The 288,358-nt window shown below is 39.6% G+C and overlaps 5 protein-coding genes across 24 annotated transcripts; 4 read left to right on the forward strand and 1 right to left on the reverse strand.

The window, feature by feature from the left end:
- The first annotated feature begins 3,707 nt into the window (after nt 1-3,707).
- TUT7 (terminal uridylyl transferase 7) lies at nt 3,708-37,566 on the forward strand. Of its 3 annotated transcripts, none has more exons than XM_075741209.1 (29): nt 3,708-3,839; nt 5,884-6,410; nt 11,314-11,489; nt 12,046-12,162; nt 13,199-13,376; nt 13,837-13,925; nt 14,938-14,989; nt 16,742-16,811; nt 17,685-17,811; nt 18,585-18,704; nt 19,891-20,022; nt 20,762-20,942; nt 21,291-22,438; nt 22,564-22,714; nt 23,408-23,494; nt 24,362-24,462; nt 24,998-25,055; nt 25,783-25,886; nt 26,370-26,459; nt 26,546-26,659; nt 26,768-26,845; nt 27,492-27,669; nt 28,383-28,430; nt 28,543-28,634; nt 29,108-29,223; nt 33,820-34,145; nt 35,976-36,052; nt 36,223-36,286; nt 37,364-37,566. In XM_075741209.1, the coding sequence occupies exons 2-29, from the start codon at nt 5,915-5,917 to the stop codon at nt 37,429-37,431; spliced, it is 4,638 nt and encodes a 1,545-aa protein (XP_075597324.1). In that variant the 5' UTR covers nt 3,708-3,839; nt 5,884-5,914; the 3' UTR covers nt 37,432-37,566. The 3 variants fall into 3 exon arrangements, with proteins under 3 accessions (XP_075597324.1, XP_075597325.1, XP_075597323.1); XM_075741210.1 differs by having other exon boundaries at nt 37,336-37,468; XM_075741208.1 differs by lacking the exon at nt 37,364-37,566 and having other exon boundaries at nt 36,223-36,557.
- Nucleotides 37,567-41,498: 3,932 nt separating this feature from the next.
- On the forward strand, nt 41,499-49,446 carry ISCA1 (iron-sulfur cluster assembly 1). Its single transcript, XM_075739668.1, has 4 exons — nt 41,499-41,665; nt 43,279-43,332; nt 45,068-45,173; nt 46,946-49,446. The coding sequence occupies exons 1-4, from the start codon at nt 41,585-41,587 to the stop codon at nt 47,092-47,094; spliced, it is 390 nt and encodes a 129-aa protein (XP_075595783.1). The 5' UTR covers nt 41,499-41,584; the 3' UTR covers nt 47,095-49,446.
- A 26,849-nt stretch (nt 49,447-76,295) lies between these two features.
- On the forward strand, nt 76,296-113,359 carry GOLM1 (golgi membrane protein 1). Of its 5 annotated transcripts, none has more exons than XM_075739985.1 (10): nt 76,296-76,408; nt 85,886-86,057; nt 88,263-88,442; nt 99,508-99,562; nt 100,609-100,711; nt 104,044-104,182; nt 108,048-108,165; nt 109,416-109,703; nt 110,412-110,525; nt 110,860-113,359. In XM_075739985.1, the coding sequence occupies exons 2-10, from the start codon at nt 85,929-85,931 to the stop codon at nt 110,922-110,924; spliced, it is 1,191 nt and encodes a 396-aa protein (XP_075596100.1). In that variant the 5' UTR covers nt 76,296-76,408; nt 85,886-85,928; the 3' UTR covers nt 110,925-113,359. The 5 variants fall into 5 exon arrangements, with proteins under 5 accessions (XP_075596100.1, XP_075596099.1, XP_075596098.1 ...); XM_075739984.1 differs by lacking the exon at nt 76,296-76,408 and adding an exon at nt 76,495-76,715; XM_075739983.1 differs by lacking the exon at nt 76,296-76,408 and adding an exon at nt 76,539-76,720.
- NAA35 (N-alpha-acetyltransferase 35, NatC auxiliary subunit) lies at nt 108,161-140,679 on the reverse strand. Of its 3 annotated transcripts, none has more exons than XM_075739978.1 (23): nt 140,487-140,679; nt 138,889-139,022; nt 137,776-137,809; nt 136,180-136,294; nt 134,991-135,065; nt 133,602-133,769; nt 132,723-132,789; nt 131,969-132,012; nt 131,374-131,424; nt 130,489-130,572; nt 128,591-128,705; nt 127,898-128,076; nt 127,052-127,111; nt 125,780-125,886; nt 125,484-125,550; nt 124,092-124,190; nt 122,598-122,776; nt 120,710-120,846; nt 119,344-119,411; nt 118,965-119,105; nt 116,996-117,118; nt 115,839-115,919; nt 108,161-115,205 (listed from the first exon to the last, which is right to left on the reverse strand). In XM_075739978.1, the coding sequence occupies exons 2-23, from the start codon at nt 139,010-139,012 to the stop codon at nt 115,146-115,148; spliced, it is 2,178 nt and encodes a 725-aa protein (XP_075596093.1). In that variant the 5' UTR covers nt 139,013-139,022; nt 140,487-140,679; the 3' UTR covers nt 108,161-115,145. The 3 variants fall into 3 exon arrangements, with proteins under 3 accessions (XP_075596093.1, XP_075596092.1, XP_075596095.1); XM_075739977.1 differs by lacking the exon at nt 108,161-115,205 and adding an exon at nt 115,290-115,570 and having other exon boundaries at nt 125,780-125,892; nt 127,058-127,111; nt 140,487-140,662; XM_075739980.1 differs by lacking the exons at nt 108,161-115,205; nt 137,776-137,809; nt 138,889-139,022; nt 140,487-140,679 and adding an exon at nt 115,290-115,570 and having other exon boundaries at nt 125,780-125,892; nt 127,058-127,111; nt 134,991-135,109; nt 136,180-136,289.
- A 53-nt stretch (nt 140,680-140,732) lies between these two features.
- Nucleotides 140,733-216,456, forward strand: AGTPBP1 (ATP/GTP binding carboxypeptidase 1). 12 transcript variants are annotated; one of them, XM_075739967.1, is made up of 29 exons: nt 140,733-140,848; nt 142,232-142,326; nt 143,521-143,614; nt 158,545-158,676; nt 159,692-159,762; nt 165,867-165,997; nt 166,554-166,621; nt 167,019-167,082; nt 167,434-167,580; nt 167,858-167,989; nt 169,825-169,918; nt 171,393-171,430; nt 172,972-173,180; nt 173,659-173,836; nt 175,964-176,061; nt 177,388-177,504; nt 178,142-178,851; nt 182,229-182,312; nt 182,588-182,674; nt 182,768-182,916; nt 184,437-184,524; nt 185,204-185,348; nt 187,713-187,866; nt 188,544-188,724; nt 190,182-190,311; nt 190,673-190,804; nt 192,118-192,294; nt 198,237-198,397; nt 215,742-216,456. In XM_075739967.1, exons 5-29 carry the CDS (start codon nt 159,731-159,733, stop codon nt 215,917-215,919), a joined length of 3,684 nt encoding a protein of 1,227 aa, XP_075596082.1. In that variant the 5' UTR covers nt 140,733-140,848; nt 142,232-142,326; nt 143,521-143,614; nt 158,545-158,676; nt 159,692-159,730; the 3' UTR covers nt 215,920-216,456. The 12 variants fall into 12 exon arrangements, 11 of the variants coding, with proteins under 11 accessions (XP_075596082.1, XP_075596080.1, XP_075596081.1 ...); XM_075739965.1 differs by having other exon boundaries at nt 140,802-140,854; nt 141,726-142,326; XM_075739966.1 differs by lacking the exon at nt 140,733-140,848 and adding an exon at nt 140,889-141,165.
- Nucleotides 216,457-288,358: the final 71,902 nt, after the last annotated feature.

The following is a 288,358-nucleotide window of genomic DNA, read 5'->3' on the forward strand; positions in this document are numbered from 1 at the left end:
CTGAATGAAGTCATACTGCCGCTGACTGCTGCTGTACCAGACATGCTAGAACTTCAATATGAACTGGAATCAAAGGCCACCAAATGGTATACAACCATTGATGTCACTAATGCATTTTTCTAAATCCCTTTGGCAGCAGAGTGCAGGCCACAGTTTGCTTTCACGTGGAGGGGTGTCCAGTACACTTGGAATCAACAGCCCCAGGGGTGGAAACACAGCCCCACCATTTGCCATGGACTGATCCAGACTGCACTGGAACAAGGTGAAGCTCCCAAACACCTGCAATATATTGATGACATCATTGTGTGGGGCAACACAGTGGAGGAACTGTTTGAGAAGGGGAAAAGAATAATCCAGATTCTTTAGAGAGCTAGTTTTGCTTGCTATTAAGTGAAGGTCAAAGGACCTGCACAGGAGATCCAGTTTTTAGGAATAAAATTGCAAGACGGGTGTCATCATATCCCAATGGATGTGATCAATAAAATAACAGCTATGTCTCCACCAACTAACAAAAAAGAAACACAAGCTTTCTTAGCTGTTGTGGGTTTTTGGAGAATGCATATTCAATGTTATAGTCTGATCATAAGCCCTCTCTATCAAGTGACCTTGAAGAAGAACAACTTTGAATGAGGCCCTGAGCAGCAGCGAGTCTTTGAACAAATTAAACAGGAGACGGTTTGTGAAGTAGCACTTGGGGCAGTCCGGGCAGGACAAGGTGTGCCAAGTTCTTTACAGGTGTAAATGGGTCAGCTCCACCGTCTTCAGGAAAATCTCACTGTAAAATATCTCACAGATAGGTTTTCTGACTTATCTGCAAGTGGTGCAATCTTCCACTAACATAGCAACATTTTCAATATTTCTTAGTAGCTTTTCAAGCTGGAGAGTGTTGCAACTGTGAAATGCTGAGGTGACAAAGTCAGCAGATATGGGGTGAGGCTCCAAGAGATGGCTGAGTCATAGTCAAAACAGGCACTCCACCTCTGCTTCCTACCACTCCTACACCTACACTCCTACACCTCCACTCCTACACCTGGGCAATCCCATCCCCATTAGCACCTGCATGGCAGGTTTCTGATCCCTGATTGGCCCAGTTTATCACACAAAACCACTGAAAACCTCAATCTTTTTTTTCTTGTTGGGCAAGCTTTCCTCAAGGAAAATAGTATATGTTGCACTACACACACATATACACAAAAAAGCTATTTTTAAAAAATCTATGAAATACTTGTTTGAGCTAAGTAGATGTAGTAGGAGAAACAGGAAATGTAATGACTTGCTTAAGCTGGAGCAAAAAGTCCATGGCAGAGTCAAGATTAGCACTCAAGAAATTCCAGGGATTGCAAAAATAAATATGATTCTGTGATGCCCAGTACTGTGATTTGTTCTTTAAGTTCAGTCTTATCATTTATATGTGTCTGGCTCATCTTACTTGATTTAGTGAATTATAATCTTTTAATATTTTTCAATTTCTCTCTCTTGTTTTCTTTTTTTCCAGGTAAATTTAGCAAGATCTGCTAATTCTTTTTCCCATTTCAGTGTATTTGTATTCAGTACACTAAGTTTAATTTTTTTCACAAAAGCTGACTAATTGTCTCTTCATGCTACCTATTTAGAAAAAGATTTCAGCTAATAAATATTTGGGACTTCCAAGTATCATGTATATTTAGAACATATGACATGGCAGGGGGGGGTTGGAACTAGGTGACCTTTGAGGTCCCTTCCAACCCAGATCATTCTATGATTCTATGATTTGGGTCACTTCCTCTTGTATTTGTCTGATCATAGAAAATGCTAGTATTTGAGTATACAATTATCTGTCCAACTGAAATCTAAAACAGAATTGGTGAGTATCATGGAAACGAAAGGAATTTTAGTTTCATAAAAGTGATAGAAACTTGAGACAGTGTTGCATGGTGCACTAGCAAGGGCCATCGTTTGACCCGCCACAGTCAGTCTGACATGAAACATGCTGAGCCTGCAGCCACTCAAAAAATTTTATGGAAGAAGGAGGCAAGACAGGGCTCAGGAAAGTTTCTGTGTTTGGCACCCCAGCCACATCCGCTCAGAGCAATGGTTTCAGTAAGTTAAGCTATCCTTCCATGCCAGGCCCTCTGCAAGAGAGCATCTTGCCAGGAGACTTTTCTTGTTTTGAAGGTGTTGTCCCAAAACTTGCGGTTCATTTACCTGGTGTGCAATATGCCAATACACACACAGAGTAGAGGTATTTTCTTGCAGATTTGTGCAGATATGGGTGTCTGTCCCAAGACAGTACACCCCAAAGCTCCAAATCAAAGGTTATTGATGCATAAAACATTAACATATTCATCTTTCTAATACATATGCATTGTTATCCTATTAAATGATTGGGTTAGATTTCTTTGCCTAGCATGCAAACTAGAATGTGTAGTCAGTTCTTTTCTCTGCATTTATCTTTTGTGTAGGTGGTATAATTGGGGTAGGTTGTCCGTGGGTCGGTGGTTGGAATTCCCCTTGCTAGAATTACCTTTCCCCTAGCTTCCCATTTCTTTTGGCAAGTCCAAATGGCTCTTAATGGTTTACTGACTGAACTAGTTAAACTAGTTAACATCAGTTAAACTTCAGCATTTAACAATCACAACCTACTTATCAGACAAAGGTGCATTATTTAGATATTTCTTGTGTGGCCTTAGACCAGCATGGGTAAGGCTGCACAATGGACTTTAGCAGCAACATGACAACTTGATTCGTATCACATTTTACCTTTGATTTTACTGTAACAAAGGGGTCATACGGGGGAAGGCAAAGGTAACTTTCAAGTGCTGATGCAAAGCACTTATCTATAAAGCTATAATGTCCAGTCTTTGAAAGGCACCACAGGTGATTTTGGGAAGTCTCTACTACTTACCTCCCTTCAAAAACTGTATACTTGTACACATTTTGCTAAGGAAGTCTGGATTGGAACAGGAAGGTGAATTCTCATGAGGGCCATCTTGTGAGGTGGCTTAAGAGCAACTCTTTTCCACAAATATGAATGCAAAAGAGGAAGAGACCCTCTTAAAATAGGCAGTAATTAGGTAATGAACAGGGCATGCAGTAACAGGAAGAGTCCGTGAGAGGAAGAGGCTGAGCAAGTGCAAGCAATATTCACAAAATACACAGGTCGCTTAGTTGAGGGAGAAGGGTAATTTAGTGGTAAGGGAAGCAGAACTTTTTCTTCTACAGGAAACCCAGAATGTGTCCACTTCCCCACCTGCCCCAGGTTTTCCCACTTCCTGTAATTTGTATTTGTTGTGAGTAACTTGCTCTGAACATCAGCTGCTTCGACGGGGGTGGTTAGTGTGGTGAGACACGCAGAGCACAGGGAGCGGGCTTTGGTACCCAGCGGCACGGCAACGCCCGCACTTCTCCGACGGACGCGCAAATATGACATTCGGTGATTATTCCACAGTAGTTGCTTATATGGCACTGTTGTTGTGATTGCTCACGCCAATCCACTTAATTACCATTGCATTTCCAGGAAGGTGACCGCAGTGCACGCGATACACCTCTCTAATTTAGCTGCCCGCCACAGAACACCAATTGCCGGGTTGACCCCGCTGCGGGGAAGAGCTTTCCACGCCCACTCGTGGGTCCTGCGTTGGCGGGAGGCCGCTCCCGCCCACAGCCGGGACTAACCCGTAGATCAGGCTCCCGGGCCTGACAGAAACGCCCGCCCCGCCCCCCCCGCCCCGTCGCGTCCGGCGGGGGGCGGAGCCGGGCTGCCGGAAGACCCGCGCGGGTCGGCCGCGCGGAGGGACCGGCGCGGTTTCCGCCGCGGCACAATGGCGGGGCGGCGGTAGGAGACGGGCCGTCGGTGGCCGGTGAGTGCCCTTCTCTCGGCGGGTGGTGCCCGGTGGCCGGGCGAGGCCTTCGCCGGCAGCAGGCGGCGTCCCCCCGGCGTCCTCTTCCAGCCGCACGCTACTGCACCTTCCTCCCTGCCCCCATCCCGGGCCTGGGCCGCGGCCCGCCCGCCCCTTCGCCGGCCTCTCCGCCCACGGGCTGTCCGGCTGAGGCGGCGGGGCAAGGCCGAGCGGTGGGGGGGGGGGGGGGGTGCTGCGCCACAGTCCCCGCCGCTGCCCTGCACCGGCCGCCTGGCTGTCCTCCCGCCTCCGCCAGGCCGCTCCCCGGACCTTCGGTTGTTCGGGGTGGAGGGCCTTCGTCAGCCGGTGGGAGGACTGAAAGGAGAGGGCTGAGGGCTGCTGCGTGGGAGTGAGGGAGCCCTGGCCCACGTAGCGTGTTTACTGCGTGATGGTGATGGAAGCCAGTATCGTAACACCACCTGTGTTGTCCCGTTGGCAACTTGGCTGGCACTGCCTCCCGCTTCTGGCCCCGCAGGGAACCGTGTCCCCAGCTGCGTTGCTGCTGGCCTTGCGGGGCACCTCACCTCCCCCATGTCGGACCAGCACCTCGTGTCGCGATTGGGAGCCAGAGGCGAGTGTAAACTTGGAGTCTCTGCTCCCTTCCAGTGCAGGGAGTGTGTCATCATCCAGCCTGGCGGCTGGGTGTGGGCGTTGCTTCTAGGGATGACTCTAAACTAAGCTGGGTTTGGGTCACTCTGAAATTCAGATTTGACAGCAGTTCCTTTCCTAAAATAGGAAGAAAATTCATTTTGTGCATTTGAAACTTTTCTTTCAGCCCTTAGCTGGAGTAGCTGCATCTCCACAGTTGTACATAACTGGCTATGGATTCTGGTCTTTAGGACAGGAATCTTAGTTGTTTTGCCACTCATGTAAGAGCAAAAAAGCCTCTTCCGCTTAAGAGGGGGATTAAACACTGAAAGCCTGAAGCCTATAGAAAGCAGACACTAAGATGCCTAAGGGTGCCTTTGGGATCTGCAGAACTTTAAAAAAATAAAGAAAATAAAGTACTGTACTCCCATATTAAAGCCAATAAAAGGCATTTCCTGCTCTTTAAGTGCTTCTTGTAAATGCCCTACAGCCTTCTCTGCATCCTTAAGTACATACATATCTTCTGAAAGATAAAATCTTTTTTGTTTGGTTTTATGTGGCTATATTTAAATCATACAATATTCAGTGTCAATGTGACCACTGCTGCTTATGTGTGTTTAGCCAGTCTTTTCCAGGTAACTCCCCCTTTCACAGTCCACAAGGGGTTTGTGCTAACATTGGAGTTATAGCTCCCTGGAAATGTTCTGTGACAAGAACATGGATGTGATAAAGTGGGGAGGGAGGAAGAGAAAATCAGTAGCCCAGGTGTTTTAGAGAATACTAAAATCATATGAAATATGAACGCTTAATACCAGGTAATGTGAGACCTTGAAATCTAGGTAAAATGTGCAGAGTGCAGTAGGAGTGCAGCATTGTTTCTTAATCATTGTATCATATTTGCCTGACAGATAGATTGCTGCTCAATTTCTACATCTCTGTCTCTTCTGATGACAATTTTCATTCATAGCAAGGTGAACACTGTCTACTGTGGGGAAAGGGGATATAGAATGGCTTTTGGGCCATCCTCATTATTGTGTCCTACATATTCTCCATGTTACGAAGTTCCTTTGGTCATTCTTTCAAAGCTTTCCCGTACTGAGCTTGATACTCTGATGTGAACTCTTAAAAGTAGTTATCTGTCCTGAAGGTATCTAGACCGTAATGTCCAAAAAAGCCGTAGGCTGTCTCTGCATTTTGTGAACCACCCATAGGTGTAAGACATTTTAACAGAAGAAACCTAGGTGAGTTTTGAACTGCCTTTTGTTTGGTTGGAGCAAATTTTGCTTTCCACCAAGACTTGCTTACCTTGATGATATTACAGAGCCAGGGCTTTGATTGTTGAGATTTCCATAGCAAATAATCAGTGTTTATCACTTGACTAATGTTATAATACAATTTTGAACTTTTTAATTTCTAGGTGGGAACCACTAAATTGAACAGCAATAACGATGGGAGATGCTGCAAAACCTTGCTTTGCCAAACAAACTAAGGAACAGGGAATTTTACGTCAAGAAGAATTAAAAGGAAGTCCCTTACAGAAAGACTACCGAGTCATGGATGAATATGGAAATGGCCATAGCAATAAAATAGATACCAGCCTGCAAAAGAAAAAGGGAACGCCAGGTCATTACGGAAGCAGTCCCAGGCGAGGGCCACGTAGTGTTTTGAGTAGCCCAAATTCGTTTAAAAACACAACTTACAGTCAAGGGTCGAAGTTAAATGATACCCAAAGAGACCAAATGAAGAAGTGGGTATCTGATGACTACCGTGGTACTTCTGACAGCTGGAGAGAGTACAGATCTGTTGCCTGGATCCCTGTGCATAGCAGGACAAGAAAGGACTCTCTTCGTGAGGTTGAAGGTGCTGGAAACAGAAGTGTAAGACGACAGCTTCAGGAAGACTTAATGAGCGAAGACATGCCAGACATGCAAAAAGGAAACTATGGTAATCAATGTGTTTGTTTTTACATAGCTATCCAGTAAAGTAGCTTTCTGTGAGTGTTACTGAAAAGAAAAATTTCCAGTTAAAGCAAAAAATCAGTTTTGTTCTGTCATATATTGCAAACTATTGACTGTACTGCAGCACTTTAAACAAATTGTTACATCTCATGATACAGAACTTTTTTTATGAATTGTGTTGTCTTTGTAAGTTAGTTTACATGTGGTAGGAGTAAGTAGATTGCAACATCTGTGTAGGGTCCGTGATTGTAGTTTTCCAGGTACAATTTGATTGAACCCATCAAGGCTGATGAAGGATGTTTCTATTAAGTTGATACAGGGTAAGATTTTGGAGCAACTGCTGAGGTCTGTAACAACATATTTGAATTAAGATTGAAAACAACGTCTCGTAGGTGGCGTGATAACTTAATACTAGCAACAGTAATACAGCAATAACACAAAACTAATTCTCTATGCATATTGAACTTCTCTATGGGCAATTGGTACTAATAAGAGTACAAGCCCTAAGTATTGAAATGCAAGGAAGAACAGGCTAAGGGAGAATAAAGTGATCAACATCACGAGATCTTTATTGGAATGTGAGTACCAGAAGGAAGTGTAAGTAGATCAAAGCAGAAGGAGGAAGCTTTAAAGAACATAATTATATAAAATAAGAAAGACTAAGGCACAGTTGAGGTGCTGCTAACATAGAGCAGCTGCCTGTTAACATGAAATCTGTCTTGTTTTAGTTAAGGTGGGGGGGCCAAAGACAGTATTGATCTGCACCCCTAATGAGAAAGAAAGCTATTACTGGTTGATACCAGGAAGTCCAGGAATGAAATGTCCTTTCCCTTGATATCAGCTGTCACTAAAAAGATAAACTGTGAGCAGGTGCCCAGTGCGTCTCATTGTTAGAAATAAGTTGCGCACTTGAGCTCAACCTCAGATGAGGAGAGAGCAGAGTAGAATGCTTTCACAAGTTTGTTCTCAAATTTGCTGGCTCTAATGAACTTTTCTTCTGTGAAACTTCAGGACCTCACTGAAGTAGATTGTTGGAACCACTGGCAATCATACCCGAGAACTTATTCAGGAGAAGTGAGCTACTGGCATATAGGAAAGGGCAAGCATCTCTTAAAACTGGAATTAAAAAAATGGTACGCAACTTTAATCTTGGGAATCCATTCTGGAACAAATAATGTAACCTACTATAAGTATATGAAAGGTTACAAAGAGATGAGTAGCAGTAAACGTGGATTTGTCAAGAAAAAAGTATGCCAAGTCCTTCTAATTTATTTCTTTAAAGTAGTGATCGGTACCTTGTGGACATGGGAGAACCCTAATTCTAGGGTCCTAGCAGGGGGACTGCTAGTACTAGTATCGTAGTACTTTAGATGCTCTTATGTGACAGTCTTGTAAGTAAACTAGAGGAAAATTCTCTAGATTAGATTAATACAAGAGACTTACAGAGCTAATTAGATAAATGTACTCAGAAAATACTTACCAAAGTTTTTGTCAAAATGATAGGAAGCATTGAGCAAGCGTCTGCGAGGATTCTGTTCTGTTCAATGTTTATTACACTATTCTGATGATGAATGAAGACAGCTTACTTACTGTGTGCTTTTAAATTTGAATATGCTGTGGAGCTGGTAGGAACTGAATGCAGAAAAGCAGGAAGGTCAATTAAAATAACTTTGCATAATTGCAGAAATGACCTGCATATAGGATGAAATACAAAAGATGTGCAAATGCCTTTGTTTAAGTAAGAATGTCAACTGTACAAATAAGGGAGGAAAAGTTGTTATAAAGTGGTGTTTTTTCAGAGAAGAATCTGAAATCATAGTCAATCAGAAGATGATCATGAGTAGTCAGTGTCATAGTGTTGTGAGGCATGTTGTGGTTACATGTTGCAGCCTGAAGTACTCCTTTTTCTTCAAGTCTTTGGTAAACTCAGTTACAGCATTCTGTCCAGCATTGGCACCTCACTTGAAAAGAATGAAAACAGTCCAAAGAGCAGCAAGAAGAATGCCAGAGCACATAGAAAACAGAAACTATGCAAACTGTAAACAATCCCCAATCTTTCTGCAAAAGAAAAGGGTAGAGAGGCATGATAAGTCTTCAGCTGTCTAGAAAGGTGTTAAAAAACTGATGTAGTAATCTGGCTTGCATCTTTCCAATAGATGGGACACAAAGCAATGGCCCTAAAACTGAGCAAGGAAGGCTCAGATGAGGAATAAAGTGAAAGTTTCTAATGGTAAAACTAGTGAAGTGCTGGAAAGGTGGTCTGGACGGCTCATGGAGTATGTAACTGAAGGCCTTTTAAGAACAGGTTAGGTGAGCATTGCTCAGGATTGAGAAAATTTGTTTCGTGCTGCTGCGAAGCACAGGCATGGCATAGCTCACCTCTTGAGGTCCCTTCAAAAGCTCTAATTCTATGTCAGGTAGAAAACAGTTACTAGATATGTTTCTTTTAGCATATCCTTTCACTTTAAATATTTTATGCAATTGTCCCTTTCCTTTACCTTTATGCCTTTTTACTGTAGCTCATAAGAAAGTTTACCAAATCTCTAAGGCATTGATTTTTCTGCAGGAGCTTTAACTTTAACTTGCCTTTAGTACTTTATTTAGTCATTAACCTATAATTAGATTGTCACTACTATAACTATCAAATATAAAGTATTTATTTACTTTGTAATTTTTTTAAATTACTTAGTGGTTACAGAAATAATTGATAAGTAGTTGTCACACACTTTCATGTGAAGACATTTATTTAATACATGTTTTTCTCCAAGTTTGGTCTACACTTATCAGTAAAAATTTAGTCAAACAACTGTGTGGCAGGTCTTAGGAGTTTGAGGAGGAGAGTCAGCATGGAAAATGGAAGGGATGTGTAAAGTTTAGAGACTCAGATTTCTGTTCCTGCTCTTTGGAGCTTCCTTTGGAATACTGTCCCTGCAACCTATTAAGCCTTAGTTCTGTTTATTCCAGCATAAACATATGCTGCTGCTGAAAGAAACTGTATTACCATTCTTGTCCTGGTCCTGTTTACAACACTAGCACATGCATGCTGCTTAGAGAATCGAATCAAACAACTGGTTGAAAATACAGAACCAGGTTGTTTCCCTTTTGCCAATTATTAGAGACAAAAATTGTAGTTGCAGGAAAGAAACTTTGTAAATTTATTTGGTAGAGCAGTTGTGTTTTATCTATTTTTTTAATTATTACAAATTAAAACCTTATGCTATGATAAGGGTTTTGGAGTTTAAGGAAATCACATAAACTTTCTCAGAAGTAGGGAACTTTAAAAATTCCATGCATCTGGACATCCTGTATAGCTGTTCAAGTGAAAGGTAAGATGTCATCTAAAGTCATGTGTGAAAATCCAGCCTGTGTATATTCATTCCTGAGATGATTTTTACAGGTATCCTTTGGACCAGTAGCAATTCCTGCTTCAAAATGATGACTAAGTTTGCTTAAAAGTAGAAATGGTATTTACATTAATTTGTTCCAGAACTTTTGCTGTAAACATAACAAGCTTTCTAAGGATGTTTATTCTGCTGGTTTTATACTTTTACCAAGCAATCTGTGCAAATACTTACCAAGTTCATTATTTATTGACTTGCGTAGCCAATAGGGGTTGTTTGGTTTGGTTTTTTTTACTTGTCTCTTTAATAATGTGAAGGCAATACTGATCCATATCCTGGTTTAATTGAAAAGCAGGTGATGTTAATGGGCAGTTATTACTGGTAATAATAAATTGTTGCGTGTCAGCTAAGCCATGGCAGTGTGTCACGGTTTAGCTGGCAGCTAAAACAACCACACAGCTGTTGCCTGCCTGCCTCCCTCCCTCCTTTCCCCCAGTGGGATAGTGAAGAGAATTGAAAGGGAAAAAAAAAAAAAGGATAAAACTCATGGGTTGAAATAAAGCCAGTTTAATAGGACGGGAAAGGAAGATAACAATAATAATGTTATACCATAATAATGGTAAAAGAATATATAAAACAAGTGATGCACAGTACAATTTCTTGCGACCTGAATCTGATGCTCAACTAGTTTCTGAGCTGCCCTACCTCCCAGCCAGCCCCCCCCCCCCCCCCCCCCCAATAATATACAGAACATGGCATCATATGGTATGGAATATCCCTTTGGCCAGTGTGGGTCAGCTGCCCTGGCTGTGCCCCCTCCCGGCTTCTTGGGCACCCCCTGCTTTCTTGTTGGCAGGGCAGTGTGAGAAGCTGCAAAGTCCTTGACTGCTTGGCAACAGCTAAAAACATCAGTGTGTTATCAACATTGTTCTCATCCTAAGTCCAAAACACAGCACTACACCAGCTGCTAGGAAGAAAATTAACTATCCCTGCCAAAACCAGGATACAGTGCTATATCATATATCACATCACAGAGTGGTTTGGGTTGGAATGGACCTCAAAGATCATCTAGTTCCAACCCCCATTATAGTGCTGTGTTATTCTTAGTGATCTGTGGGTCAGTTCACTTTCTAGCTTGTTTGTCTACCTAAGCCTGACCAGATGTCCTGAAATCTTTGGATATATTCTACCTTTTCATTGCAATGACATACAGGTATGTCTCAACTAGGCAGCTAAATCTATTGCATTTAGTTTTAATTTTTTTGTCAGTTTTAGCAAAGCTATCTAAATAAGGTCAGTAACTTCAGTGGGGCAAATTAGTGGTTTTTAGTAGTTCGGAACAGAAGTACTATAAGTTATGACATAAATGTACACTCTTCCTATTATCAGACTTGCACAGAACAGGTTATGAAATCATGCGAGGTAGATGATTTGTATCTTCTTTGACTTGCACATAAGTTGAATGGTAATTTAGGGAAAAAAAGAAACAAAATGCCGTGTGGTACTCTGAAGTTATTTGACATATTTGCTCTCATAACTCTTTATAAGAAATAAAGAAGCTTAGGAAACCCAGAAGATCGAGAAGAACTAGAAAAGATGAGTATGATCAAGATGAAGTGGATGGTCCAGTCATAGATGAATCTGTGCTGTCGGCAAAAGAACTTCTAGGGTTGCAGCAAGCTGAAGAGCGACTGAAGCAAGACTGCATTTATAGACTAAAGAAGGTGCCACTGTCTTTACTTGTATAGTCCTCTCCTAATCTTTTGTCTGTAAATACAATATAGAGGGTGCTCTTTGAGCAATTTCTCCGACTGTAGCTAGAAAGTCTAGTTGTAGAATGGATGTAATGTACAAAAAGGGTGCTGTTAATGAATTCTCAAGAGAAGGCAGGTTATCCTTTGTTTTTTTACTATAATAAATCTTGGTTTGGTAGCAATTTAAGCACAAAGAATGGCTACTCCTTTAGTTCATGAATTAACATGATGCTGGGGCAGTGGACCAGAAAAGTTTTATTGTATGTTTCTTCCGTTAATATATTCTTCCATGGGCATTGGGTATTTTCTGCTGTAAATGACAAGGTGTTGGGCTTGATTGACCTAGTATCACCATTCTTGTGGCAATATATTTGATATCCAAGCTTTTGGTAAAGATGGAGTTAGGAAAGCTAAATTGAGTGTTTCTGGATTTTAGAGTTACAGTCATTCAACTTAGAAAGAGTATTGAATGAAATGAAGGTAATATCTTTCTATATTTTAGGGTTTTTTACTATCTTTATTTTAGCAACCTCGAAGCTGCCCGTCAGCAAAATACACCTGCACATTGTGTGATGTTTTGATTGAGTCGGTGGCTTTTGCTCATAAGCATATTAAAGAGAAAAGACACAAGAAAAGCCTAAAGGTGAGTTAAGGACAAGAAAAAGTATAAAATGCAGATATATGAAACTGTCCTCACCCTACTATGAAACTGCACTGCTTCTAAAATCATTCTGCTTTTTTTTTTTTTTTAACCATGTTTAAATCTTCTTAAAAACTATTACTTAGTGATACTGGCAAAAAGACTAAACTTGGGACCTGGACTTTGCTTCTGCCCTCAGCTTTGGAGTTTAATTTGTACTTTTTCATGCCTATTATTAAAACAAGTCCTCATTCACAGTATAATTCAGTAATATTTTGTTACTGGTGATTGAAATATAATAAAAAAGCTGTACCAACTGACTCTGCTGGTTTGCTGTTCTATAATTCTTCTTGTAGACTAGTTATGTGTATTCTTCTTAGTATACATTTCACAGTGTATGTATATAATATGTACAGTGGCATATTTCAACAATGAAGAGTTTTGATCAAGTCCAAAGCAATGAGGAGTAGCAGTAAGGAAATATAGTTGGTATGGCAGAATTAGAAATTGTAACTGATAGATCAGGGTGAAGATTTCAATTCAATAGTACTGTAAAAATTAAGAACTTGTGGAGTATTACAGACTTGTTTATATGTAAAGGAAATAGGTTGGTTTTGAACATAAACATTAAAATAACTTCCAGCATAATCTCAATTTTACTTTCTATTTTTTTAATTAAATATCTTCTGTTCCTTCTACTTTCTCAGCTTGAAGTGGACAAAAAATGTCTGCTGCAGGTTTCCTATTTTTACTCTTTAATTCCTATCCTTTCCCACCTTATAGGTGATGGAAGAATTGGTGACATGTTTTTTAATGTTCCAAATACATGTGTATATTACCTCTGCACATTACTGAAGCCTCCTAGAATATCTAATTCTCTATACGTGTCACAGTTTCTCTCTTGATGTTCTTGCTTCCAGTCACCTCCATTATCTGGATACCTGTGGTGGTGTTACTTGGGATGAGTTGCAGGCATTCATTCTAGCATGTTAAGCAACTCAAGAAAATCATTAAAACATCAGTCTTATTATCTTTAAAGGAGAAGCAAGAAGAACAGATGCTGACTGCTCTGCCTCCTCCAACGCCTTCCCAGATACAAGCTATTGGTGTTGCTATTGAAAATGTAGTGCAGGAGTTTGGCTTAAATAATGAAGATGTAGAAGAAAGGCTCAACATTAAAACAGTGATGGAAAACTTACTGTGTCAAAAGCTGCCAGGTATTATTTGCAATTTGTTTTAAATGCTAGATATGCCAACGTGGGGAAAACAGACAAAAAATCTCAAACTAGCTCATAAAGTGAAAACTTAATTAAAAACCTTGGCTAGCTAAATTGTAAAATAACATACTTAGTTACTAGTTTGTTGAACAACATGATGTGGCAGTATAACCCTGTATCAGAATCAGATTACAATGGTGCTCATCATGAGCACCAAACAGACCTGTAGTAAAAAGTGAAGATGAACAAGACCTGGGGAGTACTTGACTTTTGTTATAAGCCTTTACTAGCAACAGCATGAAAGGCAGGATTTACTAACACAGTTATATGCTGTTGGAAAACCCTTCTCATTTCCTGCAGCTATCAAAACTAGATGTAGGTTTAAGATACAATGATGTAAAGTAGCTACAGACTTAGAATTAGGTATAGCGTAAATGCAGTGTAATTCTTTTTGTTGCAGAGTGCTCATTAAGATTGTATGGCTCCTCCTATAGCAGATTTGGTTTCAAAACTTCAGACATAAACATAGATATCCAGTTTCCTGACAATGTAAGTAAGACCATTTTATTAAGTATGTGTAAGTGGTTTTGAATGTTTGTACTTTTATGTAGATTATCTTTTAAATATAACTTAGTGTGGTATTAGCACTTTTTATGAAAATGCATTGGGTGAAACACAGCTATCACATTTAAATGGTCTTAAAATAACATTCCTTGCTTCACACACCAATAATGGTCAGGTAGTATAATGTAGCTTTGTGTTTTATTGAATCTTCCTTCTGAAAAACTGAAAACAATTAAAACATATATACTCCTTGCAGTCCTATGAGACAGATCATTATTTATCTTCTGTTACAGCTGGATTAAATGGCACTTCCATGATCTTGTTTCTGTACTGATATATACAGATCAGACTGTTTGCTACATTATTTTTGAGCCATGAAACCATCTTATGTCATTTATACGTGAAGTAATTTAAAGTCTTAATTTGTCATGCTAGTTGTTTTTGCACATCTTTATGCTTGAACATTGAAAAGAATTCAAGGACTGTGAAAAGCTTTTGATTCCATTTTTAAACTTATTTCTACTGTAGTTGATTTGGCAGTCTCATAGTTAAAACTTAGCATTTCCTCTAAGAAATAAAGATGGAAATACTGTAGGGAAGAAGAATGATCCACGTTCATAAAGTGCATATAATTTAAAAAGCTATGATTCCAGTCTTTGATGTGATGTAGATCTACTATGTCAGAAGGCAATCATATTTAAGCACACTGAAATAGTATTCCTGTTGGTGGGGGGTTTTTCCTACAACCAAGTCTTTGATAGAGGTAAAAATAACTTTACTTGCAATTACTCTAGGATGATTTTTTTCCTTCAAAATATTTGAAGGCCAAGGACATAGAGAAGTTTTTTCTTAGTTGCTGTTATTTTATTTCCTTCTTCCTACCCTCTCTGGAAGAAAGACGGAAGTGGTGTAGGGGTGATGTTTTAAATTTTTTTTAAGTTGTGGGAAATCACCTTTTTGACATCTATAAAAACAGCTTTATTACTCTTATTGACAGATGACGCAACCAGATGTTCTCTTACTTGTGCAAGAAAGTCTCCAGAACAGTGGTAAGAAAAAAATTGCCTTCTCAATTCCATTAAATTGTTACTGCTTAGTATTGTTGAATTCCACCACTCTTGAACAGATAGACCACATGCTATTCTTTTTTTTTAGAAAGAAGTGAGAATGAAAAATACTGCAGGAAATAATTTATTGGCAGAACTAACTTTGGTTTGGTATTCAGTTTTATGACTATTGAATTGCATTATTTGTGTTGATATTAGCAATTCCCAGTGAGAGGTTTTCTGCATTATAAGTGAAGATGTCATTAAACTTAAGGTATACTGTGCTGCCTCTTTCCCCAGACTGCGCTATTAGCCATGTATAGTACAGAAAGTAGCCTGAGCTCTTCTATCATGATGAGAAACTTGGTAATGTACTTTCAGATTATGGTCTTTTTTCCTGTAATTATGTGCACATGCCTGTTAGCGCAGTGAGTCCACATACAAATGACTGCATACAGACACATGTTTTTTTTCAGGTAATGAATACAACTCTATGCACTAATACAGGCAAGTAAAGTTTAAGATCTTAAAGAAATACACTTACTCAACCAGTTCCAGTATATGCAGGCAAAAAAATTAAAAGATGGGAAAGAAACTGTCTTTTTAAATGCAGATTGCAAAAAGTAGTTTTTCTACTTTCTTGCCTTGCTTTATGCCCATAGTTGGGAAATCAGACCATATGGTTCCAAACACGTGTATTAAACATGCATATATTTACTGACCTAGATTTTTCTCATTGCCACCCCCATTATATATGCATCTCCTTGTCTATTCAAATGACCATTATAGTCTTTGAGAATGGAGTTATTGTTCTGCCAGACTGGAGGAATGAAGACCCAGATCCCATAAGAAGTTAGGATCTCTAATGTGTTTTGAAAGCAAGCAATATTTGCATTAACATCTTGTGCAAACCCTTTTTCTGTGACTCAGAAGATACAGAGGCAGAGCATTTGAGGTACCAGTGGCAAAAGCAAGATGTTTTTCAAAGAAGTCAGGTGTCCAAATGGCTACGTAACATCAAGAAGACCTTGTCATTTCAGAATTTCTGAATTCGGTATCTAAAATTGTTTCATAGTTTCCCCTCTACCTAGCCCAGTGAAACAGTGAGGCATCAAAAAATAAGCCCAGTTTAGATCAATAAGCTCCACTTGGAGCAAGGACTGCTGCGGCATCTGTACTTTTTTAGTGTTAAGATAAAAATGTAGATGAATTGTATTTGGAAATCTGTATAAAGAATAAGAGGAAAAAATAAAAAATTAAGCATAGCAAGAAGACATTACATCATGTCAATAAGCCTCTTCTAAACTTACGTAGAGCATTTCTAGATTACCAGGGAAAATAAACTTGGATATTTTCTTTCTGTCTAGTATTGACATAGTGCTCTGTTTTTTCGTCTTTCACACTAACATTATTTTACAGATGTCATTGGTCTGTCTGTATGCCTGGATTATTGAAGCCAACACTTAACCAGAGTATACCTGTTTAATTATACCTACTGCGTATATGAATTTTGAAAAGTTCCTTGTTTAATAGTGCTTACCATAGAGTATAGACAATATTCTTCCCATCACATAGGAAAAACTTGCTTTAAGAGTGACACAATCTATTAGATGTACTGAGTTATTTGTCTCAAAATTAGTCTTTTTATTACAAAGTTGAAGTTCTAGCTGTACTCCTCTAGTTGCATGCAGTTCAGCATTCTTTTTGTCAACATTGTGTTTAATGTGGCTTCTTTTTCTTTCTCCCCCAACCTAGAATCTTTTACGGAAGTTGATGCAGATTTCCATGCTAGAATACCAGTGGTGGTGTGCAGAGAAAAGCAAAGGTCTCGGTTGTCACTTTGTGTGTTCTAATAGTATATAGCAATGTAAATTATATGTACCAACATCTGAAAAATGACGTTTCTGTACTAAATTATTACAGTTCCATGGATCTTGAAACACAAACTAACACTCATGGGCAAGTCATTCCTAGCCTAGAATAAGAGGGTAAGGGTTGTTCTGTCCTCAGCTGTGTATTTCCCAATCCCTTCAACCATTATGGCATCCAGCATGTACCCTTACCCTTCCATTTGGGATAACTGCTTAAGCAGAAACTTTCCTTCCTTATAGGTAATGTAGATACCATATTAAATTATGGATTTCTGTAAGGGCAAGATCAGCTTGCTTAAGTTCACTAATATTTTGAGAACAAGTGAAAGACATTTTATTTTGCCCATTTAATGGATATCACTTAAGATTCATGAAACATTCTATAAACAGCTACTGATACAGAAATACTACCAGTTGTTTGCTGCTACCTTGATCTTTCACGGTTTGAAAATGTTTCCAGAGCACAATAAACAACATAGAAACTGTTTACTGATGGGTTTGGTATGGGAAGATCTTTTGGACTGATGAAGGAAATGAGTAGTATAACTATTTTAGTTCAGTGAATTAATGTCATTAGAAACAAATACTTAAATTTGAATTGTATTTAAAAAGATGTTTACAGAAAATTATACTGCATATATCTTCAATCAAACCATAAAGCAAATTGATTTTCCATGCTTCTTTTAATGTAGATACAGTATCTTTCAGAGGCTGTTAAGTCTTTCCTTACAGCCTTCTGCTACACTGTTTTGTGAGCTGTCTTCTGAACTACATTGGTTCTTAGAAAACCTCCAAAATCTTTTGCTTTGTTTCTTTTTGGGTTTTAGTGGCCTTATTTGTAAAGTGAGTGCAGGAAATGAGAATGCTTGTCTGACAACAAACCATTTGGCTGCACTTGGAAAACTGGAACCTACTGTAGTACCTTTAGTGATTGCCTTCAGGTACTGGGCAAAGGTAAGAGTCATTTGTATTCCCCCATCTTTGAATAAATATTGAATGAACATTGATATTATGCTGGTAAAACTGTAAGTATGGTTTAGAAAACAGTTGTTGAAACTGTCTTTAGAAAAAGAGTTGGGAAAAGGATTTTTGTTTATAAATTGTACATTTTATAAATGATATAACTATCATTTGTATGTTATAATGTTCCACTAAATTTCAAAAGTGGAATTTTAAGCTTCAGCCAGTGGCATGCAGACTGTAAGTACCCTGCTCTGTTACCAAAGAAGTCATATATATATATGTGTGTGTGTATATATATATGTATATAAAATTGAATTACCCATTTCCCATAAATGTAACACATCATGAAAAAAATGAAAGGAGAAAGCTGCTTGTTTCCATATGTAGATGAAAACTTTCTTGTGAATTAAAATAACTTGTTCCAAAACTTTGCGTGCTGCAACTAAAACATGATTCAAGAAAAAGATTGAAAAACTTTTGACTTGTATTATATCTATGTAAAATGGGTCTTCATTTTTGCAAATGTGCTGTATGCTGTCTGTTTTGCCAGTCTGCATCCTATGGTTCTTATACTGAAAATATTATGGTAATAACATGATTCCAGTAACTATGCAGGCCTTGAAAACAAAGTCCATCTCATAAGAGCTCAAAGATGTCTGAGTTTCTGTCAGTATTTAATGTGACAGACTTCTGAACAGTAATTTAAAGAATATTTTTCATGATACAACTGGAAATCTTAATGACTGCAGAATTTATTTTTACAGTTGTGCTGTGTTGATCATCCTGAAGAGGGAGGCTTGGCACCTTATGTGTTCGCTTTAATGGTTATTTTCTTTCTACAACAGAGGAAAGAGCCTTGTCTACCTGTCTATTTGGGATCATGGGTATGTGCACTAATACACTGAATACAGAATCACACAGACTGGTAGGGGTTGGAAGGGGCCTCTGGAGATCATGTAGTCCAACCCCCTTGCTAGAGCAGGATCACCTACAGCAGGTTGCACAGGATCATGTCCAGGTGGGTTTTGAGTATCTCCAGAGAAGGAGACTCCGCAACCTCTCTGGGCAGCCTCTTCCAGTGCTCTGGCACCCTCAAAGTGAAGAATTTTTTTTCTCATGTTAATGTGGAACTTCCTGTGTTCCAGTTTGTGCCCATTGCCCCTTGTCCTGTCACTGGGCACCATTGAAAAGAGTCTGGCCCCATCCTTTTTACATCCACTCTTTAGATCTTTATAAGCATTGATGAGATCCCCTCTCAGTCTTCTCTTCTCCAGACTAAACAGACCCAGCTCTCTCAGCCTTTCCTCCTACGAGAGATGCTCCAGTCCCTTAATCATCCTTGTAGCCCTCCCCTGGACTCTCTCCAGTAGTTCCCTGTCTTTCTTGAACTGGGGAGCCCAGACCTGGACACAGAACTCCAGATGTGGCCTCACCAGGGCAGAGTAGAGGGGGAGGAGAACCTCCCTCGACCTGCTGGCCACGCTCTTCTTAATGCACCCCAGGATACCATTGGCCTTCTTGGCCACGAGGGCACATTGGTGGCTCGTGGAGAGCTTGTTGTCCAGCAGGACTCCCAGGTCCTTCTCTGCAGAGGCGCTTCCCAGCAGGTCAACCCCTAACCGGTAGTTAATTGAGTATGAATGAGAGGACCAATTACTTGTGGTGGTATGTAACCTGTCAGCTTCTATATAACCTATAGCTTCTTGCTATTCTTAGCAAGCTATATGCAGCCATTTCTGCAGGAATTCAGAAGGAATGTGAATTCAGCCAGGCTTAGACCTAACCTTTGTATGCTTGGCCATCTAATTAAAAAATACATATTTATGCCTGTGTAATGTGCAAAGACAAGGTTCTCTGACATATGGATACCTTTCCAAAAGCACTGAACTCGTGAGAACTTCTTGTAGAAAACTATAAGGAGAAGAGGGATGCAGATTGGGGCATATTCTAGGCCTGAAACAGCTGTTTTTAAACTTTGTTCTGTTTTATTTTGGCCTTCTACCAGGTGCAGTGGAAGATTTAAAGTTCACATGATGGTTAGCTGTATGTTTCTTTTTCTGTTTCCTTTAGATTGGAGGATTCTCATTCAACAAATTAACTCATTTTCATCTGAAAGAAGTTGAGAATGATACTGTGGTTTGGGAGCATAACCCCATTGATGATTCTGATTTGTCACAAGAAACTTCCCCTAGAAGGGGCAAGGTCTGAACCATTTAATTTACTTCTGTGGTAGTCTAGCAGTCATTGCTGTTCTTGAAAAAAGAACCATCTTCTAATTTTGTTTTGTATTTATGTTGCAAAACCACAAGCTGAACTAAGATGACAAGACTGCTTGATGTAAGGCTTCCTATGCTTACATCTTGTTGCTAAGAAGGTATCAGGAAACTAGGAGTTATTTCAAATTCTTTGATATGACCCTGGATTTTAATTGGTCAGAGGAGAACCTAGTTTATAGAGCCGAAGTAATTTTATCTCAGCATTAGGTTAAGCATATGAAAAATATTTCCTCTTAGCTTTGAACTGTTTTTACAAATTACTTATTTTATAACACCTTTGCAAGAAACAGTACCACTATACAACTGCATGTTATGACAGTTAACAATACGACTTAGGCTTTGCTAAAAAATAGGCTGTATAATCTATTCTGTCCAGTTAGATTAGATGTGGTATTTTCTTGAAAAATTATAAATTATGGCATAAACAAATAATCAATTGTTATTAATCATTGATGCTATTCTTTACCATTGATGCAGTCTTTAATTTTGAAGTTTTATAATCTGAGTTTATACTGTCTCTTCCATTTTTTTAATTGCAGGAGTATAGGAGCAACTATAAATTTTGTAATACTACATTGTAATATTACAGATGCAATAGAAGGAAGTGTAACAGCTAAACACCTGTGCATTAAATATTATTTAAGCTTTTCTTCTGTAATTGACAGGTTCCCTTAGTATTTGGCTCAGGACAGCAGTGTTCAGCACCTGCTGGTCAGCTCTGGGTAGAACTGCTTCGTTTCTATGCCTTGGAGTTCAATATGGCTGATTTGGTTATTAGCATACGAGTCAAAGAAACAGTGTCTCGTGAATCAAAGGACTGGCCTAAAAAGCGCATTGCTGTGGAAGGTATCAACAAACTTCAAAGAACTGTTACTTTAATTTTCTAGGGCACTGTCTTGGCTTTTGATACTTAGAATTTTTCAATATTGGACTGTTATTCCCAATAATACAGTAGAATATGTTTTGGAAAAAAATTAATTTAAGTAATATTTCTCTTGGGTATTTTTTCAACATTATCAAAAGTAACTCAGTGGACTTAAAAATTGTCTTCAGCACAATTCATAGATCTTATGTCCCTACACAATGTTTTAGAGTAGCAGTAGTATATTCAAATTTTGTAAGGATGTAAGTGTATTCTTTTAAAAAAAAAAAAATTAACCCCTGCACTACTGGCTCACTTCTTCTTTCTACTAGACCCATATTCGGTCAAAAGGAATGTGGCAAGAACTCTGAACAGCCAGCTAGTATATGAGTATATTCTTCACTGCCTGAGAGCAACTTACAAGTATTTTGCCTTGCCTCCCAAAAAAAGTGCAAAACTGAGCAAAAAATCCTCTCAAAATGCCACTGAGGAGAAATCTCAAATGCTGGACCATGGAAAAGATGCTATAAAGCATGAAAATCCTGAGTTGCAAAGCTTGGATTTTAGAACAAACACAGCAGTAGTGGAAGATTGCGTAACAGAGACTACAGGTATGCCCCAGGCACATCAAAGTGATCCTTCAAAACTGTGTGATGGCTCAGAAAGTTTCACAGAAGAAGAACTGGCTGATGATCTAAGTCATTTGGGAATTGGCCATGAAGATTCAGACTGTATAATTGAGGAAGTTATTTCTGGAGATAATGAGGATTTTAAACCAAGTTGTGAAGAGACAGAGAGTGGAAATGAAGACGAAGAGGAGGAGGAAGAAGAGGAAGAACATGAACAACAACAAAGAAGATGGAATAATATCTTGACTACTGAGCAGGGGACAGATGAAGACAGTGATAGTGGAGATCTCCCTGTGACAGTGAATGAGCACGATATAGAGACATGTAGTACTTCGGACTTGGAAGGTTTTCAAAATACTGCACTTACAGAGAGTGATGAGTTTGGCTTAGAGTGTAGTGGTGTAATGGATGACAAGATTGACATTGATGAGGAGAGTACTGAAGGTACTGATGAACTGGATGAATCTCCCAAAAAATTCATACGTTCAGCACAGACCCAGATATCCCAAATTATTAACTCGGATGATGAGGAGGAAGAGGAGGAAGAACCAAGTCTTCCAAACCAGAGAGAGTGTGGTGTTGTCATAAGAGCTGGACATGAACTGGATAACACATATACTGGATCTGGAGATGATGATGCACTGTCGGAGGAAGAAGAAGATTTTTCCATCCCCAATAAATATGAGAACAAACATTTTGAAGAAAATGTGGATGGACCTCTGGGGATCAATTTTAGTGAAGAGGATCTTACTGAGAAGGGAAGGCTATTTGAAGAGAACACAGCAATAGAACAGTGTTTAGAATCTGAACTTTTTTATGAATTCAGTAAACCAGCTTTTACAAAGGGCAAGGTAAGCAAGCTGTATCAGAACGTAAACATTTTGCTTATGTTCTATTATCAGTTATATGAAAGTGTTGCTCAAATTCATTAAAGTATTACAGTTTTTAAAATCAATCTTGCTTTCTGTTCATGCAGTCTCCTACAGTAGTATGTAGCTTGTGCAAACGGGAAGGTCACTTAAAGAAGGATTGTCCAGAAGACTTCAAGAAAATTGAGCTTGACCCACTGCCAGTGTTGACACCTAAATTTTCAGTTATTCTAGATCAAGTTTGTGTTCAATGTTACCGTAAGTTTTTTCCTTTGAATATTCGTTGTGCAGTAGAAAAAGAATTGCAAAAAACAATGAAATAACCACAGGCTAATGGTGTTATAAAGGGGGCCTAGTTGATTTGCTACACTGCATCCAACTCTTAGATACAGTTCTAAGATTTGTAAGGGCTTGAATAGGGCTACTGAGTAGTTTGTATTTAGACAAATATAAAATGTTTAGGTTTATCTTCCACACACTGGCTGGCTGATTACTTACTTAGACATCTTAATATAATTTCTAAGAATTTAATTTTGGGTGGGAGTTTTGACTGATGTTTTTGGATTTCTGTCTACATTGAATTTTGTTACTGTTCCGTAACTTGTGGTTTTTAGTAAAGACTTCAGTGTTCTAGCAAAAAATGGAGTCAAAATACTGTTTTGTAACACTTCTCCACTTTTGTTCTTTTCAGAGTGACCCAACTTTCCTCCTTTCTCTCTCGCCATTTCTGACCAGACAAAATGCATTATTTGTCTAATTAATGTTTTTCTTTGAACAGGTATTTCTCTTCTACTTCATCCTTGCTTTCTTTTCTTCACATGTGAATCTTCTCTTGCTTTTTCTCTCCCCCGTACCCCTGCTGTAAAACCCACACTTTTTTTGTTTGCATCTTTGCTATTGACCTTTTCTACAGATCAGTTTGCTTAAATTTTTTAATTTTTTTTTTTAAAGACGATTTTGCTCCAAGCATTGTAGAGGATCAGGCTCGGGAGCACATAAGACAAAACTTGGAAAACTTCATTAGACAGGATTTCCCAGGTAATTAGGCAGTTCTAGCTTTATATTTATACATTGGCATGTCCATACTTCAGTGTTTTCCAAGAAAACATATCAGTGTTATAAACACTTTAGTTTTGAACAGTTAACCTATATTGTTGCTTGGCATTGCTATACCTCATTACATTAACTTCTGTTTTAAGTCTTTAAGGGTTTGGTTTAGGTCTTTTTTGACTTAGTCATGTATACAACACATTTTTACAAAGGAACAATGGCAAGTTAAGGATAAAACAATGCAAGCAGTAGTGGAACAGTTTTATAATTGTTATTTTGGTCTTATTCATTAGCCAGACTTCTTGTTGTATCTGCTATTACAAACAACAAGCTTTTTGTAGTCCTTCTTACTCAAGCTTATTGGTTTTGGAATATTTAAACAGGCACATCATCTGACCCATCTGCAGAACCTAGCTTTTTTAAATTTTTTGTTTGTTTATTTCTGGAGTTCTTACCTGTAACACCAGGACATCAGTTCATAGTCTTTTAAAATCAGCAAAAGATTTTCTGACTGGAGTCTGGTATGTGGACAGATGTGCCCCTTATCCTGAAGATCTCTGTAGAGAGCAGTCTTCTTTTTTTTTTTAAGATGAGATTTCAGCTCAGACTTACATGCTGATGATTTAATTATTGGAAAACCTAACTTGTTTCTGGATCTGTCAGACTGCTCATTTGAACCAAGAAGAGCAGAGATTCTTTCCACATTAGCAAAGTTGATAAGAAAATAAGTTTTGATGTACCATAGAAGGATAGTAATGTTTTCATGCCTGTATTAAGACATGCAGTGGTTTGAAACTATATACAGTTTGAGATTCTGTGTCGATAAGTGGTTATAACCCATCACATCTCTTACAGGAACGAAACTGAATTTGTTTGGGTCATCAAAAAATGGCTTTGGCTTCAAACAAAGTGACCTTGATATCTGTATGACAATGGATGGGCTGGAAACTGCTGAGGTAGTTTGAAAAGTTGTTGGGATTTTTTAATAAATGCAAAATTTTATGGTCGTACTATGTATATAGTGTAACAAATTATTTTATAAAAGCTTTTCAGATTAGAAGAAAACACAAATAGGTGCCACAAAAGCAGATTATTTTAGCGAGGTTTGCTGTTGCTCTAGGCATGAGTTTAAGAACTACTCTCAGTAGTCAGTTTTCTTCTGAATTCTGTACTACCATTACTTCTAGTGTTAACTGTGCAGATAGATAACATGTTTTGTAGCATAAACAGCTAGGAATGGGAGACAGTGGAAAAGGACATCAATCTCCTTTCATGCCTAATGTAAACATTTTAAAACCTCATATTAAGATACTATCTAGTGTTGACTAGTGTTTACAAGTGCTATTTTGAAACAATCTGTGGTATTCACATAATTCTGTATAATATGAAACTGAATTATACAGCATTAAGCTTAATGGTAAGTAATAAAATGTTTGTCTAAAACACTTGTAGCAGATACAGCTTTCAACTTTTTTTTTCTTAATGTCTTAGGGACTTGATTGCATCAGAATCATTGAAGATTTAGCAAAAGTTCTCAAGAAACAGTCAGGTAACTTTCTCAAAAATTGAATAAGTGGTTCTGTTTGTGACTTCAGTTGCTGTAATGAGAATGTTCTGGCGCGCTGTAGGTGAAAATCATTAAGATAAAACTATACCAAAGAGCTTAATGTTAGTATGAGTGAGGTTATATGTTGTGAACATTTGGATTTGTTTTTGTTTGCATATGGAGGTCTATGAGGTTATAATGTTACAGGCCCACATCTGAATTGGACAGATAGTATATTTATAACATACATGCATCAGAACAAACTGTAAATTAAAGCTTGTGTCTTCAAGTTAGTAGTTATGTTGTATTTGTATGTTCAGTGCCTAGTAAATTAATAGTAAAAGATAGGCTGATACAAGTTTGCAGTGGGAATTCTGTTCCTTCTACAAGAAATTACAATTTTGTAGTGCTTATTTTGGTGTATGTCATGAATTTAATATAACTGCAGTTAACTATCAATGATCTCTTAAGCTGATTTTTCTGTAACATTTAGACTGATCTTTTTTTTATTGTGGGGGCTAAACGTATATTTGTATATAGTATATGTATCATATTCATAATGTTTGACAAATGCCTAAAATAAATACTAAAATGTAACTAAAATACAATTTTGGTATCAGCTAAGATTTTATTTTGTAGCCTTTTTACTACAGTTTGGAGTTATTTGTAGAGCATTTGATACTGTTACGACTGTATTGCAGTCATTCAGTAATTAAACATTTCATCCTAGGTTTAAGAAATGTCTTGCCTATAACAACTGCTAAAGTCCCAATTGTCAAATTTTTCCATGTCAGAAGTGGTCTTGAAGTAGACATCAGTTTATATAATACTCTGGTAAGGTTATCTCCTTTTCTATTTTTTAACAGAAAAATGCTTCTTGAGATTGAAGTGATTGTTTGCTGAGGTTCAGTAAACAACTGTTTCCAATTGCCTATTGCAGTTTTAGATTTCCAAACAACCACATGGGTCAGTTGATAGCTCTCACATTTCTGGGCTGAAATCTTAGTTCAAGAACTTACCTTCTACCGAATATTTTGAAAATGCAGTAGTAGATTAATGCTTCCCTTTCTGAAGTACTGTTCTGTGAATGCTGCTTTGTACCACTTCTGCACAGATTAAAAGGATGTTGATAAGCTTTTTAGCAGAGCAGGTGATAACCTCGTTGTTGAATGCTTCCTTTCTCACTACACATTCTACTATGCAGGGCTTCACATCTGCATTTCTTGAGCACACAACTTAGGAGGTTTTGGTTTTCATGTTTTCAGCTTATTTCTTCAGACCTCCTGTATTTTCTATATGACTTTCTTATTTTTATAGGCCTTGCATAACACAAGACTCCTGTCATCATATGCAGCCATTGATCCTAGAGTAAAATATCTGTGTTACACAATGAAAGTCTTTACAAAGGTAAGTATATTTCAGACATTCTAGGATTTGTGCCTGCAGTGATAGATGATAACCATAAAAGATACAAATTGTGTTTATTTTTCTAGATATGTGACATTGGAGATGCATCTCGAGGTAGCCTCTCTTCTTATGCATATACTCTTATGGTGCTTTATTTTCTTCAGCAGAGAAATCCACCCGTCATCCCTGTTCTTCAAGAGGTACAGTATATCAAGACAGAAACGAGTATCTGTATACAGTATTGACCAGAACAATGTCAGTGCTGAATCTGAAGGGCTCTTTTAATGAGTTTAATATTATGCTTTCAGATCTACAAAGAACCAAAAAAGCCTGAAGTTTTAGTTGACGGCTGGAACGTTTATTTCTTTGATAAGATAGAGGAGTTGGTGAGTAAATCAGTTTAATTTGAAATGGTGTTACCTGTAGCTTTGCAAATTAAAAAGAATACCTTTTAAGAAACATTGTCCTCAAATATGGTTGCTGAATATAGAAATGGAAGCAGAGTAGCTATTGCTTTGAAAAATCCCAATGCCATACTGTAAAGCTTTAAGAATATGGTTGGTTTTAATTCATCTGTGGAAAAAAACCTAAACCCTGCAAAATCTGAAAAAAACAGATTTAAAAAAATGTAAGGTGTTCATGATGATTAATTGCTCTGTGTGTAACATTACTAGCTGGAGATAACTCCTACAAATATCAGCTGGATATCTAGCCATAGCTGCTTGATCCTGTTGAATAACTTCGTGTTAAATAGGCATAAAAAGTGAATTAATAAATTCCTTTTAATAACATGCAAAATCTAATGTTAGAAGATGTATTAATTCTCCACTTTTGTTAATAATTTTTAAAAATACCAATTTAAAATCAATATTTGATTATTAATACCAATTATGAAAGGAAGGGAAGTGTCCTTGTGTAACTCAATTGTGTTTCTTTATAAGAATAAGACTTATATTGTTTGAGCTTCCAAGTTATGAAAATTATTCTGCTTAATGTAAGTAGTTGAAGTAAAAGTATTTCTTTCATTTTCAGTCAGTTGTTTGGCCGGACTGTGGCAAAAACACTGAATCTGTTGGACAGCTGTGGCTGGGACTTCTCCGCTTCTACACAGAAGAATTTGATTTTAAAGAGCATGTCATCTGCATTAGGAGAAAAAATCTGCTTACCACTTTCAAGAAGCAGTGGACCTCTAAATACATTGTAATTGAAGGTAAAAGCACATGAAGTACCTGAGTATGTGGAATTTCTTTAATGCTCACATGAAAATTTTGGTCTTCCCACAAGACTTGCTTATTTTTTTGTTACTAGATGATAAATTATTTGTTCATGTTTTGAAATCATCGCAAAATTCCCACTGAGTTTCAGTAGTGCTAATAATTATTCGTAGAGGTTTTCTTCTCTACTGAAAAGAAGCTGCAAAGCAGACTTCATCCTTTTCATGATGTCAGTAACTTAGAGAAAAATAGATTTAACCAAATCCTTTGGAAAATAATTTAGCTGTAATGCAACTGAGGTTTTCTCACAAATACTAAGTTTAGCTGAGTCCATATTTACATGACTGATTTAATCTTGTGTATGATTACACTCTTAAGTAATACCATGATCTCTATCAAGACACATACAGTGATGCATTTCAGGAATGTTCCCTAAGCCACTTTGTGGCCCATATGACTTTCATGGAAAGATTTTCTACTCTCTTGCCTGCACATTCACCTTATTCTTTTACAATACTTCAGTCAGTTCAGAGCTGGACAGCTGTGATCCTTTATCTATGGAGTTAATTTCTTTACGAATAAATTTGCAAACAGTTCAATTTCAGTGTATTAATTCTGTATCAAGTATAGCTGCTGGGTTGTTCATGTGTATGTATACATTGCTGATCTTGTCCTGGATTGAGTAATGCCTGTAATCCTTTTTGTGCAGACCCCTTTGATTTGAACCACAATCTTGGAGCTGGATTGTCAAGAAAAAGTAAGTCTCCTGTTCACAAAGTTGGGTATGAAGTGAAGATCTTGTCTTAGATCTTATTCTACTGGCTTGTTTGATGTGTGGGTGACTTTTTTTGTTGTTTTTTCTTCCTCAGTGACAAATTTTATAATGAAGGCTTTTATCAATGGCAGAAGGGTATTTGGTACCCCTATAAAAATATTTCCTAAAGAATATCCATCAAAAATGGTGAGTTGCTTCTAAGAGTGGTATGTGCATGTTCTTGGGTGTATAACTTACCACTTTCAGGAGTATAGTTACTGTCTCTTTAAGCTCTCTTAAATTTTAACAGTACTCTAAACATTTTTGGTGGGGAGTTATTACTGAGTACTGGTTTTGTGTTGTTTGCATGTAAAATGTGTTCACATGCAGAATACTAGTCAAGTTAGGGCTTCATGGTACAGGCTTGCATATTTTAGTCCCTATCAAAACCAGCTTACCATTTCTTAAAACTGCAATTTTTAAAAAGAGCTTGCAAACCTGGTGGTCAGCAGGCTGCCTGTAAAGAGGCAGCCAGTTAATCTCAACAGGTCTTTCAGGAGTTCAGCTACACACCCAAGTTTATTCTTCTCTGTAACTCTTACTGCTGTTTAACATTTGCTGATCTGTCTTGATTCCCAAGTATATGGATTTTCATTTTAAAGGCATGATTTCTTCTTCAGGAGTACTTTTTTGATCCAGAGGTGCTAACGGAAGGAGAATTGGCACCAAATGATAGATGCTGCAGAATTTGTGGTAAAATTGGACATTTCATGAAAGATTGTCCCATGAGAAGAAAGTGAGTATAGTTTTGGCATGTGTTTGGAACCTTTCCTTAGGTTTGTTTAGGAGAAAGATTAAGATAACAATGCTAAAGCAAAACTTGTACATGCTGCAGATTATTTCCTTTACTGTTGAAATGAAAATTTATCAATACTAGTTTGGCAGTGGTGGATGGTGTTGGTTTTTTAAATTTTTGATCTGTGTTGAGTCACTACTTAACTTTTGCCAGCATCATCTGTAGTGTTTTTTAACAGAATCTTTTCATAGAAGGCTGCAGAACTACTTAGCTTAAGGTAAGAATGCTGACTCTGCACTTCATTATACAGGAAAGCAGTAGTCAAAAAGAATCTAAATGCAGAGCTGAATAGCTGTGTGCTGTTCAAAAGCACTCATGAAAGCATTTTATATATTTTCATTTAAGAAATTCTACTTCTAGAATCTTGCTGCTCCCAGTAAGACAGGTTTTTGTCATTTTCAGAATCATGCAATTCATATCGAAAAGCAAGACAAGAATGTCACAGCATTATTTTTTCATAAGCACACATATGAGAACAATGCCCTGGTTTACATCCAAGAGAAGGTTTTCTGATACTGAGTAACCAGATGTCCAAAATTCAGCAATTATCTTGTAAGGAATGCTAAACCGATCTTCCTCTTTTCATATTATGAACTGTCTAAACTTAAAATTGATCCATTGATGGTTTTTTCCCTAGTTAAGATAAAGCTCTTTAAAGACTTCCAGTCTATAAAATAGTGAAAATCGGCAACTAAAACTTCAGAAGGACGAAATCTTGAAAGCCATTGTGCTCACTTGTGAGGTGAATGGAAAAATCTAACCTTTGTTTAGAGTCTATGTTAAAAGCGCAGGTGATTTTTTTTTTAATTACAGCTTTTATGTAAGTAGCTAAAAAGCTACTTTGGTTGGATGAAGTAGCCTTTGTGCTACACAATACAGAATTGTGAGTTTGTATTATTGAGACTTAATTTTGGAATTTATTCAACTTCAGCAAGTGTAAGTACAGTAGTCGATAGTTCGAAAATAATGCTGAAGGTGGTGTGAAAATCTACTCAATGTCTACACTGCTGTCTCACATATTGGATTTTTAATCTTGCATTCTGGAGTGAAACCCCAGTTCACTGCACGTGCGCAGCTATGTTCTATACAACATCAGAGCAAAAGTCAATGGGATTTTGCACCTAAGAACATAAAAGCCTTACGGGGTAAGACGACTGATAGATTTGAGTCCTCTGTCCAGCCATTGCGGTAAGAGATGCTGTCGATGGAGGGCACACTAGTTGGCTGTTTTCCGTAATCTCTTACACATTCTCCCGGCATCAGCAGTTGCTTTGTAAGAAATGTTAGAGCACATACTTGGTCTGGTAGTACTCATTTGTAGACTGGAATTGTTCATGGTTTTGTCCTTTTTGTCTGTTCTTTCTGAACCTGATTCTCCTGTTTTCCTTAACAGTCTTCTATGGCAACCAGTTCCATAAGTATGCTAACTGATGTGTAAAGTAGTACTTTCTTTCATCTGTTTAAAGCCAATCTCCTTTTAGTTTCATAAGCATTCCATAGGCATAGCCTTGTGGGATTTAGTTACTAATTATACTGCCTTGATGACTTTGTAAGCGATGGTTGTGCTCACTGTTGTGTAACAGGCTATGAATCTGATGTGTGGCTGAGGGAGGCCCTCCCATTGAGTCATGAGGTTCAGAAAGGACCTCCTTGCTGTCTAAACTCCTTCTCAGAGAGGAGCCTAGGTACAGCTAGGTCCAGTCTTAGTCCCAGACTTGGTCAATGGTTTATGTCTAAAGGATTATGTGTGTAGGCACTTAGCAGAGTCAACACGTGCCTGTCAGAGCCCCACCAAGGACATTCATCGAAACAATTTCACAAAGTTGATAGGTAATATATTGAGGAGGTGACAGATATAAAAAGTTCGGAATTGCTGTTGATAAATACACTTACTGCAAAAATTCTGAGCTCAAGTTAATAGTTCAGCGCTTTTGTTAATGATAGTTTTACCAGGGTAACATCTGACAAAGTTGGAAGTGCAAGTCTTACCAAAGAGGCATCCCTGCTTGGGGAGGAGAGAGGTCGAGGCCCGTCAACCCATCCAGATAGTTAGAGTTCTCATCCTCAAAAAGCGGATTCTAAACGCCAGATTTATACTTTTGGCGAGGTGGGACTAAGTCAAGTATTTTGTGTTGACTGGCCCTTAACAGGGCTTTTTGCGTAGTTGATCGGGGGGAGTAGCGGAGAACAAAGGCGTTCAGTACAAAGGTGTGGGGGTCTGTTTAGCTTTACCGAAATAACGTCGGGCTGTGAAGCCTCCCCCTCACCCTAGATGTCAGTCAGTTGATTGAGCAGTAGACCATCAGGTGCCACATCTGTTAAGATGAGGAAGTTGCTCATCCCTTGCCTTTGTTCAGGTCTGGTGTTCATCCATATAAGAAAAACAAGTTGCTCAATCTGCACAAGTCAGACCCCCCCGATAATTTCTGCTGACTCATAGTGACCCTGTATTCGGCACCAACAAGCACAGACAAGTCCGGCATCCCACACTCACTTTCTCTCCAGGTTAGAGAGTCTTGGCAGTTTTAATATCTCTTCCTTAACCACTTGCTTTCTTCATCATTTTTGCTGCTTTTCTCTTTACCTTCTCTAACTCTGCTACCTGCTTCTTAAAATATTGAGACCAGACCAACATGCAGTACTCAGATTTAGCAACAAAATGATGTCTTCTGTCCTGTTCTTAGTGTTTATCCATCCTATCACTACAGTCCCAGATAGAGTCCCTCTCCATTGTTCTGGTAGGCACCCTTCAGGTACTGGAAGGCTGCTATAAGGTCTCTCCAGAGCCTTTTCTTCACACTGAACAATCCCAGCTCTCTCAGCCTGTCCTCATAGGAGAGGTGCTTCAACCCTCTCATCACCTTCATGGCCTCCTCTAGACTCGCTCCAACAGCTTCACGTCCTTCTTGTGTTGGGGGCTCCAGAGCTGGATGCAGTACTCCAGGTTGGGTCTCACAAGAGTGGTGTAGAGGGGAAGAATCACCTCCCTGCTGGTCACACTGCTTTTGATGCAGCCGAGGATATGGTTGGCTTTCTGGGATCTGGGCACCTGTTGCTGGCTCATACGGAGTTTTTCATCCATCAGTGCCTTCAAGTCCTTCTTTGCAGGGCTGCTCTCAATCTGTTCTTATCACCCAGCCTTCAGTCATGTTTGAGATTGCCCCAACTCAACTGAAGGACCTTGCACTTGGCCCTGTTGAACTCTGTGAGATTCATAAGGCTCACACAGGCCCACCTCTCTAGCCTGTCAAGGTCTGTCTTTAGATGGACACTCCCTTCCCTCTAGAGTATCAACCACACCACTTGGCTTGGTGTCACCTGCAAACCTGGTGAGGGTACACTCAATCCCACTATACATGTCCCCAACAAAGTCATTAAATAATAGTGGTCCCAGTACTGACCCCTGAGGGATACCACTTGTTGCTGGTTTCCACTTGAACATCAAGCCGTTGACCGCAACCCTTTGAGTGTGACCATCCAGCCAATTCCTTATCCATGGAGTGGTCCATCCATCAAATCCATGTGTCTCCAATTCAGAAACCAGGATGTTGTGCGGGACAGTGGCAAATGTTTTGCACAAGTCCAGGTAAATGACATCGCTTGCTCTTCCCTTACCCACCAACACTGTAACCCCATCATAGAAATCCACCAAGTTTGTCAGGCACAATTTGTCCTTAGTGAAGCCATGTTGGCTGTCACCAATCCCCTCCTTATTTTCCATGTGCCCGAACATAGTTTCCAGGAGGATCTACTCCATGATCTTACCAGTCACAGAGGTGAGACTGACTGGACTGTAGTTCCCTGGGTCTTTCTTTTTTCCCTTTTTAAAAAATGGAAGCTCACCTTGAAGCTCATTTGCCATTCTTTTGCCCATTCATGCAGTTTTTTGAGATATTTTCAAGTTGCTTGCCATTAGCACTGCATCTGACTGACCAAAGGAGCTTTGTATCATCTTCAGGCTTGGAGGCTTCACTGATGTCCCCTTCTCTAGGTCATGTATAAAGAAGTTAGATAAAACCAGTCTGGCAGTGGTAGCTGTTTCCCCACTGATGACTTTAAGTCATGAGAATGTTAGATGCATCTCCCAGTAGAAGAGACTTTAGAGATACTGTGAATATACACAGTTTCAGAAAGAAGTGAGGTCTGTTTAAATTGTACAAATAGAAAAGAAATAGAGCTATAGCCTTATTTTTTTATACTTAGGTAGCATTTTGGTCGTTGTTTCTTTTCTTTCAGTGTCTTTGCAATTCCAGCACCCAGATTTTCTGTTCTGTTTATTTTTGAGATACAATTATTAGAATTTAAGGCTGTATTGTAATCTAATTGTAAAATTTAATTACTAAATATATATCAGCGTAGCATTGTTTGGTAGGAGAGTCAAAAGGACAGGTACTTTAATTCACTTTAATCCACTGAAGAAATACATTAAATACATCTATTGTCTGTCTGTAGACAGCACTTGGTTTGGGGGTTGTTTCTTACTCTGTGTATGTATGTAAGGCCTGTGAACTCTGTAGCATTTTTACACTCCTGCAGACTAAGACGGCGGCGTGATTACGAAGATACCAAAAACCAGAGGTACACAGAAAGTAAGGACAAAAGAAGTAAAGAGGACAAAGACACTCAGAATAAAACAACAGAAAAGGAGAGCTCAATCAAGGAGGGAAAGTTGCATCTATGTACACCTCAGAAGAGGAAGCTAGCAAGGGTAATAGTGGAAACTGGAAGAGAAAAGACTCCCAGGCAATCAGCAGAGAAGTGGAAGCGCCTAGAAGACAGAGACTTGAGAGAAAAACGTTGTTTTATCTGTGGAAGGGAAGGGCATATTAAAAAGGAATGCCCACAGTATAAAGGAGCTGCAGGTATGAAAGTGATCAAGCTGAGTGGTTTAAACAGAGCTTACGGTTTTTGGTGTTTTTAACAGGGTTGACTAACAAGTGAGGCTTTTGCTTTGAATAGCATTATGTAAATGCTATCTTTTTTTGTTTTAAATGTAGCCACATTTAGTCAGTTTTCCCTTCATCCTCACCTACCTTTCAGAACTTTGCTGTATCCCAAGAGATTTGACAAGGTTTCTCTTAGCAGGTAATACAGAAAGATTGTGATAGAAAGGATATGAGTGTCTAATATGTTGAAACTGTTCCCATTGTCCTCACTATATAAGAGTTTGCTAACACTTCAAATTACAGCTTCTCTTTCAGAACATCTTAATTGCAACAAAAGCCAGCCTTACAGCTCTTCACTTGACCTAAACCAGAATTATTCCACAGGACCCTAAAGTCACTGTGAAAGCATACAAACTGCTCAGAATATAATGAATGAAATAAAATAAAGAATGTTCCTGCCAACTCAGCAGTCATAAGGATACAGCAATCTGTCTTATTTTTCATGGAGTTCAGTTTGCAAATTTGGCTTTAAAAAAAAAAAACTACAAAAATGTCCCCAAATCCAGATCCTGACTGACAGACCTGAAAGAAATAATGAAATACTTGCTTAGCAGTATCTAAGTCATCCTTCAGATAAGACGGATGTGTCATCATCTGTGTTGTAAAGGAAAATAATTCTAAGATAAAACTGAGCCTCCTTAAGACAGTGAATCATACTTTTAGTTAGCTTCCAAAGGAACACAGTATTATTGCTTCCCTATAGGTAAACCTAACAACACTTAAATTCATGCTGGAAAATTTTGCTGTACAGATTACTCATGACTTGACCCCTTAAAGTAACAAATGGGAATCCTTTCTGTAAGCATCATTTCTAACCAGCTCTTCTCTACTAGCAAAAACGTTTTGTCTGGCTCAGATCAGGAGACTCTTCTTAATTAGATGTAATTCATGGAAGAGGCCGTAAGACTGTGCTAACAAAGTAATGGCAGTGGGAGGAAAATGGTGCAAATATATGCAGAACTTTCAAGGTATTTAGAAGTGTTCTTAGTCCAGTAGATCACTAGAAGTGTTGAGTGGACAGAAAAGATGTTTAAAAATTGAAGCCACATTTTGTTCAGCTTCTGACCTTTTGAAGGTGTATGTCAAGTGTAAATTTAACTTTTGAGTTTCTTTATCTTTGACCTTGTCTCGTTGAGCATTTCTTTCTACCATTTCATTTGCTATGATACCAAGTTTGCTAAAGTGCAGTACGCCTGACTTTTGTAGTCAGTGGCATATTTTATAACATTCATCATATGAGAACTATGCTGAGGCTGTACAGTACATACGTCTAAAATCACGAATTCTGGAATAGGCAGTTTTGTCTGTTATTTGTGTTTTGGGAATTACTATATTTGAATTTGAAGAGAATTGCTGTAGGTTGGGCGCTGTCTTGTTCTGCTTGAAATGTTCTCTGTAGTTGAATAGTGGACTATGAACAACTGGACCTTAGAGGTCAGATTTTGTCCTTTGCTGTGCTGTATTTTCTAAGACTATGGACAATTCACTTACCACCATATCTTCATTCATTCTCTGAAGTTCCCTGTCTCCCTCTGATTCTGGAGGAGGATACAGAGCTTAATTTATTATACATTCGTAACTTAGATGCTTAACTATAGATGCATTTCACCTCATTGTGCCAGTTTTCCACGTTATAAAATTCAGGAAAATAAGTGTCCTACCTTCTACATACTGTGAAGGTAGGCTGCAAATATTATGCTGTTTTTATATCTTATGATACCTGAATTTTTGTTATGATCTTTTCAGGTGGTTCAAAATCAGAAGTGTTGTGTGGATCCCCTTCTTTACCCAGCACTGCCAAACATGCTGGAAGATTAAATCAGGTAAACAACAAGTATCCCTTTTCTTTGATCTCTTTTTTTTTTTAAATGTTCTGAAGTCCACATAAAGTAATTTAAAAATAGGTTTACTTAAGCTTTCAAGGACAACCTTTTATTATTGTGGAATGACATAATCCAATTTTGGTTCATCAATGTGTATATGTTGTTTACAGGGAGTGCTTATACATGAAGAAAAAAAGAAACAAAAAGGAAAAATATTTTTGAGTCCCCAGTCAGGTTTGTATGTCTTCATTTCAGTTCAGAAATTCTGCAAAAAAGCATGTATTTTAAACTTTTCTCCATCAGTCCTCATGGGAACTCTGCCTAATTTGCTGAACACAGCAGCAGTCTGGACAGGTTGCTAGATAATTCTAAAGTGAAGCCACATCGTTTTACTGGAAAAGTGTGCAGTTTTTCAATTTTGCTTTGGAAGTAAAACTCAGGCATGTCAGTTCTGCGCATTTTATCTTTAACTCTGGTAGATTTATTTTGCAGAAGGATGTGGTGGGATTTTTATCAATCTCTCTCCTCTCTCCTGTTTCGGCACACATGGGATTCTGTTTTTCTTCAGTGATGACGTGGAGCAGTTTCTTGTGAGGCTTCCTCAGAGTAACTGTCTCGAATTCCACATGATCAGCGAACTTAGGAGAGTCTATCAAAGTACATCCTTGGTCTGAGCTGCCAAAATACAAGGAAGTTAAAATTACACTTCCAAGTAGCAGTCAGATGGTAATATAAAGACCTTTATGTACTCTCTCTGGATCAGAGATGCTTTGTGTTAGATGCATGGTTACAAATGCAGCTTCCTTGCAGTAATTTCACACATTTATTAACAAGTACAATGAAGAAAACTCTGCAAACCTTTTAGCAGGTTGGGTTTTTTCTGTAAAATATATAAATCTCTTCTGGGGCACCTGAAGGGTGACCTAAGTAATCTTTACAAACTTTGGAAAACTAAACTGCAGTTAAGTATCTCAAATTAAATTATTATGGTTTTTTGGGAAGACACAGCAATTTTTGTTTTCACTGCAAGGATTTTTGAAATCAAAGTTTGGGGATTTTAAACAAAGTGATTTGTTATCAGGTGTTTAGTTGGGAAAAAAAAAATACTAGTTTTCAGTTTTGTATTTTAATATTTCATACTGTCCTCCAGCAGGTAATGATCTAAAGTTAATTTGTGTGTGCTTTCATTTCATTATGGTTTGACTTAACTGTAGTTTTGTTGTGTCTGATTGTTTCAGTTGGTTTATGTCTTGTCTTTTTTTTTTCTTTTTTAAACCTTAAAGTGTGATGTTTTCTTCCTCCAAATCCTAGGCAGCCTTTCCAATAAATACATGACTCAGGGAAAAGCCTCACAGAAGAGGACCCAACAAGAATCGTAAGGGATATTAAGCACTGTTAAATTGCAATACAGGCCCTTCATTCATTTAAAAAAAATTTCTTTGGCTAAAGCATCTGGATTCACAGGACAGCAGCATAGGCAACCTTCGACTTAAGTTTAATGAAATATGGGTGGTTTATTTTGGATTGCTAGTACAAGCAACTGTGGATTTTAATACCGAACCCTGCTTTTAAATAGATTGTTTTGAGCATTTTAATAGAAAGCCATGATGTTTTGTATTTGTTTACTAGGCAAATCATATAGAAAAGGGCAGGTACTAAAAATGGACCGTTTTCAAAGTTTTGTTGTTCCACCTGAGCATTTTAAAATGCACTAAAATTGTGTGCAAGCCAAATACATTTTATTTTCTTCAAAAATGGTTTTTGAAGGAGCAAATAATATTTATTAATGTTAATTGTTTACTGAATCCTTGTGTAAAAGTGTTTGAAATGTTTGTAGACTGCTATTTTTTTTTTCCTGTAGCAAACTGAAAACATAGACACTAGTAAACGTACATAAAACAATCTCTGGACAAGCAGTGCCATTGAGATTTCTTGGGGTTTTTTTTGTTCTGTGACTTTATGGGAGTTCATTTGCTGCTGTGCTTGTGTACAAGAAGAAAGAAAGACTAAGAAACAGGTCGGTCCTGTTTGATGCTGCTAAGAATCTTTTTCAAGGCCTTGGGGATACAGACAAAAATGCTTTAAGGAATAGAGATATTATATTTGGCAACTGGGGAAAATACATGTCCATTTTCATAAAATGTGAAGAGAATCTTTGTACCAGCCAAGAATTTAATTAGTGGTATGAACTTGAGCTTTACTTGAAGTCCTTCCAGAGCTGGTAATGTACCGTCTTACGTTGTTCAAGAAAGAATTAGTTACGTGGTAAAATTGAAACCACTGTTATTTATGACTTTGAAATAAATTTTAAAAAAAAATCAGACTTAAGTTTCTGTATTTCTTCTTAGGTTGCAGTTTTCAGTATTCCTGACTTAAATGTAGAATTCATGATAACTTAATAGAATTATCTGGGTTTAGAAATGTCGTGTTTAATTTTTTTCCTCACCCATCTGTTTTTATTAAAGTTGAAAGCTAGAATTGCCAAAGTGATCTTAGAGAACTGGGATCCTAACTCCTGCTTTGATTTTCATCCATCTGTAGCCAGCTATCTGCAAACTTTCAGATGTGCAACTTGTACCAAAAAATTCTATTGTTTCCTCAACATACTTTAAAGCAAAATATTAGGTGCTACAAAGAGAAAATAATTCCAACTTTGTCTCCTATAGCATACTTCATCATATGAAATTAAGTCAGCTTTTCACTCAAAAGTAAGTTCATTCCTGTAGTTTTTCATTCATATCCCAAACAAAAGAAAGGCTGATGTGCATTCTGTATGCCTTATTTAGCCCTCTGAGAGTTACTTTCAGTTTTGCTGATGGGAATGAAGTGTGTAAGCCTCAAAGGGACTATGGCATAATCTCAAAGATAGAAGTTACTTAAAAAAAAAAAGAAACAGATTTATGCATACTTGATGTCTTCCATTTGTGATACTTTGTAGTTTAACAGTGAAGTCTTCAACTGTGAAATTTCTAAACTCACATCTGAATGAAAAATTCATTCTGCAGATCCACCAGTCTTCTCACTTTGAAGCTGTTGCTTCCTTATGCAACTACAAATTCTATTACTAAAGTCATAACCCTAAAATAAAATCTCCAAATGTGGGTTATATACTACAAGCATTAAACCAGTAACTAATAAATCCTTTCTTTGCTTAAAGAGCACAGTTAGAACTTACAGAGTATGTAGCACAGAGTAAACACAGGCATACATATCTGCAGTATTAAGTTGTGAAATTTAGGAAATTGATTAAAGATTAAAATTGAGGAAAAGTAAGTTCTTCATAACAATTCTTGATGGCAAGATCCTGCTCACTTTATAGGAGTATTTTCTCAAGGTAGCAACTTTCCACTTACAAAGAAAAACTCTGAAAGGACACATTGTATTAATAAAAAGTTTCTAGAAAAAAGAATGGTATGAAAATTAATAAACTAAATACAACTAAATTCATACTAGTAAAGTGTAACAAATACTAATAAACAGTTTACAGTTGGTTCAGAAGAGGTCTTTTATACTGTTTATTTGGGCTACTTTTTTTAAAAAGTGCTATTGTCATATTTAACAGGAATTTCACATGCTTTTGATGTCCCTGTTTCCAAAGTTGCAAAATGTCTTGTGCTATGAGTAGTTAGTTACCAGTGCTGAAAAAAGAAGCCCAAAATTCTGTTTCAGGTGTGCAGTATATTCAACTGTCTTAAACAGGCAGTTTAATTTCAGTTAGCTGTGTAACTGCTGGATTAACCCGTATCCATCTCCCCTAATTTAATTGTTCTGGTGAGATTTGTTTCATAGCTATATTTAAAACCAGTTTCTCATCAATTAAAAATTTTATTTAAATTATGTAATACACAATGATTTCTTTTCTAAACCTCATCCCATTTTTACAAGAACTGCAGAAGCCCCATCAACTTTTTGGGGTCTGAAATAGCTGGTTAGAATGGGAGCTTGCTAGCAAAGAAAATATTTTTTTCCTATACTGCTAACTTTATCAATAATATTTCTTGTTATTCACTTGAACTATTTTAATACTGACTTTTGCTTTTATCTTACTTTGGTCATGTACCGAAGATGAAAAGCACCTTAGAAAAAGGCTGTTGTCCTAGCCCATGCTCAGTCTTTCATTTGGCAGGCAGGCGACTAAAGAGCGATGATTGGAAGCATCCTAAGGAAGTACCAGAAGGTAAAGCTCTTTATGCCTGCAAAGTAAATTGTGAATGATGAAGAAGGTATTGGCTGCATTCACACACAGGCTTCCCCCCACTCCGACCATGCATAAATCTGATTTCAGCTTGAGGCCGATAGTGCCTTTAAGCCCCTTCGCCCCTAAGTGGGCGTGTTTAGTTGAGGATGGGTGCCCAATTTGCACAAATTGTGTCTGAAAGACCCATTTTGCCTACCTAAAGACAACTTTTTTTTTTTATGCTTGCTGTCTTTGAGGTAGAAGTACTGTGCCTCATTAGCGTAGTGGCATAATTTTCTTTTGTAAAAGAAAAATGCCTGTACATTTACTATCAAGCTTTTCAAAACAGCTGAGGCCTGAATCATGTACCCAAAGTAGATGTGATGATGAGATGTGGACGTGTTGCTTGTGCTTGGATTTTGTAAATACAGGTTTAAAGTATTACCTAGCATATTTAAGAATGCTGTCAGAGGAAATGCAAAATGGGTGCTTGGTTTTCCTTCGGGCATAGCCATCATTTAATTTAATGGGACTAGTCTTCCTGTGCCGAGGCCGTTCAGGTTTCTGAGAGGCACCCAGAGTCACCGCGGCGTGCCTCCGTGGGCCGCCAGGAGCGGTTTGGGCGGGCAGGGCAGCGCAGCTCCCCCCGCAGCTCCCCAGCCGCCTTCCCTCGGTGACCGCGCACCGGGCGGGCACGGAGAGGAGCCCCTGCGCTCCGACCGACGCGCAGCCCCCGCCCAGCCTGCTGGGTTATGCTGGGGGGAAGGGGAAGGAGCTGGCGGGTGAGAGGGTCTCTGCGCTCTGTGACGGGTCGTACCGGTCACCGTCTCCACGTCATGCACGCTTTGCTGAAGGATTTGTCTGACGTGGAACACTCCGCTGGCGGGTTTTGCCTGCTGGGCCAATGCTTCCTATTCAAGAGCCTTGTGTAAAGTTGTTTTAAAACGCTCGTCTGTGTGACCATCAATGAATATTCACGTTCTTTGCCTATATTTGTCGTAAATGGAGACTATGCACTCAGGGACCTCCATCTTCCCACAGACAGCTGCTTCCCCCTGCCTCCCCGAGAAGGGCCTCCTGCCGCGGCAGCCCTCGCCGAGTCCGCCGCTTATCTCTGCGAACAGCCCACGGGGAGCGGGGCGCAGGCCGCGGCCAGGCCCTTCTGCCCCCGCCCGGCCGCCGGCGCGGTTCCACCCGCTCGGGGCTGGGGAAGGGGGCGGAACCCTCGCTGCCTGCCGATCACGATCCGCTGCCCAATAGGAGCGGTCGCCGGAAGCGCGCCGTGCGCCGTGGCGTCACGGCGTGACGTCGGTGATGCCCATGGCAGAGGGTAGAGGACGGGGCGCAGGGGGGTGATGGCCTCGTCGGTGGTGAGGGCCACGGTGCGCGCCGTCAGCAAGCGGAAGATCCAGGCTACGCGCGCCGCCCTCACCCTGGTCAGTGCCGCGGCGCCGCGGGCGGGGAGCGCTCGGCGCACGGGCCGCTGTGGCCCGTACCTCCTCACGGGTGCGACAACTGCGCCACGGGCCGGGCCGGACTGCCGGGCCTGCCCCTGCCCTTCCGCCCGTCCGGCGGCAGGTGGTGCGCAGCCGCCCCTGGGCCGCCGGTGACAGCGGGGCGGGAGGAGGACGGGCCGCCCAGCCTTTCTGCGCGGTCGCCGGCGCTGCCCGTCCGACCTGGCAGCGGGCGAGGAGCCGCTGCGGCGGGCCGTGGCGGGGGTGGGGCTCGCCCGGGGCAGTGTCGCGGCCTGGGGCCAGCGCCGTTAATCTTAGGAGGATGCCAGCGGTGAGCTGCGGCTGGGCTTTGCTCGGTAGGAGAGGGCTGCGGGGAGGCTGCAGGGGTCTCTTCCCTCTCCTGCGTTTACTGCGGGGGGAGCTGCGGCCCCCTGCTAATCCCGCTGGGAAGAAGAGCCCGCGCCTGCTCCGTGTGCGGGCAACCTCTGCAGAAAGGAGGACGGCGGAGGGCAAGCAGCGGGGAAGGGAGAATGTCAGTGCCGTCCCTTTATGCGGGAGGCCTTTATGCAGTTACCCGTGGAACTGCCTTTATTCAAAACAAACAAACGTTATTTACAGAAGCTGACGAGTAGGTTGTTTCCAAGAAGGCTTTGTGTCCTTTTGTTAATTAAGTGCATTTGCTACTAGCGGCAGCATTGGGTAGGCTGTACTGCTGAGGAACTACCGCGGAAGAAAGTATAGTTAGTTCTGCGTAGTAACAGGAGCAGATTAAGTGTGCATAGTTGAGTCACTTGTCAGAGCAGGTAATTCCCATTTGGTAGTGGTTCTGTAACAAACGAAAATCAATAGCAGTAACTAGAAGTTTTCTGCTGTAAGTTTAACTTGTAGTTTGTGTGTTTAAGTCTGCTTGTGGTAAGAACTTCATGTTATTAATGCTTCCTGTTTTCTCAGTGTCTGAGAAACTCATAAGCATGTAATGGAAATTTTTATGTTTGTGTTGTGTTCTTGCATTTCTACAAAAACTAGATCTGTGTGAACAGTGAATTTGTCTGCTGTAAAGTCATAGTTCTCCACTAGCTTAGTGGGAAGAGAGAAGTAGGCTGTAAACATTTCTATGCCTAACTGATTTTTGTCTGTAATGTGTCTGTGACAAAAGAGAGCAGAACTACTTAATTGGATTGTGGTAGTGATTTTGCAGGGAAAAAAACCCAACCACAACCTAATATTAAGGGCTGAAGTTGTTGAGCTATCTGTTTGCTGGCAATGTGAGTGAGAAGGGGAGTGAAAAGGTATTGTGTTCTGCCTGGATTAGATACAGCAATCATCTGTTTTACAGCAGAGTGCATATCTTCAGATCAGACATCAGTTTCAAGTAGAACACAGGCTAGTCAATACTGACAGGTGGCTGATGCTAAAGGTGAACTTTGCAGATAGGAGACAAACGTAAAGTAAGAAAATTTGAGTGCAGAGTTGAAACAGAAATTTTTTATAGTACAACTAAGTACATTGCACATTTTAATGTGTGCAAGCACTCTCTGCAAATAAAAAAAACCAAACCCCTATTTCAAATTGATGTGTATGTTTTTGGTTTTCAGACCCCATCAGCTGTTCAGAAGATAAAACAGCTTCTTAAAGATAAACCTGAGCATGTAAGTATAAATAGTTGCCAACTTGTGGATTGTACTGAGGTATTAGCACAGCTTATGATTGCAAAGCATCTCTGGCTAACTCAGAAGTCTGAAATAAATGCTGAGGAGTTTATTAGAGGTGTTGGCATCTTTGTTTTGGATGGGAATGCATAAGCTTGTTTACATATTAAGCTTCATTTCTTTATAGAATGAAATGCAGGAAATAACTGACAGTAATGACATTTCATTCTACAGTTACTTTTGAGATGGATAAAGTTGAAAAAACTTTAAACTGCAAAATATTTTTTAGCTCTATTTAAATGAAGTTTTCCAGTATGGCATAGTGGTGACTTCTGGTAGGGAAAGACACCTTCAGCTGTTGATATTAAGATGCTATTAATTAAGTACTTGTAGGAATTCTCATTATGAAGTATGTAATAGTAAAGTTAGATTCATACCCATTGGAAAACATCTAATTCTTGGGCATCTTGCCAGACAGTGTGGTTTTTTTAAATAATCAGCATTTCTCCAAATAACTGATTGAGCTTGTCGTCTTTTCTTCTTGGGTAAGACCATACAGAGTCTTGCTTTCTAACCATTACAAAAACAGGCATTAGATTTTCTTCTTTGCAGTAAGTATTATTTCAAGAAGAATGTTTCTCTTTTAACTTTCATACAAGGCCCATTGTTTCTTTTGCTTCCTGCACGTCTGCAACTAACTAGACTCCTTGTTGCAATGTTTTAAACCGTCCAAAGGAAAACCTAAGGTTACAGCTTAGCTGATCACTGATCCCCTTACTCTAAATGGTGTTTGCGTTTTCCAGCGCATTGTTTGTAGCTGTTCCTGTAGAGAAAAGGTATTCAGTCTGGAAATGAAATGCTGTTTGTCTGAGATCCCACTTGATGACAAATTATGTGTTTTGATACGTTTTTATCATGACATTGATTACAGAAATAGTGTAATTCTCTTCTTCAATTGCAAAGCATTGGTGTGTGGCCAGTAGTACAGATACTTTTGAAAGATTGTTGTGCACCAATAGTTTTCCATTTCTTTATAACCGTTTCGCAGTTCTTTACTCACGGAGATGCTCTTTTTGCCAGAGTTGTTGGATACTGTGAATGCTACAACCTGTTGACTAAGTTGGCTTTTAAGGCCAATTAAAACAGCAAGCAAATAAACATACTTGATTGAAGGAGGGGATTGCTTTTTAAGTGAGACTAGCAGTAGAAGTAATGAAGAAATCAAAGTACATTTTTCAAAACTTTGGTTTGAAGTAAGCTTTCTGATGATGTCATTACAAGAGTTCTGTGAAAATCTATTAACTGCCCTTGTCTTGGCCTCACAGCTTCATAATTACGTTACTGTCAATAATCTTAACATAGGGCCTGAATTAGCATCTGAGTAAACTTTAATTTGAAGCCACAAAAATAGCCATCTTTGAAATTTGACTGTCTGCATGAGACTAGACACCTACAGGAGTGCCAACAGTTCACTACTTCAAAACTTTAACATACTTTAGGGCTTGATCCACAGTAGCAAACATATGACATTTGGTTTTACCTTGGCAGTCAATTTTGTAAAAGGAGAAAAAAAAATTAGCTTAATCCATTAAGCTAATTCACTTTTGCTTTGAGGCAGTGGAGAATAATCAGTGTCAGCATTTTGCTGTTCTGCATACTTTTGATCTTGCTGTTCCAGAATAGGTTTTTAAAAAGTCATGAATGGGGGGTTTGTTTTTTTGGCTTTTTTTTTTAGGTAGGCGTGAAAGTAGGTGTTCGTACAAGAGGATGCAATGGACTTTCTTACACATTAGAATACACAAAATCGAAAGGAGACTCTGATGAAGAAGTAGTTCAAGACGGTGAGTTTCTAATGCAGCAGAGCAAACTTCAGTGGTGGTGGGGAAGAATAACCTATTACAGGTTTGCCGAGGTACAGGTTAGAACTTATTTGAAGTAATGAGTTACAGCAAGAGGTCCTACTGTTCTGTTATAGGAATCATTGTCACCTTAGTTTCTGTTTTGAAATAACCAGTTAGTTAAAATCTGAAGCTTTGCAGTCTCTGCCTCAGAGACTACTCCACCAGAATAGTCTAGTCCGTCATTCATGTCTTTGGAGGTGACTAATAGCAGATATTTAGAGAAAAATACAGAACAATGCATAGATAAAGGCATACTTGAGCAGCATACCTAAACCAAGGCTTGGCAAAGTAAAAAATTTTATTTGCAAGGGATTTTCCCAATTATCTTCTCTAACTAGCCTTATTCTTCGTTGATTTGTAATTTGTTTTTAACCTCTTTATGCTTTTGACCTTTACATAGCTTTCTAACAACAGTTTCTATGATTTTAGAGTATTTTAAAAATTGTTTTCATATGCTGGTATTATTTCTGCCTGATAATTTCATTTAGCATTTCATGATAGGTTTATTGCTAAAGTTCCTGTCAAGGAACTGGCAACTAACTTGCCCACTGGCAACTAAGCCCCACACAGCCGCTCACTCACTCCCCCCAACCCGTGGTGGGATGAGGAGGAGAATCGGAAGAGTAAAAGTGAGAAAACTCGTGGGTTGAGACAAAGGCAGTTTAATAGGTAAAGCAAAAGCCACGCACACACGCAAAGTTAGGCAAGGAGTCATTCCCCACTTCCCATGGGCAGGCAGGTGTTCAGCCATCTCCAGGACAGCAGGGCTCCATCACATGTAATGGTGTCTTGGGAAGACAAATACCATCACTCCAAATGTCCCCCCCTTCCTTCTTCTTCCCCCAGCTTTGTATGCTGAGCATGATGTCACATAGTATGGAATATCTGTTTGGCCAGTTGGGGCCATCCGTCCCAGCAGTGTCCCTCCCAACTCCTTGTGCACCCCCAGCCTCCTCACTGGTGGGGTGGTGTGAGGAGCAGAAAAGGCCTTGGCTCTGTGTAAGCACTGCTCAGCAGTAATGAAAACATCCCTGTGCTATCAACGCTGTTTTCAGCACAAATCCAAACCATAGCCTCATAGCAGCTACTGTGAAGAAAGTCAACTCTCTCCCAGCCAGAAATGGATGCTTCAGAAAAGGGAGCTCTTTCCTGTTCCTAAAATGAACTACTAATTCTTAATCCTTAAAGGTTGTGATATATTTGAAAGTTCATACATTTGCTGCCTTATAGGATTCAGTATTGCTAATAGTTAATGTAGACCTAGTAGTTTTGGCAGAGCAAACAAATAATAATCTTGAGAGAGGAACATTTCATTTTTCAAGGTTTTGGGGCATCTTACTGGATGCACAGACTTTAAGAATGGTAGGAAATGGGTTACTGACCATAATGCATGGGAATTAATGTTGAAGCTGAGATTTGTTCCCAGGTTTTACAGCTTATTTCCCTGGGTATCATGTTTTTAAAATCCCATCTCCCCCTCCCCAATACATACATTCGCATGCATACACAAATAACAGTGCTAGACTGTTGCTGGAGTTTTATAGGTAGAGTAAAAACAGTGATCGAAGTGCTTCATGTGAGATGTGGGAAACCAAGTTATACTGGTAGTCTTCATAATTAGCTTCCATTTTTTTATCACTAGTCGAAAGATAATTTTAAAGTGAATGATGATTTTGCTGTATGTAACTTTTTTTGTCTTTGTTGGCTTCAAGGGGTTAGAGTGTTTATTGAGAAGAAGGCACAGCTGACACTTCTAGGAACTGAAATGGACTATGTAGAAGACAAACTGTCCAGTGAATTTGTCTTCAATAATCCAAACATCAAAGGAACATGTGGCTGTGGAGAAAGCTTTAACATCTGAAGTTTCAAGACTACTACTTTGACTTTGAACACCCCAAGACACTTACTGTTACGGCTTTCGGAAGCAAATGCATTTTCTTCAGGTTCGTAGGCTGTGTAAAGTGTGGATACCATTAAGGAAAATAAAATAATTTTTAAAATGTAAATTGTGTGTTAAATTCCACCGCTAAATATAGCTATGCTGTAATTTGTGATGAGTTGGGATCCAAAAGGTAAGAACACTTAAGTGCCCTAGTAACACGTCTGTACTTTCACATGCCAAGGAAATAAAATCTCACTGTTCTTTTCATTTTCTTTGTCCACTCTACTCACACTTCCCCATCCAGAACCCGTTTGAACGAATATATTGCTTATGTGTTCTGCTTTGATTTGGGGTGGGGGGAAGGAAAATAAAACCCCGACCATTTATATGCGCTTGTTTATAAAGATTTATAGACACAGGCACACAGTCCTCCGCTTCAGAGTATACTATGATTATGTAGATGCTTGCTTTGTTTTTTGTAGTATTGTGATGCTTTCATCTTTATGTGTGGGTTTTCTGGTGGTTTATTTTTCCATAAATCTAGGGAAGTCCAAAAAGAAGTTCATATATTAATATAGTGGTAGGCTACTGTAGCACTGCTTGTAGAAATACTTCAAAGTGGGCTAACCCAATTTTAATTCTGTTCCTTTCCTTATTGAAGGCACAGTCTCTGCTGTACTTGGAAAGCCATTTTCAAGAACATGAAATATATTCAGGCACTGGAGTACTAAAGCAGAGTACACGCAGGCCTTGTTTCTCACATTTCTGTTATCTTTCTTGACTTAAATTACAAAGTTAGTAAAACTGCCTCTAGATTCTGTTTCCCCATGTTCACAGAATGTGCTGTCTGTACACCAAAAACTATGAATGCTTTTTTTTGAGAGAAATCTTACACTTTACTTTTTTTTGTAGTCATGTCTGCTACTAATTTTGTTCCAGCTTGAACTCTGTTTTGTATCTCTGTAGGTACTAGGGTTTTTTACCAAAGCTTATGGTAACTTCTATTTAACTCCTGTCTTGAGGTTAACTTGGTAACAGGAGAAAAAGCATTTATAATTTTAAAAAACCCTAGTGTTTCATAATAGTTTTAAATTACTCCAGACAGTAATTAAAATACCATGTTTATAGAATTTAATGTTCTCCTAATCAGAAGTTTGTTTGTGTAAACCAGTGTTTTTCAAGCTTGCAAAGTCTTCAGCACTTCTGCTGGTGCTCAGGCAGAAGTGTAACTGTCTCTCCAGGCCTTCTCAAAAGCCAGTGTGAGAGGAGTACTGTTCCATCCTTTTATCTCCCATGTTTCCCTGGTTGTCCAGAGATGACATTGTTCAGCTACGCTGCTGCCTTGTGCAGAAGAGAAGAGAACCTGTCTGCCTGGGTAACTGATGGGAATAGCTGGTGAAAAGGGTGCAGGTAGAAAGGAGAGGACAACAGGGACTGCGATCTCACAGCGAAGAAGGTGTTGAGGTGGGGATGAGCTGAGAGCATTAAGGCTGCATGTTAAAAATCCAGAGCTCACGTTGATCTGGTCCGTTATACCCATGTGTCTGTGAACAATTTTGGCGTAGTAATGTGCTGAAGAGGTAGGATTGCATCTGCATTCTTATTCTTGATAAAATAATTCTTGATGTGTTCTATGTAGTGCACAGGAACAGGTGGTCGAATTTCCACACCTATAGTTTAATATTGTATTTTGGTTGTATACTATATCTCTCTTTGATGTAAAAACACTATTTCCTTCAACAGCCAACTGTTGTACGCAGTTACTTTATATAGTTATTCAGGAATTACTGGTAATACACTGGCTAGGTGCATTTATAGTGCCGTAATTCTTTCAGTCTTGCCAAACAAACAAAAAAAAAAAGGCAGTTAATGTGATATAGCTGCACTATAAAACTCCAAGCTAAGGGCATTTCTTCAGATTGTGTTCCTCTGCTTCTTGCCAGAGGATACGACTTTGAATGTGGTAGCGCTGGTGGCTGCTAAGAGTGCTAGTACTTACTCATTTACCTTGTTTTGGTGCGCTTTGGGTTGAAGGGGATTGGTTTGGGGATTTTTTTTTTTAGACCTGTGACATGTATACCAATCCTTTTCAAGTGTTTTGTGTATAGGCTTTGAATGAAAGTTTGCACTTTTGTACTGCCATGAAATAATCTTCCAAATTGTCACTTTACTAAGACACCTAACGCACAATGTGTTAAACTTCTGTTAAAGTGCTATTTACAGTTGCATAGGAACATGGTTTTGCTGATTGGTCCATTATAATTTTGTGCAATACTGTATGTAGAGTTCTCCAGTTATAATAATAAATATTGCCTGTTGTTAAACATGAAATGTTCCTATCCTGAATGATTGTGTTCACAATAATAGACAAGCACTATATATGCTGGGGTTACAGTCTGGATACATTATTGTTACATGAGTTAATATTTCTCAGAAAAAAATTAGACATTTCCAAATATTAACAGCCTTGGAATACCATGGAAACACAAAAATTAACTATGTACAGAAAGGTATTTGCGCATACTGGAAAAGTGGGCTATTAATGCGTAGACCTACATCAAACTTCACGACATACCATTCTCAGGGTAAAAATTCTAACAGGCAAGATGCTTATTTTGAAGGCTTCTACATGACAAAACGTTATTGTGGTATGTTTTAATGCAGGATAATGATTTGGATCAAAGTAACTGTTGACATAAAAGGCTTTTAATTGGCTAGGCAATTTGCGGATGAGGGTCAATGGGCATTGCTGGCCATTCTACTTCAGTGCTGTATAATGGCACTAATATGCCACAGTGTACTATGTTTATAACACATTTGGAGTTTTCTTTTAGATAAAGTCTGTCCATCTCTAAAGCGAAGTTTCCTTTTCCTGTTATGTGAATTTTCTGAATGATAGAGGATGAAGTAATAAATTTTGGAAAAATGCTAGAGATCGTTCATACAGTTGCATATTCATGATGCTGGGGAGAGAGAACCAAAACCTTCATAGGGCCAGGAGCCTGGAAACACAAGAGTTAAGTTTCTGTTGGAGTTCTTGCAGAACTTGTGAAAAACTCCTGCTTGCACCAGCAAGTCAGTATTCCTGATCCACCCGTTTTTACAGCTCTCTTTGAACAGCTCAGGAACAACCTGTTTAGGAAAACACTGAACAGTTCAACATGCAAGTCATCCTGACAACAGATGATGGGACAAAATGAGTTTGAACTCCAAAAAAAAGGATAAGATGCAGGTAATGGGACTGTGAAATTTAATGTCAAGGAAATGCACTTTTTATTTTTCAGTTAAATCTTATCTGCCATAGGTTGCTTCTATCTTATTATTGTAATTATTATTCTCCCCATTTATTTAAATCAGCACCTTCACTAGTGGAAAAATTCTCCAATGGTACCACTATTGTGCTTACCGTCTGCCTGGCTATTTATAGATACATTTTTTTTCTGATGCTAAAATTTTGCAGTCTCTTCTGACAGAAAAATTCAGTAGTTGTGTAACATGGCAGAGTGTGCATCTCTCTGTCCGTCCCAAAAGAACCCTCAAAAGAGTTGGTGAAAAATTACTTTTTGCCTATAAAGTGATCTGCCAGTCAGCAGTTTGGCCTGCTTTGTTCTTTACTGCCACTTTTAACACATTACAAGATAATACTGTTTCAACGTGGTCAGCAAAATTACAAGTACTTTGCACAACTCCACGTGCATTTGGGTTTGAGCAGCGTTTGAATCGCCATTTTTGTATGCGATATCTGGCACTGAGAGACAGCAAGAGAAGATTAACCTCTGAATTCAGACTCACCTCTTAGGGTCCCTTTGGGTGGGCGGTCTCCCAGCCCCTGCGTGCCCGGGCTGCCAGCACCGCTGCCCGAGCTCCTGGCACGGCGGAGCCCGGGCTCGCAGAGTACGTCTGTCCAGGGCCAGGGCGCTGACCCCGCTTGTCGTCATAGAAGTGCTAGGTCATGGGAACAGATACCTGCTGCCGCTGGGTGGCAGCAAGTTTCCACCCGGTGCCTTTCAAAAGGCCTGTTTCAAAAATCGCCCCATCCCCGATACCCGTCTTCTAAGTTTCCTCTTGCATTTCCTGAATACAGGAGTGGTTTTGCTTGATGATGAAAACTCTTGTTCCGTTGTGCTGTTTGTCCTTCTCGTATTCTGTCTTGTGTTTTTATACGTTCCTGAAGGATGGCAGATGACTGCAGAAACACAAAATGCCCATCGCTTCAGAGCTCCTGATGCAAAGAGAAGCAGAGGAGCAGGGCAGAGCTTTCTGACCAGCTTGGTTTGTTGAAGCATTGGGGTTTTTTCACCTTTCCTCCCCTTGCTAGTAGTGTGCTAATGTACCTCATTAATGTTGTGTCAGGCTCCAAATTATTGCAGATTTGATTCTGATGGTTAGCTTTAACCTCGCAGGTAACAGAAGTTCCTTGCTGGAATGGCACAGTCTAACAGGACAAAGGATCTCACGAAAGCGTATAGCCTCCATTCACAACAGAAACACACCTATCCCCTACGCTTTACTTATCTGGGTTTTTACTGATTGCATAATGATTTTATTGCTTATGATTCTAATGAAAAATACCTTCTGTAGCTTACTGGAGCTAAGTCCCGACAGCACAAATAAGTTCCCCTGACTAGCTAATGAAACGAGACAGCCTCCAAAAATTTGAAGTGAACTGATTAACAGAATTCAATTAATACAGAGGATTTGCAGCCAGCCACTTCCTTTTTCAACCACATGTTTTAATCTTTAATTTAGTTACGGTGAGTCATTCACATAGACCTTTCATTCCTAATCACAGTAGTCCTTCTGATTAAATACTAAATAGTTCTATGGAGTGTGTGTTTAAATTAGATTGCTCTTAATTATATCATTTCCTTCCTTGTGCTTGTTTCACATAAGAAGCTTAAATGCCAGTAAGTATTCAAATAAGGAGAAAAGGCAAGGTACTAATGAATGTAGTGTTGTGGGATCTTATGAAGCACATGGGTGGTAGGGAACGGGAACCTGTTCCTCCTGCCAACCTCTGTTTTCACAAGAGATTTGCAGAGTGTAGTACTCCTGTTTGCAAATGAGACCTACCTGAAGTGTATAATCAAGGTCTCTTTCTAGTGACTAATGAATAATGAATTGGTTCAACAAGGTCAAGTGCTGGCACTTGGGTCACAACAACCCTGTGCAGAACTACAGGCTTGGGGAAGAGTGGCTGGAAAGCTGCCTGGTGGAAAAGGACCTGGGGGTGTTGGTCAGCAGCCACCTGAATATGGGCCAGCAGTGTGCCCAGGTGGCCAAGAAGGCCAACAGCATTCTGGCTTGTATCAGAAACAGTGTGGCCAGCAGCACTAGGGAAGTGATCGTCTCCCTGTACTCAGCACTGGTGAGGCCACACCTCAAGTAGTGTGTTCAGTTTTGGGCCCCTCACTGCAAGGAAGACATTGAGGTGCTGGAGCGTGTCCAAAGCAGGGCAACAAAGCTGGTGAAGGTTCCAGAGCACAAGTGTTACGAGGAGCGGCTGAGTGACCTGGGGCTTGGCTGGAGAAAAGGAGGCTGAGGGGAGACCTTCTCACTCTCTATAACTACCTGAAAGGAGGTTGTAGCTAGGTGGGTGTCGGTCTCTTCTCCCAAGTATCAAGTGACAGGATGAGAGTTATCATGAAAAATTTCTTCACTGAAAGAGTTGTCAAGCACTGGAACAGGCTGCCCAGGGAAGTGGTTGAGTCACCATCCCTGGAGATATTTAAAAGATGCATCGATGTGGTGCTTAGGCACATGCTTTCATGGTGGGCTTGGCAGTGCTAGGTTAATGGTTGGACTGCATGATCGGAAAGGTTTTTTCCAACCTAAACGATTCTGTGATTCTATGGTTCTAATACTACCCCAAAATAAATCCAATACTTGGGTATAAAAAGTAATAATGTAAAACTGCTGTTTAAAAACTTTGTTGAGAAAAGACATTGCTTCTCCTTGAGATACATCTTCTGAATTTCTGCCTTTGCTATTTGAGACATGAACTGAGATTAACCCAACAAACACTGGCAAATCCTGCTGAAGTGGTTTTACGAAGTTCCTGTGTAGTTGTCCTCTGTGTTTGAGACTGCCACTCCTACAGCAGATTTGTGAAACAAGTGCTTGAGCCTTAACTGTTGAGATTGATTTACGTTAATGTGTTGCACTGTGCACTTAGTTGCTCCAGGAAAGGGACCTATTTATTCTTGCTGAAATATGGGAAAACCCTATGAAAGTTATAAATAGTCATATAGTGAGTGCAGTTTACTTAAACTATCCTATCAAGAAGAACTAGAGACCATCTGCCAGCGTCTTAGGGAGACTGAAATACCTGCTGCTAGGATATTGTAAGTTGCCTCCCACAATATTCTTTTTATGAAGAACCTGTGGTTTCTACAAATAATTTAGAACACTAAAATGCTCTTGCAACACTTAAACCCAAAGCTTGTTAAACACGTAACATGGAGCTTTGCCATTCCCATTTGATGGACATGTCCCACTGTAGAACTGTGAAGGAGTATAAAAAGACTCAGAAAAATGGTTCTAAACTCCAGGTTTGGATGCTTTCAAAGAAAACTATTCACGTTAGATATACGCATTTGCTATCCTATGTCTTACTGAAATTTGTTCTACAATGGCTGTACTTAAACTGGTTAAAACAGTCCTGTATTATAATTAGGCCCATATGTCACAATAAAAAGGCTTTTGCATGCACACAGTTCTAAAAATGGAAGCCTTGGTTTATTATGAATTGGAAAAATATTTCCTGGAAAACAGCACTCTGGTGGGAACATGCCAGCACTGAGTCTTTGCACAGAGGATGCTTTGGCGCACCGCAAAGGCTGTGGTTTTGTTTCTGCTCTGTTTGACACCTTTGGCCCTGCTAGCTCGAGAAGCTTCCCTTGTAGTCAGCTGCTGCCTAAAGCAAGCCCACCACAGACCGTGGTACTTCTAATTAAAGAAAGTGTCCTTTCATGCAGGAGGGGAGGGGAGAGGAGAGTGGAAAACAGGCAGAAACCCAGGCATTTTTCACCCGAAGTAAAATATTTAGTAAAATATTTAGCCAAATAAATATAAAATTTCTGTTGAAATCATGAAGTATTGTATCTGTCCTTGTGCCAACCTGAGCTGCCATTTACAGACACTCATTTTCACAGCCTGGAGGCCCCAGGAGTTACTCCATGACTGACACCAGCCTTCCCCTCCAGCCATACCCACTAAACCAGAGCTAGTGACTGCAGTCCCACAATGTGAGGTTTCCCCTCTCTTTTGGGTGCAAGGGAAGGACCAAGCTTCCCCCTTCCCTCCTGATGAAGCCAAACAGAGAAAAGGTGGCACGGGGCAGCCAAGGCCCCGCCAGTGGCAGCCATGTTCCCCACCTCTGGCTGCTGCTGCCCTACAGCTCCTCAGCGCCCTCTGGTGCTCCCCAAATGTGGTGTCCTGAGCCACTATTGGCTACCTCAAGCTCTGTCCCCACCCCACCCACCAAGTACACCAATCACGTGCTCCATGGTAGGCTGATCCACACACACTCCCCCCACCCCCAGTGAAGCTGCTGAGGGCAGGGACGTCACTGTGGGCATTCCCTGACACACCCCGGGGTGAGGGGCCAGCGGGTGTTTTGTCCAGCCCTCGTTTTCCTCCCTCCCTAATGAATGTCATCTCACCAGGAGTGTGGTGATTTGTGTGTGGTGCATGGCGAGGCCTACCAGGGGCAGGGCCCGTGGCGAGCAGAGTAGGCCTGGGTTGTCACTAAGATGTCAACAACCCAGGGGCACCCCCCTGAGCACAGCCCCTTGGGGGTCTCCTCTGCTCCCCTCTGCCTTCCTGAGGTGCGGAAGATGAATTTGAGGGAGAGCATAGCAACAGTGGGAAGGCCGCTAGGGAAATCCACAAAGTGTGCTTAGAAGGCACCGGTGTGCCTTGGGAAGATGAAAGCAAAGAGAAAAATGCTGGTCTACCACGGTGCGTAGGCAGCAAGCAAGCAGGGGATTTGTCTGTGGCAGGAAAAGGGAAACCAGGGGAAAAAAGAATGCTAAGTGAGGAAAATTTAGTATTTTAGCATGAGTTTGCTGCTGAAATCTCTTGGCCTGGGAATCATGTCATAAGGAAAGCGAGGAATCCTGCCATCTTTGAGAAGGTTTTAAACTCTGGTGGACAAAGTACTGTGATGCATAATACAGAAGGACGATCGTTGGCTCACCAGACACTGGGGAATATAGGATCTACTCCCTCTTGGGCATTTGTATTTTTCCTGTTCATCTTTTTTCCTTTTAATCCTGTTTCTCTATCATTTTCACATCTTTTGATTACTGATTAAAATTGCTTTTTCAGCCCAGTGAAGGCACAATGGATCAAAATAGGAAAGATATACTGCGAGAAGATACAGAGCAGAAGAAATAGTCATTCCCTCTTGGTTTGAAAGTGAGTATTGTAACAGTGTAAAAGCAGTTTGTAGGTTTTCCCTGTTGTCTAATTTCTTTTATCCTCATTTTTTTTATGGACTGGTTGGCTAAGTAGCTCTACAGTACCAAATATTCATTTGTTAAAAATCTTCTTTGGTATGTATAGTGGAACTGTTAGAGTGCAAAGATATGCTAGGCTTAGAGTCACAAATTTGTACTGAATTTTTGTAGTGAAAAAAGAATTCATACTAGAATGTATAGCGGTGTAACATTTCAGGTTCAGTACTTATGAGCATAGAATTTCAGTTACTACCATTTTCCCCTATTCTGAAAAAAGTATTTGTCTTATCTTCATGGCATAAAGCCAAAGATGATTTTGTTTCTCAGTGGTGCTGTATGTATCAGTACGCTTGGTCAGACGATCAGTAAGCGGCAGGTATCTGATGCTGCTTTGTCCCTTGGATTGTGTGGCTGTAAATAGTCATTTATCTTAATGAAAACACCTCACTTGCTTTCTTTCATAAACTTTGAGTAGTCTTTGAGTAAACCAAAGAGCCACTACAATCCCAATAACAGACATTCTGCCAGTTTCTAGACTGGTTTCTAGTCTAAGCAATGCTGCTTACATCTATACAGAAATGGTAGGTTTCTCCTGAGTTTTCAGTAAATAAAATTATTTTTAATGCATAATATTTGGATCTATTATTTAATAGTATAAGACAGCAAACAAATAGCACATCCTTCTCATGGCTTGGTGCATCATCTTTGCAACTTCCTAGTAAGAGATTGGCTGGCACTGGGTGCTGGACACAAGCTAAATGGAGGGACACATAATGTTACAGCTTCCTTAGATTCACTTTCTCCCTCCTAGTGATCTGTTTTGTACATGTATCCATACACATTGTTCCAGACAAATTACATTTTTAGACTATTTTTGGACAATTTTATTAATCAAGGCATGATGTGGAAAATCAGATATTTTTTCTGTGGAACAGTTGACATCTACAGTCCTTTATAACCGTTATAAAATATATGCATAATGTTCAAATCAATCCAAAGGGAATGTGTTCTGTCATTATTGTGGAGTGCTGGGAACATAGTTCATTGTCTCTTATGTGACCATTTTGCTTTTGTCTTCATACCTAGCCCTTGATTACTTTTTATACTATTAGAGTGCAAGATTTTTGTGGCAAGAATGATTTTTTTTGTATTGTATGAAGATCAATGGCTACAAAAATGTGACTCATAAAAATTTCTAGTCTTTAAAAATTTTAACAATAATAATAATAATAATGATAATAATAATAATAGGAAACTTTGTAGTCATCCATAGAATTTATTTTTATAGTCCTGCGCCATTAATGTGAAAAAAATCCTATATTCTTTTCAGATATCAGAATTGTTGTCGTTCCTCTCAAATATTAAGAATGAGCAGCAAAAGTAGCTGTCACTTTTGGAGCAAACACACATCTCTCTCTTCTGTACTATACAGTCAGAAGTAAGACCTAACAATTGGGACACTGCAGCATGTAACAAACACAGCTTTCTTTCTAATGAGTCTGTTAGTATAAGTTGTTCAGAAATAGACATTGTAAAGCAAAATGCTGAATCACCAAGAACAGGAATGAGAATCCCAGACAGTTTCATATCTGAAGATGGCAAACAGTTGTCTAAATCAAAGTTAAAAATATCTGTTTCTGGAGGGCACAAAAAAACTGATGTGTGTGACCTACTGCAAAAACATACACTCCTTTATGTACTCACATGAAAAATTGCCTTCCTATGCCAGTTTCTTTGATCCAAGACAAATGTATCAGTTGGGAGATATTAGCAAAATACAACAATTCAGGAAAGAGAAAAGGCTTCAGCTGACATTCGAGACTTCCTCCATTTCTACATTACATGCGTCTGATGGTGACCAGTCTGTACTGATAATTATGCATGTCTCAGAATAGCACAAATGAGATTAGCCAGGAGCACAGAACAAAAATTAAAAGAAGGAAAAAAATTGAGCCTCAATTTCAAGAGACAGCTCCTGAATATAAGAAATCAGATATTACACTCTGAAATAATTTCCAGATAATAGAAACATGAATATCTGGGTCATGGAAAAAAGATGTTTGTCAAAGCAAAAGTAGGCAAATGATCTGCTACATTTATTTACACTAAACATTTATTTTTCCACAAAACCCTGCAAGAAATATCAAAAATATATACAAAGTCATGACAGGCATTTGGGAACTCTCTCAGATCCATGATGTGTTACATTTGGCCCTCATGCAGAGAGGTCATTAATTCTTACAAGTTTGTTAGTCGCTCCTGACATTGAATTCAGTGGGAAACTTGGCTTGGATTTCAGTGGGAGTTGGATTCATGTAATCAATTTTCTCCTCATTTGAGCAAAACACCAGATCCTCAAATGAATGATACTTTTTTTTTTTTTAACTATACAACTGTTCTGGATTGTATTAACAGGCTTTTTTATGGATCTGCTACAGCTAATGGCTTGAATACACTGTGACCATTCTGTGTGGAGAGGCTACCACAGCAAAGCATCTTTGATCCCACTTAAACAACAGAGGGGAAAATCTGTGCCGAAGCAACACTTTCCATGTTTCTCCCCTCCTCCCCATTTTCATGACTTCAAAGTACATTAGGGCTTTGTATCAATTTTTCATATATTACTCTGTATGTTTGCGTGTGTGTTTGTGCGCACGCACATCTAAGAAAAACACCAGTTAATGGCTCTGAGTGGCCTTCCTACATAGCTGGGAAAAAAATAAGCCAATTTGTATAGCTTCTGGATTCTCAGATATAACCTCAAAACTCCAGGGAACAATTTGGTTGAGACTGTATGTTTTCCATCGTTACAATACTCTTGGGTAGGGGAATCTGCACCTGAAGACTGCCATAGCATCCACTTCCTTATGGCCATCAAGAAGCTGACAACTGTTTAGGCAGCTAGTTTCAATTGGTTCTCACACTGTCTCTGCCAAGATGTTCCTCAGAGGCCAACAGCGACAAAATCCAAGCCTAGATGACCAAGGAGGCTTTAACATAGGGACAGAATGAAATAAGAATAAATAAGATCTGTTTTTCACTTCAAAGAGCAGATGCAACACAGGCAGCATCAGTACAAACCTGTCTTCTCTGATCTGCCAGCAACCCATATTTGTGCGAGCATGCAGTTGTTAAGTGTTGACTTCTAGTCATTTTTTGATGTAGTGACTGAGACTGGCTGTATGAGTGCCAAACAGTGATGATGATGTAAATTATCTTTCTTCTTGACTTTGTAATCAGTAAAATCTCTCTTCTCATTTAAGTGGAAGCAGGACTAGGTCTATTTTTTTTCTAAAAAACAACAACAAACTATGTAGGCTTTAATCAGTGTGGTTACCTCACTGCAGGAGCTGGGTACCAAACATCAGTTTAAATTATAGCAATCAGAGGTTACAGTGTACTCCCATTTATTTTAGAGAAATCTTGCACAATCTGAGGGGACTGCAATGGAAATTGTATAAAGACACTGTGAACAGGAAAGACCCATTCCAAAATGTTTTAGAGAACCAAATTACAGATCTTTCAAGATACTAGAGGGAACAACTCAGAAGGCACACTGTCCTCCCTTTGATTTTTAAGGATTCAATAATTTTCTCTGTTTATCCTGTATATCCTGTTCTGCATCATTAATTTAAATGGGAATGACTGCAGTTCAGCAGAGAAAGCAAATAAAACTGTAAGTGCTGTAGGCAATTAAAAAGTTATCATTTTTAATTATTCTTCAAACTGTAGTAGTAGCTTGAAATTGAGCCTGGAGCATGACCTCCTCATGCTGTACAAACACAGCAGAACAAAATGACTCTTTCTCCCAAATGTTTTAGTGTTCTTCAGATGTGGAGCAGTTGGAGGGAAACATAAGCCTTCAGATAAACAAAATACATGTATTTCTTTTTCTCTGCAGGAACATAGTAAGTTGCTGTTTGTGTAACAAGTAGTATGTCTTTTTTCTGTTCAATATAATTCCCAGGCTAGAGAGCTTGGCTCAGTTAACTGCTGTCTGAGATATCCCTGGGTCAGATGTCACCCTGAGAGTAGGCACATTCTAAGTTAATCAGCCCACTTACCTAACGAGGTTGTGCCCTGCCTAGACTAATGCACTCAAGTCTGTCCTTCCTCCTCTCTCATCCTTTTATTTCTCTCTCTCCTTGGTTTTGCATATCCATCTTTTTATATGTATTTCTCCATTGTCTTTACCGTCTTTCAAAACAATACCTTGGGTTTTTTTAATCACCTTTTCTCTCAGAGTCTCCTCTTATCAGTCATGAAGTAATCTTTGCTTCCAAATGCCCAGGGAACAGCCCCTCTTTCAGTTTGCTTTGTTTTGGGGATAAATTTCCCAGTGGTATTCTTCCCTCCTCTTCCATCTCCTTTGACCCATCAGACTCCTGTTATTATGACAGGATTCCCTCAGTCCTGTCGACAAAGAGATCTCTCTGCCAGACCCACAACCAAAAGTGTTAGCAACATCTTTGGCTTGCCTGGTTATCATTGCTAATCAGTTAGTTCAGTGGTGTTGCTTCACCAAAAAGACTCCCTTCTTTGCAGGTGCCCAGAACAACCACAACCATTATCTTCAAGCTACTCGGAGGTCTCCACTGCTGGTAGCTGCCTGGTAACTGCTCTTTTTTTTGTCTTTACCATGCAAATAAGTCATTCCCTGGAGGCACATGTGACTATTGAACACAGCAGGTGAAAACAGACATTTCTTCAAGGATGAGTTATCAAGCATGGGTGCAGTCCTGCTGCACCAGATGGTGTTTATGAAGATACCTGAGAAAAGAGTGCCAAGGCTGCCTCAGCTACCCACCATTAGTCATTCTCTCAGAAATCCCACTGGGTGAGAGCTATGTAAGAATTTTAGATTTACTCTAAAGCAGTGAAGTATTCTTTTCAGATGGATAAGGAGTGTGGGAAAGAGCTGAGTGAAAACCTCAGCTGGGTTCTACTTTACTCAGCTTTAATTGTATCCCTACCCAGGGGCTGGCAGCTAGGTGGTCAAGCACTACTTTGTGCTTTTCTTTCTTTAAATGATCTGAAACCCATCAAAATTAATGAAACCCCCCAGGCTTCAGTGAATTTTGGATTAGGACTATAAAGCGTGAAATGGATTTCTTCTGACATAAGAAAGATAACTATTCAATGAGTATCCTGGCTATTTTCTGATAATAGCTGTCCCTGCTTTAGAAATTTAGTTTGAAAGGACACATAGCTTGATTCCCCAGACATGTACTGCTGGGAGAAAGCACTGCCTCTGAAAAACAGTGTGCAAAAGAGTTCTGGCTGAAGAAGGATAATATAAATTTGTTATAGAATTTTTTAAGAAAGGAGGTGGTTTAATGCTGCCCAAAGGCAAGACAGTGCCTTAGCTCCTGGAGACTCTTGCATCACAGTCTGATGGTGGTGTCACACTGGAGAGTGTCCTTCCCCTTCTTAGAACAAGTGTCTATAAAACAAAAGGGAACTAGTGTTTGTGTTTTAGTTGTAGCAGTATCATAACCATTCACTGTCTGTAATTTCCAGGAAAGACAGATTTCCTAGTATAAAAAAAAAAAAAAAATTGCATAATGTCCAGGAGGTCAGCTGAGGCTGTCTTTATTTATGAAGCTTAAAATTCAAGGACAAGCTAAACCAAGGAAAATTGCTTTAAGAGTCTTTGGAGAAATCCATGGAGGGAAAACAAATGATGAGGAAGGCACTCTAACCTGCATTTTGGATCAATGTTTTTATTGATGTAGTAATTTTTACAGTGAAGAATTTAATACAAATTATTCTAACATCATTGCTGAAACTGAGTAACTGAAATCTATGTAGGAGAAATACAGTCTATTTTTCCAAGCTTTCAATATCTGCTATGCCTTTTCAGGAGTAATTGGAGCTATTACCCCTCATCTGTAGTCACCTTTATTAAAAGATGTGAGAGTCTAACTTTCAGTGGTGGTTGTGATGTTGGATGTTTAATTATGAATGCTTTATTCTACGCAGGGTGTTGGAGCTGGCTCACCAGACTCTCCCCGCACACTGCAGGGGGAGCCTCACTCTCTAATGTGGATCTTTGAATTATGCTATGCAGCAAGATGATCAGAAGTTACATCTTTAAAGCTGATCTTAAACCTTTCCCCTCTCTTCACTTTTTACCCCCAAGTTGCTCTCATCAAGTTTTCTTTAGGTCTTTGACATTTCAGGCTTACAAACACAATGTGGGTAATCATGCAACAAATAGAATATGTAAAACAAAAAGGCGGGGGGGAGGGTTGTCCTTTTGTGTCTGCCTCTGTCTCGAATCTAATAATGTGGCAACACCGGTTTTCTTTGCTCCGTGATGAGTACAGTAATGGCTTGAATATTTGGAAATGGCTGTGTCACAGTGGGTTGTTTTTTTTTAAAACTGAAGCACAGCTTCACCATACAATTATACCATAGAGGTAACAAAAGACCAGGCTGTTTTGTGAATTATATGTAAAACACAAAGAACCAGGGACACTTCTTACATTGGAAAGAAGTGGTCCATTCCCACCAGAACTTTATAATCCTCACTGACATCTTGTTTTATCATTATGTTTTAAAACTAACATGCAGTGGTGGCATGATGCAGCAGAGTAACTATTTCCATCTCTTATGCAGCGGAGTAACTATTTGCCTTGTACAGAATTGCTATAATATCTAACAAATTACAATATGCAATGATTTTTTTCTAACATGTAATAAGTAACACTGTTTGCTAGTTCGTGTTATTGTTTTTTAAGTTTTTAAATAATGCTCGACAGTGTTCTCCAGCATTCATGCACCCACTTAGAAATCTCAGTAGGGATTTCACTGGCTGTCCCCAAGTGCTCAGAAATAGGCACTTGGTGAGTCAAGCTGTGAGCATGAACAGGTCAGTGTAAGAGAAAGTTTCAAAAACTTTTACAAGATAATATTCTTTTTTTGTTGTTTTCCCAGTGTACAAGTAAATATTCCAGTCTTGTTAGTTTTAGTTTGTTAATGTACTTGTTTTGCATGATGTTGTAGCTTAACATTTCTGTTGTATTATATGCATGGTGCACATACACACACTGGACAACTACTGACCTCACCAGCTAAAAAGCATTAGAGCCTCTGTAAGGAACAAACACATGCACGGAAACTTAAATATAGAGTCTGCTCTCCCAAGGTCACACAGACAAAGTATCACAGGTGGAAATAATATTCAAGAGCTATTGTCATTAGTCCTTTTTATTATGCCTTGTAAATCATGTACTGACCCAAAGCAGATATAAATTTTGCTTCTCTTGATTGCAAAAGTCCCTGTGTATTGCCAGAGTGGCATGAATAGGGCTACATATAAATGATTGTCACAACAGTTATAAATGCTATGTAATGCAGGTGCAAGGCCTTGCCTGTGGTTTCTTGAGGGACTGCAGAGAATACAGTAAGAGGCTGCAGGTTTATGGAAAAAAAAATAAAAAAATGCTAGAGCTTGAAGCATGTCAAGACTTGGAGATGTGGCAAAAATCACAGCAGATACACTGAGATTCACAAAAGAACAGCTGCTAGGCTCTTCTTCCAATTGCTTCACAGGGTTGCTTTCTGTATAAAGAAGGGGAATGATTAAATTTGAATGGAAACACCTAAAGACAGCCTGGATCCTCTTCCCACCTGAAATGGTAAACCCTCAGAAAGCAGGCCTAGGAAAGTATTTTGGGTCTAGCTAGGAAACCCCTGCTTTCTTTAATGTTTCGGGATTTTTGTTTGCTTTGGTTTTGGTTTGTTGTGTGTTTGTTTTTTTTTTTTCCTGATAAGGTTGTTTTGTTATAAAGGAAGAGTTTGAAAAGCTCCTCCTTTGTGAGATAGGAGAGTAATATTAGCAGGCTGAGTGGCACACATATCATGCCCAACAGTAGGTGTGCAGACTTGGAGCACTGCTGAGCAGCCATTGCAAAAAAGGTGAGAACATGTTTGCACTCTCCGTATGTCCGAGAGTGTGCTGGGGCAGGCACAAGCCTGTTGGCAGCAATAGCTTGGGAAATGGTTCTCAGGTCTGTAATTGCTTGTATTTGCAGCTGATCCCAGACTCTTAAAATTCATGTTCATACAATCAGGGAAGATAAATGATCACTGCAATTAGTCCCCACTTACTGCTGCTCAGGCACCAAGAGAGACAGTCTGTGCTGAGCTATGCTCCAGTGGGCTGTCACATTCTTGCTTTGAATATATTATTTCAAGTGCATTATTTTTAGAGCCTTCAAGTCTATAGAGGCCTATGGATGTTGGATCAGCGCCAGCTCTGACTGCACTTCTAAAAGGGGTGGCCACAAAGAGCTATTCAAGGTAGCACAGTGGATGACATGCAGATCTGATGAGCTCCTGGACTATTTTGGGACAGCTGTGCTTTTCTGTGCTGCAAGGCAGCTAGCTCATGAAAGGTGCTTATGTGCACTTTATTGTTGGACCTAAGGCAGTCCCTGGCTGTGCAACTGACTTCAGGAGTTAGCCTTGGTGTGCCATAAGCAGGCAAAAGGTAGCAGAGCCCCTACACATAGTTGTGTTTCAACTGTTGCGCTGCTTCCTCTTCCAAGATACAGCAGCAGGATCACATCTCTGTGCCATGCATGATACACTCATCACTGTTGCTCCAAATAGCCTTTTGCTGGCTGTTTCCTACACAAATTCAATGATAGGTTAGTACTGTTAGCATTATACTTTCCAACACTGCTTCTGTCTGTATCAGTAGTCCCCATGAAATAATCTAATCTGCTAGGGGAAAGATGGAACATAATACTAAACAAAACCTCTTCTCAATGGGAACTGCAGCCACTGGTAAAGAGAAGACAACAGGTGCAGATATGCCTTAATTTCTGTCATGACAAAGAAGGTGGTAGAAGCAGGAGCAGCAGATTATCTATAATAAAATCCATATCTTTCCAACTTTCTTTACTATGATCATTGTTCACAAAACAACAAAGCAATCCAGACAGAGCATTATTTCATGTAGAGGCTCTGATTTGATCTTGTCATGGAGGATACATATTTCCACAACCGCTCTACCAGCTGCTACTACAATACCAAGGGAAGAGGTAGAGATGAGACCCAAAAGAGCATGAGGACCAAAAAGAACTTGGAGACTGTCAATTTACAGCAATTTACCCCTGAGTATAGACAACAACACTGTTGTTTTTACATACTTTAAAAGCAAAGGATCCAAAATTATATCTCATGGTTCTGATGCAAAATGTCCATCTTTTAGAGGCATGGGTCGCTCGGCAAGCAAAGTAGCATTGCTATCCTTTGTGCAGAGCTGGCAGAGACATCATGAATTCTTAAAAATTTAGCATCTTCTTTCCTGTCAGTATCTCAACTCTTAAGCCAGGAAGTTCTAGATCCAAAATAGCAATATTTCTTATGGTAGTGATGGCATAGGATTCAAGTTCTGGCAAGACTTTTTGGGTTGGGTTTTTTTGCCACCTGATGGTGATAACCCATGCAGATGCAAGCTTTTGTGCTTCACGCAGAAACAAAGGGAGGGAGCTCCCAGAAAGTCTGATGCACTCTCCTTTGTACACACACTCAGTTTTGGAAAGCCTTTGTTTCCTAAATGTTACATTGTTCTGATGTCTGGGGAGATTGTGACTATAGAAGCCTGATGCAGTCTCTGTAGCTATGTAAATCAGGGTCAGTAAATATGTAACAAACTACAGTATTTGAGTAGGAGTTGTGTTTGTATTTTTCTCCAGGGCAGGGCAGATTTTTGTGTTTGTCTAGAACAGTATAGAGGCCAGGGTCTCACTATTGCTTTGGTGAGCAGATGGTATTAGCACAGAGTAGTGGATGAATATCCTGAAAAAGGTTCTTCCGCGGCACATTATTCACTTTTACAACCTTTCTGCAGAAGTTATCAGGCAAAAGACTTTAGTAAGCACCAGAGGATTCCTGACTTTAGATTGAAAATCAAATTTCACAATGCATCGACCAGTTGACTGAAGACTACTGTCAACCTTATTGCTGATTTTTGCAAACATCCTAATTTTGTCTCACCTGTTTGTCAGAAGGAACATAAAGGATGTGATCTCCTAACAGGAGCAAAGTGACCATGGACAATGTTTCTTCTTGGTGGTTTTTGATGTAGGGGAGTTTGAGCAGTTCACAGTTTATGTAGTATTTTTACAGATCAGCCTGTCAAGCTCATATGTATAAACACATGTGTGAGTGTTTATGGTTTCAGGAAATCCAGTATAATTGAGAAAATTCAACAGATACCCATACTACTACTTGGTTGCTACCATCTGGTGGCTAACTCCATACACTGCATTTTTATTTGCTAATTATTTATGTCCCTTCAATTAACAGTGATGCAAAATTAATGGATTTTTTAAAAAATGTGCCTGTTGTGCAGTATCAATTCTTGCAGGTTTGCAGAAGTAACAGACTGTCACAGAGGCTATGTCTAATCTGAACCTTCAGACTTTGCTCTGTTACCCATATTTTTACAGTGCAAAAGCTGGAAATGCTTTTGACGTGACCCATTCCAAAAGTGATGCATTCTTATTCTTGCTGCTATGTTGGGAGTGTAGAAACACCATTTGCTCAATTTCAGTGGCATCCTGTATATACCGTCTTTGAACCGGTGATGGCAAAAGATTTGACTCATGTAGCCAGAGAGTTAATGTTGGCAGCAGTCTCTGTCCAAGTGTGGACAATTAGCTAGCAGCCCTCATGGAAATGCTTTGCTTTGTCTTGGTGCTAAATCACTGGTAAGGCTGTCATTCTCTTATTAGCTCCCTGTTGTGAGCCATGAGCTGGCAAATCAGGTTCACACACAGGCACTTGTGCCTCACAGGCACCAGTCCCAGAAAACACCGCATTGCCTTTGCATAAACAAGTACTACTGTATGAAACTCGTGCTCTGAACCTCTGTATATTCAACAGAATATAGTTTTTATTTTGTTTTTATTTTGTTTTTATTTTACTACTCCTGCATTTGTAGACAGTCTTGCAGGATAATCCTCAGTTTCCCACCCGCATTTCCAAAGTACTTCTAGTAGTTCCCATGTGACCTCTATCGTTTCCCTTTTTGTCCTTTACCTGCATATGCAGTACGTGCATTGTGTACAAGGTAGTGCAGAATTCATTTACAGAGGTGTAAATCAGTCTGTGCATTATAGAGACCAGACCCTTGTACCAAGATTCACCATCAGAGCTAAATACTGTGGTTGACAGTTAATTACAAGACACTGTCTCATACATTATGATATAGTGCTACCTAGTGTGAACCTTGGCACAAAGAAGTGATAAAATGATCCTTAAATGTTCTAGCTTCCTATACGCTGAAGTGAGGCAAGGTAACCAAAACTGTACTTTAGTTACCATGTTAGTTACCACTGCCTTTCCCTGTAGAATTGCAGCGTTGTGTCTAGAAATACAGACCGAGACCATTGTTTCCTGTGTGAACATTCAAGATCTGGAGAGAGCTTTTGTAACCGTTACCCTGTTTTATGTATTTGTATTGGACTGGCCATGTGCTGTCCCTAATAAATTAAGCCTCTCAGAGCCCTCATTAGGTAGACAAAGCGTTATTGTTCTGACTTACTGAGGTATAAAGAAGATTGACTTGTACTTTAACTGTGCACAGCAGAGGCCAGGCTAGAAGCTGCACTTACTGAACTTCAGTCAAGTAGGCCTAAGTTTTGCAAATGGGAGCCCGTGTTCTGGGAAATACATGTTCAGCCGGTGACCTGTGCATGTGACTATATACATATGCACAAGGTTGCAGCAAATGCTTGCAAATCTGGCATCCTTTATTGCATATGCAATTGGTATCACAGAAATCTGTCCATCAGTATAGCATCCATAGAAAATAATGTGTTGCATTCCTCTTACTGGCTTGCACATATGAAAAGTAAAAAGTTTGAAAATAAGAGATTCCTTCTTTTATATATTGTTTCAGAAGAGAAAAGAATTACTTAATTCTGGCTGCACAGGTATCCAAGGTGAACCATCAAGAGTGAATACAGTCATTGTCTGCAGGTATTACTTTTCCCGAGAAAATGGCAGCAACCAGTACTGAAGAGTAACATTAATCAATGAACCTTCTGGAGCAACCTTCAGAGATATCCTGTAAATGAAAAACCTATTTCCCAGAGCAGGATGAAGGAGTTGTCAGGATACTAAAGACACAGAAGTAAGGTGAACAGAAAGTCACGCAGTGAAGCTGACAGATAATCTGGTAAGGATCCTGGAGACAGATATCCAGCCCTGCAAGCCAACATGTTCTTTGCTAAGGTGGTTTTTTACTGCCTTTTCAGATGATAAGTAGATATTGATTTTGTTCTAGCAAGACCAGCCTACCTAACTGTACTTCTTACAGTTAGCCTGGATTTCCCACGAAGCTGTATGTTCTCGTAACAGAGCATACTGGGCATTCTCTAAACAAAGCTGTGCAATTAAGCAAGAGAGCCGACACTTTGCGGCAAACTTTGCAGAGCTGAAGAAGCCAGAATGATGCTGCCATTTACGGAAACTCTGCCGAGGACCAGGTTACTCAGAGAGAGCATACAAAAGCCAGGAAAGGCAAAGAAAACCCCTTATCATTAATCTGTGATAGCATGTCTGTGCTTTGTTAATGCAAGACTGCAGTCAGCTTTCAGCTGATAGCTCTTCTGAGAACCACTGTAGTGGCAAATGAACTGTTCCCCACTTCCTATTTATTGCTTGGGGTTTTGGGGTTTTTTTTGGGGGGGTTTGGGTTGGTTTTTTTGTGTGTGAATGCCTTGCTTTTAACGTGACAAAGTGATTACCTAAATAAAAGGTTTCTATCTCTGCAAACACACAGATGAGTTGGAATCCAGGTGAAACTCTCAGAAGGATTTATTTTAAAATGGAAGTAGAAAATACCACCTAATACTAATTCCTATATAAGCACAGAATTTCTCCCATTTCCAATTAGCAACTGAATTCCAGCCCAATATAAAACACTGTACATAAATCCACTTCTAAAGATTAAGAGAATCAAAACATAGGCATGCTGCTTGACCTAAGTGGTGAATAGTAATGCCAATTTTTGCAGTATATATGCTAGAAAATTCTTACTTCATAAATGAATTTAAAAACTTATGTAGATCCATTGGTTTGTGAAAGGGTTATTTTATATTCAGTGTTTCAACCTGCACCCATTTTAGATGAAGATTCATCGGATATATATTTTCAAGGCCAAATGACATCATCAAGTTGTACATCGTGTAAAATGCAGGCCACAGAATGACATCCAGTGACTAGACAGCCCATAAGCTTTTTTGATAAAAGATCAGACCCTGAATGTGCATTTAAGTCAGTATGCATTTACAAAAAATAAATGCACATGTATTGTGCAGAAGAAAAGCTATAGTTCATATTACTTTTTGTCTGCCTTTGAGAAATGTGTTACAAATATTGTCTTTCACATCCTGTAATATGCTCAGCACCTCTGAAGCACATAACGTGGGTTTAAGATTGCCTCCCTTGAAAGCAGGAGGCAGGGGAGATCATCCATCTCCCAGCAGCTGCTTTCAGCATCCCAGGCCTCTCTGGTTTTGGTGTGTAGCCCTGACTTAATGAAATTTAGAAAAAAAAAAAAAAAAAAAAGAAAGAGACCTCATTGTGCTTTCATGTTAATTCTTTTTTTTTTTTTTTTTGTAATTTTATAAACCTTTTGGATGCTTAGAGTACAAAACTTCATTTCTTCAGGTTAGATCAGATGTTCAAGAGAATCACACCTTCAAATGTAGGATACTCAAACTCTACAATGTATGATATTGAATGGATGAGACTTGTCAAGAGTAGAGAGATGTGTCTGGCAATTTAAGTTAATGGTATATGGAAAAAAGGGAATGTGTTAAACCTTCAGCTTCATTGGATGTTATGAGGAGTTAGACTCCTGTTGCTTGGGATCTTTAGGAGTAATAGTACAGTAAAGCAGTTGACCTTACTCTCACCAATACATGACTAATGCCTTTCTCAAGGAGTTTGATTTTTTGTGCTTCTGCTGGCTGATAGTGATCTTCACAGAATCACACAGAACGGCAGGGGCTGGAAGGGACCTCTGGAGATCATCTAGTCCAACCCTCTTCTAAAGCAGGATCACCTAGAGCAGGTTGCACAGGATTGCGTCCAGGTGGGGTTTAGTTGTATCTAGGGGTACTAGTGTGATTGCCAAAACTCAGTCTACACCAGCTCTATGTTATTTCTCCATCTATGAGACAGATACTCATTTTCAAACCTAAGATTTTAAATGAGTTGCCCGGGGCTATACGGAAACCAATAGCAGGGACAGGATTCAAAGTTCTTAAAATCTGTGCTCTCTCTGCTAGACCAATGCTTTCTTGACTGACCAATGTGGCTGGAACAAAACTTTTAATATCTTTTAAAGATGAAGAGGCAGTGTTTCTGCAGTATTGGAGAGGCGACGATAGAGCTGGAGCTTACATCTAACAATCTGTGGGAGTATATGTATTCAAATGGGAATGCTGTAGTGTACATGGGGAAATTTGGTTACAGCAGTTATGTATGACCTGTGCATTTGTGCATTTGTATGTATCTACAAATGACCATAGAGAAAGTCAGGAAAAATACACAAACAATTTGTGAGTGAACTCCTTAGGATCAAGATTGTTAACCTGTTGTTTTTGCAAGGAATATTAAGACATCTGTTTTTCTCTTCTGACTGCAAGGCAGTGTGACCTAAAAAATGTGCTTCCTCACAGGTAGGCAGAAAACTATGGAATTTTAAGTAAAGGCTACATCCACATCTTTCTCACATGTTTAAACAATGCTGATCAAAGAAGAGATCAGCTACTTGTGTGATCAACAGATCTTACGATTGCAGTTACAATCCATTTTACAGGCACTTGGGAATTCAGGTAACATACAAGATTGCATGGAAATAATGGAAAACAATTTTTGTGTTTGAGATGTTCCCTGTGTCCAAGCCACTGAGGTAATACATCTTAACTAATAAACTTTCAGAAGGTCCTGAACTAATGAATCAGGGCTTATTCAGCAGGGCTTGACCTATCTCTTCTTAATAGTCACAACATGGCACCTAAAAATGCTATACCTCTTTCCCCATATGTTAGCAAGGTAAATAATTAGCATGCTTGTACTTCAGTTAATGAAGAAAGCACAGTGAAAAATTAGAAGTTACTTTCTAAAATAGAAAAGAGAAAGAGGTATTGGGGGGGTTAGCATTAGTTTTGTTCATTCACGGAGATATCAGGAACACTGCGTAAAGCACAAACACATAACATGGGTGGTAATATCTAAAAACTGTAGATTGTACATGTCAAGCAATTTTATGTCAGTCACTCCCTGGAAATATAGTATGCCTACACTTCAGCGCAATCTTTCACGTGGATTAAGTCTCCAGATTTATTTGTCCAGGAGTTCAAGAAAAAAACAAACGTGCTATTTCCATAACATCATCTGCAAAAGTACTTTGTAGCTCAGCTGCTTTCTTCTTAGGGACATTTTAACATCTATCGAAACCTGCTGCTTATAATCGAGTTTCTGTGCAAAGTCCCAGCAATGTGACAAAACTCGTACAATAAAAGCATCTGCTGAATACTGTTATCTTTCATGGAATAACTCTCAATGTTAAAAAAATGTGCACCACCATCAGTTTTAATGTCTCTGACACAGATAAAACATTTGTTCCTTTACCATTGACTGATTTGCTGACTTTCAATTTTTGCATGCATTCTGTGCATTCAGTGCTATGCCAGCTATATATGTCAATGATCACATGTCCACTGCTGCGTTTCCAGTTAATCTAATGCTAAATAACCATTATTATACAGATTTGGGTGCTTTTAATCTCTCTTTCTCAAAGCACATCTAATTTTCTTACTTCAGTTTAAACAGTAGTTTTGATTTTCACAAATACCTCTGGAACAGTGTATTGGGTTTGTGTGGCAAGGTTTTCGTAGCAGGTGGGCTGCAGGGTTGGCTTCTGTGAAAAGATGCCAGAAGCTTCCCCCATGTCCAACAGAGCCAATGCCAGCTGGCTCTAAGTTGGACCCACCACTGGCCAAGGCTGAGCCTATCAGTGACGGTGGTAGTGCCTCTGTGATAGAGTTAAGGATTGGAAAAAAAACCAAAACATCAGGAGGAATTGCAGCCAGAGAGAAGAGTGAGAAGATGTGAGAGGAACAACTTTGCAGACACCAAGGCCAGTGAAGAAGGAGGGGGAGGAGGTGCTCCAGATGCCAGAGCAGAGATTCCCCAGCAGCCCATGGAGAAGACCATGGTGAGGCAGGCTGTCCCCTTGCAGCCCATGGACGATGATGGGGAGCAGAGATTCCACCTGCAGCCCATGGAGGACCCCACGCTGGAGCAGGTGATGGCCCCAAATGAGGCTGTGACCCTGTGGGAAGCCCACGCTGGAGCAGGCTCCTGGCAGAACCTGTGGACTCATGGAGAGAGGAACCCATGTCGGAGCAGGTTTGCTGGCAGGACTCGTGACCCCTTGGGGACTCATGCTGGAGCAGTCTGTTCCTGAAGGACGGCACCCTATGGAAGGGACCCACGCTGGAGCAGTCTGTTCCTGAAGGACTGCACTCCGTGGAAGAGACCCATGCTGGAGCATTTCATGAAGAACTGCAGTCTGTGGGAAAGACTCACTGGAGAATTTCATAGAATCATAGAATCATAGAATGGTTTGGGTTGGAAGGGACCTCAAAGAACATCTAGTTCCAACTACCCTGCTGTGGGCAGGGACACCCTCCACTAGACCACGTTGCCCAAAGCCTCATCCAACCTGGCCTTGAACACTTCCAGGGAGGGGGCCTCCACAGCTTCTCTGGGCAACCTGTTCCAGTACCTCACCACCCTCACAGTAAAGAATTTCTTTCTAACATCTAATCTAAATCGACCCTCCTTCAGCTTAAACCCATTTCCCCTTGTCCTGTCACTACACTCCCTGATAAACAGTCCCTCACCAGCTTTCCTGTAGGCCCCCTTCAGAAACTGGTAAGCCACAATTAGATCTCCCCGGAGCCTTCTCTTCTCCAGGCTGAACAACCCCAACTCTCTCAGCCTGTCCTCACAGGAGAGGTGCTCCAGCCCTCTGATCAGCTTCGTGGCCTCCTCTGGACTCGCTCCAACAGCTCCATGTCTTTCTTGTACTGGGGCCCCCAGAGCTGGACGCAGTACTCCAGGTGGGGTCTCACAAGAGCATAGTAGAGGGGCAGGATCAACTCTCTCGACCTGCTGGTCATGCTGCTTTTGATGCAGCCCAGGACATGGTTGGCTTTCTGGGCTGCAAGCGCACACTGCTGGCTCATGTTGAGCTTCTCATCATTCAGTACCCCCAAGTCCTTCTCCTCGGGGCTGCTCCCAATCCATTCCCCACCCAGCCTATAGTTGCACTTGGGATTGCCCCAACCCATGTGCAGGACCTTGCACTTGGCCTTGTTGAATTTCATGCAGTTTGCACAGGCCCACCTCTCAAGCCTGTTAAGGTCCCTCTGAAGGACTTCATGAAGGACTGTGTCCCAGGGGAGGGACCCCACATTGGAGCAGGGGAAGAGTGTGAGGAGTCCTCCCCCTGAGGGGGAAGGAACGGCAGAGACAACGTGTGATGAACTGACCACAAGCCCCCTTCCCCGTCCCTCTGTGCTGCTGAGGGGGGGAGGAGGTAGAGAAATCGGGAGTAAAGTTGAGCTCGGGAGGAGAGGGAGGACGATGTGTTTAAGATTTCTCTCATTACTCAACTCTGAATAGATTGGTAATAAATTAAATTCATTTTCCCGAGTTGAGTCTGTTTTGCCCGTGATGGTAATCGGTGAGTGATCTCACCCTGTCCTTATCTCGACCCTCAAGCCTTTCCTTATATTGACTCTCTCCTTTCCAGCTGAGGAGGGCAGTGATAGAGCAGTTTTGGTGGCCTCCAGGCAGGGTCAGCCCACCACAAAGATGCAAATTATGCAGGTGATCCACCTCCAGCAGCCTTCTGCAAATTGCTTTACTTCTAGACTACACTCTTCAGACACTACTTTGGCAGCAGTAAGTCACCAACACTCAATCCTAGCATATAGTGTTTTCAAGTACAAATCTGGCTCCCCTCTCAAGGTCAGCTCTGTCCTGGGTTGAGGGTCACATTGTCTTGTGAAGCCCATAGAAAAAATGCCTTATCAAGTGCATTGCTTCTAGTACTGGTGCCAAGAGATCTTACCGAAATCCTCAACCTTTCTGCAGTTCAATGTACGTAGATGTGAGTTCCTATTGGCTTCAAAGCAGTGTTAGAATACAGTTCTGAAAGACCATGGTTGGATTGTGACTATGTAGCAAACAAGAAACCATGCTGACTGGTCTGGCTGCTATATGCCATCTGTTTTGTTCTTCTAAACTAAACTAAGTGAGTTTCTTTCAAGAATTCTTTGCTTTACCACATTTACATTTAAAGACAAAACTTGGATTTTTGTTAGTTCTCTGTTAAAATACATCACTTAATTTTTTAAATAAAGATACATTTTTATTAATGTGCAAGGTTGATTATAGTTGTAGTTTAAAGTATTAATTAATAAGGAAAGAAATGATGGCTATGAAGATTAAATAGAGCAGTTTGGTTTTTTAACCTAAGAACCATTGCTCTGCAGCATCTGAGCTTTTCACAGCTTTCTCTCTGTCAGTATCCGTTACTGATATTTTCCAAAACACTTTGTGCTGGTTTTGGCTGGGATAGAGTTAATTTTCTTCACAGTAGCTGGTATGAGGCTATGGTTTGCACTTGTGCCAAAAACAGTGTTGATAACACAGAGATGTTTTTGTCACTGCTGAGCAGTGCTTACACAGAGCCAAGGCCTTTTCTGCTCCTCACACCACCCCACCAGCGAGGAGGCTGGGGGTGCACAAGGAATTGGGAGGGGACACAGCTGGGACAGCTGACCACAACTGATCAAAGGGATGTCCTATACCGCATGACGTCATGCTCAGCATACAAAGCTGGGGGAAGAAGGAGGAAGGAGGGTGAGGGTGGCATACAGAGTGATGGCGTGTGTCTTCCCAAGACACTGTTACATGTGATGGAGCCCTGCTGCCCTGCTGATGGCTGAACACCTGCCTGCCCATGGGCAGTGGGGAATGAATTCCTTGTCTTGCTTTGCTTGTGTGTCTGGTTTTTGCTTTACCTATTAAACTGTCTTTATCTCAAGAGTTTTCTCACTTTTACTCTTCTGATTCCCTCCCTCATCCCACCAGGGAGGAGTGAGCAAGTGGCTGCATGGGGCTCAGCTGCCGTCTGGGGCAAAACCACGACACACTTGCAAGTGATGACTGCTAACAAACATCTTGAACTAGTTCTGTCACCATCAATGTGTTTAAATGCTCTTTGAATCACTTTTTGCAAACTGCATAATGCTGCATTTTTTTAAACTCAATTAAGTTAATTTCTTCTCATTGGATCCATACTGCAGACAGTGCTGGACTTAATAAAACCTTCACTCTCCCTATTAAAGATAGGCTTTATAGTCAGCAAGGTTTTGAGACTTGTCAGTTATTTCTATGTCTAAATGATCCCCCTCCCCTCCATCTTCTGGACAGAACTGCCTCTCCTCAAGGCAACCTCATGAGACAGGGAAAATAACGGGTTTATGTGTCCAGAATTTTTAGCTGCCTTAAGCAAGCACGGCAAAATTAGTCAATCAGTGGTCCCAGCTGCAGATCGTCCAAATTTTTTTTCTGCTTGCACAGTTATTCCTAATGAATATTTTTATTGATGTTTATTTTTAACATCTTGTCTTACCGACAAAGAGGAATGAGCTGTTTTCTGACTTTGTTTATGAAGTCTGAGGTTTTTTTCTGAGTGTTTTTATGAATCTCAACAAACAGTTCAGTTCCCTAAACATTTGAAACCCTTTTTAGTCAAACAATAACTCTAGACTTTGGCTGTGCTGAACTGCTAAAGAAGGATCCAATTTTCCTTAAAAATTGAAAAAGAAGGGAAAGAAGCTCCCACTTGGGTAATCACCTATCTCCCTAACTAGAAGAATGTGATCCAACATGGCTTTGAACTTGTAAGATTTTCTGTTTCTGAGCTAGACAAAGTATCATATGTATTACTTAAATATAAATCTGTACGCTCCCATGAAAAAGCTAAAATGCAGGTCTTACACTGATCGATTTTAAAGTGGTTTCACAGAGTGGAAGAAAGGTTCATATATGGCATTATCTTCTGACACATAGAAGATCTTTTTTGTTAAGTTTGTGCTCTTTGTTCAGTTAGAAATTTCAGTTTTTTATTAAAACTACCATGTCATTAAGGAAATTGACCTCAAAATAATAACTTCTACCAAAGATTAATACATTCTTTCATGTTTTTCATCGCCTGCAACTGCTGTTGCAGCAATTTTTATACTTTGCTTTCCTTCCTATTATCTTCCACTTGCAAAAGCCAACACACAGAAACAACATGCTAATCTAGACGGTCGAAGTGTTCGGCCGAGTTAATAACGATGGAAGAAACATGCTGCCTTTTTTTTTGCTTTGAAATTTCTTAACGAAGAAAATATCCGCTTCATGTCAAAAACAAGTATTAAAACAGCCTTCCTGAGTTTTACTTCACTCGTTTCTGATTTCGGACACACTCAGCTTTTCCCGCACGTCCCTTTCCAGAAGCTCAAGCGCCTGCGGTCAGGACTGGAAATTCGGACCTCAGCTAACGCGCCGGCTAAGGGCTCTGCCGGAGCTGCCCGGACGGAAAACGCAGGCTGGAGCGGAGCACAGGAGCTGCTGCCGCCCGGCGCTTTACCGCAGGCAGACGCGGACGCAGGGGTCTGCCACAGCCCAGACCCCGCTGCAGAGCCCGGGGCGCAGGCGCTGGTGGGACGGTGCGCGGACGGCAGCCGCCGCCGTGAGGTCCCCGTGGTGCCTCAGGCGGGGAGCGCCGGGGGGTGGTGGCGGGCCAGGGCGGGGTTGGGCGGGGGCTGCCCGGGAGCGCTCGTTGCCCCTGCGGCCGGCAGACTTCCTCCGCGCCTCGCACTTCCTGCCTTGCCCTGCCCTCCCCTCCTGTCTCCTGCCCGCGGTGCCTCCTGTCGCCGCCGCTTTGCTTCGCGGTGGGCGCCGGCGGCTGCGGGAGGCGCGGCACCGGCCGCCACCTTCCTGCTCGGCGCGGGGCGCCGCCAGCGGCACGGCTAGGTGAGGTGAGGTGAGGAGTGTCCGCGGCCCCCGCCGCTGCCGTGGCCGGGCCTGCCGGCAGCCCCGTCCCCCCCGCACGGCGGCCTTTGCGGCTGCTGAGGCAGACAGGCGGCGGAGGCGGCTCGACCCGGGCCGGGGTGGGCGGCGCAGTGTGAGGGACCAGGGGCCGCGGCCTGCCGCCGCTTGGCTGCCTTTGCCCCGCCGGGCTCGTCTCGGTCGGCTCCCGCAGCCGGTGGCCGACGGGGGAATACGAGCGGCGTCTCCGGCGTGGGGTGTGTGTGAGGGGGGCGCCAGCCGCTGTTCGAGGCGGGCGGCGAGGCCGGCCGAGCAGGCGGCAAGCTGCGGCCCCGGGCGGGCTCTGTCCCGCGGGAACTTCCAGCTCGCCGCGGGTAGATGCCACCGGAGGTACCGGGGCCATTCGTCTTGGCCTAGCTTGTGTGCATACCTGACGCTTAACAGCGTTTTGTTGTATTACTTTTTCTTTTTCCTTCGGTCAGACTTCCCTCTTTGGGTCATTTGCACAGAGAGAAGCGTGTTGAGCCCAAAACAACTCTGGCTATTCACAGCGGAGGTGGAAATAACAATGATATTAGAAATCAGAAAGGGCCATAATAGGGCAGGGTGTGAGATAATGCCATCCAGGCTTCCCTTCCCGGGAAGAGTCGGACCAGATGGTCTTTCGAGGTCCTTTACAACCAGGATTGTGCCCTGAAACTGTTCACCCTCCTCCTCCAGCCGGCTCCCTGCTTTGGCTCCCGCAGGCAGAGCTGCAGACACCTCTCTCTTCTTACCCTTGCTGGGGTGGCTGATGGCTTTTTGCAAGTTCATGCCTCCAGAAGCCTTCCCAATTCTACTTGAAGTGTTTCCTCCACCTCCTCAGCTGTTGGGTACACAGTAAATACTGGGTTTATTTCCTGCACCCGGGAGGTTTACCTTGCTTTGCTTAATGGGATTCCCTTGTCAACTTGAAGGTGGGAGTAATTGATCAGGTTTTTAATTAACCTTGCTTTTGGGTTGAGTCTTTTTCGGTGGTCCTTCATCTTACATCTTAACAGCACATTGCTAACATAAAGACCTATTTGCAGTGCTGATTTCCCCCCCCCGCCCAAGGGGCAGGTTTACATGTTTTACAGTGAAACCATGTGTGTAGTGTTACAGGGCTGGGGGAATGGTAGCAATTTTGTGGTTTTCTCACCACATATCTAAACTTGCAGTACTCAGTTTCCTAATATCTTTTTAAAAATCAAGTGGGTGTCCTATTAATTGTGATCCATGATAGTTCACGTTGTATGGGAAGAATAGCCACAACAGTTAGTCTGACTAACTATTGAGATCCTTCTGGTGTATAAGTTTAATTTTGTTTTCATACACGGTATTTTAAGGTGGTAGTAGTATTGTCTACAAGTACACCTAGACAGCATGTCTGTAAACTTTTTGCAGGTATTTTAGAAGATTTTTGTCAAGTTACCTTTGGTTACCTAACTTCCTTCATCAGAATAGATATCTGCCTTAACCTGTGGCATCTTTTTAGCTACTCACCTGTTTGGGATTTCTCTTTAATCAGATAAAGAGTGGGACATTGTGGGTGATTGGTTATTAGCTTCTTGTGAAGTAGTCATTTGAAAAAAAGAGATACTTCCTGATTTGAAAAACAATTAGTGGAGGAGAGGTAACAGTTACCCTCCACTGAACAGATAACACTTTTTCAGTATTTTCATACCTCTTCTAGTGCATTACCTGTAGCTTAAAATGCATTAGAAAAGACGACCTAAGATCTGAATTGAATATCAGATTATGGTTATTCCTGAGAAGGATGACAGCTGACCGTGTTGTGCTGTAAATGCTTCTCGCCTTCCTGTGAAAAGTGTAACTTGGTGATTTGGGCAAATAGTGACTCAGTGACATCCTGCAGCATCTGCGCTTGAATTTTTTTTTTTTTGGGTTGCCGCTTTGAAGTGAGGCAGTGGTCAAATACAGAAGTTTGAAAAGTGGCTGTTGCAGAATGTTTTGGGAGTTTTTTGTTGGTTTTGGGTTTTTTTTTCCCCTCTTTCATCCTGCAGTTTGTGGATCCCTGTGAAAGTTACTTTAAAAGTTTGTGCTCAGCAGGCTTGAGTTCATTGTACAAACTAAATCTCCATTGGAAAAATGTTTGTTTGACCTCTTGACTTGCAAACTTGAAAAACACCCCCGAACAGTGTTGATGCAGAGGATGGTAAGAAATCTGTGTGCCGTGTCTGACCCCTGAAGGCAGTCAGTGCACCCTTGAAGGCGTAACAGTTGCTGCTGGCTGTAACAAGTTCTCGCCATCCAACTGTGTATGGTGGTACTTGTGGATAGCATCCAGCCGTGAGTGAGACCAATTGGATTTATCTTTCAAGGATGATCACTGCTCTGTGTTAACCATATATAAAAGTAAACATGAAAGGTTTTGACTCATTTCTGTCACCTCTGCATTTCTACCTGCCTCCAAACAATCAGGTCTTTATGGAAGACTGGGAGCACAAATGTTTGCTCTCTGATTCACTTTTTTAAGAATTACTTTTTTCAAAGGTTTTTTTTTTTTTTTTTCAAGTAAAGCCCAGTTTCTAGTACCTTTTTAGTTTGATGTAGTCATGTCAGTGGAACAGGTTTTGATCAGCTTGCTTGGTTAAGCTGGTATATTTTTAGTCAAGCAGTCAAACTTAGGAATTTCATGGCAGTATCTGAAAAAAAAAAACCCCAGGTTATTTCCTCCAGAATCTCACTGACAAACTGGGGAGGAATCTGAAAAAGGTGGGGATAGCACCATTGTCTGTCAGCGGGGGTCCCTCGATGGGAGGAGCGTTCCCAAGCCTGGGCAGAGCGGTCACCTGTCAGCCAGTATGGCTGGGATGGGGCTGTGTGTCCTCTCAGCGCTGCCTGGTAGCCCTCAGGTCCTTCTTGTTTTTTTCCTCCTTCTTGTCTCTGGTTGTGGCCCTGCCTTTCCAAAATGGTTTTGCTAAGTCTCTGTCCTTACTTGGGAGTACAGACCTCCAAGTAAGACGTGCCTTCGTTTTTCAGTGGTTGCTCCAGCGGCACATGCTGTTCATGTGCTGCTCTGGCTTACACTGGCTTTGTAGCATGTGGTGGCTGGGTGGTGGAGGTGGTGGTTGGTAGGTAGGTGGGGGATAAGGGACCCCTTTTGCTTTCCCTCCCTCCGGCTGTGCGCTGCTTTTATTGAATTTTTCATCTGTTCTGTTTGTTCCTGCTCTACTTGTGCAAATACACAGAGCTGGACCTTGTGAGCAGAGAGGCTTGGCTTTCCTTCAGGGAGTCTGAAGTGCACAAATCTCTTTTGCTCTCTAACGTCTTAGTCTTGAGAGTTACTTAGCATGGTTATTAATTTAGTGCAAGATTGCTGGATACCAGCTGTCCTACTTCAGCTGAATACAGTAAAAGAAGGAATTACTCAGACTGATAGTATGTTAATATGGGATATAAAAATATGCTATATGTTAATTTGCTTGGATATCTCAGAGTCTAAAAGATCTCCCTCTCAATGAAGCACTGCGAGGTTGTCCAAGCAGAAGGATGACATCTGCTGCTCAGAAGTCAGGAGTTTTATGCTCTACATAATGCTCTACATAGAGCATTATGCACATGATACAGCATCTCATTTTCACATCTGTAGTAAACATTCGTGAAAGACGGATTTCTTCATGTTCAGTAAAATCACTTTCTTACCCATAAAATCAGAAACGTACTTTATTTTCAACTCAACTGTCAAACCAGGTGTTTCCTGGAAAACAGCATGTACAAATACATTTCCATGTAAATGTGCTTACTGAGCTGATTTGCTTATGTCTCTTCCAAAATGTGTGTATGTATCCATGTTAGAAAGTTAAAATTTTTAAACTGATGAGAGAGGGAATATCAATATTGCAACCAGGGTGTTGTTTTGGGTCTCCGCTATTTAGATGGAAGATCCTTTTGTGTGTTTCATCTCTTTCCTCTTCCTTTTCCCTTTCCTTCTGTTGAGTATAAAATATATATTCCCAATTAACATAAATTATTTAAGGATAGACAACACTGGATTTTCTAGAGACAACAATGTACTGAAGTCAAACATGCTTTAGTGAAGTCAATGCTTTCTTGCCTGCTTGTTTTTAATAGCTGAAGACAGAAGAGTTGCTGAGGCTGCTAGATTTGTGTACTCTGTAGGTGTATCAGCATTCCTTTAACACAGTTTTGCACCTGTGCTTTAAGCTGCATGGTGAACTAATAATTCTTCCTCTGAACAATAGAGTTGCTTTACCTTTGAGGATTTCTGAGCTAAACAGCTAGTCCCGGATATTTATCCAGTAGTTAAATTCCAGTGCAAATTGTTTCTGCTGATAAGATGGACTACTTTCTCTATTTCTGACTTCTAGCAGGAAAATACCAATTATTTTATTCAAGTAACACTTGGAATGATGCACTATGTCTTGCAGTGCTATGTTTAGTAATTTTTCCATGTTTTCAAGTGTACCAACTAATACTATTTCAATGAAGAACAGGATAGAAATGACTTCATGACAAGTTCCAATATATGGTTTTTGAAATGTAGTATTTTATTCCAGTAGGCCAAAGTGAGGAAGTTCTTAGCTGATGTGGTGGTCCTGATCATCCCAATTTTACACCTCTCATTTTTTGCCACTCTGGAGATATGTGCTTCTCGGTTTTCAGAGAATCTGTGTGAGGCAAGGTGGCTCTGTACTTCTCAGGTGCTCCTCATAGGACAGAATCATAGAATGGTTTGGGTTGGAAGGGACCCCAGAGATCATCTGGTTCCATCCCCCTTGCTGTGGGCAGGGACACCCTCCACTAGACCACGTTGCCCAAAGCCTCATCCAGCCTAGTTGCCCCCCCCAACACTTCCAGGGAGGGGGCATCCACAACCTCTCTGGGCAACCTGTTCCAGTGCCTCACCACCCTCACAGTAAAGAATTTCTTTCTCACATCCAATCTAAATCGACACCTCCTTCAGCTTAAACCCATTCCCCCTTGTCCTGTCACTACACTCCCTGATAAACAGTCCCCCACCAGCTTTCCTGTAAGCCCCCTTCAGAAACTGGTAAGCCGCAATTAGATCTCCCCAGAGCTGCCTTTTCTCCAGGCTGAACCCCAACTCTCTCAGCCTGTCCTCATAGGAGAGGTGCTCCATCCCTCTGATCAGCTTCGTGGCCTTCTCTGGACTCACTCCAACAGCTCCATGTCTCTCCTGTACTGGGGCCCCCAGAGCTGGACGCAGTACTCCAGGTGGGGTCTCACAAGAGCATAGAGGGGTAGGATCACCTCCCTTGACCTGCTGGTCACACCTCTTTTGATGCAACCCGGGACATGGTTGGCTTTCTGGGCTGCAAGCGCACACTACCGGCTCATGTTGAGCTTCTCATCAATCAATACCCCCAAGTCCTTCTCCTCGGGGCTGCTTTCAATCCATTCTCCACCCAGCCTGTAGCTGTGCTTGGGATTGCGCCGACCCACGTGCAGGACCTTGCACTTGGCCTTGTTGAACTTCATGCGGTTCACACAGGCCCACTTCTCCAGCCTGTCAAGGTCCCTGTGGATGGCATCCCTTCCCTCCAACGTGTCGACCACACCACACAGCTTAGTGCTGTCGGCAAACCTGCTGAGGGTGCACTTGATCCCATTGTTCATGTCGCTGACAAAGATGTTGAACAGTGCTGGTCCCAGTACCGACCCCTGAGGAACACCACTTGTCACTGTTCTCCACTTGGACATTGAGCTGTTGATCACAACTCTTTGACTGCGACCATCCAGCCAATTCCTTATCCACCGAGTGGTCCATCCATCGAATCCATGTCTCTCCAATTTAGAGACAAGGATGTCATGTGGGACAGTGTCAAAAGCCTTGCACAAGTCCAGGTGGATGACATCAGTTGCCTTTCCCTTATCCACTGACGCTGTAACCCCATCATAGAAGGCCACCAAGTTTGTCAGGCATGATTTACCCTTAGTGAAGCTGTGTTGGCTGTCACCAATCACCTCCTTATCTTCCATGTGCCTGAGCATACTCTCCAGGAGGGTCTGCTCCATGATCTTACCAGGCACAGAGGTAAGACTGACCAGCCTGTAGTTCCCTGGGTCTTCCTTTTTACCCTTCTTAAAAATGGGGGTTATGTTCCCCCTTTTCCAGTCAGTGGGAACTTTGCCAGACTGCCAGGACTTCTCAGATCTGATGGCAAGTGGCCTGGCCACTTCATCCACCAGTTCCCTCAAGACCCACAGATCCATCTCATCAGGTCCCATGGACTTGTGCACCTTCAGGTTCCTTAGATATTCTTGAACCTGATCTTCTCCTACAGTGGGCGGTTCTGCATTCTCCCAATCCCTGCCTTTGCCTTCTGTGACCTGGGCAGTGTGGCTAGAGCACTTGTTGGTGAATACTGAGGCAAAAAAGTCATTGAATACTTCAGCCTTCTCCATATCCTGGGTAAACAGGTCTCCTGTTTCATTCCAGAGGGGACCCACATTTTCCCTCGTCCTCCTTTTCTCACTGACATACCTATAGAAGCTTTTCTTGTTGCCCTTGGCATCCCTGGCCAGACTAATTTCTGTCAGGGCTTTGGCTTTCCTAACCTGATCCTTGGCTGCTCGGACAGTTTCTCTGTATTCTTCCCAGGCTACCTGCCCTTGCTTCCACCCTCTGTAGGCTTCCTTTTTGTGTTTGACTTTGCCCAGGAGCTCCTTGTTCATCCACGGGGGCCTCTTGGTGGTTTTGCCTGACTTGCTCTTTGATGGGATGCATCGCTCCTGAGCTTGGAGGAGGACCCTTGAATATTAGCCAGCTGTCTTGGGCCCTCATCCTTCCAGGGCTTTGTCCCATGGTACTTTACCAAGCAGATCCCTGAAGAGGCCAAAGTTTTCTCTTCTGAAGTCCAGGGTAGTGAGCTTGCTGCGCGCCCTCCTTGCTGCCCTGAGGATCCTGAATTCCACCATTTCATGGTCACTGCAGCCAAGGTTGCCCTTGAGCTTCACGTCCCCTACCAGGCCCTCCTTATTGGTGAGAATAAGGTCCAGCATGGCACCTCTCCTCCTGGGCTCCTCTACCACTTGGAGGAGAAAATTGTCATTGACATTCCAGGAACTTCCTGGATTCTCGCGCTCAGCTGCATTGTCCCTCCAGCAGATGTCGGGGTGGTTGAAGTCCCCCATAAGGACCAGGGCTTGTGAGTGTGAGGCTGCTCCTATCTGCCTATAGAGGGCTTCATCTGCTCGGTCCCCCTGGTCAGGTGGCCTGTAGAAGACCCCCGCTATAATGTCCCCTGCCCCAGCCCTCCCTTTAATCCTGGATTAAAGGATGGCACAGAAGGAGAATGGTCTGTGCAAGATGTACGTGTTTTTGCAATTCTTAGCTTCGTATTGGAAATTTGTGCATATTCTCTGTGTATTTTAGTCTACTGCATCTTGATTTTTTTTTTTTTTTTTTGCTTTACAACAAAAATGCATGGTTCTTCCCCATGCTTTTGCTTTTTCTTTTAACCTTAACCTCAGCTGCACACGACCTCGTGGGTGTCTGCTGAAGCTGTGCTGCATGTGTCAGTTTGCTCTGTAGCTGAGGTTCCTGTAGGCAAGAAACTCGGGCCTTCAGTGTTGGACCTGTGCTGCTATGCACGCTTTTTTTGGTTTGTTTTGGGTTTGATTATTTTTTGTGTGTATGCATGTATGTATACAAAGAGGCAGTATTTTCAGGAAGCCACGTTTTACTCTTAGGCTCCATATATATACCCTGTCCCCAAAGGTAAACAAGTTAACAAACTTCTCGAATGAACAAATAGATTTGAAACCTTCACCAGTCTGGCAGTATTGTGCACTCCAAGCTGAGAAAAAAAGAAGATAGGTTATATCTTAAATTGAATGCAAAGAGAAGATTTTGCAGAGGTGCACACTTAGGTAAAGGTGAGCTGTTGAAGGACGTAAGTGCTGAGCGTACAGTAGAATCAGCATTTCTGGTACCTGCTAACATAACCTTCTTCCCCTGTGATTACAGCATATGTTCACATGTAAACCCTTTGAGAGTTGCCACCTTTATTAATTTTTAAATACATCACAACCTGTGAATTGCATCCATAGGGAAGAAGATGGTTTATTTAGGAGCATGCATCTTGAGAGACTGTACACTATATTAGTAGTAAATGTACCCATTTTAGATTTAGTTAGTGTCTTGCAATGCATCCGTGTTTGCTGTCTGCTTGATCTTCTGTGCTCATTTTTGCTGACTTTTGTCTGCAGGAGAGCAAAAAGAGAAAAAGTTGATCTCAGTTTACAAAAGAGCGATCTATTACAAACTGTGCCCGAGATTCCCAGTGGAGTTTGAGGATTCATTGAGCTAGGTGCTAGTACACTTATTAAGACCAGATTTTATCATCTCATGGGATGAATATGGCCTATTTCAAACTGAATTGCAGCTGCCCTTTGTCTCCACTTTTCTGTTTAAATGGGATGTTCCCCAGAAACAACCCAAATCTCAATAGCAACCAGTAGTACCCGTGGTGCTGCTTATTCATTAAAGCAAGGTTTAATGCAATTTTCAGTTAGGAGCAGAGAAAGCAGCTGAGGATCAAAACAAACATCACTTAATACAATTTACCATTGAAATGATCAGTATTTGCTAGTCTTTTTTTATCTTTATTTTTTAGGTTATCCTTAAAGTGATTTGATTCAATATTATTTATTTATTTACAAGATCGGAACTGAAAAGTTAAAATAGTATTATCAGAGGGAATAAGTTGAAACTACTCAAGCTGGGGAAGCAAAGTGCAAATTACTCCTGAAACAGTGACACTAAGTTTATTTTCTGACTAAATGAGATAACAAGGAATCTATCCTCTGTCTGTAGACCAGTATTGTCTAATTAGCATTTTGGGTGGAATATGTGATAAAAGGATGGCTGGTTTGTTCTGTTTATTGCAGATTTTCATTATATTTTTAGGAATATTCAAGACTTTCCCTTGAAGTCCATGTGAAGCTTTATGTACAAGATGGCCTTTCTTCATCCTTCAGATGGAAATATCTAGACAGTATGCTTTCCTTGCTGGGTGTAGTCCTTTCAGCTGAGAGCTGTTGTGTTATTGCAGTAAAAGTTTGATTCTGTGTATAAAATAACTGTACCAGAGGATACAATTTAATGTATCTATTTTAATTTGCAGGTTTGCACCCTGTGTGCTTCTTTGGGTTTGTTTTTTTCTTGAAATGGTAGGGCTAGGAAATAGCTGCCGAGGGATGAAGTCTCCACCTCTCCTCGTGGCTGTGCTCGTGGCGTGCATCATTGTTTTGGGTTTCAATTACTGGATTGCAAGTTCTCGCAGCGCGGATCTGCAGGTAACTTTCCTATTGCTCTGCATCTTGTCTTGTACTTTTGTGTTTAATGAACAGTCCACAACAAGAAGGATGCTTCCCCTGCATGTGGTGGGCCAGGACCTTCAGCTTGTTGTAGGAACTTTCACGAATATTACAGTTGTTGCTTATCAGTAGTGGGAGATGTGGAGAATGGGAAGAATGCCTATTTGTAGGCGAAGAGGACCCAAATCTTGAAGACCTGTGTGTATGGTACTTTTTACTTCTGCTCTCACAAAGTGTTCAGCTGTCCTGTGCTGTTTCAGTTTACAGATGTGGCAAATGCCATCCTTTTGTTTGTCTTCCTAAGCATACATTGAGACTGGCATTCAAATGGGTGTCTGCAATTTGCTTGTCTCCCTAGTTTCTTTTTTTCTTCTTACATGACCCATAAGGATATATGCATGCTTTCCCACCAAGAACAAGGAAATCTAGCTTGTTCAAAAAGAGTGTCTAAAAATCTGAATTTGTGTTTCTTAGAAACCTTTCCTAAAGAGGGCACACAACTCACATGGAATAATTACCTTGCCTGCTATTTTTCTAATAGTAACTGTATATTCTGTGACTGTTGAGCTTGGGTTTTAATCCTTTCTGGAGCAAGTTTCTGGTTTGTGACTGTATGCAGGATGGTTCTTTTGTTGTTTGGTTGGTTGTTTTTTTTTTAAACCAAGCTAACAACTTGGTGATTAAACATGGCTGATGAGGGCTCCTCCGAAGTTTTTCCACTGAATTTGTATCGTCTTTATAAATGAGCTAAATTCTAGTACTGAGTTGACAGCGGTAGGAATTGAGCTCCTGTTTCACCTCAGAGTGGGCACTAGTCAAACAGGATGCATGTGTCTGGCCATGTGATTAAGGGTATGTCTTAGCTTTACCTTGGTGGAGGGAATGATGCCCTGTCTTCTGGGACTCTGGTCATCCCTTGTTTTCCCTTTAGTCAGTGGCTTCAGGATGGTGGCTACCAGCAGGTTGTAACTGTGTCAGTACTGCTGAAGCTTTGCTGCATAACCGTGAGGCAGCTCATTCTTGATCTCACTAACCTAGAGATGTAAGGTCCTCTTTACTGTTACTGATTTACTGTGTCATCTTGTACATTTCTCCCAAAGCAAGCTTGAAAATCGTTTCACTTCAGCATAGTCGTGCTCTCTGAAGGACATAAAAGCATAGCCGAAGGTGTGGATGGAGCTTCTGAAGCACTCTGTCAGCCTGTTCGTTTGTTGGCAAGACTTTGCAGCCATTATGACTGAAATGGAATAAGTGCTTTTCTTTGCTCTTCCTGCTAAACTGCAAGTGTTTTTCCTCCGTCCCCACCTCCTTTCTGTTCTCTCACTTTCTGTGGGAGAGAAGCAGAGTAGGTGGGCAGTAATATGCAGCATACTGTGCTGTAAGAAGAGGTAGTCTATTTTCTTGGAGTCTTGGAAGATGCACAGTGTCCCATGTGTCTTTGTATTCTTCCTTGCTGCTAAAGAGTGATTTTAACCCAAAATGTTTGGAAGCAAAACTAAATTGTTAGTTTAAAAAACAAAGAATAATTAAAAAAAAGCTGTCGTTGCATCAGGCTTGATTCCATACCTTATGTCTTTGTCTTTGTATGTGCAGTATGTGATGGTGTTGAATTTTCCTCTGATTGTCACTGCTTTTGGAGCAATCAAGAATGAAGATGATTTTCTGCTTATAAATGAATGTGTCTTTGTGTAACAGCCACGTGTCAGTTTTTTTATGTAAAAGTTAGGCAGTGTTGTCCTTCCTCTACTTTTTCTCAGGTCTTTGAGGAAAACTTAGTCATTTGAGAGATGCATTTTCCTGATCAGTTAGTTTAGGATCAACACTTGAAGCGCTGTGATGGCAAAATTGTCTGGATTAAATTTAAAAAATTATTTGGCCTTGTACTTCAGAAAGATTGTAGACTTCAATGTTTTCTATGTTTTTTTTATGGGAGTGTTTTGTTGTTTGTTTTTTTTTTTTTAAGCTCAATACTGAGGCAGCTTTGCATTTCTTTTATCTTTAACTGAAATTTTGATAGTCTCTACAGGATATGCTGTAAAACTGGTGTGTGTGTGGCTGACACAAGACGTTGATGACATTAGCATTGTTAGTTCTGTGAAATTTGGTATTTCTTGAATGTATTGGAGAAGAGTTTGACAAGGGGGAAGCATTTCTATTTGCTGTGGCTAATTTGCTCTTCCTTAGGGTCGAGTCATGGATCTGGAAGGCAAAGTCCGCAGGGCGGCAGCAGAGAGGGGCGCTGTGGAGCTCAAAAAGAATGAATTCCAAGGGGAGCTAGAGAAGCAGCGACAGCAAATCGACAAAATCCAGTCCTTGCACAGCTTTCAGATGGAAAATGTCAACAGGGTACATCAGGAAGAGAAGGTAGGGCCTTTTCTAGCCACAGTTTTCTGTGAAACGGGTTTACCAAGACACTCTCTGCAACAGAGTAACATTGCTCACATGTTCCAGCTGATGATCTTACTGTTAGTGTTGGTGTGGCAAAACATTTAATTTGTGTATCATTGTATAATAATTAGAAAATGGACATTGGATGCACATTATAGCATTCATTGTATAGTATGTGAAATATTAGAAGCTACAAGTAATAGCACTTCTGAATAAAACCTCTACCCCCTCTATAAATAATTTTTACCAACCTTGGGTTGACCTCTGTCTTTCTTTCCTGTATGCTGATATTTTAAAACTTAAGGAAAAGAAGAAGCTGCACCAACAGATATATTTGTGTTCCCAAATATATTTGTATACCTTTGTAGGCATAAATGGTTGACATTTATTTCTAAATGCATTACAAATTTTGTGGGACTGTGGCCTTCTGCCTCTGAAACCCAACAGCACTGGGAGACATCAGAAGGTTAGACTAGCCTTTAATGGCAGTGCTCCTGACAGTGCAGCATTGCCAGAGGAGTGGGAGTGCTTTGTGAAGAATGTGAACGTGCCTACTTAAATAGCAGTGTGTACAACTACTGCATACTATGCAAACTGTTCTGTTTTGTATTTTCCTCATGTTGCTTATATTGCCTCACATTAGGCTCTTAGCCATTAATAGCACTTTTCTTGCTGTTGGCAGAAGTATATAGCTGAGAGTATTTATTCTAGATTTATTGCTTCTCTTGTAGAGTCTCTTGACTGAAGTTTATAGATCAGCTTTACAGGACTATTATTTTCAGCAGACTGAACAGACACAGATGATGGTAATAGGTACTCTTCAGGTAAAGGGTTCACCACTAGGTGATGGTTCACTGCTTAAAACTTGTGGTGCATGAACAGAATATCACCAGAATGATCCTTGGAGGACTTGGAGGAAGAAAAATTGAATAAAAATGGAAGATGGAATTGTTTCATTAATATGCACGTCAGTGACATATTTTTAATTTATTTTGAAATCATTTTTATCGAAGATCTTAAATAATAAACCAATTCGTTTTACCTCTTTTGAGACAGACATGTTTCTTTGATAATTTCTCTTTTGTCTTTGGATTTGGTCTTTGTGTATGCTTTAAAAAAGGTGAGGTATAGTTTGTCTATTTATTTTTTTTATGTATGCATTTATTAAAAAGATACCCCAGAATAGTCAGACAGCATTTAAGTGAGTAATCAGTCTTGTCACTTCTGGCTCCTAATACTGGGCGTTGGTACTGAGAGCTGTGGAAATTGTTTAAATTTACCATCCTCTGGGAAGGTAACCCAGTTTACATTTTTGTGAAACCCATCATTCTGTTTTGGCATCTTTTTGCATTCCAGTTCTGTCCTGCAAGAAATGAAAGCACATGCATGAATTTAAAAAAAAAAAAAAAAAGGACAAAAAAAGGGCAAACAGAGCTATTTGCTTAATTTACTGTACAGTCTTTTTTACAAGGGAAATACATTTTTATGCTTCCTTTTCATAAGTAAATTTTCCTTTATCCAGAATTATTAAAAGTGACTGGAAGTACTGGCTGCAGAGTTTACAGCACAGGCTGGCCAGATGGCTGGATGACGAGAGCTGGTGACAGGAAACTTGGTGGATGAAATGTTGCTTCTGCCAAGCATGGTGTGCAACCTTTCTGCTTCAAATTACTGTGGTACCAGACAAATGTAGCTGGCACCACACAATCCACCCTTCCTGTTGTGGTGGTGTTTTTGAGTCTAGAAGACATGTAGGAGCAGTTGTCCGTTGAATCTAGCATCTGTGCCAGGAAAAGTGATGGAAAGTATTTTACAAAACCAGAACTGCTGTTGGACGTGGGGGGTGAGTGTGGTAGTCTGGGGAAGAGTCAAAGCGGCTTCTGGAAAATCTTGCTTCTGAAGTCTCTTGGAGTTTCCTTCTGAAAGAGTCAGTGATGAGGATGAGGAAGACTGATGAATGCATGCACACCTGGAATTGCAAAAGGCTACACACACATGGCTTGTAGAGAAATCATGCAGCCGCATGGTAAGATGGTGTCATCACAGGGGTGAATGATAAGGTAAAAGTTACAAAGCAGCTTAGAAATAAACCAGGTTTGTTGTTGTACTGTGGGGAGGTCACCAGTGGAGTTTTGGAGTGTTGGGAATGGCACACACAGGAGAACAAGGAGAATAACCAAAGTTGTGCAGTAATTTCTGCACAAGAATCCACAGTGTAGGTTACAGGCTGGATAACAGCCAGCTGAGGAGAGCCATCGTGGGGATCTCCAGGTCCCTGAATGGTGCAGAAAGTGCTTGTGGCCAGGAGAGACAAGGCATGGTTGTTCTCCATTCATCAATGGGCATCAAATGCAGTCAGCAAGTTGTAGTTCAGACTAGGCAGTAGTAGTGCTCTTCATGCAATAATAGATGGTGAAGCTGCAACTGTGTGACATCCATAATGCCCAGTTGTAGTGGGTCTGCGTGGATTAAAAAGCAACTGGACAAACACCTGCCCCACCACCCAGTACTAAGGTGTTGGTTCTGTCTCCAAGTGTTCCCCAGCTAGAAGTAGCTGCTGCTTAGAAAATACTGTGCTTTATGGCTGCCTTGCTCTTAATTTGGCATCCAGTGTTAGAGACAGGATGCTGGGCAAGGTGGATTTTGGGGCCGATCTAGTATAGCTGATCCTTCCTCTTAAGTGCTTTTCCTTCCAAAATCCTAAAATGCAGTTTTTCAGTAATGGAATAGGTCTAAGAAGCTTGCTGTTGAAACCCCATGAGCTGATGCTGTAGGAAGTGTTAGATAAAAGTAGTGCAATGGACTCATTGCCTGTCTTCTGCTTTTTGTGACTGGAGAAGAGCATGTCTCAGAAGACTCAAGTGGTAGGACGAGCGTGTATCTGCCTGTGCACTGCTTTGTGGCAAATTCAGAATTCACTCTTGTGATGCATGAGCAAATATCCTGCACACATGGTGTTTGTTTTCCGAGTCTGTGATTTAAGAGAAGGGAGAGTTATTTTACTAGAACCTGTGTTTTTGTCAAAAGATGCTGTCAGCTAAGTTGGCATGGATTCATCCACTCTAATTTAGGAATGTCCCTGACAGGATGGCGGGAAGAGAGGGAAAGCTTAGTTCTCCTCACTAAGAACCTTGACTTGAAGAAGCTATCCAGAATCGGAGGTTATTTAACAATGGGATGTGAAATGTAAGAAAAGACTGAGTGCTTTTTTGTGTGTGTTTATGTATACCTATGTATAAGTGTGTGTGGTATGTTCACATGTGCATACACGCGTATTTTTATACATGCAGAGGCACACAGGTATCCTTGTTTTTCGACTCCATGGATTCCAGGGGAATCTGGGATTACTGGGAGGCAAGTAATGAATTCAACCTTTCTGGTTATGGGAAACTTGGTCCTTGACCTGAACTTTATTTACCTCACGGGGATTAGCAGCAATTATTTACCTAGTCCAGGAGGGATGAATGCAAATCCAAACACCAGTCTCTCAACTCACTTTACAAGTAATACAAGCTCTCTAACTAACTAGACAGATCTTTAAGTGATAAACAGGATTTTGTTTGATACTTGTTCTTAAAGAAAAATGAAAATGCCTTCTGCTGATGTGTGGGAGTGCATGGTCTGTCTCAAAACCTGCTCTTTTTCAGGGGTAAATTATGGTTTTTCTGGTTATAGAAGAAATCTATATGGGAACAAACTTGCACAATTGAGACTTCTTACCAAAAGCAACTCTCAAGTAACATTCGAGACCCGTCTTAATTGTGGTTCATCTCTGCTTACTGTGTCTTATTACTCTGATGATAAAATACAGAATAATTATGCCACTGATTTAGTTTCATACCAGACTAATACAAAGATAAGATACTTGCCACAAAGTCATTGTCAGTGGCAGTGTGGTAACCATTTTGAGTTCAATCTGCCTTCTTTTCTAATAGAACTGTCTCTGTGTTACTTAAAGGGCAAGGGCATCGGAGGTAGGAGGTAGAGCCTGAAATACCCTATGGGCTTACCATTCACTGAGGCAATGTAATCCTGGGAAACTGCTGTCATAATTATTCTCTTCGGTCTGAGTATGTATAAAACACTTCTATCACCAGTCTGTTTTTAAAAAATCTGCTTGAATTTTTAAGGATTAATGTAGATTTAGCAAATGGCTTCTGGAAATCCATACAGAAATAGACTGAAGAGATAAAGAGAGTTTACATGAACTCTTAGTAACAACAGATAAGGAATCGGGAGTGCAAATGTTTCTAATCTGTAAGCAATTTCCTAAAGAACGATATTCTATATGGTTATTATTCAGGACTCGTAGCTTCTGGGATGTACGCATCCATGATAGTCCTTTTGAAGAGTGTAACAGGAGAACAATATGTGTAATCTCTCTTATTTTTAACTGCTAGAACGTGATTTTGCAGTTTGTCGTTTTCCTTGGATTTATGTAATTCTTCCCCAGCCCACATCTTGTTTTACTGAGGAGAGGGGCCAAGCTTTATACATTGTATGTGAAGCACATCACTGTCCTATTACTCAGTGTCTTCTAACACAGCTGCTCTCAGATCCCCTCCCTCTGGGAAAATTTAAATTCCCAGCGCAGCCTTCAGAGATAAAATATCGGTATGCAGAGAGTTGGCTCCACTCAAAAGGAATGACAGTGAGCAGGGGGAGGACAGAGGAGAAAGCCTACTGTGAAAAGCAAAAGGTGCCTATGTGTGCTTTGGTTTTGTTTTTTAAACCAAACGATGTTGCATCTTCCAGTTTTGAAAAGCTTTCAGGAAAAGCAAGCACTGCCTTGCACCCTGCTCTACTTGCCGTAGCCTGATGCTACTAAGTTAGCAAGAGAAATAATTCTTCACCAGTCTGCTTATTCATAACTGGTACAGCAGAGGTCTAGAAGACTATCTCTGTTTAAAATCTGTTTTTACATGGTGAAGAAAAAAAATGGGTGGTCTGGGACTAGCTGAACTGTAGGCACCCAAAGAGTGGTAATTTAGAGTATGTGTAAGCTTAAGTGTTAACTACTGGAACATTTCCACCTCTTCATAGCAAAATGAATGGACAAGAAGGAAAGCAGAAAGTACATTATATATGCCTGTACAGATTTTATATTAAGGTTCTAACATCACAGAATTCTGTTTTGTTTACACTGCCTACTACTTCAGTTTTAATTAAATGTAACAATGCTGTGGAAGTCCTGTAGCTGCAGAGGGCTTATTTTCTCCAATCCACTTGCCGTTGCCCTGCACCTGCGAAAGTAATTTCTTATTCATATGTGTCAACTTCCTCTGTCTTCTGCTGAGAGTATAAGAAATTGTTAACTTTACAGTTTTGGTGTTTTCTGCAGTTTTGAGGACTGAACTGCACCATTTCATCACAAAAATGAGAGTCTAGATTGCTTTTAGCAGAGGATGTGAAACAAGACGGAGTCCCTGATCTTTACCACAGTCACTCTTTAGGAATAGAGCTGGTTGTTTGTTTTTGATTTTTTTTCTTAATTGTTTGGGGGTTTTTTGTTTGTTGTTGGTTGGGGTTTTTTTCCCTTTGATGAGGATGAGGGAAGGTCTGTAATTTCTGAATGGAATTCAGTTCAGTGAGAAATAGGTATAAATGAACAATGTCTTCTCCATTTTAGGCTTGAAATTTGTTTTAGATTTGCTTCAGTTGGTGCTCCACTGAAGTATACATGAGTGTGCAGCACATAGATCGACCTAAAAAAGAAATACTTTCTTAGAGATTTTATTTATGAACTTTTTCCCCACTTACTAATATGTATTTAGCCATTAGTCTCACGTCCTAGAATGAAAAAGCCTTTCTGTGGCTAGTATAAATGGTTTCTTTACTCCTGATGGTTATTTCACAGTGGTGAAGAAGAATACAAAGAGAGAAAGGAATTGATGATACATGTTACTAGGGGAGTGTGTGTGTAGGGAGGTGTGTTTGCAAAAATGGAGAAGGGAGTTGGGAATTTCTCGATATAATTAGGAAATTAACACCAGATAATCAAAATATGGCTTGCTGCGCTGTCAGCATGGTGGTGGGGAGCAGTAGGAGTGTGCAAGGCAGAACGACGTTTTTTGCGATAAGGACTTAGATCAGTTTGAATTAATAATGAAATAGATGCCCTTCTCCCTGATTAATTATAAAAGCTTGTTTCTGCTGGTTTCTGCATGTATAAATCATACCCTCCCAGCTTGCTTTGTTCCCAGTTGGTTTTGTTAGCAGCTGATTTACTGATGCTATGACTCATCTTTTTCTCCTTGAAAGCTGTATTTGTGGATGCAAAGCCCCCTTTTTTTCTTAGATTTCAGTTCTGAAATGAGTGTTCACTCTCATCAAGCTCTTTGCTGTTCTTATTCCTTTTTCCTGTTGCACTATCTCATTATGCTTTCATGTACACCATGTACAGTCAGTGTTAGAAGGCATGTATGTCAGTTCAGTGTGCTTGGGTTAGATTGATTTATGATGGTAGCAGATGCTGAAGGAGTTACTATAGTAATGCCTCCAGGGAATATGTTTATGGACACTACTGTGTAAGGCATTAATTGAATCAAATGCAGGTATATAGTTCGGATAGAAACGTATGCTTTGAAAGTATTTATCTTAAAGCTTCCTCACAGGTATTCCTGCATTATGTTTTGGTATTTTTAAACAATAACTTTTATGTTTCTTAAATGGAGTACTATTTATGTAGACATGTTCTGTAGTGAATAAAAAAAAAAACCTCTGGCGGTTGTCATTAAAAAATTTGCTGTCCAGTTGGAGCAGGATTTTTCCATCACTGCTGGTGGCAGTGTGGCTTTTGATTTTTTTTTTTTTTTTTTTTTTTTTTTTTGGTTCCTGAAGACCTGCTGTGCACAGCATTGACTCAAATCAGGAGATTGACTTTTCCTCTGTGATAGTCACAAGGACTTAAGTGCTAGACACATTTGCAAATCTAAGGAGCTGGTTCTATGTTAAGGAGTTACTCTGTCACAGAAGATCAGATTTTGATATGGTGATATAGTGAGTTTCCAAAAGGTGGATTTTCACTCCTAGGGATCATCGGTATTATGCTGTGGGCTGAGTGAGATTTAAAATGTGACTTTCTTCCTAGAACTGAGTTTTGGCATGTGTTTGCTGAGTACTTCCCAGCAGTTTGCTTTCTTGAACTGCATAAACCCACCCCCACCACAAAATAATGTCTGCCTAATTCACAGCCATAAGGTGAAGATTAATTACCAGTTGGATGACAGGACGAGGAACAGAAAGCCTTGATGTTATTGACACAGTTGTATTGAAAGCTGGCAGTTGGAGCATTGCCCTGTAAATTATTAAACAGTAGTTCCTGGTCAAGTTAAACAGCTGACTAGATTTTTGTAATTTTTTTTTTCCTGGACTCTTACCACAAATTCAGGGAGGTAGGTGTGGCATTGCTACAAGGAAGTTTTACATGCAGTCCAGAAAGACCAAGGCACGCTTTGTGCCTCCGCCCGACTTGTGATTTAAGGAGCTTTTTTCACGTGGCAAATCATTTTATTTACTTCGCTAATCACTGTTATTATTGTCCTAATGTACAAACATTTAACACTTGTCTGTTTTACTGTCAAATAAGTGGTCCTCGTATTTGGGAGTTTCATTTTAAGGAAAAAAAAAAAACCACCCCACAACACAACAAACAGTGGGAACATAAAATTGCCATGTCATACTGTCTTTTTCTAGTCCTTTGATAGTTTCCAGTAATGGCCAATGCTGGAAACCTTGAAGGCGATAGTCATGGAACAACCTGATTATGTTGCTCACGCATTATCAAAACTTGGCATTTCCATCAAAACATTAACTTCCTTTCCCCGATAAACCAGTAAAAACAAATCCAGAGCCTTTTTTTCCCCATCCTATGAGACAGGAGAGGGAGAGGTATTAAACAATCCTGAGTATATGTTGTTATTCATGTTGTTATTATTATTTTTTCTGTTTTAACAAAGGAGCAAATCCTTTGCTTTTGAGGTTTCACAGTGGTGTTCATAGTCCAGCTGTATGTTTGAATGGTGTAGGAGTATTTCTTTTATTGGGTTGAAGACAGCTGCTTCTTTGTCAACATGTGAATGATGGCTTCTTTGAACTGTGGCTCTTTAAAGGGTGGACAAATCTCCTTTGCTGTGTGCTATCCCACTGACATTAATTGAACGCTTTGCTTTTCCTAATCAACTGGCACTTATTACTGTAGGCTTTGTGAAAAAAGTCACTGACAGTGTTGTCAGTGTTTCAGGGTGACTTGGGCAGACTGGATGCAGATACTTCTTTGCATTAAGTGGTGTGAACATATGTACACATCAGTACTTGAGCAGAAGCTTCGGGAAGCTGGGGACTCAATGTATCCTGATGTGGGACCCCTGCAGAACACTGGTGTTTTCTGGAAGGAGGATAACAAGGAAATGGGCAGTGAAGCCTAAGAAATATGCTCCTAAGACTGGAATGGATTGATTCTGAAGGGTCAGTGGATCTCATCTTTTTGTAGTCTTAAGAAGACTGTTCTGCACCAGACATTATAAATGCTAAATATGAATCTGAGTTATCCCGACATCTTGCTCACAGTAATTTATTTCATTTAGACTTACCTTAGTTCTGTCAGTGTTCAGGTGTTTTGGGCATGTGTATATATGGGTTGGTAGAGGGGGATTGATGAAAGAATAAACAGAACATGTTCCTATGTTATAGAATCATAGAATCACAGAATGGTTTGGGTTGGAAGGGACCTTAAAGATCATCTAGTTCCAACCCCCCTGCTGCGGGCAGGGACACCCTCCACTAGACCACGTTGCCCAAAGCCCCATCCAACCTGGTCTTAAACACTTCCAGGGAGGGGGCCTCCACAACCTCTCTGGGCAACCTATTCCAGTACCTCACCACTCTAACAGTAAAGAATTTATTTCAAACGTCCAATCTAAATCGACCCTCCTTCAGCTTAAACCCATTACCCCTTGTCCTGTCACTACACTCCCTGATAAACAGTCCCTCACCATCTTTCCTGTAGGCCCCTTCAGAAACTGGTAAGCCACAAATAGATCTCTCTGGAGCCTTCTCTTCTCCAGGCTGAACAACCCCAACTCTCTCAGCCTGTCCTCATAGCTGAGGTGCTCCAGCCCTCTGATCAGCTTCGTGGCCTCCTCTGGACTCGCTCCAACAGCTCAATGTCTCTCCTGTACTGGGGCCCCCAGAGCTGGACACAGTACTCCAGGTGGGGTCTCACAAGAGCAGAGTAGAGGGGCAGGATCACCTCCCTCGACCTGCTGGTCACACCTCTTTTGATGCATCCCAGGACACGGTTGGCTTTCTGGGCTGCAAGCGCACACTGCTGGCTCATGTTGAGCTTCTCATCAATCAATACCCCCAAGTCCTTCTCCTCGGGGCTGCATTCAATCCATTCCCCACCCAGCCTATAGTCGTGCTTGGGATTGTGCCGACCCACATGCAGGACCTTGCACTTGGCCTTGCTGAACTTCATGCGGTTCACACGGGCCCACTTCTCCAGCCTGTCAAGGTCCCTGTGGATGGCATCCCTTCCCTCCAGCGTGTCGACCACACCACACAGCTTAGTGCTGTCGGCAAACTTGCTGAGGGTGCACTCGATCCCACTGTCCATATCGCCGACAAAAATGTTGAACGGTCCCAATACCGACCCTTGAGGAACACCACTTGTCACCGTTCTCCACTTGCACATTGAGATCACAACTCTTTGACTGCGACCATCCAGCCAATTCCTTATCCACCGCGTGGTCCATCCATCGAGTCCATGTCTCTCCAGAGACAAGGATGTCGTGCCGGACAGTGTCAAATGCCTTGCACGAGTCCAGGTAGATGATGTCAGTTGCCTTTCCCTTATCCACCGACGCTGTAACCCCATCATAGAAGGCCACCAAGTTTGTCAGGCACGATTTGCTACTAGTGAAACTGCATTCTCCCAATCCCTGCTTTCTGTGACCTGGGCAGTGTGGCTCAAATATTTGCCAGTGAAGACTGAGGCAAAGAAGTCATTGAGTACCTCAGCCTTGTCCATATCCTGGGTAAACAGGTCACCCGTTTCATTCTGGAGGGGACCCACATTTTCCCTCGTCCTCCTTTTCTCACTGACATACCTATAGAAGCTTTTCTTGTTGTCCTTGACATCCCTGGCCAGACTAATTTCTATGCTTTGGCTTTCCTAACCTGCTCCCTGGCTGCTCGGACAGTTTCTCTGTATTTCTCCCAGGCTACCTGCCCTTGCTTCCACCCTCTGTAGGCTTCCTTTTTGTGTTTGACTTTGCCCAGGAGCTCCTTGTTCATCCATGGGGGCCTCTTGGTGGTTTTGCCTGACTTGCTCTTTGATGGGATGCATCGCTCCTGAGCCTGGCAGAGGTGACCCTTGAATATTAGCAGCTGTCTTGGGCCCCTCATCCTTCCAGGGCTTGGTCCCATGGTATTCTACCAAGCAGTTAACTGGCTCTTCAGAATGACAGAAAGCACAAAGTGAGGGAATGGAGGAAGGTCACTCCAACACTTTCTTACCGAAGTGATGGAAAAGATAGTTAGAAAAGTGATACAATGCAAGGGCTTTATGTTGCTTTCATAGAGCTCCTTTATGCTGTATGACTAATGCTTTCATAGCTCATCCTTGCATGCGTGAATGCAGGTGTATTGAGTCCCTGGTGAGAGGATGGTTGATAATGAGTGGTGCTACGCTGTATTCTTTCTTCAAGGGATAAATACAGTAAATCTGACTGTGACTGCAATCGTGAGATTAAAGCAGCATGCAATTTTAGTAGTGGACTCTTTAAATTCCTGCTCTATTTAAGTGCAGTGATATCTCCATACCCCCCACCATTTACTGGGAAATCCAAGTTAAAACAAGTGTTTGTTGTTTGTAATAGGAAATATCTAGAGCAGCTAAAAGGTTTTTTGTTTGACTGTAACCCACCACTTTGCAAAGAAAAGATCTTGTTACAGGTGCTTTGGTGGTATTGTTTATAAGATTAATGGTAACACAGGTCCTTTGCAATTAAAACATTGTTTTCTGTTTTGCTCCTTTCAGGCAGTGCTGGTGACTAACATCACAGTAAATGAACGATTAATCCAGAGTCTACGAGGTATGTTGTAATACCCCTCTGCATTTCTCTCGTATGGTTTTTTAAGGCCCCTGATTTTAAGACTTGCATTTTTCTGGTGTATTCTGAGAATGCTGCCTTTCTTCAAGTCATGGGGACAGTGCAGGAGCTTCAGTGACTTAGATCCTGCATCTGTATGATTCCAGTTCAGTGAAATGTCAGACTAATTTACCTCAACAGTAGAAGGATTTGTCCATGTAGTGCTTTATGTAGGACTCCTGACCCTTATGATATAACGTAGTACAGAATGAAACTAGCTTCTGTGTGTATTGTTAATATATATTTATTCTTCATTTGACCTTTTGCAGCATACTCTTGTATTCCTCCCTGAGGTGTCTGGGTTGTGCATTTTAGCACCAGGGGAATTCACAAATTCCTACGTTAAATAAAAAACCCCTTGATCTAATTCATTTCTATTCATGTTGGTACTTCAAAATTGTTGTTAGCAATTTAATCTTCAGGAAGTGTGGGGAACGGATCCTAAGTTCTATAAACAGGTAAATATGTTGTGGTGCTTTTTTCTGGTGCCCTCACACAAAGCTTTCTAATCAGGAAGAAAACTGTAAATCATAGATGCCTCTGTTTTTGAGGAACAGAACTGTAAATTGCATATTATTCAGGGAAGCATTGTAAGCTTGTCTTTAGATGGCTAATAAACATGAATGCCATTTCATACTATGTTCTGATTAATATTTCATAGATCTAACAACTTCCTGGGCTGAAACCTAGCAGAGCAAGGGTTTTCAAACAAATTAGAGTACTCCTTGTGAAGACGAGGAGGTAAAAAATCTATGTTACACTGTTTTTGTTAATATGGTAGGCTGAAAGGCTGTTTTTACCCAATCCTGTGCATCTTTGATGAATAAATTCAACAATTACCTATGCATTTGTATACAAAATGTAGTGAGCATGAGAGTTGGACGGAGTTAGTGTGCTTACTATTGATCTGTTGTTTGATACTTCTGTTGTAATACATGTAGGGGGGTGTGTGTGTACTTTAATATATATTTTAATCCTGTTTTGGCCAGAACACTTGAAAGAGTTACAGACAGAATATGGAAAGCTACAGATGGATGTTTACTGGTTTCAGAAAAACCAGACTAACCTTCAGAGGAAGTTCTCATATGACCTGTAAGTATGTTCTTTCTAGAAGATGGCTTCTGGGGTTGTAGGTGACTTGCTTATAACCCAGAGTATTCTTGTGATAGCTATAGCACTGTTAGTAAATGTACAGTTTTAAGGAGAAAGTAACACCTGACACATCTTTTAAAATTGCTCGAGGTTGATCTTGGACAAGACCTTAGACCTTACAACACTCGGCATCTCAGTAGCCACAAACTTCTCCCACAGTGCTTGATGTTCCTTCTGTTACAGGAGGAGAAAGGTAGCAATATTGTCATTTAACAGTTCAGGGGGAAATTGAAACACAAAGAGGCTAAACTCTGAAGAAGTTTTAAAAACTGTGATACGGGAATATGCAATGAGAAGCTGTATGTCTTTGAGCTGCCAGAGGTCTCAGAAAATTTTAGGTCAGTTATGGTCAAAGCCATGTGTTCTGCATTACAGTTCATACCTGGTCATGTTTTTTGTTGAGATTTCCCACTGAATTATAAAGCATGGATAACTGAACACAAGCGCTTATCAGTATTCTTACACTAAATATACATGTCTGGTAGTTCTAGGAGTTTCTCTTGGGTTCTTCCTGTTCAGTAATGTTCTTGTTCTCTTTACCTGTCTTCATATCTTATTGTATCTTCCCTCTGGTGTGTAGATATAGAAAACAAACAGAGTTTACTGTTTGCATATTCTCATAATGATTTTCTATCAAGAATATAATTGCTCTAGTGATGTGTATTTTTCCAGCAGCCACTGTTTACCCAGATTTTGTAGGAATTATGACTAAAAGCTCAACATGGCAATCAAAGAACTTGAATTCTGCAGGCCAAACTTGAAATACCTTTTTTTTTTTTTTTTTTTCCCCCTACTCCCATGCTTAAGAGTTAAGAGTTACTATTAGTGCTTTTGGGGTACTTACTGATTACCAGTTCATTGTGTACTCTTTTTTTTTTAGGGCATTATTACTCATTTAATAATCATGACCCAGATGGATTGTATTAGTAGAGTTCTAACAATTTAAGACTTCTAACAGAAAAGTAGAAGGAGCTTGGAGGCTTAAGTTTGTACCAACCTTTTAGTAAGCCACATTGCACGTATGTGTCTATTAAGGTACTTTTTCCCTCTGAGTTTGTTGCGTACTGTGGTTGTTAAGCACCATCTCTTTGCTGTTTGGTTAAATGACAGAGCTGGGACTCCTGGACTTCTATTGATAGTTCTGTGCTAGTTAGAGTATCTCTTTGCCAGCACCTGCCTTGTAAGACTGAGATCAGTGAGAATAAATGGATCTGTAGGTGTAGGTATGTGCTGCACAGTCATGCTCCACATGAGGTACATCCTTGAAGCACTGGATTGATATACGTGTGCAGGGAAGTGATGCAAAGCAAATGCAGTGAGTGTGGTTTCTGAAAACTGAGGCTTAGTGCCCATGTCTGGTGAAATGTTTTCAAGCGCAGTTCTGTTGAGGAAATCACCGACAGCATGCCTGCTCATGGGAGTGTGCTGTAAAGAATCCCCCTTCGTTTAACAGAAGGGTGGATCTGGAGGGTACAGCTCCAGGGTCAAGGCTGGCTCAAGGTGAAGAGCTGAGCAAGTTACAGTGGTGAAGATGGGTTTGCTTGGGTCAGGGTAGGTGTAGAGACAGGCATGATAGCATTAGCAAAATCAGACATTAGAATAATGCCTAGTCAAGCAGGAATGGTAATAAAGGTAATGAATTTGCCAGTTTGTAGCGTATCTATCCACCACTCCTCTTCCTTTCTGGGTGTGGTTTTTTTGTTTTTAAAAAAGACAGGTGGAGAAGGATTAAAATGCAATAAAAACAAGTGAGTTGCTGTTGTAGAGGGCATGTACCCTGAGAATTCCTCTGGATTAGGTAGTAGCTTATTTGCTCCTGAGAAACTGGAACGTGCTTGTTGAAACAGCTGCTGTTACACCAGGGGTATTAACACTCTTGCCAGAGCCAGGTTCAGAAATTCATCCCCCTTCTGTCTTAAGTGAGGGGGAAGTAAAACTTGCAGTACGTTGACCATGTTGTTGTCCACAGGATGATGAGAGAGGTTTTGCATGCAGAAAGATGTGTTTGCAGGCTCTGTGGCTGATGATATGCGGTGAACTTAGAGTGAAAAAAAACAAAGGAGAGAAAGGAAAAAGGGTTAAAAAAACCCCAACAAACTCCTTTGCTGCTGAGGCCAGCAGGGAAGAGAAGCAGTGTGGTGCCCAGCTAAGCCTCTTCCTTGGGCATGCTCTCCAGTGCAGTGGGTGCTGACAATGATTTTTCACCACGTTTTCACCTAGGATGATGCACTTCTCATCGGCATCCACACAAACAGTATTGCTTGTTCCTGCTCATAGTGGGATCAAAGCATGCCTGGGTTTGTATGATGACTGGTTTCTAAGCCTTCCGCATGTGTGTTACAGGGTAATGCTTATCAGCCTTGTTATTCACGAGGTCTTGTTCTTCCTCTAATGTAAGCCAAAAGTTACAAAACAGGTTATGAACATAGTGGGGGAGAAAGGGTGATCTCTCCCTGATGGCAGTCACTTCCCGTGAGAAACCCACCTTGACAGCCCTCCTGGGGTTTGCACGGGATCCTCAGCACAGCCACAGAAGGGGAAAACACTGCCCTGGCAGTTCAGGAGAAACACTGCCGCAACAGCCTAGGGCTTACCTAGAGGTTATGGAGCAGCGAGAGAAAGGCAGGCTGCAGAACTGCAAACAGAAGACCCACAAAGGTTAAGGCACTAATGGCACTGTGTAACTATTAAAAGTACGTGAAAGGTATACAACACTTGCATCTTTAGGTAATACTGCTTTTGACAGTAGCTACTGATAAACTCAATTTCTGTAACATAAGTTTTGTTACATGTTGCAGCACTACACTTTGGTGAAACACTGAGAAGGAGTATTCAGTTTGCTAGCAGTAGCTTACATTTGTTTTTTACTTCAGCTAGTACTTTGCTGTTTCCTCTTCTAGCTAAAATCCAAATATGCATTTCTGTTATCATACTAGAAATGCTTCAGGGATCAAAGTAGATTTTGACTTAACTGAAGTTGAGTGGTTAGCAAAAGACAGGAAAAATCATGTAGCTTGGTGAGCTGGTGTAACAAAAGCATTTTAAATTAATTTCCTCCAGTAGAACTTGGACTGCCTGCACCATGAGTTGGTCCTTAGGACTTAGGTTAACACATTTTTTCCTACTGACTTCTCAAATGTAAGCACAGGTAATAGAACTAAGAAAATAATAAAATGAAAGGAAAAAAAGGGAATAAATCATATGACAAAAGAACATTTTAGAAGACTGTAGATGAAAGTTAACAACTGCTCACTTGTTCATGTTTTCTCCAGGTCACAGTGCATCAACCAGATGAAAGAATTAAAAGAACAGTGTGAAGAAAGGATAGATGAGCTTACAAAAAAGGGTAGTGATGCAGCACAAATCAAAGAAAACAAAGACTTCTCAGAAGATTCAAAAAAAAGTAGCCAGGTATGGTTTGGGTAATTTCATGAACATCTTTTTATTTGAAATTCTTAAAGGGTTTTCCACCTTTCTGCTATCTCTAACTGTCATTAGCCCATCTCATTAAGTTTTGCTCTGCTTTCCTTCACATTTGTCGAATGCTTCTCATCTATGGGAAATCGAGTGATTCCAAGGACAGAACGAGGCAGAGGTCGTGCAGGAGACTCCAAATCACTGTGATTCTGAGATGGGCAGAATTTGAGAGGTGGTGCTGGGGGTGGTGCGCAGCCCATTAAAGAATATTTACACTGCTGAACTTTGGTTCACAGCTCGTTTTGACTTTGTTAAAGGACTTAGTTGCTTTGTGTGTTGAAGGTGTGTGCTGAGGATAAATTGTGCATCACTTCAGAGCAGCAGCAAGCCTTGCATATGATATTGTAGTCCAAAGATTGCTAAGATCCATCGGCTATGAATTTTCACAGAAACCCTAATTTCAGCCTTTTACAGTGTGAATGAAGGGAAGATCAAGTGGTTTAGCTGTTTGCTCTTGGATATTCTTAGTCAAAGAACCACAAAAGGCAGGCGTCGCTGTGCATGACGTGGGAAGGCTCACTAGGGTAGGGCAGGCTTGCAGCATAGGGTGGCTGCGTGCCAGCTGACTCTCTTCCTGGGATACAGAGGGCAGGAGGAAATCCTGAGAAAAGGAAGATGCATCCTGTTGTCTTGGCATGTGAATTACTGATGCTTCTTCAGTGAAGCAGGATTTGGTCAGGGATAGGACTTGATTGGTTAAGCTTGATACAGGTGGCCCTGGCAACATGCAGTGAAGCTTCTGGGCAGGAGAGCCATTAGTTTATTTCTATGTACTGAAGTAGCCCTTTCTTCAGGCTTGTGAGCACCAGTGACAGAAGTTACATTTTTCACAAGGGGTTGCACTGGGGCCTTTCCCCCATACCTGGGTGGCCAACTGTCACGGCAAAGGCAGTGAGCGTTTGGTGGTATGTGCCCTTTCCACTACAGCTAGGAAGAGGCTAAAGCAACAAGTGCTGAAGCTGGGTTTTGCAAATAGCTGGAAATAGGTGGGAGAAAATGGCTGAAACATCTGCCCAGAGCCCCTTCGGTGTTCAGGTAATGACTCCAGTCTGTGTCCAGTCCTTTATATAAAATGGTGGGAGAGACAACTGCTGAAGTTTGTGACCTTTTATCCTGAGAACGTGCCTTTGTATGAGAGCTGCAAGATGAATGAAGCATTTGAGACAGGAAATGCTAACCAGTTATCCCTTTAAAAAAAAAAGGAAAAAAAAAAAGAAAAAAAAAAGAAAAAAAAAGAAAAAAACAAAAAAGGAAAAAAAGAAAAAAGGGAACGCTCTTGTTTGTCAGTAATTCTTATCAACAGTGTCAAGTAAATAAAAAAGTAATAATAGTAAATAGTGATGAGTAGAAAGCCCAACATTTGGCGATGATACATTTGTCAAATATATCTTATTTAATGTCAAGATATCAAATACTGTTTAGAAGTTGATGTGGGGAAGACCATACTAGAGAGGTGGTCAATTGAATTTCTAGTGTTGCTTTGCAGCAGATTTTCATTTACATTATTTGTTCAAGATGCTTTTGTTTGTTTGTTGTGAGGTTTGGGGTTTTTTTTTACCATTTCCAATTTGGAGGGGAAATCATCCCTGAAGGAACTTGAGGAGTTTGGCTGAAGCCCTTCTGCAGGACAATTCCAGTCTCCTGCAACAAGTCCCATAGCGGGAGGCAGTCTTTACTCACAGTAGGCAGTAGGTTAGGCAGGGCAGGTTATCTGTTCTCCGTTTTATCTATAGATGGGATGGTCCCAGATGATGTAACCACTAATACAGCTACAGCCTAAATAAATTTTGTCTGCTTGTGTTCCCTAGTATCCGTGACAGTGTTTCGTATGTCAGCTTATAACCTTCTCAGTTGTTTGCCCAAGAATTGCAACTTTTTGCTTGTACAAAAGCTGAGTTATTTATCCTTAGTGCAAGGTAACCCTGAGGAAATCTATGTATGTTTTTAGCCCCTGTTTTTAGCTGGAATACCTGTTCATAAGGTGTACATGCTTATGTAACAGAAAGGTCAGAGTTAAAATAAAACAGAGAAAGAAAACGGAGTGTTGGTTGGTTGGTTAATGAATATACACCTTTTCTTACAGCTCTGTATTTTAAGGAATGATGTATACTTCTCGGTCGAGGAATATACAACATGTTCCAATTACTATCTTTTTATCCAACTACTTAAAAAATTTTCAACATACAACTTCTTAATTTATTCAACAACATCATTAAGAATTACTGAGCTAGAAATTTAAGATAAGGGCTTTTGCACATTTAATTAAGAGGTAATTTCTTGCTATTAAGTGCAGGCTCAGTATTTTTACAGAAGAATTCATGCCCAGCATAAAGTGAAAAATGGTGTTATGTTCAGTTTCTGATGATTTCTACTGTAGAGAGTGACCTTGAGAGGCTGAATTATTTATAAAAAAAAGAAGCATTTTTAAATACAGCATTTTTGTTGTATGACTGGAGGAAGATGCAGTTTTTCTGAATGTCCTTACAGCAATAACCAAATATTCTGTGGTAATACTTGCTTCTCAAGCTTTCATAAGAGTTAATGCTAGATTATTTGTTGTTGATGTGTGACTTGGTGTTGTTGACCCAACAAGGTCTTTAGTTCTGCCTGGCTTTGACTGAGCTTGAACATTTTCAAAACAGCCAAGTGATCGTATCCTACAAATCCTCTACCACTTCTTTCTGTAGACGTTTTTCCAAATGACTGTGTGAACACTTGACAAGCTAGTGTTTTATTGACCCGCTTAGAACAAGGGGTAGCTACAGTCTCACAAGTAACTGTAACAGAAAACTTCCTGTTGACAGCATGACTTCCCATACCATAATGTTTCCTATTAATTTGTATAGTACCAGGTATAAAAAGGTTTATGTCTCTAAATGTCTATATGCTTGTTCTTTGTCTGTGTCTTCTGATTATTTTTTTTTTAAACAAAACCAACCCCCCCCCCAAAAAAACCCCCATAGAACAGTTTCATTACAGTCTCTTTTTTTGCAATGAAGGCCCAGGTGCAGCACAGGCTCAGGCACATTTTACATTCAGCATTTGTGTGAACAGAATTGACAAAGATCTCAGCCAATTAAATGCTAATTTGAGTAAAAGTTGTAAATAGAATTTTAATTGCTAAATTTTACGATCTTCAAGGTGGTGTACATCTTTGTCATGAAGTCAGATGGGTCAGATGCTGAGAGCAGTCTAGTACCAGTATTTAATACATTCTTAAGTAAGCTCCATCACGTTAAACAGATACTGTTGTCTAGTTGGTTGATTGACATTTTTTTCTCTTAATCCTGCATTCACCATAGTTTTAGACCAGTTCTGTACTTGCTTAATTGAAGTCTTGTTATGCCCAAACTCAGTTTACCTGTCCCTCCCTACAGATGACTAACTAGTTAATGCCATCTGGTTTTTTGCTCTGCTGACCCTGCCATGGTAGCAGGAGAACATGGTAACAGTGGAGAAATGTGTGGTGTCACAGAACTGTGACTCTTAGAGAGTAACAGTGTTTACAAGAAACACTAACCAAGAACAATAATGTCACATTTAGTTGCAGTCAGATTAAAGAACATGTGTTAAATTGTCCCTATGTGTCATGATGTTATATAGAAACACCACTGCATATTCAAGATGGTATGGTACTTCCATCACCAATAAAAATTTCAGTCCAAATATTTCTGAGTGTGTTAAGATTTACCCACCCCCCCAAATTCTTACTTAACTTCCATTTCCATTTCCAAATCCAGAAGTAGTTATATAGACCAATGCTTATCTGTATACATTCACTTTATGGGTTAATATTCAGCTGCCAGCCTTGAAGCAAACAGAGTTCAAGCAAGCTGACTTGGAACAGCAGAAACACAATGAAGATGTACCTAAAGCAATACCTACAGTAAAAAAGACAGACTCGTTGCAAGATAAAGGTGAGCTGTAAATAATTGTTTTACTAGCAAATGGTTATGAACATTTGTAATTTAATTGAACATTTAAAAAACATTTTTGTACACAAGATTAAGATGGAAAAAGTGACACCAGTAGACTGAACTATAATGAATTTTCCAGCTGGAGAGGTATAATATTTATTCAAACATTTTTATTATTAGCATTTCTACTGGTTCAGTTTTGCTGTAATTGACATATTGCATATAAAGGAAAATACAAGTATTTACAATTCTGGATTCCTATTCCTCATTTAATATGGAGAAAATATCTTGCTTTTGGAAGCAATGATTTTCAAGCATGTTTAAAATTTGCTTTTTTAGTAAGACACATCTAGCCTGCGACCCCACCCGACAGAATAGCTGAAAGTTAGGTTTTAAACACACACCCATACATCCCACGTGTTGGTCACTGAGCAAAATGCAAGTAAGGGAAATGATACGCAGGAGATCAGATTAGTTAACCTAATGGTTGCTTTTGGCACTAAACTCTCAGAAACTATTAACGTGAATGGAGGTATCCTAGTGTGTCAGTCTCACATAGTACTGTGTGTGATATAAATTCAATTTCCTATTTAATTATTCTCACATGCTATCTTAAATTACAATCTTGGGAGTATGCAACTCTCATTTTAGAAAGCTAGCAATTGAAGACAGTATCTATATATAGTTTATTCAGGCAAATTTTATCATGATCTTTTCAGTTAAAAATACAGACACACAGAAAAAAAAGATACATTAATGTCTGCTAAAAGTAATAGCCATCCTGCACTTCCTCTTCATACTAAAAATAAGAACAGCTTTGATTTTCTTGCAGATCTGCCCACGTGACTGCTTTGTCCTGAGCTACTTTTCAACTCCAAATCAGTTTGTTATTAATGAAATGTAACATGCATTCCTGATGCTTATATAGCACACTGCAATTATGTAAACTACTCTGTTTCACCTGCTCAGCTTATTAACTGCACATTTTAATTAGGTAGAAGTGTGACTCTGACAGTAAACAATGCCACAGTAGTCTCTACAAGTCTCATCCTTTAGCTGTTCCCAGTAGGAAAAACATGTTACCTTCCTTGTCTGTCTCTTTGGAACTGATGTGGTTGAAAGACACTCTTTCAGAGGAAAACCAAGAATTGAACGAGAAAGATAAAGCAATACTTATTAAAGGTTTTTAACTTGTAACACCACTGAAAGGCATTAGGTTTTTTACTCAGAATCATTTATATTGTTTACAGAAAGAATAAATGGCCTAGCTGACATCAGAAAACAGGAGCCTAAGGCAGAAGAGGACAAGCTTTCTAGCGAACTGAAAAACCCACAGGATTCAGTTAAGGTGACTGCAGGTCATAAGGAAATGCTGCCTCAGTCAGAGAAGGAGCTGAAGCCATCTGAAGATGAAAAACATGTAGCAGAGCAAGATGCGTCACAGCTGGCAGCAGAACAGCCTGCCAGTGAGGAAATTGAGAGGGAGCAGCTCCTAAATTATGATGCGAAGCAGGATGACTTGCCCCCCGGAAACCCTGGTTGGTAGCACGTCACGTACTGTTAAGAACAGTAAAGAAATAAAAGCGTGGCATCACTTCTGCAGCAGTGGTGGCAGCTGGCTGCACTTAGCATAAGGTTTCACAGGGGTTAGTGTGAGATGTAAAAGGCCAGTCAGTCCCAGCAGTCTTCTACACTCTCTGGGTTCTCTTTCTGCAACATGGAGCTACCAGGCTGGGTTCTTCTGCACCACCATAGCAGCCCACCTGTACAAAGCATTTGGGGAAATTAGCCCCGAAATTTTTTCATATTAAGGCCTTGTAAGAATATGATGCATTTGAAAAGGATGTTAACCATCCACAGCACTGATGAGTAGAGAGATACCAAGTATTGATGTTTTGCAGAAAGTCAAGTTTTCAGCATTGGCTTCAGGTTTTGCTCTTCCTTAGGCTGTCCTTTAATGTATTCTGAAACTGTTTAATGCTTTTCCTTTCTGTCAATCTGCGTGCAGACTGAATTCTATTACACTTTCCAAATCCCAAAAGATTCTTTTATCTAGTTCTTTAGACAAGACTTACAAAAGCTGCTCTGAAAATTAAGAGTTCAAAAGGGAAAATAGTATGAAAGCCTACTGTAAACAGCAATTCATTCAGCAGCAAAGTAAATTCTGTGGAAGATTGTTACAGTAACTGTTGTGCAGATGACCTTACGGTATAGTATAAACGTAATTACTTTTAAAATTTTCCCAGACAAACAGGAACATGAAGCACTGAACAAGGACAAGGATGTTGATTACAATTTAGATGAGAATGAAGCTGAATCAGAAACGGACAAGCAAGCAGCACTTGCAGGGATTGAAAATGGTAAAAAAAAAAAAAAAAATTAACCTAAGTACCAGATGCTAAAAACTTTAAGATGATATTTTGAATGGTATCCTGTAGCAGATATAGCTAGCTACTTTGTTTGTTCTTTGGGCTTTCCCTCATGTTGACGGCACGACCTGTTTTCTGTGTAGCATCACTGAAGCTGCTGTTGAACAAGCAGTGGGGAGGGACAGTATTCGTAGCTTTACTGTACTACACAGTACTTAAGAGTCCTTTAAAATTTCTCCTGCTGTGTTCTAGACTGTTTTCTAGATGAACTATCACTTTTGTCTCTTAAAGAGATTTCTGTACCTTTTTCTTTTTTCATAATTAGTTCAAAACCCTGAAGATACGAAGAACCACTTATCTGAGCAAGGTGAAGAACGACAGAGGTTGTGAGCAAAGGAGGTTCATGATGCAACTTAGTCACCTCTTCATATAAATGTAGCAATGATGAGAGCAAAGTGATCTGAGAATGTTTTGATTATCTTCTCAAGGCTTCAATAAGGGCCCAAATGAAGTAGTATTTTCTTGTGAAGTTTTAGTACTGTTTCAGTGGTGAAAAAAAAGTCTTAAATTTCTGGAAGCTTGTTTTAAAGCAGCCTGACCTCTGCAATGACTGTTTCCTTCCTACTGGTTATAAAATTGAAACCAGGTAGCAATAAGTGTAGTAACTTTGAAGTCAGCTAACTTGTACAGTCATACTACAGTAACAATACGTGTAGATGGATGGTAGATGAGAAAGAGTCCTCTGCCAAGGATGGATTTCTCCCCTGGGCTATACAGTAGAGAAATCCTCAGCCAAGTTTTAAGAGGAGGTAACTTGACTAAACATGGCAAAAATGGCCCATACTGCAGTCTACCTTTGTGCCTATTCTGGCACCTTTTTACTGTAATATATAGAGTCAGAAAGCATGATTGTAGACCTCAGATACTATGTAGTATGATATACTTTCCTGGGCTTCCTAAATGAAATTGCTAGCTTACACTATCTGTAACCAGGCTGAAACACTGTCCTGGTTGTGTTCCTAGCTTTTAGGTTAAAAAAAAAAATAAAAAAGGATTCTGTCAGTACTGTCCTCTTATTAAGAGATTAGCAGGATGATTTTTCTGAAAGCTTTGGACTCCTGTTCACAAGATCAGTACTACAGCATAGTTCAGTTACCACTAACTTGCACAAGGTCAGAGAGTAAAAATTCAAACTCCTGAACTTTTCATGACAGAAGCCATCTGAAATGGTGTGCTACAACCACCCTTTACTCCACTCAGCCACGATCTTCTGCTAAAAAGTAGAAAGGCAACTGCTTGCCTTTGTAGAACAGCAATTTCAGCTGTTCAAAGTGACTCATCTTCTCTGCTGGACTTTTGAAGGAGCTAAACTAGATTATGCATTTACCAGACAGCTCAATGTCACCCACAGGTGAGCCTGTAGTTGTTGTGAAGTCCTGTGTTATGCACAAAATATCATGTTGTTACTGTCCTGTAGTCTTTGACCTTGCTGTAACTTGTTGAATGTAAACAAGAAACTAGTTTACTTGTGATAACCTAGAAATACCCTCTACTACCACTAAGGCACCCGTAACTGCAGTTAACTTGCCAGGCAGCAGTTCCATTTCGGAAAATACAAATTTGTCTTGGCTTTTCTTAATGCACTTAATTTTGTAACTACTTTTTCAGGCTGTTATTCCTCAGTGTACTAGTTTAGTTTACAAGTCCTGTACCTTAAGATGGCTAAACATGCAAGTGAAAGGTTGGTTCTTTTGCGTATGAAAAGGGTATGAGTTGTCATCAAGTGAATGGCAGGGGTCAAGTCAAATGGTGGATATTAAACCTCAGTAAGTAAACAGTTCACTGAACTTGAATTCTTCTAAAAAAAAAAAGCACTAACTTCCATTACTGGGTTCTTGGTTACTCTGCTTTTTTCACCATTTAAGTCAGACTTAACTGGTCTGGGCTACTACAGACAATCCAGCAGGGAAAACAAATGCTGGTAAGCAGGAGAGAAAAGGAGGTATGAGCATCTCTTCTAACTGACAAGTACTGGGAAACTTGAGCTATTAAGGATTTTTTTTTTAAATAATGGCATGTTCTAACATCAAAATGTTTACCTGTATTCTGAGTAAAAGGGGCATTTTTTTCTAGGACTTAATCTGTAAACAATTATGTAGCTGATACAAAGTTAATCAGGAATTTAATCATGATTGTTAAACAGAATATATTCTAACAGTATAAAATGTACAGTGAAACACTGTCTTCAAGTTGAATGAATGGCTTTAACTTGATACTGGTAAAATCCCAAACAAGATCCTTAAGGTAATTAATATATTGCCAGAGAATTCTTTTAAAAGTGTTTTGGCTGTATTTCTGTACAGTACACAGCCTGACTGGGCTCCTCACTAGCCAGCCAGATGTCCTCTCCATAAACCAGACCCCCTTGGTACAAAGTGCACTTGTTACACCTCTGACGGGGGGGCTCTGAAAACCTGCCTAAGAGCAATATTCAAAAGCATAAAGGAATACAGTCTTATTCTCAATGGCTTCAAGTACTACAGGTGCGTAACTAGCGTGGTAGATTTCTGGTAGACAAGGGGCCTCTATATAGAATTTTAAAATTAAATGACTTTAGTTGAACAAAACGAGATTCATTTGTAACTGTGGTGTGTGTAGTGTTGTGTATCACTAACATTTTTAGTTGTGTGAGACAGGGAAAGCTGCTTTGCTGTAATCATCTTCGGGTTAATTTAAACACTTGTCCTTGATGTTTTTTTAAAAAACTAAGCCTGATCCATTTTAGATAAGCATTTTAAAATAAAAATAAGCTTCTCTACTGTGTATTCACTTTATTCTGTACCGTTCATATACTTCTAATGTTAATGAATATGCAAAAGATGATCATTCCTATTTTCTTAGTTTTATAAAGGATAAGGAACTAGGTTTCTCTTTTACTTGCTGCTTCCTTTGGACAAATACCAAAGGCTGTCCTTGAGCTGCTGTCATGTAGTTCAAGATTTTTAAAGAGAGGAAATATTTTTGTGATTATTTACAAGAAGGCAGCAAACGCCAGATGAATTCTCAGTGCCCTGCACTAGAACCAGTTTGCCATCTTTGCAACTACGTTCTCCAGGATTTTCATTCTTTTGGCAGTGATACAGAAGTATTCAAGTATATTAATTGTGATGATAAGCAAACATGTAAAATGGTATGCAGCCTCCTTAGCAGAGAAATTGGGAAAAGCGTGCCTTCACAGCAGTATTCTTGCTTATTTCAAGAAGCTGCAAATTGCTGGCAGACAAACGGGTATACCACTTCAGACTTTCTTCACCGTTTTCTAGCTCAGCAGTGCTGCTGCTTAGGTGATGAAGCTGAAGTGGCATTACTCCACAGTACAACTGTGTGTTAGGAGAAACACAAGAGTCTTGCATTGTGAAGAGGAAGTTACAAGCTTATCACTATGGAGGACTCAATTTTGCACCAAAATGAAGAATTGTCCTGTTCAACACAGTCAAACCTGAAGATTTGGTTTTATGGCCTAGGTGCAGTATGGTTTACCAAAGAGCAGGTCAGCTTTTTACACTTTATTTTTTAACTACACTTAAGCACTACAGCTTACTTCTACTATTTCACATCTGGAAGCACGGGAGGAAGAACTTCCAGTAAGGAAAGGGTACATTTGAGGCTCATGTTTGAGATTTCTACCTGTATCAACTAGAAGGCAATAGGATCCAGCAGCAGCATTGCAGTCCAAACAAGAGAATGAAGGTCAGGCAAGAGCTGAACCGGCAATGCAACAAATTGGCAATCCCTCCTTTGCAATGGCAAAGTAACAACAGGATTGACATAAAGTTGCAGAGCAGTTAAAATACATTCCTCTTGTCTTGTGTTCCTGCGTGACTACTGAGTGTCAGCTACACACATTCTCCAGCAGCTAGAAAAATAAAGACAAAGGAAGAACCTGCAACTAGAAATGACTTACACCATTTCTCGCTGTCTTCAAGGTTCAAGGACTTCTACATTTCAGACAAAATACCTCCTAGATAATTGACTTCAGTAAAATAAGAATAATTGAATTCAGTGCAGTAGGAGCTAAATGACTAGTTTTCATCTGCTCTTAATTCCTATGAATTGTTTTAGTTTGCAGGACTTTGCAAGTAGAAAGACTGGTGGGTTTTTTTGCCAAGTCAGCAAATTTGATGCAATTTAGGCAAAAATATGGAAGCTCACAATCTCTCCAAGTGGCTTTGTTCAAAGCAGAATTTTGGTAGCTCAGCTATGCCTATCAGACATGGGGCTCTACTCTGTTATTTCTATTCAATTACTAAATTCCTAAACCACCATTTTATGTCAGAGCTCATTCATAAAAATGATTTTTGATTAAATCTGTAATAAAAGGTACAACATTCTTCAATACGGTTGATTAAAAACAGCTTCACCCATAAAACTTGATACAAACCACTTTAAAACAGCAGTTGCCATTCAGATCATGTAAAGTAGGCAAGACTATAGATATTCCATGTAACAGTACTCTTATCCTGGAGATCCCTCTCAGTCTGTGTACAGTACTAGATATTTCATCTTACAGCTGGTTATGCTTCAGGTATCCTAACAATAATCTCTTGTCTTTCAAACAAGCTTCACAACTGGAAAATATTTATGAGGGGAGAAGTCAAATTCTGGAGGAACCTAGAAAGACAAGATTTAAAACATTACACTGCAGTACTACTGAGTTTAATACTCAAAATGATGGATACCCTGCAGCTAGAAGAAAAAACCAGCAAAAGATTGAAGAAAAAAAAATACCTAGTTTTTTAATATCTGAAAAATATTCCAACCCAGTTCTGGATATGCCAATGTTCTCCAGCCATGATGGGCACAAAACTGTACGATGACGGTGTGCCTCTCCAGCATGCTCCTTCATTCTTCTGTGCCTGGCTTTCAGCAGGAAGGCTGAAGGCCCTCTCCTGCCTCTGACCCGTGGGGCACCTGCTAGCCCTGACAGGCAGCACTCTCCCACTGTGCTCACACAAGCTGATACCAATTACTTCTTCCTGCTCTTGAAGAAAACTCGTAGTCGTACAAGTCATCCCACATGCACTTCCCAATTATTTTTTCCATAACATTTAGGAATGAGAGTTTTCCATATTTAAATAACTACAACAACTACTTCCAAGGGAAAAATGGATTAAGTTACTTTCCCAGTTCTTTTAAGAGTTAGAGTAACTATGGCCTGAATTTGCTTATTCAGCTGTAAGAGATCTGTGGTAGAATTGTGTGTAATACTGCATTTCACATTCAATTCAGCTGGCATTTTCTTACCTTAGAGTCTTTTTTGTGGCCTCCTGCTAGCAGCTTCATGACCACAATATTGGGTTTAGCAACTTTTAGAATTCGATTCACCTAAACACAAAACAGCAAGAAGTTTTCAAGTGAAAGCATATGACCTCAAAATTATTTAAAAAGATAATACCCAAATGCTTACATACTCTTAACAATATAGCAGTCCTCTTACAGTATCAGTTTAATAGAGATCAGGGCATTTTGGATTTGCTTTGAAGTATAACAGCTGCATTAATGAAATTTAATGAAGGGGGCATTTATTTTAGTAGTCATTTTTTTATTCAACAGACCACGGAAACCACTGCTCTCCATGCTTATGTTCAAAAATTGTTAAACTATAGCAAGTTCTGAGGCGCTTATCCAAATAAAGGCTTAGACAGACTCTAGCTATCTATGCCCAACACTGTGACATGATGAGAAGGCAAAAAGGTGGCTTTTTGCATGGACATGGTCTGAGCACACTCAAACGACCTCCAAGTATTTTGGTTAGCTTCAATCAGATAGCTCATGCGTGAGTACCACCAGGATCCAGAGAACGGGCAGGGATTCCTAAATCCTCAGGAAAACCTGATCGCGTAACTGTTCTTAACCTGCTCACATGCAACAGAATAAGCATCCTCCTTGCTCCAAAATACAGTCACAGACACTTAGTTTTTAGGCTATGGACAAAGGAGAAACTCCTACCCATGTTTACAGCCCAGTGCTGAGAAAACTGCTCCAAGAAACAAGTGCCAGACTCAATCCTCTTTTCAGCCGGATGACATTCAAACCTTTTTTTCCCACCTCTCAGGAGTACACATGAATTACCAGGTTCCAGGCAAGTGAGGCAGGCATGTGCCACCTTCTTGTTAAAACTGATACGCTTTTAGAACGGGGCCAGAAGGCAACACGCAAGAAGGAACTAAGTTGCTATCTCAGCAGGGGGAAGTTTTGAAACTGTGAGCACAACCCCGATTACATTATCTTATGTACTGAAACAAACCACCGTGTTAAGATGCCGCCACCCTCCTCTGTCCACTCCTTAATCAAAGCACTAAGCTTTGCTCAGCATTCTGACAAAGTATGCTCAACAGATCCAGCTGAAAACAAAACACTCTTATAAGCAAATACTTCTTCTTCCAGTATTGCAGTCTTACCTCATTGTCTGGATTAGGAATATTCTCAAGAATCATTTTAGCTTGCTGGAAGTGTTTGCTAGCTGCCATGTAGAGATCTGATGACTGAGGAGGTGGGCTGTACTTATTTAAATCAGACATTTCCTAGCGTGTTACAGAAATATATAAATATATATTAAAATCAGTTGCCAACAAACTGTATTTTCATTACCTTAAATGAAAACAAGTTACTATATTAAAGAAAAAGTTATGGAATCACAGAATGGTTTGGGTTAGAAGGGACCTCAAAGATCATCTAGTTCCAACCCCCCTGCCATGAGCAGGGACACCCTCCACTAGACCAGTTTGCCCAAAAATAAGTAATATTTTAAGCGTGAATACTGAAGTTGAAAACATTTCTTTAAAATGGCAAATACCAAGCAGGAATATGGTGCTTAACGATTATTTTACAGTGCCAAAATGCAAAGAACTTCTCTCACTCTTTATAAAACAATCCCACTTCTGAACAACTTGTCATTCATTTGCTTGAATAGTGTAATTTCACACCCTGCTGCACAACAGAAAAACATCTGAGGGAAAAAAGAAAAAAAAAAAGGATATGATATTGTTTGCTTAAGTTTATAGCAAGTGAGATACTGGAACTTCATTTTATCTAACTTCGATACTCCACCTTTTTTTTTTTTAAATTAGAGATAAAATAACTTCAATGACAAGGAAGAATCCATGATAGTCTTAATTTCCACTACCACTGTTCATAACACTAAATTAGGGAGAGTGACTGGCATACAAAATAGTACAGTTTCAGTTCAGACAGACCTTTAGAAACTTAGATTTCTGGTGGCCAGACTTTTAAGTTCAACAAGAAATGTCCAAATTTCGGCACCTGAGGCAGAATAGCCCCACAAATCACAAGAGGCTAATAACCAGTTGGATGAGCAGCAGGGTGACGGTGAAGACCAAGCTGAATACAAGCCAAGGTGCTCTTATTGCAAATCAGACAAGCCTCATATGGGATTATACAAGCAGGAGTATGGCCAGCAGATCAAGGAAGGTTATCATCCTATACTCAGTATTTGTGCTGTAACATCTGAATTATTGCATCCAGTGTAGGATACACTCAGTTCAAGAAAGATGCTGAGACAGGGACGTGGCTGTGGGCCTAGAGCACACAAACCATAAGCAGAGGTCAATGCACCTGGACTTTTTCAGTTAGACAAAAAGGATGCTAATGGGTAACCTGAATAGCAGCCTACAACTACTTGAAAACTACTTGAGAGGCAGTTACAAAGTTGTCAGCAGACAAATGCTCCTTGTTAATGGCAGACTATGTAATGGGTGGAGAGGCCATAAATTGTGTCTTGGGTAATTCACACCAGGCATTAGGAAAAAAGGTGGATAGTGCAGCCCTCAATCAGGTTATCCAAAGACTAAATGGTCTAGAAAAGGTAAGTGGATCAGGTTAACCAGAGAGGTTGGAAAATCTCCATCCTTTGATTTTGTCAGACTTGGCTAGACAAAGACACCATTGATGTGATCTGTAACGCTACTTCAAGGAGGAGACTGGACAAGACAAACCTCAACTGGTCCCTTCCAACCAACACTTCTGTGATTTCACACTCAAAATGACTTGTTCTGTTTTTCCTGTTTGCTTGCTTCAGTAATAAAAACATGCTGCTATATAAACCACAGCCCAAAACCTCTGTCAATAGACTTCAAAGAGATTTTATTTTCATGCAAACTGACACAAGCATCTCGTAAACCACCACATCAGACCAATTTTTAAACATCTAAGAGTCTAATTTTAGTAAGAATTCAAAGCAATATATTTTCCTTGCACACAACTAAAGCTAGAACTCCTTGCTATTTTGACTTATGCTTCAGTATGAACTTTGAGATATTAATTTCTCTTTTTACAATGACAACGTCTAAAGCAGGCGAGCTAATGACTTTTATAAAGGCATGAGTGGCATCATGTTTTAAGATTACTCACCTTAAACTGCAAGTAGTGCACCGGGGGTGGTGTGATAACACTGTTGAAGGGAGCAAACCTGTGCTCATATCGAACTTGTTCACTATCCAGTTCAAACTTCGGTTTTCTTACTTTGCCATCCATGTCAAATGCGATCATTGTCTAAAAAAGGAAAAGATAAATATAGTGAAAAGTGTTAGCTTTATGTCATATTTTGCTGTGAGCAAGATGAAAGTTATGATTTAGCTGTAACTGGAAGGACAGAAAAAAAGTAGAGTTTACCATATCACCCTATAAATTTAATTTCCAGTCCCATTAAAACAAAGAAGGCATGCAATGTATGTTTGATTACTATTACAAAAAAAATGAACCCATTGTTCAGCAAGCACAAATAAATTACCTTGTACATCCCAGCACACATATTTTGGTATGCTTGACTCATGGTGATCTCTCTGCTGAGAGGGCGAACTGCAAGTTTCACATAAAAATATTTTTTTTATTCAGTGTAAATACACATATTCATTTCAGATCAAAACAGATCAAAAATTCTCAATTATATTTTAAAATCATGAAAGAAAACTGAAGCATCAGTTACTCTAGTACATGAAGGGGGCCTACAGGAAAGATGGAGAGGGACTGTTTATCAGGGAGTGTAGTGACAGGACAAGGGGTAATGGGTTTAAGCTGAAGGAGGGTCGATTTAGGTTAGATGTTAGAAAGAAATTCTTCACAGTGAGGGTGGTGAGGCACTGGAACAGGTTGCCCAGAGAGGTTGTGGATGCCCCATCCCTGGAAGTGTTCAAGGCCAGGTTGGATGAGGCTTTGGGCAGCCTGGTCTAGTGGAGGGTGTCCCTGCCCATGGCAGGGGGGTTAGAACTAGATAATCTTTGAGGTTCCTTCCAACCTAAACCATTCTATGATCCTATAAAAAGCATGGGCATGCATTTCTGCTCACCTGGCTCCTGATTACACAACATATCTCAAGACATACTTAACAATCACATGAACACCTTACTGCTGTCAATTAAATAAACTGGTCCAGTCAATGGTACTAGCATGTGTCTATACAATATTAAACCATAGTCTAGAATCTAAAGCTTGTAGTTGTGAGGCCTGTTCGCTTAGTTACGGATTTTTTGAAAAGTTTTAAGACCAAGAGATTAAAGCATTTCTATCCTAATAAGAAAGATTTTTATCCTGAAAATATTCCTTTAAGCTCCCCTTTAGCTTCCAGTGTTTAACTAATGCCAAATTGCACCACACTTGGCACCTTTTTAAAAAGTATAGAATACAGTAATAACTTTCTGAATTTCTAGAGAGACAAGGGAATTTATCTGATATGACTTTGAGCTGTTCATATCTGTTTGTTCTCTTTGAAAAGAAGACAAGGATAAACACACAAAAGCTAAAACATAATTCTGCAGGAATTATAAATGTAGAAATGTTGTATTTTTCAAAGGTAATTGCTTTGGACTTGTTAATTACATCTCATAAGATCCTACAAATGACACAACTGGTGAAGCTGTGAATATAAATGAGTTTGGGTTTTTCTGGAAGACCTATTTAAAAGTAAGTAAATAAATAAATGGGAAATTCTTACACACAGCGACTGACTTTTTTAGTTAAAAAGTTTTACGTTCAGTCTTCATAAACTTTGGAACATTCTTCCTGCCTACATCAGTGTTGGCTGTATAAATTTTGAATTCTACATGGCTGCATGAAGGGGAAAAAAAATAATGTCCAAGTTACACTCTACACCTAGGTACCTTTTTTCTTTTTCTTTGTTTTCTTACTACTACGGCCTTTCTGTTGTTCCTCCACTATTCTCTCCTCCGCCATTTGAGAGCTGTCGGCGCGGCTCAGTGTTGACATCAACCAGGCATAGAGGAACTCTGACAGATACCTAGAGTAAAAACAGCTGTTACATACTACAATGATAAACGTATTCATAACGCACACATCCTCACTGAATGCAGAGTCGTTTACTCAAAGAACTAATAGTAAAGGACAACTTTTAGGGCAGTTAAAACTCTTTGTTTTGTATGGCTGGAATCAACAGATTAGTCTGTGTTCTGCGGTGGCTTTTTTTAAACAAGACTCTGGCTCAGTCTCTGAGCCACAGACAGCTGAAGGTAGGCAAGTTTCTTACACATTTACTAAGTGAAGTCTAAGCTGCTTATTATTTCAAAACCTCTTTAAGATCACTTTTTTCTAGAATTCTTCTTTCCCTCAGTAAATGAAGTGCTTTTAAAAAAAGATACTATGTTGATATCTTTTCTACTTTTGTTAATAATTACTGTTTTGAGAAACAAGGTTATTACTGATTTGTTTAAAGTATTAAAAAGTCACGAATTATTAAATAAAAGGGCCAGCCCACAGGAACATGAGATTCACATACAATTCTTTTAAGAGAAATCTTTAAGAATTCTGTAAGAGTGATTTCTTAGTAAGTGGGAGCGGGTCCAATAAATCTCTTGACTGACTTCAAATCAAAAGGAATAGGGAAAAAGAGAGTAGAAATTACAGATCTGGAGCACATGAAGGAGAAATGATGCTTCGCAAGAAGTCATAATTCAGAATAAAAATTACTGAGAAATAATTATGAGTTTCATTTGCACATTTCCCCTCAGAAATTTCCTCTCTTTTTTGTTCTTCACTTACAGTAAGGAGATAAAGCAGTTGAGGTGACAGTTCCAATTAAGAATGATTTTATTAAAGTGGTGGGGAGAAATATGGGCAGGTAAAAAGCCACCGTCTTACAGAAAACTTGGTACTACTTATTGAGGTATTATTTAAAGAACATTGCCATCTTCTGGTAACTATCTGGAGTATTAATTTTCTCATTTAATGCTTAATCCACTAATGAAACAGCACAGAAACATAATGACATGGACTAAAGTTCCAGTCATTTGAATTTGTCTAATCTCTCAGAAAGACAGCTTACATCATACCTAGTAAGAGTTTACTGGTAGCTTTACAGAAAGAACAACATACCAAAGTACAGAAGCACTTTAACATAGGAAAGTTCAACATCAAATTTATAATGCTGAATCAAAAATGAACCATGTAAAATCATTCATCTTTTGGACCAAGCCATCAACTATGAAAAAAATTAATGTGAATGGAAGTGGAAAAATGAAAAGTATTTTGACTCCATATAGTGCAAACATTTTCACTGGAGGCAGATGTCTCTTCAAATATGCTCACACAATAAGATGTCATTTTTACCTAATCACCTTTCAGATTACAGTCACAACTTAAAACTCTGGAGATCTTTTTAAAAATACTAGGGATCAACTATTAGTATTGGTACTACAAAGACAGAAAAGAATAAAGGAAAATGTTTTCCTCCTGCACTCTCTTGTCTGCCAAAATCAACGTATTTTCCATTCATTGTCATTAGAAGACACTGTTTTCAACAGTTAAATAGAAAGCAAATTACTACTTCAGGGAAAAAAAACACAACACACTACTAAGTCTAAAAAAAAGACCAACACAATTTTTTTTCTCCATTTGTAATCTTACGAATGGGTAAACACTGTGTTGATCAAGCTTGAGATTAAAAAAATCATAATTGAAGTCCCTCCTTTAAATATTTGCAATTATAGCTCTGTGGGAGCATCCCTCCTCCAACAGCTCCAAGCATCCTCTTACCAATATATGTAGTAATATTCATGCATACTGTAAAGTTCCAACTCAAAGCCACTCAGAAGATACTGTATCATAATGCGAAGGTTATGATATAGGACCCAGGTGCCCAAGCAGGCCAAATGTTGCCTTTGTGGTTCCTGCTTCAGTAACATACTATGAAGTGCTGCATCTACTTTCTCTGCCTATTGAAAAAAAGAGCAAAGTAACAGACAAAGGAGGAAGAACATTTGACTGAAACAGCATCCAAATTCTGCCAGAAATAAAATCTTAACAAAATCTGAATACAAATTGAGTCAGTAAAGCCATGCTCCAGATTAAAAGACAGAAATATATTTTTACAGATATTGCCACCTCTATACTCTAGAACTGTCAGAAAAATGAAAAATTATTCACACAAGTAAATTCTGCTGCACAGAGAAAAAAATATTCTATACAGTGACACAAAAATAACATTGGGGTTTTTTTAATTTAAAATTTTAAAAAGTTTTTATAAACAGATTTTTAGCAGTCACTGAAGCTCAGAACCCATTACAAGCTGTTACTCATTTTGCTATATGGGCAATCATTGCTTTTTTTTTTTAAACCTAGCTGCATTGATAAATTAAATTTATAAGCTTAATATGCAAGAAACACACTGTGGCCCATCACAGAAACTAAAATATCGCTAAGAACAATTCAGTCTTAAAAAGTAATTGTATGGAAGACATGAAGTCTCCCACATTATTATCAGTAGTCCTGAACAAATCAATCCATATAATCTGTTACTCGGTGAAAAAACAGTGTATCTCAGCTGCAGTACTGTGATGAACTCTCAACCAAACCATCTTGAAAAAAGCTGGAGGACACAAAATCTCTCCCTGCCCCCTGCCAAATTCCTTGACTGTTCTCCTTAGCACACAGATCTTGGAAAATATTTTATTACTACATGCCTCTCACTGCTGAAGAAACACATTTCCAGCAAGTGAAAAGGTACCTTTCCCTGTCACCTTTCACTCCCCATTCTTGAAAAACGTTCAAAATCAGTTGGAGCACATATTTTTAAGAGTTATTATTCAATTTACATGTATTTTAAAAAATTGTTATAAAATTTTGCAATTTAAATCTCACATAGCTACAAAACTGAATTTTCAAAGCTTTCTTGTAAATATGGCTCATCCATCTCTTCCTGGTTACATCTTGCAGACTGACAGTTCCAAGGAGGATAGAGACTACAAGCAGTGGAATTAAATTACAGACATCACAGCAGGTTTCCCTGAAGTCTACTTATTGGACAAAGTTAATCTTAAAAAATGTAATACCTTTTTGTTTAATAGATCTAACAAAGTCTTTAGATGCATCCTACAAACTTCCTGGGCTGCATTTTAGGAAACCTTGTCCTAAAGATTTTAGGACAAACAGAGGAGTTGCTTCATTCACCTAGAATCTAATACCACAGGCTCCTCTGGTAGGAATATACCTGGAAAGAAAAGTTTGCTGGCCTGCCGTCTAGGACATTACCTCATCCTGGAGGGTGGCAAATTCCTCAAGGATGTGACCCAGTTTATCTCTCTGACGAGCTCTATTGTGTCCATGGATTTGAATCAGACTACAGAATGGCTGAAAGAAACAAATTGTAGTTTTAAATTTTGAACACAAGTTTGAAACTACAGGAGTACAATGATGTCTACTTAGGCATCTGTTTTATACATCTATATTAGAAGGTTGGTTCCTTAAGGTTCCCTACAGGGTGCCAGCTTGCAGGCAAGCAAGCTCTCTGGAGTGATGCAAGAGCCCATTTCTCTGTACCCAAGTCAACATGAGATTGAGCGAGCATCCTTTAGCAATCTGATCAGAACAGAATGGTTGGGGTAAGAGAGGCATTTCTTATGCCTAAATCCATGTGCCCAGGTGGCCAAGAAAGCCAACAGCATCCTGGCTTGTATCAGAAACAGTGTGGCCAGCAGGACTGGGGAAGTGATCATCCCCCTGTACTCAGTGCAGGTGAGGCTGCACCTCAAGTACTGTGTTCAGTTTTGGGCCCCTCACTACAAGAAGGACGTTGAGGTGTTGGAGTGTGTCCAAAGCAGGGCAACGAAGCTGGTGAAGGGTCTAGTAGCAGAGTCTTATGAGGAGCGGCTGAGGGAACTAGGGTTGTTTAGCCTGGAGAAAAGGAGGCTGAAGGGAGACCTTCTCACTCCCTACAACTACCTGAAAGGAGGTTGTAGCCAGGTGGGTGTAGGTCTCTTCTCCCAATTAACAAGTGATAGGACAAGAGGAAATGGCCTCAAGCTGCACCAGGGGAGGTTTAGATTGAATATTAGCAAAAAAATTCTTCACCAAAATGGTTATTAAGCACTGGAACAGGCTGCCCAGGGAAGTGGTTGAGTCACCATCCCTGGAGGTATTTAAAAGATGTGTAGATGTGGTGCTTAGGGACATGGTCTAGTGGTGGATTTGTCAGTGCTAGGTTAATGGTTGGACTTGATGATCTGAAGGATTATTTCCAACCAAAATGATGGCATTCTATGTTCTTCTTAGCATTGTGGCACATTCAATAACTGACTTTTAAAACAATTTTTATAATTATTAAAATAGAGAGAATGTAAAAATAATTTTTACTAGTGCCGTGTATCTGTTTTGTGACATGAAACTACCCTGTAAAGGGGGAGTGGGTGCAGATTTCTAATGAAGTGAAATACTAGTGAAAAATCTGGAAGCATAATACAGTAAACAAACACCAATAACTATACTGGCTTTTAAAAAAGTGTTACCATTTTTAAGATGGCCAACTTCTGCAATTTTGCCTTAATGCCAGTTGTCTAAAAACACCTGGTCTCATTTTCAAATGTAAGCAAATCTTTAAAGTGCTAATATACTCATAAACATGCTGTAATTGCAATGAACACTTACCCGAACACAATGTGTCACAAAGGAATCAATGTAGTCCTTCGCCTGGTGATTATTATAAAGACAACACCTAAAAGGGAAATGTCCACATACATACACGTTTATAAATGTCACAAGTCTATGTAGCGCAAAATTTAGAAAGAAACATGACTGTAGCAACAACAACTGACTTCTTCATACAAAAGCACTAAGAAGTACAAAATGTATATGTTCTTTACATGTCTATCCTTATTCTTGCAAGCAGAAATATTTTTTCATCAGATATCGAAACATGTGCAAGTAGCTCAAGATCCACTTACTTTGGAGAAAGTACTGGAGGACTGACAAAAGACCTTAAAGCATCTTTTACCATGTCTTGCATGAGGTGAGTGCCAAACACCTTCTTGTTATCTACCAGAAAAGTTGTCTGAAAGTGAAAATGTGTTTTTAGAAACATGTTTTAAGTTAAAATTAATGCTTTGGAAATTACTAATAGAAAGCTCTTACAGTATGTATATTACATCAGAAACTTGTAAGATTGCTTTAAGAATTAAAGTGGTTCAGCTAGGTACAAGATTACAGACTCAGAAGTAGAGGCATATTGAGATCTGTCACTTCTGGGATGTTCCCATGACACAAAATACAGCTCTGTTACTTGCATAAGAGAACGACTTTATTTCCTCAACTTTAAAGATGATTAATCAGACAGATGTTTCTGAAGATTAACATAAAAAACTTTATGCGGTTTCCCTAGAGGCAGATAAAGGTGAACCTTCAGACTAATGCAGACTTTTTTCTACTCCTATAGATACTACTGCTTTCGTTGGTCATGCCTGAATGCTCATTTCACCTTCCTCCACGAGCGCTGTGTCCCTTTCTTCAGCTGGTTCTTCCGCTCTGCTGTCAGGCACCCACAGGGATTGCACAAACACATGTAGTGGAAAGTTGGAACACACGCACTACGAAAACTTTTCACTTGCCAAGAGTTATATTACTTTGGCTCTATACGTGATTTAATTAGGATCAAATGGAAAGAAGTTCTAACATCCAAGGACACCTTATTTGAATCAAAATCTCCTATAAGGAAGTACATTTTATTCTTAGTTAAAGAATATGTAATATACTTTCAAGGTAAGTGAAGCAGTGAAAAGAAAATTAGTAGCCTGTTCTGCCCTAGCCATCAGTTTTACTGTTGTAGCAATAGAGGCAGTCTATACATGAAATTCAGACCAAACAAGGTGGATGAATACAAATACCAGCCCCAAACTGAAATAGCACATGGAGAACAGCATAAAAATGTGTGTACAGGCCCAGTTTTATGGCAGAGAAGAAATTTTAACACTTTATGTTTTAATTAGCATGCACTACCATGATCTCAGCAACATGATCTCAACAGTATTTAAAAATGTTTTAAGAAATTATATCAGAACATGAGCCTCCATATACCTAATACTTAAGTATCTCCAGAAAATTTATCACTTCTATATTAAAAAGTGATATGCAAATAATTTAAATATTTGAAACAAGAAGATGAATCCATACTTATAATGAATGCAGAAGTATTTTATTCAAAGACATAGATTAGGACTTGCCTGTAGTAGGGATCTTGAAAGAACACATGGTGATTGCTCACTAAACTCACAGAAAAAATCCTAATTTACATTTAGGAAAAAAAAGATAATTCAGGTTAATATACCAATTTTTACATATATACACACACATTTATGTTTTTATACACATACATACATTTCCATTTTTATATATATGCCATTGTGTAAATAAACCTATATTTTGTATACACAGACATACATGTAGCATAGCTTATACAAATTGTAAGAAAGTAAGCATGAATAATTTGAACAAACGAGAACATATTACGAAGCTAAAATTAATTTTTTTCTGTAAATACTTGTTATTTAAGGGAACAAAAGGTTTCTGAATTTTCTTCTTCAAACGCAGTAATTAGAAGGATGATAGTATATTAAAAAGATACTGTGAAACTGTTAAGGTCACAACATAACTGAACCAGGTACGTAACAAAACTGCAATGTTTAACTGGTACTAGATGCTTCATGCAAACACTGCTTTAATTAATTAAACAGGCAACAGGAAGACAAAAGATTTTTGCTTGATCTGATGTAACTGTGTCTCTTTTCTCAGTCAGTGAATGCGTGTACGGTAAAAAGTGTTTGAAGCATTTCTTCTAATAACTGTAGGCAGTAACTGAGAATAACATCACTTATTCAGGAAAGAACGTAAGCAGATGCTTAACAGCAAATTTTGAAATTGCATGCAACAATAGGAAACACCAAGAGATTTAAACATACAGCTCATTTTTTTCCTCCAGTTAGCAACAGCATATATATACAGAATGATTTTTTGCAAGTTACATTTTAAGATCTTATGTTTGGCTATAAATAATAAATATTCATGCTTACCAGTATACAGTGCAAATTAGTTAAGTTGACTACTTCACATACAGTTTTTATTCGGTCTATTAGTTTGGAAAAATAATTGACCATTTCTTCCCTTTTAATTATTTTTGCATATCGAGGGAAAGTTGGTGGCAGCAATCTCTGATTAACAAGGGGCTCAAAGCCCATCATAATAGGATGATCTGATGAAGGAGTGGGGGGGAGAAAGAAAAAGAGAGAGTGAGCGAGAGAGAGAAAGAGGGAGAGAAAAGCTGCATATAAGCCGTGTTTTCAGAACTCACTTCAAACTTGAAAGTATAATACAAATTATTCAATTAGCCAAAATAAACTTTTTAACTGACAATTACTTCCAGAGACACTAACTACTCAACTGAGACAATGATTACTATTTAAAAAACCCCAACCCCCAACACCTCAGCATATACTTGTATAGACAGTGAGGTGGTGTTCCCTGTTTTAAAGTTGCATATACAATGGTTCGAAGTGCAATGCACTTAACTGAAAGTTCATATTATCTCTGGCTTTGAAGTGACAGTTTTGCTTTCAGGAGAACCATCATTTAATGAAATAAAATTAAGATCAAACACTGCAAATCTGTAACAGTTTGAATATTATTAGTTCAAAGTAAATAGTGGGGTTTTTTCAAATACACATAGATATTATCAAGGCAGCATATTTAAGAAAGGAAAGAAATACCTCCTTTAGTGGTATCATTCTGTGCCTGGATACCATGATGCAATGAATTGTGGATAGCAGAAAGCAAGTCAGCTGCCTGAGTCATTAGTTTCTGAGCTTCTGCAACTGCACTCGTCTGAAAGGCAGGTAACAGTTATTCACATTATGAACCAACATATTTTGACCACAGAATTAATGCTAATATCAGCAAAAAGAACATTACGATTCTAATGTCTGAACACGACCAGTTTGAAAAAAAAACAAAAAAACCCAAACAACAAAACAATAGCTTTCTGTGCAATAAAGCGTTATGTTTTACATATCTATACATACATTTAGTATTGTATTTTTTGCAGTATAAGATAAGCCTTAACATAATTACAACTGAAAGTCTAGTACACACTACAGGCAAGTCCTCTACATTTGATTTTGAAGAACAAAACTCTTCTGTCAAGTGAAGCAGAACCCCAAACTGCAAAGAGGAAAAGAAAAAAACTCCTATTATTAGAAAATGCAGAATTTTTGATAATATAGACAAAACACAACCTATCAACTGAAATGAAATCACTGCATAACATTAGAAGACAGCAGATGTCCATTAGAAATCTTGATTCATGATCTGCTGACGAGCTGAATTTTCTCATGACACTTAGCAAACTGGGTAGCATTTCAAATAGCTCCCCGTAAAATCTAAAATCTTGTTTTAAAAACACTGGAATAACAGTCCCTGACAGAACTTCAAATATTTGAAACCTAAAGTCAAATTGAAACTTGACTTCTTTTAGAAAAAAAATTATGTTTAAAACATCCTGAAGATCTAACAGAAGCTGAACAAGATCTGTAGCTCTGCATATGTTCACATATTACAGCATCAACAAATCTACTAAAAGAATAAGCTGCTGAGTAGATCTAATTCAAATTTATGTCCACGATGCAAATAGCTTATACTTTCAGTAATCAGACTTTAGCAACACTAAGATAATCTGATTTTTCACAGATCATTAACTCATAGCAGTTAACACAGAATTTGGTTGTATATCAGTGTAGATCACTTCTATGCCACAGTTTGATTTCTCATATAATGAATGGTTATACTCAGAATGCAACTGCTTTCAACCATTCAATCACTTTTTCCTCAACAATGACATCTATCAATGATACTTGCACCTGACTTTCAATTTAATCATGGTCTTTTCAAGTGCACAGTATGCAGCTGCTCCAACAACAAAATATGTGGGATAGACTCCATGCCACTCAAGCAAGCAATTTGTTTATTTCTTTATGAAAATGGAAATAACAATAAGCAATAGACAGGTATTTATCCTCATACAAAGAAAAAGCTCTTCAAACAAAGTTTGTCTTATGTGACACGTGATTCTACACCTTTGCCTTAAAAACATGCAGTTCCTTCCCCCCCTCAACAATAAGGAAATCTTACATTCAAAAAAGCAGGCAAATTGTATGGAAAGCTGTTGTATTCCTCTTCTCAGAGCAAAGAAGTCTAGATACAAATTCAATACCACATGGAAGGGAAAGCTAACAATTCTCTAGAAATGGACAAAATACTGTCCACTCTCAGGTAACTCCACAGAAGGGGACTGAACTCGAGAAAGAAAAGTTTAGCTTATATGTGTGAAGAGTAATCCAAACCCACTAAGTATTTTCTTTAAGTGTTCTAGAATGAATATTCTGTCTCTCTGCAAGGCCATAATAATGTCAGCTACTAGCCTTCCCTGTTTTCTTTAAAAATGAACGAAAACTGAGTGGCTGCCACTGTAAGGCCTTATCCAACCCTTTACCTGTAGCAACATCGACTAAAAACTAAAGAACTTACAAAATAACTGTTTGACTTTAGAGAATGAAAAAGTGAATATTTCACAGGATCACAATGTGAACACAGAAACACCAAATGAACATACCTCTTTTTTGGTAAATGCTATTAGAACAGTAAGTAGCACCCGGGTAAACTTGACTCTGCTGAACACAGCTAAACACTGTTGATGCTGTAATAAAAAAATACTGCAAATTACTAAGCAAAATGCATTAAATACTGAAACATTAAAAAAAGCCTTTACAGATTTATTATCTCTCTAGTCTTAAAAATATGTATCTAGTATGATTCTGAAAAGTTATATAACTTATAGAAGAAATCTGTACTGCTGTCAGAAAAGCACTAACACAAAAAATACCCAGATACTTTGGGTAAAGCACAACCACTGGCTGTATCGTTATCTCCTATGCAAATGCCATTCAAATCAGCTTAAGTGAACAATCAGCAATTATTACACTGATTTTCTCTCCTTTTTGCTGTACATCTATGTTAAAAGAAATTTCTGAAGAAAAAAACATTACTGGAAGGGGAAACTCAAACTCTTCTAAATCAACCACATCAACTACATCAATTATCGCTTCTTCCTGGAAGGAGCTATGCTGCTTTCACCTTTTCTTCATACCTTCTCCCTTGACAGTGAGGTTGTCAGCAGCAGTGAAAGCTGCTGGGAAGGAACTGAGGGAAGAAGGTACAGGATGGATAAGACCACCTACTTTGCTAATGGCTTTTTCTTGAGCGGTAAACAAACCGCACCACTGCAGCAGCATCACTATTCTGCCGATGGGATCAATTCAGAACTCTAGCCCTTCAGAGCATAAAAAGCCTACCTGCTCACGGCCACGTTTAGAGCAGCTTAGATATGAAAGTAGTAGCAACATTGGTGACACACATTTCTCACAAGCCGGTAACTACTGATCAAAGTAATGCTGTGCTAATCCATGAAATTCAGAAGAAAAAGTAAAAACTTAATTACTTCAAGTTCAACTTCTGGATCTCTCTCTTCTCCTTGTCGACTTCGAGTGCTCTAGTAGGTAAAGGAATTTCAAATAATTTATTAAAAATTGCAAATGGAAGATACTGATAAAATCCCTTTATCCTCTCCAGAACATCCATCTGTTAAATAACCCTAAAAATCAGTTCTCAAGTTCAAAACCTCTTAATATACAATCTAGATACTTGTATGATCCAAGACTCTCCTATAATAACGAGACCTATCTCAGTCCACTTGGTAAATACGGAAGGACACTGTATGAACAATTTATATTGTAAACTGTGGTAAAGTGACTTCTTTAACATCACATAGTACATCTGAGTACGAGCCAGAAGTTAAATGCATACTTTCTCTGCCCCAGCCCAGTGTTATCTTCTACATCATGATTCCACCTATTGCTAGTGAAGAGTTTAGAAAAGTCTGAAGACCTCACCGTCTTTAGCCAGAAGGCAAACTACCAGCATCTTACACAAACCGTTACGGGAGTTCTAAAAAAACCCCACACCATTTAATGACCTAATGACCTATGTTAAGTACACTTGAAGTATAATTGACAAGACAAACATGAGAAAAATACCTTCACTCGTCTTTGCATGTCATCTTCTACATCTTTTAGCATACCTGGAAAAGTCACAGTATAGTTAAAAGCTGAGAAGCATTCCTAGGTACACCTACATCGCTCAGGGGAAAAATGTTTTGAGGGGACATCAAGTTTTGAAGTGCTTTACATACCATTAGCCAAAGACTAGACAAAAAATAATCTTGTGAGGGATGGTGGGCATGTCTTGCAACAATAGATAAATGAGTACAGACTGACTGATCCAAATATAAAGTGTTTACAAATTTTCTTGAAATAAGTCAATGAAAAGCTCAAGTATGTATCAAAAATAGTGCATCAAAAAGCTCACATACATACTTATGTATGTACCTAATAACAGAAGTATTCATAGCTTTAGAACAGGCTGCTTTTTTCTCAAAAGCAATCTGTTTAGATCACAACAAACTGCGAGGCAGAGAAGCAGAATTCAAGCAGCGCACTTTCCAATGGTTTGTATGTATCTCAGACCTGGATGAGCTCATGCCCAGCCACTTAGCACATCTAAGAGCAGTTACTCTGTTTCTCAGGCATTTAACAAATAAACAGCTAAAAGTTTTCTTCAAGGAAAAATAATTTGATCTCTCTTTTTACCAAGCCAACAATTTTCACAAAACTAATAAAAATCCTTAACATCTGAGACTCCTACCAATTCATTAGGTTTGATTGAGAGTAACCAACATGACCAAAAGACACAGAGACTGATGGACAGATACATAGAAAGAACAAACTGTACCTGTAACTCTAAGATCTGTCACACTGTTGGCCATTTTAAATCCATAAGTCATTGACTGAAAATCTTCCTAAAAAAACAAAAATCAAAGAAGCAATATGTAGTGAAATATAAACAGTAGTAGTTACATTTTCAAGTTGGGGTTTCTTTTTGTTTGTTTTGGGGTTTTTTGGGATGTTTTCTTGTTGTGTTATTTTTGTGTGGGTTTTTTTTTTTGTTAGTGGTATTTTTGTTTAACTATTCCAAGTATAAAAGTCCAGTTTTATTCTGCAGAACTGAATAAACCCATGGTTTGGGTGACTTTCTTGATGAAATCCAGCTTGGGGTAATTACTTTCTGCATAAATCCTTAATACCAGGATGCCTTTCAAGAACTTCTGTTACAAGAACTATGGATGCAAAGTACTATTTAATCGATTTTAGATATAGTCAGTAAGAAGTGACTGGTCCAAGCTCAGAGGAAACAAAAATTGCTCTAAGCACAGAAGAACAGACTCTGATTCCATTGCTAGATGGACATTTCAGACAAAAAAGACAATCATGGTAATCTGAAGTAGAAAAATAAAAAAAAATCAAACAGGAAGAAAACCACAAGTAAAACTGATTTCAAATGGTTAGCCACAAAACTTGCATTGCTTCTTGAGTAAAATATTTATATGATTCCAATACTCAAGCAAAATACAGAAAAGAGCATGCAACACCTTCATGGAAGAAAACTGCATTTTAAGGAGATCAAGACCAATACTTTTAGGAGGATGATGCTCCTCATACAGTATCCTCGAATCAAACAGTAATAAATTTATCTAATATACTGTTTTATTTGCATGATGGAGCCTACGTACAACGTTACATATTTAACCACAGGAGATACTGAAACACATACCTCCTCAAAAACAGCTGCTTTGTTGACCTTTTCTCTGGCAATATCACAAATTTTTAGGATCCCTAGAGCAAAAGCTTTCATAGCAGGATCTTCTATGAAGTCTGGATTATGAATATAAAGGCAAGTGAATACTGTCTGTGCCAAGGAATGTCCTTCTAACCATGTTATCTAGGGAAAAAAAGATTAAATGTTTTACTCATGACAGCCAAGGCCTCATTTTTATATCTCCATTCTTTTTCCATCTTACTAAGCTTCAGTGAGTCATTAAGGCAACCTTCCATGTAGCAAAAAAGAGCAAGAGAAGGTCTCTCAACCTTCAATCTTTGTCCATCTGCTGGCTGTGGCAGGCAGTAAGTTACTAAACTCTGTAACACCACCAAATTCTGGTGTTGGATAAACCTTTTCCACAAAGTTCAGGTCCAATCTCTGTGACTTAGACATGACATTAAGAGACCATCGGATTTTTAAGCTTCCTCTATATAAATACTGAATGAAAAATCCAAGTGGCTAGGAAACAACTCAGCAATATTCTGCATATTCTCTTCTACAATTTACAGCTTTTTTTCACAAACCCCTCTACTACTTTCATGCTGCTTTAAGTTACAGGGAAAGCTTCAGTAATTTAAACAATTATTTCTATCTTGAAATAGCGTAAAACACAGTAGGATCAGATTTTAAATAGGACCACTGACCCTTTCAAACAAAAGTCAGTATTTGGCAGGGGGGAAGGCAGAAGATGAATTATGTTACATTACATCAAATATACAGTGACCTTTACATGTCTTTTTGGACTAAACTATTTTGAAATATTTTTTTAAAAACTGAAGTAACTTTACTGATGTCATTTTAAAGAGTAACTGAAAATAATTTGTATCATTTACTGAGGAAATTAAGGCATTTACATAGAAAAAAACCACAATTAACAAATAACTGATAATTCACTTATTTACTTTCTAAATGGATCTAGGTATTTTCTTTTCTTTCTTCAAAATGCCTCTGTAAGCTCAGTCAATATTGGCTGTACAGAAATGAGCAGAGTGCTGTAAATTACTACACACTTATTTTTCAATGCAGTCAAACACCAATATACAACAGGCAGTCAGATGCCATACATTTAAAAAACACAAATTATACAACCTTTTTACATTATTCAAAATGTTACCAGTTCTCTTCCATAATGATTTCTTATAATAAAATAATCGAAGAATCAAAATGATGCCTCTTATAATACCCAATGCAAATATCTAAATGGAAATTAAAATACTAAGTATTTATTTTCTGCCTGGTGAATCTTTTTTTCTTCAGTTCTACTATTTTTTCTCAAGCCGGATTAAAGGATTATATTTTGAAAGCAAAACCATCTAATGTTAAGAGCAGAGAAACACTTACCAAACAACAAAAACATGTATCCATTATTCCTACCAGCTCAGGTGAAGTGAGATCCTTGATTTTAATGGTGCCATCCTTAGAAAACAAAGAAAGAAAAAAACCCTAAAGACTATGGAAGTCTATAGGCAAAATACAACTTATTATTTGTACAGCCAAAAAAGAAATTACAATGTGGGTAAGACTTCAGAATATTTGTTACCACTTGCTTTATTCATCACCTTCATAACATGCCTCAAATTCTAAAAAACTTTGCTTTCCCATCATTGCGTTGAACACTGACCAAACATAAAGCTATTCAAAGACAAAGCTAAAACAAAATTTCTGGTTTATGAGTAGCCAGTAAGTTTAAAATCAGTTAACTGTCAATACTTAAATCACAAAACAATATGTATACTCATAATAAAGATTGAACAAGGAATAATATGCAGGACACATTCTTTGAAGACTGTTTTTTACACTGCAGATACTTGTAGAGTTTTACTGCCTTCAAGGTCAGGACCAAGAAGGCAGCAACCCTACTTCTTTCCATTTTTTTGTCCGATGTATGCAATTCTGCATACATTCTACATGACTTAGATGGCCAGTATTTTACACAAAGCTCTCTTAGTCCATTCAAAACAAGGTCCACAGTAAAAAATATTTTTCCTCTGTGAGTGCATTATTTTTTCCAAATTAACAGAAAGCCTTTCAACCTCCTTCCACCAATTTATCCTGACCATGCATCAAAACTTAATCATTACTGTCAACTGTGTCAAATTAGCCAGCTTCTGTTCAATACTAACGAACTGATAGTCGTACAAAGTGTTAATTTCCAGCTTTTGTAAGGAAGCTGGTTTCCATTCAGCTTAAAGAGGGACTAACCAATACATCTTCATACAAAAGACACATTTTGGGGAAGCACAGGGTAACTTGCAAAACCATTTCTGAAATTTATTTATTTGAGGTATCAATACTCAACAATTTCACAGTACTTTTCACTGGAAGAGTTAGCAACTTTGTGATAATGTAGGTAACAAAAAAGGTAAAGATCACAAGCTATTTCTTACTTAACTATCCAAAATAAAAAAGAAATAATCAATTTTAAGTAAAGATTGAAAACATTATGTTGAATTGTGCTTAACTGCAATTTGATAAAACTATATCATACTTTTACACACAGTGTAGGCAGAAACAGGAGAGTCACACAAACCTTAATAGCTTGCTCAAAGTTAAGAACCTTTCTATTAACTTGGTTTCCAATCATACCAGCATCCATCTTGGGATCCATCATTTCAATGGCAGACATGGCTTCAAAAAGACCAAAACTAAGAACACCAATAAAAAAAAATGTTCTGAATGTAATTATTTTATACAAAACTATCTTCACAAACCAATGTAAAAGAACATACGATGACAACCTGAGTACACTGTATTCTGATTAAAGACAATAAGGTAAGGTATGTGAACATCACTACCTATCTTTAGAGATTGTGGTTTTCAGGAATTTGAGGATCTCTGAACAAGTAGGTAAGAAAATAGATGTCTAAAACAAAACTCTTAGCCTTTTCTTAAAGATGAAGAACGCTCCTGAGCCAAATATCTATTACTAACTCTATCCACACTTCTTTCTATACACCTCACAATGACATAGCATCTTTTTGAAGATCACATAACATGATAAACTGATAATAACTGAAGAAGCTGTTCTTTATTACGCTACATCCAAAAACCCAAGTAAGACATGTCCCTCACAAACTAATGACAGTATACATGATGCAGACTGACAACAGTATACATTGAATATAGAAATTTTGTTTAAAATGGGCACGTTAAGAAAACTGATACAAAAAAACCCCAGCATGTGACAATGGATCACTTGTAGTCGGAGCATAAAAGCTTGCAGGATAACCACACCAAATGAACACTGGCCTACAGAAGAAGGGATATAGTGCATCACCTTTGGTACATATGGTATTCATGAGAACTGCTGCACAAGCCTTTATTATATAAAAAAGGTTATTGCATGTGGCACAGTCTAATTCTGAAAAGCATATTTGCTCTGAAATGCTCCTATGTATAAAATTATACCTCAAAAACGTGCTTTCATTCTAATGAGTAACTGCTTGGTGACATCCTTGCGTATGTTTTTAACCAGGTTTGCATTTAATAGTGTGCTTCTGTTTTCTGAGCTATTAGTCTTAAATAGGCAATTTTTTCTTCATGCAAGTGAACAGCCTCGTGTGGCTAAACATTGTTTTATCTTTAAAACATTTTAATCTCACATAATTCTTTAATAAATTCAGTAAGATTTTAGCACATGGGTTGTTTTAGAAATGTATTTTTCCTTAATCTGTAGAGCTCTCTGTTTCCATCTTAGCATGTCATGTAGGAGTTATGTTAAAGCATGTGCATTTTTATCCTAAACTTGTTGGCGACATTTGAGGCAACTAAATTTAAAAGCTTAGAGCCTTTCTGGCACTTTTTTTATAAAAGCATGTCCACATAAAGTAGTTAAGCAGGTTCAGCAGTTTCAATACCACTGACCATGAAATGCGTTATAGACTTCTAAACTACACTGATTAACTGAAAATATAATGTTATACTGGCACCATGAGAAATGTTCAGCATTCATACAAGTGCATTACATACATACTGCTGAGGATGAATGAGATTCTGAATACTTTGACTTTTTTATTGAAAGTTTAAAAAAGCTTAGGTGATACTGCATGATTTGCTTATTAGTAATGATTAACATATTTGAACTAATCCTGTCTAAAAATCAGAACTATCCCACAGGCATACTTACAGCTTGTCATGAAGCAGTTCTCCTAACTTCAGTTCTACAAAGGAACAGAACAGGATAAATAATTACAATCACCCTTCTAGCGCAACTGTTCCAGGGTAGTCTTGTCACTCACCAAACTGAGAGAACAAGGTGCTAAGAGAGAACAAGGTGTGGGAAGCAGATCAGACATTTCTACTCCACCTTCGTTTCCTTTTACTTACAAAGCACTTTCAAGACTGAAGGCTAAAAAACCCCAGTTGTTCACAGTCTTTCCTTATCCCTCTCTGTCATTCCAACAGTTAAAGGCATTTTAGTATTATCGAATAGTAGCATCTGAATAGCATGGAACACAGAAATGTTCTGTGCTCCTTTATGCAGGTGTCTAATTTTTTCCAGGAGAGTTTACTGAAAGGCTTGCCTTTCCTCATTACTTTTCATGAAGATGTATTTGATAGATACACAAACAGTATATTCCTAATATACAAGCATAAGGACAGCATAAGGAAATTGTGTTTATCATTATGTAATATTGTGTGTGGTAAGTTGCAGGTTTATATTTATTTTTCCCTAATGTCATTATAAAATCAGTTGAAAAAATAAAGTCACTGTCATGGTAAACTAGCACCAATATCTTACAATAACAAAGGCACTGTTTAAATGGAAGCAACTGCTTCCCTGTGACCAGGATGCACTGCATCTCCTCAGAAGCTCAACCTTATTTCAAAATGACAAATGATGCACTGACCAATTAAATAATAAAACATTGGAACCTATAGATCCAAAAATGTAGAGGAAAAGACAGAGTGTTGATTCTGCATGGATGAATGAGATTTCCATTTGGCGGAAGAAATAGGAAGATATCTTTGCAAAGAAAAAAGCAGGTGTAAAGATGTGTAAGACGAAAAAACATAACTTAAAGATATTTATGTAATCTGGAACAGTAAGCAAGGTGAGGTTCTTCTGGTATTTCCAATCTCACAGTTCAGTTAAACACAGGGAAACACAGAATCAATGTAATCCATTCATCTGGAGCTTGAAACTGCGTCAAACTATCGTTTATAAACATCTCAAAGAACTATGCTTAGTCCTCCAAAGGATTCCAAGTTTTCTCAGAACACAAGCGGTACAACTCACCTCTACAAGCTTCTTCAAAATCCTGGGTTATATCTATCCAGCTTGTATTACTCTTTTCCATCTTGTCAGGCATACCGAGTTCCCATCCTGAATCATCATCTTCTACTGAAGCTTTCATAACCATGATACTGCACCTTTAAATCCGTATCAGAGACACTGCACATTATGCACAAATTAGAGGAAGTGCTTCACAGGAGTAATTTTTCTTTTCGAGAATTAGGTGAGAAAGGGAGACTAACTAACCTGATTTCATTTAAACAGTTGCTGTTACATAAAAACAACCCAAAAAACGTATTAATGAACATTATTTTTAAAAATGGGGTTTTATCCATGACTTCTCTACAACTAGCTTGTAGACTATGAAACCTGAAACACTAAGGACACCAAAACTTTAGCAGTACAGCGCCATAATGAAGTGTGTACCGTCAAATTGAAAATAAAACGGGAAACAATGTCAAGAAATCCTCTCTTACAACAGATACAGATACCACAATTTTTTGTTGTTGTTTTACACTATTAGAAATACACGTCCTCCCACTGCTATGAAAGAAATTAAAAAGACAGAACCGTAAAACTGACCACAAGCAAGTTTGTTATTTGTACAAAGTGTATCCAAATTTGTGAAAATGGGCATACTTCCTCCGACTTCTTCAGCAGGAAGTAATATCAAGATTACCGCAGCAATGTTATGCAACTGCAGACTGGAACAGAATTTGTAAACTTCATCAACTACTTATTTCGAACTACTTTCGTGCTTTCACGATCTCATGATACACAGGGCTGCTCTGAAGCATTTTATGTTTTGCCAGTCTGTCTGCTTTTGAGGTACCAGCAATGCTAATATCTAGTCGGAGATCTCACAAGAGACACCTACGAGCCCGGCGAGCTCTGAACAGCTTAATCAAAGCCGCCACAGAAGCTTTAAACAAAGGCCCCCGTCACAGGAGACCTCCCAGGCATCGGCAATTAACAAAAAACGAAAGGGTGGGGGATCAAACGGATTTTGGAAACTAGTCCAGGAGCCCTTTCGCCCAAGCAACGCTCGGCTCCCCTGCGCCCCCCCCCCCCCCCGTCACCATGTCACTAGTTTTCACGCGACCACAGGGACTGCCAGGCTCAGCGGGCTGGGATGAGGAAATACGTGGGAAGCTAACTAAAATAAATGGAAATTACGCCTGAATTTCAGACAACGCCAGCACAGCCAGACCCTCCCCGGCTCTCCCCTTCCCGCAGGTCACCCGTCCCCAAACCCGGCGCTGTCCCTGCCCCACCTGCCCCGCAGCCCACCGGGCCCTGCTAAGGCACAGGGCTGGCAAGCGACCGCCCGCTGACAGGCCGAGCGGCTCCTCCACCCCGCCGCGGGGAAGGGTCAGCGCGGCGCCCGCACACCGGCCTCGCCGCGGGGCATCGCGACCACCCGCCGCCGAGGACTCCCTCGGTCCCTCTTGCGGGGCTGGCTCTGGCTGGAGCCCCGGAGAGGGGGGCGGGAGGCGGTCGTGCTGCCCGCGGCGGCGCGGCACGGCACGGCACGGCACGGCACGGCACGGCACGGCACGGCACGGCACGGCACCCCCCCCAGGCGGGGCAGGGGACCTCACCCGTGGCGTCCCGCGCCGCGGGTCCGCTCCCTTCAGTGTTCCGAATCCTCCTGGGCCGCCGCCGCGCGCGCCCACGCACTCACGCACGCACTCACGCACGCACGCAGCCCCACCGCCGCAAGCCCGCGAACCCGGCCCCAAGGTCCCTGCGCAGGCGCACACGTGCTGCAGAGCTCTTCCACGGGCCTCCCCCTCCGCAGATGCGCATGCGCTAGCCGCCGCTAACGGTGCGCGGGGGGAGAGGTGGGGAGCGGCGGCAGAAAAGCAGGTGGCGGTGGCGCTCACTGAGTGCGCGTCGCAGCCTGACGGAGGAGCGGGCTGAGCCGAGGCCGGCAGCGAAAGCTCCGCGGAGCTCGGTGCTGGTGAGGGTGCCCTGAGACCCCCGTTTGGGAGAGCCTATCTCCGCAGAGCAGGAGCCTGAGTACGCCTGGCTCGGGCTGGGAGGAAGAAAACTGAGAGGGGGCCTGAGGCCTGGCGGCGTGTGGAGGCCGTGGCGGCGTGGGCGGGCGGGACCCCGCTGCTCAGCGAGGGCAGAGAGTCACCGTCTCTAGATCTGTGCTGAGCCATGTCGGCGGCCCGCTGGTACCGGTGGCCCGGGTCCGCCTCTGGAGGCATCTGTGGTGCCCACTCTCAATCCACTCTCTGGCGTCTTCTGCTGCCCGCCGGCTGATGGCACCTGGTGCGAATCGGAGCTTGGTGAAGGGGGTGGTGGGCTGGGCGGGCAGCGTGGCGCAGTCGTGCTGGCGATTTGCCGAATTTGAATTGCCGACTTAAAAGTAGACTTAAGGCGATTTTGATTTTGTTTTTTTTTTTTTTTCCCCCATGTCAGCTGTTTTCTCCCTGTCCTTTTGCCCTCTCCGTTTTAATAATGAAACATACCTGCTAGAGATTACGTGTGTGTCTCTGCGGAGTTCATGCAGGTGTGCTTATTATCTATTCTGTTGAGGGGAAACCAGCTGACATGTCTAAGGGAACTACGTCTTTAGAGCCGTTTACGGTGGATTTGGTCTTTTTTAATTATTTTCAAAATGCACAAACTGAATGCTTCCAGTGTTTCTGGCAAAGATAAGTTGACATAAAAGTTAACATAAAAGCCAGTGGCTAAGGTGCTTTGCTAACTGAATAGAGGCTAGCTTAAGTAGATTTTGCCTCCAAGGTTATGAGGAAGTAGTTAGAGTTTTAAAATTAAAACACTAACTTCACCTGTCACCTTTTTTATTCAACCTGCTCAAAGTACAGAGTGTTTTTACTTGGAGGAAACCAAGAGGAGAAAATGCAGTGCGAGCTCCTGCTAAACCAATGACAGCATCTACTTTATCTAGAAGAATCGTCTTTAGTTCAACAGCTATTGAAATGTCTGGTGGTTCACAGCTGCGCTATAATTACACTTAATTCCTGGAGTGATAGCAACTTGTAACAATCTTCAGGTTATGGGGGCAAAGACGAGGTTATTGTTATTGAACCTGATGGTGTTAAAATATCTGTAAATGAAAGCTTCTTTAATACAGAAAACAGTGATACCTGGACTGGTGCACTTGTCTGTTGAAAAAATGTTGATTTTCTGGGGAATTCAAATTTTAATGTCAAGAGAGGTGGTCTGTAGCCCATATAATAATCTGTAATATTTAACTATGAAATTAACACTCCCCCAATATTTAATGAAAATTAGTTTCTGAAAAGGTAGTATGTTTGGAGTTTGTCACAGATGCTTCTGTTAGCAAATACCTGTTTGTGTTTTTGCACAGGCTGAATGGTAGCAATTATGAGCTGGCTTTTGTGAAGTAATCCTGAGGATCCCAGTCCAGTTCTCAGTAGACCAATGGAGACTTCATACCTAACTGTAAGCAATTATGACTTCTCTTGGCAAAAATACCAGGCACCAAAAATGAACAGCAGGTTGGTTATGTCTCTGTGAAATGACCATAGCAGTGAAAAAGTTAACACATGTTCACTGCAGTAACCCATAAGCTGAGATGCTTTGTTTCAGAACATCAAAGCACTTTAACCTGATACGATACAATGAAGTACATTGATAGAGCACGGTGAAGGACTGATCTAGCTTCTGGTACATGTGATGTTCGCATGGAACATCCAGAGAAATAAAATCAAAAATCAGTTTTTACTTATTTTTAGGTTACACACACAATTATTTTTTGGGGCATAGATTACAAAAGTTACTAGTATTTAAAAATGCCTTGGTGTTTAATACAAGAGTATCCCTCCTTTTCTTAGTTAAGCACATACATGTAGGATCCACAAAGTAGTCCTTAATGTTAAGCAAAACAGAAGAGCAAAGCAACCTCCCAATAATTGTTGGGGGTTGTGTCTAGAACATGTTGTGTACTTCCTTCTTGGTGAAGTGGGAGTAGATTAAATGTAAGAATTATGAGGAACTTGCTTCAGTGTTAATTATGAAGTACCTTTGTTCCTGTAATACAGTAAAAACAGGTCATCATATACTTAAATAGGCTGCTTTTGTTTAAGAAAACTTCAGCTAACCATGTACCAGTTTAGGGTGTAGTCAGTTGACTGTCTGCTATTTTTGTCTCTCCAAAATGATGTTACATTAATTTTGAAGGTACTGATGTATTTTGTATGAATTTGTAACACAGAGTGTCTATTTTTACCCTGCAGAAACTCATACTAAAGCATTATGAATTTTTTAAGGATACTTAAGAGGAGAAATGAGCAAACTTGTCCTCTACTCTTCAGCTTACTAAAAAAAACCAAAAAACCAACTCCTGTAAAAGGAATTTCTCCTGGCGTAAGCAAAAAGGCATCTGCAGTCTTCCAAGTACTGGGTGCACAAAGGTCAATTAAATCAAATTGAAAACCATTATTGAACAATGTTTTGTCTGATTATAATGTATTCTTTGGATAATATTGTTAAAACGTGCTAAATAAATCAAAGCAGATTTAAGAGATAAGTCTCCTTAGTTTGCTCTAAGGATCAAGAATCTTAAGTGTGTAGTTACTTATACATACATGTTTGTACAAAACTCATCATTTGTTTATCATTTTCTGAACAACACAGAGAATCCTCCTCTCCTTCAAGAAGTGTCTTAAGACCATCATGGGAATAGAGGTCACCTGCTGCAAGTTACTCTCAGTTAGCTTTCCCCCAAGAAGTAGGTATCTCTTGTAGTAATTTTTAACGATTATTCTTTACTTTTTGCATTGCTTAAAGTACGGCTGACTTTTCAGGAACTTACCATTGCTTTGGATGCCCTTGTTAATGGAGGTAATTGGAGAATTGGAAAGGTGCAGGGAGAAAAGGAAAATGGAGATATGTGAAAGTATGCAAATACTTTACTGAGGGTGACCTTCAGTTGGGCCAAAGTCTATTTTAATTCTTGCTGTTCTTTAATGTTGCCTGTATGTGAAGGAATTTACCACAGGCTATTCCAGATGAAGGGCCTGTTTAAAAACAAAACAAGCTGAAAAACTGTTTGCAGCTTCATAGTACTTAGCTGACAGCTTTGTCCTAATATAAGGTATCAAAATCTGGTGCACTGATATAACTAAAAATACCTATGATGGTAGTCAGGATATGAAGAAGTAGCGACATATTGCCCTCAGTGTACAAATTATGTGCATAAATTCTTTAACTGTGAGTATGGAGGGTCTTGTTTGACAGAAACAAGATTCACGCTTGGTTTGGTTGGTTTTTTTCCTCTTAATATCCTGCATATATAAATTAAATATGATTGTCAGTAGGCATATGGAAAAAAGTGGCTGGCTTGGTATGGGGCCTTTGAAAGATGGTGCATCTCTTCAGAAATTTGTCCGCTTCCTGCCCTGAACACTTAGGCGAAAATACCCATAAGGGTACAACTCTATATATTCTGAATTACTCTGCTCAAAGAATATTAATGGGTTATTTAATTTGTAGTATTATAAAAGCAAGAGTAGCTGAGTGAACCACAGATGTGAAATTGAACTGAAATGCTTTTGTATGCATTGAAATACAAAAGTAACAGAGCACAAAAGATCCTCTCAAAGGTGAAAAAGAGCAGAGGCTATGTTGGAAAAGTACCAAGTGTTCTACTGGTTAGGGAGGAATGACGTATCTAGAGATAACAAGCCAAAACCAAATTCTCCAGTGTGTATGTAGAGACAAATGTTGGCTTTCATATGAGGGAGTGATTGTTTCAGAGTTAAGGAGAGCTGCTAGCCATGTTCATTATGTAGAACTGACTGGATATGTTCAGTACATAAGTGTATAGAAACAGGCAAGGCAGATATAACTAGTACAGGTTAAGATTTAATAGGAAGCAATGAATAGGCAGATGATGATTACAAAGGAAGAGGATAGCATCTAATAATACTTACACATTTCTACCCATTAAAAGCATTTTGAAGGGCTTTTTCTTATTCTCCTTGCTTTTCCTACTCCCAGAGAGGACAACCATTAAATTTTAAAATTATTTGTGATTATTTTAGCTGTATGGTTTGATCCTGGAAGTCATACTGTACTGCTTACATAGTAGTTAATGTTGATTTAAGACTGTAAATATGCAGTTGGGAGTGGGGAGCCTGAAAACATGTGCCTCTGCATACATGTCAGCAATCTGTTGCTCGATTAATTGCTTGTATTGCCTTGTCAAAAATACTAAATGAATGTGATTTGTGTAAACATAAGCTGCCTTTTTAGCTTATGATGCTGGACACCTCTGATGTTCTTGCCTTTCTATGTTGTGTATAGATTGACATATCTTTGTTATTTTTTTCCTAAGTGCTTGGATTGTCCTGTTAAGTATATTCCTATGACTGAATTACCTACAAATACCAAAATCAGAGACCTAATTTTGTCTGGAAGCCATTCTGCTCTACAAGGCAGTATTTACTGTTACTGCTATTTTCAGAGAAGAGTGCCTGGCTCCCCATCAAGCTTTCATTTAATGGCAATATAATTTTCCATCACCTTATTTCCAAAACACCACAGATCTATGATTTTCTCTGGCTAAATAAAATGTTAATTGTTTGCAATAGTCTTGTGTGCTTGTTAAGATATTTTACTTGAAATGTATAATTTTGTAAAATCAAAAGAATAATGGACCATTACATTAACTTCATAGCATCAGATAAATACTTAGAATTATATACTGTTCAACATGATTTTTAAGTATGTCTTTACAAAGGATTCAGTGGATAAATTATTCACTTTTGCACACAGTAATGTGTTTGAAGACAAAACAAGCTAGGGCAGATTCCTGCAGTCTCATATAAGTAAACTGCATCAGAATCAGTAAGAGTTTCTATGTAAATAAGAACAGCAGTGGCCTGCTACTGCATTTGTACAGCAGAGTAAAGTTTTCTAAAGGTAAACTTGTTCTCTGTAGAAATAAATCCAAAACTTGGAATCACTTTATCTGCTAAAAAAACAATAATAATCTAGGTTCATTCAATCAATGACCTTCAACTTCCTATAAACAGATCTTTTGCTAGTAAATAGTTCTGCACAGAACAATATTTTGGGTGAAATAATTAAGATAAATGCAGTCCCTCCCAAAAAAAACGTAAACCCAGCCAAACAAACACTTTTCTGCATTCTATGTTTACATTAGTGGTGAGAAAAGTTAATGGGTATCAGTAACCCACACAAGTATTTGTATTAGGCATGTTACTATCACTTTTTTTTTCTTAAATGAAATTATACTTTTCCCAGTCTTAAATTAATTTGATCTATGGCTGTGTCTTCTTTCTTTAGTAGAGAATTCTCATATTTTTAACTGACTTATTTTTGTTATGTGCCAGATCATGTACAAGGCTGTTTAAAAATATTTTTAACTAATTTAAACTGACTTTGACTTCAGCTTTAAAAAATTTGAGAGATTTTTATCTACACCCCCCTTATTTGCTCTTTACTTGCCAGAGCCTGCCTGACACTATTTTTAGCTTTGCCTGAGTCATACTTGAGTTTATTCCACATATTCTGCTTTGCTTTAGACAAACTTAGGCATTTAAAATAATTCCATGAATAGAACTTCACAGAGTTTAAAGTATTCTCTCTTAATTGTCATCTAGTGTGACCGCTGTTATGGAACAGGTGAGACTGTTCCTACCTGTTGCCAGTGTGCTGGTAAATTCCTGCATTCTGATTCTCTGCATTCTTCTCATTCAGGCTAGGTGACTGGAGAAATCTGTAGGGTAGGAGAGGGAGGAATCTCCTTCCAAACACATGTATTTTTTGATTGTCACCCATAGGTTCTAGGAAGCATAATTAATGTTGAATAATTAGCTGGAGAAAGACCAAGTGAATAATAAAATCAAGGATGACTGTTTGTATGTCTTAAACTGTCCTGTCCATTCATGTTAATATGGTGGGAAGGGGACTTAAAGTGTAATCAAACATTTATGCATAAATTATATCATAATAGACTAAAAGAATGTGTTCTACCACTTTAAACTTGAATTAACTCCACCAGAGTTCTAGTTGACTTTCCTGATTTAATGGATAGAAATTAGCTCATGCTAATTAGCTAGACACACTGTATTTAACCAGGCCCAGGTAGGAGGACCGGTATCTCCCATCTGTCGCAGCTATGCAACAGTAGTCCCATGCTCCTGACTTGCGCAGTTTCTGCTGACTTGCCAGTAAAGCAGCTTTGTTCTGTCTTTGGAAGGTACAGATGTGTATGTTCTCTGCGCAGATCATCTGTGGACCGTTGCATGGATGATAAGCAGAACTTAACCTTTCTAACACTGTAACACCACCTGTGTTAAAAGAGTAACAAGCAGTAAGTGTAAACATTTCTTCAGGTGAATCAGCCCTAAGGAAGACTTACCAGCTGTCACCCAACCACACAGCCGCTTCCGAGACAGTAGAAAACTTGGGTATCTTTGTTCCTGTCTTTCTGAGGGGAATAAATTACGGCCTGTGAGAGAGTAGTTGCAAGTGCTGTAGCCAGGTGTATGTATTTTGAAAGGCAAGATGAATACAAGGGACGTGAAATCTGCTTTGATTAAGAATTAGAACGGGCAATTCCACAGTTACACAATATTGTTGAGAAATGATCCTTGCGTATTTCTGTTAGGGATTGTGCTTTGTCATTGGTAGAAATGAGATTTGAACTGGATTTGTTTGCCAGCCTTCATTAAGGGGCTGCTTCTCCTTTGTAAGTTTTGTAAATCATCAGTATAAAGAGCAGACCTTGGAATTCTTAGCAGTTTCTATTCATTTGAGGAACTTCATGAAGAAGTTACTCCTTGGTTGTTACAGATTGAAGAGTCTCAGGGAGGGAGATTAAATTGCTCACTTTCGGAAGTCATCAGTGATACTGAGTGGCTCAAACTGGGCACGTAGAGGTTGATTTGCCATAAAATGTATGAAGTATTATTTCCCTTTTGAAAAGATTTGGAGGGAAAAGGGTGGGGCAAATGAAGCCTTTGGCTTTTACAAGTCACTAATCTGAATTTTCTTACTTGCTTCGGTGCTCCCTCGGTGCCCTAGGCAGTAGGGCTCTCTGGCCTCCCTGCAGTTGTGAGTACTTACCTGCCAGAAAAGCGGGGGTGAAAGCCCCGCTGCCCACGGGGAAGCGCTCAGGTGCCAGCGGCCGGTATAAAAGGTGACGCTACCGGCGAGGCAGATTGACGCGACTTGTCATGCTGGTCTCGCACCGTATGATTCCCACACGCCGCCCGGTTCGTGCAGCCGCTGCCCGAGGCAGCCCGTACCCTCCTTCGCCACCCGGCCCTGGCCACCGGCGAGGCGCCTCCCTGGCCGCGGGGAAGGCCTGCGTGCGGCAGCACCGCATCTGAAGCGGGCGGGAGAAGGCAGCCCGCGGCCAGCTGAAGACCCTCCCGGCTTCCCCTGGCAGCCTTCTCCGGCGCCGCCGCCGCCAGCAGACGCCGGCTCCGCAGCTCTGCCTGCGGCGGCGGTGCCACACAGGCCGGGCACCAAGCTCCCCCCGGCGGCGGCGGCGGCGCGGGGCGCCTGCGCGAGGCCGGGGCGCGGCGGGGCGGGGGGGGGGGGGGGGGGGCGGACAGTGACGCGTTGCGGTGCGGGCAGGTTCCTGCTGCCGCCGCTCGCATGAAGACGGCGGGGGCGCAGCGCGAAGCCGCCGCCCCGGCGCGGCACGGCGCCCCCGCCTGAGCGCCGCGGGGTGAGGGGCACCCCTCCTGCCGCCTCCGCCCGTCCCCCACGGAGGCTGCGGGGCAACCCCGGCCCTCGGGACGGCGGCTGCCGCAAAGGTGAAGCCCCGCGGGCGGCTGCCGCTCTCGGCAGCGCGGGACGGGCCGCAGCGGGGGCAGGGCCGGGCGGGGCGAGGCGCCCGGGGGGAGGGGCCGGTACTGAGGCGAGGTGGGCCGGGGCGGGGGCCCGGCCGGTGCACCGAGGGTCCCCTGTGTCGGCTCCCGCACGCCGGGCGGCGGGCCCGTCCCTGTCGGGGAGCAGCGGCTATGCGTGGGCCCGCACGGCCACGGCCGCTATCTCCGGGAGCCGCGCCCTGCCCTGCGCGTTCCCACCTGCGGGGATGGTGACGGGGCCTGCGGTAGGAGCGGTGCCTGCGTTCGAGGCCCGGCCGGGGGGTCGGGTCTGCCAGCGGCAGAGGGTGGAGCCGGTGGCTTGACGGCGCCGATCCTGCCGGTGACCGCAGGGTGTGTGTGTGTTCGTCCGCGCTGTGCGAGGCGGAGGTACGGCAAAAGTTTTACGCTCCGCCGAGCGGAAAGGCTGCGGGTGACGCCTGTCCTGCTGGTCCCGCAACGCCGTGGTGTGCGGCCCCCGGCCCCGCCGGGCGGCATAGCCTAGCGTCGGTATAGCGTGGAAGACGCGGCGGCTGGAGTAACTTGCTTCATGTGCCATGCGGCATAGCCTGCTGAACGTCTGGTTAACTTCACGCTCCTTGGGTAGGAGTTTATTACTATTTTTTAAATTTTTTTTTTGCCCTGCCTCTTCTTGCAGTTGTGGAAATCGGGCACAGCAAGTATTACTGTAGGTGTCCGTTCAAATGCTTAACAGAATCTGAGAAATACGGTGTGTATTGGGGTGCGGGGAGGTGTTTTTCTTCAGCTAGACCTGTTTTCAGACGCTGAGCTGTGTCAGATGTTTAGGAATCCTGATCTGGATGAACTTTTATAGCTTACTGTTACAGCTGTAAGCTTTCCGTAGTGCCTAACAGGCAGAGATGAGATTCCTCCGTGTACCTGTATGGTATGAAAACACTACGGAACTTCCGTATAGCTTTGTGATATGCGTATTGGGTTGTGTGGGTTTATTTTTTCCATCACGAGGTAATTAGCTCTCCAACGTGTGTATTCCCACTAATGATGTTCTTTTAGAGAAATATGTATGTGAACTACCTTTATAGATTGTATTTCGTGAAAAGGCTTCCCTGTTTTCCCGGTAGCTTTCAGTGTGTATTTTGCTGCTGCTGCTGCATATGATGATGGGTGACAGGATGGTGCTGATGGGATAGCCCCACCTTCTGGTTAATCCTTCAGTGAAATCATACTTGTGACCTAAGAGTTTTTCTGGAAATTATACCTCATTATGTGCATTGTGAGTTCAAGTCTTTATTGGAATCTTTTTATTTTTTGTACTGGGGAGTGGCAAGATAATCTCCTTTTCTGGAGACCTTCCTATATAGTGTCAAGATAATTTTATCACGTGCCCCTATTTCGGCAGAACAAATTTTTATTGTTAGTTTCTGATGTCTCATTTTGTTACTGTACTTTTATTTTTTTTATGCTAGCATAAATTAAGGGAAGTACTTTTTTTTAAAGCTTCATAAATATAAGTTTCTCTTTTTATTTTTTTCAAAAAGGGAGGAAAGGATCCCAAACCAAGGAGCAGTCTTAGTATGTGAAGTGATATTTGATCTATGTTTGTGTGAAGTGATACCTGATCTCAAGTTTAGCTTTCGGTTCAGGTTTTGAAGATAGCAGTGCTCATGTGTAAGTTTTCATACTCAAGAAATTCATAAATTGTCTTCCAAATGGAAGCTTTTGAATGTGAAAAATTGTTGTCTTGGTAGCAGATGGTAAGACACACAGTTAGCCAATTTATATTGGTTACTTTATTGCCGCTGGGAGCAAATTCCCTGAAATTCTGTGTGAGAAGCTACAATTAGAGCAGAAAAACTCAGGAGAACGCTCTCTGAAGTCCTCTTGGCTTACAGAAGGAACTTGCTGTTTCACCTCATGTTTGGTTTTAGTCTAGGGAAGACATTCAGCTTGTCACTCAGTGACTTGTCAGCAATGTATCTTATGATTAGAGACTTCGCAGGCTTTAAAATTAATAGCGATACTCTGCTGGACATATCTGGGAACCACCTGTTTTTTGGCTCTTGATATGTTAGTTGAAACTTCTTGAATTCAAGTATCTGCGAGCAGCTTGCCCTTAGCAGATTGCTCCTCTAATACGAATTGCTAATGTCTGGATTGCTAAAGAACTGAATGCTGCTCAAGTCACCCTGGCCTTGGAGTGTAACTGCAGTAACTGAAGTATTTAAACTCCTTAAAAAACTTAGAGGGAGGCAGGTTTCTTGGAGTGAGTGTGAGAGTGCTGAACAAGGCAGCTGCTGGGAGGAGTGCTTAGTAGGGATTTGTAATGGCAGTGTATCTCTGGATATGTTTTCAAGCCCTGCCACTGTCCACAGCTTAACTGTGCAATATCCTGTGCTAAGCATCAAGAAGATTATGAGCTGTTCAGTGTGTGTCCTGGATACATGGACGATTCAGCATGGTTTACATTTGGAAATACAGTTTTGTAACAGTTAAGCATAAAAGACTGGAAGTAGCCGGGGGAGGAGAGGAGCACCCAAACATCCTTCCTTTATTTTACAACAGCTGCAGAGATGAAAGTCTGAAACTGTCATCCTAAAAGCTTAATACATTAAAAGCCACATACAAATTTTCACTACGTCTTTAAAAGTCCTGACAATATATGAGAAGCAGGATGTCCAGGGTTTTGCGTACTGGAGGTAGGCAATACAGTTTTAATTGCTTTACATATAATTCATAAGCTGAATGCTACAAATCAAGGTTTTTGAAAGTGAGAATGGTTGTTGAGAGTTTTATGGATTGTCAGGTAATTGTGTCTTTGTGTACTAATGAGGTTGAGGGGCTGGAAGTATATTTGACAAGATAAATCTGCAAATGGAGCCACAGATTTTTTAATTATTATTATTTTTTCCTTCTGGATTAAAACCAGCCTTGAGGGTTTGCTTTAACTCAGCTGGTGAAGTACAAGTTTAGATGTTTGGGTCGATTTATTTTATAGATTTTATAGATTTTATAGATTTATTTTATAGACTGACCTTAGCCATTGAGAAAGTATAAGCCAAAGGAGCAGTCACTGGGTTAGGTGCTGGGAAGTAACCTCTGACATTTAGCACGGTATCAATGAAGCGTTTCCAAGAGCTGGGGAAAGTTAACTGGACAATTCTTGTTCAATTTTTGGTGTAGTGAAGTGCTTAGTTTCTGCTATGATTGTCCTTTCCCTCCTGGCTATTTTTATTGCCCCCCTCTCCCTCCCTGTGCCATTCACCTTCTACCTGATGAAAGAGTTATGCCAGCTGGGCAAGGAGTAGCTGACTTTCGCAATATTTCTGTCAACTTAAATCACGCAAGCTTTGAATGTGATACTCTGTGAGTCTGGTGATGGCAAGTTTGTCGTGTCTTGAGGAGTAACCTTATGCTTGCTGTGCTGATAACTTTCTAGGAGCTTCTTTCCAGGCAAGAAATGAAATAGTTTTCTTATTTTGCTCTTTTCCTGATAAATACTTCTTTTTCCTTGCCGTTTTGTTTTGTTTTGTTTTTAAAGCGAATGACTATTATTTACAGGGTTTTTTTTTTTTTGGCTGCAGGTTTTGTTTTTACAGAGTTTGTTTTTACAGCTAAGTGGACTGCATGACATACTTGGCAAGCTGCTCTACAGGTCTTTGATGCTTCAGTCTTCTGTGAAGCTTTATGTATATAATTTTGAAAGTCTGATTATATACTAGTCATGTCAAAAAGTCAGCATTTTGCTGTAATGCAGCAATGGATAAACTAATCACCTGACTTTTGTTTCCTACTATAAATATTTATAGCCAAGGGTACGAGGAAAAGGCAGTAGCTGATTTTCAGAACTGGTTTTTCTTTGACTAGTAAAGGTTGTTAACATTTTCATTTTATTTTGAATTTGAAATTTAGACTCTTTTCCACCAAAAATGTAAGATTATTTTTCTATTTAGAGGAGTTGATTAGCTTTAGTCATTAGATAAAGGATTTTTTTTCTACCATTTCCACATGAAGTCTTACAGTTGCATCTGGAAGAAAAGTATCTCTGGTTTTTCTAGTATCTAGAACAAATTCTTTCTTATGGAAGAAATACTTTTAATGTACCTTTAGGTACATTATCATTTTTTGATGACACTGAAAGCTTTTTGTACTGCTGCAGATTAAAGTATGAGGAAGAGAACTGTTTAGTGTGTACTCGAAGTCATTCAGTCCTAATTTACAATTTTAATTTAATTTAACAAACAGTTGGTCCTGAAAATTGTCTGTGTCTGGGCTATTGACTAGGACTTTAATTCCTATGAGACTTCCACAAAGTAAAGTTGGGGATGGGGTGGGAAATCTTTGTTTCCCAGGGCTTGTAGAAAAATGTTCAGGAACTTAGTTCAGCCACGTTAGTTACAACTCTTTATGTATATGTGTTCTGTTTGCTAGATTGTGACTGAGTAGAATGTAGGATTTGCCAACTTGAAACTTAGTTGTGAATCTTGAAGGATTTCCCCAGGTTTTCAATCACTAGAGGTTAAAGTTTCATTACAGATAACCAAAATTTTTATGTATTGTGATGTGGATTGAGCTTTCAGGATATGAAGCAGTTTGTACAAATAACTGTGGCATCTCAAAATAGTCTGTGAGAGTTTTAATCTAACATTAGGTCTCATGTTTTTATTAATGACATTTTTCACATCCAATAACTTTGCTAGTTTGTATGGCTTTAAAATAGAAGCGTTTTCTGTCAAAAAAAGAGTTTTCAAAAAATACTTGTGGAAGTTGTCACTTGGGGTACTGAATTGGGAAACAATATGTCATGTGTAAATGCGTAAATTATTAACTGGCCAGAGGGGTTATTTAATGTATAATTTCTAAGCGCTTTGCAAAAGGGCAGTCCTCCTTATCGTACAAGAGGATGAGATGGTGAGGGCAGTACTGATAGCAGTGGCCAGTTCTTACTGCTGCCAAAGGAAGAGTACAGTGCTACCCTGGTGAATGTTTCTTGTGTAATCTCAAGTAACATACTGCAGTTTTCCATACTGTGCAGGGATATTGTGGGGTTTTGCCATATTAAGGATGCTGGTTATCACGGTGTTGACCTGCTCTCTACAAGCATTCTGGGTAGTTTGCTTTTTGGTGCTGAGACTGTGACTTTTGCTGTCACATGTTGCTGCTCAACCTAAATTTTGAACACAGGGCCTATTCCTACAAGTGTATATTTGCTTAGGTAAATAGTCTGTTCCTGCAAACAATTTACTTCTATGTTTAAAAGAGTAAACCACAAGTATTATTTTGGAATTAAGACTGCCTAGAGCACAAAGAATGCAGTAGTCTTTTTATACGGTTGTGTTTAAACAGACTTTTTCAGTGTCTTGAAAAATAGTATTTTGACCTATGAACAGCTGCTGAGACTTTGGGGTATGTGAAGTGATGTACTATCAAAGGTCAGTTTGCTTATGGTTCAATCTGCACTGAGGCTGGGGGTGACCTTGCGGGTCTTCTGTGGTACTTCTGTGGGGGATAGAAGTGTCTTTTGGAAGCGTACCCCAGAATGCAATCACCTGATCTAGTGGAAGGTTTTGATTTAGCTTTTTACATACCTAGTATTTATGAAATTTTAATTTATACATGTTTTCTCAGTTCATAGCTAGGGTTCCTCTATTTAATTTTTTAATTCATTGCTTTTTGACACAATTCTGTCTTCTGAACTTTTGTATTCCTTCCTTTTTTGCATACTGTGTGGAGTTTTTTTAATACTGTAGCGTTTGTAAAGATTTTGCTGAGATACTTGTTTCCACTATCTGATAAATAAGTACACAGCAAAGAAATTACTTATTTGCTGTGCACTTGTTCATGATTACTTTTTTTAACCTTTCAAATCAATAACTCCGTGATGAGCATAAGTGAAGTCTGAGCTCTGGCTTTGAAAATACTTTGGGATGTGCCTAGCTTTGAATACAAAACAAAACATGGAAATACACATAGATGAACAATCTTAGAGGTTTTACAAACTTATTATGCTAGATATACACAATAAAACCAAAGCTTTGTTTTGTCTCTTCAGAAATATGATTTGATATGTCGTTTTTGCAACTTATTATAAAATATCTTATATTACTATATAGTGAGCAGACTCAAGAAATAGGCCTTTCTTTCTATACAAAGTATATTAGTTAAGAAAATTAATTCCTGGAACATGAAAACACAGAAAATAGAATATAGTGGAAGTAGAACAGATTTAATAGCAAACTGTGCCTATCCATACTTGAGTTTGATTTTTCTATTTTCATGTGATGAAAAGCACTGTCGTCATTGCAGTGTAGTTATCAAGTACTTCACAGGAAAGTCCTAGTATTAACCAGGGTAAATTTCAGAGGTCTCTGGGTTTTTTAAGGAGTTTATTTTCTGGTTTTTTGTTGTTTTGTTTTTCTTGTGTGTGGTTTTGGTTTGTTTTGTGGGGTTTTTTTGCAGGAGCGGGATTAAGAAAATAAACTACAAAGATACTTCAGAATTTTGTTTTAGTTGCACTTATCCTTTCAAGATAGGCATGTTCCACGTTAAAGTATTTTGGTCGATTGAAGCATGTGAATTCTGTTCATGTAAACTCAGAATGTCTTCCAGCTTCAGTTGTAGAGGGATTATCTTTGTTTTCCCTAAGAGAGAGTTCTAATAGCAGAATTTTAGCATGAAAACTGGGGGCTTTTTAGCCTCCGTGGTCTCAAGAGGTAGGCTTTATACGGCATGCTCTGTACGTGTTGCTTCTGAGCACATCCGTTTTTGTGACAGAGTCATTTTGCCCTGACTAGTACTGCTTCCTTTGCTTACCATGAGCTTGCCGGGTACTGGTAGATTTGTCTTCCATGGCCGTTGTTTGGAAACATGTATAAATATATATTTTAAATATATATAGATACCTATTTTAGATGTATATATAAAAAACCTTCCAATTTCAGTGAAAAAAGAGAAAAGGGAAAAAAAGATAAAAACCCAGAGCTGCTGTTGGTTAAAATAAAAGTTTTGAGCCTCAGATGTGAGGTTACTGTGTGTTTAACATATGATAATTTCTTTCAGATATGATGTTATCAAAATGACAATGAAAGTGCTCAGCACTTACATTTTGTAATGGTAACTGATTTTTTTTCTTATTATAAGTTAGAGTAAGGATTGGAGTTTCATTTTGTTTCTGCCTTCTTTACTGTCCATTAGTGATTAGTGGGAGATAAAATGGAAAACAATTTACAGTGAATACACTTAACTGCAGGTTCTGGTGCAGTTGTGCCATGCATTACTGTACTGAGTTTAATTTGATTTCTTCAGTTTTATTTAAAGATGGCTGTTGAGAGCATGTAGAAATCCACCTGCATGACTTGCAATAAATAAGAGGTATACCCACTTTCCCCTGAAATACATGCATCAGTGTAAATAGCAGAATCTTAAAGAAGATGCAAGAAGAGCTATGTGACAGTGCATACGAAGTATTTGGTTAGTAGCATTTGCTTTTTGTTAATTCTCTCTTTCCATTATTAGATAGATGATGGAGAGTAAATTTGATTATTAGGTGGCTTTGTACCGTGACATGAAGTTCCTGATATTTGTGTGAAAATGAAAAGGGATTCCTCTAAAGAGAAAAGACAAACAAGGGAAGTGGGACAGGCACTGGCCTGATTTCAGTGAGGGGAAATTTTATTTATTTGCTTATTTTTTGAAACAGATGGCATTTTACGTTTCTCTTCCCCCAAAGAAGTGGATTTAGGATCACACAAGTAAATGAATGCCTAAAATGGGAATGAGACAGTCCTTTCTGGAGCCAGTTTGGACTGTGCATCAGATGCAGATAGGTGAGATCAGGGCAAAAGAGGGCTTTGTTTGATGTCCCTAGTGAAGAGTTTGGACAGGAAACATCGTGAGTAGTTGATGCGTGATCTTCAGGGCTTGCAGTAAGGGGGGAAACATCAAACCTGGCAGTTGGCAAAGAAAAGCCGAAATCTAGAAGTTTCTTCATCCACATGAGAAGAACTGGCGCTGAGGCAGTTTACAGAAGATAGAAACATCTGGACTCTGTGACCCTGGTCATAATCCTTTTAATGTTTTCTTACAGAAGCCTTGAGGTCAGGTCATCTGTGCTAGCAGCTTGGTATTAGTATGAGCATTAAGAGCACAGTACCAGAATTGTTAATTCCCCTTTTCAACTCCATGCAAGTCACTACCTAGCTTGTGTCAGTAAAATTTCCTCTGAATCTTCTTAGAAGATCTGGCCAGAATTATTGCTGGCTTGGAGAGGCTGAGCATGTTGGTGTTCTTGTAGTGCATATAAATCAACTTAGTATTCAGGAAGATGGTGTCCTTACGAGTCCTCTGTAGTCTAACAGGCACTCCCAGTAGTGCCTGGTAGACACGCCTGAATGTGAGGTCTGAATGAAATGGTGCCAGTTTGTTTCTTCAGCCATTGCTTTGAGCAAAAGAAAATAGCTTTGTGATAGTGCTTGTCATTTTGTGCAGTAGCTTTGTTGTTAGAGTATTTAGCCAAGAAGTAGGAGTCTGGGTTCCATGTTACTCTGTTACATTTACGTACATGCCAAAACGTACATGAAAGGTAAATATCAGGGGATATCCTCTGCCCTTTTGCACAAGCTTTACCTGTGAGGGGCAAAGTTTCATAGGGCTGAAAAGGTGGATCCGTGGAGAAGGTGAGTCAGTGGCTCAGTGACAAAACATTCACTTAAGAGTGAGGCAAAAATATGTCACATAAGGCATATCTTTGTTTTTCTGGGGAAAAAAGGAAAAGGTGAAAATTATACAGAACTTCTTGCAGTCCATTTAATTTCTCTTAGTAGCATTATCACAATGAGTGCAGCTTTCTGATTTGGAACTTTCCCTGTCTGGAGAAATTTCCTATGAAGAAGCTGCCTGTTTGCCCTGTGCAAGTGGGAGGATGAAGGGGATAATGTTCCATAGACAAAGTGAAAAGGCAGAGGGAGATTGCACAGAATCCAGCATATATCAACTTGAGTTTAAGTAATAAACATTTCCTACTCTTCTCTGTTTCCCTCCAACTTGAGACTTTCTTTTTTTAATTGTTGTTGTTGGTCTTTTAAATGCAGAAGAACTGATGCTCATTTACCCTCTGCTGTCTACCACTGGCAGGCAAGTGGCATTAAATGTGTTTAAAAAGTATGTTTAAATAGAGACTCATGCACCTGCTGCCTTTACCTTTCTATCAATCCTCTATTCAAAATAAACACAATACTAGAAGTTTTTAAATAGTTTGGAAGTGGCTTTTTTGCATCACCTAGTAAAATGTTAGATTTTGTTACTTTAGTATACATAAATATTCCACCACAACTCTCTGGATTACTGATACATGCATTTCTCTTTTCTTTTTCTCCCTGCTCCTTCTCACTGTTGTATTGTAGTTTGGGTTTGGGGTTGTTTGGGGTTTTTTTTGCAGAGATTCTTGTGCTTTTTCTTACCTGTTTGCCTTTTCCCCTTGAGTTGGAGCATTTGCATGTTAGTGCTTACTGAAATACTTTGTCGTGAATTTAGAGCAAAACGAATTAAGACCTTGCAGTTCAAGATCATTCGGCTCTGTAGCTGGCTCCACTTGTACAGCAGTTCTGCACACTATAATATGTAGACACTATTAGCACTGGCAGACTGTTCATCATCTGTCTGACAGCGGGTCAACGCTGCGAGCAAAACAGCACTTGGCTACTTGAATTCAAGAATCTAGTATTTTCCCCCCCGGTAAGACCTGGAACCTGGTTCAAATAATACAGACTTTAGAATTTGTGAAATTGTCTGCATTGTGGTCAACACAGCTATTTTCTTGTAACCATTTTCTTTAAAGGAAGTCAAGATAGTTTACACTTGAAGGGTACTTGGACAAATCTAGGACACCTATTAACTTGAGTCAAGCTGGAATTGTTGTGAGAAGTTGAGCATTTGCTTCCTGACTGCTGGGAAAGGATTTTGCTTTCAGGTAAGTCTGGAAATAGGCTTGCTTCCTACTTACATCTGCATTAGACTTTTAGCAATTGCAGAGTGGAATTTACCAGTAATAAAAACATTATTATTACATGTGCTGAAGGATTTTTGAGAAGTCTTACAGATTTCTTTTTGGGGGAGCTCTGTGTGTGTGTGTGCTTGAACTGAATTTCTTGCCTGCATTTCCCAAGAGAAGCAGTGCTTTATCTTCTTCATTCCCACCACCCATATCTTTGAACATCCCTTTTTTCCCTTTACTCTGTCTTCTACCTTAAAACTAACCACTGTGCCCTTTGAGGACACTGGATTTTTTTTTCACAGTGGATGTATGTGTCATTCATGTTAGATATCAAATGGAAGTACTGAGGTTGCGTTAATGGTCCTGTGGGCTGCAACCTTAATTGCTTGGAGGCACCGTTTGAGGAAGCAGTGTACCCTGAGGACACTATGTCCTTAAAAGGATAGGAAAATTGAGTCCTTAGCACGAAATGGTTTCTGTCCAAGAAATGTATTCAGGTCTTGCTTAAATAAGAACACCAAACACTCCATGTTTCTTGCTGTGCCTGTAGTCCTAGTTATCCTATAGATACATGATTTGGCAGTCAGAAATAAGTGTGTTGTGGCATCTCACAACATTGTCAAGTAAGTTTAAAGAAGCATGTTTACTGACTTCAGCAAAAGCTTTGTTTGTTAAAATTCTGTCATGAGCATGAAAATAATGTCTGTTAAGTAACATAAATTTCTGGTTTATTATAATCAGGTGCTCTGAGCTTGGTAGGACTGAATTCTGAATACAGAATCAGACTCCATATTTATATTGCAGTGGTTTATTTTAAAATCTGGATGAAATAGATTGAAGAGAGAAGAGTTTGTGACAGTGTGGAGAAATGCAATCAATACAAATTAACTTACCTAACATTTCTAGTGTAGACACATCCAATATGGTGGTAGCATTTCATCACTAAAGAACAAAAGATGTTGATAATTTGTAGTTGTTTAATATCTTCCAGGTTATTGGAGATGGTGATTTGAAGAATCAGGTTTTCGATATGAACAAAGCAAAAACTTCATCTGAAAAAAGGTAAATTTAAAAATATAGTGACTTCTTAACATAAAGCTATTTGAGATTTGTGAAAAAGCAATCTATATCTTAATAATAAGATAAATAAAGTACACATTATGGTCCTTAGTGAAAATGTGTAAGCTGATGTCCTGAAACACTGAGGGAGTCAATACTGATTAGCATAAAGTAGCTTCACATTTAATAAATAACTTAAATTGAAAATTTTCAGGTAATTAGACATATTAAAATATAAAATACACATTAAATTTCATTGAAACAATTAACAATTTAACCATTTCATGTAAATATTGGCAAAAAATAAACCGGTTTCTACTGAAGGAATTAAACGACAAGTTTCTAATACTGTATAAGAAGCCATGAATTTGTCATAAGATCTATATCATTCTCCAACAATCTTGCAATCCAACACACAGCTAGGACAAACAAGAGTGAGATTACAGAAGAGTCCAAGAGTTGAAAAGTTGTATTTGTTATTTTCATGATAATTCTTTTTAGCAAATACTTGAAAAAGTTATGAGATTATCTATGGAAGGCATCCTGTCTATTAAGCATCAGGGTACTATTGAAAGGCTTTCAGTCTTAGTCTTTTCTTAAGCTAGCACAGGTTAAACCACCTTGTTAAACCGCCTAATCAGATTTAAAAAAAAAATTCTAAGGCGGTAAAATAGGGAATTTTGGCTTCAGTCTTAGTTCTCTGAAATACCGATTATTTTCTAAATGAGTGGATGAGTTCACATGAAGGGTATGCTGTGTTGTGGATTAATTTTATATCTTGGATGAATTTAAAATTTGAATTTAAATGCTTGCATGTAAAATCATCTTTGCTTTTGCTGACTCTAACAGTGGAACAGCTTAGTATCAGAGACGGGTTGTTCCTGTTTGTGTGAGAGATGGATCAAAAGAAATAGTAAAGAAACTGTTATGTTTTCTACTTGCAGTATTTTCCGTAGGCATTATGATAAGCAAAGTCAAACTCTCCGTCGGCAGTGAGTATTCTTCGAAATACTACTTACTATAATACATAAAGTATACTATCACAAAGAATATTAGATTTTTGCAAAGTGGCTGCTTAAGTGCCATTTATTCTTCTTTAGTTATTGAGTTAAAATGAAAGTTTCCATCCCTGCAATTCAAAACAGTTGTTCCCTATGTTATGAATAAATTATGGTCAATTTATTGCACAGAGATAGCTGTGAACTAATCAAAAGTATCAGCTCTCTAAAGATTATTTGATAACTGTAGAGGTGGTTGAGAAAAAAAGATATTTGGAAATGGTCTGCATTGGAATAAAATGAAAACAAACTCATGAGAAGCCTGCCTACTTTAAAATAGTTATTTAAAGGCTCACTATAACATGCTGAACCACAGAAGACCTGTTTCTTTGGGGAAGAAGACGCTCCCTGGATACGTCAGTGCGCTGGCTGACTGCAAACAGCAGTTTCAGAAGAAGAAGGTACAATTAGGGAACTGAAGGTTTCTGATGACTTCCTTCATTTGACTATTACCTTTTGGAAGGCTTCTTGCAAGATGAATAGCTGAAAACCATTCTAAGATAACTGAATTTTTATAAGCTGCCATGACAGTCATTAGATCGATCTTTCTCATCGTGAGCAGACACTTAGAAAGATGTGATGATGTTTTTTTAGCATTTGTGTAGCGAAAGTGAGTAATGGAGATTTGTGAATCTAGCACTTCTTCATAATCACATTAAGGATGCTTAAACCTTTTGGGAGTTCGTGGAACTGGAAGAAATGTCCCTGCAGTCGAGGGAACTTTCTTTGAGAAAATATTTTCTTGTTGAGGGACTTCTCTTTCAAACGTAAATCCCTGAAGTCCTGTGTTCCTCACTGTCTGGGCAGTTCCTTCTTCTATATCTACTCATAGCTTTCCTAACCAGAGAAGGAGGAAATCCACAAAGCTTTCTCGTTAGCTAGAGTCAAGCTGTATGCTTTGGCAACAGTTGAGATGACGGCAAGCTTGTTCATGCTTCCTTTCTGCAAGTTAGATGGTGATGTAAGGGGTGTTTTGAGCTGCAGTGTTTGAGCATGGGATGGAGAAAGGTTTCCTGTCTATGGAGATATGCAGTCTATGGGATCAAGTAAACCTGGTAAACTTCCCTTCAGGATGCTTAAATAAAGCGTAAATCCATCCCAGAATAATAATTATTGATTGTCTTCAGAACTCATGAGATTTAGGTTAAATAGTGAAGAACAGATGGCAAACCTAGTGGTTGTGTCTGTGGGAGTCAGGGAGCAGTAGCTATAAGTCGTCCGTCTTCTCCTCTTTGCACAGAAGGATCCTGGAAGAGTTAACCAAATGGGTGAGGCTGTGAACAGCCAAAGGTGGTTTGAGTTGTTCTTGAAAATACATCTGAATTTTCATGTGTCAGAGAGTAACAGGTCTCATGAGCAGTGAAGTGGCATTAAAATATGACACATGGTCAAAGCTTTACTAAAATAACCACTGCATGTGATTGCCATCGGTAAGCTAAGGCAAGTGCTCTGTCCAAGTGCTCTGGAGTAGAGCACTGAGTGGATACCAGAGCAGTGGTAGCCAATGGCTGTCAAATCAGAAGGAAATGGAGCACAGTTTCTTTTTGGGTGTGCTCTTGCTTTCTCTTTCTGGTTCTGGTTACAGTTAATGACTGAAAATATTTTGAGCTTTGACTAATGATCTGAAAAAGAAGAAAGAGTTCTTGTTAAAATTACAGACAACTTGAAGCTGGAAATCTCTGCAAAAATAGTGGAGGACCAAATGATTTAAATATACTCTTGTGAAATGCAGAAAATGGTTAAGAATATTTGATGGAAATGTATGCAAGGTACCATGCTTAGAGAGTTACACTGCTGGAATGGACAGGGGACAGTCACATTTGTAGTGAGGAGAGGCAGAAATTATAAGATTGAACTGCAGGGTGGAAAAACTTTGAAATGAAGGGATACAAAGTTGCCTTTGGTTATTGAATCACCATTTTTGTAGGCTTTTAAGGACTGGTTGAGCTGTCAGGAAGAGCAGCTGTGATCTTCATCCAACTCTGAAGAGAAGAGTTTAGGTGACCTTATGAAGTTTCTTCTGGTGCTCCTTAATCATGATTTTCGTAACTGAAGATAGTAGAGACTCTATGTAACTAACCCTCAGTGACTGCAGAGTGCTCTTGTGAGAGAGCTTTAGAAAGGCTGGGGTGAAAAATGTCTCCTGTAGTAACAACAAGGGTTTCTTCACATTGTGGGAAAACAAGTCTTGTACGAAAGGCTGGCCACAGTGTTCAGAGTATTCATGTGAGGTTCTGCAGTGTCAGCAGCTTAAGAGGAAATGTAGCTCTGACAGGATACAGTTTTTAGTGTGCCATTCTGACTACTTCCTTGGTTTACCTAGCTGTTGGATTAAAAATACTGAATTCTATAATGCCTTTCTGTTTTGGAGAACTATCTTCTAGATTGGATTCTGAATGGTTTGTTGGTCAAAATTTTTTTTTGTGTATTTGCATTACAAATATCAGAAGGAGTCCCATTGCAAACTGGGCGTGCATTTTGTTCATAGGTCAAATGGGTCGTCACAGCAGTGTTACGTACAGGAGCACAGTAAGTTAGACTGGCTGCCGTAATTCCTGTCCTACAGCCTTTTTGATACACTGTGCAGAGATTGCAAGCTGTTGCAGTTTTACAACCACTATGTATGTTAGTGTAGACTATTAATAAATAAGAGTACAATTCTTGTTTTAAGAAGAAAACTTAGTCATAGCTAAGGGGAAGTCAGGACTCTATATTTCAGCATAGATTCTGGGCTGGTGTTATTTTTAAAGAACGCTTTATTGGGTATGCTGAAGACATGAAGTTTATTTGGCTGTATTTCTGTTAGAGGACTTCTTGCAAGATGAATAGCCTAAACCAATTTTAAAGATATCTCTTTAACTGCTACAATGAGTGCTTATTGCTCTTGATAGAAGCTCTGGCCTCAGGAGGAGATTATACCCCTGAATCTTAGGACTTAAATTGTTATACCACCCAGTAGTGAGAATGGCTTACCTTTCTAAATCTTTTAAAGCTTTTGGTAAGTATGGAGAAATTAAGTTAGATGCTAACTTTCTGTACAGAGTATATTACTTGCATGTGCCAGTGTTGCTTGATTTTTGTAGGCCACAGCAGTCAAAAATCAGGTTTGCTCTGAAATTTTAATATCCATAATTGAGTTTTGTCTTTACAAAAACTTAGATTTTCTTTTCTTGCTTGTTTCTAAGGATTATCTTTGCTTTGAGCTGTTTCCAGCTTTCAAACTACATGTATTTCATTGTGAGACCAATGATATGCTACAATGGAAATTATATGCATACACACACACATACACACACACACACACACACAAATCAAAGCAAGCAGTTCTCTTACATGTTGGCTTATATGTGGGTTGGATGAATTTTTGTTTTGATTGTGGAGCTGGTGAAGATAACAACATCCTTTGGAAGTTTGTCAGTTTGTGTACCAGATCAACAGAGCTAGTGGATTTCATTAAAATCTTGGGATTATTTTGGAGTATTTCAAGTTCAATGGATAAATGGAAGAGTAGAATTAAACAGAAAAAAGCTTATGCAAATAATAATGGGTTTACACTATTCAGCCTGGTTTTGGATGATGAGAAAGGATTGGAGGGATTATGCTTTACTTATACAAGGAAAATAATATTTCAGCAACCAAACCAGATTTTAGATCAAAAAAAATACTTTTATTTAAAAGTCTAGCAAATAACTGAGAAGGTGATATACTTTATAATATAAAATTATTTTGATTTTAGCTTTATAATTAGTATAACCATATCTTATTACTGATGTTAACAGCTTGTAAGAATCATCTGTAATCTGAAATTGTTTTTTGGTTATGCTTCTCATGTAGATATCAGTGTGGAAAAATGAAAGTGGTGGAAGTGGTTTCCACAGCAGCTGTTATATCCATTTGCTTTCATGACAGTACAACCTTTCCTGTCAGCTACCTTTTTCCCTTGATTTTTAACATTTTTGTCCACATACAAACTAATTATTTTAGCAGACTTAACTGTAAGTGTGAAACCTTTTTACAGATGTAAAGCACAAATCAAGGAGTAATAATTCCTCGTTGTAATAAACAAAACTGACAGTATTTATATAACTAAAGTATATAACTTTAGTTTTATTGCAGGTAGACCAGTATATGTGTAAAATGAATTATTGTTGCTTATTGCAGGACTCCAGTGTTACAAAAGTGAAAAGTCAAGATAATTAATCCTTGGAAATCATAATTTCCTGCAGTTAATTACATGACTGTAGTTCAAATGTTAAACATTTGCCAAAAATTACTTTCATGTGGGAATGTGAATCTCAAAACTGTTTTGAATAATTGTTATGATCTAAAACTGGAGAGCAAGTAAAACAATTTCTAGGCTATTTTGAATACTATAAATATTTACATTCGTTCTTTCTCTGTAATCTACTTATCTATATGAATGGCTGGTTTGAAATTGTTTCTTATATTAAAATACATTTTCAAGGCAATTTTATGATGTCAAGCCCAAAATACCCTTGTGTTCAAAATGAACACAAACTCTGATGATGATAACTTCCAAAGTTTTTTTCTTCAAAATGATGTTCTCTTTGTTCAGCTGGGGAATGTTACTTTGCCTGCTTCATGAATGATAATCTTTTCTTTCACTTCTGAAACACAAGCCTGTAAGACAAACAGTCTTTGGTACTGTTTGTAGCCAGTTTTTCCTTGAATGGCAGGTTTGATACCGTGTCCTGGCACTTATCATAAACTGTATTAAATATAAGTTACTCCAATCGACAAAGATAAATAACATTTGTACCTATATCTGGATTTTATTTGCTGCAACCAATTTTCTGTTCACAGTTGCTCTTGGAGTTGCTGTTTTATATGTAATTAGTCTGTTGCAATGCAGGCTTTGCAAAATCTGTAAATTTGCCAGAATTAAGGAGAATTAAGACTACTTTCCAATTGAGATCAAATATGAAGGTGAACTAGCCACTCCCCTTACTCTGACGTGGGATTTCTGTTGCTAGTGGGCTTTTTCCTGATCTAGATGGAAAAATGAATGTAAAAAAATTTTTCTTACAGTGTTTCTACCAGTTCTCGGACTATGTCTCTGCTGTCACAGCTGGAGAAGATAAATGTGGACTCTGTACTAGGAGAAGCAGACAATGCCAGATATGTTACCTCAAAGATCCTTCATCTGGTGCAGAGTCAAGGTAAATATCTAAGTTCAGTGGATTTAGAAGTTTTCCTTTTGAGCCTGCCTTCTTGTATTTCTTCCTCGCTGGACTTTTCTTTAAACTGTTTCTGTTTGGTAAAGCTGATTATCCATCCATTTTTGTCACTGATTGTTGAAAGCACCTGTTTAAGGCCAAGTTTAATACTACCTGATGTAGTATTGGTTACATTGAGTGCATTTTGTATTGTCAAACAGCTATAATTTAAGTAATAATTCACAGTGTGTATGTATATATATGTGTGTGAGTGTATATATGTGAGAAACAGAAGTATCTGGAAGAGACCTTTCTTAAAGATTTTTTTTCTTTGCAGTTTTTTTTTCTAGGGCATGACAAAATTGTTGAACAAGTGAAAGCGGAAGTGAGTTTTAAAATCACTGAAGTCTTTTGCTTAGTTTTATATAACCATATGCAATTTTTAATAGGTTTTCTAATTTGCAGTGTAGATTTTCTGATAGATCTATATCCGATCACTTTTTTTTTTCCCTGCAAGCTAATATATTAAAAAAAAAATGGTCTTTTTTGTCACTGGCAGAAAAAACCAGGAAGGAGATGACTTCTAAGGGCTCCACTGGAATAGAAGTTATCCTGTCAACCTTAGAGGTAAAACCTTTTAATCTGTGTGGTTATGGGTACATAGCAAGTTTTCATTTTATCATGGGCTTCCTATTATTGTCTATGTTGTTACACTAGCTAGTCTGTAAAACTTGTGTGAGACTGTAATGATTAACTATGGTCTTTCTCTCTCTTGTTTTTAAATACTCTAAGAAATTATTTGTCAACTACCACTTCTAATTAATATGCCATACTGCAAACTAGATTTTAATTAGTTTTGTGATTGATTCAGGCTGCATAGTGGGATGGTTAGGTGCGTGGTTGCATCTTCAGTTCTGTTTGATTTACTGGTGGCAATTTCTCTGAGCTTTAAGTATCTAAACCACTGTATTAGGCTGCTACATGAAGCAAAAAATTCTAAAAGTTCTCTCTATTTTTATTGCAGAATACAAAAGATCCTCAAACTATTCTAAATATATTGAATATTCTCATTGAGGTAGTCTCAGTTGGTAAGTTTTAATTAAGGAGCAACTTGTGATTATATTCCTGTATTCCTCTGCAGACTGTTGTTGTTGGGTTTTTTGTGGTGTAGTGTTTGGGTTTTTTTTTTTCTTCCTCTGATGTTTGTTAAAGCTGATTTACATGCAGAATAAAAAGAACATAAAGACTGAAGTCACCTTTCAAATAATCGTACACAAATAATTTATGTTGCTATAAGTCTAAGTCCAGCATGTTCTTGCATAGTGCATTCATATATGAAGAAAATATTGCTGTTCTAAGGACTTTCTTTATGATAATTGTAGCTTAAATACTTAATTGTTCTTTGGATTTGGAGATATCAGTTGAGTTTTAATTTCTAGGTGGCGGTCGGAGAGCAAGTGTCTTAGTCACTAAAGGAGGGACACAGATTTTATTGCAGCTGCTTTTGACTGCCAGCAAAGATTGTCCACCAAATGAAGAATTAATGGTGCTTCTTCATACTCTTCTTGCAAAAATTGGTCCAAAAGGTGATAATGATATACTTAAGTAGTATGGCTTAATCCTTTACAGTTTTATAATTGAAACTTAAGAACAATTTTCTTTCTATTATTGTACAAGCATCCACATACTCAGAATTGGTAGAGGAGAAAAAAAGGAAGAGTAAAATAGAGGGGAGGAAAGAATGGTGAAAAGTAGGCAGGAGGAGTTGACATCAGTAGAAGGAATTCACAGTTCATTTAACTTTTATTTTTTGATAATAATTTCAAAATTAGAGTGATTGATCTTGTATTTCTTTGATGTCAGACAAAAAGATTGGCATGAAAGCAAGAATTAATGGTGCCCTAAACATATCATTGAATTTAGTGAAGCAAAATTTGCAGAACCACAGACTAATATTGCCGTGTCTTCAAGTATTAAGAGTTTACTCAACCAACTGTAAGTATTGCAGATAATTCTCTTCTTTCCTATGTGATAACATTTTTGTTTATCTAGATGTGGTTAAAACATTGTATCTAAATGTTTGTTTAATGTTAGAAGCTTAAAATAATTATCTGAGAATTTGCTTTTTTTATCATTGGATTGCTTACATTCTAATAAAAGCTGTGAAGCATGTTTGTACTTGTGTATCTTTGTTTTTCATTCAGTGTGTGTGTATGTATAGATATAGTTGAGTGGAATTTTGAGTCATCTAATTTGCATAAGTGCTGATGCTTTAAGATCTAAATCAGAAATGCTAACATTGTGCTTGCAGAAGCACTTCAAATTAAATAATTAATCTCCTTCTTATGCATGCTCATGTTTGGATTTTGTTTTTTTTTTACTTTTTATTATATTATTTCATTTATGATTGCTAATTTAAAACTTGGTTCACATAGGAAATGTTTTATTTCTTTATTTAACCTTTCTCTTGTTCCTTGTGTTGAAGTGCCCTACTGTTGGACTAATATTCTTCCACAAGAGCCTAATTCATTGTTTGGGCAGTCAGTAGGAAGTCTTTGAAAATAGTGTGGTTCTTGCTGTATCTCTGCTGTCGGTTAGTTGCTCTTAAGTTTTTCTGTTGAGCTCAAAATGGCCGTTAAACCTCTTAAATAAATGTGAGCGATCAAAAACTTAACCACATTTCTCCAAGAGAAGTGATTTGGTGATTTATAAGATTATCTTTTCAGCACATTCACATGAACACCTATAATTCATAAAGTCCCAATGCTTTTAAAATGTGGAAACTTTATTTCTGTTGAGCTGTCTGATAATGATGTAAAATGCTTCTAATGGAAGAGTTTAATACAGAAAATTACATAGCTTAGCTGAAAACGTGCTTCATCCTGAAAATGGGAAATTGAACTGAGTCGCTAGTTTGGATTCTACTTAGATCAATTCTGTCTTTCTGTATTTGCCACTCTTTATAAACAGAGAAAGTAGTAGTTTATTACATTCCAATGGGTAGTACTATTTAAAGTTTATGTACAGTTGCTACTGGAATAGTCGTAACTTTTCTTAGATTCTACTGGCGTAATGTTGCTGCTAATGATGAAATTGCAAGTTGGGTTCATGTACTAAATTCTACACTAATAACAGCATTTGTTATATTGAAATCAGTTCTCTTTCTACTTTGTTAGGACTGCATATTGCTAAACTCTGTCAGGAATTGAATTTCTGTGCCTTTCTTGAACACGGGTCTGAGCATCATTTCTTTTAATTTGCTCCATTTCAAATATATATATATTTTTTTTTTTTTTTGTTTTGTTTTTCGGAGAACATGTCTACATAACATGTAGTTCAGGAAAGCTTATACCAGTCGGCATTTCTGAATTTTACAGTGAACGCTTGGCTTTCAAATCCTGGTGGCCATACCTGTCTATCCTGGTACTGAAGGATAATAGCAAGTCATAGAACTTGTTAGACTTGAAATTTTAGAAACCCTGCTGCCTTGATAAACTGTGAGATTTTTTGGAAGAAAATTCTTTTTATGAGGTATCCTAATTACAAAGAAAACAGAAGTATGCATTGGAAGTAGTACATGATTTTATTTGTAAAGTAATAACAAATTTTTTCTTCTTTTCCAACTTTTATCAGGATTGGATTATCACACTAATTATGTGCAGAGTAGTGTCTGCTTGTCGTTGTATGTCTTAAAGCACAAACATGTCTTAACAGGTTTTGTACTTCAAAATTAACTCGCATGGATTTTAGTTTGAATGTATTGATTTTTTTTCTTTTGCCTTTCTTACTGCATTCTCTTAAAATGGGTTGTTTGTTTTTAACTCTTCCAGCTGTAAATGCAGTGTCCTTGGGAAAGAATGGAGTAGTAGAACTGATGTTTAAGATCATTGGGCCTTTTAGTAAAAAGAACACTAGCCTTATGAAGTAAGTAATGTCTCTTTTATGTTGTACATGGAAAAACCTTAGATACATTTCAAAACTTAGTTGTAAATGAAAAATAATTTTAGATAAACCAAATGTAACACATATTTGAAAGTTAACGTGAAGGGAGGTGGGAAGGAGAACCAACTACAAATCTGGCAGTTTATTTTTACCCAGTAAAGAAAGACAAAATATTTGAATGTCTAGTTACAGTACTGGCAAAAGAATATGAATGTGGGGTTTTTTGTCTCTAATATTCCTGCATGGAAACTGTACAATGGTTATCTCCAAATCAGGACAAACAGATCAAGACAATCCCATCGTTTTTCAATTTGTTGAATTGGCTCCCACATCTTTTTTATGTTTTTTAGAGTGACACTATCTGTTTTATTTTGTAATAGTTTTCTTTCTATTTTACTTCAAAGCAATTATAGTCTCTCAGAGCAAAAACATAAAACATAGGATAGGAAGCATCAGCAATATCTGTCTAGTGGACTACTGTGGGTTTTTTAAAAAAAAAATCTACTGTGGACCTGAAAGTGGTGACTTTGGATATTTTTTCCCACCTGTGTATTTTTTTTAATTGAATTTAGGGTAAAAATAGATAAGTGGATCTAACTGGAGATAGGCCTTTCTTTATACACTGCCACCATTTTGCAGTACATACCTGTGGAAAATGGAATTTTTCATCTGATTAACAAACTAATAATCTCATGTTGTTCATATTGTACCTTCAGTACAAAGAAAAAAATAGTGTTATGTTATCTAAATCTAGTATTTGTGGTCACTGGAGTATGTTTTAAAAAAATGCCCTGCCTCTTTAAGCCCCGGCTAAAATTAGACATATGAACTTACGATTCCATGATGTGAGTAATCATGATATCCTTGTTTATGGTCTAAGATCAGATGCGTGAAGTCTATCTTTACAAAGAGGGTAACAATAAGTATATACATTTTCTAGTTGTACATCTTCAGTTAATTGAGACAAGATTTTTGTGTATAAGAAAAATCTTACACTGACAATCTTGTACAGATTGATGAGTATTACTGCTCAATATATTCATACACTGCCAGTTTTGACCTACACTTTTCTCTAATAGTGTCCTTTGCTTTGTGGAAGTACTTGTTCTGCTGCTAACCTAAAAACATGCGTTTCAGAAGTATCTCATCCATTGAGTATGGTTCATAAACATTATGTTGTCACTTACACTGGTTTTTTGCAAAGGCTGAAAGTTTGTATAGCCATAGCATTGATATTTTTAAATTTCACCATCAGACTTCAGATATCGCAGAGATGCATGATATTTTAGTAAAATCAGATTTTAAAAGCAAAATCTGTGATACTGTGCAACCAGGAAAACATGAGGATAGATGCTAAATAAATCTGTTAGCAGTAAATATTTTGTATAGCTTTACAGCGTTGTAGATTAAGCTTATTGGTTGGTTGTTGTTTTGACTTTTCTTGTTATGTTGACAGGGTTGCTTTAGACACACTTGCTGCATTGCTAAAATCAAGTAAGTGTTTGACTACAAGAAACTGTTTATCTAGTTGAGATATATATATATTTGTGTGTGTGTGTATATATATATATACACAGTAAAACTAGGTCTGTGGTCAAAACAAAATCAAGGCTAGGAAATTTAGAAATAAGGCTACAGTTTTATCTGCTGTCTCTGGTGCTTTAATATTTGCATGGTATATACATATATATGTAATACATAGTTATTGTCTCTTCAGTTATGAAGCAGAACGGCTGCTCTGTTTTTGCAGAACTGATCTGGATCCAAGGTGCAGAAATAGGCTTTTACAGTCACTGGCCTCAGCCCTTCAGTAATGGCTATCTGTAGCTTAACTCCTACGCATCTGCTTTATACATACATCTGAAAATACCTGTTGGATGGCAGGGGGAAATACAGGGTTCCTTCAGGTACCTTTCTGAGTAATTAGGTCTTGGGTCCTAATGACAAGCCTGTCAGTGATGCTTCTGAAGTGGAACCAAGCGTAATGAAAACAGTGGTCTGTTCCCAGACATTGGCTGTCTCTGCTGGCAGCAGTGGATCCTGACAAGTGTCATCTCTGCAGATTTTGCACCAGGGTGGTAACTGACAAGGAATTAAAAACTCATTCTCTCCAAACAGTTGTATAAAAGCTATAGCATTCGTACTAGTTTTAGTGGAGCTGTGTAAGAACTGAGGCGATTAGATTTGCAGGCAACCATTTCAGACCGGTGACAGGAAACTTCTCTACCAATATTACAGGGTGCTGAGTTTTTTCATGTTTGATCAGTGTGATACCTTGGTCTTACACATTTGTGTGTTTACTAATTTTGGAATTTCTTCTTGGGAAATTTAGGGAAAGAAATATTTCTGAGTTACTGTCAGTGTTCTGTTTGGTAAATTGGCAGTTAAACTTTAATGTTGGGGAAAGAAATTAAATGTTGAAAAGGTGTGTCTTTAAAACAGAAGGTCTTGTGCATTTATTTTGAGATGTCTTATTCAGTCCTTAGGGCGTTTGACATTGTAACTTCCTGCACTTTATATAAGTAAATGTTTTCATAAAAACACTGATCTCCAGTGTGTAGAGTCCAATTGTCATACTGATTATCCAGTATTTAGGGTAGAGGTATTTTAAGGTTATCAAATTTGAATGATAGTTGCTGCAGAACTGTATGGATTACAGGCGGTAAGATGTTTGTTTCAAATCTTGCATCTACACAGTGTACCTGGATAGAGATAGACATGCTTTATATAAACACTTTTTTTTTTTTTTTTTAATTTGCTAGCTGACAGTATCTTACAGTTGCCTTTAAGTGTATTGCACACTGTTCTTCTGGTAGACCATGAAAATCACATGCGATGTTGTTCTAAAGAATGAAGTGTAGACTACTGGCCTCAGTTTAGATTGATGTAAAACTCTGTTAAGGGTGGCTAAAATACTACTTTAAATGAAACAATCCAGTTATTTGGGTAAAAAGAATAATTTTAACATTGATTTGAAAATAATATTGAAGTCATTGGTCAATTTTTCATTTTCTTTCCTAACTTTTTTTATGAAGAAACAAATGCCAGGAGAGCAGTAGACAGAGGATATGTGCAGGTGCTTTTAACGATTTATATTGATTGGCACCGTCATGATAGTCGACACAGATACATGCTGATACGTAAAGGAGTTTTACAGTGCATTAAAAGCATTACAAACATCAAATTGGGAAGAAAAGCATTCATTGATGCCAATGGGATGAAAATTCTTTACAACACTTCACAAGTAAGTTTATTGCAGGTTTTTTTGTTGTTGTTGCTTTTGCCTCTTAGGCTTTAAAAACACATCCTGACCTCAAATTTGTCATACTTCTTTTATGATATTAATTGTCATTCCTGATTATGGGGATATTATTTTCTGTACTTGACTGAAGCAGAACGAAAGAGTACAGAATTAAATTAATATTTACTATTATTTGGCTGTGACCAAATAATAGTCAAATAGACCAAATAATGCCTGGAAGGGCTGTTGAACTTAATTTAAAAGAGGCAGGGGAAGTTTTAATTTTCAAGTTCGGATTTTTAAGAAAGGTGAATTTAAGTTGGTAGAAGTTCTTCTGGCCTTCAAAGGAGACATTAGCAAAATTTATTGTAAATAAAATACTTTGCTATTAGTGAATTCTAGAAATCTGTAAAACAAATGTAGTTTGACTATTAGTTTGAAAGATACTTTTATCTTGTCTTTGTTATTTTCCTTTTAATAGGAGTGCCTTGCAGTAAGAACTCTTGATCCACTTGTCAACACATCCAGCCTAATAATGAGAAAATGTTTTCCAAAAAATCGTCTTCCTTTACCAACTATTAAAAGTGCTTTCCATTTCCAACTCCCGATTATTCCTTCCAGTGGTCCTGTGGCTCAGCTGTACAATTTGCCTCCTGATGGTATGGTAATGTTGTAATATTTTGTCTTTGAGTATGTCTAAAATTTTCTTTATGTAAGGTGGAATCAATTGCAGTTATTTACGTTCTCCACTAAAACTTGGGACTCTGAGACACTTCTAGCTAGCAAAGGGTCTGTGACTGTTAGTGTGGAGAACCAATTATTTCTGATATTAAGTTTTAACTGATGAAAATTTTGTCTACGTGTATGTTTGAGAGAGAAAATAAACAGGAACTAAAATGAGACGTTCAGCAAACTCTGAAGTATAAAGTATAGGCTGTACATACTAGTCTACAGACTTAAATGGGGTCTCTTTTTAATTCATCATATACATTGTCCTATGTGAAATGTAATGTATACCTTCTATTTTACAGGAGTGTATGTTCCTTGATTTCTTTCTGTTACTCTGATAAACTGGATGTTTTATATAAGTATAAGTATAAGTAACTGATGAAGTTACTTTCAGAGAGTTACTCCAAAATGAAAAGGCAATGTCAGACCTTTTAATAACTTATTCCTGAAACAAAATGTGAAAGATGACAGCTATCCAATCAGGGTTCGTATGGGTCAGACTCAAACTGCATGAGTTTAAAGCTTGTTAATGTTTTGCCTTCAAAGCAGGAAATATGTTGAGAAGTGTGTTCCAAAATCCACAGAAATTAAACCTCTACTTAATACAATAATTTTGGTACTCCATAATACGTATTTAGAAACTTCCTATTCTGTTGAAGTGGACTTCTGATAGTTGGTTCTTTGTTGTTTGTTTTTTTTAAAAATAAGTTTGTTAGCTATTAAAAAAAGAAGTAAAAAACCTAAGGAAATAGGGTACATAGGATTTTCTTTTTAAGGAAAAACTTCTGTATTGAAAGATATGTGAAATGTTGGGGTGGGTACTTTTAAAAGTATAATCTTGTGTAGTCAGCATTGTAAAAGCAATACATGTAATTATTCTGAATACACTAGAAAATCAGTATAATTTGTAAACCTCTCAGTGAGTCTTTTACTCACAATCAGCAATTTCCTGCATGGAGAATGCTTTTTTCAGAAAACATAACAAAAAAGCCTCAGCACTCAAACTGCATGAGATTTCTAGAAAAAGATCAAATTTGCCATTAGTAAGCAGAACATCTTCCAGAATAACCAGTTAATGTCTTCTTCCACATATTAGGGAGTTAGCCTAATTCTCATTAGTCATTTGTGAACAGTTAGTTTGCTTCCCCTTGTTTTTCTTTGTTAAAAATGAGGAAGTCCTAGATCCCTCAATGTACTGGGTCTCTAACTCAAGTAGAAATTAGTCATTAGTGTCCAAATAGTTCCATGTATCTAAAAAATACTATTTTGCTGTATGTTTTCGGGGTAAAATGTAGTTCTCAACCTGTCCATGCTAAGCAGTTGCAGTGACTACTCTCCTTGAATATTTTCCTTACAGGTTGACTGGCCAATGATATGTTTCTGGCTGGTTTTGTTGTGTTTTTTTGTTGTTGTTGTTGTTTTGTGGTTTGTTTGGGGTTTTTTGTTTTATGTTTTTTGTTGGGTTTGGTTTTTTAATTGTTAGGCCCCATTTAAGCAAGACAAAAAAGATGAAGAGGGTGCTTTGTCCCACTGTTCCTTGATACTGGGTCAATACTAGCTGACATGACTAAAAGCTGCTGAGACCTCAAACATTGAGGTCAATGTTTGTTGGTTTGGGGGTTTTTTTGGACATGGTCATTACTACTTACTTTTGGAAAAGGTGTCAGAGCCATCTCATTTTGTGCTGACCTCAAGCTGTGCTGAGATGTTCTTGGCACATCCACATTATAAAGTATTTCTATGGCCATCTGCTGTCTTGCTGGGCTTTTTTGGGACGGTGTGTGTGTGTTTTGATTTTGTTTTGCTTTGTTTAAACCAGAGATCTTTCTTTTTACTTAAAACTGGATGGAAATGTAATAAATTGAGTCTGCAGTATTGTCAAACAAGCATTTTGTTTTGTAAATCTGGTAATAATTATTAATGCTTACTAATTGGTTTTCACAGTTTTTTCCAAGTGTTAAGTAAAAAAGCAAATAACCCCAGAACATAATATTTTTTTAGCGTATGTATTGGATTAAATGTACGATCTGCCTTACAAAACTTTTTTTGTATTATAGTGGATGATGTAGTGGATGAAAGTGATGATAATGATGATGCTGAAACAGAGTCAGAAATTGAAACTGAAAATGATGATGACAAGGACCAACATTTTAAGGTTGGTATGAGACAAAACTAACAGGCAAATATCAGGCACAACAGTTCGTTATTTTTTGAAGCTGCTTGAATCATGTGTACAGCCATATGTTTTAAGTGCTAAAAGGACTTTGAGGAGATTTTCAGGGCAATTTCTAAAATTCAAAAAGCTCCTGAAACTTAAGGAATCATAGAATCATAGAATGGTTTGCGTTGGAAGGGACCTCACAGATCATCTAGTTCTAACCCCCTGCCATGGGCAAGGACACCCTCCACTAGACCACGTTGCCCAAAGCCCCATCCAACCTGGTCTTAAACACTTCCAGGGAGGGGGCATCCACAACCTCTCTGGGCAACCTCTTCCAGTGCCTCACCACCCTCACAGTAAAGAATTTCTTTCTAACATCTAACCTAAATCCACCCTTCTTCAGCTTAAACCCATTACCCCTTGTCCTGTCACTACACTCCCTGATAAATAGTCCCTCACCATCTTTCCTGTAGGCCCTTTCAGGTACTGGAAAGCCACAATTAGATCTCCCCGGAGCCTTCTCTTCTCCAGGCTGAACCTCTTTGCTTCACACCTGATGTGTCTGGAGTACAGTGGAACAGAACTGCAAACTTTCAGCAGTGTTCTGTTCCCAACTTGCATTTCTCTCAGCCCTCTCTTCCCACCTACGCTGCTCAGTATGCAGGAGCTGCTCTAACTTTTTCCATCATTCTGGACTGGGATTGACTAGGTCAGTGTTTCAGCAAGGTAACTTTCTGCCAGCTGTAAAGGCAGAGATCAGAGCTCACTGTTGTGTCCCTTTGGGAAGGTCTTGTTCTGCTCTCCAGCTGCCAGTCAGGACGTGAAAGGATATTTGGTAAGAACTGCCTCGTTCTGTATTTTTATGTTACATATATTCAGGAGTTAATTGAATTATCTGTCCACAGACTGGAATGATAAATTTTATTCAAGGCTCTCATGCGCCCTGATGATGGGAGTGTCTTTCTTAGAAGCAGTTATTCCTTTGTCACTGCAGTCAGATGAAATCTCCACACTCTAGGTTGCAATAATTATGCACAGATCGGATGTCTGTTACAGATATGTCACGTGATTATGCACAGATCTTATTAGGATGACGAGAATAGAGATGTTTGTAATATTTCTGTTGCAGTGGAGGCTTTGGCATACTAATAAAACTGAGCTGCTTAAACCTTCATGGTGAAAGGTGCAGTTCAGCTAATCTTAAAAAGTGATATTCAGCTTTTAAAGCGTGGCCGTGTCAGAAGAATAAAGATGAATGTAATTATTTTAGAAGTTCATTAATTCTGGATGCATGATTAATTTGTTCTGGTGCTCTTTCAGAATGATGATATTGAGACCGATATTAATAAACTGAAACCTAGACAGGAATTGGGAAGACCCATAGAAGAACTGAAAATGTATGAGCAATTTTTCCCAGAACTTTCAGAAAACTTTCAGGTAAAGTGTATGATTCCCAGTGCATTTCTTGTCACAACGGATTCACTCTGGAATACACTTTGACGTTCTTTTTTTGGGTGGATAGTTCCTCTAGCCAAAAAAAAGAGAGTCTGCAGTTTCTGTTCTAGAGCTACATCGAAGGGTGTTGTATAGTGAGTTATTTAGTTAAATGTTACAGGTTACTTTCATCTGACAGAGAAGGGGACTGTGCACAGATATAAAGGAAACCACTTTTCTGATGTCTGATTATTGCACGCAGCACAAAAGTAAAATATTAAGAAAGAAAGCAAGATTTCTGACAAAGAGTCACTGTGTTAGGTGTTTCCTTAAATGCTGTGCACCTCTAAAACAGTTGTTTAAAATATCTGGGGAATCACATTGACTTTATAGTTTGTTATTGGTGAACTACTTGTTCATTGCTTTGACACAATCTTCTTGTAAAAGCTGAAATTTAATTGCTATGTTTGTGTAAGTTTAAAACATAATAACTGTCGTCTTTCAAATCATACTTATGTTGGATTATTGCAAAACATACCTCAGGAGCAATGGAAGAGAAGGGTTTCTAATGAAACTTTACAAATTGTTTACTTATTTTTAATAAATATTTTTATTATTTTTTTCTCTTTTATTTTTTAAGGAATGTGATTTAGTTTCCAAGGAACCAAAGCCTTTTGTACCTGATACAAATCTGGGTGGGCCTATTGTTGTTCCTACAGCAGGAGAGGAGCACTCTGCTGAAGCAAACCAGGCAACAAAAGGAGTTGCTTTGAAGGAGAGCCATCCTTTATTGACAGAGGAATACAATAGAAGGCCAGCCTTTCTGGAACTACCAAAGAACGATAGCATCAAAGACAGTAGTTTACATCAGCAAAATGATGAAAGAAACGTGCTTCCATCATGCCAGTGTTTAACCCAAGAAATTGTGAAAGGCTTGGACAGAATCAGTCTGCAGAACAGTGCAAAAAATGATCAGTATTATGGTACAGGGTGTGTAATAAAGAAGGAAAGCAAAGCTAGCCTTACCACACTTGCTTGTAGTAAACCTTGCGAACATACTTCACCCTGTGGAAGTAGCCTCTTTGAAGGATCATCTGTGCAGCTGGGAAAACTCTGCTGCACTGGAGTGGATTCGGAGGAGGAGGATTCCAGATCTAGTTCATCAGGGGAGCAAGTTGTACTTGAGGTTTCTGATGTATCACCGGTTCATGACTGTGATCTTTATATTGAAATGGTAAAAACCACGAAATCTATTCCTGAATATTCAGAAGTGGCCTATCCAGATTATTTTGGCCATATTCCACCCCCATTTAAGGAGCCTATTCTTGAAAGGCCATATGGGGTGCAGAGGTGAGTTACCATACTGATTTTTTTGGTGGTGTTTTCGTTCCCGTAAGAAACATTCTTTAGGAGGAGATTAGCAGGCACATATACAATGTTTACTTTGGCATCTAAAACTATTTTTAGTGAAAAGTGTTTTGAAGGTAGGGGAGTAGGCATTGTCAATGCAGAGCCATAAACAAGAACACAATCTGATACTGTAATTACTAATTCTAATTCTGTAATTCAGTTTCTAAATATTTAATTTATAGTCTCTCTGCCTTCCCACCATCTCCCATCTAAATCTTACAGTTTGTAAAAAAAAAAAACCCACCAAAAACAACCCCCCCCAAAAAAACCCAAAAAAGAACCAAAACAAACCCAAAAACCCCCAACACACTCCAAAACCAAAACCCAAACCAATCCACAAAAAACCCCAACAAACAAAAAAACCCACCCCACTTGAATGCTCCATTCAGGTCTTAGCAAAGACAGAACAATGAAGAGTTTGAAGATACTTCATCTCTTCTCTGCTGTGCTAACAAAGCTATCTTTCAGGAAAATGTAGCGGGGAAAAATTAAAAAATGCACTTAAGTGTTTGGTTTTAGTGTTTGTAGTATGACAGAATTTAAATGTAACAAATGCTGAGGATGTAGTTGATGTTAGGTCCCGCAGAATAACACAACCACAGAATAAAAAAAATATAACAACAAAAAACTCAACACATCAACTCACCCATGTATTTCCTCATTGAGAGATATTAAAAGATGACAAAGGGTGATGTGACTTTTAAGAATAAATTGCAGAGGTGATATGAAGAGCTGGCTCATATGCATAGTAAGTTACTATAAAGACAAATGAGCATGTTAGCAGAACATGTAATAGTAGGTATGAGACCTTTCATAAGATTCTTCATATTTACATTTAGTTAAGATGATTAAGAAGTGTCTTAAGGTTGTATAATTGAAATCCTTCAGCTGTTTCACATGTGTGGTAAACAAGTGATCTTTCTAGTGAAATGACCAAGAGTTGAAACACTAATCATGTAATTACCATCATGATATAGAACCATTACTAGAAAGCACCATTCAGTGTTGAAGAATAATCTTCCCTATAAGCTTATTTTTTAGATAAATTCAGCTGATTTAGAAGAGAGATAGTCTTAAGTCAAAAATGCATAAGAACTGCATTTTGAGAAAATCTTGCAAATCTTAATGTATGTTTTTGTAGTACTTAATAATTCTGAAATTTCCTGACTAAAATTGATTGAACTCAGATCAAATTTGTCATTCCAGTTCTCATTCTTCTTAGATGTAAAGCACTGTATTAACTCTGACTTAAAATTAACAAACCTACTTGTGTGGTTACACATAAAGATGATTTCTAAACCTTGAGGGTAATTCTAGAGTACATTTTAACTTCAAAATGTTTTATTTTTGTTGTATTTTCTATACTGAAAGTAACTTTTTTAGGTCTTGTGAGAAACAAGAATGAAATATCAGGTAACATTGCTAAACTCGAATCAAAAATCCTGCATCACCTTTTCAAGGTACACTGTTCTAAGAATTCAGTTTTCTACAAATGACTGAGTTTTGTTACTGCAATGTAACAAATTTCTGAGAAGGGAACCTGTTTAAAAATGGCTTAATCATTTTAGGAATTTATAGGAAGGTGGTAAAACCAAGTTTGGTAGGGGACATGGAGAAGCTTTTAAGTCTTCTACAAACCTGTGTCCAAACTCTTGGCATTCAGTGGGATTTATGTTCTTAATGTAAACAGTTACTGCTCACCAGCTAAGTCTTCTTTAGAAAACATGGTTTCCTTAATGCATCCTTGTAATTTAAGAAAATGTGGGGAGCTGAGGTGAGGAGTAACTCATAGTTTTCACCAAATGTCTCACAAAATTATTATTGTTTGGAAAAATGTCCTTCAGAATAACTGAAGTGTTTTATATTATTCTACCTCTTAGTGAAGAAAATTATTATATAATTCAGTATCCTATAAATTTGAGTTTAGATTCCTACTTTTTTCCATTCCTTAAAATTTTAGGTTGTTGGTTCTTTTTGCTGTACACTTTAGTATTTTCTAATCACTTTAAGAATTTTCTAATCATCTGACATTTAGAAGTGATCATCGGGTAAAATCCACAAAGGACTGACCTATAAGCATGGAGCTCCACATCAACAATGGTTTATTTTTTTTTCCTTTAATTATCTTAAAATAGCTTATCTTTTCTCTTGATTTTTTCGGAGCCTGAAAATGTCCGCTACTACTTTTCCTTTTTGTGTGCATCTTGAATACCATTTCTTCTTTCCTTTTATCTACACTGGTTATTACCATGGTGTTTGAATGCCTGATAGTCATTAATGGATTTTGTCTTGGCAAAACTCCTGTGGTGATAGGAAGTATTATGACCCTTTAGAGCTGAGGCATGCTAAGATCTAAGGATTTGTGTAAGATCAAGTGCAAGATCAAAAATCTGTAGTTCTGCCCTGAGCTGAACCTGTTCAGATAGATTGTGGTGAGTCAGCCTTATTATAATTTTGTCAGTACATTGGACTTGTGACTTGTTTCCTTTTCCAGTTAGTTTTAATTTAATAAGAGGCGCTAGACTGGAGCACTTACCTTCTTTTTCTCATTTGTTCACAATATTTATTTTAATTAAATGGAGCCTGAACATACTTTACCACTCTATTCCTGTATTCTTCATTGTTAATCTGCCTCCTTTTCTTCTTATTGCAGGTGCTGTGCAAGCTTTTCCACACAGCTCTGCCACTATATTTCATTCTTAAACTGCAACACATTCTTACTTTTCCAAACCAGGACCTAGATACTGCTAGTTGTGCAATGTTTTATGATTTGGATAAACATACACCTGACATTTGGCTGACATCACCAAATTCATTCTTATTTATTACCTAGTCAATAAATGCACCTAGATCTCCAGAGGTGAAAAGCTAGTGCACTAACACACTCACTGCACAACCTGCTCTCTAAAACTCTCTTAATTTTTAGTTATGGTAGGATTCATGTAATTTACTAATGTTATCAAGTGCTGTCCTGAATTAAAGCATTAACATAAATAATGTTTGAGTAATTTCTGCTTCTACTGTAAAGTATGAAATGGTGCATTTTTGTCCATAAGATAAAACCCAGTGTGCATGAAAACTCAATTCCCTCACGTACAAATATAGGATGCAGTCAGCTGTGAATGCAGGTGTTTAAACTTAAGTGCACTTACAGTTTGTGCACATAAGTGGGGGCGAGGCTGAGGTCTCTCTGAAAAATCTGTCCCACTGTCTTCATGTCAACTTTGTTAGTTTTCATTGTTGTATGAGGGAAATTGTCTTTTATAATTGGAAACAGTATGCAACAGTTTAAATGAGAACTCTGCTTTTTATTTTAGGACAAAAATCTCTCAAGATATTGAAAGACTGATTCATCAAAATGACATTATAGACAGAGTTGTGTATGACCTTGATAATTTGAGGTAAGTTTTTACCCTTCTGGAAAAAAATACTCAGAAAATACTCGAAGCCTGTTCTACTTTCTCTGTGATATGATTTGTAATATTTAAAGCAGTACTGTTATGACAGACTTCAATGAAAGTTTCATCTGATGTAACCCCGTTTCTGCTATCCAGGCTGTATTTATAATAATCAAAATAATTTCAGAATTACTGAGTAAGGGCTAAAATAAATTTAATGAACTTGTTTTAGTTAAGTTTGTTTTGTTCATTTTGGTCCCTCATTTTTCTACTCATAGTTGTTCAGTACCAGAGGAAGCCGATGTTTTGAAGTTTAATTCCAAATTTGAATCTGGAAACCTGCGCAAAGTTATTCAGATCAGAAAGTAAGATATTTCAACTTTTCTTTCCATGCATAAGACCTTTTATTTCTGATTTCTGCCTCTTAAAAAAATTGATTTGTTTTTGTTAATCTTTAGAAATGAGTATGATCTAATTCTGAACTCGGATATAAATAGCAATCATTATCATCAGTGGTTTTACTTTGAAGTGAGTGGAATGAAAACTGGCATTGGTTACCGGTTTAACATCATCAACTGTGAAAAGTCAAACAGTCAGTTTAACTACGGTAAGATACATTTCCCATATGTTGAGAAGAAACATGTAGAAAAATATCTGTACTAGACAGCTCAGCTGTTTCCTTCCCTCCACCCTGGTATCAGTAGTATATTCATGTTGTCAGATCAGATTCTTTTTTAATACTATTACTAGAAAATGTTCTGACAAGTTTCAGTTAAAAAGAAAAAAAGTATCTTAAACCGCTGGGAGTCAGTTTTTAAAATGAAGTTTTGTTGTAAGTGAGGCCGAAACAGAAGAAATGTACTGGTGGCTGCAGCTAAAATTTGTCCTGAGACCATTGTTGGTGGGACAACACCAAAGCGTGTTAATCCACACAGGTGCAAGAAGAATGACAGCTGTCATTAATCCCTTTTGGAGTAGAGGTGTATTTTCAGATGTGAAAGTAAGCGGAGAGATTCTCAAAACAGTTTAGTCTTATTGATGGGAAGAGAGGCTGTATTATTTGAGAAGGAAAAGTAAGTCTCCTTTGAAATGCTGTCTTTCATAGGTGACCCTCGCAGTCTCCAGCAAGTAGCGTTTGCTGCTTGTACCTCATCCAAATGTACATGCTTACTTGAATATGCCTTTCTTCCACTTGTCTGGGAGGGCGGGTGGGGAGGGGGGGTGTCATCCAGCTTAAAACCATTTGTTTTGTGAGGGTTTTTTTTTTTCTGCTGGATTTTCTGAAATTTGTTTTTTAAGGAAGGGAGGAGAAGGTCCCCTTTCCCTCCCCCTAACCTCAAACTCTTGGGACAGAGAAACATCATATTCTTCTTTGTCATAATTGTACAATGCACATTGATAAAATCAAAGAATATCAGGTAGTTTGACCAGTAATAAGATGCTTTTAAATTACTTACTAATCTTTTGTGAGTTACCTTAGATCTTCATTCATATGTTGCATATACTTACCTGTTAGTTACTTTCAGTTTTTTTAAGTACGCTGACTGAATCAATCAATGTATTTGCCTAATTATATAACTAGTAAATAATGTTTAATTACTATGCATTTTTTTCTACTCTCAACTTCATATTAAGTATTCAATTTAAGTATACTCTCCAAAAAATAAAAACTTTAGAGAGTTACTGTTTAAAAAGAATAATATCCTGAAACATCAGTTATTTTCCAGCTATCCAGCTGAATGGATGATACCATTTTTTTTGTATTCTCCCTGAAGCTTTTTTTGTAATGATGAGTTCAATGGAGTGGGACTCAAGATTTACCATTAACGCTAACCACAGCTTTCATTTAAACATTTCATTTTGATCTTTCATAGGTCTGATTTTTTTTTTTCTTTAATTTGTTATTTTTTTGAAAATTAGGTTGTGATGAGGGGAATGGGGGAGAATCTTTTGTCACCTGGTTGAATGAGTGTACAGTACCCAGGCATTCATGAAAATACATTCTGTGATAGTAAATGAGTATAGGTAGTTCGAAGACTCGCATCTAAGTGTTAATGTGGTCCATTACTCTTAAGATCTTTATGTTTAATGCTAAGCATTAAAGTGAGATGCTTTTTTTTCTTTAAGGTATGCAGCCCCTGATGTATTCTGTTCAAGAAGCATTAAATTCTCGACCATGTTGGACTCGTGTTGGGACAGACATTTGTTACTATAAGTAAGTACACCAATCAAATGTACAGTAAATCTTACACTGAAGATTAGTATAAGGTACAATTTTTGAGAAGAAATGTTTGCTTCTGAGTTTGATAATTCTATTTTAGTAGTTCTGTGGGAACAGAGATCTCTTCCTGAGTTATGAAGAGGAACAGAAGTTACCGAAATATATAAGATTTCATTAGCATACTGCTACTACTTAAGCTGTTCATCTTTTATATTTTTATCAGAAATTGCATACAATTCCAGAGCAGCTTCTAAGGGAATGTATGTATGTGCTTACTTGAAACTTAATACTGACTTCCAGTAATACTGATCATGTGATGCTCCTGTATTCTATGGTGCAATCACTGTAGAGCAATCCTGGAACACAGGAAGAGATCGTACAGCATATCCATGCATTACCCTTCTTGGTAGATAGTTGTTTGCTTCTTTTTTGTTTTTGTTTATTTTGTTATTTGTTTTTCTTTACTTACCTTTTCCCAATACAAATAAGTGTGTATCACTGCTATCATAAAGTATCTTTACAAATGGTGGGAGCCAGTGTATTTAACCTGGATGGACACAGAATAGAAATACAATAATTAAAAATCTTCCTGGCTCTCAGAATGCATGTACAGGAATAACCGGTGATATGAAAAAAAATTCTAATGTGTTTATTACTTTCATTTTGCTCTTAGGAATCACTTTTCAAGAAGTTCAATTGCTGCTGGAGGTCAGAAAGGAAAATCTTACTACACAATTACGTTCACAGTGACTTTCCAACATAAAGATGATGTCTGCTACTTTGCTTATCATTATCCATATACATACTCAACTTTAAAGGTGAGAAGATAATGATCTATTACATAGAAAATATTTCTACTTTTGGACAATGTGAAACATGAGCATTCATGAATGAATTAATTTCTTTCTATAAAGTTCAAATGCTCCTTAAAATGAACCATTTTCATAAAATATTAGTGTTTAGATTGGTGAAGAGTATAGGCTGTTCTAAAGAACAGCCCCTGGAAAAATAAAATTGATACTTATTTTCAGGCTAAATGGGTTTTCTGGGAATCATCATTCATAATTGACTGGAAATGGTGCTAATTGGATGAAGTATTTGTGTTTGAGTCAAATGACTCATATCCTGCTCTTACGTATACCTCTTTGTAACTGACCTATTCAAGTTACTATATTTAAGATAATTAGAGACTGGTTTAGGATAATGAATTGGCTTAAAGAAGCGTTGTGAAGCTTTTAGTACTAAGTGTAACTCTTGGTTAGAATATCTGTTGGTTGTTTTTGTCATAGCAATAAAAGCAAACTTGGGGATTCACTGACCAGTGTATAACAGCATTGAATGAAGCTTTTTACTAAGCAATAGTTGCTCTTGGAAGAAGTACCTGTGAAGAGATGTTACAAGCAGCTGCTGCCTCCAGCAGCTCTGGGGCCTGGCTGTTCCTCCTGCCTGGCTGCTGGAGCCCAGCCAAGGGACCCAGGGGTCTCCATCCCAGGCTGATGGACGTGCCTGTTGCTTTCCTGTTTGCTTGTAGGTTAAACCATTAGCCAGTCCGAGTGCGTATCCCCAAGACACAGAGAGAGACTCAGGCACACACACTTGCACAAATTCCACCTGCAGTCCCCCCAGCATGGCTGGCTACACAGACTTGCAGAGACAAGGTGCTGCCTTCAACAGCACCGATGCGTAACAGTACCAGGACTTGCCTCAAAGATAACTACAGACACCCAACTCCCTTTCCTCCTCTCCAACTGGTAAGGATTGCTGTTTGCTATTAAAAGTACACACCCACGCACTCTCTAGAATCACAAGAACACCCAAGTTTCTGGACGACTGGTGTGGCTCATCTGTGCCATGGCTCTGCCTAGATCGTGGTCTCTCTTGACTGCTGTGCAGACTTCCAACTTGCAGGCTAGTCCAGCCTGACACTCACTAGCAAACAGATGCGTGCACTTGCACACTCATCTCGCAGGCAGTCTGCACTTGTGGTTCCCTCCAGATGCTAGCATGGACTTTCTGCCTACCTGATACCTCTGTCTCAACTGGGGGCCACATACTCCCTGGGCAGTCCACCTTGAAGTTTGCTATCAAATTGCATACATACCCTGCCACACACACTAGCTTTGGGGCAGATGCATATGCTTGCTCCCCGCCCCCAGCAGCTGGTACCAGGCACATGGGCTCGTAACCCATATTCCTACTCTAGGTGCTGGCACTGAGACACACTCCCTTGCTTCACTCACCTTTATCACACCACTAGCTGTTTTTTGGGACACACACTGTTCTTGCCCCAGTGGCTGGACTCCAAGACCCTTACCAACTCCAGTAGCTAGCACTGAGACCCCCTCTTGCTTCCATTGCTGACACCGCAGACTGAAGGGTGCATCCACTGCCAACAGCTGCAGCTGCTGGCACCAAGTCCACTCGCTTCAATCCCAGCAGTAGCTGGCGCTTTGGACACAAAGTCTGTGGTGCCCAAGAGATGCTCCCAAGAGGTGTAGCCTCTCCAACTACCTGCTCACTCCAGTCGCTGACCCCAAATCTACTCGCACCTGTCTTGCTAGTTGCACCTAGTCCACACAGCACTTGCAGGTATAGGATAGAAAGAGATAGCCAAGGGCAACTGTAGGGATCAGGTGCATAAGTTTTGTATAGTCTCACGGGTCCCCCTTGAATATCCAAAATCCTCATGTTCCTTGTTTCCCCCCTGTCCCTCAGGTGGCCCTCTCCAAAGCTGTGCATGTAGATTCTTAATGGCCCATCTGTTAGAGACTGGAGACTTTTTGGTCACTGCTATTGTTTTTGTTATGTCTCCTCTACCAGGATTGTTTCTCTCTGTTCCTGTTTATTGCTTCTTCTTTTACTTATTATCCCCTTTGGTACTGAAAAGGTCCCTGATCAAATAACCTTAATGAAATAGAGGTTCTTACCTTCCGCATACCTTTTCTGGTAGAAAATAATCTATCCTCTGTGCCTTCGTCTTCCTTGAAGCAGCTGGAAAGATAGACTCTATAAAGAGAAATATTCAGAGATGTAGAGAATGATATTTCTTGGTCAAAATTACGATGGAAACTTGAACATTGTTTAGAACAACAAAAAGATCGATTAAATGGTACCTGTGGAATACACTGTGGTCCATGACTGCAAAAGATTTGAAGTATTTTTTCATTATTTTTGGGATGAAGATGCATCTTCAGAAGCTGGAATCTATGCACAACCCTCAACAGATATATTTTCGACAAGACGTTCTCTGTGAGACCCTGGCTGGCAACAGTTGTCCCTTAATCACTATTACAGCCATGCCAGAGTCCAATTACTATGAACATATCTGTCAGTTCAGTAAGTATGATTTTTCTTTCTCATCAACTGAAAATAATGTAAATTAGCATTAACTGTTGTGCATTGTAAAAATAGCAATGTAAAATAAAGTTAATGAATTCAATGAAATTAATAGGTATCAATATTCAGGATTTGCTTAGTATTTAGTAATATTTATTTGTGGTAGTCAAATTAGGATATTTATATCTGGATATATAAGACTATATATACAATACTTGTTGGAAAAAAATACCTGACTTCTGAGTAACTTTTTTTTCTCCAAATGCTTAGGTTATTTACTTGTCAAAAAATCTTTCATAAAGCCAGTATCTAAGCTACTGCAATTTTAAAGGAGCTTTGGTTATGATACCATTCCTGGTTTGTTCCTCCACCCCAGTGTTTTTCTTGACTATTGGAAAAAAAAGCCATCAAAGTCCTTATATCATAATTGCCAGCTCACATTAGTTGTGACTACGCAATTGATTGAATTTAAAGCTCCATTGTGAGAGTTCTGTAATTAGCAGTCCTTGTAACAATATTCTGGCAAGCTCTATCAATAAAACTGATACTAAATAACACTCCCAAATACTACAGTTTGCATTGTAATAAATGAAGCTGACTATCATCTCTTTTTCAATTAACAAACTGTTTACTTAGCTGGTATCATATTTTGCAACTTCTATGCATACTTCTTCTAGGGAATCGTCCTTATGTTTTCCTGTCTGCTCGTGTACATCCTGGAGAGACTAATGCAAGCTGGGTTATGAAGGGAACGCTGGAATACCTTATGAGCAATAATCCAAGTGCCCAATGTTTACGAGAATCTTATATTTTCAAAATTATTCCCATGCTCAATCCAGATGGTGTCATCAATGGAAAGTAAGCATAAGTTTACTCACAAATGTGTAACCTGCACTACTAAGTCGTTGCAGCTATTATTTAAAAAAAAAAAATCTAAACTACTCCTGGAAACATAAAAATGCAATACTTAATGTGAAAAAATCCCACATTTACAAAATTGCTAGGACATTTCCACTTTTTGGCTTTTTAAAGGCAGATGCATCATTCCATGAATTTCAGTTCTATAAAAAGTATTTTCAGTTGTTCGTGGATGATAACAATTCCTATGTGATTTGACATTGCACTTTAATTGTCTCTCTTAACTACAGTCTTGGATAGGTGTAAAGAGTTGTATGAGAGCAGAGCTGCGTTTAGGAAAGGCTAAACAAGTTCATGCTTCTCATGTAAAATAGCAGTCCTTGTATCTGAGAAAGCTTTTTATGTTATTTTTCTCCTTTTTTAATTACAGTTTTTAGAAGGATGTTATGGAAATGGCTGTTGTCAAGTGTTACTAAAAGGGGGAAAGTTAATAGGTGTTCAAGAAAAAAGAGTAAGAGAGTATCCTGATTAATTAAAGTTATTAATGGTAATTCTTTCACTACCACTTTTCTTAATAAATTTGAGGGATATTTCAGAACCTTTTGATACTTCTATGAATAAGCATTCAACAGTCTATATTTACTTGTTTACAGGGAATTCATATGAAATGGAAATTTTGGTATGGTGAATCTACAGTTCCTTCTTACCCTAATTATGGGTAGTGTTTTAACAGATTTTGTGAATAATAAAAATCAAACCAGTTACGGATTTGAGTAGAACCCTGTCTTTATATATATATAGAACACCTAGAATTAAATCATTCAGAATACAAGTGAAAGTTGTATTAAAAGACAGTTAAGAAATCTGTCCCAGCAGACACAATGTAAGGACAAATGTACTGAAGATGACTGCATGAACGTGAATTTCTGCAAATTTAAAAGTTCTTGCTGATAGTTGACTGAATACAGAGATTTTCTTTATTTGTTCACTGAGGTTTTTTGGTTGTTGTTTTGGTTTTCGTTTTTTCTTTCTTTTTCTCACAGCTACTTGTCTCCTAACAACCTCGTGTTTCAAGTCTTAGATTTCTGGTTGACATTAGGCTGTATTACAGAAGTCAAGACACCGAAACTGTAGAGATACCATATATTCGAAATTACTGATTTTGAACTAGCATTTGAATAGAAACACAAGCCTTCAGTTTCAACAGCAAATTAGCAAGATTACAGTTAACTTCATATAAGAAGCTACTTCTAATTTATTTTTAGATTTTCTCTAACAGAACTTAAAAAGCCCCAAACACTTCTGTTATTTGGCATATTAGAAAACTGAAGTTTGTTTCTTACCAGACTCCTTCCAAAGAAGCAGTGGTGACAAGGAAAACTTGAGGTGGGGGGAGGCTTATTTAAAAGTATGATAATACAGACTACATCATGCGTTTTTCCACCCCCCCACAATAGCCACCGTTGCTCTTTAAGTGGAGAAGATTTAAACAGACAGTGGCAAAATCCAAATCCAGATCTGCATCCCACTATTTACCATGCTAAAGGGTTACTGCAATATCTGGCTGCTATAAAACGTTTACCTTTGGTGAGTATGTGTGTGTAAGCAATTCTGAATCTTTTTAACCTTGTCTGTATAGCTAGTCTGTAAAGTAAACATTTTAATATGGTCCTGTGAACTGTGTCACTCTTATTTGACTTGGAGAACTGGTCTTCCACAAACCTTTAGATCTAAACCTGTTTCCTTTGCTATGGTAGGTTAATCTTCCTTAGATGAATCCTATGTTTTTTGTCTTAATGCACAAGTTAATTATATAAGGAGTTGTGTTTCCTAATTCTTTGGAACTTTCAACAGTAGAAACAAAAAATTGTATCTGTTCTTTCTATGACTTTTATAAAATGTTAATTCCATATGCCTCGGCTTTATTTTCTCAAATGATCTATTGTAGGTCTACTGTGATTATCATGGTCACTCTCGTAAAAAGAATGTATTTATGTATGGCTGCAGCATCAAAGAGACAATGTGGCACACAAATGTTAATGCTGCCTCTTGTGATGTGATGGAAGACCTTGGTTACAGGGTAAGTTTGACACCTGTACCTTTTTTACTTGGCATGAATTTGGAATATACTTTTCCAATAACTTCCCAATGTTATTCTGTGCCCATAATGAATATAGCATAGGCAAACTTCTTTAAAATGATCTCTTCTTATTTCATGAGTATACTTAAAAATATTTTGAGAGCTTTAAACATTGTACACTAATGCAGCTAAAGATCTAATGTTAGTAGAGTGCTTTATTTTTTTAAATCCAAAAGATTTAAAGAATTACGTGGTACCTGTTTCTTCTGTGTAACTCCCCTGCCGCCTTGTGGCTACTGCAAATCTGTGCAACCTAATGTGTCCAAACCCCTTGGTTTTTTGAGGGGATGCAGAGTTAAGCTTGAAAAGCGTGTGAATGGATATTAAAACACTTGTTACACATCCATGCATGTAAATGAGTACAGATGCTTTCAGAATTTTTTTATCAAACCTCTCATTTTTTTAATGCCATCTATCGCTCCTTGATTTTCTTGTGTGATTTCCTGGATGCTGAGTCTGATGCCATTCGCATCTGCTGCCCAGCATGCGTATATGGGGGTTTGTCACTTCAGCCTGTATTGCCATGCCACACAAAAGACAATAGTCAGTAAGAATTGTGGGAAAAAGCCTTTTGGCTTGGAAAAAGCCTTGAACTGAAACATTTGGGCAAGCTTAAGCTAATAATGGTATACGTACTACCAAAATAGCCATGTGTTGTGGCATAACTGGTACAAAAAAAACCTGGAAAGGATTTAGTCATTTAGCATTATTCAAATACATACATTTGCATAACTGTTTCTTGCCTTTTTCTGAAGCTGTCATGTGAACAGTTATATTGAACTTTGATTCATGTACTTGAAGTTTGAAGAACTTTGCTGAATATGAATGAATTTTATGTATTAATAAAATATTGCCTGTGTTAGGTCTGCAAATTGGATTGTTGAAACAGTCTGAAAATGAATTAAATTAAATAATTATATAGGGTATGAGCAAAGTTAGCTCGTTGAATTAGGAGGAGATGTTGATCACCTGAAGCATTCTTTTGTATCCTGATTCTTAGCCACATGTTTAACAATTTTAGTGATTGAATCTGAAAAAGAGGATTTTAATAAGTAGGAAATGGCAGACCTTTTGTTACTTGAACACACTGGGTTTTGAAAACTCAAGGTGGAGAAATGTTTTCATATTTATTCCTTTAAATCAAATTGCAAGAAAATTTTCTGATAACAGTTTGTGATGGAATATTCCCCTCCCCTCTGCTTCCATAAGTGAAATAAAAGAATCACTGTATTTTTCAAATTGCTGTCCTGCAGGCACTCCCCAAGATCCTGAGTCAAACTGCCCCAGCATTCTGCATGGGCAGCTGCAGCTTTGTAGTGGAAAAGTCCAAGGAATCAACAGCGCGAGTTGTTGTCTGGAGAGAGATAGGAGTACAAAGGAGCTACACAATGGAAAGCACATTATGTGGATGTGACCAGGGCAAATATAAGGTAAGAAAATATATCAGTTAAACTGTTCTTGCTTAGTAATTTCTTCTATTTGCACTGGTATCTTGTTCTATAACCCAACTTGCTTGCTTGCTTTAAACTTCTAAAACTCTAAGATTTCTGTTTACACTAATCTTAGAGTGAAATTGCATAATTTGCACTACTATAGGCTGCATAGAAGTCTTCATCTGTCACTTAACCCCCCCCATGCACACAGAGTATGTTATGCTTATTGGCTGTTTTAACAAAAGTAGTATTAATTATTGCTTGTAACACATACATATGCATGTAGATAAAAAATCAGAACTGTTCTTTCCAGTAGATTATGCCAATAGTAGAATAAAAATTTCCTTTACACATGGCAATTTCTCACTTCACCGTGGCAGTTCATGGTTCGTCAGCAGGTATTTAGTAGTGTCCCTTACAGAATTTTCCTGTGTAACTGCAGAAACAGGCTTATAAATCAAAACACTTTCATATCATGTTACCAGAACTACAAATTACACATCTCATTGTTACTCATCATAGTTGTTTGGCTTCTTGACTTAAAACATGTTTTCAATTTGTGTCCTTCAAAAGCATTAACAGGGCTGGCTATTTGAAAAGAAAAGGTAGCCCTGTTCATAGTTTCTCATATTCATAGGGAAAAAGGGGGAGAACCACCACCCTAACATCTGATCTTCAACTTCTGCCACTGGATTAATTTAGCTACAAAGTGAAGCAAGATTTTAAAGTGAACAGTCATGGAAGAAATCACAGTTTCCTCTGCTTGAAAATAGAGTTTAGGAATTCTAATCAAGAAAATCACCACAAGACTGAAATACAGTGCTTGACAAAAAGAGGATCAGAAGGGTGGGATCAAGGGTAAGGGAGCAAGACCAAAAAAAAGTTGGAACAGAGTATATTTAATGTATTAATGTATGCACCAACACCCATGCTTATCTCCCTAGGCAGAACAAAGACAGATATTTTGGCAGGAATTTCAGTAGGACCGTAACTACTAAATGGACAAGTTCATTTTGTCAATTAACAACAGAAGCATTCCTGCTGTTGTCAGAATATTCCATTATTCCTCAGATGACATTATTATGGAGCTTTAAAAAATAACTCATCCAACTTGCTTGTTTTGAAAGTTCCATAATATTCTTACAAACATGAACCTTCACGGCTTTAGCAGTGTTGCTACAGAAAGTTCTTAAGAAAGGTGAATTGAAGATGCTTTGTGGACAAACTTACAAGGGGCTAAAGTCTGTGGAAAAATTATTTAACCAAAAGGGAAGAGCGTTCTTCTGTGTAATATAAACTAGCTGATGAGATCAAATTGCTCTTCTGTCATTCATTTTATTTGGAGTAAAACAGTTTCTGAGGTCTTAGTCATCCTCTGAATATACAGGAAGATCTTCATTTTTTCTTCACTATGGTAATGCTCAGACTTACTAAGAAAATGTATCTAAAATGCCAAGATGACTAAACAGAACAAGAAAAGAGCAACACTTCTCCAGTGAGAAGGTCAAAGAACTGAAAAGGCTCGGTCTTTTTTTTTTGTTTGGGGTTTTTTTGTGTGTGTGTGGAGGGAGGGAAGGAGTGGGGCCAGCAACTCTGTGAATAAACTTGTGGTATAAATTAGATGACGTCTTTCATAATATGTTACTTCAAAACACAGTGAAGAGTCAAATTGTAGAAATTCCCTCCCCTCCTACTTTCTAACTCAAAGGACATGACAGTTCAGCTCTGAGGGACTGTGTATTATGTAAAGGTCTGAAGCACTTTTGCAGTTATCTTCTGGTTTGGCATCATCACTGAATTTTGTTCAAAGCACAAAAGGGATTACTCAACAATTCTGTTCTTCATGGTAGAAATGCTGAGTCTTTGCCAAAGCTGGATAATATCAGAACATCAGTTTTTCTTCTTATTATTTTTATTTTACTCTGACAATGGTGATTGTTGACTATTTCCAGCCAGAAAGCTGTTGAACAGAAGTTAGCAATTCTTGCCTGAATTTAGGATCCCTGGTGACAGAGTTATCTCTGGAAGGTCTTGTTTCAACTGCTTGCGTGGGGTCTTTGTAGCGCTTTGAGAATTAGTGCTGCAAATATTGCTCAGTCATCTGCCATTCAAGATACTGAAAAGATGCTCTGAGTTATACTATGGAGGATAATTAAGATGCCAGACAAAAGGAGAATTTCTTCAATAATTCAAACCACCTGAAAACTGAAGTCAAGTCCTTTCCTGATTGGAGATAAATAAATTTGGGAGTATTGCTTAATTTTTAAGTTAATCAAAAAGATTTTGTTACCTGGAAATTTTATGATGCACATAAAAAGAAGACTTGAGGAGATGAAGGATTCAGTCAACCAACTTTGTCAGCTACTGTGATCCTTCAGTTTCTACATTTTGAGTTAACAAAAATGATCACATCTTTGTAGCCTCTGCATTGTGATTTAGTCCCAGCCAGTAACTAAGCACCACTTACCTACTCAATCTCTCCCCCTGCAACTCCTAACAGGAGGGCAGAGAGAATTGGAAGAGTGAAAGTGTGAAAACTCATGGATTGAGATACGAACAGTTTAATAATTGAAATAAAATAATAATAATAAATTGTAATGGAAAGGAAAATAATAAAAAAAGATAAATAATACCCAAGAAAAACAAGTGATGCAAATGAAAAACAGTTCTTGCCACCTGCTGACTAATGCCCAGTCAAGACCCCAAGCAGCAATCACTGTCCCCTCGCCAACTCCTCCCCATTTATATGCTGAGCATAACATCATATGGTATGGAATATCCCTTTGGCCAGTTTGGGTCAGCTGTCCTGGCTGTGCCCTCCCAGCTTCTTGTGCTGCACCTCCAGCCTTCTCACTGTCAGGGCATGAGAAGCTGAAAAGTTCTTGAGTTAGTGTAGATACTACAACTACCTAGCAACAACCAAAACATCAGTGTGTTATCAACATTATTCTCATACTAAATCCGAATCACAATGCTATACCTACTACTAAGAAGAAAATTAACTCTATCCCAGTGAAAACCAGGACACTCTGCTGAATAAGAAAGCAGAACAAGAAAGTGATGTTTTACTGTCCAACTGACTTCTCCAAATCTTAGTATGGCTTTTTTCAATTTATTAAGTACATATTACAGAAACATTCTTCTCAACTTGAGGCTGCAGTCTGTAGTGCCTTCATTTTGCATCTTTGCTTTCAGGTGGCAAAGTTTATCACTGAGATTATTCATGTGAAGGTATTTTTATGACATGCTTAGTAAGGAAGACTTCAGCCATCTGAAATGTTACTGTCTAGAAGAAAGACAGTTGTATAAAATGTAAAGAAAAAGGAATGGAATTTGGTCCATGTTTAAAAAAAAAAAAAAAGCAGCTACTTCTTGGTGGCTTATGCTTAAAAGCAATGCTTGTAACACTTAAGGAACTTCAGTGGCCCACAGTTAAAGGTACTAGAACAAGAGTTGAAAATGATTAAGAGATCAAGAAGATGAGTGTAATCAAGGCTTCAATGAAAATGAACTTCACCTCTGTTGCCTTAGTTAGGGCAACTATTTATTATTATTTCCTGAAACAGATTTTAGGTCTCTTGTTTCGTGGAAATTAAGAGATTTGGCTGATGAAAGAATAACAGTGGATTAAGAAATCTGGTATTTGGCAGCTGTGTGGTATTGCATTCTCCATCATGATTTAAAGAAGCAAATCTACACTTTGGCATGGGCTTTTACCGCAAGTATGTAGACCCTTCAGTATAGTAAGTTCAAACTTTACTGTCCAGGCATTTCAGTTATCCACCTCCAATCTTACCCATTTAGGTCTCTCTTTAGTTCTATCCTCTTTCTGCTGTGCTGAAAATAGCAGCCACGGAACATGCACATGCTATTTATCTTTCTAACAATTGTCCTTGCACTTTCTTTTGTGCTGTACCCTTGTCCTTTTTTTGATTTAGAGCCACTCCTGTTATATTGTCTATAAGTAATCTGCCAACTAACAATAACTTCTTCAGCAACAGATGTAGACAATGATTGGAAAAATTTCTGAACCATCAAGTTGTGCACATTAGTAATCTGTGTAACAGTGAGATTACTGTTACCCTTCTCCTTCCTCTTCTGCATACTTGTTGCCTCTTGTCCTTAATGTTATTTTAATCTCTTTGGGGCAGGGACTGTGTCTTCCTGTGATTAGCGTAGTGGAGCCCCAGCTATGATTGGGGTCTTCGAATGTTACTGACGTGCAAACAAATACAAAACAAAAACAAAAAATTGGCCTCTGTGGATAAGGTACTGCACTGGGAGTAAGGAGAACTGATTTCTGTTCCCAGCGGGGTCAGTGACATGCTGTGAGACACTGTGCAAATCGCTTCAACCCTCTCTGCCTCCATTTGTCCATCAGTAAAGTGAGGATAATTCTTCCTTTATTAATAAGTGCTTTGAAACCTACAGCACAAAAGCATTATAACAAAGGTAAGTAGTATTACTATTAACAATAATACTCAAATATCCAACTCTTGTTCACTGCTAACAGGTTTCTGTACCATTTGGCTGGATTTAGAATACTGGATATAGCTTTAACTTTCTTGTTACTAAAAAGAACCTTATTTATGAAGACTATCGAGGAAAAAAACTCACAAGAAAAATAAAATCAAACTTTCCCTTTATGAAGTGTGCGTATGTTCAAAACAGAGCTACAAGAAGAATGTGTGGACTGTACCTTTCTGGAGCAACATAACACTTTCTTTTAAACCTTGCATTTTAAAATACAGCATCAGCGTGGTAACATATACAAAGCTTGTGTGTGTGGTTTTGCTTTTAGTAAAAAAATTCCTACTCTGTTCTTTTTGCTTCATGTGTTCTCCTACTTGATGGCTTAGCTTATCATCAGGTCCTGGTTCCTTTACTTCCCTGCTTGTTTTTTCAAAGCTCCTGTTTAACTACCCTTTACCGTAAGAGGCTTAGAAGATCCAAAGTAAAATTCTTTAAAGTTCTCCTGAGATACAGAAGTTGCAAAGGAGGAGATTGAGTTGGGTTGTGAAATTGAATTTGTTGGTTTATGTACAGTCAGTACTAGCCGATTCCATAATTGTTAAGGGTCACTCTGGAATATCATTCTCTTTGAATAAAGTAGTTGAGGTCAGAGGTTCTGTCCATACATAGTGCACCACTGGCTAAATTAAAAGTGTATAATTATGTGATGGGAGGCTTTATCACATATGTAAACTTGGAGAATATTATGTAAGTGCTACCTTCTAAATACTCTTTGCAGAGGAAGGTGCCTTGGTACGTCACTTGAGTTAGAAAACAGCTATAGCTTTTGAGACTTTGTTGTTTTTAATTACTAAATATGTGAATAAATGGTTTCAGAATTAACACATGTAGTCTCTAACTTAGAGGAGGGGAAGAGATGTTTGTGTCAAGCCATAACTTTGTTGCCTGAAATAGTCTTATTTATATGTCAGAACATAGTAATGAACTTGATCAGAGCTACAATATGAATTCACTCATTTTTTTTCATTCTAGTGGAACTTCTGTTGAAGAATTTTGTATTTGAAATATTAGTATTTGAAATTCCTTTTTAGAATTTTTGTGCTGGTTTTTAAAATAATTTATACTTACCAACTTGAACACGATCTCCATCTCTCTTCCAATGCCACTAGGAAAAGTGCTGTTAATATTGATGTGCTAGAAGTATAGACTAGGAAGCTCCAAAGAAATGTGGATGTGTCCGGAAATGTCTGTTCAGCCTTAGAGGAATCATGTAGTTATTATCTGAGTTTTCTCTGATAGTCTTCAAAGTTTCAAGTTTACTTTACAGTTCTTATTTGTTCTGTCTTTAGAGCAAGAGAATGTATTAAATAAAACAATGAAATTTGTTTTAAATAGTAATGCTGCAGCATGTATGGGTCTATCTGCATGCACCTATTTTGTATTTTTAAATCTTATTTTTAAATTAGGGATTGCAGATAGGAACAAGAGAACTGGAAGAGATGGGAGCAAAGTTCTGTGTTGGCTTACTGCGTTTAAAAAGAGTGGCCTCACCGTTGGAATACAATCTGCCTTCTAGTCTGTTGGATATTGAAAATGACCTGATTGAGTCAAGCTGCAAAGTGACAAGGTAGTACACATTTACTATATTTACTTCTTTTTTTTTTTTTTTTTCCTCCCAGGAAAAATTGCAGTTTCTCAAGAGAGGTAAAGATTCTCTCAAAAATGTTTTTCCACTCATAAAAAAATAACATTGATGTGTTGTGACCTGTTAGTGTAACAATAATCTGAATATATTGGAGACCTATTGTGTTAATTAAATTGCTTCGAACTTTTAAAGAAAACAATAAACACAGAGTTAGACTATATGTCACATTTTGTTGCTGGGATAAATGCCAGCAATTTTAATGTCATTGGGGAGTTATATGCAGTAAAATTCAGTAAGTTTTAGCTCTCAGTTGTCTCTCTGAGAGCATTTTCTTCTCTTTCTAATACTGGCCACAGTATTAAAAATATATTTAGACAGACTTCAAGTACGTGAGTTAAAGCACTTTAGAAAACCGTTTTCTTCCAAACTAGTTTTGTTGGGTTTTTTCCCCCTCTGGTAGACATATGTAACAACATTTAAAGAATTTAAAACATGTGAAATAAGGTTTGGGTCACAAAAGAAATGTGTATCTGCTCAGTAGCTAGCTTATTAAGTTGCCAATTCTTAAAGCTCTAGATAGGCTTGCAGAAGTATGCATACTATTGCATATTTCCATTCATGTAATTCATCACTGAAGTATCCACATATACATGGTAATTGGAGGTGCACAGCAAATTATTTCAAATGTACAAGCATCTCTTTCTGAAAATCTGGTTAGAGATTAATTAAAGCAGAATTCCAGACTTCAAAAAAGAATTAAATTAGAAAAGAATAAGATTTACACACTGTAATATGTTATCACTTGGCATACTTAGAGCCTAAAACATTTTTGTAGCGGCCTTGGCTGTATCTCCAACTTAGCTAAAGCAATACTGTGGAAATCAAAGTTGTTACTGGTTTTGTGCAACTGAAACAAGACTTGAGACTTGAGACTAAGACTTTCATTGGATGCTAGACAAATGAGCAATTTGTCTTAGACTATGCAAAACTAGCAGAGATATGGGAGGGCATCTGTGGTACCCTATGGAAGGGGGAGGTGATGTTTAGTTCCAGCATTTAAACACATGTTTTCAGAATGTGGAGTACTGACAAAGACTGGAGCTTGTGTTCATGCTTAGCATTTACAGAACATAATGAAAAGTGAAGTATAAGCTAAAAGGTGATAAGAACAATAGGAGAGTGTCTTAAGAAAATGGTTAAAAGTGTATGAAGAGTAGCTGTGATGTGTAGACATCTATCATTCCAGTGATGGCTGGATCCCCCAGTATCATTTCCTCCCTAGTACAGCATTGGCTTGCTTGTAATGGCTGGATTTTTACTGTTAGATCAGTTTTTGTGCTTGGGTAAGGCTTAGTGATTCCTGGAAGAGATACAATCAGAAGGCAGCTTGGGAGTAACTCACCCCAACCAGTGTGCAAGCCTCACTGAAGTGTAGGTATGCTCACTGAGAAAGAGTCATATGGCAGATGGTGAAAAAAGCAGAAAGTTCTCTACAACTGATGGAATGGCATTAGCATGGTGTCTCCAGTGCAGACAAAACACAGCATTTCAATCACTAAGAATGCCTTGGTGGTGTTTACTGTACTAATATAACATTGATACCATAACAATGGTAGCAGCAGAGAGCAGTGCTCACCACTTGTAACATTACTTTTCAGTGTATCACTCTAAATTTTCATTTGATGTATGAATTACCATCAGCCTTGTAAGATGTAGTTTGAAAGTGTAAATAAAATACCAGTGGCTTTGGTTTTGCAAGTGTAAAACCGTATTCTACTATCTCTATAGTGTGTTTCTGTCGTGATTTTACCCCATCTGGGGCTAAACCATGACAGTATCAGTTAAAAGAAAGAGGTGGGGAGGATAAACTGTGAATGGTCTTAAACTCTTTTTCTTTTATTCCTTGCCTTAGTTGACAATTTAGCCATTAGAATGAATTAATATAATTACCTTTTTTATCTGAAAAGTCTCTAGCTTGTGCATTTGTATAGTGTAGTAGTTTAATGAGTGATACTACAGAGAGATTAGCACAGAAAATCTGCTTCCACTGCTATTACGCTGGGGACTGAGAGAGTTGATCATCAGGTAACTGTGGAAAGCAGTTCTCTTGTCCTAAGCTTTTGGATTAGGAAAACACAGATTCCAGTTTTGTTTTGTCTCACAGGCAGGGATCAGGCTATGGAGAAAAAAAAAAGGTATTGTTTTATATGTATTGCCAAGGATTCTGGATATTTATCATCTGAAGGTAATCTGTTTAGGATTCTTCTTAAATATATGAGGAGCTTACTGTCTGATACAGATTTCCATTCTTTGGGATGAGATGTAAGTGTTGACAAAAGAGACCAAAACTTAAGAAATTAAAAATGTTAACTGCTAAGGAAGTGTATAGATGCTTGAAAAAAGTTACGTAGTGCACGTTGGATATATTCCTTGACATAAAGCTGGGAAGCAAGGGGCAATGTTTTATACTGTAAAGCTCTTGTGAGAAATCACCAGATGGAATTCCAACTTTGTGACAGAGGAAGCTGTTTTTACTACAGCAAACAAAATTGTTTTGATTACAATTTTCATTACAAGGCCATTATCAAAATGAAAAGGAAGACTAGGAGGAGGAGGAGGAAAGAACTTGACAGCTGCCTTCAAATACAAGAAGACAGAGGCAGAGTCTTTTCTCTCTAGGGCGGGCAGGACCAGGAGTAATAGCCTTAAATTACAGGGAAAAGCTAGTCTAGATGTTAGGTAGAAATTCTATATGGCAAGCAAAAATGAAGTTCCGGAATAGTCATTTGGGGAAGTTGCAGAGTCTTCAGAGGAGATTAAGAATAGCAGAGACAGTCTGGAATGGCAGTGGGAACAGCTGAATTAGCCTTAACGCACAGAGGTACGCAAAGGGGCTGTGCAAAACTTCTTTGCTAAGTATTGTACTTAAAATAAATGACATATTCATAAATACTAAATAATTAAAGTCACTTTGACTCTCTTTAAAGCATTGCTTTACAGCATTCTCCCAAGCATCTGCATGTAAGCAAGGAAGTGCCTATGAGGGACCATATAGAAAAAGCCCCAGACCCTTCTGGGAAATAAGCATGCTGGGGTGCCTCTTTGAAGTGCATGCACAGTAATGCATGCAGAATTGGGAATAAATATGAGGAGTTAAAGATCTGTGTGCACTTGTAGGGCTATGGTCTTGTTGGGATCATGGAGACATGATGGGATGCCTCACACAACTGGAGTGCTGCAGTAGAGGGATACAGGCTGTCTAAGTAAAGACAGGCTGGGAAGACAAAGAGGAGGAGTTGCCCTTTATGTGAGGGAGCAGCTAGAATGCATGGAGATCTGCCTGGGGATGAATGATGAGCCAACTGAGAGCTCATGGGTGAGGATTAAAGAGCAGATCACTCTGCGTGACATGGTAGCGGGTGTCTGCAGTAGGCTGCGTGACCAGGAAGAACAAATGGATCAGACCTTCTACAGACAGCTAGAAGCAGCCTCATGTTTTCAAGCCCTGGTCCTCATGGGGGACTTCAACCACCCCAATATCTGCTGGAGGAACAACACATCAGGGCATAAACAATCCAGGAGCTCACTGGAGAGCACTGATGATAACTGCGGGAACCAAGTGATACAAGAACCAACAAGGAGAGGTGCTCTGCTGGATCTGGTACTCACAAACAAGGATGTGCTGTTTGCGATGTGAACATTGAAGGCAGCCTTGGCTGCAGTTACCACGAGATGATGGAGTTCAGGTTCCCAAGAGGGGGAAGCAGGCAAAAGGTAAAATCACAACCCTGGACTTGAGGAGAGCACACTTTGGTCTCTTCACGGATCTGCTTGGAAGAGTGCTACGGAATAAGACCCTGGAGGGAAGAGGGACCCAAGAAAGCTCATGGCTATTCAAGGACCACATCCTCCAAGCTCAAGAGCAGTCCATCCCCATGAGCAGGAATTTGGATAAAAATGCCAGGAAGCCTGGCATTCATGGATTAATGAGGAGCTCCTGGCAAAACTCAGATGTGTAAAGAAAATGCATAGAAGGTGGAAGCAGAGACAGGTAACCTGGGAAGAATATAGAGGCACTGTCAGAGTATGCAGAGACATAGTTAGGAAGGATAAAGTCCACCTAGAGTTGAATCTGGCATTGGATGTCAAAGGCAACAAGAAGGTCTTCTATAAGTACGTACGTAGTAAAAGGAAGACTAGGGAAAATAATGGCTCCACTGCTGAATGAGGCAAGAGCCCTGTCAACACAGGACATGGAAAAGGCTGAGGTACTGAATGCCTTCTTCACCTTAGTCTTTATTAGCAAGACCAGCTTTCAGTAATCTGAGGACCCAGAGACAGAGGAAAGTCTAGGGCAAGGAAGACTTACCCCTAGTAGAAGAGGAACAGGCTGGAGAATACTTAAGCAAACTGGACTTATAGGTCCTTATGAGATGCACACACAAATGCTAAGAGCTGGCTGATGTCACTGCGAGGCCATCTCAGTAATCTTTGAATGATCATGGTGATTGGGACAGGTGCCTGAAGATTGGAGGAAAGCAGATGTCTTGCCTATCTTCAAGAAGAGCAAGGAGGAGGACCCGGGGAACTACAGGCTGGTCAGCCTCACCTTGATCCCTGGGAAGGTGATGAAACAACTAATCCTGGAAAGCATTTCCAGCCCCATTAAGGAGTAGGAGATTGTGAGCAGTCAACACAAATTCACTAAGGGAGGTCATGCTTGACCAACATAGTAACCTTCTACAATGAAATGATTGACTTGGTAGATGTGGGAAATAAAATGGATATTGTCTGCCTTGACTTCAGTAATGTTTTTAACACTGTTTGCCCTAGGATCCTTATAGAGAAGTTGATGGAAGTAAAGGCTGGATGGGCACAGTGAGGTGGATTGAAAACTGGCTGAGCAACTGAGCCCAGAAGATGATGATCAGAAGCACAAAGACTAGTTGGAGGCCAGTAACTAGTGGTGTACCCCAGAGCACAATACTGGCTCCACTCCTGTTTATCATCTGCATTAATGACCTGGACAATGAGGCAGAGCATACCCTCAGCAAGTTACCAGATGACACCAAACTAGGAGTGGCTGATCCAAATGGACCTTGACAGGCTGTAGAAATGGGCTGACAGGAATCTCACGAAGTTCAGCAAGAAGTGCAAAGTCCTGCCCCTGGGGAGGAACAAATCCAGGCACCAGTACATGCTGGGGATGGACCATCTGGAAAGCAGCTTTGCAGAAAAGGCCACGGGGGTCATAGTGTACACCAAGTTGAACATGAGCCAGCAGTGTGTCCTGGCTGCAAAGAAGGTTAATTGTATCCTGAGCTTCTTTAGGACGAGTGTAGCCAGCAGGTCAAAGAACATGATTTTTCCCCTCTGCTCAGCACTGCTGAGGCCACACCTGGAGTACTGTGTCCAGCTCTGGGTTCCCCAATACAAGAGAGACACAGACGTACTGGAGAGGGGCCAGTGAGGGACCCCTAAAATGATGAAGAGACTGAAGCATCTCCCATAGGAGGAAAGGCTGGGAGAGCAGGGACTGGTAGTCTAGAGAAGAGAAGGCTGAAGGGGCATCTTATCAAGGTATACAAATACCTGAAGGGCGGTTGTAAAGAAGATAGAGCTAGGCTCTTTCCAGTGGTGTCTGGTGACAAGCTAAGAGGCAATGAACACAAACTGTAGAGGAAATTCCATTTAACCATTATCTATATACACACAAAAGTTATATGTATATTTGTTGTGAGTGTGCTCAAACAAGTTTCCCATGGAGGATATGGAGTGTTTATCCTCGGAGATATTAAAAAACTGGATGTGGTCCTCGGCAACCTGCTGTATGTGGCCCTGCTTGAGCAGGGGCATTGGCCAAGATGATCTCCAGAGGTCCCTGCCAGCCTCAGTCATTCTGTCGTTCTGTGTAAACAGGGAAGTGTCTTTGAGTCTGCTCTCAAAAGATACTGAGTGCTGGTGGTGTGGGCAGCTTCAAATTTAGTGCTAATTTAGATAATTAGAACACAAGGTTCTAAAATCACAATCTAGTTGCATTTCTCTCCCTCAGAATTTTTACAGCCAAGCTCCTCATCCCTTGGCATTTCTGCCATATACGCTTTATTAATTTTGTAAATATGAATTCTTCCATAAATACAGGCTGGCTGTAAGGCAGTTTAACTTGACAGCTGTTGTGGGTGGCCTCTAAATGGTAGTATTTCAGCAAGGGCATGTGTTTCTTTCTTGAGTTCCTTGTGTGCAATGGTGCAGTACGTTGAACTTCAAAACTTAATACTGCCATGTTACACCTATTTATCATACTTTCCAGTTTTTAAAAGTTTTACTTTTCATTTGCAGCTACTATTATATGTTAACAAGACTATAATATTCTTTCCATCTGTGTTATATCATTGTCAATTCTTTAGAACTAAGGTTCAGTATAAACGTATCTCTTTGAAATATTAAACCTCAGTCACAGCATTTTGAATCAAGATGTAGTTGCGAGTAATTAGTTATCAGGGTGGTATTGAAAAACAGCCCCAGATTTTCACATAACTTAATATAAATAGCTGCCTCAGATACAGAATTCTGTATTTTATTTTGCCTCTCTAAAGAAAGTTAGCATCCCAGTTCACAGGTAGTTTGTGGCTGTGCTTTGGAAAAAAAATTATGTGCTGGATTTCTCAGTTTGTTAATGTGACTCATGATGGAGTGACTTTAAAACAGCACCTGTTCAATTGAGGAATGTCATACACAAGTCACTCCCCATAGCATCTGCCGGAGAGGTAAAGACACATCAGAAGCACTTTAGTATCAGGATGGGATAAAAAAGGGTGGGTAATCATGTACCAGCCAGCCTTCTAACATACTGCTTTGCATGAACACATGCACAAAAAAATCCAGTTCTAAAGATATTTGAAGGAAGCGAATAAAAAAGATAACTATAGATCTTGACCTTCTTTCCAGGGTAGTGGAAGGAGAAGCAGTGGATTACCACTCTGGCTAACTGATCCACAGACTGTAGACAATTAGGTACAATTGTGGTAAAGTGGAAAGCTGTTGTCAGGATTAAACGTTGGTGCAAGATGATACCTTAAACTAAAAATAGGATTACTGCTTTGTAATATTTCCAAAACTAAAACTTTACAGTAAAGGTAATGGTTATGGTCCTCATTGTGGAATAGGATTTATGTAGTTAGACTGTACACAAGTTGATCAGCTTCTTTGGAAGTATGTACAAACATATATATAATCCTTCAGACTTAATGGTACTTCCATTTTGGACTTTTAAAACACATTGTTTATGATGGGTATGAAAGTGCATCCAGTGAGTAAAAGGTTATTATTGCTTTCTGTTTGATAGCAAACTTGAATAATGCTAGATGAGAAAAGGAACAAATGGGGAGGTGGGTTGCTTTGATGTTATGAAATAAAACAAATTCTGGAGAGGGATATGAATAGACACACATAGTTTGAACTTTCTTCTCCAGCTAAAATAATTCATGAATCCACCTAGCTCTAGAAAAAATTATGTACCAAAATTAATTGCATTTAAAGTAATGACCGTAGGGAATACTGCCCCTGACTTGATTTATATTTTGTTGGTGGGAGCGAGGGGCACGGGGACTGTTTTATACTGGATTTTCTGAAAGCACTAATAAGAGACTTAGTACTATGAAAATGCAATGTAGTTGGCTTGGCACGTGTTAGCATAGATGAAAAATAACATGAGGCTCATAATAATGTTAATGTTATTGAGACTGTACATGGAAATGTTTATAATCTTGTTGTGCAAGGAAAGTAACTGGAACTTCAAAAAACAGGAAGGTTCAGTCTGCATCCGAAAAGACCAGGTCATGAAAATCACAAAAGCAATTGTACTGCAAGACAAAATTTTAAGTTGGAGACATCAGTGAATAACTTCATTCAGTGTTTTGGAACTGAATTTGTATATAGAAAAAAAATTTTAAAATATATTTTCCCCTAATTGTGACCTTTGGGTCTTACATAGCTACAGATGGTAAAAGGTAATAACCAAATGCTTCTACACTAAAGAGATGTAGGCAGTGGAAAAAAAAAAATCAGATTCTGTGCATGTTAGAGTTACAATGTTTATCAGATAAGAAACATTAACATAAGCAATATTTTACTTTATTGGAGAAGTCTGTTAACAACTGTTCAGATTTTTTAAATGCCTAATGGCTTTGCTTCTTAAGTTTATTAAATTTAAATCTATTAAATGTAAATCTAATAACACTAAAATATAAAAATCTGTACCATGAAGTGAGAAAATAGGTACCTTGCTCTCAGTATTCATTTAGCAGTACTGTAAATCTGTGTGAGAATCTGTAATGGAAAAAAATAAATATGTAAATTCCAATAACTTATCATTAAAATGTTGGCAGTAAGACTGAAATATATTGTGCATTTGTACCTGACTCTCTAGTGTTCTGACCCCATCTTAAAAGGGATTTGATATTCATAATTATTTATACAGTTTTATTTCATTGAATTCAGTGGAAATGCTTTTTATTTAAAAAGTGGGAGTCAAATCAGACAGCACACTGTTTTTCAGAGGAAAGTGCAAACTGTACTGTGTCACTGCTGAAATATTGACTTAATATTGCACTGTCCCTTTTTTCAAGTATGAATTTTCTTAAACTTTATGTGTAACCACAGCAGCCTTATGTAGCCACTAATTTGTCAGTACCTGCTGATGCATCATCAGATTTGTTTAACCAGAGTAACCTAAGCAATCATGTCTAATTAAAACATTGAAAAACATTTAATTACATAATACTTAGCTTGGCAAAAAGTTCTTCTAGTAAATATTGAACAACATGACTAGATTTTAAAAGAAAAAAATTATAATTCTAGTATCCTTCTGAGACAGGAATGACCCATCTCTATGCATGATAATAGGAATTTGCTATCTGGATAACTATGTTGACTCCTTTTTATTTTGATAGCTGTGCTATGTGCCATAGAAGCCATTTATGTGCATCATTTTTTGCATAAGCAAGAAACTATAATTTTGTTCACAGTACCTCCACTATTAGCAATAAAGGTGCCTTAGAATCATTTATGTTTACGCATTATCTTCTTTCATTCTTTGCTAAAGGGATTAATAGTGCCATAGGTGGAATTAAGAGATGGTCCAGGTTTTGTTTCTGGAGGCTCAGAAGCCAAGTACTGCTGTATACCTTAGGCCATCAGACTTTTTGCCTCAGTTACTTGGAAAAATCTGTCTGGAGCAGAGCAATTTTATTCTGCTTCCCAGCAAATATGCCCATACAACACTTGGGCCAGATATCTTTGGGGTCCAAGTTTCCTGTCTTTGGTAGCACTCACTGCATGTCTCAGCAGAATATTCAAAAACCTGTACTGTTTATCAATGATGATAGTTAAAGGGGAAGTCTTATGTTATTTGTTTTTAGGGACTGGCTTATATTCAGAAATGAAACACATACTGCAAAACAGGTTGTAGGTAAAGGTCAGCTCTTTTAAGGGATAATGGAGATACCATGTTCCTCTATTCTGGATATTATTTAAAATAAATTTTAATATAATAATCTTTTTTAATGAATTCTATTGAAATACACTTTGTACTGTCTCAGGAAGTACTCTAGACAGGGGCATATTAGGTGTTGATGAGATCTTTCCTCCTCAAAAAAAAAAAAAAAGAAATATTCAGATTTTAACAGCTGAAGAAAAGTGTGGTTCAGCATGGATTTTCCCTTGGTGTTTCATAGTTGTTGGGTTTTTTGCGGGGAGGGGTGGAGGTAGGTTCTATTTAAGCACTATTTTTGTGTAATCACTGAATGAATTTTCAAGGCTATGCTGTATTTCCCTTGTACAGTGAAAAAGACAATTAGTGCCTGAAGATGTTGCAGTTCATTCAGATTCCATAATCATAATTTTTCTTGTCATCGTGGGGGTGTGAGAGGCACTCCAGAATATTCTGCTAGAAGGTTACAGCTAATTTCCATGGATATGATGAGTACCAGCCCCTAGTGATACCTCTAGTAAGGCTCAGCAACTTCTTGAGCTCTCCTTTTCCCACTTCCCATGATGATGATAATGAAATGTAGAGAAGCTGGTGGCTGGTGTTTCTAGCTACTCTTACAGCTGAAGCACGGGGTAGTTGGACTCCCTACCTATAAGAGACCTCACTGCTGTTCGGAGGAAAAGTTTGCTTGGTAGGTTTTTCTTTCTCCATCCCCCTGTAAGGATCTGACTACTTTTCTGTGCAGCAGAAGTCCCTCTCTTTATAATTAATGGGAAATAGATTTTTTTTTCCTATTAGTGCTTGAAAAAGCAAATTTTTATTAACACTTCTTGAAACCTGTATACCAAATCTGTGAAATATGTTGTCCATTTATCCTTTGATTCAATCCTTGTATCCAAAGTGCTGAAGTTTTAGTGTTTCTGTATGGTTCTAGACAAGATATTAAAAGTATTTATCAGCTGCAGTATCTGTTTATTAGGTATCTGTTTGCTTGTGTGCTGGAAATATGCAATGAGCCTCTCTTGAGAAAATTTATAAAGCTAAATTTCCATTCCTGTTCAGAGACAGTCATGGGTCAGAAGATAGTCACAGAATTCCATGCTTTATATGCCCAGACTTCCATTCCCAATATTCTATTATAAAAGTACTGCTTATACTTTCCTCATACTTACATGGTTCACGGCTCATTACTTACCATTAGAGGTGAATCAGAAGCTATCCGACCTACAGAAAATGCAGGTGAAAACTTATGAAATATAAGAGAGTAGTTTTTACACAGCTGTAATGTCCTTGTGACATTAAACTAGAGAAATGAATAAGATTGTAGTTATTGCCTTTATATTTTGGATGTTACTGGTATTACTTTTTACAAAAACACAATTTTAATGCTGTAGAGGATAAGCAGGCAAGTTTAAACATTAAAGTCTAACCACACAGAAGCACTGTTTTTATTTTTTACAAATGATTTTGAGGGTTTCTCAAATTCTTTTTGGTTTTACGGGTTGTACTTAAAATGATGAAGTAAATGTTAATATTTTAAAAATATGCCTCCAGTATTTCATTACACATAGGCTCAGTTTCCATGAGTTCATTTTGAACCATGTCTGAAACATACTTGACTTAAGAAAAATAAAACAATAAGTAGATTTATTTCCCTCTAGCAGTGCACTTTAACATTTTAAGTGATGAATTAAACACTTTATTTTTCTTTAATTATTTCAAACCCATTTGACAATGTTCCTGCCGTCCTCCCAATTCCAAATGGAAAAGATTAGACTAAATGTAATACTATCTTGTAGTAAGAATTATATATAGTTGGAATGCTGACAGGTTTGACAGGGTCTGTATGCAATGAAACAAAAACACATGACTGCAGTTATAACTGTTAGGATTTACTGGAATTATTTTTTGCACAATAACTCGACCTCTTTTTGGAAATTCTAGTAATTTCATTGATTGTTTTGAGGCTATTGGTGTGTTCTAGAACATGGTGTATTTTTGTTTGTTAATTTGATTTAATTATAGCAGAGAAGCAGTCTGAGTTTCTGGGACCCAGCCTGTCTAGAAAATGGTAGAAAAAGTAGATGCCAAAAGGAGCTGTGGGAAAGAACAAACCTGATGCAAAATCCATTTCCTGCACTTACTCTTACACTTGAGAAGGGACATCAGTCTGCTAGGGCAAGGAGTGAGGGGTACATACAGTGAGAATGTGTCCAAGATCATCTTGCCAAGGCGCTCTCTAGGCTGCCAGAAGGAAACTGGGTTTGTCCTACTTTATTTCCCTCCCCCTTAATAACTCTTAAACTTTGCTCAGACATTTGCATACTTCTAATCTCCTACACCTGGGAGTAAAAGTTTTTTGCTTCCTACTCTCCTGCAGCATTTGAGCTTTTCTTAGTCTTTCTTCCTGTACCTTAGGAGTACAACTTAATTACAAAGAAGGCATCTTATGCTGCAACTTTTGTCCTGTCTGTCCCTTTGTCATGGAACCTCACAAACTAGGCCAGTCCAGTTAACAAACAAGCAAAAAGATTTATTCTACAAGATGGAAGGGGAAAACATAACTTTTGTTTTAACTGAAACTGCTCTGGCTCCAACAGACATAAACAATACACAGGTTCAGTATGTCAGTCAGGATATTACTACTACACTACTGACTTAAGAGCTCCTAAGGTTTATGGTTGATGACCCAAATATGCAAAATCACTCACCCATTTAAGATGAGGTCTCTCAGTCTGTACAGAAGATGAACCATAGGTGACGTCCCAAGCCACAGGGAGAGCCTCCAACTGCAGACCCGCTGCTCTGAGGGACACAGACTCAAAATGTCTCTCTTGCGGGACTCCATTTATAGCCAATTAGAATCTGACCTGTGGTCATATATGGTCACGTAGGCCTCCTATTGACCTCAGCTTTGTCTCCCATTTCAGAAATGGCCATTGCCCTGTGGGCATAATTAAAACTGTAGCGGGAAGGTTTTCCCGTGGGCTTTGTTGAGTTGGGTGCATCTGCCGCACCCTTTCAGAATGTTGGAAGGAAAAACTATCAAAGACAAGCGCAGAATTTCACTGGTGGGCCTGGTGGCAGTGCCCATGCACCAAGACCCTCCTCTGGCCTAAGTGAAAGCGATTGTTTTTATATCTGTGTAGACTGTGGCATCAGAGTACTGTTTGTCTTCTCTAGGGCTAAATAAGGAAACTAGTAATCGGGGGGGGGGGGGGGGGGGGGGGGGGGGGAAGTAGTATGATGAACAGGTTACATGTTCTTCATACCATTTTTCAAGCTTTTCTTCCACTGCTGGTAGTATGATCCAAATACTAGTGTGGGTTACAGTCAATGATTGTTTAATCCAACTAATTTAATCCGATTTTGAGTTTTACAAAATGTATTTCAAGGTGATAGCACAAAGTGTTGAGATTACTTTTTAAGCTGTGGAGTGAAATTTTATAACTCTAAAGGTGGGGATATTTAAAATCAAATGGGATTTGGACACCCAGCTTCTTACGGCTTAGCAAAGAGTTGGACATGTTCTCCTCTTTAGCCCTGGAAATTCCATTGAGGAAATATCCTTACTACTTGGGAAAAACACACAAGTGAAGAGCTCCTGAACAGGACAGCACATGTAGCTGCATGTGTGCCATTGCCTACTGCAGCAGCTTTGCAGATCCCTAGAAGAGACTATACACCCTAAAGGGACATGAAAAGTGTGGAGAAACGATGCCTTTGTGATACTTCCTGACTCTCTTACTGCTCTAAAATTTTCCTTCCCCTGGCAATCCAGTTTTAAAAGGAGTCATTAGTTCTTCAGATTTTTCTCTCCTTCCTTTCCCAAAACCCCCAAGTAGGTGCAACACTCTGTAGTTTGGCAGGGAATATTTCTTATTTTTTTCTTCCAGAGTTTTAAACTGTATACACTTCCCCTGTAGTCTCAGAAAACTGCTGATCTCCATGGGGTTGAAATTGGTAATGTTTGCATCTAGCTTGTGGGTTAATTCCTCAGTAGTAGAGTCATATGGATAATGAAAACTCCAAATATATCTTTTGAGGGATAAATAAAATTTTAGTTTGAAAAAATATACCATGTTAGTGAATAAGTTTATTTTTTAATATGTTTGGAGCATTAATGTAAATAAGAAGCAACATAGTAAGATATTGTTATTAAATAATAATTAAAATATGTTTTAGAAAAAAGTTGTATTCATTCCTAAATTCAGTGTATTCAATGGCAAGTGATATAGAAAATACTCTTTTTTAAATGAAAGGCATATTCGTAAAGTTTCTCATAATCATTAAGACCATAATATTGTATCAGGTCTATTAATTTAGGAGTTCATCTTTTTACCTATAAAATGTTGTTTAAGTAAAATCTGCAAAACTTCAGGTTTTTATATAGTATTCTCTTTTAACTGCTGTGACTTCAAAGAAGATACACAGATTATGACATCCCTTATATTAGAGAACTGTAGCTGTGTGATAAACAACCTCTGCTAACCTGAGAAAAATAATGGTTTCCTTTTAAAAGGAAAAGCAGGAGGTGTAGGGGTAGAGGAAGAAGGATTATTGAGCAAGTTAATTAGAAACAGCCCAAGGGAAAAGTTAGGAAATTAAAACCCATAGAATCAGCATGACGGCAGCTAAAAATATATTGTCATAAGATATACCAAGGGTGGGGAGCGGCAAGGAGGCAAATAAAGAATTTGATTAAAGAGCAAGATTTTTTTTCAGGTGTTTTGATTTCTACATTTCTTGTGACCCAGCCTCAGTAAAACAGTGGGGTAATAATTACTCTTTGCAGATTCATGGTAACCTTTAGAATAAGATTGCTAGGCACTTAAATATCCAAGGTTAACATTTGCTCCATCAGAAGAAAACTTGCCACGGGAAAGCAAATGTGTATGAGTGGTATACAACACAGATTTTCCCTTTGAATTTAGAAAGTACTTGGATACCATTTTGTGAATAATGAAGACTCAAGAAAGGGAAAGTGAAAAAATAAATATAATCTTTATTTACACTAAAAAATGATTGAGAAGTTGTGGTGCATTGTCCTGGATGGTAATAGAAAGCTAAAATTATTGTGAGGCAGATTTTAGAGCCAGTTTCTACATTAAAGGTTTATGTAGCTTTGAAAGTAAGATCTGTTCATCTATTCGAATGGTACTTTTCTTGAATAAAGTAATTTATAATGCTAATTTTTATTTTATTAAATGGGAAATGTCAACAAAAGGCATCCCTCAATTTCAGATAAGAATTATGAATGTATACATGCCATGGCAAATGTCTAAAATGTGTTATGTCAGACACAGTGACGTTAAGACTGTGCACAGTGGCTGAATTTCTAGAAGTTAGGGGCATGCTGAAATGCTTACACATACGTGAATAAATAAATTTATACAAGTATAAAAAAATATATTGAATACATATACCTGTGTGGTTTTCAACACAATATAAAATAGGACATATTCTGTGAACTGACAAGCCACTTTGAAGAGGTGAACTATGTGGTTTGCTTGTGTTTCCAGTTCTGTGTTTTTTCTTAAAATAGCGTTTGTTGGTTGCATTTTTAACTAGATCAACTATGTAAGTTTAATTTTTAAATAATGACACTTATTAAAAAGAGTGTATGGGATTTTTTAAGAGCTTTACTATTCTATATTATACCTCACTAACATGAATTTTTATAAATGCCTACTGTAATGCATTAACATCTCGTTGTCAGTGATTAATAAAATATGTCATTGACATAGCTCACTGTAGTTTTCTGTTTCGGTATTCAGAATTATTACTCAATATTGGGCCAGTGTTCAGATTTAATGGCTCCATTTCTTGTGAATTGAATTACACAGTCTATCCTGCAGTTCCAGTGTGGATTTCTTACATACAAAAGCTAACAAATCAATATCTGTGTTAAGTGATTAGAAGCAGAAGTTGCAAAAAAAAAAAAAAAAAAAAAAGCTGTGCACTTGTTGGAATGTGATACATTTGGTCAAGTTCCTTTCAGTTTGTTTTTTAAATAAATGAAACATTTAAACTTCCCCCCAGCACACCCCCAACTTTTTTTTTTTTCCTTAGAAGTGTTGGTAGGTAGTGATTTCCTAGGGCGGAAAGCATCTTAGGACAAAAGCACAGAAAAATTATATTCCTTTGCTGGTTCTACCACAGGTTCTTCATGTGAAGCATGTATCTTACAGTATGTTGGGTTCCCCACTTGTAAAATGAAAGAGGCATGTTAGCAAAGATACTGGTTATTTTCCTTGTTCTTTGTCTTCCTAATGGAAACAATTTTATTTTAAACACCCAGTGCATTAACCAGCATAGTGGGTTGTTGCCCTAGTTAGAGCTTAAATAATCTTTAGAAGCATTTGGTTTTGTGGAGGGTTCCTTTTTGCATGGCTTAGTAAGTATGAGCTTGTTTAGTGAACCATGATACAGATTGTTTTAAGCATAAATTCAGAGACCATGACTGAATTGAATTTTTGAGAATTTATTTTCTTACTATTTTAGGTCTTCTGTAATTTTTTGTTTTTTAATCTAGGACTAATAATTCTTCTCATTTGTTCTAAATATTTGAATTAACTGTCAACAGAACAAAACATCAATGTAGCATGTCATCAAGGCTACAGGTAGAGGATGAATACTGTGGATTTCATTTATATTGAATAGAGATTGCATTGCATATTTCAGGTGGTCCACTTAAGCTCCTGAAAGACTTCTAGAAAGAAGCAGTGATTAATCCTTTTAATTATAAAGCCACAGCCAAGCTAGGCTGTTGTGTGCCTTAAGACAAAATTCATCAAAATTAATATGCAAACATTTCTGCAAGTAGCCTGTGATCTTTCTCAATAAGAACATTCTCACTGTTTTGTATCAGTCATGTATGATTTGATTATTAGGTAAAATGCATTACAAAACCTTCTTAGGACTTCATATGAATATAAAATTCCTTATGAAATATCTAGGAATACTTAGTGCTTTTTATGTCCCATGGGTGGTTAGTAAAACTGGGTCTGGAGTCTGGAAAACACTTTTTTTTTTTTTTTTTTTTGCGCCCCCCCCCCCCCCCCGGAGGTGAGAAGATCAGAAAGTTATATTTTAACCTATTTTAACCTTTCTCCAGTTAACATTGAAGGTGTTAGTCCTTTTATTGTTGGAGGCCATTAGTTAAGGGCATAGACCATTCTGTGGGCAGTGGCTCAGTTCCTTAAATCCACTGCCTCTGAGCTGCAAGGTTTAACAGACAAATTTTAACTCTGCGCGAGTGTGTGAGGACCTGATATGAGTCAAGCGATTCATATGGGAACTTAATCTTAGTTACAGGCATAAACGTGACTCCTTGTTTTGTCATCTCTGATACGTACAGTGTAATTGCTCACAATGCTTTTCAGTAAAATGCATGTTTTAATAAAATAAAAAAATAATTGGTTTCCCAATTGAATTTTTAGACTCATCTGGTTTTTAGTTTGTTGATACCTTATAGCAACTGCTATTTCATTATGAGGTTGTATCCTTCTGCAACAACTTCTTATACTGCTATAATTACATTAAGTTCTTGCAGGCCATTAGCGTAGGTCTATACTGTGTAGCTAATTTGTCATGGCACATTTGGATAACGAGTTGTGTATGACTGACTAATTAGTTCAGGGTCTTACAAACACAGTTTTGCTCCCAGTTGTTTTACGTGCACATAAAATAATCGATTCTATTTCAGGTAAACTGCCCTTTTCCTGAGGTAATTTTTGGATTATTTTATGTCAGGATAGGGACAGGGCATGATCTGAATGTATTGTTCCAAGTAAAACTTTTAACATGAATCATGCAACTTCTTTTGCATTGTAGCCCCACTACATACGTTTTGGATGAAGATGAGCCTCGCTTCCTTGAAGAAGTTGATTACAGCGCAGAGAGTAATGATGATCAAGACATTGAATTAGCTGATAATGCGGGTGATTATGAGGCAACTAATCAAGAAGATGGACTTTCAGACTCAGATTCAACAAGGATACTCTTTCCTTGAACCACCTCTTCCGCTAGCAGTAGGAAATTAAGTATCCTGGATTTTCATAGCCAAATACTTCCACATTCTTATCTACAAAGGGGATAGGCTTAAGGAAACACAAAAAACTGGGGCATGCCTAGCTCAAGGACAATAAATATTTCAGATTCCTGATAAATTGGCATTTGTATTATTTAAGGAGTTCTGTGTTTTCTTTTAGCACTAAATAGATAAATTTATTTACCAGTTCATTTTCTACTAAATAGCACTGCATGGTGTTTTGTGTCCTTCAGAAAAATGGTTTATAATTTGTGGTGTGTCAGAGTACAGGAACTAATTCTTTGTGGTACGATTCTTTGAGCTGCTTCCTGAAAAATACATATGTACAGATTTTCTAAATTAATTTGTGTATGTGTATATGCGTGTGTGTATACTGAGGTGAAGAGGTTATTTTTCAACATTATTTCAAAGATACTTGATTGTGTTTGAAGTAACGTAGTGCCTGCTCTGGAACAGTTCAATAATTACTAAATTAAAAATTAAAAAGTGGTGTATGAATTGTTGCACTTGTTTCTTGTTTCTAAGGATTGTATGGTTTTGCCACCATACTAGGTGACAAGATATAATGTCTGTTCACAGTTAGGGAATTTTGCACAGTGACCAATGCAGCCTGTGCTTACAAGAACTACACACTGTATAAAACTCTTTCCCATAAAATAGGCATGGTTTAATATGAAGAGGTGGTGGGGTTTTTTAAGTGTGCATGACTACAAGAAGTGGTTAGATCTGTACACTGTATGTATGCTCAGCTACCCAGTTGCTCAATTTTTCTTATTCAATATGTACATAGTTAAAAAGAGCTCACTTCACTGGGAGCACATTAACTATATACCCAATTTAAATGCTTCAATAGGGAAGGTGTATTTTGGTTTAAACATCTTTTACCTGGTCTCAATCCAATATTAACCCTGTCTGTGAAGGAGATTGAAGTGTAACTTCCTGAGGTCTCTTCCACCCTGAATAATTATTCTGTGATTCTCTATTCTTCATGTTTAAAGTCAGAGTGTCAGGCATGAGATTTACACTTCTTCATCTTCTCCTGTCATCTACTAATTCTTACTGCCTCTTGCCTCTGCTTAGAATGAGGTCTAATAGAGAAATGAAGTTGTACCCTGTTGTTTACAGAACTGACATGTTTTGCAATGAAAAATATTTTTCCAAAATTATTCTTACTTGATGTGACCCAATTGTGGCAGTAATTTTCTGCTGCATGTGCAAGGGCTTTAAGAGCATGAAGAATAACACATTGAAGTTACAGCAGGTTTTTAACTTATGAGAGCTTTGTGTATGTTTACTGTTGCAAATAAAACTGTATTTTGGAGGGGAAGGGTGGTAGAAGGATAAAAAAAAAATAAAAAATTGAAGAGAATTAACTGTATCAATGATTCTCAGTCACAAGATGGATTATCACCAGGATCTGCTGTTTGAAATGCAGCAGGATTATCACCAGGATCTGCTGTTTGAAATGCAGCATTGTTTGGTGATGCCTGTCCATACCATCCTGATTCTGAAACTGGGGAAGGTTTGATCCCTCGTGATATGCTACTGTATTTTTGTTTAAAGGCTTAAATCTATATTATGCAGTTTTGAGACATAAGAGTATCATGGAAACATGCATGTTCTTGTCCCTTTACAAATTTCTCTCTCTAGTGAAAATTATCATTCCTTGTGTTATGTGAACTACATATTGTAAATAAGAAAGTTTATTTAATACCTTGTGAAGAGAAGCCCTTTGCATTGAAACTGTAGAGGAATTTGGGAGTCAGCCAAACAGAAGGATTAACCTTGCCACAGAATTTGAACTGTCTTTAAGTCAGCTCAGTGAGAGCAGTGCAGAATGCTTGTATTGCTGTGTCAGTTTTATATTAGTTATCTACATAAATATTCATCCTTAAGGACTTGTATTTCAGTACCTTAACATAAATAATTTTGACCTGAATTTCAGGGGTGCAGGATGCCACATGTTAGTCAACCCCATTGTGCATTTCTCCATAGTTCTCATATGAGTCTATATTAATCATGGAACACTATTTTCATCCTACAGGCAAGGCTAGAAATGTACTTCATCCATTTAGAAAGAATTATGGCTTAGTAGTACAAAATCATCTTTTCATCCTACGTGAATATGCATATGTGTTCTCATGTCTTCTACAGCTTTTAGTCTGTGCAAAGGAGTTATGAATGACTTCTATAATGACTCAGGATAACAGGCACTTTCCTAAAACAGTAATTTTGCGTTTACACAGTAGATTTTAATGCTCTTCTGCATTAGATTAGATGTATGCATTTGATTAGATGAGATGCTAGTCTGGCAGTTATGGGTCTGAAGTTCTTCCAATGCAAGAGTGAAACTTTGTCCTTATCTTGCACACTATCAAAAATGCAAAGGCCGTTACCTCTTACACATTTTGTGGAACTTCTGAACGTGCCTTCGGAGAGGCAGAGTCTCCATTCATGCTCACAGGGATGCCAGGTCATGGGAAGAACTGCCCCAGTGGTTGCTGCTTCACGCTGTGTGTTCCTTCTCTACTACATGTTGCCATTGTTGCAGCGGTGTTGGCAGACACAAGCTGGTATCGCCTTTTATCTGTTTTGGTGGGAAATCTGGTATTGAGCTGAAAATGGAATAGCTGAGGCTTGAGCACATGTTTCATTCGGTAACTAGGGCATTCACCCTGAATAAATGGGTAGAATGGATAGCAAAGAATGGCAGCTGCTTGAACTGTCACAACTCAGTTGTCTGTAGCACTGCCTATCCCAGACAATTGACTGTCTTTATTTTACGCATTAGCATTCCAATGTGTTTCTGGTTTTAAAAGATGCTCTTTACTATACGCATGACTGATTCTGTATAGGAAAAGAAGATATTCTTATATCTTTTTCCAGTAATAACAACAAATAAGGTTATAAACAATAATTATATCTGTGTTATTTACTGTCTTCCTTCTAAATAATTGCTGGATGATGAATTACTTTATTCCCTTTCCAGGTATAAATCAAGTTGCTGCACAAATTTTAGTATTGTGTCTTCACTGGTGACATCCCCTGGTGTAATGTAACTTACAGCAAAGACTGCAGTTTGTGCCAAAATCTTGCCTGGTCGTTGTGGAGGTGGATTGCTTTGTCAGCCTGACTCATAAGGGAGAACTGGTTTCAGTCTCAAATAAGACTGCAGTAGCAGTAAACACTGTTCACAGAATGCAAACATTCAAGGTTTCAGATAGTTTCTATTGTAATGCTGTGATATAATTGTTGCAGTGTTATTATGTATGCCCCAAATAACAATACTAATAAAAATACATAATAATTAATTACAATCACTTTGCTTCGCTATTATTGGTTAGAAATGTTTAAAGGATTTCTCATCATAGCATTTGCAGCAGTGTACCAACCTACAAGTATTGGGGTGTGCTTAGCATTTCAAAAAAGGCATATTTTTGTTCTCTGACAAGTTAAAGTCAGTGTGCTGCAGGCTTAGAGTACCATTTGCATATTAATAGATAGAATTATAACTCTTAAAAAGCTTCATATTGATCAATGCATGTAAGACCTATGAAGACTCTGGATAAACTGCAATGAAGGCCATTGCAGAGCACACAAGAGAAAAGTCTTTTGGTGAGAGTCTTCCCTCACATGTAGCTAACAGACTTTTCATCTGATCTAGGAAGGGCACAAGTTTATTCCTCAGTAGGTCAGCCCTTTACAATTCAACTCGGACTGTTAGTTGAGGACTAACTTATTTTTATGTTTTGTGGTAGCAATTTTAACATTTGAGACATCTTTTTGAGGGAAAGCTTAAGATACAAGCAGATGTTCTAGTTGTATGGAGATGTCTGAAAAGAGCAAATGCTTACTTGGAATCAATGTCACTTTTGCAAATACATGCGCAGTTTACTTAATGACATCTGTCGTGTTAGTTTAAGTTGAACAACTTCCTGCACAAGCTCTGTTGTCCAAACTGTTGTAGGGTGTAGAAGAGTCACAGTGACTCTTAAATTACTCTAAGGATATCTTTCTTTGTTCTTAATGTTTCTAAGGCCATCACGATTTAAAGCATTTGAGATGTGACCTTGCATTTTGTTTGCTTAAATAAACTAACTGTAGGTTGCTTTGAAAGAAAGGCATCAACATAGGAAATGCTAAACAGCTTTCACACCTAGTAAAGAATACATTATCTTAAATTATGGATGGCTTGGCTATTTTTAAATAGTATCATATAGACAATTTGTTGAGTCTCTGTAAAATACTTCATAACTATGAAACACCCCCCCTTAATTATTCTGTTATTAGAAAAAAGTGGGGGTTTTAATTTTTTTTTAAAGCATAATAGTGCAGCTTTTGAAGCAGTTCAAAAAGGATCATCGCCAAAAATTACAGGTTTAGCAAGAAAGGAAACAGCACACCATAGAATTTGTTGATCCAAATTATGTGGTTACCAAATGCCAACCAGCTGCTGCTTTTTGCTGCTTTTGCGGCATTCTTACCATGACATGTTTGCACTTAGGGTGTGCCCTTGTTTCTTGGAGTGGGGCTATTTAGCATGCATGTTAGACTGGAAGAATACATACTTAACCTAGCAGCACCACAGGGCACTACTGTAAATTTTCACTGTGCTGAATGCTAAATAATAAAAAGAACCTGAGTAACAAAATTCCACAAAAGTACTTCCATATTGGAAATGCCGCTGTTAAGATGGACCGGGGAGGTTGACTTATAATGACCAGAGATAGGACTCTTCTTTGTACTGTCCCTCCAAAGGATTTACAAAGGTAAGATAATAAATGTGCAAAAGGATTTCCACAATTTAGTACAGACTAAGAACATTTTTCCAAACCCCAGACAACCCTTACCTATCTTTTGTCCTACTCACTTCAAAAGGAAAAGGTCTAGATTCACTTGTTGTGTATGTACAGAATAACTCTATTACACACTTAATTCTTTTGCGTTTCTCCCCTGAAAAAGCAACTGGAGTTTAAAAATGGTGTAATACTATTGTAGAAATCTTCATACAGCTTAACCTCCATAAGGTGTCTCAATTTAAGGTAAGTCCTAAGGTTATTAGAAAAGCTGTAGAAGACATGATGAGCTTTGCCCCAGAGCACATAGGTCCATGTCCCAGGAATGGCCGAGACAGGGGGTTAGCTCTTACAGAACAACAGTCTTGCTTTCCCTTTAACTTGAAAATGAAAGAAAGGTTATTTGCCTTCCAGGCAGCTGAGAAAGGTGATGCAGGCTGAAGCCAAAACCCAGGTCACCCAGCCCATGTTTTATTTACAGCTGTGGTGGGTTGACCCTGGCTGAGGGCCAGGTGCCCACCAGAGCCACACTATCACTCCCCTCCTTCATTAGACAGGGGAGAAAAAGTACAACGAAAAGCTTGTGGGTCGAGATAAGGACAGGGAGAGATCACTCACTAATTATCATCACGAGCAAAACAGACTGAACTTAGAGACGAAATTCATCTAATTTATTACTAAGCAAAACAGAGTAGAGGAGTGAGAAATAAAATCAAATCTTAAAACACCTCCCCCCACTCCTCCCATCTTCCCGGGCTCAACTTCACTCCCAGCTTCAACCTCCGCCCCCCTCAGCGGCGGCACAGGGGGATGGGGAGTGGGGGTTATGGTCAGTTCATCACACGTTGTTTCTGCTGCTTCTTCCTCCTCAGGGGAGGACTCCTCTCATCATTCCCCTGCTCCAGCCTACGGGAGACAGGCCTTCATGAACTTCTCCAACGTGAGTTTCTCCCACAGACTACAGTCCTTCACGAACTGCTCCAGCGTGGGTCTCTCCCACGGGGTGCAGACCTTCAGGAGTAAACTGCTCCAGCATGGGTCCCCCACGAGGTCACAAGTCCTGTCAGCAAACCTGCTCTGGCGTGGGCTCCTCTCTCAATGGGTCCACAGCTCCTGCCAGGAGCTTGCTCCAGCATGGGCTTCCCATGGGCCACAGCCTCCTTTGGGTGCCTCCACCTGCTCCAGCGTGGGGTCCTCCACAGGCTGCAGGTGGAATATCTACACCCCCTCATCCTCCCTCCATGGGCTGCAGGGGGACAGCCTGCTTCACCATGGTCTTCACCACAGGCTGCAGGGGGATCTCTGCTCTGGTGCCTGGAGCACCTCCTGCCCCTCCTTCTGCACTGACCTTGGTGTCTGCAGATGTTCTTACATCTTCTCACTCCTCTCTCCAGCTGCAAAAGGTCTCTCTAACTGTTTTTTTTTCCTTCTTAAATATGTTATCACAGAGGCGCTGATGGGCTTGGCCTTGGCCAGTGGTGGGTCTGTCTTGGAGCCGGCTGGCATTGGCTCTATCAGACACAGGGGAAGCTTCTAGCAGCTTCTCACAGAAGCCACCCCTGTAGCCCCCCCGCTACCAAAACCTTGCCACACAAACCCAACACAACAGCTTACAGTCTTCTTACGTTTAACCCTAGCACTTAGAAGAGCTCTGGGAGGCTACGGGCCTTTGGAGTTGCATTGCTTTCCACTGGGGTGGTCTTTCACCACTTGATTGGTTGCAGACCGCTCTCCTTAGCAAGCCTCACAGCTTTTCAGGGTTAAATCAGAACTGTTGTCTTCTCTGGCTAATTACTAAGCCAACATAAACCACTCTCAGATGGCAGCATTGCATTCATGCTCACTTTGTTCCCAAAAGAAAATGGACATGAAAATATTTCAACATTAATAAGACATGAAGCACAGAGTAAGGAAGATAGATGATGTTAAATATTTTGTATAATATTTGCTTAATTGTATTGTATTTACATAAATCTTATGAATGATACAAGCAGTCCAGCTGACCCACAGATTAAAATGGCTTAGTTGTACGTTTTATGAAGACAAACTGGAATGACGCATCTTGCACAAACCCTCAACCCACAGTCTGCCTTGATACTTGGCTTTGATCCAGCATCCCACTTAATTTCATTTAGTACAATACACTGCCAAATGGAAAGTCCTAAACTGGGTCAGACAGTATTCCAAAATAACATATGCCTGGGGTTTTGTGTCCTGTGAAGACTGCTGCAAAATTGCAACTTCTTTGCAACAGTCAGTCATCCTGCTGTTGCAGCTCGTGTATAATCACAAAAGGGGCAAGTTCAGTTTACACAGATCTTCTACTTGTGTACATTGAACACAAGTTCAATTTAATCCACATCTGCTCTAGGTTACCTTATTCTTCTAAAGCATCCAGTCTGGTCAAGTCAGTCCTTTAGCTTAAGTGATTAACCAATGACATTTCCCTCTTCCTTTGGGTTTGATCTCACTGTTGACAAAAGCTTTCTGTTGTGAATCACATCAGTCAGAATTGCTTGAAAACTCTTGCTGTTATCAAACGTACACCTTGAGTGTGTTCCAGAATGAAACAAGGAGCCCTAAATCATCTGTTTAAATACAGTAGCTCATTACTCAGTATGTCAGGTGCTTGTTCCTTTTGTCCAAAGACTGAATGCCTAGAACAGAGGTAGACTAGACTGTATTTCAAAAGAATAATTTTTCAGATCTATGCCACTGGAATGAGTGAATTCAGGAAGACATCAACAATCAAATCCCTTTATGCTAAGCACCTGGACCCAAATTTTAATAGGCACGTAGATCAAATCTGATGTACTCAAGCAGGGGTGGCACCTGGTCAGATAATTCTGTAAGGTAGCCATTACTTGGCGTTCCCTCTCACACAGCTTCCTGTGTTGAGGAGAAAATGCTGTCATTCACAGCAGAGGAAGAAGCCTTCACCTGAACATCATTCGCCTAGCTGCATCTGCCTCACAGACCTTAGAGATTTGTGGGCAGATTTTCCTCTGCGTTTGAGCAGTGGTTTGTGGTATGGGGAGAGGGAGAGAAGGATAAATTACAACTTGCCGATCTTAAGGATCATTCATAGAGGCTAGTGCTTAAGACCGTCATCCATGACTTGCCCACCAGGGCAAGGTGGCTATGAGCAAAGCATCTACCGGCAGTGAAAGAAAATGGAAGAAGATGGTCACAGAAAATACCTCCTTTGTTTCTAGTCTGTGGACAGCAGAGGCAAATGGGGCCCAAGCAATTCCTTGGCCACCTGTGAAACTTCTGCAATCCCTGCTGTAAGCTTCACCCCATGCCATGGCGAGGGCTGGCCGGGTGCTGGGGTACCTGATGGAGCACTGCTGCTTGATGTGGGGCCAGGTGACTGGCACAGCTGTGACAGCATCCACACAGGGGTACTAAAGGTAATGCTGGAGGTGGGAGCAGGGTTGTTAAGATGGGATCGTTGATGGGTCAAGGATTCAAGAAAGAAAACAACAGTCTAGAAATCATAGGGAAAAACCAGAGGGCAGCTAGGTGGATTCACTGGGCTGAGCTGCCAGTGTGTGGGTGGCAGCCACTTCTCTGTGGGGCTGAATATCCCATGGGAGCCCACCCTGCCTGCAGGAACAATGCCTATCTGGCCCTCAGAGTCTTGTTGGGGTGGTCAGCACACTGGCACTTTGCCTAGCAGCTCACTAAATCCCAGCTGCCTCTTGTGCATGCCAGCCAGTGAGTAATTGCTTTATGCTTTTATGTTGTGCATATCTTGCTTGCAGCATCTCTTTGCACCCAGAATAAGATGTGTGAACAAACCAACCCAAAAGAAGGGTCTTAACATGTCTTACAATCACTGATCGACCCACTTGGGTGAATCATACAAAATTTTGGCCCTTCAGGAACAGAGCCACCCGTCTGCAGAAGCAGGATCCTTGGGCATATGGTTCTGTGAGCAGGAGGGCCAGGGATCCCAAGTAATTGCATATTTCTAGGTTATGGCTACTGTGCTCTATTTCTACCATTCTCCCTTCTATATTCCTACAGATCTTTAATTATTACCAGCTGTATCATGAATATCTCAGTTTGAGAAAACATTTTTTTTTCTAAAAAAAATGGGACATAAGCATTCCCTTATAACTTAAAATCACCACCTTAAAAACAGAATCGCCCTACAAAATTATCCCTTTTAAATTTAGTGATTTACATCACAAGGATTTACATTCACCCTTAGCAGGTGCTCATGTGAATGGAATAATATAAATGGCCTACTTCAACAAAACTTTAGAAGTATTTGTCAAATTTGAGGGTGGAAAGAATGCGTCTGAGACCTCAGCCTTACGTGCGGGAAGCCTTATGAGCTGACTGAGCTCTGGGGTTTGCAGGAAGAGCCACTTAAGCCAAATGTGTCTGCTGGAGGCTGAGTAACTCTCAGGAAATTTGGAAAGGCATTTTTTCATTCCTGGCTGAAAGGCTCTATATGCCTCTAAGTGCTAAGGATTTAAAGTGCGCAAAGGAGAAAGAGAAGAGGTTACAGTATTGCAAATTAAGGAGATGGAAAAGAGGTTCCCAATATCTTAAATGTACTTATTTTCAGTGCCTCAAATAAAAGGGAGAGGGGAACATGACAAAGTTTAGGTACAACAAATTCATTATTGCTTTTGCAATCACAAACCCACTGAATTTCAAAAGTTCAGGTTCTCAAATTAATTCAATTTTAAGCTAATTAAATTTCAGTGTTGTCTTTTTAGAAAATAGTTTTTTCCTGGTATACTGACAGAAGAAGTGGTACTGTTTCCTACAAAAGACCACCTGCTACTACAAGGCTACAGCCATGTATAGCACGAACCCAAGTGCATTCTTTCTTCTTTTTAGTGGTGTCCTTTAAAGCTTCATTCATAATGTAGGTCAATACTGTGGAAGAAACATACCATTTTTCAGCCGAAGGTTTGTAAATTGGGAAGGGCAGTTATATTACATCACGTAAAGATATAAAATATTGATTGCTATAATAAAAGCTATGATGGCTGGTAGTACACTTAGAATGCATTGCCCGATAGTGTTACATATGTAAAAGATTCACATCTCCACATGATGCCAGTTATTAGAATAATCTCTTGAGAAAGCTTGTAAACCAGTGAAAAAGCAGTCCATATGGCATTCAGCCATGCAGCATGTTTCAAACCTGCAAGTCTTTTATGTGGAGAAGCTGTATCTTTTTTTTACACAGAGTTCCTGTTTATGCATCTTAAATTTCATTCTTTTCACCATACACATCTGGCTGCCAGTGAGTATCTTACAATGAAATAAACAGCAGAAGATTGCACACCGTAGCCATGGAAGTGTTGGAGGAGAAAAGAAAATGTCTCTCCTTGTTTGTGGGCAGCAGCCTGCCCAGGCAGCCCTGTGAGTGGCAACTGAAGGTCGTATTTGTACCGTTTCCCTGGTGACTGCTGTCTAATGGTGAGGCACGCCTTGGCCTAATGAAGTGGTGAAGGAGATGTCCTTCAATAGGTACTGACCATGAAGTGATACCAGGAATCATTAAAATAATGTTTTCCTGTACCTTCTTCCTCTGGTTTGTTTTAATTTATGCTGTTGTGTCTTATTTACTGAATAGTCAGTGATTAACCTAGGAACGAAGTGATGCTGGAGGTACCTATATTATAGAAAAAATGTCCAGTATATTTCTATATACTGGCACAATTTCCAGGTTAACAATTTTCTTTCCTCACAGACTGAAAAATAGATAGGACCTGTGCTACTGAACCAGGGAACAGGTTTGTAACCTCATCTCTGCCATCAGCCAGCATTGCCAGCTCTAGGAAAGATACGAGGAGCCATTTCTGCGCTAAGCCAGCCAGAACAAAATTACCCCTAGCAGCCAGAGATTGTTTGAAACCCTGCAGCAAAAGCGGTGGGGTTTTTTTCCCCCTTCATTAACTGACAATACTTATCCAGCCTATGCAGATGTTGCTGTTTTAAAATATTGTTTAATATCTTCACTTAAATGAAGTGCTGTGACAGTTTTATCCCTGTGAAAGTCTTGTGCTATGATTTTTCTGTCCTATTGAATATTCCATTTGCTATGTCTGAGACCACAGATGGCCACTGTCCACGTCTTGTATTTCTAGGTGGAAATGGCTACAGTGACAAGCCAGTGAAAATCCAGGATGCCTGTTAAGACTTAAATAGTTGTACTAATGATGCCATCAAACTATCATCGTGAATTCAGAGTTAACAGGTAGGAACCTAAGCAGGTAAAACAACAGAAGAGCAGGACAATCTGACAGTTGAATAGTCTGACCTCCAAGCTGGTGGTAATGCTCTCATGGGAAGAAATGACAGCTAACACCACAAATCCATCCTTCTGCCATTTCCTCCTTTCTGTTGAAATGCCTGAAAGTTCTGGGAGTTTCCAGCTTTTGGGAAACCTGAAAGATCACATTATTCCATTTTTTTGTAACTTTTGGGATAGTGGCATGAGACCATGCAGTAGAATTTCAAAAGACCTCCTTTTGAAACTAGTTTTAAATATAATTAATATGATTTGCTTGCAAATTAGCAGGGACTTTATAGATTTTCAGGACAAGAGGCACCGTTACACCTTACTTGCATTAATGCTGCTTAAAGGGTCATCAAGGAGCTCCTATCTCAGGGAGTCTGAATGTCACCCCTCTTCCTTCTTCCCCCAGCTGAAGAATTTACCAGATTTGTGCTGAAAACAGTGTTGATAGCACAGGGATGTTTTCATTACTGCTGAGCAGTGCTTACACAGAGCCAAGGCCTTTTCTGCTCCTCACACCACCCCACCAGTGAGGAGGCTGGGGGTGCACAAGGAGTTGGGAGGGGACACAGCTGGGACAGCTGACCCCAACTGACCAAAGGGATATTCCATACCATATGATGTCATGCTCAGCATATAAAGCTGGGGGAAGAGGAAGAGTGAGGGGACATTCAGAGTGATGGCGTTTGTCTTCCCAAGTCACCGTTACATGTGACGGAGCCCTGCTGTCCTGGAGATGGCTGAACACCTGCCTGCCCATGGTAAGTGGGGAATGAATTCCTTGTCTTGCTTTACCTGCATGCGCAGCTTTTGCTTTACCTATTAAACTGCCTTTACCTCAGCCCACAAGTTTTCTCACTTTCACTCTTCCGATTCTCTCCCCCATCCTGCCGTGGAGGGGAGTGAGTGAGAGGCTGCGTGGGGCTCAGCGGCCGGCCGGGGCAAAACCATGACAAATGCCTATGAAAACTATGGGCTAGTGATGTGGAAAAGAGTTAGTATGTCATAAGTGAGTCCAATGTAGGAAGGACTCCTCTCTGTAGACCACAGGAGTTGACAAGTGCAGATCTACCACCAAAAAAAGCCTCATTTGCTAGTGCCGGCCTGAATGTCCAGTTTTGGTGTCCACTGCTGCCTCTGCCTCACAGAGTTAGGTCCCTGCTCCTGGCTTCTTAGTGGCTGGTGTCAGTTTCTGAACGCCTGACTTGAGACCACCAAAACGCTTGCTGAAACTGGTAGGAGCTGGTTCTGAATATACAAAGTTGTGTGTAATGCTCCACCTTTCTCACAGGGCACTGAGCATTTGTAGTTATTTTGCATCTTAAATTCTCAACACTCCAGGTCCCAACTAAAAAAATGCAGGAAAACTCTCACTCTTTTACTTACATATTTTGATTTCAGTAAATAGAAATACAGTGATGAGCATCACTGTGTTTTAAAAAAATCTATTTCTAAGATTCTCGCAAAGAACTTGAGGATTTTGGTTTCAGAATACTTTGAATAGTGTGAAGTTAATAAGGCAGGAGATCCTGCACTGAACAATAGGGATGAAACAGCGTATCAAATAGTCGCTCATTAAGGGTACAGAGTCTCTTTCATGCAGTGAATGAGGCACAGATGCAAGGGAAAAAAAAAAGTTTATACCTAAAGATTGAATTGTAATTTATAGGAATATGAGGGCTGAACAGAGTCTGTACATGCAACTTTGGAGTTCTAGAATGCAGCTTTATTACTGCATTAATGCAATTTTATATGGAGCATACACTTAGGTCTCTCTCTGCACTCCAGCAACCAGTAAATGCTGTTTCAATTTCACTGTCTTCAAATGATTCCATCAAGTTGTACGTGTTGAAAAAAGAACAAAAAATATGACAAGAACTTTTTCATCTTTGTATTAACATATGTAGAGCACATAGATATTTTGACAGCGGAACTGTAAAATATTATTAGTTTATTTACATAATAAAAAAGCTCAAAGTTCCCTAAAATATCCCCATGGAAGAATTGTAACATCTGTTTTAATCGTGTGCTTATTTTCAAAGGAAAGTATGCAAAATAATTATGTTTAAAGCAGAATAAAAAATAGTATCTTGCCAAAAGCAAACTTACCTCCAATGCTAAATCCTTTACTTGCTCTAAACATAAATTGCTTTTATTTTAAAAGTCTTTATATGGACTGTTATTTATACTCTTGTTTGCTCTTCATGTCAAAGCAAAAAGGGATAATCAGTCTTTCTTTCCATAGACCTTGGAAGGTACAAAGTTCCAGAAAGCAGAAGGAGGATTGCAAACTTGAAGTTTGTTTTTGTTGTTTGGCATGATAACTGAGGTTATGAAAGATCAAGTATCTCTCCTGCATGTCACAAATATTTAAAAAAAAAAAGTAATTTGGGACCTCATTAGCTTAGAAATAGACCACAGAAAGAATTAAGTTTGGGATGTTTGTAATGTGAACATGCAAAATGAAGTTCTTCTATTCCATTTATTTTTTTCCCTACAGAAATTCCTTAAAAAACCCAAAGAAATACAGAAGATATACAAATATGAAACACAGCTTTTTGGTGATTCTGCATGTCTAAAAACCAAGACTGGGATAATTTGTGGCTTTTTAACAAAAAACCCATAACAATTGCTGTCCTCAACTTTTCCCAGTTTTGCAGAGGATACAACATCCTGCTAATGGTGTTGAGTGGAAGCAGAATAAGCTGTTTGGCCTGAATTTAGGTCCTGGCCAGAACTTTTTAAATTCTGTTGTAAGAAATAGCTCTTGCTTTATTTATGAGGTCTTCTGAGACATAATGGACAATAACACAAACTACCCAGTATTGAAGGTGAGAATTGAAATAATGGAATTTGTAAAGTGCTCTGCCTGTTTTTCATAGGGTAGATGTTCCCTTGACCAAGTTCCTTCCTTTAAGACACTTGCTTTAGTACTTTCTTTATACAAAAAAAGAAAAGAAAAAAAATTGAAAGAAAAAAAAGAAAAAAGAAGGAAAAAAGAAAAAAGAAGAAAAAAAAAAAAAAGAAGAGGAAGAAGAAAGCAGATTCCCCTTGTTGAGGGATGTCAATCACGCTCTGAGCTGGTTTCCACAGTGCAAAGCCATGTTCTCTGTCCTCTCACCCCGGGAATACCCCAGCAGAAGCCGTGCAGCACGCTGGGGGGGCCGTGCTGAGCCCGGGGCCCGGCTCTCCAGGCAGATGGCATCCCTCGGTGGCCGTGGGGCCGTGATGTCCAGGGCATGGCACGGAGGGCAAATGCAGCCTGCCCACAGTCAGGTCCTATGCACGGCAAGCTGGGCATGTGGAAGGGGACAAGTATAGGGAAAATGCGTCCTGGGCAGCTGGGATAGGGACTTTTTTTTTGGGGGGGGGGGTCTCCCCTTTTATTTTCCTCTGGTTTGGAGTTTGTTTGTTTATTTGTTTCACCAGTTTCCCTCTCAGCTTTGCGGGAAAGATCAAGCTAGTCCCAGCCAACTACCAGAATTCAACCTAAATTGCTTTTGCGAATTTTACCACCTTTCCTCTGTTAGATCTACGCAGTCCACCAAACACATATGTATTTTCTGGCTTCAGAAATTGGTTTAGAAAGCAAAACAGAACAAGCAAATAGTCAGGCTGAAACTACAGAAATTATGCCAGAGGCACAAAAATCACAGGGCACCTTTTAAATTACTTTTAATACAGCTGTTGCATAATAGATTTTTGGATAGAGGAAACAAAATTTTTATGCCACCTAAGACCTTTGTAATAGCTTCCAAATATACAGAGACTCATTTCACTACAATAACTGTTTCAGCTTGCCCTACAGCATACTGCCTAGAGCTTTGATGATGCACTTGAGGTAATAAGCAGATTCAGAGTGCTTTAGTCCTCTAGAACTTCTCCCTCTGCAGACATTTCACATTACCTGTTTGCATAAGCTAGAATGTTTGATAACTTTTCTACTTAAGCGCCATTAATGGATGATAATGTTTTAGTAAAAGGCTATTCAATGCATCACAGAATCATAGAATAATTTAGACTGGAAAGGACTTCTGGATGTTTCTAATCCAACTTCCTCCTCAAAGCAGGGTCAAATTCAAAACTGCATCAGTTTGCCCAGGACCTCCTCTGCTTTGAAAACTCCTCAAAGAGAAAGACTCCACTGCTGTTCTGGATATGTGGTTGTAGCACTTAACCTCACTGTGAAAACTCATTCTTATGTCAAATCAGAATTTCTCTTGCTGTAACTTGGGTCCATTGCCTCTTGTCCTCTTGCCAATTTGCTCTGCTCTGGCTCCATAACCTGAAGGCAGATCCACCTTAATCATTTCTTCTCAGGGTTAAACAAGCCCAGCACCCACTGCCTCTCCTCATACGCCATGTGCTCTAACCCTCTTATGATGTGAGTGCCCTCCATTGCATTTTCTTCAGTTTGCCAAACTCTGTCTTGTAGTGGAAGAGCCAAAGTTGATCACCACACTTCAGACACAGCGTCCCTGACATAGAGCAGAGGGTAACAATCGCTTCCCTCAACTTGTTGGCAGTCTTACTAATGCAGCCCAGTGTGTGGTTAACCTTCTCCCTCTGCCAGGATGCACTGCTGACAGTGTCATGTCGGTAGAACATCTTATATTCTGCTTAAATACCCATCTGGCTGGTAACATCTAAGATCTGTTTTTTGATATATAGAAGTATATTTGCTGATATATATATATATCTTCCCAGTGAATGAACAGAAGCCATTTTGGGTACAGGTGGGTTTTGTTCTGTATTCAACACCCTTGAGTTACAGAACACAAGATAGTTATTTTTGGGGTTCCTTACTGCAAGAAAAATTTCCAGAGAACACCTAAATAATTTTAAATATATTATAGTATATTGAAAGGAAATTTAACTCTCTTCTATGTATAATATACATAACAATAACATCGTTATTGGATTTTGTTTTCTTCTGTGTTGCTTGTAACAAGCAAAACAGTTTTATGGGAGTTTCTTAGAAGGACCCACATTGGCAGGCATCTTCTTACCTGTCCCATAAAGGCACTGGCAATAGTCCTGTCCATGAGTTCCCTGAACAAACTGAGACTTGACCAGGAAAAAGCCTGGGCTACATCCTCTTCCCAAATCCTGCTCTGATCACTCACAGCAGGCAGAGGCCCCGGGGGCTGTTCAGCGCTGTGTCACCCCACCACCCTGCAGACACCAACCGGGGGACACTGGTCCCCATTTAGCCTCACATCTCAGCTGGAGCGTGAGTGCTACGTCCACCCAGGTCAAGCAACCTGCAGGAACCAAGCACCAAAACCCAGGTGGAAAAGTGACTGTTGCTGGTGGTATCTCCATTGGGGGTGTGGGGTGCAACCCCCTTCAGCAAGGGGAGACCCAGAGCTCAGGGTAGGCAGCAGTCATACCTGCCATCTGCAAGGTCTCAGTACAGATGTGCAATCCAGAGAAGTATGTGATCCATTCAGTGTAAAACTGACAATGCAATTACAGTTTTGATTACCATCTGACATTTAGGTAAATTGCTATCCCTTTCTGATGTTTCCCTGCCAGCTCATGAACTGAACCCAGTGATTCACTCTTCTTAGTTATGTAAATCCAACTGAAAAAACTGCAAGGTTGAGTTTGTTAGGGAGTGTTAAAATTTGTGTGGCAATAGAGGTAGCCTAGTGTGAGTAAAAAATTCTTCCTAGAATTATTTTGATAGTTTTATGGTAAATGGGAGCCAAACATTCCCTCAAATACTTGGGAAAAAAATGCCAAAATTTCCTATTGCTTGCGTGTATGGGATGATAAGCTACCTCTGCAGAGAACAACAGGAGCTCCCTGTGTTCACAAAGGCAAATTCAAGAGACTGTAGCCTTTAAATTTTCTTATGAGCACCACCTTGACCTGTCCATGGCATATGCTGGTCCACTTGAGGTCACAGTAGGTCCCGCATGGGTTACTTCTCTTTCTGACGGGCTTTTTGATAAGCAGGGGATGGACAGCACAGCCTGGCAGTTATATGCTGCAGTTCATTGATCTTCCGCTCTGATTATGATTCTGTACTGAGAATGTCCCACAAATCAGAGGATTATTAGTGGTGGTTATTGCTGCTCTGTCTCAGGACTGTAGATCTTGGCAACCAGGAAAGGCTTCAGAAATGCCTGCAACCTCATTTTTGAATGGGTGAGGTTGGACATGTGTGCAAGTGTGAGGAGAGACAATAAAAAGAGGGTCTGGCCACTAAAACAAATTTGGAGATCTGAGATCCCAAATACAGCTGGATAGGAATCTACCTGACACATTCACTAGCGTGAAACCACATGTAGCATGTATCATATAACCTCCTTTTTCTGTCAGATGTCCCTCTTTTTTTTCTCTTTTTAGGTACTATAGTGCATTCATCACTGGCTATTTGAAGTAAATAGAAGGAAGTAGTGGAGCATGTATTTATCAAAGAAAACCTGGCCAGTTTTAAGACCAACCACTGTATATGCAAGAGAAACCAGAAAGAAAATGAAGCCATAGCTGCAAACAGAATCTGACACCCCTTGCACTGCAGCTGTGTGACTTTCCTCACCATCTTCTTCTAAGATGTTGTAGTCCATTTTACCAAATCAATGAATAGAAAACTTCCTTCTGTGCACATACTCTTTTTAAATGTTGCTGAGATGCATTTTAAGATGTGCTCACCAGTACATTTCTTTGAGGTTTTTATGGACAGCCAGTTTCCCTGCAGGCTCCTATTATTCTGTTCTTCAAGAAAATTCACAGAAGCAGCATCATTTTAACTTGTTGACATGACTCGCAGGCATAAAATAACATACTAATTTGATGCAATGAGATATAGCCACAAATAACATCTTTGCAGGACTTTTTATTAATAAATGAGAAAAAATAAAATCACAGGAGTTTGCATCTAATGTGAAAGTAATCACGTTATCACATGATACAATATTTGTAGAATATTTATGTTACTTAATCTTTGTGTTTCCCAGCCATGGATTGAAATTCGGTTCAGTCTTTCATAAGACACATTCCTTGTGCAACAGAAAATAGACTTGGTGACAGTGACTGTACAGGAACCAGACTTTCTGTTTGGCAGAAAATTTTACAAGTTTAACCGAAAGTTTTGAAAATAACTTGCATGAAAAGAAGTCCTTCGTGGTGATCAAAGCAAGATGTCAACACTCTGCAAATAAATTTTTAAAGTGAGGCTAATACAAAAATTCTTTTCAAAATGAAACCCCAAATTACTCCATTCTGGAGCTGTCCAAAAGAATGTTAATGGAAATTCTCTCCCCTTCTTTTCTTTATGAGAACTGGTTTCAGAACTGAGTATTTCTGTAAAATGTTGCCATTTTAAGCAATTGGTAACTTCTCATGGGGAAAACCACTGTTGGTAAATTTCTGATCACCTCTGAACAGCAGGATCTGCAAATAAGAAGTGGTAACTTGTGGGATGCAACGTATTTCTCAGCTCAAGGAAGTTTGATTTGCACATATAGTCCAGCTTTTATTTTACTAATTATTTTACTTAATTGTTAGTTAATTCATGCTGATTGCCTCACTTCTAGCCTTCTCCAGGGTAATACTTAGTAGCTCTGTAGACCCAGAAAAGTTTTGTTTGGCAACGCAGTAAACCAGCTACTGTTTTTCCTATGCGAACAAGCTGCATGCATCTATGTAGGGCAGAATTACAACATCCTTTGTTACAAATCAACAATATCCCACTGTTGTGTGAATCATGCCGCCTTTCCATTAGCTCAGGCATACCAAAAGAAGCTGTCTGGGTATTTCAGGGAATTGTTAATTGGACTAAAACCCCTTTTTATGTAGTTCATTGGTTTGGACAGCTGGCCATTTTCAGCAATTATGAAGAGTTGATATAACCCATTGGCTTGTTTGTAATCCCTTGCTGGGAAGCAAATTGGTAGTCTCAAGCCAAATGCCAGTGGGAAGGGCCGCATTAACAAAACTCACCAGACAAGCTGCAATACCCCACCACCTTCAGCCAGGAGAGCTGCAAGCAGGCCAGGAGATCCACTCATTGGATGAGGCGACCCTCATAAAAACTGGCTTGTTGGTGCCCCATTTCCCAAGGTGCTACTACCAACAGGGCTACCCTTGAAGATGCATCTACTGTGAGGCAGTACTAGCAAAATGAGGAAAACGGGGCTGTCTGTAGGAAAGGAAAGCAAAGTGGGACTTGAGCAATGCCAAGAGCCCTCCAGGAAGGTGCTGTGGTGGCTGTCCCCTGGGAGAGCAAGGGAGAGCCACAGGTGAAGTGCCCCTGGGGTGGTGTGGGGAGCTGAAGGAGCTGGGATCTGCTCTGCCTTGCTCTCCTGAGGCAGGGTAGAGGAAGTGAAGACATATCTCATGCCTGAAATAAGGTGCTCCAGAGGAAGTTCGAGTGTTTGATTTTCCATAAAACTAAACTAATATTCACTCATTGTTCAAATGCATGCTACCAGTTATTTAACTTCCTCCCTGCTAAGTGCTGACTTTTTTTCTTTTAGACTTGTTTTCTTCTTCTTTTTTTCCACTTTCTCAGGACTGGTATAAAATGAATCTATGACTGTTGCATGCGATTGAGGCAAATGCATGGTTTTCTACTTCCCTTTTGCTCCAAAGTATGTGGGAGGATTTTGTTTTATTCACTTTCTCCAACAAACTTTCTAAGTATGTAGTACTAATCCAAAAGGCAAGCCTGGAAAATTTCTGTCTGAAAGGTAAAAACTCTTGCAAGTCCAGTAAAACTGAAAGCAAACGTTTATAACAAAAGCAGTTCAATAAATTTAATTCTGTTTGTTGTGGTCACTGCAGGTTCAGCAATAATGCAGTCCTTGTATAGTATTAAATCACATTCCTGGGGAACTCAGAGAAGAAATTATATATATAAGATTATAGAAGTCTACATATCTTACTTACAATGACCACAAAGGTCAATATGAGCATCTACTGCAAAGTGCCACTAGCTCCTTTGCCTTCAAAGGAAAATATATTGCAAAATCAAGATGTTTTCTTTGCTTTCTGCTTATAACAAATGATTAAAAAAGCAAAGAAAAACTAAAAGAAGTGTAATTAGCAAACCATACAAAAGTTAATCCAAATCCTGGAGAACAAAAGGGGTTGTCCCTTTTTTAGGCTGATGGATTCAGCATCTGATGATTTGTATGAGAAACAACAAGAAGCATGGCTTTCATTACTCCATTGTGCCTTTGATTTCTCTCCTCAACTGTTATTTATTTATTTGTTCAAGCTATCATGACTCTGAGTCACTTGTGATGTGTGGAGCAGTAACAGTTTATAAGTGGTTCCCCCTAAACAAAATCAGACTTTAAGTCTCCTGACCATGGTGTTCCTTGTGTGAGATCAGCAGAAATTCTGCATTTTAGGCGCCGTGTTTCTTGAACCATGCCCATCCCCACAGTGAGCCAACCCAATACGCAGATCACAGTACTACTGGGGGAATATTACAGAGCATCTTTGGTTTGGCCCTGTGGGACATTTTTGCTTAGCAAGGGTCATGATTTCCCTCCTTCCTCAACAGCTGTATCATTGCCCGTCTTCCACTTCTTGCTCCTTTCCTTTCTACACCTTCTCCCTGTACAGCACTTGGCCTCTCTCTGCTAGCAAGATACTTGTCCTCTGCATGCCTCACTTCCCAAATCGGACCATGGCAAACTGAGGGTCTTTGTCCTAATTTCTTCGATACTCTGCATTCTGGGCAAGAGGTGACTAACAACAAATTTGTAAATAACTAGTTAATGGAACAACTAAATATGCATGCTTAATATAGCAAAGATACCAAATACTGTGATATCAGGCATCTTTTCTGTTGAAGAAAAGTTTATAACTGGCACTTCTCAGAGTAATTCTTCCAGCAGGTAGGAGGATGATGGCTCATATGGTAGCACGTCTATTTTTTCCTCTGACTGCAGAGGACTGGAGTAATCCTTCCTATCTGGTGGTTACCACTCCCTCCAAAGGTTCCCAGCCTCCAAAGCCTGGCTGCTGGCAGTCAAGTAGTGGTTGTTACTACCAGCAATCCTGCCCTTGGAGCTGGTAGCAGCAGCAGAAATATATCAAGTTCTAAACTTTTATATCAGCACAAATAATTTAAAACTATGGTGGCAGTTGAAAGCTATGGGGAGTGAGACATACTGGGAATTACTGGGAAGGGAAAGTTGGTTTCTGACTGCAGCATGTGTGAGGTATGAGAAATTTCCTTCTCTGCTCCTTCCTTCCCCTCCTTTTGGAGGTGATTTCTGCCAGAAAGATGTAGACATCTAAATTGGAAAGACTGAAGATGAGGGAACAAAGGTGGTGTTCTGGGTGCTCTAGAAACAGCAAAGTTCTGACATTTTCCACTGGTAAGAGATAATTCTGTACTGATTTCTGGCTTTCCGCTCTGACTTTATTATTTTTTTTTAAAAAAAGCTTTTGACATTTTTGATTTTTTACCCTCTGAGTTTCATTTCAGTTTTGCAAATCCCTCAGAATAAATGGTGGGTGGTTTCTCACTCAGTAAAAGCTATGAGAGTCTGGTAGCTAAATAAGGGTCATTCCCAGAAGGAAGAATATTCCCTCACAGAAAATGCTCCAGATTTTTTGCACCTAGACCTGCCATCTCACTGACTGAGAAGCAGCTAGAGGCATCTCTCCTGGCATCCTCTCTGCCATGCTATTTGTGTGAAAATGATGGCTCATTTCCTTGCTAATGGCTTCATGAGGGCTGCTGCATTGATGGAGACTCTGCTTGGCTCCATGTGGCGCAACCATTGTGGAGGAAACCTCTGTCTCCTTCCTCCCTTCACCTTAAAGTCTGAGGGACAGTCTTGGTCCAGGAAGAGGAAAGGATGTTCTTATGGAGATAGCAGAGCCCACCCTTTTTGCTGTGTAAGTGGGTGATCCTTGCACTGACCTTTTAAAACAGATGTGAGTAGCCATGGTGATGCATGCTTAGATCACATTAAGTGTTGTTCATGTGCATGGTCTAAGAAATTGTGTCATCTTTATTGGTGCCCCTGTATGCAAAGAAATGGAAAACATCTGCTCCAAACAAGAAAATCTAGATACTGGGTTTGTTACAGGATCCATTGGGAACAGACTGGTCTAAGTTCTGGAGCCAAACCCATTCCAAATTTAATTTCATCGCTATCCCTTTGAAATATGGCAGAGACAAGTTCATTCTGTAGTCTTTTTATGATACTATTGTTAGTGGCAGGTTCAGAGACCAAATATTTTACCAAAGATTTGCGAGAGTTTCCAGCTTTTGGGGAGAAGTGCCTTACTACTGCATACATTAAAGCATCAGAGGGCCGAGCATTGGAGAACAGATATTTAATAGAAACAAACCCAACACTGTGATCATCTTTTTTTTTTTTTTCTCATTCTCTGAAAATTGGTGGCAGACAAATAGTGATGAAAAAGTTAAATTACAAGATGTGTTTTTCTCCATTTGGAAATATTGACTTTTACACATTGCTGGGTGTCTGTGAGTAATGACATAAACTGGAATACAACCTGCCTATCTAAAAGGAACAGATGACAATGATGCAAAGAATAAGTCAGATAATTCTTGTTCCAAAATTGCTATGAAAAATAGATTACATCTTTGTAAGAAATCCATAATCACTCACTCCTTTGCTTGAGAAAGTAAAGCTGGTTCTGAAATGTTTAACAGTGATTTTTTCTTTCGGCTTGTAGAACAAAATGGTTCTCATTAAACCTAAAAAGTCTTATACTGAATCTGTTTAAATTAGTGGGAATCTTTCTTGATTTTAGTTGTGTACCAATTTCCTTCATAACACTTGTCACTTTTTTTTTATGTTCTTTCTCTATTCTATTTTTGATGTACATGTAGGAATAGAAGAAGAAATGGGGGTAATTGTTAGGAGATACAGTATGGCTACAATGTGTTTTCAAATCCTCTACCTTCCTTTTGAAACATGAATTTCTCTTCAGATGCCTCATATAAAAATTAACATTAAGTTATGACACTTCTGATTTTACATCTAAAAAGTAGCATACAGACATTTATGTCTTTCAAATCATAGTATGTAGTCTTCAATAACAGAGGGTGACAACTGATTGCATTTCAAAAACCAGCATTTTGGTTTTGTACACAGAAAAGTACATCTTGGCTTCTCACAGCAATTTAAAAATAGCTGATTGTCTGTTCAGGAAAACTGAAACATGGAAGGGTCAAAGGATTTGCCAGAGAGATTTATATCCACAGCAGATCTTGAAATAAAACTTGTATTTCCTGACTGAGCACTCTCTTATAACCAAAATGTATAACTTATCCCACTTTTGAATGCTGATGTTTCTGGACTGACAGGCAGAAACCGTTGTCAGAGAAAAGTGTGATACTGGTAGTTTATGGCAGGAGATGAGGAAATGCCATACTCTCTGGAAAAAAAAAAATTACCAAATGAAAGGACTTGGAATATATGTTGACTTCTAGAGCAATATTTGAGAAGGTAGCTGAGCAGTTCTTTTTATGTATGTCTCATAAAATAACAGTTTCTCTCCCTCCCCACCTGAAACAGTAACTTTGCAGAGCAATGGGAGCAGCTTAAATATAAAATATTTAGTTATGTATTAGTGAAATGTATGCAGGGAGGACCTCTCTTGGTGGGCTGTACTGTCTGCTTAGTAGTTGTTTCTGATGGTTGGGCTTTGCTTTTTATTGTTTCTGTTCCCTCAACTTTTATTTTTCATAATGCACGTGAATGGCTGTTCTGTTTTCTCAGCTGAGAAGCAGACCTGCTTGTCTCAGCTGCAAAACAGCGAACTGGGGATAGGAGGTTTCTCGCAGACTTGACATGGTCACTGCCTTGAATGTCATTTCCCGTTGGCTAATCTCCTCCCCAGGCATGGGAACCTTTCTGGGTTGGCTGCAAAGGCAGCACGCCGACAAGTGGCAGGGGTCTGAGAGCTGGGTCACTGGTAGAAAACAGCAGCCCTTCACAACCAGCCTGGTAGCACCAGCAGCTGCAGATAGGAAGGAGGCCCATTTTGGGGAGACACCTGCAGAAAAAGAAAGCCCATCAATTCAGAAGGGTTTTATACAGAAGGCTTTACACAAAAGGTGGAAGAGACAAGGAGAATTGCTGACCCTTTCCCAGGTACTGACTGGCAAGATGCAAAACACATCCCAGTGTGCTTGAGACTCGCTTCCGCATCCTTGGCCGCTGATGTGAGCGTACGCCCGTGCCTCTGGGGTGAGGTGAGGCGCCGAGGCACGTGTACCTGCCCCGCGTGCACGCAGCTGGCACCACATCAGCAGATAAGAGGCTCAAAGTTGCTCATCCTATGTCAAGAGTAAAACACAGGTTAAAAATAAGATGTAAGGCAGCTGTGGCAGGCCATTGGTAGATAAAAAAAATCACTCCTTGGGACCTGGTTTTGGAAAGGGACCATGACGTGCCCAGCAAACATGGGTGGACCATCTGCCTGGGTGATCAGCTTTTGTGCTTTGTGCAGAGCTCGTAGGTGCCTATAGCAAGCATGGAAAATAAGCCTTACTTTTTACTCAGTTTTTTGCTTAGAATATTGCAGGTTTTATGATTCATTTTATTTAAGTACCCAGAATAAATGAGTTAAATATTAGATGGAAACATGTTTATTTCCCCTTTCATAAATACATGTGCATCCCGGCTCTCTTGTGCTCTCTCTTCTTCATGCTCTTTTGTGTTCACATCCTCCCAGACAGTTCTTGTGCTCTTTAACAGGACTTTTTTATTCTTTATAAAATTGAGACTTATAAAAGAAATAAATCTTGCTATTGTTCTCTTGGGGTGCAGCTGTGTTAAACCGTAATCATGGGAGTTGAAACAGGTTTCCTCTCACAATAACATTTATATTCGTTTCCTGACACTCTTTCCTAATAACATGACTGTCTTCAGCTGACCAAGGAGAAAAAAAGCCCTCTGCTGAACACTTCTCAAGGTAAAATATGACTTGTGCAGCACAGAATAGTTACTGCTATATTACAGATTTTTTTTTAATTTTGTTGCACTGCATAAAGATCCACGAGATCTCTAATTTCCAAGTTAATATTTCCATTTTTCCTGTGATTCTCCCTTCTGAAGTTTCTCTTACTACTGAGACATCTTTTTGCATTGAGGATTAATTAAGCCAAACCTTACCATCAACCTTACCTTCTACACTTTGTCCTTTTCCTCAAGGATGAGCACAAAAGACTGGATCAAAACATCTAAGAAAGAGGCAAAATAGACCTTGCAAAGTCTCATAACGATGGAAAAACAGGAGACTTCCAGCTCATTGAGGCACTTCCTCTCACTTCTGTGCGAAACAGTGAAAAGATACATTTGTATTTCAGCTTTTCCACCCGTAAAAGTTATTGGAGTAGTAAAACAGTGTTATCTGCATTACATGTCTGTGTAATTTTTAGACAAAATATTTATCTAAATATTAGTCTGATTTTAATTGATGATTATCCTAGTTCTGTCTGGGATACAGCTAATTTTCTTCCCAGTAGCTAGTATAGTGCTGTATTTTGGATTTAGGATGGTAATGATGTTGATAACACACTGATGTTTTAGTTATTGCTAAGCAGTGTTTACAAATAAGTCAAGGACTTTGCAGCTTCTCACACTGCCTTGCCAGCGAGTAGGCTGTGGGTGCACAAGAAGCTGGGAGGGGGCACAGCCAGGGCAGCTGACCCAAACTGACGAAAGGGATACTCCATACCATATGACGTCATGCTCTGTATATAAACTAGGGGGAAAGTGGGCTGGGAGGCTACCACTTGGGGACTGGCTGGGCACTGGTCAGTTGGGGATGAGCAATTGTTTTTCATTTACGTTATGTATCTTTCTTGGGGTTTATTTATCTTTTTATTTATTTATTTTATATTCAATTACTGTTATTAATAATAATAGTTATTGTTATTATTATATTTTATTTCAATTATTAAACTGTTCTTATCTCAACTTATAAGCTTTCTCACTTTTATCGTTCTGATTTTCTCCCCCATCCCACTGGGAAGTGGAGTGAGCCAGCAGCTGTGTGGGGCTTAGTCGCTGGCTGGGGTTAAACCATGACAGTGATATGTACATAAATGTGATATTCTCATCTTGGAGAACAGATGCTAGAGATTGATACCTTAGTGGCTGAGAGCTGATCTTATCCCATTTTAAGAAAAGGATGTCTTTTCCTCTTTTTTTTTTTACATGCCAGTGAATAAATGATGTTTACAGAACAGCCAAGATATTACAAATATTGTTGAAAACAGGAAGGAGTGAGGTCTCTTCACTTTCTTTTCATTTTGGAAGATGTTGCTATGGAAAGCAATATCTACTTTAGATAAGTGTGAAAAGCCATACAGAAAACTAATTTTTTGAGGTTAATATTTGTAACTAATAAACTGTCTTTGTTTGCATATGAGAGAGACTTCCAAGCCCTTCAGGAAAGCCTGCATAAGTATATACAAAAACCAAACAGTCACACGTTGTGTTTGCATCTTGCATGTCTGCCCTGCAGCTGACACATCTCCTTTTATGCTTTAATGAAGACTAAAAGCCCTGTGAGCTCTTGTTATTATAACCTTTCCTTTAGCACAGGGGAGAGCCTGGATCCGGTACTGAGTAAGAAAGAAAATAACATGAGAAAATACTTTTTTCTTTTTTTTTTCTTTTTTTTTTCCAGGGGAGCAAGGTCATGAAAATGATAATCTGCAGGATGCAATGCCTGGGTAAACTGCTCATGTGGAAGGAGCTGCCAATAGGAAGAACATCTGTAAGTGGCTCTGTACTATCTCATCCTCACCGTGTCTCTGTTATTATACACCAAAGAGTACTTTTGGCAGTGTGCTGTCACAGACCTTTGCTGAACGCAATCCTTAGGGGCAGCGTAAACGATCAAGTCAGAGGATATCTGACCCAGCTGGTAAGTACCTGCAGCAGTGACTCAGAGCTGCTGTCCTCTCCCCTTTCCTCATGTCTGCAGCTCCGTGGGAAGTTAACTGTTTGGTTAGCAGAGTTATTCACAGTAAGGTAGAAACAGAGACCTTGTAGATGTCGCCCATAGGCAGTATGAGTTCTTCCATGTAATTTTACTAAATGAAAACCAGCAGAAAGGAAAAGAAGAAAAGAGGAGTAACTTCAAGTTTGAAGAGGAGAACAGCCATTCAGTCTGTTGTCTGTACCCCACTCTTGGTAACTGCTTTATTTCTTGCTCCAAGACAGATATAAGACTAGAAAAGGTGTTTTAAGAGCACATTGGTCACACCCTTCTTGTTTAGCCTAAGAGGAGCACAGTTTAAAGCAGGTATTTGAAGCACAGGGCAGCTGGAGAGAAAGCAGAGAGATGGCTGCAACTAGGAAGAAGGCGTTTTGGACAGGTGGCTTTAGAAATGGGAGGGAAAAATACCACCACTGAGGTTGCAGAGGCTTACATGGTAGTAAAGGAGTTGATGGAAAGCATAAAAAGCATGAAGCTGATGCAATGAAGGAAGAGAAGAGTGGAGAAAGGAAAATAATTCCAGTTAGAGAAAGTGGTTTTAGTGAATTTTGTTTCACCTAGAAGGGAGTGGAAAGGCTGTTCCACTCACGTCCATGGCAGCATTTTCCTACTGTGGAATATTCACAAGCATAGCTATTTATTTAAGCATAACATTAAATAGATTCCAGAGCCTGACTTCAGGAGTCTTGGATGTCACGCTCCTTGCATGCTACATAATATTTACGCTGCTCAAAACCAACCATCAGCAGTGTATTGAAGGGCAATGGCATGCTGGGGAAAAATGTCTGGCACTGGAAATCATATGGCCTTGCTTCAACTCTAGTAAAGATGCAGCTTACTATAAGGTCTTGGGAAAGATGTTTAACGTGCATTTAACGTGTGTCAAGTCCTTCAGCATGACTAATCGTTTTTAGCATCTGTGAACTTCTGTGAGATCTACAGAGGAAAAGCACTTGGGAAGCTTGATGCATAACCTCAGCCAGAGCCCTCCAGTCAGTTATCCACATGTCTCTGGCGTGACTCATTCCCAACTTTCTCTTTCTCCTACCAGCCTGAAGCTGTGTGCGTGGGCTTTGCCTGAGGCTGAATTGTTTTTGAAAGTTTGAGGAGAAAAAAAGTATAGCTACACCATGTTGAAATGTGAGATGAGAGGAAGGAGGAAGAGCCCTAAACAAACAAAAATGAGCAAATGAGTCCTGGGGATTTTATGTGAACATCTGGTAGTGCCAAAGCCACATGAGGCCAAAGTCTGAATTTCTGATTCTAAGAAAGGACTTAATGAGTATAATAAGCACCACTGATTGTCTCAGTGAAAGATGGCTGTGATTTAGCAAAACTGAACCTTTGAAAGCCGTCGTTTCAGTAGTTCCAACCATAGCAATGTTTTTAATCATGATTGCCCAACTTTCCAGAAGAAGTTCATATGCTTTGTTCATGTCTGGATGGCTAATTAGTCTCCTTACTAAAAATACATGAAGTTAAAGCTGTTGCCCATGACTCTGAAAAGCTTCTTCCTGCTGTTTTAACTTTGGCCCTGGGCTCGCCAAAGCATAAAGACAAGGTCACTCTAATTACAATTACCCAAATAAAGGTAAGGAGGTGTTTATAGGTTTACAAGAAGAAGGCTTTTATCTTTACTTGTTAATTATTGATTGCTTAATGATAGAGAATACACTCTCTACCTATGATACGAAGAAAATGTCTAATTTTAGCACAAAGGTGACAGAATTCTTTCTCCCTTCAAACCACTGAAATGAAGTCACAGAAAACTAGCTTTATCTGATTTGGACTGAAAATGAGAAGAAAAATTTTTGTTTAAAAGCCAAAACCTGCCCTTGGATGCAAGCACACACCACTTGAGTTCATTTGGAGACCAATGTCTGTATCTAAAAATAGAATACAGCTCGCCTGTTTGGGTTAAAATTCAGTGCTGCTGTGCCATGAATGAAGGGATTATCATTCAAAGATGATCTCCTTCCCTAGCACTGATTAAAAAGGCTGAAAAAAAAAAACAAACCCCACCCTAAATTTATATGGAAAGCTGTATTGTTTTGAGCAGTATAATGGACTTGACTTAATAAATCAAACCTGAAGGAAGGTATTTCTTATCCTAATTACAAAATATTTCATAGGAAATACTGCTCTGGTTAGAGAAAGTTATCATAGTAATACTGATACAAACAGCTTGTCTGAAAACTCTATAAACTGCAACTTTGTGGTTTTGCCCTGCCTATGCACTTGTCCTGTGAAATGTCAATGCAAGTTACTCTACTTTAACTTGAATCCATATAACTGGATTGATACCTGTCATCAGCTTTTTTGATGGTCATCCATCTTGTGTCAGGGCATTTTTTCTTTTAGTTGTGTAACAATACAATTAAAAACACTCACAAAATGTATGTGCTAGCAATAGGTAGCATGATCTGGATAATCTAAACCTCTGATGATGTAAGAAAACAGTAGCTTTCACTGATTTTATTCTCCTGTGGTCTAACAAAAGGTAGAAGTTTCATAAGTATTTCATGTTTAATTAAGGCTGATATGGTGCAGTAAATAGTGCAATGACACTGTCTTGGAACTAGTTTGGACAGAATTAGAGGGGTTTTTTAGTAAATGGTGTCAGAAGGACACATTGTGGGTCAGAATGCTTCTTTCATGGGAAGAATTCTGGAACTGAGAACTTTACCTTGGCCAAAGTGTTTCTCCAGCCGATTTCCCATAATTTAAAAAAAAAATAATTTGTGCACTGAACTATCTTCGCCATTTGACAGTGCAAAGCATTGAGATTTCATAGTCACTGACTAAAAGGTGGATATACTTCTGTTGTGAAATGCGGTAGCAGGAAAATTATTTTAGCCTTGTCCTCTTTGTAAAATCAATAAAGATTATATGAATGACACAAAGCTGCCTGGATTTTGTATAAGACCACAGTTCAGTGACTCTTCATTGTGTGTATGAAACTGGTGACTAGGTTCAGAATAATTTTCAATTTAGGCCAAGTAGAAGCATTCAAACCCACTAGCATTTTGTGATTTTTACCTGTCCAGCAAATGAAAGAGGGGTGTTAGTTGTTCTCATGTTATCCCTCTTAGGGAGGATTAGTCAGCAGGAAGCCATTGGAAAAGTGAGTGGAGGCTACAGGGCCGAGCGGAGAGAATGAACTTGCTCAGTAATGTAGAGTTAATTTGGATGTGCATTGGAGAGAGACCGCAAAAGTATGAGACATCTGTATTGCCTGGGTGGGCAAATGATGATGACACCAAGAAATCTCTGTAGGGACACGGTAGCTTTCTGAGTCACTGAGCCAGGACACTGTAGCTCTGTTAAGTGTTTTGCACCTCCCAAATGTTTACAGGGTGTGATTTTATGTGGTCTATTGCATGTGTTTCATATTCAGCACATTATGATCAAGTTGTTAAATTGAAATTAAAAAAAAAAAAAAATCACACGAATGTTCCTTCAAAGCTAGTTTTGAGTTCTGCTACCCTTAGCAAAAAGCCACTGCCTAGAAAAAGTTTCCTGCTATTTGCGATAATACCGCTAATGATACTGTTCATGGGCATTGGGCCAAATAATGGGCATGGTAGCAGAATGTAAACTGATTAAATGATCGGCATTTCATATCACATTCTTTTGTTCCGTGTAGCCGTTTCGTGGTATGCAGACACACAAACATACACAGACACATAATTACTGATGGGGGTGGGATGTCCATGACAAGTTAATCCCAGATTAGCTAAATGAATGCAATTTTTCTTCCCTCTATCCCGAATCAGCCAGTTAAGGATGTTTGTTTGCCTGGCTGATTGTTTTTGTTGAGTCAAAACCAAAGTCTCATTCTTTTGGAAGAGCTTTGTGCTTTGTGAATCATTTAAAAAAACCTATTCGAATTAGAAAGGAGAGATTGCAGCCAAAACTATTGCTAAAAGCTACCACCTGGACTATGAGGCACACTCAGCCCCAGTTTACCTGTAGTCCAAATAGGCAAATGAGTGAAGGAAAAAAGCTTGGAAAGAAAAAGTGACTTTTCTACTGCTGCTAGGAGCAAAGCCCAGTCTTCCAACAGAACAGCTGTCTTACTGCTGACCTCTGCCTGGCTGAAAAACACCCTGATTTTCAGCTAGACTTAGAGGTAACATAGATGTCTCTGAGGCAACACACAATCTGTATGTTATACAGCAGTACAACATCGTATACATCAGCTCATACTAGTAACGTACGTGTTTCCTCGTACAGTGCTAGAATAGTGATTCTCAAGCACTTCTTCATTAGGCAGGCACTGAACTCTCCGTCCTATTGCTGACCATTTTCGTACTGTTTCAGGAGCAACTGAGGTCCTTCAAACAGCATTAAGCAGATAAAACAGTTTTTAACTCCTCATGTATAAGAACATGATTACATGCATAATTTTGTACAGAAGCATTTTTGTTACTTGCTCCTGGATCCCAGATACACCCAGGTTTACAAACCCTTGTGCTCTTCTTGTTCTTTATTTTAGGTAGCTTATTAGATGAGGAGAGGGCTCTTTGTGGTAGGCAATGTATAAATTTTGTATGAGCTTGCATAAGAAGTTCATAAAACATTTATAAAGTTTGTATATACTTTGACTGTGAACTGGCACAGGTTGCCTAGAGAGGTGATGGAATCTCCAGCCTTGGAGATCTTCAAAAGCTGTCTGGACATGGTCCTGGGCAACCTGCTCTAGGTGGCCATGCTTGAGCATGGTGGTTGGATCAGATGACCTCCAGAGGTCCCTTCAAACCTCAACCATTCTATGATTCTGTGAAACTTTCAGAGAAAACAAATTATATCTGTCCTTCCTAAGAAGCATATGATATATAGAGGCAAGACAGATAAGAAGGCAAGGCAGAAAAAGGGTGAACGAAGTGTAGTTTCATTTTTCTTGTATTTACAGAGAAATATAATGATTTACTGAAGGTTGCTACACAAAGCCCAAGCAATTCTAAGATGCAAACTTGGATTTCTTGAAGCAGCATGACAACAATCCACTTGATTCTGTTTTCCTGAGCTGGAGATTTTGATTTCTATCAAAGCAGAAGTTTTACCATCCTACTTTAAGTTTTGCTTTCCTACCCAAATTCATCCCTGCTTATGTGACCAAGAAAACATTTGACCTCACAGGATGCTAGACTCCTTTACCAGCCACTGAAATTGAAACTGAATTCACCTGTATGCTGTGAATATTAATGATGGGAAAAGACTTCTCACTGGCTCTTTATAGAAGTATGCTCAATGGTTAAAAAAATCATCTACAAACCTTTTCATATACAGAAGTAGCTATGTATAAAGTAGCGTTCTAGCCTTTAGTAATAATTCAATTTTCAATTACTTCAAGATTGTAATTTTTCACTCCTCCTAGTGTAATTCTTTTAACTGAATTTGGACATTAAATAAGTGATTCATGTGACGTAGTAATTTCTTTTACAGGAGGTGAAGAATAACAAGGAGAGCAATAGTAGCCAAAGGAATTAGAGATAGAATCTGGAAACCATGAAATGCAGTGTTTGTGTAAACCTGATGAGAACAGATCCTTTAATCAGAAGTACAGCATGAAAAATTCTGTTGGGAGCAGACACAAGGAAGCATGTTTAAGCTCTTGCTCCTGAAAGATTTTTCCCTGGAGCAGATTTGAAAAGGAAGAGGAGGGAATAACAAGTGGTTCCATATGACTTTTTCTGGAAATTACTTTTTTTTCCCAAGATCATCTCTGCTGAAATCAATTTCCCCTAATGGAGCTGCCCCAACTACTGTTCTATATTAAGCAGCCAGGTGTTCTGCTTGGTCTGTTTTGAATAAATGGCAGACTATTTCTAAAAGAGAATTTTTCATTTCTACTTTGTCATATTTATTTGGTCTTTTCCTGTTTTAAATTGATGACTTGGCTAATCTAAAATTAAAAGGCCTACGCTGAGCACTCTCAGCTCTTGTTTGCTTTAATTAGAATTTTAAAGTGATATTATCTTCCAAGACAAAGTTGATATTTATAGCATTTGAAATATAAAGTCATGAGCAAGAAACTGATGGTTCTTCTTAGCCAAAGAAGCCGGTCAGGATTTTTTAAATGGTTTTACAATAGAAAGTGCGGTTTCTATAAAACAACACTGCATCAGGAAGCTTGCAGTTTGTCTGAGATACGGCATGTTGATGTTTCACATAAGGTCAGCCCAAATGGCTTTGTAATATTCTGGTTTGTTCAAACAACGCCAAATAGTTCCTTTGTATTAATTAAATTAGGATGGGTTTCCCTACTGTGGCAAGCTGCTGTCTGGGAATCCCACTCTGTTCAGCTCTCATGATGCAGGGTCATCCTTCCCCTGGGTAACAGCCCACTGCCATCCGACTGCAGGGACAGCACAGGAGATGTAATCTGGCCCATAAGGGCCTTTGGTAACATTTAATAAAGCACAGTTCATGCAGTCAAACACACAACAGGTCTACTCCCATGAGCATCTGCATGAGTCTCTGTGTGTGTGAATAAGTGTCCAAATAAGAACAGCAAGAGGTAATCTATATTTTTGACTTCTGCAGGACTTCTGCATGTTTACAGTGACCTATACAATGACATGGGCTTGCAGAATATACTGTACATAAAGAAGATTGAGGGTGGCCAGATTATATAGCTAAATCCTATTTAAGACCACTAAAAGATGGGACAGCATCAACGCTCTTAATAAGGAAAACACTGTGCAGTGAGAGGTGATTTGTCCCCTTGGCTTACTCAGTTGATACCTCTGGCCATTTTAGACTATGACATTAACTTTATTGTGTTTATCACTCCCCTGGTTTCCCATCCTTTTTTTTTTTTTAACACTTGTTTCAGTCATTGCTTGTGCTATGCTGTAGGCTGAACTGCAGACCAGAAAAAGTATTTGTGAGGAATGGGCAAGTGTGATATTTCTAAAAAAAATATGTACTTAATCATCCCTAATATTTAACAGTCCACAGCTGTTTGCAGTCACGTGCTGTCTTAGAATCTAGTTGTCATGAATTAGCTAGCACAAAACAGAAATTCACTTTGCACCACCATTATAAAAAGCTGAAGGTTACCACTTATTAAGAGAGAATAAATTCATGTCTATGTGAGTGAAAGCCATCTCAGTAGCCTAATCTACCTTCTGGACTCCTGTAATAGAAATACACAATACACAGAGAGCTGTGGTGTCTCCATGACCAGAAGTCAAATAATGACTATTTAGTGGGATTCTATTATATTACAGGAAAATATCTCATGGTAACTTGAACCTCTACAGTTGTTAAAAAGAAATTCCTTGAAATATTAGTCCATTTTTATTGTTTATGTGTTGACTTAACTCAGATTAGAAGGTCAGACAGTCCAGATCACTTTCCCTTTCTGTCTTAGTGAAAGATGAATAGTTTAATTTTCTCACTAATATTTTCAGTTGCATGACCCAATGGAATAGTAGCAGGCTGTCCAATCCTCTCCTTAGCATTGCATCAATGTTATATTCATTTCCTGGTCATTTCCTGGCCACTATTTACTACGTCACTTAACTCTCTAGTCTTTTCAGTTTCTCAGGCATAGTCCTCTCTAAATGCAGGATGCTCATAACTTTTCGGCTAAATGGTAGATGCTAGTGGATCTTAACCATTCCCCAACTGCAGCAGTGATACCAGGAATGCTAGACTGCATTCAAGGACTGTCATTTCAGCTGTAAATACCCTCTGCAGGTCAGACAGTTCAAAGTCCACTGGGATAAAGAAAAAGAGCTTGGATTGCAAATGCATTGAAGTGAAAAATCTTTGTTTATTTGTGTCCATCTGAGGCATTTCTCCAGTGCTCCTTTCAGCTATGTATGATATACATGTTGCAGAGAAATTGCATGTATTAGTATCACAGAAGCAGGGCTTATAGTTATACACAGCTATAAAGCACAGGCACAGTTGCAGAGACTTAATTTCTGACATAAATAACATGCACTAGAGAGTTTGGCTAAAGACATGTTAATTTCTTAGCAATAACAATGCTCTTGAAGTTTATGGCCACTGCAGAAAATATAAGATAAAAAGCCTTCTGTATGTCTTGTCATTGCCCAGAATATAACAAAGCCTCTTCATTTTTCCCTCCTTTAATCTTTTGTATGCTGTGTTTTTCTTCACAGCTTGCTAGGCTCTTTGGTCAGATACCAGTTTTATGCGTGTTCTACTTTAACTGCAGACCAGTGTTTTGTGGGGCTACCCTTTTCTTTTGGTCATTTAGAGACCACACAGAAACAATTGGGTTTTTTCCCCCTAAAAAGGCTTTTTGCCTGTGTAAACATGCATTACATATTTCAAGGAATCTCCTCTTCGGTATGCTTCTCTTCTTGTGGGAGAGGATGAGTTAAAAAAGAACAGCTGAAAACTGAGACAATCAAACACAAAAACGTCTTTGCTCGCCCAGAAAAACATTCACAAGAAAGAAGTTTATTTCCAGGCTGAAATGACGTTCACACCTTGTTTGCCTGGAAACGTCTTGCTCTTTCAATGGCACATTTTGGTTGGTAAACAACCATTAAAATTCTGAGCAGATCTGCATAGCTTGCAGGAAAACCTCTCAAAACAGCTGCAGCCTCCTTTCGGCAGATGGGAATTAATAATAGCCTTTGTTCTGCAGGCTCTTCCATTTAAGCCCACAAAATGGGGCAAAAGCTGCTTTTCCCAGACCACTGGTGCCCATAGGAGCCTGACCCGTGCCATAGTGTGAGGTGTGGGTTGAGGATGAGCAGGAGAGTGTGAGCATGGCACCAACCTCTGCCTTTCCCCTCCCCCCTGCAGATAACAGCGCTGAGTCTGGCTGGCATTGTGAGATATAAACCCGCTCTCCCCTTACCTCCCTCTCATCTCTCCTTTCAGTGCGGGTGAACCCGCTGCAGATGCTTTTGTTGCCTGCAGTGCGTCCAGGAGATGTGCAGCATCCCAGTAGATCAAGGGAGGTGATTCTGCCCCTCTACTCCACTCTTGTGAGACCCCACCTGGAGTACTGTGTCCAGCTCTGGGGGCCCCAGTACAGGAGAGACATTGGAGCTGTTGGAGCAAGTCCAGAGGAGGCCACGAAGCTGATCAGAGGGCTGGAGCACCTCTCCTGTGAAGACAGGCTGAGAGAGTTGGGGTTGTTCAGCCTGGAGAAGAGAAGGCTCCAGGGAGATCTGATTGCGGCCTTCCAGTACCTGAAGGGGCCTACAGGAAAGCTGGAGAGGGACTGTTTATCAGGGAGTGTAGTGACAGGACAAGGGGTAATGGGTTTAAACTGAAGGAGGGTCGATTTAGATTAGATGTTAGAAAGAAATTCTTTATTGTTAGAGTGGTGAGGCACTGGAACAGGTTGCCCAGAGAGGTTGCGGAGGCCCCCTCCCTGGAAGTGTTTAAGACCAGGTTGGATGGCGCTTTGGGCAACGTGGTCTAGTAGAGGGTGTCCCTGCCCACAGCAGGGGGGTTGGAACTAGATGATCTTTAAGGTCCCTTCCAACACAAACCATTCTATGATTCTATGAGTCCATGATTTGGGACTGAGGGTAGTTTGGTGCATGGCTGAAGTGCAACTGTGGGCTTGGGCCTTCCAAGAAAGGACAATGACCTGTCACGGCCACAGATGACAGCTCACCTCTGCTGGCTAAGAGAAGCTGCCAAGCAGTGCCACCCTGTGTGCAGTGGGTGAGGCCTTCCTTGAGCCCTGGGCACAGAGGCAAACCCCAATCCATGAGATGCAAATAGCCTCTGTAGGTGTCTACATTGATGAGGGGTGTGGAACTGCACCAGGGGGTGACTCTAGCTGGACCCCTCTTTATTCACCCAGAATTTATTGCTTGAACTGCAACAGGTCCAAATTTCAGCTAAAACCTCTGGCTGGTCCCTTTACCTTAAGCTTGATATTTTTGCACTGGAGCTTTTGCCTCAAATAGCTGGGGGAATTGTCAGGAATGTCTGTTTCTTCCCAAAGCTGCTCTTTGTAAGGCTTGAGGCCACTGGCAGGCCATCTGCACTGGCAGGCCATCCACTGTCATCTGGATCTGCCTCCATCCCTGCTGCCTGCATCCCGCCGAGCATTCCTGCACCCTGGGCCTTTGTCCTCACACTCCCCACAGATCAGGACCGACTGCCAGAGAAGCCACCAGCCCCTTGCGATGTGCTGAGACAGCGTTGCCCCCCGAGATGGCACGGCAATGAAGAAAAGAAGGAAGGATGCGAGACGCGGAGACGAAATGTTCTTGGCTGAGTGTGCTCATCTGTGACCGGAGCTCCTTGAAGAGATGAGACCCAGCCAAAATCCCTGGGAGATTAGAGCGTGCTGCAAAATCTTCCAGTTCACAGGCACTTTCCCACCCTCCCTGAAGGGGAGGATAACTAAGCACCACGCTGCGCAGGCAGGGCTCAAGGGCAGCCATGGGGTCTACTGCTGGCGGACCTCCATGCATTTCCCTCTCGGCGGGGCGAGGGACAGAGCGGAGTCCCGCAGCAGCAGCAGCAGCAACAGCAAAGCAGGCTTCACGGCGCTGCACCGAGGCCGAGCTCCTTGCCGGGGAGCTGCCGCCCGGGCGCCTCTCCCAGCTCCCGTTAGAGGGTGCTCCTCGGCCGTCTTTTGGCGGGGCGGCGGCCCCCGGGCGCCCCGGACGTGCCGGGCTCCCGCCGACCCCCGCCGCGCCGCTCCTCCTTTATAAACCCTCTGGAGGGGAATATCGGTCGCCACTCTCTGCCTGTGTCGTGGCTATTAGCAGAAGGAGTGAAGTACCTTTTTATGGCTTCTTATGGCTTAAATATTGTGACCTGGCAATGTTGCGCTTCCCTCTTTCCCCTGTTCTAAAATACAGAACGAGCAAAGCTTCATCACTGACTAAAAGAAACTACAGAACACACTGGTGAATGATATGTTTTCTCTAGCGTAAACTGCTGAGGTCTACTTAATTTCTTTTATATTGCTATTTGATTAAAGAAGGGGAACACATTTCCCAGTCGTTTTTAATTTCACTAATTTCCTTGTATTGTTTGCAATTGTTTAGGCTTTCTTATTTTTATATACATATTGATGTCGTGTGCCTTAAAATAAGTTTACTCCCAACTATCACCAGATGCCCAACTGCACAATAATGCAAAGTTCTAACTTAGATGGCAGTATGGAAGTGTTGCAGACAAAAAGAGATTTTCTGCACAGTGAAATCTCAAACAGACTGAATGTTCTTTTGCTGTCCTCCTTACCCACCTCTGCTGTGATAATGTTATTTCTTCATACAAAAAAAATGTCATGGGGTATGAGAATTAATGCCACATGTATCTGCTCTTTCTTTTCTTTCATTGTGAGATGGAAGCAGGAAGGATACTTATGCTATTTGATGACAGGTTGATTGAACTATCAATTTAAGGACAATAAAATGCATTTTCATGTGGCAGCGTGACATCTCTTTTAATATCTAGCAGTATAGGTGTATTCATGACTAGGTAGGGATGTATTCTCCACTATGCTTAGAAGGGAATACCTCCACTTTCTGTTACTAGCATTTGATGTTTTGCAATCAGCTAAGGCAATAGCCTACAATGTTAGACTTGCGATGTTTTGGGAATGCAAACTTAGCTTTCAGATAAACCTGGTTTTGTGTATTGCCTCACGGGCACCAAGGCTGCTCCCCAGACAAGTCCCAGTTGTCCTCCAGATGCCAAAGTCTGCAAGGGATCGGCAGGGGGGCAGTAAGCAATTCAGTCTGATCACCATCAGCGACCATCTACTGCTGTTGCTCTTTTCTGATGACTCATATAATCGCCTTGTTTAGCTCCATTTTATAGAGGGAACAAATATTGCTTCAGTGGCAGGAAAAAGGGAGCAGAAGTGAGCTGAAAATGTCTGTGCTTTCTAAAGGCAGAAAAAGTCAAGAGGTTGTCTTTCAAGGATGACTGCTCTTCAGGTACATGGGGTGGGAACTAATCAAGTACTACATCTGAAGTGCACTTGAGATAAATTCAGGATAAGTTCATATTAGGGCTCCACTTCTTTACAAATTTATAAGCATTTAGTTAGAGTTTAAAAACCTGTCTTAGCTACCTGAGACATAGCTCAGGAGGCACAAATCAAAGAAATAAAATACAAATCCTTGCAAATTCCATCACAAGATGCACTGTAAGTATATGGTTTCCTTGTAATCAGTTTCCTAAAGGGAAAAATATATACGGAAATGCAAAGAAAAGTTTATTTTCTCCCAAACAGGAAGAAGATTAGTTTACTGGGGTACATATTCCTATTAATTTAATTGAGACTGATTATAAGTAAAGGTATTCATACAATGCTTGCAGTATAGGACACATGTAATACATATATAGCTTGTCAGGGACTTCTAGCTGTGGAAACAGTTGCAAAACATCTGCTTTGCCTTACTGGAAAAGCCTGTTCACATTTCAGGGAAAAGTCTCAGAAGAAACGGTACCAAAGAGGTGAAAGAAGGAAAAAAATATATTATCTGGATTTTCTGTTCTGCCTTAAAACTAATGTAGATAATAAGACATGTCCAAAAAGTTACACTCAAAAGAATTTTGTCATAAAATGGAAAGTCTTATGTTTCAGGATCAAGAAGAACAAAATCAAGTAACCCAACCTCCTGAATGGTGGTTGGGAAATGAAGGAACCCATGCAGGTAGAGTAATTAGGCAGTGGATGATTTCAGAGAAAAGAGGTCAGTTAAAGCAAAGTGAATTGCCTCCATCAGATACATGAAGACAAATAGAAAGGGTTTTATCAGTATGCTGGGGAAATAGCAGTACTTGGTAGAAAGTCCAAGTTAATTGTTAATAAATTGGGATGGAGATTAAATTAAGAGACACCTAGCATGATTGAAACACTGAACTTGCTTTTGCATTCATCTGAAGAAAAATAATAGACAAAGTGTATGGAAAAAACCCAGGAAATGCAAAAAGGAATAACCTACTAAAAAAACCCAAAACACACCAACCAACAAACACAAGCAAACAAACAAAAAAACCCCACAGCAACAACAAAAAAACCCCAACCCAAAAAAAGAGGTGAAACAAGATACAAGTAATCTGGGCACATATGGGTCACCTAGAAGACACACATCCTTAGGTGTTAAAGATACTGTTTCCTGAATAATTTTCTGCCACTTACAACTATTTGAAAACCATGGGCAACTGTGGAAGTGCTGAAAGATGGAAGGAAAGGAAAGGAAAGGAAAGGAAATATCACACTTCTTTTCTAAAACAGAAAGCAGACTGATTCTAGCGACAGCCAGTACAGGTCTGTGGGTCTCAGCTCTCTACAAAGGGTAGAGTCCATAGGCACACCCCCTCCCTTCTTTACCCTCTGTCCCTCTCAGCGTAAGGAAGCCCTTCAGCCTCTCAAGACCAAGTTTACCTACAATAACATGTAAGCTTAGGTGTGAGTGCTCACTTGGATCTGCGCCCCTGAGAAGAAAATAATTTCTGAACATTTCAACTCAGACTCTTAGCAATGCAAAAGGAACACACAGATACACGGGAGATGCTGGAGAAAGAGATGAATAGGATATAAATACTATTTTGCTTGATATTAAACATCCGGGATTAGCACAGCAAAATGCAGATGATCTGAAAATTTGTAGAGTGAAAATATATTGGTGCAGCACACCACAGTTCCAAGAGTAAAGCCAAAAATCTGCAGCAGTATAAAAAAATACAAAAATAAAAATAACTCTATTCCTCAGGCAGGATGCCATTGATTTTGTCTTTTGTATGCTGAATAAACTGGGGAGATACAAAAGAAATCATGAGGTTCATTTGCTATTTTTAATATACAGCAATGAATTTTAGTCCTTAAAGTGCCCCAGAGGGTGTAGATGTGGATGTGGAATAAAGACATCCATGGAAATTCAAAATGATGAACAGCTCAACAAAAACGTGCTATCTACTGGCATTATGAAGAATATCAGGATATTATTAATTGTGGTAATTTTTTCCTGTTTCAAGAGAGAGCTTTTCTCTGTTGGGAATGTAAATATACTCACTGCAGCTTTATTAAAGGATTTCATAAACTAAGTTTCATTAAAGGGAAGATCTGCAGCATTTCATCACGCCTTTAATGTCTCATTTGGACAGATCAGCTCCTTGATCTAAGCTTCTGATACTTGCGTAGTCCTGATTCAGGGAAGCATTTATATTCAGAAACAGCCCTTAGTATCAAGCATAGACACAAGCGATTTTCTAAATGGGAAAGGCCTCAAAGACATATTTAAATTCTTGCTTGGCTCAGGGGTTGCTTGTGGTCTTTTATGATGCTGTGAAACAGAAACAACTGTCATGATTACTGAGGTGTGAGCTGTGAACTGCAGCAATTTCAGCTGGAGATTCCCTCGTCTCTGAGCTTCTGAATGCCCTTGCATAGCCTGATCCCAAAGTAACTGGGACCCTACTTTTACTAGATTTATTTCTTTTTCTTCCTTGAGGACCTAGTGATACATTTAAAAAAAAAAAAAAAGCACACATGCAAACTTTTTAGTTCAGCTCTTGAGTAGAGAGGAGTATCTGCAGGTCTGTTCTGGGAGAAATTATATCTTCTGGGAATAACGCTGTTTCATGGGAGGAGGCTTTCATTCAGTAGTGCTCTACTCCCATGGAGTAACTCAGCTGGCATCTACAGAACAAGATTTCCCTGTCTGGAAATCCAGACTTCCCTATCTTGAAACCAATAGCAAAACATATTAAGACCACTTGTCCAGGATGCATGCAAATGGACTTACAATGGGTGAGTGAGATCAGGTGCTTATGCTTATTATGATGTTCCTTGAAAGAGGATTTCTCCTGGGATCTGTCATTCTGCTTTCTGCTTCTGATCTTTTTACTTTTTTTTTTTTTTTTTGTAATTATTTTGTCTTTTAATTTTTGTCCATCGGGTTATAAAGTAGTTTATGGGTTTTGTTGGGGTTTTTTTTATGGTTGCCTTCTACATTTCACAGAAGCATGGTATGAGACAAGGTTCAAAAATACTTTAAAATTAATTCCAAATTAAATCCGTCTTCAGCAATTTGATTGGTAGAAAATAAGTACACAGTGTTACAAGAGGAAAACTTTCTCATTAGCCAATTAAGTGGGAAAGCATTTTGCACAGTTAAATTGGTTTGCAAATCTGCTCCCCATCTCAGCCCCTGCCACTGCCTTTCTGAGACCTTGGACAAGCTGCTTTGCTTCTCAGTGCTGTTTTTTGAACTACAGTGTGCTTTGCCTGTCTTAGTTATTTAGGTTGTAACCTTTGAGGGCTAGAAATTTTCAAGGTTTTTTACCGTAGGGGTGTTACATAGGTATCTACCCTCCTGTTTCGTTCAGAAGGGCTGAGAGGAACACTAACACAGACTGTGTTTAAAGTTGCCTGTCTCAGGCTTCCTTACATGGCTGACATTGAACTTTCAGGACAAGTTTTGTTCCAAAGAAAGCCAGTCAATACTTCTGCTTACCTGGAGTGGGGCAAATGAAATATTTAGCACCAAGAATCTACTAATTTACATCAGCTGTCCTATTTTTCACATTTTTACTTCTGCACGTGATGGCCCTTTCTCATAAAATCACAATGGTGTCAAAACAGAAGCTCAACCTACCCTTGGGTCTCCTGATCTGTTGGATCACAGGTGGGATTTACGAGGATGGACAACTGTGCAGTGAAAGCCTGGCTATGGCTTATTGGTCCTAAACTAACGCTCACCATCCCTAGGTGGCTTGTGGTGCTTGCACCATGCATTAACTCAAACAAGGGGTTATGGACATGGAGCGCTTTCCTCCACAGCACAGCATCCATCCCTGATCAGCTGGTAGGTGCTGAAGGTTGCATCCTCCCAATTTCCACTGGGATCTCGGAGCAGCCTCTGCTCTCCTGGGTGAGCACCATGGGTCAAGAGGAGGCAGGCAGGGCATGGCAGGGCCCCTCCGGCGGCTCAGGCTGGTGTCTGCCAGGGAGCACCCTGAGGTGGGGGGCTCTGACCATCTTTAGGACACGGGGCAGGACAGGGATACCCACCCGTGGGGTATTGTCTGCCCTGCTGCTGAAGCCCCACAGGGGAGGGGTGCAGGGCTCTGGGGCACAGGGAAGGGGGAGGACTTCTGTTCTGCCTCTCCTTTGTCTCCATTTTCCCTTCTCTTGCCATCTCTTCTTCTCCTCCAAGTGTTTCTCCCTCAGCCCCCACAGCGCCACAGGAAACCTCACCCACTCTACCTATTTTTGCCCACTGGAGTGTGGGCAGGTATACCTGCCCTGCGTGCCTTAGCTCAGTGCTGCATCATGGAGCAAGCACTTTTGTTCAGAGCTCTTTTTAAAGCTATTAAAATTTAAAAAAAAAAAAAAAAAAAAAAAAGAAAAGAAAAGAAGCACGCACCCCGAAGCCCGAATAGCAGCATTTCTATCATCTGTTGTCATGACACACAGCTGACGTGGGAACACGGCAGTAAGGCTGACTGCTAGATGGGTTTAATTTTGGTGCAGAAATTTGCTAGAAGAAGCTTTCAAAAATATCTCTGGGTGGGAGGAAAACAGGTGGGTGCTGGTTATGTGTATGAAGCAGGAGGAAATAGTTGTCAATCTTACCTAAGCATTACTCCACATCCATCAGCCCTTTGGTACCCTCACTATTTGACAGGGGAAATAAAAGATACTGTCTCTTTCTGCTCCTCTCTCCTGTTACTTCTGGAGAAGGTGCTGGTGGGCCACAGAGTGCAGGGAAACCAAGCATGGGATGACTGAATAGAACCATGGTTGTCTTGATCAAAACGCACCCTGCCTACACAGTCTCAGTAAAGATGTCCATACAGGAAGGCTAGCTCAGTACTATCCACTGGAGACAGGTGACGGTGAGATCCACCCAGGAGAGACTTCTGGGCTAGTAGTGTCTAAAATGACAACTGACATTGGAGATGGGTGGTCAGTAGTGTATGGTCTGTAGGGACTCCTTGACTGAACATCATTTCTGTGGTTGTCCATGTAGGTGAGTGAGTGGACTCAGTAGCCCAGGGCATCCATTCAGCCCTGTGTTCCTATGCTCCATACACAGTTTTGTTTCAAAAATGTCTTGTTTTTCTTTGTCAGTGTCCCTAAGTCAGACCTAGTCTGGTTTTTTAGATATTCCTGAGCAGTCACAGCTTCTGCTGGCTATGAAAGAGTGTAGGTGTTCAGAAACATTCTCTAAAAATCACTCTGCTAACCCATTTTGAGCTTATTTTCTTCTACTGCAACTACCCTCTATTAGAACATTTCTCATCTCTGTTAGTCATCTTGACTAATGACTTTACTCATCTGTACTAGTTTACTCACCCATTTCAATACTTTCCTAAATCACAGGAACATTTTGTGACTTAATAATCAATTAGAAACTCAGAGGTCTTTGAATGAAAAGTGTTATGTTTTGTAAGAGCAAAATACTATGATTACATGACTGGAAAACATAATTCAGTGCAGGGACTTTCTTGGTCCTCCACATTTAGTGTTGGGCATCTGTGGTAATGATGGTGGCAAAACTGGAACTTAAGACTCCACCCATCAGCACTGAGAAATTTGAAATAGGACATCCACATTTGCAAATTAGTTGTGTGGACTGAGACGGAGGCAGCGGAAGAAGAGGGAGAGCTTACTGGAGAAGAGGTGCACTGGAACAGAAGGACACGTGAGTCTGAGTGAGCAGAGTAATTCAGAGCTCCTCTTGTGGAGTAAAGCTTCTACCCAACATAGTCACAAAGCCAAGGGAACTATAGCATTTTCTTTTATCCCATTTCCATGGTGTTTGAACTCAGTCTGAAAATCTGGCTTTTCCCATACCACTGCTGCTGTTTTCCCAATGTGTGAAATTGTTTCTTTGAAATTCCCCCTTTAGGGTCCCATAGGAGAAGTCTTGTTGAGTGCAAAATTTGATTGCAATGTATCCGTTGCATCTTTTACTTTGTGGTGTTTTTTTTTTGTTTCAGTCCCCTCTCTTTGTTCTCCTCTGATTCTCCTGCTGCTTTCTGTTTCCAGCCTCTGAATATCCCATAATGTGCTCAATAAAAATTGAATAGTTGCCACTTAGAATTCTAAAAATGGCTTGCCATTTCCAGAAAGTGACAGCGCCAATATCATCATCAGTCTCTTATGCAAATTGTCACCCTGTTGCTACTTACCAAAGTATTTCGTATTTCTCTGAAATCAGGCTCCACACTCTTCTACTGAGAGCCCCTCGAACTCTTGACCTTCCCACTGGAGGTGCCCAAACCATTGGCGTTCACCTTGCTGCTGGCCAGAGTAGATATTAATTATATAAGGGCTATGAGTAGTTTTCCACTGAGCAACTGTTCTTATCAGACTCCTCCTGCTCCAGGGTGCATCCATCCAGTTCAGCCCCTCAGAAGATGGCATGCTATGCCATTCTCCTGGAAAAAGTGTTCAGTGCCAACCTTGAAAGCAAGCCTGTGTTTGATGGGTGACATTAGGTCTACAGGGTGGAACTTTGATGGGCTACATGGCATGCTACCCCCCCTTTGGCACATGAAGAGAAAAAAGAGACCCAGGATGGTTTGTCTGAATTTTCATCACACGTCTTTTTTCTTTTCTTTCTTTCCCATCTAAATTCTAGAGGTCTGGGAAAAAAATCAATTCTGAGTTTGTCATTGGGGAAATATAACCGTCTGGGAAAAATATAAGCTTTGGCTGTAGGGGCAATCTAGCTTCTCATGCTAAACAAAGACATTGATTTTTCCCTTCCTCCTAGTTTTTGCACGTCACATAATTTTTTCAAGCCACCTTGAAAAGGCAGCCTGGAATAGCATTCTTCCTATATAGACAACTCTTTAGTAGAAAGGTTGCTTTCCTTTATGTGAATAACAGCCATGTGCTTTCAGTCAGAATGCCCTAAACAAGAAAGGACTCAATTACATTTTTAAGAAGCATGTTTTCTTTGTAGACTCTCCGCTGCCTGCTCCAAACTGAAGACAAAATGACTGCCTGTCTGAAGACAGCAGATGTCTCAGAGATGTAAATGTTCACCATCCCTGAATCAAAGCCGTGGCATAGCTGAATACAGTACTGTATAAAGACAATATTGCCTGTCTTTGTGTTTGTTTGCTTTTTGTGTAGGGGGTTGAAAATGCTAGCGATGTTTAAACACCTCTTTAGAGTCATTACAAGATATTGTGCAAATATAGTAATTTTTCCCTGGTAAGCAGGCATGAAATGCACATTTGCTTATCAGAATGAAACAGTTCCAGGGAAGGCCTTGATGTCTGTCAGGTGAATCATCTAATCTCCAGATTTAATGTATTGAACTGGGTAAATAAGTCACTTTTTGGAGATGTCTAAATATATATTTCCCTGAGAGCTTTTCCAGTTTCTAGGATAAATAAATCATGGTTGTATAAAGATTGTTTTTTTGTTTAAAAGTTATGATTACCTGAATAAATAATTGTGGTATAACCATGTAGTGCACACACCAAACATACTTAGTTCCATACTTTCTTCCCTGTAAAAATGCCTATAGCCAAGCTGCATCAGCCATTTAGGCTTTAATAATCTGTCATAAGATGTTTCCTCCTCCTGCTTAGGAGAAAAGAAAAAACAAAAATAAAACAGATACAAATTTCACAGTCAACAAAATTGCCATGCTGTTAAGAATGTTTAAGTTATAATATAACCTGACAAAAATCGGGAAATTAAAGCGCAAACCCAGCCCTGTGTCCTTAATTCACCCCTTTGTGCTTTTTCTTATTATCATGCAGAAGAACACGGCCATTTCTGCTGTGAATCTTTGCAACACTAAACTTCCCTGCTGCATTTTCAAGATGACTTATTCTGGCTGTTAGCTACCTCCAGAACCGTATGGTAGGTCATCTAGTCCATCTCTGCCAAAGTGCAATTAATCCCTACTGCACTTTTACAAGGTCTTATCCCGCTGAATGTAAACGTCCTGTGTGACCTGTCTTTATCTTTGCTTTGCCACTGAATTATTTTTCAGGCTAGGAATATGTTAAAAAAAATCAGATTTAATCAGGATCTTGCCCTTGACATAATTAATTTTGTACTAAAAAGGGTGTTTGGTATTTCCCTACAGCTGCACAATGTTCTTTGCTGTATTTTCCTTTCCTTCCCAAAAGCCAAAATCTGGAAGTATTGTCCTCTTCTCTGACTCTTTGGAGCAGAGCAAGAAGTCCTGTCCAGCCTTTGACCTCTCTTTTGGGATAGGTCCTTTTACCCCTTTGCAGGGCTGTTGTGCTTCACCGTCTGCTTGGGAGAACCGTGTCCTCAGTTTGTCTGCCTGGCCGGGCTCTCTTGCTTCCCAGCACCAATAGGCTTAGTGTTAAAACTCAGCCAAGATTTACTGAGAAAGTGGTTTAAGGTCAGGCACTGTTCATCTTTTCCTGCCTTTCTTTTTAGCTCCTACCTTGGACAATCTGCCTGAACTTGAAAACCCTCTTGATGATCTGAGCTGAAAGCACGTGCCTCAGGTACTCATCCCATCCTATTTTCTCTGAAAACTATCCAGGCTGTTTGTCCTTTAGGGCAGGGAACCTAAAAGACCCAAACCCACTTTCTCCATGGTGCCTACTCAGTCCCAGCAGCATTGTCCCTGCCTGACCCGGAGGAAATGCCCAAGACGCATCTTGGCTGTGATTAATGCTGACAGCGCCTTCACGACGAGGCGGTACCATGGCTTTCCTGCACTGAGCAAGGCGCAGGTGCTCTGCAGAGATTGCGTGTGGTGGAGTCACATGTGGCCGTGTCAGAGCAAGCCTATGAGAAGTTTCCTGCTTTGCCCATTTTGGTGTGTAACCGCTTGGCCAGGCCACTTCTTTCTCAGTTAAGCAAGGGATTTGCCAGCTTGCTCTCTGTCTGGGTTCTCAGTGATTTCTGCTCCCCCCCCCATTTAATTTTTGCTATGGTGGGGAGAATAGAAGGAAGAAGCAGAGAAAATATTTTCAAAACTTTTGTTTTCATTGAGGTATAATACGTAAATTATGAAAAGCACTAGTGGGAATGTATTTATTAAAAGTAAGTAGCTGTATGACTCCGTACAGCCAACCCCCACGAAACAGATGATAGCTTATTGCTGTAGAGTCCACTCTGCTGTTATGAAGCTGGGAATAAACTGCAGTCTGCTATCTGCTATCAGCCTTTAACGTTTCATTTGTTTTATTTCCCTTACCTTTAAACATGATGTGAAATGGAGTCAGGAAGAAACTGCTTATTAGCCTTGCTAAGTGTATTGTTCATGGCAATTCTGCACAGTTTTGCTGGCGTCCAGAGGACTGAACCAGGCACAGGCTGCTTTTGGAGACTGTGGTGGAGCAGAGTTATGCTGTAGTTCTTAAATATTGCCTGCTTCTGAAAACAGGTATCTGGAGCTCGGATTCTCCATTGGTTTATATTTATAGGGAATTTTGCTTGGATGCCTTGATTTCATTGATAGTACAAATGTTTAAATGCTAAGGGCAAACATTTATGTTGTTATTAACAGTATAATGAGGAAAGAAAAGTAAAAGAACTAAATTACCTGTCCTTAGACAACAAAATATGGGTTTTTTTCTGGTTTTCATCATACATCTTTTAGTGCTGAACAGACAATAGTAATCCATAACATTTTCTTAATTATTTACCCTTTGTAAAGAACAGTAGCATCCCCATTCTGCAAGCCAGTAAACCACATTGTACATATTTGTCTAGCATTCAGGTAACTGAAGCAGAGGCCAAGCTGCTTTCTCTGATACAGGAGCAGAGCAGAACAAAATTAATTTCAGCGAGCCAGTGCCTGAGAGCACCACAGGAGGGAATATTACTGTTTTCCAACAACTTCTGTTTGTGCCTGCATAGTGATCCAGGGCTAGTCTGTGCAGGGACAGAACCTGCAGGAAAGTTAATCAAATTCACTTTTAAATGTATTGGTTCAATTGCATTACCTCACTGTGGTGACATTTTTATTTTGATTTGAAATATGCTTTAATTCTGTTTCTTTTAATATGCTTTGGAATGTAATGTGGTTTACCTGATCCAATTTAAATTCACACCTTGAATTAGCTCAGCTTACCCATGTAAGCAGGACCTAATTTTGTTTTCTAAGTCTTGAAGCCATATTCTATCTTCTCTCCTCAGCGCCACCCAGAGATTTCTTATTTCTGCACTTCACAGATTGCTGCATGTTCTGCCATCACACAGTTAATTTAACCAGCTGTTAAGCAGCTTTTATCTACACAGAATTACTTAAAAAGCTGGTGGTTAAAAAAAAGGTGAAAGAACAGGCTGAAATATTAATTCACAGGATAAAAATGATGAAGTGATGGAGTAATTATAGGCTGAAAAGTTAAAAAAAGCCAATGTGACCACCTGTGGGACTTGTGACAATTTCATTAAGGTGAGGGACTGAAGAGATGGTGGGAATATGGGTTTTTTAAAAATAATTTTCCCTGCATGGGGGATGCGGAGGAGCTGGTTTTGCACTTGGTGGCAGTGCTCTCCCATGATGCTGGCATCCCTGGCTGCCCAGGCTGCTGCTGCTGCCTGCAGAAGACACAGAGCTGGAGTGATGGCTCTGCACAACAGAGGGCTCGTAATCTGCCTAACACTGTTTTCTTAATTCATTTTAAATACTGTTCCTCTGCTCTGATAGATCTCTGCTGCTTTAGAGCTTTGATTGTGCTCTGAAGGACTAACTAAAAGGAAAGAGAGGAAAGGAGGTGGTGGAAGTGGGTGAAAACGTTTGTAATTCAGGACAGGGGGAGCCTTTGTTATATTCAGAGTCCAGTGAGAGTAAGGATAGATGGTGGGAGGGAAATGGATGGGATGTCTTAGGAATACTTGATATTTAATTTCTGCCTGGCATACAGCACGGGCCTTCACCATCTGGCCCCACTTCCTTCCTTCCTTCCTTCCTTCCTTCCTTCCTTCCTTCCTTCCTTCCTTCCTTCCTTCCTTCCTTCCTTCCTTCCTTCCTTCCTTCCTTCCTTCCTTCCTTCCTTCCTTCCTTCCTTCCTTCCTTCCTTCCTTCCTTCCTTCCTTCCTTCCTTCCTTCCTTCCTTTTCCCTTCCCTTTCCCTTCCTTCCCTCCCATGCCTTCCCTTCCCCAGCCTTACCTGTGATGTGTCTCAAGGCCGGGAAACACACCAACCTCCAAGAAACACCCATTGCCAAGGCATATATTGGCTGTCCTTCAGCTCTCCAAAGAGGACAGGAGGTGCTGGACGTCAGGTTCATTGCAAGGTTAGCTCTCATTGACAGCACCAGAAGCTGCAGGCTGCTCTCAAATGAAGCTGTGGTCCCTATGGGACTCACCAAAATTACCAGGACTGAGTGTACTAGACCTGAGCTGTTGCCTCTCCTTCAACAAGACATCCATAGCATCATAGCTGTGGAGAAACAAAGTGGAAATGGCCTTCAAATGCCCTGTTCCTTGTGTAATGAGAATCTTGCATTTAGATAGTGTCCTCGCTGATTCTGCTGGTAATGACAGTCCTTGAGCACGTCTTTAGGATGAACACACTGATGGCCTTGCACCATGTGGTAGTGTGGACCTATAAGAAAAGCAGAGTGAATGTGGTGTGGTCAAGTCTCACAATCTTATTATGAATTTCACAGCATTAAATGCTTTCTCAAAGCTTCAGTCTGCATTCATAGGACATGCAGAGAAGATTATCTCTTTTCTTCTTTTAAAGGGAATGTGTGGCTTTCCTGGCAATATGAAACAGCTTGAAAACATGAAAAACAGAGGCTTTGATAGTAGAAAACAAATTCCCAACATTTATCCAAGAAAATGCAAGACACTTTATTATCATGATTTTTGCAGGCCTCATATGACCAATGGTCAAGATTAGTGGAGTTGTCTCTGCTGCAGCCACATAGATACATTTTTAGCTTAAAAAAATAAAATGTATGAGACTGTGCAGCTGCTCCTTCAAGGTACATTGGTTGGTAGCGCACTGTGGTGGAAAGAACTATGTAACTGAAGGATAATAATGCTGGAGGGGGGAAAAAAAGGTCAAAACCAACCATGTGTAAGTACAGGACGGAAATAGGAAGTCTTGTAAAAATTGGAGTACAGAGAATCTAGAACCTTCCTTGTAAAAGCAGTGGGAAAGGGAAATCAAATGTCTTTTTAAATGCAGCTTGACTTGTTTCTGAGAAGAAGATGAGGTTCACAAGACCAGACTCAGTGACACAGAACAGTTCTTTACCTACTCATACATGGAAGTTGATTATGCAGTATGCGAGTTCATAGTCCATTCTAGGTGCAGAGGTTAAACATTTGGTGCTCAAATGGGCCCAAAGCACAGAAATCATCTTCCTTCCCATGACACACAGTGAAAGGTGAGGTTAATGTGGTTTTTGTGGCAGACTGGGGCTTGTTGTTCAGCAGCAGACATTGTTCATGGATTTATCTATCAGCAGAGATGAGCCTCACTACTTTTACAGTTCAGTAGACCTCCTGATCAGCCCAACCTCAGTAGTGAAAAAAGGCTGTGAAATAACTTGTATCCTCTATTAGAGACAAACAAGCAAGAACAACACCACTTAAGGAAGCAACATAAATAATGAATGAGTAGAGAAATACGGTCCTTTCTGACAGAAATGATGCTGGTTTTAATTTGTGTTTATGGCACCTAAAGTAATGGGCACATGAAATATGCATGGAGAGAGAGAACTGGGAGAAAAATCCCTGCAGAACCTGACCACGATCCCCTGGATCCCAACCAAACTTCCAATGGGAAAAGTGTAACCGGGAAAAAGAAAGCTCCTGTATAAAGAGAAAATAATAAACACTGGAAAAATACGGTGCATGCCTTTCTCTGATGCCAGCTACACTACTAGAAAATCAAAACACTGTTTAGGAAACAAGCTTAAAGTGTAAGATTGCCTAGTGAGACAGTCTTTAGCACTTGGCATAACGGGGACAAATCTTCATGGAGGGAAAGACAGTGTTTCAGTGCTGCTTGTGTTTAAAAAATCTTTGTTTATATATCTGAATCTTTTCAGGACTCATTCAAGGTGGCTTTCTTCTAAATGTAAAAATAGTATGCCATGAATCAGATTAAAATAAGGAAGTGGCCCATCATCTTGAATCATCCCCTGGAAAATTAAGTTAAGTTTAGTTAAGTTTTCTCCTGAAGAATATTTTAGAAATTTGTAAAGTAAGGACTAAAGTGATTTTAGCTTTCATAGCTGAAAATAGCTTCTTCCTGGACTTTTTAAAATCTATAAAGGTGCTAATGTGTCTGAATATGATAAGTAGTACTATAAAATGTTTTCTGATTAAGATACTGAGCAATAATGTTCCAAACCTGCAGTCAGTCAGACTGATTACAGATTTTTTTTTTTCCTAGAACAACAGCGCAAAAAATTTTTGTTTGAGCTTGACTATAAAATCTATTGACCCAACATAGCACATTTCATGTTCATCCCAGGAAACAAGAGGCTAGCTTTCTCAGCAGGGTTTGAAATTGAATGGAGTACAGGTGTTAAGTACTTAAATTTAAAATGTGCATTTTTCTAAATGAATATTTCCACAAAGGTGAAACAGTACAATACATTTCATAACGGGACTTCTACATATCACACGAAGGCTCCTGTACTTTCTCTTCAACAACTGCCCAAAGCCATGTGGCTAGCACACCCCACTATGTGTGTGACCTAGGTGTTAAAACCACATCTCCAAGGACAGTGTCTTGTCCATCAGCATGTTATAGTTATGAATCATGGAAAGACTGTACTGAAAATTGTTAGTCCAAAAAGAAGTGAAAGATAATAGTGTTCAGATAGGTAAAAGGTTGCAGTAAAGAGAGAAAAAACCCTCCATAACAAGAAGAAATTAGCAGAAAAAAATGTCTAAAAATAAGGATAGCAAAGGAGTAGATGTCCTGCTTATGGAGTATCCATCACTGAGATGTTAAAAGAATGTCAGAGTACAGTTTCTGTCTGATGTGGCTTTGGCACAGGCAATTCTGTGGGATCATGACATTAATGGGCATGTGGGCAGAAGATGAAGGAGGAGGCTGCTTGAGGTCTCTTCCAGTCCGCTGGTTTAGTGAGCTAATGAAATGACCCATTGCTTGACGGTTCGTGGAAGTACTGAAGTTGTGGGATTGCCCTAGCAATACTTACTCAAAATTAATGCTACATCTAAGTCAGAAGGGGGCTATGATGTGCAGGGTCCAGTCTGCAGGGTGTACAGGGGTCCTTGTACAATTCCTCCATATATTTGCTTCCTCCCTGCTGAGAGATTATGTACATGCAAAATGGAAAAGCATCAGTGGTCAAGAGTGAGCAAAGCCATGCTAGAAGCAAGAGCTGTAGGAGGGCGCAGGTGGGTGAGGGGTGCAAGCCTGGGCTCCCGTGGGGGTTTCACCTGGTTCAGGGCTCTGATGACTGTCCTGGCAGGTGAAGGTGGAACAGCTCCTTTGTTACATGGCCTGAAAACACATTTGAGAATGCATCCTTCTGATGTTTTCTTGAAGAGGTACCTTAAGCGCTCATGAATTATTGTGTCATTTTTATTTCAGCTGAAAGTCCTCCATAAATCCCATCTGAATCTGCAGAAAAGTCTGGCCACCCAAAACCTGCATATTCCAGAGAATTTGCTGAAAGTGGGGGGAATGGGGGGGGGAGGGAGGAAAAAGGTCCATTTCTAATGACAAAACCATTTGTTTGCAAGAACTTCTCACAGATGACATAAGAATTTCCTGTTAATGTCTGTGGGGCAGATCTTGCATCATACAAATTGGAGTGTGTTTCTATGTAACCCAATCTTTCTCTTTTATTGATATTTCGGAGATTCTCTCTGAAGTGCCTCCACTTGCACAAAAAATGAACTGAGGCTGTGGCCATGCCAAAATGTATCAAAAGCCTGGTGATCGTCAGCTGGTGGAAATAAGTGTATATCCATGATTTTGGGTGGTTTATATGAGCATTAGCCAGGCTATGCAATTCAGCAGGGACGCAGGAAGAGCTCAGCATCCCCATGCAAGGACTCCCTGACAGAGATCTCTCATTCTCACCTGTTTCTTTCCACAAAACAGCCCATGAAAGCTATTCTGTGACATTCAGCAAGCACTGGACAGCAAGCACTGTAGCAGAAAAGCCTCAATGAGCCTGAGATGCACTGGGTAAGTAGGGAAGGCCGTAAAAAAGACCTCCCTTTCCAGAACTCTGATGGGAAGCACAAAAAGGCAAAACTGTTCTTCACCCACATGCTAACTTTTACTGTGGATTTCCTATTCAAAGTCCTTTTGAGCAGAAGGTGACATAAATGAAAAAAAATGCCAAACTACTGGTAGAAATATACAAGCCCATTAGTTGTTCTTCAGATGAGTCTCTGCGCAATGAACATAGATCAGACCTTATTATGAGATACATATATCCTGTGCAAGTATACCTGCCAATACATCTTAGTCTGAGAAGGCTATGTTGTATTAGAATGCCTGGAAAAACAAAGACTGTCCCCCAGCATGTAAGACCATATTTTTTGTTGCATAGTGCTCTGCAGGAATCCTGAGTTTAAACCAAAACAAGAGAATTGTTGCTCTGCAAATCCCAGGTTGACACTAAAAGCAACAAAGCTAAGTAACAGAAAGAAAAAGCACAACTATCACTGCAAAATGGCTGTTGTTTTCAAAAGAAAGCAGTTTGGTCTGTTCCAGGGTTTTTGCTTTCTTCTCAGTTGCATAGTAGTGCGTAATTGCAGCCTCAAGATAAGTGGCAGCATTTGGGTGCCACAAGAACTTCTTAACGCTTGTTAACAGCAGAGCCAACGGTGAGCTTACAGAAACCTTTCCAAACCTAATGGGACTCAGTTTGGGCTAGACCTACTTTGAAAATTGTTGCAGTGCTGCTGTGTCCCCTTTCATGTGCAGTTTAAAAAAGGTAAGCTGGGACTCGTAAAGCCAAGACATCTCTGCTGGTCAGGTAAGTGAGGTGTCCCCAAGGAGCCCTTCTATCAGGCATCTAGTTTTTTCAAACTGAACAACATCCTCAATAGCGATAAATTCCTACTATCAGACTCAAACCTATGATGGATGATGCTGGCTGAAGGTCTAGTCCATTTTGTGGTGCTGGAGTGATCCTGCCAAGGAAGAGTATGATTCTGGAGGGCAAGGACTTCTTGTGAGCTACCCGAAGTTTCTTAGAAATACCTGGAGTGGATTCCTTTTTCTTACGCAAGAGGAAAATGCAGTGTGATAGATTTTGTACTATGGATAAAAGTCAGCTCTGCTAGGAGGATCTAACACCTGCAAATTCTTAAACAAGTGTTAACAGGTCCACCGTCTTTGTGTTGTTAAAAACAAGACCACACACAATTTGCAAATATACTTACTTGGAAGAGCTGCTTAACTAATTTTATGCTGTGCTTCAGCTGAATACTTTTCAGATAGAGCAAGGAAATAAAGCACAAATCAGACTTGTAAAGAGACACCACAGCCTCAGTTGTATCATACACAGCTCTAAAATAAGCAGATCTTTCTTTGATAAGTCACTTTGATTATTTGAATGTTGACCAGGAAAGCGAGTCTTCATGGAAGAAATTACTTTTTCTTTGCAGTGGGAAGACAGAATTTCCTGGAACATGGGCAGGGCAAGAGCTAAAATCCCTGATGAGTGTTATTAAGGACATTGTTATGCAAATGTAATATGCTGTAGCTCTTTGGAGGAGGGATTTTCCTGCCACAGGAGACTGTGCTATTTTAACAGTTATTTTAATAAACATGCCCAAATGCATTTATTTAGACAGTTTTCTGTCCTCTTTTGTGGAGCAGGAAGTTTTGGAATATATGGTTTTCGGAAAAGCCAATATGGAAATTGCACTGAAAAGACTTGCTTTGAAGTAATGGCATTTTCATATTTTATCATACTGAAATGTTGAAATACCAACATGAAACACAAGGTTTCACTTCCATATGTTAGTTCAACCCAAATTTTTTCTTAAAGATTCTCTAACATCAGAACATCAGTAACATGAGAAAATATCAGCACTGTCCCCCACAATACAAAATGTCTGTGTGACCCTATTCTCACTGGGAAAATGTTTCAGAGGAAAGTATTAGCCATTGTCAGGGTTCATAAAAAAAAATCTTCCCACTGACTTTAATTCTTTATTATTTGCCAGGACAGGGCATTTTTCTACATTGCATATTTTTTGCATCACACGGTAGAGACACCAGTGTTCCTCCTCCAGTTGTGTGCAGAGAAAATTGAAAATGGAAAAGCATCCAAAGTCTGCTGAAGTTCTGGAAATCAATGAGGAAGGCTGACCTTTTGCATGTGGGATGAATGTATCACACAGCAATTTCAGATCAGTGCCAACTCCAGCACTGATTTTTTTTTTTTTTTGTTGTAACCGCTGATTGGCCATGAGCTGGACCAAAGCTGCCAAATTCATTTCCCAAACAGGCCCAAGTGACACAGGCAGGGACTGGCCCTGCCTCCACATAACTCCAAGGACGTGAGGTGTGCATGCTGCCAATTCGATCAGGCCTTCTCCCTGGAAACTTGCCCGGCATTAGGCGGCTTATGACTATCAAATATTTATCATATTGTCAGAGGATAAAGCAAGGGCTAACTGATGTCTTCCACAGCAGAGCCCAACACTGTAGGCTGTTCGATAATGAGTCAGAGAGTTTCCTCAGCGCTTCAAGGAACAGAGCTTCTCAGTCTGGTGTCTTCTTATCTATCAAAAGCCCTGTTCATCTACACAGGGCTGCCAAGCTGTGAGAAGCTACTTGCCATGCATCCTACAGATTGGAGACAGAGGCACCCTGTGCAGGCGAGCCATCCCCAGTGGCCAGGTAGCGCAGGCACCGCCAGGTCTGGGAACAAGCACCAGAAATCCTTCGGCTGGCTCCTGTCACTGCAGGTATGACAGGAGGGGAAGGGACAGTGTGAGGACCCAAAATGTTCTGTGTTGAGCTGAGGTAGAAAGTCATCACAACCTCTGGAGAAAGCATGCTGCCAGCAGCTCTGGCTTCTGGCTGGGAAAGAAAAGAGTGTTTTCTGTGTTCGTCATGATGTGATGGTATTTTTGATCCTAGACAAGTCAGAGATCACTCAGAGAGAAAAAAAATATCCAGAGAAAACATTAGGTTGAGGTTCAGATTATTCATATTTTAATTCAGTTGATTCATTCTGTCTTTTTATTCATCCGGCCAGGTCCTTCCAACAGGATTTTTACTGCACAAAGAGTTTGGGGCATCTAAAGAGATAAAGGTGTGGGGTTTGGAAATGCTCAGTTAAAATTTTGGCTTTTTCACTACCTTGTGCATTTCCAGCTGGCTAATTCATGTTTCAGTGCCTCAGATGGTTCATCAGGGAGGCAGAGTGACAGCAGTGTCTGCACAGAAGTAGTGATCAGGGGAATAAAAGCATGTTCCTAAATATGTAGAATATTAAAAACTAAAAAGAGTAGATTCAAAGGAGAAAAATATGCTTATTTTTATGATTAGTGGCTATGTAAAGGGCTGAGATCTCTGTTAGGTAAGGCATACAGCTCCTAGTGACTTTGCGAGGTCAGGTTTTAGGTTAGTCACAAGTTGGCAGCTGTCAGGGATAGTCACCTGATCATGTATTTGTATATCTTAAGATGATGGTAAATTACTTGATTTCGATGCCTATGTTTGAAGGCTATTTAAGGAGTGGGTTGACTGTAACATGGAACACCAAGGGCCAGAGTTTGTTCTGTCAGTGGGGGTATAACTCCAAATCTACGGCCAGCTCTACCACATAGCTTTACAAAGCCAAAAAGAAATTAAAAATTCAGTTGAAGAGATGTCATTCTTGGTCAGTGTTATGTGAAGTTCAATAAGGGATTGTGAGCATTCTCCCACACCCCTAAAGAAATTCTCCTGCTGTCCTTCTAGACATGAGTCTTCTTTAATGACAGCAACACTTTGGCAGAGGTTGTGCAGTTGGGCCAGAGTTTTGCATGGAAGTGGCCTGGTTTTGTTTTCACATTGACATCCAATGCTGTTGTGTGTGGTTTTGTTTCCTTGTGTAATGTTTCCCACAATGTTAGAACTTAACTTTATAAAAAAGGGTGGTGTTTTTTTTTTTTTTTTTTTTTTTGCCATGGAGATAGATATAAATATTAAAAGCAGGCACAGATAAAATAATAAACATTCAAAACTGTGAACTTTGAATTATGCTTTGTTTTGGAATAGATTCCTCCAACATGTGCAGATTCAGAGATATATGATTTTCCCTTGGTACTGAAAACCAGAAGGGTTTCCACAAGTCATCCGACCGCACGGCATGGTGTATGTTATACAAACCCTTGCCTACAATATGCTGTCAGAAAAGGTCTCCCTCTCTCTCTCTGACAAAGACTGCAGTTATTTTAGAAAAACAAAGGCCTGTAATTCCTGGGATGATTTCTGCTGACAAATGATGAGCTGACTGAGAGCTGAATGCATGGTCATTGTCCTGAGCTAGCAGGTGTGTCCCACTTTGAGGAAAGGGGAGGAAAGCATGCAGGATTTGTGTCTGTGCATTTGTTCATCCTGAATTTCTGTTGTGGTGAGTCTGGCTCTCTGTCAAGCAAATCTTCTCAGCCTGACACTGAGCTGCTGTTTCAAAGCCTTTTCTCAGTTTGCACAGAGTCAGTCCTGAGAAGTAAAACACATTGGTACTCACCAGAGCCCCTTCAGAGGTACCTCATGTGGGGAGTCCTTTTTCTCTGTAGGTTGACCCAGCAACAGGGCCCTTGGTGTTTAAGCACGGCTTAAAGCCCAGCCATCCTCGAGGAAAGCACTTGGTCATAAGACAAGGTCACTGAAGCACAAGGGTAAAATGCTGCCTTTATAGCTTTCCTGAACACGTGTCTTTTCCTGAAGTGGACTTGGAAGAACTACCTTAATTTCTTGGTGCTTTCCAGAAATAGGAGGTATGGCGGTGTATACCAGCATATAGATGCCACGTAGTACAACAGATGGTATAAGTTGGTATAAGCCCTGTACAAACAGCTGCATTCTTCTTTCTCCAGTCAGAAGTAAAGACATAAGGAATTAACAACAGGTACTTATGTCACCTCATAGATTATTCCACCCCTCTTGTGTTCATTAAGAGGTGATTCAAGAGGAAAAAACCTGCATTCTTATGACATGTCTGATAGGACCAATTTTGAGAGGTCTTATTTAAAAATATACTTTCCACTCAGATCTGTAAAAGTTTATTTCTTTACTATAATTCCTTACACACAGCAGAACTAAGTCAGTTCCAGCTACCACTCTGCAGCCTATGTCCAAGCTAAGCCAGTCTTTGCTTTTATTTTACGTAGGAGTTGACACGGAAGAAGAAGATTGGAACACTGATCATGAGCTTTGCTGGCCAAGAGCATGCTCCCAGAATTCCCTGAATTAGTCCCCAAACCTTGTTTCCCTAAGAAACCTGCTTCTTTTTCCAAAATGTGTGAATCAGCAGCATTAAGTCAACAAGATTTGTGACATACACTTTGGGAGAAAACACTGCAACAGTACACGTGAGGATTCACTGGGTAATGAATAATTCTCATCATATGTCATCTTAGCTTTAACAAGGAAGTGTGTTTTCATGTTAAAGCAGTAGGCATGAATGCAAGATTATCCATTGTGGTTTATGGTATCTGCTATAAGCTTCCACTGTAAGTTTTGGGAAGTTAGCCCTATTCTTACCTGTAAAATGTAGAAAACTTGAAAGTAAAGTACCCGCTCCCCAAGTGAAACTAGGGAAAGGTTTACCCATTAATTCATAGAATCATAGAATTAATTCATAGAATCATAATTAATTCATAGACTCATAGAATCATAGAATGGTTTGAGTTGGAAGACGTCATCTAGTTCCAACCCCCCTGCCATGGGCAGGGACACCCTCTACTAGACCATGTTGCCCAAAGCCCCATCCAACCTGGCCTTGAACACTTCCAGGGAGGGGGCAGCCACAGCTTCTCTGGGCAACCTGTTCCAGTACCTCACCACCCTCACAGTAAAGAATTTATTTCTAACGTCCAATCTAAATCTACCCTCCTTCAGTTTAAACCCATTACCCCTTGTCTTGTCACTACACTCCCTCATAACAGTTCCTCTCCAGCTTTCCTGTGAGCCCCCTGCAGGTACTGGAAGGCCGCAATTAGATCTCCCCGGAGCCTTCTCTTCTCCAGGCTGAACAACTCCAACTCTCTCAGCCTGTCCTCATAGGAGAGGTGCTCCAGCCCTCTGATCAGCTTCGTGGCCCTCCTCTGGACTTGCTCCAACAGCTCCATGTCTCTCCTGTACTGGGGCCCCCAGAGCTGGACACAGTACTCCAGGTGGGGTCTCACGAGAGCAGAGTAGAGGGGCAGGATCACCTCCCTCTACCTGCTGGTCACACCTCTTTTGATGCAGCCCAGGACACGGCTGGCTTTCTGGGCTGCAAGCGCACACTGCTGGCTCATGTTGAGCTTCTCATCAATCAATACCCCCAAGTCCTTCTCCTCGGGGCTGCATTCAATCCATTCCCCACCCAGCCTATAGTTGTGTTTGGGATTGCACCGACCCACGTGCAGGACCTTGCACTTGGCCTTGTTGAACTTCATGCGGTTCACACGGGCCCACTTCTCCAGCCTGTCAAGATCCCTCTGGATGGCATCCCTTCCCTCCAGCGTGTTGACCACACCACACAGCTTGGTGTCATCGGCAGACTTGCTGAGGGTGCACTCGATCCCACTGTCCATGTCATTAACTAAGATGTTGAACAGTGCTGGCCCCAGTACCGACCTCTGAGGAACACCACTTGTCACCATTCTCCACTTGGACATTGAGCCGTTGACCACAACTCTTTGACTGCGACCATCCAGCCAGTTCCTTATCCACCGCATGGTCCATCCACCGAATCCATGTCTCTCCAATTTAGAGACAAGGATGTCGTGCGGGACAGTGTCAAATGCCTAGCACAAGTCCAGGCAGATGACGTCAGTTGCTTTTCCCTTATCCACCGATGCTGTAACCCCATCATAGAAGGCCACCAAGTTTGTCAGGCACGATTTGCTACTAGTGAAACTGTGTTGGCTGTCACCAATCACCTCCTTATTTTCCATGTGCCCGAGCATAGTCTCCAGGAGGGTCTGCTCCATAATCTTGCCAGGCACAGAGGTGAGACTGACTGGCTGGTAGTTCCCTGGGTCTTCCTTTTTACCCTTCTTAAAAATGGGGGTTATGTTTCCCCTTTTCCAGTCAGTGGGAACTTTGCCGGACTGCCAGGACTTCTCAGATCTGATGGCAAGTGGCCTGGCCACTTCATCCACCAGTTCCCTCAAGACCCACAGATCCATCTCATCAGGTCCCATGGACTTGTGCACCTTCAGGTTCCTTAGATATTCTTGAACCTGATCTTCTCCTACAGTGGGCGGTTCTGCATTCTTCCAATCCCTGCTTTCTGTGACCTGGGCAGTGTGGCTCATTTGCCAGTGAAGACTGAGGCAAAGAAGTCGTTGAGTACCTCAGCCTTGTCCATATCCTGGGTAACCAGGTCACCCGTTTCATTCTGGAGGGGACCCACATTTTCCCTCGTCCTCCTTTTCTCACTGACATACCTATAGAAGCTTTTCTTGTTGTCCTTGACATCCCTGGCCAGACTAATTTCTATCAGGGCTTTGGCTTTCCTAACCTGCTCCCTGGCTGCTCGGACAGTTTCTCTGTATTGCTCCCAGGCTACCTGCCCTTGCTTCCACCCTCTGTAGGCTTCCTTTTTGTGTTTGACTTTGCCCAGGAGCTCCTTGTTCATCCATGGGGGCCTCTTGGTGGTTTTGCCTGACTTGCTCTTTGATGGGATGCATCGCTCCTGAGCTTGGAGGAGGTGACCCTTGAAGATTAGCCAGCTGTCTTGGGCCCCTCGTCCTTCCAGGGCTTTGTCCCATGGTATTCTACCAAGCAGATCCCTGAAGAGGGCAAAGTCTGCTCTCATGAAGTCCAGGGTAGTGAGCTCACTCAGTGCTTTCCTCACTGCCCTGAGAATCGTTTTGGTTGGAAAAGACCTTTAAGATCATCAAGTCCAACTGTTAACCTAGCACTGCCAAGTCCACCACTATCCTTGCAGGATACAAGAGAAGACTTCTATAGTTGCAGTTTCTAAGCTCCATTACAGGTGTCACCAGTTTGCCTGCAAACGTTGTTGTTGTAGGCAGTGCGCGCAAGTCTTATAGAAGAGGCTGTGTAACTACCTTTTTAGCCCACAGTATTTTAGAGCAGTCAGCTTCTTTTGGGGCTTGGCAGCATCATTAAACTGCTGGACTCTAATAAGTCATAATTGCATAACCCATGAATTGGGCAAACTTCCAATTTTGAGGTTTTCAGACTCTGTTGATGAATTTGATCACAATTGAAAAGCTTTGCCAGACAAGTATAAAGAGGTTTATGCAGTGTAGTACTCTTCCGCCTGCTCAGCATGGTTGCTCTGTGTTTAAGTATTGCAACTGAATCAGCCATTCAAAAGCGTTGAACTTTGCTGTTCCACTTAAAACTAACCCCAGGTTGCTGCTGGCCCATAGGATCCCTCCTGGAAAAGTACATATCAGTGGAAGAGGAGACAAAAAAGAAAAGAAAGAACAAAAGGCTTTTAACTTGCGCCATACATGATAATGATAGAGTGCCTTCAAAGAGCACTGGGGTTTTTGAAAATCACAGGAGTACAAAGAGGTCACCCATAGATTTTTGAATTATTAACACATGTTTAACCATTAAAGAAAGATGTATTGATAGAATATCAATGTGATTAATTATTTAGTTACACAAAGTACGGCAAGAAAACAAATTAAGTATTCCCCACTCTTTGGGAAGGCTGAACCTTGAATAAATGCATCATAAAAGGATTTGTTACCACAAGGCTTGTTAATAACAGATGATCTTAGAGTATTATGGAACATGTGTACATGTTGGTTGTGTTTATTTTGGTTATAAGACGAGCCTTCATCAGTTGATCTATAGTGAAATGGATTGGAGAAAACCACAAAGAAACAGCTTTGTGTTTGATGGGAAATATGGCAGCTGTTTAGCTTTTGGTCACCTATTAAAACAAACAGGTTTTCAAAGGAAATGTGTAGAGCTATTTTTGAAGCAGAAAATCCACCTAGTAAGATATCTCACACACACAGTTTTCTGTGTCTGTATTAAGCAGCCTTGCCTGCATTGCTAATGCAGATTCTGCATCATTATTTATACTTTGCGGGCATTCATTAGAGTTAGATGCTCAATACTCAGTAGTGTGTTTCATCAATAGTGCAGTGTTAGGCTGAAGTCCTTCACACGTGCTTCTCTACCTGTAGTGTTCGGGGGTCTTGCCACAACAGGATGGCTATGCACTGGTGTTTTCCATGCTAGAAAGAAGCAGGATAAAGGCTGCTGGTATATGTATATGTCTTCCTCCCTTGGTTGAGGCAAAATGATAGAGTCTTTCTCAATTTCCTAGCCTGTCCTCTTTGCCACGCACTACAGAGGCACTTCTCTCTTAGCTATAGCCTTGAGGGGACACTCACTGTGGTGGGAAGCAAACGACCGTCCACAGTCACCGAGAGTCTAAAGTCCACTTGGGACAGCCAGAGTGTCTGCCACACAAGCAGGAAACAGCAAAATTTGGGTACATCGTATAGCCTCAGGGACACAAGTATTGAGTTACATGCACCTCGTTCATGATGACTCCAAGATGGGAAAAGTAATCTCAACTATTTGGATGCCTTATTTTTATACCACTGTACTTTTCAGATGCCAGAAAATCTACTTTCCTTCTAGTGTAAGGGCATGAGATAGTATTGCATGTAGCCAACTGGACAATCCATCTGGAAAGTTAGTATGCAGAGGAAAAAAAAAAGAGGAAAATGCAGGAATAAAAAAAATTAAACCCCACACATTTGTAACCAAGAATTTTGCAAGCAATTCTCATTGTGCTACCAATTAAATGGAAACTTAAACAGCAATACATCATATGACTTCTAGTCTCGCCAGTCTCTGAAGAACCCTATCTGAGACATTTTTCTTGTTTTGTTTGGTTTTGATTGTCAGCTGAAGATTTCCAGCTTGTCAGTCATGTGCATAGTATTCAGCTTATGCACTAATATAAAAGCATAGCAATCATTCTGTAAGTGACACAACAGCTCATTGCTCCATTTTGGCAATTGCGGTCATCCAGCAAACACGGGGTAGCAAACTCTGAGCTCCCTGGGAAAATCAGGCTCCAGGCTGGCTTGAAAGCAGGTCTTCCATGTATTGTCCTCACTCAGGAGAAGCAGCTTATTAAAGGTGTTGGGGTGCAATTCAAGCCGTAACCGTGTCATGAACTGAAAACCTATCTTTAGCCTGGTGGAGAGTGGACAACCCTCTGTTCAGGTCCCTTCAGTCCCATGGGGCTCTCACGGACCTTGTCCTCCTGGCTTGTCTTGGGGTACAGTGCCAGGGGAACAGAGGCAATTTTTGATCTGCGTCCTTGGGATGTGAAACACAGGGAGGCTGTGAAAGTGGGCTCATAGTGTTTCTAAGGGAGACTTCTCTGTATCCTGCCCCATAATTTTAGGGAATTCACTGAATAATTTAGTTCTAATAGACTGTAGGGACTTCTCACATGGAGGTCTTCTGCCAGTTAATAATACTTAGTACGCATATTGCTCTTCGCATCTGCAAAGCACTTTGCAAACATTAACTAATTAAGCCTCACAACACTCTGGGGAGGTAAGTATAAGTAAGTTATTATTGTTAAGTAAGGAAGGGTCTTGGCTCTCCTCTCAGTGGAAGTCTTGAGGGAGATCCTAATCCTCCACGCTGCAGCCCGTTCTGGTCTTCTCCTGTGAGTTACATTTACGGAGTGAATTCAGAAACAAAGCCGCACTCTTGCTCCTTGCACTTTCACAAGGCATTTTTAAATACTCTGCAACTGCTTACTCACCTCCTGCACCTACTCCTGGTGCCAGTGCGGACAGCTTTAGGGAGTGCACAGGTCTTCTGTGACTCTTCTCCTGGCTCTCCTTCCTTCCAGAGAATCCAGCATCTTGAAGGGCTGCACAGTGGTCACAAGTGTAATGATGATTTTCTTGGAGCAGTCAGAAAGCTCTGGGGAAAAAAACCAAAACACCACACTTTTAAGAACAGAGTATGGGGAAAATCACATGAATTTGCTACTTAGGAAATTAAGGCTGCTACTTTAAAACCTGATATCAGCTAGCAGTAAGGCTTGTATTAACATCAGCCATGCAGGAAAACGCCTGTAATGAAATTTTGAGGAACCCCTGTATTTTCAGCAATGCATAGGTTTTCAGAAAAGCCAGTGGAAACTGCACACAAATCCTGGACATCCAAGAAGTTGATAGCATTTTAGTGGGAAAGCAATCCCCAAATGCAATGCCAGTAAAAGCAATATGGACCATTACTGTTTTTTCCACCTTTCAGAAGACTTTCCTGCAAACACTGGACCAGTTTTTGACTAACATCAAGGTTTCTGGCAATGTCTCATGCAGGGATGCTGTGCAGAGAGGACTGAAAACACTGACAGCCCCAGCTGTGACCAGCTAAAGCTTTGGGAAATGCATGACAGAAGTGGTAGAACATGCCCCACATGTCACATCATGTATTTCTGACAGGGGAACACTCTGCATGGCTCTGATGGCAGGTCCGTTGGAAAATCACATCCCCAGATATCAAATCTTTGCTCAGCAGAGAATCTGGGGTTTAATATTTATAGTCATAATAGTGCTGTTAATATACCACATTAAACAGACACTTTGAAGCTCTGACAAGGGGAGTGAGAGAAAGCAGAATGGCAGCTGCTCTGTCAGTCACTTTCTATTCTATGGGAACCAGATGGTTGTTATTATCAGTTATTATTTACCATTTAAGCCAGACATGTTAAAAAAAAAAAAAAAAAAAAAAGGCCAGAAAAAAAGCAAAAATGGCCTTTGGGGACTTTGGAAACTTTCTGTGGTCTGATACATATTTAAGTTGATGGTTTTTCAATAAATCTCTTCACTTCCTCCTCCTGCCACCTCAGCTGCCATATTAAAGTGATCAAGTTGACCACAGATTTACTAAACGGAAATATGCAGTTCACTTAGTCTTTAAACCACATAAATACCTAAGAGGGATTTCTCCAGTTTCCAGCATTCATCTTGAAACTACTGCTTAATGTTAAATCATTAGACCTCAGGCTTCTTTTGCACAACCCATAAGCAAGCACTTAAAATCTCAGACGTCTTCCACTAGAAGGAAAATGATTTTGCCTTGTGCAGTAAAACACCAAGGGCAATTTTCTAGTAATGCTGAAGAATCTTGAAAGGGTTAGTTATGTGGTTCAAGGTGCAACAGGCTTGAAGATGACTGACCTTTTGGAGATCCTTGTTTTCTGAGAGTTGCCCATACCTGTGACCTCTTAACTATGTGTTTACAAGGGAGCAAACCTGTGTGCGCTTCACTGAGGTGTATCTCAGCTTCTGTGCTTTAACTGTGCATGTAATGTTGTCTTCTCTGTTGTTTGAAGGGGACACCTGTGCACATTTATGTGTGTGTTCATTATTTACCTAGGTGTTTTCTGCACAGGGATAAAAATAATCAAAAAAATTACTCTTTGATAAAGGCTTTTACATCTAAAATCTCTCGTTGCTCAAAACCAATTTAAAAATACATTTGACTGCCACTCACACTACGCATCCAGGGAGCAGAGCGCTAGCATAGCCATCAACAAGGACCATCTTGCACCTTCCCCCAGGCACTTCCTGCATGAAGCAAGCTCCCTGTAGAGACCACCCCACTTCATGCTACCTGCTGGCAGGTCCCTCCTTAAAACCCTTCTCCATCGTGACGCCTATAAAACACATGACAAGGGCTAAGCAAACAGCCGCTGTGGAGTAACCACTGCTTATTGTGCTCGTCTGTGTTGGCTTGACAGCACCTTCTGCTCCTCCCGTCTGCTTGTTACATCTGTCTGCTATCTAGTGCTTTATGACTTAAATCAGGCCTGGGATAGATGTGTGTGGAGGGATGGACATCACTTCTTTGTATGGTAGTACAATCTCTAGAACAGCTGGACAATACCCATGGACAGTACTGCAGGACCGCCATTATACAGCAGATAGTTGGAGGAACAAACTGAGAAAAGAAGTGATGGGCTTTGTGCTTCAGCTGAGCCCCTCAAAATATTTGGATCATGTACCTTATTGGCAGGGAGGGACAGTTAGCCATCAAGCCAAGAATCTCACACACATTAACACAGGTAGTGCAGATGAGCACGGCTTTTGAGTCTCCTCCAAGGTATGTCAAGACACTCTTGTTTGGATGGTTCTGGGAGTAGCACAGGAGAAATCCCTTTCCCATGCACAGTGAGGGATCAGATGCTCCCAGGTGTTGCTGTGTGCCCCAAGGAGCTGAGAGCACCTTGAGCTGCCTTTGCAAGCACATGTGGCTCAGCAGGCTTTGTCAAAGATACCCACACCAGCAATAGAACCCATCTGCCACCCATCTGTCTTAGCAGTGTTTGGAAGTTCAATACCTGTTTGCAGGTCAGTTTTGTAAAGGATGTTGTCAGCCTGCTCGGAAATGAAGTTTTAAAATGCCTACTTCTTTTTTTTCTACACCAGATTAGTGCTCCTTTGGATTGAGGTTTTTCTGCTTTTTCATAAGGGCTGTACCAAACAACATAAGGGCAGCAGTGTGTCCTCATTCTTCTGGACTTCAGGGAGATTGAAAAAGGAGATCTACAGAATTCTTTTTGCATTAGCAAAATTTATTTTTCTCCTTCCAAAACATCTCTATAGGAACCTATTTCACTAGGGAATCTTTTATCAACATTTCACTTTCATTTTCCCAGGTATCATCAAGTACAAGTTTATATCTGCTCCTATTCCCCTTCATACACACACCATTCTTGAACACCAACATTTTTGCATTGTTTGATTACCTGTAAAGTCATTGTCCCTCATTCCTTGTTCTGATAAACTAATTGCTCCCCCAGTTCAGAAGAGCTTTAAGCAATCAAAGTTTTGGGCCAGTAATATAATAAAATTATATTCCTACATGTTTGTGACATGGTTATGTATGATTTCTGTAGGTATTGCATGTACATTTCTGAGGGTAGAATTTGGCCTGGTGGTATCATTCGTCATGTGCCAGCATGAGGAAAAATGAATTTGTATTGTAAAAGAAATCTATCTCAACTAACACAGAGTGGGAGTACCTCACGCATACACCACTGATCTTTGTGATTCGATGTTTTCACCGAGAGGATGGTAGTAATCTGCACAATATATTTTTCTATGAAAATCACTCTTCAGGCAAGATTTAAATATTTATGAGTGATCCATGGGAATATTTGGTTTGCAAAGCCTTTGTTTCCCTTGGGAAGTGTGCTTCTGCTACGACCTGTAATTTGCAGTTCGGCACCACGTATGCAAGAAGGGAAGGCGCAGTTCAAGCATGTGATTTATATGTGCAGGATTCTCAAAACTGACTGGTTTACTCACACGCAGAATTCATCATCTTTAATAGCTCCCTCACATAAGCAGAACTTTTAGACTTATTCTTTAGGAGAAATGGGTATATTTCCATCATAAACCTGGTGGTGACAGAGAGGAAATGTCAGGTCAAGGTGAACCCTGTGAGGTAGCCATCTAATGAAGAGTGGGAGATCTGAAGGTCCCACAAAACGCCCACACTGAAGTATGGGGCTCAGCTCCTCTTCCATGCCAAATTCACAGGGGATATGAAGTTGTTTCAGTCATTGACTGCCAAGGCCTGCCTGAAGTTACAGTATATGACGCTTTTGCCAGTAAGCAGTCCTTTGCTTGATTCCTGTGTTTTTACGGAGCTGGAGGCTGTCATTTGGGCATGATAATAATAATGTTGTTCCAGAGCACAGTTACTGCACTCGTTTTGTGGACTTTAGTTATTCAAAGGTGACTTTTCTTTAAGGAGAAGAGGCAATATTTTAACATGGGAGTTTTATATCCAGCACTAAACAAGCAGAAGCCCCATGATTTGGCTGCACAAGGTGAATTCTCCAGCAAATTCTCCAGTAGTTTTTTGTGTGCTTGGTTTGGAGAGTTAAGTCCTGGGAACCACATCCTTCTCCTTGAGCTCAGCAGCCCTGAGCCCAGTGTGTAAGGCATCTGCAATTCTTTTCCTCCCTGTAATTTTGTGTTAAATATCACGACAACAGTGGTGGGGAAGAACGGTGTTTCGATTAACATGAATTATTGTATTCAACAGTTACAGTAAACTGTTATTTTAAATACAGTAGCTCAAAGCATGGTGTGACAGAAAGAGCAGGGAGATTTAAGTGCTCAGTAATAAAAACAGCCTAGTAATCTAATCCTGAGATGAAGCAAGCACCACACTGTTGACAAAGCTAATTTCTGCTCAGTGTTACACTAGCCTAGCTCCCTGACATATTTAAAGTCCAGGTTGTTTATAAGGTTATAATTAGAGATTTCTCTTTTTCTGAAGCCAAGGGAGAAAAATAGCGACTGAGGTGAATGTTGCAAGGCCCCCAGACTGTGTTTCTGTTTGTGATTTACAATTCAGACACAGATATCCAGTTCTGGTAGAAATAGCCTTGCTGGTGTGTGTGACAGCGTGTTTTGGAAGGTGGCTGTTAAGCAGAGACTGGAAACAAAAAGGGGAGTAGTTGAGCTCCTGAGGACTGAAAAACAAGTGAGTCTGTTTGCAGTGTGCGGCACTCTCCTGTTCCCCTGAGGAGAAAGCTCTTAGTGCATTTCAGCTCCTGTGATGACAGTGATGCTATGTTTCAGGTTCTCACTGCACTGTAAATGATATTATATTAAAGAAGTGCCTTTGGGTAGGAATACACAAGTGGAGAAAATGCATTTGATTAGAAACAACTCATACTATTCATTGCAAAATGGTACATGATTGCGAGCAGAATAACTACAGTCAGTGCTACTCTCACGTATTGTTGGTTATCTACTAGTTCGTTTGATTTTCCATCTTTTTGTTCTGTGTAATGGAGGTATAAGCCTATTTTGGCCATTATTTATACACTAGCTGCATGCTACTGAACATAAAAAATATATTCAATCTAAGGCAATAACCAGATGGGAAAAGTTTGGGCCAGATCTTCAGTAAGGTCTTCCAGTGGTGTGAGTCAAGTGAATAGAGCCAGAGGTGACAGGAGAAAACACTCTCTGCAAGCAGTCACAGAAATCCTGTAAGCTGATGGAGAGTTATACACTTCATTTTTAACGTACTGATTATCTATAAATACACTAAAGTGGAGAAGGAGTTCTTTAGGGTGGGCCCTTTATCTGTGCTGGAAGGGAAAACTGGAAAGTTGAAAATCATCTTGGGTAATGACAAAAATATGTAATTGTATTATTTAACTCTTTATTAAATTTGCTGCAATTTGGATTACTTCCAATGACTCTAGATAGCACCTTGAACAAACTATCAACTTTGTTACGTGCCTTAGACACCAACTGTATGCTGCCCAAAGGATGGAGAACATGATCTGAGATGTTTTTCCATCTCTGAATTCTGGCTATGCAGTGTAGTTTGCAATGAACCTGAAATAACAGAATTACAAAGGGAGCAACATTGCTATGGCAACAAAATATTTCTATTTTAAGTGAGCTTGGTGTAAGAAAAGAAGCAACAGTGTGATTTAAACAGAAACAGACTTTGCAAAATAACAAATGCAATCATTACTTTAAAATTAAATCATAATTTATCCCCATTTGTGATGGCATATCTACCTGTAACTCTTTTCTCTCTGGTATTTTCTGAGCTTACAGACACATAAAACTATGTTTTATGGCTTTAGAAGCTAAGACAAGAGTTAAATGAGCCAATCGCAGGAGACATAATAGTTCCCTAACAGAGCTAGATACAAAATGTGCATGATTCAGGATATAAGGTCAAGATAACTCCTAGCTAGTGTTAGGCACCAGTCTGAGAAGCCTGAATTAGGAGTCCTTCTTGCCAGAAAATATCTCCATATTCAGTGAAGTGCTATACCCTCACAGCACAACTATGTCTTTGGCTGAATTGCCAAGAGCATATTGTAAGGGCCTGTTTCTCCTCTGATTTTTGGGGAGCACAACAGATCTGTTTTCCTAGTCAGCTGTCTCAATAACATTCCTAAAAGATGAACCAGGACCAAAGCTCTTAGTTCATTTCAGTGGTTGATAAGAACTATAAAACTGTATTCCAATGAGAATTAATGCCACTCGTTTACCATCCTCCAAGGTGCAATTTCTCTGAATTCCTGTTACTGCAAGCAACAGCATCCACATTTGCTACAGCCTTGTTGCAAGATAATGCTTTGGCCAAAGGACAAAATTCAGCATTTTTCTCTGATAATGAAGAAATTTCTAGTTGTCATTATAACAGAAGAATTTGAAAACCAACTCCTTTGCTCTCCTCAAGGCTTTTTACAGCAGATGGCTTGGCTGTTGTGGTTGTTTTTGTTGGTTTTGGGTTTTGGGGGGCTTTTCAAAGGACAGAGCACTTTCCAAGAAAAATACATGGATAAAACCATTTTGTATTTCTAGGTAATGCTTTGTCTTCTGCACCATCATCTCAGTGACTTTTTGGGGCGCGACTCTGGCTGTTAAAGGCCAGTTGCCAAAACACTGGAGAACAAGAGAAATCAGCAGCCTTCCAAAAATGCTGCTGTTATGATAACATGCAAAAAAGAGAAACATTTACACAGATAATTAAAGCAATTTTCTCCCCCCCCCCCCCCCCGAGAATGACCTTACAGAATTTCAATGTGGCTGCTGGCTCCTTTTTATTAAACTACATCTTTAAAAGGAGCAGAGAGAAAATTCAGCTAAACTATATATTTAAAGAAAAGAGGTATTACCTGATTGTCAAAGAAATAAAATCAAGCCTGCTTGTCCAAAATGTAGTCCCAGAAATACCTGCAGAGTTCTGCCTCAGTCTGGTTCATCTGAGCCTTGACTGCACTGAGGTACCTTGCAAGGCAGGGTGAATATGAAGTACTGACTATCAATCAGTGCCGTTTCACACTGGACAGCCGTGAAACCAGCCTGCGTCTGGTTTTACACGTGGGCTGCCCTTAGGCGTTCAGACAATCTCAGCTGATGGGAAACACCAAAAAGGGACCTGGAGCATTCTGGGCTTTAAAAACTAGGAAGTCCAGGCTGTGCAGAAAGGTAGAAAGCCATGAACATCCCAACTGCATGGCTTAGCAGTGGCTATGAAATGCCACCACTCTTGTTCAAAAGCACACCCTGTGAAGAGACCCAGTGCTCAGAAACCACCCCAGGCTCAGGGACTTCATGGGCAAGGTCCAACCCTCAGAAACAAGTCCCTGGGGTGTGTGGAGGAGGACACCGATTTGTCAGTGAGAGACCAGGGATGCGCTATACGAAGCAGTTGCTGCCTGCACTGCCTGGAGGGATGCAGTCTGCTGCTGCTAGCCCTGCTGCAGGAGTTAAGGG

The sequence above is a fragment of the Balearica regulorum genome, chromosome Z (assembly GCF_011004875.1).
Source record: "Balearica regulorum gibbericeps isolate bBalReg1 chromosome Z, bBalReg1.pri, whole genome shotgun sequence".
NCBI lineage: Eukaryota > Metazoa > Chordata > Aves > Gruiformes > Gruidae > Balearica > Balearica regulorum.

Coding starts and splice junctions, on each gene's coding strand:
- TUT7 (XM_075741208.1), top strand. CDS start 5,915: ATGGGAGATGCTGCAAAACCTTGCTTTGCCAAACAAACTAAGGAACAG. Junction 20,023..20,761: donor CTTCCCCTAGAAGGGGCAAG/GTCTGAACCATT, acceptor TGTAATTGACAG/GTTCCCTTAGTATTTGGCTC. Junction 22,439..22,563: donor CAGCTTTTACAAAGGGCAAG/GTAAGCAAGCTG, acceptor CTGTTCATGCAG/TCTCCTACAGTAGTATGTAG.
- ISCA1 (XM_075739668.1), top strand. CDS start 41,585: ATGGCCTCGTCGGTGGTGAGGGCCACGGTGCGCGCCGTCAGCAAGCGG. Junction 41,666..43,278: donor CGCGCGCCGCCCTCACCCTG/GTCAGTGCCGCG, acceptor TTTGGTTTTCAG/ACCCCATCAGCTGTTCAGAA. Junction 45,174..46,945: donor TGAAGAAGTAGTTCAAGACG/GTGAGTTTCTAA, acceptor GTTGGCTTCAAG/GGGTTAGAGTGTTTATTGAG.
- GOLM1 (XM_075739985.1), top strand. CDS start 85,929: ATGGTAGGGCTAGGAAATAGCTGCCGAGGGATGAAGTCTCCACCTCTC. Junction 86,058..88,262: donor CTCGCAGCGCGGATCTGCAG/GTAACTTTCCTA, acceptor GCTCTTCCTTAG/GGTCGAGTCATGGATCTGGA. Junction 88,443..99,507: donor GGGTACATCAGGAAGAGAAG/GTAGGGCCTTTT, acceptor TGCTCCTTTCAG/GCAGTGCTGGTGACTAACAT.
- NAA35 (XM_075739977.1), bottom strand. CDS start 139,012: ATGGTTATGAAAGCTTCAGTAGAAGATGATGATTCAGGATGGGAACTC. Junction 128,077..128,590: donor GAATGATACCACTAAAGGAG/GTATTTCTTTCC, acceptor CTCCTTCATCAG/ATCATCCTATTATGATGGGC. Junction 127,112..127,897: donor CTAATTTGCACTGTATACTG/GTAAGCATGAAT, acceptor AATGTAAATTAG/GATTTTTTCTGTGAGTTTAG.
- AGTPBP1 (XM_075739967.1), top strand. CDS start 159,731: ATGAACAAAGCAAAAACTTCATCTGAAAAAAG. Junction 182,917..184,436: donor AAACAGTCAGTTTAACTACG/GTAAGATACATT, acceptor TTTTTCTTTAAG/GTATGCAGCCCCTGATGTAT. Junction 185,349..187,712: donor ATACATACTCAACTTTAAAG/GTGAGAAGATAA, acceptor TTTGGGATGAAG/ATGCATCTTCAGAAGCTGGA.